Genomic DNA, 288,358 nt, shown 5'->3' with positions numbered 1-288,358 from the left:
CTTCCACTCCCCCTTTAACATTCTTCCTCTCCCTTGCCCCGGCTCTTGTTGCTGGCCTGCCTCTCCCCATCTCACTCTGTCAGCTCATTAAACTTGACTTATCTCATGGTGCAAAGCGGAAATTAAATCCTGGCCCCTGAATGTTCCTCCTTCGCCTCTACCCCCATTTCTTGTTCTTCACCCCGAACACAGCCCAGCAGCACCCACATTGCCATACGAGTGGAAATAAATTAGGCCCCCGCTTTTAACTCAAGAGGGGGGTAGAAGTTAATATATGCGATAGAAGAGTAATCAGGGCATTCTTAAGCGAGTAAGTCCATGCTGCACAGGGAATCATGGCAGATTAAGGAACTGCATTTGCAAGTATTAACTGGAAATTATTCCATAAACTCTACTAATTCAACTTCACTGGAGGAGAGCATCGGTCTCCTCAAACCAACCAAAACACTGCTGAACTATTGTAGCCGCACACATATAAGCAGGGGAACTGCATGTATGTGATTTGTGTGCACAAACAAAATGGAACCAATCTAAGCACAACTTGCCTCTATGTCCTCCCGCTCGTTCATATCTGACAAGCTTAAGCAGCAGTTAAGCATTTAGCCTGGTCTGCTTCTGGCTCTCTTTTCAGCAGTGACGCATACTGCAGAATGGCAATGATTCGTCAGCAGCCAATAGGATTAACAGTATGTTGCATTGTGGGTATTCTCACGCCTGGGAGGTACAGTTCACTCTGAAGCAAAGTATTTAGTTTTTATTCAACGTTAATCAATGTGTAATGGACGCATGAAGAAGAAATGTAACTTGAACAGACAACATGATGACTGGTAAGGAAAAATATGTTGCTCCAATAGTGACCAAGGGCTACAAAATAAAGTTGTAAAATGGCCACCCCCTGAGATGGATGTTACTTTTTTTTTTTGTGTGTGTGTTTTATAAGATAACAAGAGAAAGTTCTATTTATCTTGGTTTTTTTTGGTTTTTTTGTTTTTTTAAATAATGAAAAGACTTCCCTTCCTTTAAACAGAGAAAGTTAATTACAAAGTAGCCTTGGTCTAGAATATCAAAAAAGACTTAAAGTAAGCCAGGTACCAGCTGTCTGAACTCATTTACAACTAGCAGGTGGGCACTCGTTGGTAATGCTAACAGCTAGCTGCTAGCCACTTACCTTGGAGACTTCTGCTGTATCATACAATGAAGGCGTAATTAGTGTTTTTCTTAACGTCTCAAATTAGCGATTGAATATGAGTTTGGGATAGCTTGTTGATGTTGGTCGCAACTTTAATGTCAATCAAAACTACGATAAAGAACTCCTAAATGTCTAAAAAGGAAGTCAAGTTAGCGATCACGACTTGGGCCAACTTCAAAGTAAAAGTCTACTAAGGCTATTTGAATTGTCGTCAATGTATTATTTGGTAAACTATTTTGAAGTTAGCCTTAACGTAGGCGGTGTTGCGTTGAGTATGTAATTAATGTTTTTTATGTGGAATATGAATTCAGCAGCATAATCCACCCACTTTCATCCATCATCCATTTTGCAACTTGCTGTCAATTGAAAATAACATGAATTGCTCAGGGCTCCGAGAACAACCAATCATGGCTCACATTTTTTATTTTTTTTTTGTAATCTGAACCATGACACTTTTTTAAAAAAAAAAAAATACATGGAATGAAGTGTTGTACATTACTTTAATCCTTGTTTTAATCCGTATTATGTGGCCTGTTTTTACTGCCAGAAACATGAATAAGCAGTTAAAATAACAGTAGACCTACGTTCTGCCTACTTTTTAGAAAATATCCCAAAATTGTAGTACTGGCAAAGGCCTTAGATCATAGTGAAGGAAGGCGTTGGCTAATCAAAAGGTATTTTTTTGACTGATGTTGATAAAAGGAGACAGTTGATGTGGTAAAAGGCTCAGCTTCAGAAAACAGGTGAGCTGCTATTGGTTGTTACCTGATCCCTGAGCAATTTGACTATGATGTCATTTTAAGTCGACATCAAGTGGCAAAATGGCTGCACCCTGAGATGGATAAACAAGGGGTTGCTTTTGATGCTTAACTTATATTCCAAATTCAACATGTTTTCTATGAAGATGTGACCATAATTCTTTTATTGTAAACACAAAACACAATCCTGCACATGAATGTTATGAGTACTTCTGTATTCTATGGCTGTGCTCTCTCCTTTTGAAGCAAAAAATATGAAAATCAATTTGCATATGATATTATGTACAATAAATATGTAAGTTAAAGTGTACAAATTTTTAAAAATTATTTTAAAAAAAATATGCATACAGTATTACAAATATGACTTCCACCCTCACACAGCCTCTTTATAGTTGTATTATTGGAGTAATAAAAGATGAACTTGATGAACAACTCTAAAAAAGCATATGTATCATCAGGGCTGGAGTAGATTATGGAATGGCCTCAAAATCTGATATTAAAACTTGTGTGAACTTGAGGCAATTAAAAAGGCATACACAAATTATTTATGTAGAAATATGCGGAGGAATGAAATAGCTAATGAGCAAGAGGTGTTATTTTTTTAATATACTGTAATCGTAAGTCTATTGAGACTATTTCCTTCTTATTGTCTTCAGTTATTCTAATAGTGTACGATTACAAACGTGTATACCATTTACACAATTTGTCTTCAAACTATTGTGACCATAAACAAGTATTCTGTTTTTGCCAATTGTGTTCTTATATTGTATATTTGATGCCTGTTTTTCTTGAGCTACTTGTAAATAAATTATTGACTTTATATAATTATGACATAAATTGTGATTGGTTTTCTGTAAATTGCCTTAGTGGTTAGGCAAATATTGTAACTCTAAATTGAGGGAGTGTATTTTGATGTTTTGTTTGAGGTCTTGCGTACAAGAAATATGTATAACCAAAATAGTGGAAAATAAGGGGTAGGATTATAATAAGTGCTCTGAACTTCTACCTGCTCCTTTTGAGTACCACCGTTGTATAACTTTGGTTGTAATTGGTTTGTTTATTTTAATCTGATGTTGAAAAAAATAGATGTGAAGTATGCTTCTTTCATATTTGTAAATGTTAACGTACATTGTGAATATTTTGGAAAAGAAAAGAAAAAAAAAAAGTGAATCGAGTCAAATTCACAGTTACTGTCAGAAAAGTGCAATTCAATCTTTTCTTCAAATCGTTTAGCCCTACTCAGTACACACAAATTAGAGGCATATGCAAACCAATCATGGCTGCTTTAAATACAGCATTGCAGACTGTCTGTCCATAAAGACAAAGTGGTGCTCTCTAGGGGGAAAAGAAAAATATAGACAACATGCAGGAGTGACTTTAAGGGGAGTGTGTGGGCGAGTGGCAGCACAAAAATAGAAAGAAAATAATTAAAAATACGCGAGTGGATCAGAACAACAGAGGAGCAGGAGGCAAAAAGCGACGGATGAGTATGACTGTACCCACAAATTTTTCACATTTTGAAAAGACACATTGGAAGATGTGCTTTCAGAACATAAAGACTCCCACTCCTGGTTGTGGTAGTCCCTGTGTGACAACATCCCCCCAACTCAGCCCCCAACATACTGCAGCAGCAATTCTCATCTCCCTCGCAGAATTTTCCCTCCATCCAATCCCGCAACCCCCATTTTGAAAGTCGGGTGCCTTCAAAGCTCAGTAATCTTTCTGGGGAAACAGCAGTGAGCGAAGGGGGGGGTGTTGGGGTAGATACTCCGAGCCTGAATCAGAGCCCCTCTTTCCTGTCAAAATAAAAATGAAAAAAAACCTTTCCACTCTTCCTTTTTAGCACAGCTCCCATATATACTTTGGCGGGGGTTGGGGGGTGAGTCATTCTGCAGCAGAGGGGGCATTTGTAATTCCACCTACAATATTGTTATCATTATTTGCGTTATTTGTCACAAGTAATAGAGGATTATAATGAGCCTAATGCCCCCGTTTACAGCAACAATGGAAACATTCTTGCTGTACCGGCTTTAATAGGAAAGCAGAAAAATGCTCTCGGGGGAGTTGCTATAGTGTGGGTCTGCGCTGATGGAGCGCAACGTCTCATAGTGGACGTCACAAATTCCTTACATTACAAAATACTGAACTCACCTCTGCAGGTTGCAACCAAGTAGCAAACTCCAGTTTTCCTGTATTTCTTTAAGACGCAATAAACCAGCACCTGATTCAAACCAAATCGACCCAATTCCTCAAAATTGTTGGTTGCTCGTCTGTAGCTACACCAACTGAAATGTTAACATCCTAGGGGTGTGATTTTTTATTTATTTTTTTAATCTCTACAGAAGATTATGAACTGATAAATTAATTTCATGGAATGTCATCTGCTTCCCAGCCAACCAAAACAACGCAACTCAAATGTGAAGCAAACTACCTGCTCGATTCCACCTTTGTGGCCATATTCTGTCCATATTTTAAAGAATAATGAAAATGACTACATTTCCCGTCTGTTAATTCATGCTACTTCAAGGATTCTTAACTTCTTGGCACAGCTTTCTATTTTCTGCTGGCTTTTTCCAATACTGACAAGCTCTTTTGTAGAAGTCACTTGCCTTCGGTGCCGGTTGGCGTGGGTTCGCTTCCCCGCCTGGGAGACCATGTAAGTTTGTGTGAGTGTTCGTGTGAGTGAGTGAAAAAAATATAAATAAATAAATGAAATCAGATATCAAATCATATCCCTTCGAATCATCAATATGCAGATGTGGGCACTTCCTTCTCTTTCCATCATTGGCGGATACCCAAATTTCCGGCAAGTGCTTCCGCATTTATCAGCAAATGCAAAGCCTAAAATAAATCTGCTGGCTGAGCACCGACGGAAACAGATTTTTGTCCGTCCATCCGGGTCAATATAGACGGCCAGTCTCAGTCCGTGTATTTTTTTTAGGGGCTTCGAATTCGCCGAAAATGCAGAAGCACTCGCCGAAAAGTGGGCAGCCATCAATAACAGGACAGCAGAGAGACGAAAGTAGCCACTTCTGTCAATACGATTACATCGACTACTACAAATGACCTTTCAGTAACATAACACAGGAACTTTGTCCACATACCCGAAACCGTACAAAACACCTCACAAACACAGTGAACACGTTCAGCTGAAAATGCAACACAATAAAGCGAATTTAGCATTGTTTCAAAACTTTGGAGAGAACGGGAATGCTTCGAATCTTTATACAATAAACAAAATGTTACTACTGGTGCACTGTTCTGTTGCCACCTGACTCCTTTGCAATGATTTAGTTCATTTTTGAATAGTGAGGCCACAATTTTAAACCTCAGTACAAAAGCCTACTATTCCATCCAGCTGAGGCCCAGTTGAATGAAAGCATTATAAGCCCATGAAACAAGATCATAGCGATTATGAAATAGTTCAGTAGAAAGAAAAAAAAAAACGATCCTAAGTAGCCCCGCACAGACAACCACAGGAGAGGTATTATGGAGTAGAGGTGTAGCTTAAAAGATTACAACATAAAAAGCCCTTGAAATGAGTTTCCTTTCTAGTGAGTGTAGGACAAAAAGGTGGAACACAAACAGTCTGTAAGCACAAAAAAAAATAAAAATTCACACCCAAAGGGAATTTCTGCACATATTCCAAAGAAAAGAAAGAAAAGTGGACCGTGATGGTGTGGCCAGGAGAGATAAGTTTTTTTTTTAACAAGTCAAAAGGCAGTAAAGAGGATATGAAGTGGAGAGGGAATGTTAGGATTGATGAGCTGCGGGACAAAGAATGGCAGAAGAGGGAATTCAAAACATTGTGTCCTGAAGAAACACATTTTCTGCGACTATTTGCATGCACTTAATAGCTTTAAAATCATTTGCATCTCATGGTGGATTAGCTGTTTTTTCTTTATGATGTCGTCACATTCAACATTGAATATTTTATAAAAATAATGATCATTAACAACTGATATGAAAGAATAGACAAAAGGTCAGACCCAGCTGCGTCTGATCTCCATCTTTTGCCTACCGTGGGATCTCCATCTTGAGAATCTTTAAATCATGTATAAATTTATATACCACTGTGTGTTTTATGAGAGAGAGAAATGCTACTTGATGCATTCCTATAAAAAATGACTTTCAGGGTGAGCTAGTTTCCCACCCGTTCATTTCTCCGCTCCTGCCAGTGGCATCCACACACACTTAAACATTACAACCGCGAGAACACGCGCGCACACACACACACACACACAAACACAAACACACAAACTCAATAAAGTCAGCAGCAGAAACAACTGCCATTGACTTGTTACCTTGGCAATAACCGAAGAGTCAACAAAGGTGTACTCGGTCCGGTCTAAATCACATGCCATGAATGTACAATGCAAGGCAACATATACTGTACTGTAAAAGCCATTATTGTTATTAGGGTTTTGGAAATATTATTTAGTACAGGCACCAGCCACAACATAGGACACATTTAAATTAAACAAGGTCTCTAAATCATTCATTGATTATCAAATTGTTGATAAAATTGATAACCCGATTAGTTGTCGATTAATTGTTCCACCTCTGCAGCGAATATGAAATTAATCAACTCTGCTAAGTGGTTCTTCCTGATTCTGCATGACCTTCAAAATTCCTTCCCATAATACGCCAAATCCTGCTCCTCATCTTTTCCGCTGTGCCTTTCATCCTTGCCCGTTCTGTCCTCTCCTCTTCTACGCCTCCTCTGTATAAACCACTATGGATTAAGGTGTTGTAATGTGCCATGCCGGAGGCGTCATTTTGAACACACACTTGGACAAATCCCACCTCAGTGGAACCATGACGAGAAGCTTAAATTCTCTGCTTTGAGTCTTCACACACAAACACAGACGCATATACACACACATTGAGAAACAAGCGACAAAAACTGCCAAAAAGATGTAAAAATAAGGGATGAATGAGTTGAGGACAATGAAATGAAATGTGGAAACGTACGTACATAGGCTGTTAATGAAATGACGCTGATTATTAATAAAGCCACGTCAGTCACACTCTTCTGTTTAATTAAGCACATCAAAGAAAGCAATAGAGAAAAAATGAAAAGTTTTAATTAAATTTATTTTAAAAAATATCCCCATGTAGGAATAAATGTATGTTATTTAGAGCTGTCACTATCGAATATTTTTAGTTTTGATGGCCGTGTACTGATATCAAACTGATAATTTTGTAATTGATTATTCAATTAATTGAATAATTGGATGTAATTGTTATTTACATTAAAGTGTATCACAATAAAAAAAATTCGCATAGGCTACTGTTTATTAGCGGTGGAAGGGATCATCATTGATTCGTGGCCGGTTCGGATTGCACACAATCCGCGGATTGGTTGGTGGAAAAAAACCAAAGTGCACATTCCCAGTCGACACCATTCAGACATGTCAATGTAGCTGAACCATACTCAACACAACACCACCTATGCTAAGGCTAACTTAAAAATTACATTTAGAATACATTAACAGCAATGCAAACACCCTTAGTAGACTTTTACTTTGAAGTTGGCCCACGTTGTGGCGTGATCGCTAGCTTGACTTCTCTCTTAGACGTACAGGAGTTCTTTATCATAGTTTTGATTGACATTAAAGTTGTGACCAACATTAATACACTATCCCGAACTCATATTCTATTGCTAATTTAGGACGTTAAGTAAAATGCCAATTAATTACGCCTTCATTGTCTTATACGGCAGAAGTCTCCGACCTAAGTGACTAGCAGCTAGTTGTTAGCATTACCAACGAGTGCCCAGCTGGTAGTTGTAACTAAATTAGACGGCTGGTACCTGGCTTACCTTAATTCTTTTTTTCAATATTCTGAACCAAGGCTACTTTGTAATTCACTCTCTATGTTTAAAGGAAGGAAATGCGCACTTTGAGGTCTTTTCATTATATAACAAAAAAAAAAAAAAAAGAGAACTAGAACTTTGAATTAAATTTTATTTTATAAAACACTTTTGCCCATTAAAAAAGAAAAACATTCAAGTCAAAATGTCAAGCATAGCTGTTTAGATTTTAGGAACACAACTTTAAGCTATTAATAATACCTTGTTATTTTACATATGGATCATATATAAAATAAGAATGTTTCTGCCTCATATTGCGCTTAAAGTTGTATTCCTAAATCCTATATTAGACATTTTGAATTGATTTTTTTATTTAAATTTAATGGGGGAAAGCGTTTACAAAATAAATGATTAAATGAGGACAACTTTTTTTTGCTCACCCGAAAAACGATCTGATCTGTGACTCAAATCCGTGATCCAATCCGAACTGTGGCTTTTGTGATCCATTGCACCACTACTGTTCATCAATCAATTATTGTTCATTTAAGGGATTAAGGGATTTAAAAAAGCAACATAATATTTAAAGCAGTATCACACGAGAGGGATTGATGTACTCGCCTACCTTTTTGAAAGTGATTAATTTGCTGGTTAAGTCATTGTTTTCCAAAGTAAAAGCAGATGTTTGCAAATGCAGTGGTTTGATTATACAAAAGGTCAAAATTAATACAAAAATCGGGAAAATTACTGTTGAGAGGCTGAAAACAGGATTTGGACAACTTTAAAGTTAAACAATGGCTCTCAATGATTACTTGTAGGGCTGGGAATCTTTGACTGTCTCACGATTCGATTCCGATTTTTGGGTCTACGATTCAATTCAGAATCGTTTTTCGATTCTCGATTCAAACAATTTTCGATTCAAAATTATTTGATTGACAAATGATTTCTGCTTCAATTTACAGATATGCACAACATTGTCATGATGTACTCCAGTCTGCTTTGCAAGACATAATGACAAACAGAGACATTAAAGTGTCTTTTTTTTTTTTATTATTATTAATTTTGTATTGTAAGTGCCCTTTTCCACAAAAACAGCATGTGGGCTATAACTGCCTTTTCCCCTTCTTCTTCATTTCTAATTTAGATCAAATCGATTTTTGGATATTAATATCGATTCGTTTTGATTAATAAATGAGAATCTCGATTCTTTTATGTATTGATTTTTTTGGCACACCCCTAATTACCACATTGCTAAAATAGTTGATTAATTTGATAATTGATTCCTCGATTCATTTTTATACTTTGTGTCATTAAACATCATGCAAAGGTTACAATGCATTCATATCAAACTTTCAATAAGTGGTTTGACTGACGACGCTAAAATCAAAACAAGAATTGTTTGGAGGAAAATCTTCCCACAAACTACCGACAGCATATGTGCTGATCTTACAGGCTTGCATTTGGTGTGGGGATGTCAAACCGAGCCCCTCGCTGTGCGCTTTGCATACGCAAGCAGGTGGTCCTCGGCACATGTCAATTTATCCTGTCTAATTGAATTCAATACGAGGTTCTCATCTCCCAAAATACACACGCACACGTACCTATCCTGCATATATAAAGATAGGTTGCAGACACAAACCTGCAAATATGTATTTTTATACACACACACACACTATGCCCTGCAGACCTGTCATTCTAAGGTAATTACCTGGCCTCACTAACTGTCAGGGTTACAGCAGCTATAGACCCAGGGGGCTTCCGAGTTGTTACCTTATATTTGCACACGCACACACACACACGCAGCAATGCAGCTCGAGTCCAGGAAGGCACAATAAATATGAATGTCGGTCAGGTCCACTGACTCTCCCCATTTTTAATTTCTTTCCCTCCTCCCGAGGGGAAATCCTAATGCAGCTGCACACAGCTAATAAAGAAAGCAGCGAGGAGGAGGCAAACCAATTGAAGTGCTACTGACCTCCATGTTCTACCTCAGACCTTGATCACAACGCCACAGTGTGTTGTCATACAGCGACGCATTACTTCATACAAAAGCAGACATTATGGTTACAAGATGATGACAACATACCGCAACAGTGGGATTACATTGACGTCAACATGTCAGCTGCTGTAGGTTTAATTTCATTATCTTTGTTAGCTGTCAACAGTGGTTGCAAACCTTTTAAAGGACAAGGTTACGTTCTCAACTCACAGATGTGACGGGGCTGTTAAGCATGCCCTAAACCAGTCAGCACTTCCCATTATATACTGGATAAATGGGGACAAGCCAAGGGGAGAAGGCGCGGACTGTGACCTTGAGTGTGTGCGTGTGCATGGGTGACAATTACCGCTGTTGGATGACAATGGCCTACTTTCAAAGTGAGAATAAAGGGAAAAGTGATGTTGCTTTAATACAGTTTTAATCCAGGTTGCCAGTCTACCACGCAAAATATTTCAGGAACTATTTTTTCCCACTGGGAATGGTGGAAGTAAAAGTAATATGTTACAATTATAAACGTTTATAAAGTGATGTCATCATAAATCATTTATTGTATGAGCCAATGGCAATCCGTTATAGTAAGCTATTAATAAAATTGCTTCAATTGGTAACACACGATTGAATAAAGTTAATCCAAAGTGAATACATATTAAGTTTAATGAATTATGAATTCATTCAACGCTTGCCCGACCTCTTCAAAATAAAAGCATTGAAAATATTTCTGTCAGTGTCCTCTAAAATACAATACCGTAGTTCTATTGTTTTGGTCTTAAATTCCTGTATATTTTGTCCCGTTTTCCTCGTGTTTCACACGTTTGTTTCACGCATACACAATGAGAAATCAATTGGTTAGTTCCGTGAACGTTGTTTCCGGTACGTGCGGCTTTTGAATGGCAAAAAAAACTGTCCGTCACGCAGCCTATCTGACAACGTGCAGGCGCAAAATTGGCTTACTTGGCTTGTTCTGTGGTCAACAGTCATTGTTCAGTTCAAGTTCATCGCCGAATCCCAATGAGTGGCCTTTTCCCGGAGAACTTTTGAGGAAAGGAAGTGTATTGAACTAAGTTGGGTTGCCATTTATGTTGAGCACTAATATGTCTGACTGTTAGTGAACGCAACACAGGTCTCGCGGGAGGGAGGGTGGTTTGGCGTGCAGTTAACATTGTTGTTGTACTTTTTTCCTGCTAGCATCGAGAGCTGTTGTACCAAATACTGTAAATCCCAACGAATTAGCAAATTGTGATTTTGTCATTTCATACACCACAAAACTGGTTACATTACAGTGTGTGCCTATCAACCTGCGTCAGTCCTGAATATTTCCACTTTAATTTTATACCTACACAGCGGGATAATATAATATTTAATATTGAAATTAATACTAAAAATACCTCAAAAATGTTCTGCCCGCGCCCTAACGGCCACTCGCATATGTGACTCTTCAGCATGTCCACTCCAAAAAGTCACCGCTCGCCAATGGTATAAGCATTATTTTATGTAATAATTGTGACATTTGTATCACACATACAAAAAAAAGCCAATTAAGTATTTAACACTTGTGGAGTTATTTTGTCAATCACAGTTTAATTTATCAGAAAAATTTTTAAAACATTTGTAAGGCATGCAAAGGAGAACCAAGCAAGTATTGCGAACAGCAATCCGGGAAGGATGAACAACAAGGAATGAACAAACCTTTTTGCACAGTTAACTTTCAGATGTGGATGAAAGAGGAAACTAATTAAGGTTTCACTTTCACACTTGGTCACGAACGCACACGATCATTAAAAGCCCCTGTGCAGCTTTCACCGGCATATTAACATGTAAATTGCACATGAATTCTGTGCTGCACCCACTGGTCCAGAAGGTCTAGTCTGGAATATTCTGCTGATTCTGCCTATATTAAAGCTGAGGATGTGAATTTGTCAGCACAACTCAGAATCAAACCGCAACGGCGTTGAAATATGTCAACATTACACCAGACAGGTAAAAACAAATATTTGCTTCAAGGCAACTATTCTGCAGCATAAAGATTTTTTGGAAAAAACATACGTGGAGCTCCTAGTTCCACACGCGTGCCGTGACCAAGCAGTCCCAAAGTAATGGGAGAGCATTTATCAGAAGTGATCCTCGCTTCCAGCATGTGCTCGATGAGTCTGGTTTCCAGGCTAATATCTACGATATATGTCTATACATATACTATGTCTGTACATGTCTAGCAAACGGCCATTAAGATGTGCAACCTCATATTTTGATAGAGACTTTTTCTGACCACCAGATTATCAGGTTTTTATTTATTTATTTATTGTCAACCATTTTATAACATTTTAAAATACCCACATATTGTGTTCCATGATATATATATATATATATATATATATATATATATATATATATATATATATATATATATATATATATATATATATATATTAGAGCTGTCAAACGATTAAATTTTTTAAATCAGACTAATCACATCGTAGAATTTTGATTAATCATGATTAATCACTGACTTAAAAAAGCTTTTTTTTCCCCAACATTTTTGCCCGCTGCACATGCTCATCCTGCTTTTTTTAATCAATTATTTGCATAAATTTAAAATGGTAAAAAATTAACGACGGCATATGTAAACATTTATTAAAGGCTTTACTTTAACGCATGTAGTTATGTTTATTGCTCAAACTCCAACAGCTACCTTTAATGTAACCATACACTGTTGGCTAAAAAGGACCATCTGCGGTCAAAATTAATAGTGTGATTAATCTGTGCTAATACAATGATTAATGCGATAATTTTTGTGATTAATTAATTAGTTAACGCTTTAACTTTGACAGCACTAATATATATACACACACACACACACGCCCCCACGCACCCCCAAACATAGGTACAGGTACACCGAATCTACCAAATGACACAATAGATTATCTCCTTTTTTTTTCCTTTTTCAGTTCTTTTAATAATGAAGAGTGGAAAAAAAGGTAGGTTGCACAACATGCAGACAGTTCTCCCATGGACTCTCAAACTGTGTTGATCTCATATCTAAAATGGGGCAATGATGTTATCTACTCGTGGTTGTGAATCAGTAAAGTTGTTTCCATGTTTGTAATTTACAGTGGAGCAGAATCAGATGTTCCCTCAGCCATCCTCATTGAAATAACGTAATTGATAAGTATACTTGTCAAGGACAGTGAATGTGTGTGTTCTATACAAAATATGTATTTCATGAACAAAGGGAAAAAAAAAAAGACCATACAAAATGACCTTCAATTTCATGCCATTTTAAGGGAAAATGCTGTATTGGGATAATTATGTTTTTCTTTAAAATGATCTGTCATTGCTTATTTTATTATTTTCTAATTAAAGAACTCCTTGATATTGATGACTACTTCAGCGTTAAGTACTCGTCTGAAGAAAAAAAATGGTATTCAAAATCCCTAAAGATGAATTTAACAGTCAATAATAATAAAGCTTTTGTGATCCTGATAGTTTGAGCCTGGTAGAAATTATTTTCATTTCATCTGATTTCCTCAAGGAAAATTAGCAACTGATGGAGGAGATGTTCAACTTTTGAAGTCACGCTTGACATGAGTTCTTGCTTTGAAGGGAGAACGGCAGTACACTACTCCTGCTGGGAAAAAAAACAAAAAACAAAAAAAAAAAAAGAACCCTTTTGGAATGATAAGATACTTCCTGTATTAAGGTGCAAATAGGTTTTGGCCTCCACCTAGCGCTTTTTGTTATTGTATCATCTATGGGCCCTGCTGAAAATTGCATGAGGTCCATCTAAGAGTAAAGCACCCTTCTCTCAGCCACCTGCACACTGTAACCCCATCGCTGCCTCCCTCTGTAAATTCATCTTAAATCCAATTTATATTCACAAGAGAAATGCCAAAGGAAATGAGAAGGACTGAACAAACGAGTCACTGATGTTATTTTGAATATCTGGCTATATGCAGGTCAGCGGCCATCTTGTCCGCCTTTCATGCGCTTTACAAGTCGGACATTTGTTAGCGCTGACTCACTGTGACCCCAGTGACCTTCTCACACTCGTCTTCACACAGTATCATCAATGACACTTAATTGGTTAGCATTTCTTTCTAGATGAAGACCAGGCTGTATCCAGTGAGGCAAACAGGATTCTCGCTTAAAAAAAAAAAAAAAAAAAAAATGACATTTACGTGTTTCTTATCTTATAAAAACAAAATGTAAATTTCGCCCTGTGTGTTCAACAAAGTCTTGTCTTTTCCTTCTTTCTATATCGTTCTTCGGGGGAAAAACAATGTCTGGAAAATGAACAAAAATTTGACTATTCCTTTCATTCTGTTCCTCTCATCATCATCTAGAAGTGGTGTCAAAGCCCGGTCATCAAGGGCCTGAGTCTTGCATGTTTTCAACGCAGCTGATTCATATTTAAGCTCATCAGCAAGCTCTGCAGGAGCCTGACAATGATCCTGATCAGGTGTGTTGGAGTAGCGAAACCTCGAAAACATGCCAGACTCAGACTGTTGAGGACCGGATCTTGCCACATGTGATCTACATATACAGTTACACACATTTGATTTTTGTTTTAAATGGCCCGGTTTAGATGTGCATCAAGGCAGTGCAAGCAGAAGAAAAAAAAAAAAGCGCAATCGAGTCAGTGCAATTGCAGTTTAAGTAAATTCAGATCAGGACAAAAGAACATGGATACCCAAACCAAATCTTAAAATACATGTATATTTTTTTTTTTCTCCTTGCGGAGCCATTTTGCGAATCAATGACATCATTTGAGGAGCAACTTTCCAATTTTGTGGAGATGTTATTTATTTATTTATTTTCTATTTTTATTTTTTTGCATGTTAGTCCCAAGGACCTGCAGCAAGAATTTAAAGTAAAAACAATATAACAAGAGTTTTTACTTTTTAAAATCAAGTTTTTATTTCTTAAATTTACATATTTCTGGCTAGAAGCAAAGATAAATTGATAAAAATAAGTAATTTGCGAATTTCTTTTGCACGCTTCAAAATTTAAAACTCAGAAAAACAAACAATATTATTTTGTAAATATTTTACACTAGTTGTATACTATTCATCCATTCACTCACTTATTCATTAATTTTCCAAGCTGCTTCTTAATATATTTTTAAGTTTATAGGTCACTTCGCCTGGGTGACGTACGGAGAAGTGTAGCATATTTCATTTGGTTTCCAGTTGTGTTTAGCAAGTAAACTTTCTCTCCGGTGTCCAAATACTTAACTTTAATGCGGTTCCAAGTCAGATGTCTTCGAAAAGTGGACTCAATCAGAAAAGCACTGAATTTTTTGTTTAAACCTGAATAGGTTAGCTTGGCAATTAGCATGTCTTTTCCATCTTTCATTGTCTTCACTTTGTGAGAGCAATACTTGTCAGGTATAGCTAATTCACCACCATAAAGTTGATGAATACTGACTTAGGAGCAAGTCCGCAACATGTTTAGCCCCACTAGTAGCCAGCGAAGCCTTTTGCTAGCTAGACGAATGTGGCATAAGTAGCAACTAGCTTGCCTTGGTGGTCGACCGCCTACGTTCCGTACGCCAACATTTACATGTTTTTTTAGGAAAGCCTCTGCAGTTCAGAAAAACTTGAAAATATGGGCTATTTGATGTGTTTTCATGAGACGCAAAATCCAAATATTGACCCGCAAACAGCAATACAAAACTGCTTATTTTGAGCCTTGCCAAACACATCTGTGGTGAGTCAAATCGACATGATATATTTGATGATGGTTGGTCACTTTTGTCTTTTCACAACCAGACGCTGTTACCTCCATTGCTTTTCTATTTTAACATAACTTTTTGTGGTTTTGCACATGTGAGTTGTTGATGAAGTCTTTGAAATGCCAGTGAGCCAAAAGATAGCATCTTAAATAAAGCTAGTCATCAGTGAAAAATACTCTAGTTTGAAATCAATCACACTGTGCCTCTCGGAGTTCTTGATGAGCGTGTCTATGCCGTAGCTTGATTGATTGATTCCATTGGACGCCGCTGTGATATGCCATAAAAAAGGAATTTGGCCATTCTGAAAAGAGAGCGGTTCGTCTGTGCTCACATGTGACATCATTTTGGTCCTGTCAGGAACAAACATTCCGGATGGGTCAAGTGCCTTGCAGCACGTCAAGCAGGATGATAGCTGGATTGTGGGAATCAATGGCTTCTGACAGCTGAATAATAGTGACTGTTGAATAAACCATACAGTTATTACATTAGCAATCAGTTTAATGCAAACAGACGTCTCATTAGAAAGGATAGGCTGCTATTACACTGAAGTGGATGTTTTTGCCTCAGCAAAAACGTGAAGCACAATGCGATTATTGTTGTGAGCACAATATACTCAAACGAAGCTAAGGTTCATCAAATATTTTTACAGCATAGCGAGATGGACAGTGAGTGATGAGTGTCTGTCTCGTTCTGGTATTTCACGCCTCTTCCTCCCCTCCTATCAATATGTTCAAAAGGTTCTACGTTTTCTTGCGCTGCTTCCCAGAATGTTCTCTAACCGCTGGTCGCAGGTAAGATGGGTAGAAATTAGAACAGAGAGAAGGTCTTTTGCAATGATCAAAGAAAAGCTCATCTTTCTAAAAGGGACCTGCTGAGCTTGTGTTTAGGATCTTCTGCTGAAACCACACAGTCATTTCCCTCTTGAAGGCCTGTTTAGTGTAAAACCGAGCAGAAAGGTACCAGTAATGCACGTATGCTCCCAAGAATATAATGTATCCTTGTGATGTTTTTCACCGATTTTCTGTATAAGCCATTCAAAATCCATTTTACAGATAACATAAAATGACAGTACAACAAAAAACGACCTTTAGAGGACTGAATATCTTGTACGGTACGGTAGATGCAATTTCCAATATTTTGAACTTGGAGGAAAGAATGGAAGAATGTGTAGGAATACAAAATACAGTGAATTGATTTCACCAAGCTTCAAACAGAGGACATTTTATCAGTCGGCATTAGCTATTAGGTTTTTTTTTTCTTTTGACACTATAGAGGGGCTATTACAAGTGTGTTTGACCGTCCCTAAAGCTTGTAAAGGATAATCATTCTAAAGAAGAAGGTTCGTGTGTCATTGCACTAGTTTCCTTATAACATTGAAAGAAGAGTTTAGAGTGCCCTTTTTCATGGAAAGACTTCTCCCGCTTGGTTTTGGCAAGAAGCTCAAGGAATTGAGCGGTACACAGTAAATTTTGTAGAATACATTTTGTCATGTTTCATGTGTCATGTGTCATGTTTTGTAGGGGCGGCGTGGCTCAGTGGTATGGTGGTTGTCTCCCAAACCAGAGCCAATCACGTTGTCAAGCCCCCCAACACACACACATTGTCAAGCCAAGTCTGTCCTGCCAAGTCTGTCCACGTTCTGCCAAGTCAGTCCTGCCAAGTCTGTCCACGTCATGCCCAGTCATGAGTCCAGTCATGGCAACCAGTCCGCTCACGTTCCGTCCCAGTCATGTCCGTCACCACTTTTGTTGTCGAAGTTCCTCACGTCGACGTTCCTTTCTGTCTCCCTGCCTTGTTTCTCTGCCTTTGGGTCCATCCACCACATCCAAACTCCACATATCATGACACACTTTACTCTTATTAAAAAAAAAAAGAAAAAAAAAAAAAAAAAAAAAAAGAAGACTATTCGGTCCCAGTCTAAAAAGAGTAAACTTTTATACTCGGAAGAGGGTAAAATATTATTTAAAAACAAAAACAAAAAAACACTAAACAGTTACGGAACAATCACAGAACGTTCAGGTTGGAGACAGACAGCCACTGACCCATGCTACTCCTATTCTGTTTCAATATGTCACAGGTATCGGGTGGAATCCTTGTACCTCCATTTTGGTCTCCTTTTTAACATACCAGCAAAATGTTAACTCACAATAAGTCTGGCACAACACAAGTTGTAGAGAGGCTGAAGGTTGTGGGATTGTATGTTTTTGTTGTTTTCCTTTTAGTATTTTACTCTATTCCAAGTGTAAAGTTTACTCTATTTAGACTGGGACCGAATGTAATCTTTTTTTTTTTTTTTTATTGTAAAGTATACTCTACGAAATTTACTGCGTATGTTGTTAATTAGCCAGTAGCTGATCTGTCCTGGCTGCATTAAAAATGACATTTGTCTAATTGCCCTCAAAAATTGTCCTTTCCTCCAGTTTATTGTAATACTATGAATGCATTCATGAAATAAAACACTCAGGTTAGGGTCAGGATTAGGTTTAAAGTAAGGTTTAGATCTGGTGGGCTAATTGAAACATAAACGCAGTACTATAACAAAGAAATATTAAATCAATATATGGTTCACAAATGTGTGTTGCACAAGGAAACTGGAGTACGTTTTGTTTGTTTGTTTTAATCCAAGCTAAACTTTATGATACTCCACACTTGTGCTTCACAGTCGAGCTGGGAGGCGGTGATAAAATGGGTTGGGGGCATGGCAGGTTAGGGAGCTATTGAGGGACACAGCATATCCCTTTCAGGTGTGTTATTGCCTTTAAGGAAATGGCGCTCGCAAAGAATGAGTGAGTGGAACAATGAAGAGAGAGGCAGTATGGCACATTAAGTTAAGCGACTTGAATTTTGTTACAGGGGGTCAACCGTAGTACTCAAAGGGACTGATCCTTTCTACTGCCCGAATATGCCAGTGCTCGCCAAGAACTGTGCCCCCTGAGAGACACGGGGAACAGATGTGCAGTCATTATTAGCCTTCAATTTCCTTTAGTGGAAGATGCACAGGTTGAGAGCCCCTTTCATTCCCTATTATCACTTTGTTTATCCCTCCATTGAGGCATGAACACGTCGGGACGCTCGCCTGAATGTGAAGAGCTAATTAAGCGAGGGAGTTGTTAAGGTATGCACGAAGCCCGGGAAAAATAATCACAAACGTGTTCGGGGTTTGTCGTCGAGCTAAGAGACACAATTGTAAGATGCGCTCCACAGGAGCAGTGATGGGGAGTGACATGCACTATATTGGACAATGAAGCATAAATGGATGTAGTGGAATCTCTAATATCATCTGGAGCAGAAAACATGGCTATGGCAGCGTCAAAATGATTGGCTTGCAAAACAGAATAATAGGAGCATCCCATGCTTGAATGCGGAGATGGAAAATTCATTCAGAGAACACCCTCAAATCATCGCAACGTTCCAGAAACATATTGAAACGGCTGCTCTTGTATATTGCACTTATGTGTAACAGCTCAAGCCCAACTTCTGGAACAGAAACTTTTATATTGATATTCCACTGACTACAAAAAGAAAGAAAGTTGCTCAAATTGCTTTAAGTGGTCAGGTCAGACTCCACTTCATTTAAAATATGTGCACTGATTATAAAAGAGGATGAAGTGAAGAAATACTTTCAGAGTATTTCGTAAGGTAAGACTTGCGGCTGAAAGTGAAACAGGGCCCGAAGGAAACGTGCGTCCTTGTTCATATGCTTGTAAGTGTGTGCGCATGTGTGTGCGTGATGGTTTGAGCAGAAATGTGAGAGAAACTATGAACTGAAACAGTGTTCTTCCAGTCTCTGACTTTACCATCACCTTTCCCCCAGGCAAGGAAGGACAGAGGAAACACAGCACTGACAAAATATCAACCCAGATGGAATTCACAAATCACACAAAAAAATATTAATACTGTACCTCTGCAAAAATACAAACTCAATACACATTTTATTCATCCATTTTTGTACTACTTATCACATTCAAAGCCAAGATCCAAACTCTCAATCTTTGATATGAGGCAGACATGCAAGAACAATAAATATGGTGTCAAATTCATCTCCAGGCGTCAGGTGTGAACAGAATAAGTGGGAGAAGGTGGCAGGATGGATGGATTTGTCTATTTTATCTTTGAGTTTATTAGCTAATTTCAGCTGAAATCTATTATTTATAGTGCTGACAAGCAATTAAATTCTCTCTTTTTAACTAATTAATCACAAAATATTACATAATTAATCACAATTAATCACATTTTAACTTTTTTTTACAAAGATTGTAACATTTGCTTGAGTAAAACCTTTAAATTCATGTAAAATAGTCAAATACAATGTATATTTCAATTCAAATTCAGCATATGATTTCAGATAGGCGGCACGGTAGTCGAGTGGTTAGCACGTCCGCTTCCCAGTTCTGAGGTCTCCGGTTCGAGTCCTGGCTCCGGCCTTCCTGGGTGGAGTTTGAATGTTCTCCCCGTTCCTGCGTGGGTCTTCTCCGGGTACTCCGGTCTCCTCCCACATTCCAAAGACATGCATGGCATGTTAATTGGGCGCTCCGAATTGTCCCTAGGTGTGCGTGTGAGTGTGGATGGTTGTTCGTCTCTGTGTGCCCTGCAATTGGATGGTAACCAGTCCAGGGTGTCCCCCTCCTACTGCCCAGAGCCAGCTGAGATAGGCGCCAGCAGCCCCCGCGACCCTTGTGAGGAATAAGCGGTCAAGAAAATGGATGGATGGATTTCAGATAGTAGCGACACGGTGCCGGACTGGTTAGCACGTTCGCCTCCCAGTGCTGAGGACGCAAGGTCGAGTCCATGCTTCGGCCTTCCTGGATGGAGTCTGCCTATTCTCCCCGTGCCTGCGTGGGTCTTTTCCGGGTACTCCGGTCTCCTCCCACATTCCAAAGACATGCATGGCAGGTTAATTGGGTACTCAAAATCTTCGCTAGGTGTTCTTGTGAGTGTGGATGGTCATTCGTCTCTGTGTGCCCTGCGATTGGCTGGCAACCAGTTCAGGGTGTACACCACCTACGGCCCGAAGCCAGCTGGGATAGGCTCCAGCACCCCTGGGACACGTGAGGAGTAAGTGGTTAAGTAAATGGATGGATGGATGGATGGATATCAGATAGCATTCGGCAACATGCATGACAAGTGCCGATATATTTTGGGAGCTACTCCACTTTCCGCAGACAGCGAGACGGTGGTTACTTCCATCATATAGACACCCAATCTCTGTAATATGCAGTCTTCTCCCTTGTTGCAAAATGGCAAGTGCATAACAGTGGTGGAAAATTCCTATGGCAGATGTATTAAAAAGGGATACTTGACTTGAATATTTACTTTTTACTGGTGAAAATGGCTAAATGAGTCAAGTATTTCTTTAAGAGGGCACGATCTCATCCGTGTCCCAATTCCGACTCAGGTATACTGCAGCCTTGCATCTCACCATCTCTCTCTCTCTCTCTCTCTCCACGGTTCTTCTTCCCACACATATTGGGCAGACATAGCACAACCTTGTTGTAGCTTCAGCAATAAAGCCATTCAACAGCAAAAACATGCACATGAGCAGATGCTCAGTTACAAACTTCGAAAAGGAAATTAATCATGCTTGCAAATAATACATCAACTGATTTCTAAATACTCTGGAGAGCCTAATTGTGAATATTAGAAGGTTGACGTAACACCTCATCAAACAGAAAACAGTCTCTTATCCATATGACCTTTATCAGACTTAATCACAACAGACATATTCAATTCCAATCAGGACCGAGGAGAAATAGACACTGACGTATACGGCATCTGATCACAGGGTGTAAAATGAGCAACTAGCAGCAGCAAGGCATCTTCGAGAAAGAGACTATTTAAAGATGATAACTGCAAGATCGATGTACTGAGCAGCAGCGAGGTCACCAAAACACGCCAAAAGTAATACATCACAAAAATAGGCAGTGAATTCATTAGACGTTTTTGTTGACTCTAACTACAAACAATGGCTTCAAGTATTGTAAGTGACGCCCGTGCTAAAGATCTGGGATTATGTACAATGCGGAGTACGCCAATGGGCTTTTTGTTCTTTGCCGGCTATGTGTTAAGCCTGTGTGATGGCTAAAACAAGGGGAGCCTGTGTGAGCAAATATGCGCGCGCGTGCGGGGCTATTGTGTGGCATAAACAACAGTCTGGGGTAACCTGGATTAATGCATCATTTGGACAGGAGGGCACAGTTGGGAAGGAGGCCGGATCAGGAGAAAGAGGGGGAGAAACACTCAAATAAACAAATTATGTAGGGCAGACCCACAATGGGGAAAATAAGTCAAAAAAAAAAAAAAAAAAAAAAAGCATATGCTGGAGATAATAATTAGATTGACAGAGAATGAGTGAAGCTGTCAAAGAGAGAGAGAAAAAAAAAACACTTTGACCTTGGAGTGTCTAGATGTATGACAAACACCAAAAAAATAAATAATAAATAAGTAAAAGTGTTCCCAGTGAAAAGCAGAAGCATGTTTTCAACCAAAAACCACAAAGAAGATGTGCGTTGACCAATCACTGCCATTTTAATGTGGATAAAGGAGTGAGCACACCACCAAACACACACGCACACACACCCCTCAATCCTCACTCCCCCTTACAAATCTCGCCATTGCAGCATTTTTCAGGGTCAATGGAGCCATTATCATTTAAATCTTGCTGTGGCAGGCGGATGTAAAATGTCACATTAATACACAAACTTGTGAAACATGCATGCTGGACTCAATATTGTCTCACACACATAAACAACAGGATGCCTTTGTCGAAGTGGACGAGTGATGTTCCCAAGGCTTGTGCCCGGTGAAGGCCAGCTCCCAAACCGGTCTTCTCCATCACTGACATCACACACAGACTCTTAAGTGACAAGTCCAGCAATCCCCCACCAGCGTCTTCTTTAATGGCAATTCAAGTACACAATCGAACAAAAGACACACGTGGAGAGACAGACACACGTCAAATCTTCAAATCTTAAAGCTTCAATCAGCAGAGGCCGATGAGATCAAACTGACCTGCTGTCTATTCTGCTCTTGCTCTGCTCTCCCTCTTTTAAAACAAACGCGCACACACTTCTGCCATCAACACACATGCGTCACTAGTCACAAACCATCTGCCCTGCCAATCACCCATAGCAACACCACACCCTCACCATCCAATCTATTTTTTTGTGACTCCCTTTTATACTTTGACGGCTCTGTCGCTCCCATCAGATTTCCTTCTACAGGCATCATATCTCATCTCCGCTTCACACCAAGTTTGCTATCAGGCTGAAGGAGTTGAAGAAAAATGAACGTTGCACTTAATAAGAAAATGGGATTTAACCGAAGAAACAGGGACAAATCTGTTTCTAAACTGCACACGTTATCTAAGACTGTAACTGTATCAATTTAAAACATGGAGCAGAGAGGATGAAATCCAAAGGCTCCTCATTCAGTTAAATGAAAATATTATCATCATTCTGTACCATTCTGATTCATCAGTGGTCTTTCCAACCTAAAATTGGAGCCTTTTAGAATCATGCTAAACATGTAAAGTGAATAAATTGAACACTTTTGAAGTAGCTCTGGGCGATATGGCCTTAAGAGGCCATATTCTTGTGTCCAGTGCAAGACTGGCGCATGGTGCGGCGCAAATGTACAACAAAGTTTTCGCAATTTCATAAACCAATACAGCTTGGCAAGGTTAGACAGAAAGTGGTGGGCGCCATTTGAGCGTCAACACAGCCAACTCCAATCATGTCCTCTCGAAGCGGCTTCTCTCCATACGGCACAATTGTTTCACATGTAAAGTCGAAAGATGGTGGAAGCTTCGCAAAGTGTAATCTAACTTGTGCATGGTGGAATCTTTAATCCTTTAGGTGATGTCTGGACCTATGTGATGTCGATCTTTAGTCCTTTACTTAGCCACAACCAATCAGATCGATTCACTGTCTGTAGTAGCAGTCTGAGAATTGTATACGTTTGCCGGATTATTGCGTTCTGTCCTTCTGTACAACTCTCTTTGTTTCTCGTGTAGTCAAGTTTGTTCTACGCCTCTCTATGTGAATAAATAGTTTGAATCTTATTTGTGCGCTTTGGGATCCAACCTCCAGCACATAACAGTGCAATATTAACCAAAATACCATATGGGGCTGCATAAAACATATTGTCACATTCAAACATTCAAAACTATATGTAATGTATTAACTCCTACAGATGCAGGGATTTTCTTTATAAACAATGTGAAAATAAAAGGCCTTCCTCCTAGAGATAGAGAAAATGGCTCTTTAAACAAATATCCTTAATACAGTTTAATAACACTTTTTAAATGTTACAAATTAACATCAATAAATTAAAACATTTAGAAGTATTCCCTTTGGAATAAACTGAGCGACGCAAACTCCCCAGGATCTCTTTTTAGACGTGCTGGTTGATCTGGTCTGGCCCATATGGAAGAGCAAAAATTGCAAGTTAGGATTAGACATGAAATCTTTTGCGATACTGGTTCTGCATGTTTTGATTTTTTTCCTGGCAGACCTCATGTATCCCAAATTCAAACAAATCAGCTCGCAGGTCAAAAATAAATGCTCGGCTGAATGTCGGTGTGCCATAGCAAAACCCTCCTACTCATGTATGTAAGAGTGTCTATTGCATAAGAGCAAGCATGATTTTGGTCTTTTTTTTTTTTTTTTTTTAACTCTTTCCAACTTTGCAACACCACAAGGATCCATTCCAGCACGGCAAATTCCTCCTGCCGTGCTCTTTCCTTCTCACGTCTGCTGCAACTAACCTCAGAATGTCAATCAAATGTTAATTTTTATTGTGTCGCTGGACAGACACTCCACTTAGCCTGTACTGGTACGAAATTCTAAAGTAGGCTTTAAATGCTCTGTACGAGTCTGCCTTAGTGAAATTTGATCACATACTGGACATGTGTCTGGCACCTCCGACTGGTCTCACAAATCTGTACACTATTTTCATGTTGGTTGCTCACTGACAATATTACTTGTCTTAATGGGCTTTTGCAGTATTTGAACCAATGAAAGCCATGACCTGATGCGAGTGATGCTGATCTTTACTGTCAGTTTCCACACAGTGCACACGTTCCTGTGAGTGTTGTTTCAAGCTCAGTAGAGTATACAAGTACATGCAACCTGGCAAGTACACTACATTCATACTGTGCATTGGCATAGGCAGCACGCTGCGTGTGCATTTACACAGACGTGTCAATCCCCAGGTGTGCTCGTAGAAGTGCTTGAACGTGAGCGTGCATGAGTGGTGTCAGTTTGAGGAGCACACGGGGACCACTCAGGAAGACGAGCCTGGGGCGAACGATCGAGAGCCGGCCTCAAGCGGTGCTCAGCCCTGATGCAGAGCGGCGTTCAGGCTAAAAAAGCCCAGGTTAGTGCATGCGCACGCAGAAGCATTCTCCTTCTCGCTCTCTCGCACACACAAACAGGTCTGGCGTATGTCACGAAAAGGACGTGGATCAAAGATGAAGCTGTACCTGGCTCAGTCCAAGACATGTTTTCAACAGCTCCCTGAAGGATGGGACTGTTGAAGGGCTGTTAATAGTAGAATTCTGTTAACCTTTATATTTCTCCTTTTCACTACTTAATGAATTTGTTGAAATTTGGCATGATGAGTAAGTTTGCAAAGCAATTTTACTAAAGTTCTTCAGCTCATAGTTTTCTTACCTTGTTAATCATGATACTTGTTTGCTCCTAGTTGGAGGCACACCCCAACCCCGAATGGTATCACCTTTCAGAATGTAAAGCTACATTTGTTAAGATACTTTGCAGAGCGGCCTCTGTCAACAAGTTGTTGAATGGCAACTCTCTGCAAGAACTGATGAGGCCTACTCAGTTTGGTGAAACATCTTCAAGCAAGCATTGACAGAAAATCAGAGGGAAGATGATGTGAGAGAGAGAGAGAGAGAGAGAGAGAGAGAGAGAGAGAGAGAGAGAGAGAGAGAGAGAGAGAGAGAGAGAGAGAGAGAGAGAGAGAGAGAGAGAAAGAAAGAAAAAGATGATAGGGAAGAAAGGTGAAGCAGTGCTGCCTCCTTAGAAAGGCAAATTGTGCCATGGTTCCAATTGTCTCCTTGTTGACAGGCAGCCGGGGGGGAGAGAGGGGGGCGGGGGGCAGGTATCCTATTGGGGTCTTCTGTCATGTCAGGGTTTCGCCAATCTCAGGGGAAGTGCAATACAAATCTAAATAAAGAAGAAAAGCTTGGTTAGCTTGCACTAACAAATGCAAGCTACACTATTAATCACACGTTTATGCGTGAGTGTGCACGTGTGCAGAACTGAGTGCCTTTCTGTTTGAGCATGTCAGCCATCTTTCAAACATGCATCTTCTGCATGACTGCCTCAATTTCTATACTCAGTCGTGTGAGCCCCAGACACGCCCACACTGCTGGTACTACATCATAAGTATGCACGTTATGTATACATAAATAAAAAACGAAGTCAAAGCAGACACCCGCACAAGTCAAGAGCCATCACGGGTGTCAGAGCGAGGGGGGGGCTGCTGAGTGCTTGTTTCCCAGGAGAACTCTCACAGACAAGCTGTAGAATGTGCTAACCTGAGTGTAACCTTTGTTGCAACAATGTCTTAACAGGTTTCCTGCTGCTCAGCCTTTTGTTCTAGAACTTACTTGATATGACTACAGTATTATTAACACTCAATCACGCAGATTGGATTTGTTTAACTTGCATTCTGGGTTAGCTTATATTCAAGCACTATAAAAGGAAAATGAGTTATGTAAAGGCTGGCCTTTAAAAACAGTACTTTGAAATAATCATGAAAAAATGTCTTAGTATTTATCAGTTAATCAAGCAATGAATGAACACTAGAAAATCTGGGTGTGCAGTCTGTTACAAAAAGCCACGAGTGGGCGAAACGCTTAAAGACTGATATCATAAGACCAAACACCCCAAACCAATTTTGGTGTCTTCCTGCACCTCAGAATGGAAAGAAAAAACATTTCAGATTCTACAAAATGCTACTTTTTTCCCCAAAAAATACAGACTAAAGTAGGCGATGTGATAATCTCACTGATTTGAACGTAAACTCAATCATACCTGCCATAATAACATGATCAATTCAAAATCAACACTCAACAGTAACCTTTATATAAACAAACTTATTAAATGGGGTGGTGCCACAAGTTCCGACTTCCGGGTTTCCACACATCAGCGCTATTTCAGGCCACTGCTGGCCGCGTTCCAACACTTGCACTTGCACCCCCACCCCTGCATGCTCCCACCGAAGGGCATCTCAGCTCTCTGAGGTGCTTCAGACAACTGAAACAGACACACTAACTCGCACCTGTCGATGGGAGCGTGCAACAAAGGGGCACAAAATTCGAAGCGCAAGTATAAACCGGAACCGGAAACAAAGCTGAGGTGCAAAAACCCGGAAGTCGAAGTCCCACCTCCTCCGTGGCATATACCCCATTGAAATCAAACACTGATGGCACAACTTTGTGGATGAATAAAGTCTACTAGGGCTGTAATGATACACCTATTTGAGATTGGATTTGACTCTCAATTTCTGACCCACGGTTCGATACACTGTTAGATTTTTTTTTATAAATATGCCAATACAAAAAATACATTTATTTGTAGATTCATATAAATGTATACATATATTTGTGAAAAGAAAATGATAATTCTTATATGTATTTAGATATAGCTATTATATATTATAAAATATATGATTTATTAATGCAGGGTGAAACAAAAAAGGACCTTTTTAACAATCCAATTAAACCACGAGTGATGGAAGAAAAATATTTTATTCATAGTAATTGAAACCTTGGTTACTAAAACGACGGAGTGTTTCTTTGCTCAAGGTCCAAGTCTCACAATGCTGCCACTTTCTCATGTCTGCCAAAAATACGCACTTCAAAAATTTCCAGGTTTTTTTGTCACCCAGGAAAAAAGAAAATGAAAAATACCTTTGTCAGAATAAACTTTGCTTGAGTTTTCTTCCATTCCCTACTTACATTGATTTCGGAATGGTCTCATTGAAGGTGCATTAACCATGTTCGACCTGACTCGGAGGTTTTTCACCACTGACGGCAAATAGTCTGGATCTTGTTGACCAATCAATTTCCATCTCTGTTATCAACTGGATAGTCAAAATGCTGATGGCTGTACGTAACTCAGAGACCAATTATTTAAAAATGGCATGTTGCTCAAACACAAGGTGGTTCGCTTGATCACAGCAGTGACTCTGGTTAATGGAAGAAAACCTGTGACAACTGACAATAATTAGTTGCCTTTGTTGCCTAAAGTCTCAAACTAGTGGGGAAAAATAAGGCATTGTTACCATCACAACCTGTTAATAATGAATCATGTTAGGACGAGCAGTGTGCAGGCTGCTGCTGATTTGGCATAAAAAATTGAAATGACCAGTGAGGATGTGATAAATAAATTTGCAGTACCTAATACCATCAAAAGAACCAAACACTGAACGATGTTTTGCCCTGCAACAGCCCCCTACGGTAAGCAAACACTCTTAATTCCACCTTGACAAGGTTTACTCCATCGCACACAGGCATGCAAACACGCACACACTCCCAGTATAGGGCACTGGGGCGAAACAAGGTGACCGCACAAGGTGGTGGGAGGGTCGCTATGCCAACGGGGCTGACTGATGTCACTGGTATGTGTGTGTGCGCCTGCGTGCGTGGATGCTTATCTGGCAACTCATTAGTCCTCCCTGGCACCATACCGCTGCCCTCCCACTTCTTGACGGTCCGTCTGTCTTCCTTCTACACTTCTCATTTTAGCGGCCCAAACCACATATTCCATTTTTAAAACCCGGGTTGTCAACATTAGACTCCACCCCCATTCTGTCAATTCGACATCCCTGTGAGTAGGAGTAGTCAATATTTATATTATTTATAAACGACATGCATAGAGTATAACAACAGTTTGCACATGTGGCAAGAAAACACAGTCATTTAGCTTACATAACAACCCAAAGAGCAGCCATCTGCTTCACCCTGGGCTTGGGGTCAGTCGTGAGGCCTAATATACAACACTGTTGGTGTGTGTGTGCGCGTGTGTCTGCGCGTGTAAGGGCACCACGTGTGTACAATCACGTGTGTATTCCTAATCTTCTACTTGTTTTTGTTTTTTTTTTTTCTCCTGCAAGTTGGTAATCTCTCTGGTCAGAGCCAGAGTGAGATTTAATCCCAGCAGATAGCCTAAATCTTTTTCTATTACGTTATCTATCCATCTATTCTCTCTTTCCATCTGTAGTCACATTTCCTTGTTCTTGTTTTTTGGTGTTCTACGGAGCAACAAACATATACTTGACTGGTCTTAACTTGACACCGTTACACAGTTTCATCAAGATTTGAAGTACCGGTAGTTACCATGGGGAGCATACAGTATGTGACCAGGTAGTAAGAGAAGGTGTAGCAGTAGAGACAGACACACATGCAGTCTATAAATAACCGATGCTACCAACCACTCTTCCTTCATTGAGGTCCTGCATTTAGTATTGCAATATAGTGTCACAATACCTTAAGTACATTGCTGAGCATATACAAGTATGTGTGTGTTTGAAGTGATGACAGAATCGAATGGAAGGGGTACAGAGCCACGTCTGGATTAACACAAGATGCATGGCATTCTGTGAGAACTCACCCAGTGTTCAGTAGAGATAGACGGATGTTTTTTTCAGGGCCGATGCCGATTGCGATTATTAGTAGTCAAGGAGGCCGATATTTTGAGCCAATATTCATTTTCAGTAAGAAGGGGGGCGGGGGGATATTGTCATCAAAAAAATTTTAAATACAGATGCCAATCTTGACTTTGCTGTATTGTCTTTAAGCATGTTTATTGAACAATTTTTATGACTTTTCAAAAATGTATTTTTTTTTTATTTTTTTTTTATCGCAGACAAGAGACATCCTTTTAAATTTCTTACAAAATGTTTAGGGAGCTCCCATCGTTATCAGTACTATATGTCTTAAAAAGTCAAATGGAAACTTAAGCAAGTAAATACCCTAGTTTTAGTTGTTTTTTTTATAGTAAATATATTTTTTCCAAAATTTTAAAAATACCTGAAATCTTAAACTTTCACATTTCTTTGTTTCAGTGTTGAACAAAAACAAACGGTTGGGAAGGCTCCCAGGGTCAGCAACATCTCAAAGTAAAGTGGAAATTTAAATAAATAGTTCCCTGAGATTAAAATGGTTTTAGACTTACTTTTTATTGGCCATCAGTAAAAAAGGCCTATACTGATATTCATCAAAATGCCCAATATTGGCCAATTATCGGTCTCTCTGGTGTTCAGCCTTCTCCAATGTGTGCGTATGTGTGTCTAAAAGTGGCTTTGTGGCAGATCACCCGGCCAGAGCAGAACTTCATTGTCATCTTTGACAAACCAACAAGCTAGTAAACAGACTACAGAGAAAACAAGGCTTGAAATAAGCGGTTTTGCATCACAGTTTGCAAGTTTGCAAGAAACACAAATGCAAAACTGCAAATGGCCGTTTACATGGGAAAACGCAGAGCTGCCAAATGCAAAAACGTACGCAGGTAACATGTCATGATTATTATGAACTTTTGGGGGGTTGGCAGCTTTTGAATTCCTGCCACTCCATTTGTGTGGGCGGGACTGCGAAAGCAAGGAGTACAGCAGCCCCGGTCGGTCTCTCATGACCAAGGAGATGGCGGAGGAGGTTTGTTGTGAGTCTGTCTTCAAGCCGAAACACATTACCATGACATACAGTACAGTATGAGGTGTCGATGGCCAATTTGCTGTGCAATTCACCGTAGACACCGTGGCTACTTTTGAACCAATGTACAAGCTGCTAATCACATTTTGGGTACGTTAGCAAGCTTGCGACATCACATGGTCAGCGCAGGGCCATACCACACAATTTTCAGGCACATCACTTTGGCTTAATTACATTCAGAAAACCATTTCATTTCCTTACATTCTCTTTTATATAGTTTATCTTAATATTTTACAAAACAGTAAGGGCTAGTGTTATCTTTATTAAAACGTGAAGTGGGTTTGAAAGCATTTAATTGACTTGAGATGAGTCATAAGGGCACCATTATTCTTTTATTGTATATATGAAATGCGTATTATGCTTTGTATTGTTTATTGTAGGGTTATACATTGCATTAAAGATGCTTAGCTAGTGTAACTTTACACTTACTGTATAATGTGCAATGTGCAGTAAGCATTTTGAGAGGATTGATTCTGATAAGAGAAAAGGAAACACCTTTAAAGCCATATTAATTACTTTGTGGAAAGAAGAGTCAGCAGTCAAAGGGGAAAAAATGTCTTTTAATGCAACTCATGCAATAAAGATTCAACGTCACGTAGAAGGAGGAGCAAAGTATTAATAAGAAGTATTTTGCCTGAGAAGAGGGGGGGATGAAGAAACTGCACGAACAGTCGGGAAGAAAGGGATAATAGAAGGTACTCCATTTCATTAACTTCAAGCAATAATTGAGAATATATAGAGCAAATCCAGAGAGGGAGGCATGCTCAGTGGTGATCTTATTAGACAGAGACAGCAGCAATACAGACAGAAGACGAGACAATTAGAAGGGCGACACTGGAAGCTAGGTGAAGAAAGATTGGCAGGGAAAGGTGTGGTAGGAGAAAAGAGGGGAATCTGGCGAAAAGGTGAGAAGTTGAGCAGAAAATAAGTACCTTTGATAACAAATGACTAATAAAAATTCATTAAAAGGAGCGAGCCCCTGTCACCTCACCTCAGCACAGCATTTTAGATATGAATTGGATTCATCTCATACCAAGGCAGACTTTGGAAACTTGAGGAAGCCCCTTTAAAGCAAAGAGCTAGGTGATTTATAGATGATACGAATAATTTGCCATTTTAAATAAGGGAGATGTAAGCATTGAGGCATCTACTTGGGACACTCCACATCAAGCCAATCACAAATCCCTGCAAAAATAATGCCCATAGAATTATTTACAAATGTTGCTTTTTCTGTTCACTAGCTGTCGCCTCAATCCAGGTGGAGTGAGTCGGCTAGTTTTCCCTCCTAGCACTCTGTTCATCTCATCAGTGATAAGGTTACGCATGTCTTGGGGGGGTACCGTTTAAAGGAGAAGAACTTGATGAAGGTCAGAGCCCACCCACCAAGCCCAATCTTAATCACTGTCATTTGCTCAACAGGCACCTCCACACTGATCCGGTCACCTCTTATACACAAAGATTAATCACAACAGAAGTGAGTACTGGTAAGCACGTGTACATGTACACACTTGAAGAGAGGAAAACGGTTGCTATGGGCATACATGAGCTTCTCCCACAATCACTGAAGCAGGTTAAAAACACCAAAACAACTTACTAAGACATACACTCCCACACATATTAGTTAAAAATGCATGAGTCAATGCATGGATGGCAGTAGAACAGCTGAGTTGCCAGTTGTCCCATTACTTTTGGTCACTTAAAAAAATACGAGGCACACATACAAACTGTTGTAAGTACTACACAGTCCACCTGATTTGGATGCAAATGGCCTCAAATTAAATCTTAAAGTCTGCACACTTAGCAAATCTTTTTTGCTTCAAATCAAATCTATTGTGATGCGTGTTAAGAGCTGAAAAGGTGACAATTGTGTTAATGACCAAGTATTTCTCGACCTGACTTTGTAATTCCGTCTCAGTACTGAGATTAAAAGGAATGAATACAGACAGAATGACATCACCTACATTTGTGCTCAAGCAAACAAATCTACCCCAATGCTCCTTACACTACATACCAATACAAACTCAAATAAAAATGGCACTAAAAGCAACCTACCTACAAGCTATTCTATAATGAAACCATTTGTGTTCTTTTGTGTTATTTTACTGGGAAAGCGCCCAAAGGCAGTACAGTAATCACTTGACACAAAACTGCCTATATATGTTCAGGCAGAGGTTGTTCTGCATGAGCACTCCATCATTCTCACCCTCTGTTTGACAGATTAGAGTAGAGAACACCAAAAAGAGGACTGTGCAACGCATGGAGTCTGTCTGGACCGCGAGAGGCCTGGCGCGGATCCTGGGGGCTTCCTAATGAATCACTTCCAAGGATGGAAACATCACTCGGACCCCAGGAGAGACCCACTGTGAGCTCATCTTTCTTCTTGCCTTCATTCATGATGTGACTTCTACGTGACACAAATACATTTGTATAATTGACAGAAAAGAGCATTTCAGTAAAAAGTGCTTGAAAGTGTGCATGAAGGAGGACCTTTTCCTATAAAGGCATAGAAAATGATAGGGACATTAACTACCTCTCTTGGACAAATGGGAGCATTAACCACAGCAGATATTACAGTTGTGTTCTTTAGCCTCTCTTTCAGTGTGCTCACTTCCTGTACATTTTAGCACATGGTCCCAATAGACTTTTTTTGTGCGTCCCGGGGTGCTACATGTGCCTGACAATTTTCGTAGCTCTAGGTCAAATGTGCCGGGTTGGTTTTTATTTTTCTACGCTAGGGGACGCTATAGAGTTGCGTTGTTATGACAACGTCATAATATTACATTTTTCACCGGGCCCGAAGAGTGTGCAAAGTTTGTTGAGTTTTCGTGAATGTTTAGGTCCCCAAAATTGCGATTGTTTGCGGAGAATAAAGACGAAGAAGAATAACTAGAGCTGCGAGCAGCTATAAAGGGCCCTCGTTGCCCGGGCCACTTTGGGGTACTTGCACGTTGGGATACTGGCACGTTGGGGTACTGGCACATTGGAAGCGGAATTTCGCAGGTTTCATGTATCAATGCTCTAGAAAGGGAGGAGATAAGATGCTGTGTATCCTGTGTGTGTTGTGTTTAAATCAATTCCCAGTTTATAGTGACTTAAGGGCAAATAAAACATGTCTTTTTATGGATAAGTCAGCTTGATTTAGTCTTGTTTTTCGAGGGCGGTATACAGGCAGCCATGATCTGGGCTAATATATGTACACACATACAAGCGTGTCTTTCTAGAGATTAATGTGTGTCCAGGAGTTTGGCAAATTGTGGAATAACACATTTTTATCATGTCAATGTCTATCGGATGTTTGTTTTTCTTTGTGTCCATATCTTGCCATACTCACTTTGGCTGTCAGAAATGAAACGCTATATATATATATACACACACACACACACACACAAATGCAAAGCTACTCCAAGTCCAGGTTTGAATATTTCATCAAGTCTCATTAGGTAGAGAATGTAATAAGCTGCAGTGTGGTCACACTGGGGAAGTCACAGTAATAAATTCAGTTCCACTTAAAAATGCACCATTCTTGAATTGTATCGAATCCCATGCATCGAGACACGTATTTACTATTTAATCGTCTTTTATCAGAGAGATGCACATCCCTACTAAATACTCATTTAAACTCTTAATAGTTCCTTCATACGCCTTTACTATAGAGCAGTTCTGCGGGTATTTCTGTGTGACTCAGTACCAGTTTACCAAGAACAGAATCAGATTCATGAAACACATTTCTATTACAATACAGCTCACCTTCTAAAACAGCCCAAAGAATATATGAGTAGAATCTTTTTTTTTTCCCTTAATTCATTCCAGTAGAAAGCTTTAGAATTAGTAAGTGACCACCTACTTGTTATTTTTACCCCAATGGTTTGTAACATGAAATATGATGATGCATTCTATTCAATCCAGTATTCACAAGCAATTACAAGCACAGAGCCATTAAAAGACAACACAGTATGTTCCTCTTCCATAACTCTGCCTTCGCATCAAATTAACCCATTTGTATGCATGCTTGCACATGGTTATGTGAGAGATATTTTTTTATTTTTTTTAAATTCAAATAACCGTTTTGTTTTCTCCTCTTTACCACAGCGGGAAAGATGGAACAGTGAAATACGGGGGTGAACACTTTCCACGTTTAATAAAGCTTGGTTGACACTGGGTGCTTTCTAGAATTTTTGTATTCAAGTTCCCTTAATGTGGGGACATCAGTATGAGTTACCAGTCTTATGATTGGCAGGCATATACTGCAAGGGAGCATATGTAATGGTTGAATTTAATTCATTCTGCCGTTGTATGAGTCCACAAAACTGCGGCTTATCGGACCAGAATTTCTTCCGGTGAGATCTAATCACCTCTGCAAGAAATGAGACCTACCTGAGCAGAACAGTAATGTAAGGTCTGAAGGCTGCAGGGAAATATCCATTAGGCATGAAGCGAGGAAATGAGGGAGCAGGAGGAGCAAAGGTCAAGAAGAAAGGCGGTGGTAAGACATGAAGGGAAAGAGAGAAATGGATACAGAAATAAAGAGAGAGCTGGTTATAAGTACGTCTACTGAATGGTAGCTGAGATTTCAAAGATGGCTTTTGCATCAGGTTAACTTGAGAGTGATGTTGCTGATTTAGCATCATATTACTTCACTTATTGTGTTAAACCACTCAGTTTTGTTTTGTTTTTGGTGAGTGAATCGACAAAAGGGTCATTCCATGACAAATCACCCAGTGGGTTTACCCAAGCGGATTTGATTTTAATTAAACTTGGTGTACTTGTTGATCGTGACGGCACAGCACTAAATCTCAAACTTTAGGTCAGTCGGCACAGGGGTTTAGGACCTACGGCCTGTCGAATTTTTTGACATTTTCTGCAAAAGGGCATCATATTCATTGAAAATCGGTATTATGGATACTCTGACTCCTTAATACTGCTAAAAAATAAATATATAAAAAATCACATCTTTGAAAGTTTTCTATATTTAAGAGAACGTGAAAGATTATATTTCATGGAAAGTTTTTTTTTAAGGTCACTTGAACCACAAGGTCACTATCAAGGTCAACTACAACAAAAGGTGCAAATCCAAAGGTTACTAAAATATGTGTCAATCCTCTAAATGATTGGCCATGTAGTTCCTAAGGTAAGGGTTCAAAGGAAGGCAGCCAAAAATGTCTAAATTTGGCAGGCCATAGCTCTGAAATCCTGCTCCGATTGGCCTAAAATTTGAGCTTTAGTGTTGTGCAATCACAATCAACAAGTACACTGGTAGTAAGTCTTAATTAAGTTTTCAGATTTTTGGGGGGTGACTTGGCATAGAACAATCCCCCCCAAAAAAATCTGACAATTGGTGGCCATTACAGTATAGAAGTCATGGGTTAGAATGGCACTAGCTTTCCTTTGTGAAGTTTGGAAGTGTTAATATATTGTGAATGGCTGTTTGTCTATTTGTGCCCTGCGATTGGCTGGCGATCAATTTAGGGTGTGCCACACCTCTCGCTCAAAGGGAGCTGGGATTGGTTGGGGCTGTGGATAAGCAGTGGCTAGAATGGATGGACCCTCCAAAAATTAAAAGAATCTGACTCCATATCCATATGTTGCCCAATTTTCAAAGTGTTCCTGGTAAAATGGCTTTGTGTCACAAGATTTTCATTAAAAATAAAAATCAGAAGAATCAGGATCAAAAGAACAGTTCAGAACCCAAACAAATGGAGAGGTAACTTATATCAAAAAAAAAAAAAAGAGAGAGAGATTTGTGTTACAAATGAGTACTAGTCGTAAGCGATGTGGGGAAAGGAAAAAAAAAAAAAAGCCATTATGGTCATTAAAACCACAATCCACTCACATCAGTAATGCTCTGCCACACGTTGACCTGCAAGTTTTCAGGTTTGTTTAAACGAACACAGGCACAAACAAAGGGACCGATGGCCATTGCTGGCTTATATTTATGCTCCCATTACACAAACTGTAATATGCCAAAGTAACACTGAGGACAGTAACAAAGCAGGCCAAAAAGAAATGACTTGCTCAAGGACAGACAGTCATGATGTTGCTATGGCAACAGACTCTTCACATCAAAATAGACGCTGTTGCTAAAAAAAAAAAAAAGCCAAATACACATGCACTTACAAGTCCCTATCTACTCCATCATCAAGAGAGTCAATGTACTTGCTTGTAGTAATGGCCAGGAAATGTATTTAAGGTGAAACAGAGGACAAGGTTGCAACAGCAGAGGGACAACCTCCTGAAATGTCCAAAAGCCCACTGTTCTGCTTTTTTACAGTGTATGTTATGTTTTTGGAGTGTGTCTGTAAGTAAAGTGTAAGTGTAAAGTAGCATTTATTAAAGGATCCCCTCAATGGTTTTTGAGGCGGTCAGATTTTTGTTAAGTTCTTGTACTTGCTCTGTGCGCTGGGGCATACTGGAATATAAAAGGGCCTTCTCCAAATTATTACCACCAAGTCAGAAGCAAAAAAAAAAACATAGTCTGCAATAAATAACTGAGAATCAGGGGGAACTATGTGGCGTACGCCTGGTTGATTAATTAATTAAGAGGTGAGTGTCCTTAGCCCTCAGGCCCTACATCTGTGCAGCGCTTCTCTCTGTGGCTGCATTTTCGCTCCTACAACGTCACATGCCTGCTGGAGTCAAATAGATAGCTGGGATTCCTCGCTCCCACAATACAGCTGCACTTTGCATTTCTGTTTGTGTGAATGCAGAGGGTCCTCATTGTACAATACTAGTAGCTGTGTGTGTGTGCGTGCATGTGTGTCTGAGAGAGAGAGAGAGAGAGAGAGAGAGAGAGAGAATGAGAGAGAATGAGAGAGAATGAGAGAGAATGAGAGAGAGAGAGAGAGAGAGAGAGAGAGAGAGAGAGAGAGAGAGAGAGACACACACACACACACACACGTTGTGTCCTGGATTTGAATGATAATAGAGGCGCTGACCCTGAGAGGTGCTTTACTGCGCTTTTTTTTTTTTTGTCTCACTCAGAAACCTCCTCCTCTTTTGAGGCTACACTGAGTCTGCCTATCTCATGTGCTAAAACTCCTGTGATTTATGCCTCTCTGGCACTGTTATGGATCATCAGACTGATGTGGAGGAGGATGCAGTGTGCAGACAGACACAAGCACAAGCAAACGCAAACAAGTACATCACCAATATCCAACATCGTCATGAATAAGCAGCTTTATGCCTAGAGTAAAATAATAACAACAAAAAAACATCTGGGATGAGGATGCAGCAATGCCTCTTTTTTTTTTTCCATTGTTACTTTGTCACTCAATCAGTTCTACTGTTAACGGTAACCAAATAAAAACAATGTAAGGAAAAAAGATAAGACATTGATTACAGTGACGCAATGATAGTGCACCCAAAAGGTAAAAGCGGCACTTGCCTATATAAATTAGTTATTACACTTTGGTCAGGTCATTGAAGCATTGACCTCCTTGGTGAAAAGGTTACTCTCCAACTTTTTTATTCATTACAGATGTTTTGTTAACCTTGCACTTAGCTTTTTAAATTTATATATAAAATGCATCATTTTGATATAAAAACACAATAAAACAAATAAAAAATATACAGAAGAAAAACACCATTCAAAATATATGTTAGGACAACCAGCATTCAAGAAAGCTACACTGTTGTGTACGATTTACATCCAGATGCTACCGCCAAGTCGAATCTAAAGTCGTTCTCGTCACACAAGCGCTCTTGCAATCATAACCTCTTGGTGTGCATGCACATTGTACAGACTCCATTTATTGAACTCAGCTCAAGTGACAAGCATAACGCAACAGTCGCACGACTCTCCAGGCATGACCGATCAATCCACACTTAATCCAACAGTTACATTCCTGTAATAGCTGGAATAAGCGTGAATCCATTTGTTATGCCAGGAGAGTCACGCACAAAGATGATGTAGTATGAAGGCAACTGTAGTTGGGTTACTGTCGCGGGTGCTACATTAGTGTCGCAACAGAGCTAACTCAATTCCGACATCCAAATAATGATTGGATGATGACAGGTTGGTTATATCGTATGACACACGGTAGGCATTTTTATATTGCAAAAAATGATATGTATCGTAATGCTGCGCAGCACTACTTGCACTCAGAAGCAATTCCCTTTGAACATTGGAGAAGACATAAGGAAAGTAACATCAATGACTAATACATTAGGCAACAGGACCCATTTGACTAGAGTGCTATAGACCCCTAGTCCGTAGCAATGGAGTAAAAATGATCTGGGTTCCCAAAGTTCCAAACCCAAACAGAGATTTGGAACAAGGCAGCACATTACAAAGAAGAAGTTGAACCACCCTGATGCATATTTGAGACTTTGACTTGGGCACAAGATCGAACTACTGACTCACAGTCTGAAAGGCAACACAGAAAACAAATAAACCCTTGGTCATAGCTGGCCCAATGAAGCATTTTATAAATACAACCAGATTGTCCATAAAGAAACTAACAAAAGAGGGTATAATGTACTTATATGACATGGGCCAAAATAACCACCACTGAATTGGTACTGGTTATCGAACCAAGGGTGTGACAAAGACAATCACGTGCAGTCACCACAGGTTTGTGATGTTCGTCCATTATGATTTCACTAAAAGGCCATTTACTGTAGGTTCACCAAACATTCAAAGACAAATCTCAGGTAGGTGAATACGATGCTAAACTGTCCACTTGGAACGGAGTTTTTATGTTTTGCTGGCTCCCAGACCGGGGTGCATCCTGGCTTTTACCCAAAGTGAGTTGGTATAGACGGCAGTCCACCCATGATCCTTGCGAGGCAGTATACGGAATAAGATGGACGCACGGACAATTAATTGACGAAGTCGTCATGAATTTTCCCGCATAGTCGATCAAAGAAATTAAGTCAAATGACCATCTCTTCTAAGTATGGAATACAATCATCAATCCATCAATTTTCTGAACTACAATCAAAATAAAATAGAAGTACAAAAATCCATATTCTTTTAGCTTGTGCAGCATATGAACTCACCGTAAATTCTATACGGATCCTTCTGTGTTAAGCATAATAGTAATGCAATGAGTATCGATTCAAAATGAGAATAATCTTCCAATTACCATATTGCTTTGATTAATAGCCTATATAGAGGACTTATGATGGATCCTGGAGCACTAGTGTGGGATGGGCAAGTGTGTTGCAGTGAGAAAACTGCACCAAAGTCAAGGTCAGTCGCCTACCTATCTATTTGTTAATGGATGAAGTAGAGCAGGACAGCCAGCACTGTGTGGATGAGGATGGAGCGCCCCCCAATCACAGGACATCCTGCCAAGGCAAGCTGAGCCGACAGCCACAAAAGCCGAGGCTCCCCACATGTGCTAATCTCACAGATTTAAAATGGGAACACAGAACAGAGCGGAGAGCAAAGAGCAGGACAAGCCTGTCTGATCCATTGCCGTATGTCTGCGTACACGCAAAAGCACGCAGCCTGCATAAGCATATGTGAAACATACACCACATACTCCAGCAACAAAACTGAACAAATGGGGTGTGGGGGTGCTAAGTATGAATAAATTAAACTCGCACACACGGAAAAAGGCTGCATATTTCACAGGCAATCGTCAGATATTATGATGCTGATTTCAGATTGCAGCCGCTTGCAGAGTTTGAGAGCGAGAGAGGCAGAAGAGAAAGAAGAGTGAGTAGGTGGAAGAAGAGAGAGCAATCCCGTCCGTTCTTCATGAAGGCAGACTGGGAACCAGCAAGAAGCAGAGAAACCATGACAACCAGACAACCAATGTTGGCAGCCGACCCAGCGTTCACGCAGTTATAGCCAGACATGCAGCTAAGCAAGGGTTAAGTTGAACTGACACAAAAGACACGGTAGCTGACTTATAATGACTGTCCAAACAAGGCAGAGCATAGCGAGCGGCAATGGCAAGGATCAGTTACAGTATACAGTCGCTAAAACATGAAAATAGATATAGTAACAATTTGGAGTAGCAGTGGGGGAAGAAGTGGTGTACTGTACACACTCACCACTTCACTAGAAGACAATCATCAAAACAAGAAAGAACGGTAGCAGAGGACTGCACTAATCACTGATAGGGAGAAAATTTTCACTTTGCTTTAACTGCTGCTTTAATTTCTTGTGGTGTGTCCATTGTTAAAGATTCCCAATATAACCTGTATCATCCCAGAAGCCTTTCATTGGGGAATTTGTGGGAGTAGCTGTCCGCATTTTATATATATAATATATATTTTTTATTTATGTATTTATTTATTTTTTATTTTAAGTCTACTAAGGTTGACGTGAGTTGAATTTAGTGGATATAAATCCTCATTGCTCCTTATCTTCTGCACACATATGAACATATTACACAAACACAAAAAAAATAGCCTTTGCTAAACGATTAACAATCACAATCAGCATTAGCCCTGAATAAACTTGAATCACTTACTGTACTTTTCCTGAAAATCATTTCAAAGTCCAACATGTGAAAAATCCAATTTGATCAATTCAAAATATTAAATGGTAAATAGAGTGCACTTAAATAGCGCTTTATCTTCATCATATGTATACTAAGCCTGACATATTCGCTTGTCTCGTTCAAACATTGTCGAAGCCTACAATGGCCAATGATGCAGCATACTAATGGTACCGCACAGAAAGGTTTTTCAAATAACTTACTTTATATTCCAGGATCCCGCGAAGTCACCCTGATTTTTTTTTCTTTTTTGGCCCATCCCATTTCAAATCCATAAACATTACGAAGTGAGTTCGTTTCTAAGGTCCGCCAGCGTCCGTGTTTGCAAACTCCCTTGCATCTGTTGTTAAATGCATTGTGGCCAACTGGGTCAATTTGGCTCGGTTATTGCACATTTGGTGGCATAAAACCGTAGTAATATAACCTGCCAATTGCCAGATTGATAATTGTGATTCCCTCAAGAGACTTCTCCACAATATCAATATGGACTGCTCCACGGTCATTTGCTTGGGGAAGGTGGGACAGTCTGTGCAATACTTGGAGCTGATTGGACGACGTGGCATCTTGTTCACGTTTGATTTGACCAATCACGGCAACAGATGAAAATGTCTTCGGTCTCGTCTTTACATCTTTACCAGATAAAAATGCACGAAGTGCGGCTGTTCAACATTGAACAAGGAAATGTTGAGTCATTCTGACCCCGGGTTTACACCGGGTGCGGTTGCGGTGCGGTCCGGCGACGCAAGCAATTAGATTCCATTCATTCGAATGGTGCAGTTTACACCGCTTGCGGGTGCGTTGCGTGTCGACTGCGTCCCAGCTGCGGCGTGCCGCAGGCCTTCCGCAAGGATAGACCTATTTTCTATTTAGCGGTAGGCCTCCGGCAAATGGCAAGCTAGCACAAAACACATCGAGCGGGACAGGAAGACCGTTTCAAAATAAATTTCCGGTTACCTTTCAGAATAAAACACTCACCAGCTCCTATTTCGCAAGCTTATCAGCAAAACGTGACGTGGGCGTCGCCGGGCCATGTGCTCATTCACGGTTTAGACACCAGCAAACATGGACGAGGAGAGGTTTATATTGGAGGTGGAAAACCACAAAATAATATATGACACGGCACATCCTTTTTATAAGGACAACCAAAAAAAGGATGCTGCATGGAATCTCATAGCAGAAGAAGAAGAAGAAAAAGAAATATACAAAATAGTTACATTTAGTTTGCCTGGCTAAGCTAAGCTCCCCTAAAGCTCTGGTTCTAGAATCGCCCTTGGTTGTAGATAAAAAAGCTCTGTCATTGATTTGTTCACAAAGAAGAGGCACGTCTCTGTTACAATGGAATGTAAAAGTAAAAGGATAAGAAAATAATTAAAAAAAAAAAATGTAGATTGCAACAGTTTCATCCTAATTGGAGAATATGAGAATGGTTGTAGTGCAAGAGACTTACAGATTTAAACATAAAACCCACTCTTTCAAGCAATGCTTCACTCATTTACTGACCTACCATCTAAAGGTCAAGCCCTTTCCACCTCTGGAGGTCAGCAATAGAGACATGAGGAAAAAAAGCTAGGAGAACGGATGTACAGTAATGAAGAGACTAATCAATACTTTGCTTTACTTAATAATCTTCACTGCACGCACAACTATCAAGACCTCGTCATTTGTTTCTATTCAAGGTCCCTTATTTTCTTCTACTCATCCTCTTCTTCGCCTTCATCCTTCACTACACTCCCCACCGCGTTTCCGTCTCTTTCGTCATCATTACTCACTGAAAATCGTTGGCTACATACATTCTTCCCAATCGATGCAATTCTACCAAGGTCTTGTATGGGCTGATTTACCACATGGTTGAATTCCTGTAGGAATCTTGACTGGCCGAGGAAAACCAATGAGGAATGGAAGGAGAGGAAGGGTGCCCTATGATGGAAATTGTCATCATAAAGTAATCCAAGTCAAAGTCGGAACATATGGATCAGAGGAAGCGCACGTGAACATGTAGTTCCATCCCACCATTTAGGGTACATTTCAGGGCTGATGGAGCAGGGCTTTGGCTTTGACCTAAGAACAAACAGCTGGGCCCAGACAGGCTTGGCTTGCTGTGACCCTGCTCAGTTCCAGAGAGCTAATAAGATAGGAGTAACACAAGGTAGCCACTGGCTCAAGCCTTCTAAATCGCCCAACAAACCCACACAAACACTAATTTACCATTTGTTTCCCTCATTCACGAGATCTCAAGGTCAAGGTCTCAAGTATTATTTTTCTTTTTAAGACAATAATAAGGTTTTGTGTTTACCTTTACTAGTTTCGGCATCCAACTAGTAAAGTAAGGTAAACGCAAAACTTACTGTCCTTAAAAAGAAAATTCTATTTATTCTATTTGTTTATGTTTATATGTTATATGTTATGTTTATAGGTTCAATAAACAAACTTCAAACATGCAAAAATCAATTACTGCATTAACTAGAAGACAAAATGAATGTTTTAAACAAAAGGTCACAACAAATTCTGAGTCAGTCTGTGAACATTTGGGATTGGATCACCGCCCATGTTAGAGTCCATTTATGACTTTAATGGAGTGTATTTCAACATCTGCAACAAGTGACGGAGGTGTTTTCGTGCTTTGGCCAAGTGGTTTTGACCGTTTCCATTGACAGCATCGAATGGACATTTCCTCCTTACTTATCATCAGGGAGGAATATCATGTAGTGTGAAACACTATGGATTGATTCAACCAGACAGTAAATCTTTGAAATTGATCCCAATGAACCACCCCAACTCACCAGCAATCAATCAAAACCGAATTAACGGCTTTTCATTATCATGGAATGTACCACAATCCCTTAGCAGTCTATCCCATGTGTCAGAGTGTGTGCAAGGGTAAATAAAACTTTTTACTCATCTTGCATAGTCATGCACTGTTAAGTCCTTACATGAACTACAGTGGGAGCAGTGCGGATACAATGATAAAAGAAACTACTAGATTCCTGGAATAAATGCAGTGAACACAGAAAGAGAACGCCTTAGCAGACCAACAACACATCACATGGAGCATGGGTGCATATGTCAATATGAAGGCCCTTGAAGCTAATGGTTGTGCTCTCTAAATGTCCATTGACGAATCAAGGAGCCTACACAACCCCTAGCTCACAGCTTGTCAATACCTAAATCTTGCAAGAACAAGGATTTACACTGGATTAAGAGGCCGTTTTAGCCAAACAATGGGCAACATTTATTCCACTAATCAAGTATTGTCGGGATAAGAAAGCCAGAAAGAAAGAATTGAGTTCCATTTTCTGATGTATGAACAAAGCAGTGATTCAGCTACTCTGAGAACAAAACTAATCCAGAGCTATTAGCATTCTTAAAGTTTCATAAATTGCAAGAATCACAAGGAATGCGCTATTTTACTCACAATCTGTATGCTTTGCAAATGTGCAATTATTTTTAAGTTACCATGCCATTGACATCTTAAGCACAGAGCAAAAACTGTTGACTCTGTTCTTAAACTGGAATGACAGTTGAATGTCCATTCAGACAGAAGCATGTTTTTGACAAATTCCCGTATGAGGCAGGACCGCAATGATCACCTAGCAGACACACAGGTCTCACTAGGTCCCAACCCTCAAGCACAATAACTTTTATCGGTTCAAGATTGGCTTCCATGCCTCTGTGGCTCCAGCCCTAATGAGCAGTCACCCATGCAGCCACAACCTAATAGCGGATCCTGTTCTGGCCCGGACGGGCGCACACACTGGACAGAAAGCAATATAACCCAAGGAAATAGAGAGAAATTGACAGCAATGACTGCCGAAAACGGCTTGTGTACACTGAGCAAATGTCATCTCCATCTGTTGTTGCTAGACCATAACAAAACACAATTATGCATCAGTTTACGGAACATAGTATGTCGTCTGTGCAATGAGTCTGCATTTGCCAACACGCAAGGGCTATGTCGCTAAGCTAGAGCGGGCCTGCCCATTGGGCCACGTGATTGTGTGAGTGACTGGGGACTTTGGCTGCATTGGGGATTAAATCAGGAAGCCAAACCAGAACCACTTTGGTGGCGGTGTGTGTGGGCGTGCGTGTGTGTGTTTGTGTCAGGACTAATCACTTAATGAACAGGGAAGAGCACCATTGCTCAGCTCAACCAGAGAACATACTCCTCTCCTCTAATAATACCGCCCAACCACCACAGCTTTAGCCCAACGGAAGGTGCCGACTGTCACTCATGCGTGAGGCATGCGCAGTTGCAGGCTGACCCTTTTCTAAAAGACCTGGCTGTGAAAGCTGACATATTTCATCAACAGTCAAATGAGACATTATGCATGTCATTAATCTAAATAGATCTAGCGTGGATTAGCAGCATGGGCAATGGTTATGTAATTGTTTTTCTAACAGAATACACAAACCATGTGTGAGCCTTTGACTTCAGCACAAGTAAATGTCATTTCAAATCGCAGGATAAAAGTGGTCACATTAAAATGTGTTATTTAATCATTTTCTCAGTGAAACTGAATTTCACAAATGAAATGTCAGCATAGACAGTTACGATGCAATTTTGACACTTGAGCTTATCGATGCTTACATGAGTTTGACAAACAAGCCTTGCCAGAAATTGGGACAAAATCCGCTCATAAATGCATCATGAGGCATGGATGATCCGGGCGACACCAAATCATTACCAGTCTGTACCCAGCAGACCACTGCGCCAGCAGCATACCACCAGCAAAGCCTCCCCTGAGAGCAGACTGAACTGGGTCTTTCTGCGAGTGACAATTTGTACAGGAGGAGCAGAGAGGAGCGAGAGCAAAGGTACTTGTGGCAACGTATTCATAATTAATCTTTTGCGCAAAACACCATGCAACATTTATTTCTATTGAAGAATTTTGCAGATGAAGCAGGTATCATATAATTTGTTTATTTTCCACAAGCTAGCAGTTTTGGTTCCATCAAGCGTTACGATGTAGTTCTGTTTGTATAGCGTGTTATTCGTTTCTAAAGCCGACCAGAACTGCCTTACTTCACGGTCATAGTGGTCTCTGTGGTATGCTTCAGTACACTTGTAGATCGTAGAGCTAGACTGTCACTGCTGTCTGCCGATAGGACAACAGAGACTCTTCTTTCGTATTACAACATAATTATTTAAATTAAAGATGAAGACAGGCAGCATGGTGGAATAATATGGCTAGCAGAGCGGTTGTGGGTCTACATCTCGCCTTCCTTTGTGGACTGTGTACAGCATGTTCTTCTTGTGCTTGTGTGGGTTTTCTCTGGGTATCTGGCTTCCTCCCACACTCCAAAAACATACATGGGTCAATTGAAGAATCTAAAATACCCACTGGTATGTATATGAATCGTTCCGGTTAGTCTTGTGCCCTGTGATTGGCTGACGGCCAGTCTGGGGTCACCCACAACCTAATGAGGACAAGAAGTACAGACGATAGATTGATGGAAAAAGTAGACAATATGAATTATAAAAAGGGCTGTCAAAGTTAAAGCGTTAATAGATTAATTAATCACAGAGAAATGTCGCATTGATCACGTATTCACGCATATTAATCGTACTATTTTTTTTTGACCGCACTTGAGCCTTGAACGTAACTACGGATGGTTACATTGAAGGCTGCGCAGGTCAGTGATGAGGTCAATGCACGGCATTTCCTACGCCTGTTGTTCCAAGATGAGCGGGGTGACGCCAGTTGGTGTGCTCGCTGGTAAATTTCGCTTTAAAAAACACCCCGACGGGACTTTAGATAAAACAAAAGTAATTTGCGTTTAATTAATTAATTGTTGAATTGTACCCAAATTGATATGATGCTGTTACGTTTTGAGCAATACACGCATGCATGCAATTGCGTACATGCATTTAATCAACGTTTGAAAATGGCATTCAGACAATAAAATGTGTTAATGTCAAAATATTACGGTATTTTGTATTTATTTTATATTACACGAATATATATAATTTAGCGGTTAGCACGTCCGCTTCCCAGTCCTGAGGACTCCGGTTCGAGTCCAGGCTCGGATCTTCCTGGGTGGAGTTTGCATGTTCTCCCCGGGTCTTCTCCGGGTACTCCGGTCTCCTCCCACATTCCAAAGACATGCATGGCAAGTTAATTGGCGCTCCGAATTGTCCCTAGGTGTGATTGTGAGTGTGGATGGTTGTTCGTCTCTGTGTGCCCTGCGATTGGCTGGCAACCAGTCCAGGGTGTCCCCCGCCTACTGCCCAGAGCCAGCTGAGATAGGCGCCAGCAGCCCCCGCGACCCTTGTGAGGAATAAGCGGTCGATAAAATGGATGGATGGATATAATTTAGCTGATTAATCATGATTAATCAAAATTAAAAAGTGTGATTAATCAGATTAAAAAAATTTAATCGTTTGACAGCACTAATTATAACATAAGTATAAATGAAAGAAAATTGCTTGTTTACAGGTAGCATCAGCAAACAACTACAATCGAACCCCATGGGTTCAGTGAGTCAGTCTCAGGTGTTTGGTGGAGGTCAAGACACACAGCAAATTCAAATGATTCATGATGAAGATAACATCTCGCTTAGCAATCACTCGTTGCAGGTGATCACAGTAGGTCACTTTGCCTATGTGTGCTGCATTTGGTAGTCGACTTAAGGCTGTTGTGATGGTACGTCGTGGTTCTTTAATACTGTAATCTCTTCATACTATGTCGAGCAAAAAAAAGAAAGTGGTTGGACGATTATGTGCAATACGAATTCACATATACAACTAAATGTATGGTGTTCCACAAGGTTCAATTCTGGGGCCTCTGCTCATTTCATTGCATCTGCTGCCCGTGGGTTTCATCTAGGGGTGGGACAAAAAACCGATTCGACCGAACCATCGGTCGTCAAGGGGAGCTAAACGGCCGTATCGGTAGCAGACTTGTCAACCGATACAAAATCCGCCGGGAATCCTTAGATACATTGCTTGTAAAGCTGTGGACCGGATATCGCGTTGCTGTGAATCGGTTGCGAGTGAGGCTTTATGGTTTTCATAACAATAGCAAGAGTTCTGCACCGTGCTCTACTTGTTTTGTTTACATTTCAGTAGCAGCACTATTCAAGCTGCTTCCGTGTTTACAGAGAGCTAGCAAAGTAGCGCTCAGAGACGCTTCATTCCCCGGATGTTGTAAACATAATGCAAAGACGTTACGCACCTTGGGGAGGAGCCTACCGTCAACGCCGGGTTCGCGACACGGCGCGCGCGCGCGCGCACAACGAGTGACAACATGCAACAGTGGAGACAGTTAGCAAAAGCCGGTGCCGTACATCTCGGTATTTCCCATGGCTATCGAGTCCTCTCGGTGCACTTGTATGTCCCGGGCCGGCGTTGGTACTGCGCGCGAGCCAAAAAGAATAACTCCCGTGACGATCCAATGCATGGATTCAAACGACACAGGTATGTCCCACAGCCAACACACCAGCTAAGCTAAAAGCACACTGCAAGTATCTCATTTCTCAGTTTGTGGCTCCCTGTCAATGTACACAACTAGCATGAGCAGCAGGGAACTGAGACGTGCCCGCAATTACGTCATCAAACTCAAAATGAACGACAGCCCAAAAAACAAAAACAAAGAGTAGTGATTCCGTGGTCATCATCGTGTCTCAGATTAAAAAAACAAAAAAGATATCATACATTAACCAAAAATGAATGTGATGGCAAAGAAAAACAAAAATTGTTGATAAAAACGTTAGGGCACTTTTGGAAATATTTTTGGATATATTAAGTTGTTAAAATGTGTTTGATAGATTTATTGTTCCATAAGGTGGCTTCATATTTCTTTTGGCTGGACGGTAGGTTTATTTCATGTCTTAAATTTATGTTTCTGAAATACTTCACAATGTGGACATATTCTGTTTAATTGTGTTGGTGTCTTTTTAAAGGTTAAATATTTATATTTCAAATTGAATTATCAGCCTTTTGTTTTCCCGATCCTGATTTTGAATTAAAAAAAAACAATTCTAACTGTCAATAACAACTAATAAATATTTTAAACATTTTTCAGTCATATCGCCCAGCGATTTGTTCCGGGCAATTTAAATAATTGATTCAATATAAAAAAATATAGAAGACATTGTTATTGTTCTTTTTTAACACATTTGTAGATACTGTAAAAAATTGTGTTTTCAGATTAATGTTTACAAGCAACAAATGTCACTATAAGTTTTGAATATTGAAATTAATCGTATCGAATCGAAAATTGTATCGTTCCCAAACTTAATTGAACCAAATCGAACCGTTCTGTTCTGAAAGATAATCGTTTTTCAATCGAACCGCAACTTGTGTATCGAGATACATATCGAATCGGCCTCATGTCAGAGATTCCCACCCCTAGTTTCATCTTAAAAAGAGATACTTGACTCATTGAAACATTTTCAGCAGTGAAAAGTTAACTTAATATTTTGTCCAGAATTAATTTGATAACTTCATTCTTTTTCATGTACAATTAACACCTTTAAATACTATTTTTTCCACTTACTGCCAACTGATGACATCACCTGTGCTGAGGAAGTAGGTAAAAAAATAAATAAATAAATAAATAAACAGCGGTGGCTGTTTTAAAGTGCTACAGGTATCGAGCAAAACTAAAGGAATACTTCCTTAAGATGCATGGAGATGGGGAATAAAATCACACACTTTCTGAATTGAAGGTGAAGAGAGCCAGATTCGATGAAAAGGCTACTCTCCATGTTCATTTTGTTGACCAGTAAACACTATACATATGCCTTGAATTTAAAAAAAAAAATAAAAATCATTTTGTCAATGAAGAATGGTTCAGGGAATACGCATGGGAAACTGCAGTGGGGTTCAGTACCTCAAAAAATGTCAAGAACCCCTGCGTTAGGATTAGAAATAATGCATTTAACAAAACTTTGTTTGGTAGTGTAGCACACTGTATTGTACTGGCTATTATTTTGCGATAAGAGAGTTGAAAAATGTTTGAAACAGTGATGCAATTGAAGGCCATGATAATCAGCATATTGATAAATACTTTGCAAAAGAAAGCACGCTTATTATTTTTTGGATCTTGGACTTTTTGATACAGCTCAATAATGTATGAGCACCTTGGAAATGTTGAGTTTCCATAGGAGTTTGCTTTCGAAATTTGACAAGGTATTTCAAACAGCAAAGTTTGGAGAAAGGTGAAACATATGGCACCATAACAGGACTGAGAGGAAATCCCCATCAGCAAACATTCGGGAAATGAAGAGACCAGGGGCGCATTTGAAGAAAACACTGGCCGAGAAAATGCAATTTGCACGCATACGCGGCTGCACAGCACGACCAGCTGGGCCAGGTAGCACAAGTGACGCCTATTTGCTGCGTTTTAGACAACAGATGGGAAATCTCTCAGCAGAAGCATGGTCTTTTTAGAGGGTCACAAGCACTGCATCAGAGCTTGGCGGCAGCTTGCCTCTTCTTTTTCATGCATGGCTCCACTGGTTGCACATATCTCACCTCACAGGATCCACACTTCGACCAAACACCCCCTCAAATGATGGACTAAACTCCTGCTTCTATCATGAATTACCTTGAGCAACAACAAAACTGCAGTATCACTGGAGTCAATAGTGAGATATGTGCCTGGTGATTCCGGGAGACCGCTAATGTGCCCATGGCAATATGTGGACAGATTCATGTAGCTCTTATTTCCCAGCACCTGTCAGGGTGGTACCCAAGGCACCATGTTGGAGGAAACCCACGTCATGCAGCCACAGCCTACAGGAGAACCGCCTGACTTGACTGCTTTCCTTGCCTTGCCTGTAGCTGTAGGGACTAAGAATAGATCAATGCATCGGGCAAATAGGGATTAACGGCGCTGTACTCCAACCTGAACACGCACACGTACGCGCGAGCACACACACACACGCACAAAACAGGAATTAGGACCCCAAAAGTTTATTCTCACAGTACGCCCGGAATGCGCGCACACGCGCGCGTACAAACCCCCGAGTCCAAGCCCATGTAAAACAGCATCACCTAAATCAATCCACAACACCCCTCCCCACTCCACAGCACCACTGCGTGAACAATGATTATGTCAGCGGATCAAGTGGGAAACAGCAGAGCACAAGGAGCCGCGAGAGGGGGTTCGAACTAAACACTTTAATGACGTGCACATACTCTGCGCGAGCTCTCAGGGCAATTAAAAGCCGGTGCACTGAGCAAGCCGCTAACCTGCCTACTAACCTGTCTGTCCTTTGCCCAGCGTCTTCTCCAAACGGTACGGTCCCACGTAATTGGCATGCGGGGCTCCGCTGTTGTCTTTGCCGGACGATGACATGACGAATGCGGCTGGAGAGCAGTTACTTTCTATAACGAAGAGCAGGCGACGAAAAGCACTCCTCCTCCTCCTCGGAGGTCCGAGCCGCTTTGAGGTCTTGCTTTTAAAACTCCACGAACGTCACCTCCTCTTCTGCCTCCTTTCCCCACAACCTCGCTCGGTGTTTGAGGAGGCGAGGTTGTCCCTTTCTCTCTCCCCAGCTCTCCAATCACCGAAGACGAGCGCCAAGTGCCTTCAAAGCATTGTCGGAGAGAGCTGCGCTGCTTCGGCGCGGCTGTGGGAGGTGCTGCGGAGGCGTGAGCGATGATTGGCAGTGGCCTTAGCCAATCACAGAGGAGACGTCATTTCGCTGCAGCGGTTTCGTGTCGCTGAACCGGTTTTAAAAAAATAATGGGGTTCTCAAAGTTTTTGAGTCCAAGCAGGGTCATTTAAAAATATTTTATTAAATAACTTGCAGATCATTTGAAAACAAGAAAACTTATGAGTATAAAATAATAGCAATCATCACACACATAAATGTGATCCTTAGATTTGCACACATTTCCATCCATCCATTCATCTGTTGTCTCCAATAAATATGGGTTGCAGCTTGTGACCTGAACTCTCTCCCAGCTGACTTTGGATGAGAGAAGGCGGTACATACTGCATGCAACCATTCACACATTTGCAATTCACCAACCCCCAGAAATCCACCCAAGTAACATTAGCTTGATTTAAACAAACAAAACAAAACAAAAAACAGTATAAAACACTGCAGTTGAGGAAAAACAGCCAATCAGACAGGTGTGACCACTGATCTGAATATACGATATATGGATAGCCGATAGCCCATACACGCCCGTTGAAGTCGCTATCTTGATCCTCCCATCTCACGAGCAAACTACTGTAACTATATGGTATATGTACAGATTAGACATATACAGGTCGTAGGCAGTTAATATAGGGCCAGGGTGGCGGTGAGGGATGTGTGGCATGTGTGGTGTGTGTATACATAAATTATGTATTATGTATACATCAGCATCTTTTTTTCTTTTTTTCCCAAATGATGCATAACCACGGTGAAAAATGCAACCTCGTGTGTGCACTGTGCGTGTGTCTTAATTCCCTTCCTACTATAATCATACAGGAATGTTCTGTACTTAACTTTCAGATAATTACAGTTTTCAATTATGTTGCAAAAACTCCTAGTTGTAGTTAACACACCATGTGAAACATTCTTTGAGAGATTTGAAAGTATTTTGGCTTTTGAGTCTGGTTTGTGCTTGATAATCTAGCCTTGGAAGAAAAGAAAATAAGTGATCCAACTATTGAACATTGCAGCTGTCAAAAAGCGTTTATAAATATTTATACTGTCTGCGAAGAGTTTCTTGTCTCTGTCATTGTCCGTTCCCTGCGCTCTGCTTTTTTAGATCACCTCTGCAAACACACACACACACACACACACACTCACTCAACACAAACTTGCAAGTGATTGTGTGAGTGCAGCAGGGGGGAAGCGTGTGTTGGACTTCCAATTCATTTCACACCCCACTGGTCTGAGACCTGTGACTGTGGCTCTGGCCTCTGTCTGTTCCTCGCACCTCGAGAGAGCACAGATGTCAGGGGACGCATGCAAGAGACACACATACACGAGCGCTCTTTCATACACAAATGTGCAATTTGACCTCCAAATCTTCTTCAACAGAGGACAAAGATAAAGTACTGTCTGAAATAGCAAGTAGGAAGAATCGCATCATTAACACAAAGTCGTATCCCTCAAAACTAAGGACGCTCGGAAGAGAATAAACAGCTTTCATCGTTCCAGAAATATAACTCATTGCATTTCACAAATGGAGTTGTTAGTGAAAGCAATAGTGGGAGTTGTATTTCATTATACTCTAATAGACTTGCCATATGGTGGACCCTTTAGTAAGTTGATTCAATTGTGATTCTTTAAACCCAGACAGAAGCCATTTTCTTTTCTTTTATGTACCGACAACAATTTTCTCCTTAGTTAGCAAGTGCAGTAGTAAACTATGTACTATGTCATAGGGCACTGTTTTAGTAGACAGGCACCCGTGGGCTCGGTGTAAAAACGAGCGCATCGTCGGGGCCATCTAGTTTAGTGTGGACGCACTATGCCTTACTGGGTGTTCCAGATTACGCAGCTGAAGCATCCCTGGCACATCACGCAAATTGATGACAAAAAGTAAACTGGATTGTAGACTCGTAAAATGCATGTCTAAATTGTGGTGTAATGTGTTTTTTGGTGCATTTGCTCAAGGCACAAGAAAGCAGATTCTGCGCTCAGTGGACATGTGTGGTTAATGTCATTGTATTTCATTCATAAATATGTATATAAAAAAAACTGTACAGTGATTTTAACTTGCTTTGTGCCAAAATAAAATTTTTGTGTGTGTATTCTCTTCATTTTCCCAAGAATTCAGAAACTGTTCAAGGTTTTTGCCAGCACACTAGAGTTGTATCATCAAACATATTTAACATTGCATACATCAATAATTTGAATAATTTAGGGCCTGTTACAGATCCTTGCAGTTCCCCACAAGTCACCTTTAATAAGTTGGATTTTATATTATTAAACTGCATATCCTCCTGACTACAGCAATTCAATCAATCAATCATCAATCAATCAATCAATCAATCAATCAATCAATCAATCAATCAATCAATCAATCAATCAATCAAAACTTATTTATATAACACCTTTCATACATTAAAAATGCAACTCAAAGTGCTGAACATCCATAATACAATAAAAAGTTAAAAAAAAGAAAAAAAGGACCCCCCCCCCCCCCCCCCCCCCCCCACACACACACACACACACACACACACATCCCCATGGTCGTACCAAAAGACACACCCAAAACACAACAGACACACGAAAACCACAACATGTGGACACTATAGAGGACATTCAGAGCGTTCCAATGATACCAAATGTGTAGGGGTGGAGCTTTGCTACATTGGATTGCAGCATAAAAGAAAATGGCTTCCCTCAGTGCAAGCACTTTTTAGGGGAGAGGAAAGGTAAGTGTATAACACTTTTTATTAAACAAATTTAGGCTTTAAATGTTGTTAGCATGTTTTCTATAAGGCTCGTAACAATACATTAAAGTATTGTTTTAATTATTTTAACTGTATTAACTGTATTAAGTTTTAAAAAATGTCTTCTTTGGTGGACACATCATATCTTAAAAATAAAAACTTTTTTGTTTTTCAAAAATTTCTTTTGCAGTATTCCAGTTATTTCACAAAGATTGGGGAATATCAAAATAAACATGATTGTACAATATTTTTTTTCCTGGTAGTCAGGAGGATATCCAAGTGACTTTGCATCCATTTATATGCCAACCCTCTTACACCATATCACTCTTTTTTTTTTTTCAGTAGTACGCTTTGATCACATGTCATATGTTTTTTTTTTTTTCTCAGATCTATAAATATTCCAACTGTGAATTTTGTCTAGTGTTATTACTGCCATTGAGTTGGTCCTTTTTGTTCTAAAGCCATATTGATTGCCACTTAAAAGATTCTATTTCTTGATGAATAGGTATATCAAGTCTATGAGTGAATAATTAGACCCGTTTTATGTACAGGGATAACTTTAGCTGTATTCCTTTTTGAGGGAAAAGCACCAGTTTGAAAAGATAAGTTACAAATGTACATGAATGCAGAGAGTTTTAAGTGAGACAGGAAATTCAATTGCAATGCTTGACAAGATCACTTCCTTCTTCGTCTCCTTTCATTAACACGGTTCACAAGCGCATCATGCCCCAGTTGAGCGCCTTTGAGGTCCATGATGAGTATGTGTGTCATTTCCCCTGCTGCCCTTCATCACACCATGAGCCAGTCTGTTAGGGGAGGTGCGACCCAAAGTGCCATACAGGTGAGCGCTCGATACCAGGTGGAGCGGGCATGTGATTTCAGTGCCAGGTGCAGGCAGGTGGGCACCTTCTCAATAATGCATCACGCCTGGCAATGCTGCTGGCAGGAGTAAGACTTTGAAGTGCTCCAAGAACATCTGTAGCCTGCGTTTTTAATCACCTCGTCTGTACCTCCCCACTTCCCTGCCATCACTCCTTCCCCACTGACAGCCCTCTATCCCACCCCTCTGCAAAGAAATCAATGAAAAAGCGCTGCTTGCGTGTGTTTTGGAGTTCAATGCGTGTATGAGATGTATTATTTATATTTTCAAGCAGATTCAATAAGCAGGACAAACAATTTATAATTCCTTGTGGGTGTTTGAGAAAAATTCACATGATGAAGCCTATTTACCAATAACAATTGTCCATAATTGCAGGTCGGGCTGTATTGCTAATTGTATTTTTCTCTATAACCAAACAGTGCCATAATGAGCACTAATTCATGGAATGTTATTATAGTACAAATTATTTTCCTGTTTGTCCCTGAATGTTTAATGAGCTGTAACAAGATGAAATCATGGAAGACTTGAGATGAGTTGTGATCTAGAAACCTTCCAAATATTTCATCCTGTTACAAACGCAGGTTTCAGTCGTTGTCCATGCAGTGGTACTTATTAGTTGAGGTATCAACAACTGCTCTCGCAACCTGATATACTGCTAAAGCCACAAATTACACTGAGCATGCTGATTTTTGGCTCGATTTACATTACATGGTTGAGGCGTTTTCTCTCTCATGTGGCCCAGCTTGTATATTTGTCATGACATTGTAAGCAGAAGAGTATGTGGATAAAAATCGGGTCTGCAAGTGCAACTGCAGAGATAGTTAAATTTTTCATTTGTGGTGCAAAATGAATAAATAAATGGAATACTGTACATATAAAGAGGTTCCATGTTCACGACTGTGATAGAGAATTGTCGTTAATATGCATGTCAAAGATATCAAAACATTGCTTTTCTTTTTTCATTTTTTTTTTTCAACTTGGATGGACAGGAAGAAGTAAACGTCACAACATTACACTGTGTACTGTACTATAGTCCTATGTATGTAATAATCTCAGCTCCTGACCAAGTAAACGCCTCACGGAAAGAAATCCAGTGCTGAAATGACTCCCACGGAGTTACTTGTAACACTTAGAGTTAACACTCCAGAGTTAAATGAACACTTTTAAAATATTGAACACAGGAAGAGAGTACTTTAACCCAACTAGATGCGAACACCTCTTTTGACTCTTTTGAAGAGAATATTCAAGCACATTACTGTTGACCACAGTCTCTTCTGTGAGTAAAAAACAAACAAACAAAAAAAACGCCGAATGTCAGTTTTCCCCAGTGATAAGCAAAGAGTAAAGGAGGAGGGGGGAAAATATGGCGCCGACTGGTCTCAAATTGAGAAATGCACGTGCGAATGTGATATTAATCAAACTGGGTGATCAACTCTTTGAAATAACACCTACCACCATTTTAGTCCAAAAAATGCTAAAATTTATTTTTGGGAGTAAAAATGAACTCCCACAAATTTAACTCTGGAATTTTAACACTCCCATTCGTGCTTTTACCTTACACACTGCAAAACAACAACCCCCAGCACCACACAACCACACACTCACACCCCAACTTCTTGTATTCCAATCCAATCCATCCAGGAAGAACAGATGTGCATGAACTCTCAGCCCTTCAGGGTTGTACAAAATGGGCCAGTTAGCTAAAAGATGCAAGCTGTTGGTGGTTAGTGGTTTGGCCAGCATGGCGTGCTTGATTAATTTGCGTGTCATCCACATACAGTGGAGGCTATCAGTGTTCACCTGCAAACATTTACAAAACTGGAGAGGAGAGGGGTGAATAAAAAATGAATGAAGAGGCAGTTTGACCTCTGCCTGTAAAATATTAGGGGTCATACAGTATTTCACCGAAGAAAAGGAAAGGAAAAAGGTGGTAAAAAATGGATGAGTGGAAAAATCCTCTTGATTTGATTTCAGGTGACACGGGTCCTAAAGACATCTATTGTCGCCTATTGCAGCAGACACAAAAGGATTGTGTGTTTGCAAAGGGCATAACACGCTGGGGAACAATACATGACATGATGCTCTCACAATCCCATTCATCTTTTCAAAAGTTACATGGAAGACAGTAAGTCTGGTCTAGTCTTACATTGCACATAGGCATGAAGCTTCAATGAAGAAGACTACACTATGTACACTTGATCCACCAGCATCTGCACGCAAATAAGTTTGACTCCCTCACCAACAAGTCTCCCCAGTGTGGAAATATACCGTATGATATTTTGATGACAAACACACACGAATAGCAGGTAAAGACAATTTAGCACAACACTGCCGCCTGCTGGTCTGCGTCATGCATCAACCTCCCCCCACAATTTTTTGATACTAAAATCTGGAGACATGGCCATTGCGTGATTTTACCCAATTGTTGCGAAGCAAAGCATTCTGTCGACTAACGCTGGCTCTTGCAGCACCAACTGGCATGATGAAATCTCCTCGTGCTCTCATCTGACCCACTTTGCATCTGTTTTACACAACCCTCAAGTTGCGCACCCGTGCCGTCGCTTCACAGCCAAATATGTAAAATAGACGTCTCTATCCTCTCGTGAGTCATAAGACAGAAAATTGGATCCATTCGCCGCAGAGCAAAGCTTTGCTTCAACAACCCCCGTAAAATATCCGTTTTTAATTTAAATACATGTAGAAAGATTCTGCATAATGCAACTACCAACACTGTACATTCTACTGGATGTAAAAGATCACTTATATAATATCTTACATGAATATAACGTGAAACAATGCGTAGTTGGCAATCATGGGGATGGGCTGATGATGTGATTGGACAATTAGGATGGCAAAGCTAATTGCACGCTTCACTAATCACTGAAAGATAAAACACTTGTGTGGTACATCGGATTAAGACAACTACATTTACTGTAGCTGTAATTAATGTCGCTGGTCGCTAATTATGCATGCACAACCCCTGCTTTCTCTTTAATGCCATTATCAGCTGGCCTGTTGTGAGGAGAAACATCCACCCATCTATTTATTTATTTTTTTTATTATGATTATTCTGTATAGGGTTGCGGGGGGTAGCTGAAATCTTTCCCAGCTGACTTTGGGCAAAAGGTGAACTAGATTACGAACTCTGGACTGATTGCTAGTTAACTGTTAACCACTGCAAGGAGACAGAAAACCATACCTGTTCACATTCAGAATATCACTGAATAGGGGAAGTCAACCTAAGCTGCCTGCTTGGAAGGACAGGCAAGTGAAGCAGCACTACAGTGACGAGAAGAAGCACCCATTGTCATTCATATATCATGTTATCATATACTATATATGTAAATTCTTGATGAACGGCGTTTTAGCACAACAGTTTGTGTGCAAGTGCAACTGGCAACAGGGATGACCTTTAATTCATACTCAGTCACACATCGAGTAGCTACCAACGCAAGCCTTCCTCTCGACTGGAGCCACTTGGAAAAAATGCTGCCGGGAATCTCACTTGATGTATTCTAGTTTGGGGGCAAGTTGTGTGTGATGGACTCACTTTATAAATAAATATATATGTGACATGCACTAAAAGTCACAACATTAGATCCAACATACTGTAATCAAATAATCTTTTACATGAGCTGCACAAAATATAATTTTCAAGATCTTCTCTTTTGAATGATACTGTCACAATACTGTCCAATAACAAAGTCTGCCTTTTCTCAATCAGTCTTTTCTTATAAAGCTATTCAAGTGTGGAACGGACTCCCCGACCACATGAAAAATAACACCAATTTTAACAGCTTTTCACGCGCAGTCAAAGGCTGTCTCCTTGAATATCAGTCCTGTTCACATTTCTAGTACTTGGATACACGTCCATCAGACGATACACTAGTGGGTACCGTCTGACGGACACAGCCACAAGTATAACTGTTGTTGCTTCAATAGCGAACATACTATGACCACCACCTCTACGATTTATGTATTTTATGCTTGTTATAGATTTGTAAATTGCTATTTTGTATAATTCTGCCTCTTTTTATAAGATCTGTAATTTAATAATGCTGTATTACGTATCTGATACTTCATATGTTGGTTGAATGTAATTTGGTACTTCGCATGTTGTTTGTATGTAATTTTTGGCTGTTATGTAATTTTATTTTATGAGGACGACTGATGGAAACTAGCATTTTGCTAAATCTGGTGCAGCCATCTTTTTAATGTTACGGCACACTGTCCTTTTAATAAACTAAACCTAAACATAAATCTGTATTTATTTAACAGAATGTTTATCCATTCATTCATTTGTTCTTTATTTTTTGTTGTAGTTTGCATTGGAGTCACTCAAAGCTAGTCCAAGTTCCACAGGACTCTTCAGAAAAAAAAATATATTTTTGGAGCTACTATTCCTTCCAATAATTTTAATGATTGGATTGAATAGTGAGTTTTATAAATAAAAAATAAACAGAAACACAAGTGGACTGCGGTGGCTTTACATGAGCGACAGTGATAAGGCATAATATCATCTAGGCCTAACAAAAACTATACGGCAGCAGTAGTACAAAACATTTAACTTGTTCATGTTAGTCTGCTCTTCATCAATACTATTCCAAAAAGTAAATACTGTAAATAAATAATTAAATGTATAAATAAAAATGCAAATACAGGTACTACTCCTAACCCCATTGACTGTTAATTGCTCATGAAGGCCCCCTAGTGGTTGCGCCCCTAAGCAGGTGCTTAGTTCGATGCCGTGGAATGCCTCTGGAGTAATATGTATCGGTTCACTTGACTTCAGTACAGTAAGTGCGGGTTCAGTTCCCACTCACTGATGGAATGAATATTAGTGTGAATGGTTGCTAATGGTTATCTATTTATATATGTGCCCAGATTGACTAACAATATAGGGAATAGTCACCTAGGACAGTCTGCAGCTCCATGCAGCACTGAACAGGATAAGCAGCAATATAGTACAAATACATAAACAAATAAATAAATTTATGGATGGTTTGTATCATAGAACTACATTGCTACATACTAAGGGCTGAATGAAAAGCTAAATACAACCACAATAATAAACAAAGCATTACTATCTTTTGAAATGCAGTACATTGTTGGATCTCATTAGATTTGTGTCCAGTGAGTGTATATCATGTATGTTGTAGACAGTCCATAAAACCTTCCTATCACATGAATTACAAACTGTGTCAGGAATTTGATGAATTGTGATGTCTTACATGACCTTTACACAGTACAGTATGTTGTTTTTTTTATCCTCAGTGGAGAATCTTTTGCTTTTATGGAAAATGTAACACTGAATCATTAAAGAAAATGGTCATGTGAAATTGTGTTTTCTTATCTCAAATAGCAGGCTTGGATTACAACAAATCCATATAATATTAGAGAAGAGGTCTGCTACACTGTGAAAAAAAAGGTCACATGATCAATGCGTCATGATTGCCTTCTCGTGCAGGGCTTGTTCTCATCATCTCTGTGAGAATTGAGAACATTCAGATGGCCTCCATTGGTTGCAGTGGTTTTAATAGCCTGCAGGTCAGGTTCAACTTCAAGTGGGCCAGCACCTTGCAACGATAAATAAAACCCAATTAATCATCACACAAGCACAGGTGACCTTAATCACATGACTGATAGCTTCTGTATGTCTGCCGTGTTCTTTCGAGGCAGATAAAAGTCCAAAGTCAGCTGGGGGAGACTCCAGCTCAACCTTAATGAGGACATGCGCTGCAGCAAATGGATGAAACCCGAGTTCCATCATCATGAGACGTCACGTGAGGAGTTGGCAAATCTTGTGAGACTTCAGTTTAGTGATCATCTGATTACCCCAAGCACTACATTTTCATTTTCTTTAACTTTGCAGGCACTTATGTCATGTGACATGGCCACAGAAGCGTGCCAATGATAGTAAGAGGGAAAGTGTGATGATAGAGATGGAAAGACAAATTCAATTTTACTGCAACATATACACGAAAGAGCAATTCAATTTGGTTACATTTGATTAGCAAAAAATAATCATGCATTGTTATATCTAATCACAGTCTTATTTATCTCTTATTATTTGTATGTAGTCAAAATTAGGGGTGTAACAATATCCAAACATCACGATACAATATTATCACAATATGAAAGTCATATTACGATAATTATCACGATATTGTGGGGAGGTTAGCGATATAAAAAAGGTTACAATATTGTAAATTTTTTTTAGCTCATACTAAAAAAAAAACCACCCAAAATATTTTTCTTTTGTACATAACAGCAATGCATATAAGCAACCTACAATCTCTAATAACCCTTCATATTGAGGCAATTAATTGCTAATGCACGCACACAATGAGTTCCTCCACATATTTATTCGGTTCACAAGCATATTATGTTCCCCTTAATCTGATCAATAGCACGGTTTTTAAACACAGAAGGGCCAAAACGTGCCTTGTGAAAATTAAACTGCACTAAAAACTAGCCACCAGAGGGTGCTAGAACTGCACAAATGGAAATCAACCTGACTTTTTTTTTTTTTTTTTAACCAGATGTGCTGCTTTCAACATCGTGACATGACCATGATGATATTGTGGCAGTTTTAATATCGCAATATCACAATATTGCCGTTATCGTTACATCCCTAGTCAAAATGTTACTTTTGTGAGTTAGTCATGAACAACATTAAGGTCAATGTTGACTGCATTATAATCTACAAGTATTGGGTACACCTGGTCATCAGCCAATCAGTACACACTGATGGAATTTCGAATTTTCAATTAACAAATGTACTGTTTTTCTAATGTGGTAGGAAGCCAGAATACTCAGAGAAAACATGTGAGCACAGAGAGAACACACACTACAACAAACCCCAAACCATACCGATCACTATTCCACCGTGGTGCCTGAAATGTTTCCATTTGAGTGAAAACCTGTACCCCCGTGAACACTCATGCTCTTGCTGCTTCAGGTAATGTTCCATATTCTGCAATTAGCCCAGTGACATTTGATTTACGAAGATGAAAAAGTTCCATCTGAAAATTGTGCCTATGGTGCCAAACAGCACTGCATTGTAGCCGTATACAAGCAATCACTGTAAAGTCATCCAGCGATCATTTTCAGTAGTGATTTTGTCATTGTCTCGGAGGGGGTGCAGGGATGGAGGAGGAGGCGGTAGGTGAGGTGCCAGCAGAAGAGATGGATGGAGAACGGGAAGGAGGCGACAGACGTGGGCCAAGCAGGGGCGGCTCAGGCTGTCGGGAGCAAGTGACAGCGGCAGATGCATTACCTGCCGGCGTTAACATTACGTCTCCATCCCTGCTGGGAACGACCCCCACCCCCTTCACACTCAGACACCATCTCAGTTGATTGAAGCCACCAGTTGGCCCCTCACCAGGCACAGGCCATAACGACTGTCCAGCGTTTTCACCATCAGCCTCCTACCTTAACCCACACATACAGTATGGACAAACTGATACACACAAGCGGTGGTGGGAACTAGCAAACTCACTTCTATGTGCCCCCAACGGCATTCTGATTAATATTACAATTGTGGAATTTGAATTAAGCAGTAAAATGCACCTGTTTTTATCCACCTCAGGGCCAGCCATTATTATTTTTTTGGCCATTCACTCACGCGAAGACACACACAAACAAAAGTGGTCTCGCAGGCGGGGAAGCGAACCCACGCCAGCCGGCTCCGAAGGTAAGTGACGATTCCACTCCTCCACCGAGAGCCCGGGATCAACCGTTTTGTCACTTGCCGTCAACTGAAAATGACATCACAATGTATGCTCAGTCGCGAACCTCACATGACCAAATCAAGAAAACTGTGATTGTTCGTGACCTGAACTTTTAGGCACTGATGTCATTTTCAGTTGACAGTAAGTAGCAAAATTGCTGCTCACCGAAATGAATAAAAATGGGTGGATTTTACTGCTAAATTCATATTCCACGAAGTCAATGTTAATGAGGATGCTGTATTTAGACTAGTGGGAGCACATCGAACATCGAAAGGAATACTTGACTTACTGAGCCATTTTCAGCAGTAAAAAGTTAATATTTTGTCAATAATGAATGTGTTAATTATTTCATCAGCACAGGTGATGTCATCATTAGTCAACAGCAAGTAGAAGTAAATACTTTTTAAAGTTATTAATTGTACCTGAAAAATATTGATGTAATCAAATGTATTCTGGACAAAATATTAACTTTCCACAGCTGAAAATTGTTCAATGAGTCAAGTGTCCCTTTAAGTAGATTTTTCAGTGATCTGTACTTTATTTATTATGTATTTACAGTATTTATTTACATGACAACTTTACTCCCTGTATCTCAAAACTATCTATACTTTTATATTTCAACTTTGTAAAAAAAAAAAAAAAAAAAAAAAAAAAAAAAAAAAGGCTCATTACGTTTCTCAACCACGGATGACAACTCAAAGTTTAAAAAAAAAAAAAAAAAAAAAGAGTCAGATAGAGAGAGTTGGTTAAGATTTTTGATTGATTGCGATCTTGGGGATTTCTAAGAAGGAAAAATAGGGATTGCAGCAATATGAGAGAAGGAACACAGACCAGGGAGCATTAACGAACACGATGCAAAAGATTCAGAGAAGCAAGATAATCCCCATCTCGCCGCATTTAAGACGTGGTGGTGCTAGATCCAAGATAGATTTTTGGAAAATGCTTTGCATCTTGTGCCATCTTAAAAGATATCAACTTCTACCTAATCTGAAAAACACATATGTAGTACTAGGTATGCTGTAGTTTTCATTTATTATTATTAGCTAACATAGCATCTTTTTTGTTAGTAAGCTTACAATGTTAGCAAAGCTATGAAAACATGCTGTTTACATAGCAGAAAAGGGAAGTCAACACCGGCTGCTGTAGTGCAACAAAAATTTGCAATATAGCCTGATTTTGATTATGTACTATGGTATGTAAGGTGATAAATTTAGGGAAACTATTTTGTATATATCCATATAGCCATCCATGTTCTTGACCGCTTATTCCTCACAAGGGTCGCGGGGGGTGCTGGAGCCTATCTCAGGTGGCTATGGGCAGTAGGCGGGGGACACCCTGGACTGTTTGCCAGCCAATCACAGGGCACACAGAGACGAACAACCATCCACACTCAAAAGCACACCTAGGGACAATTTGGAGCGCTCAATTAACCTGCCATGCATGTCTTTGGAATGTGGGAGGAGACCGGAGTACCCGGAGAAGACCCACGCAGGCACAGGGAGAACATGCAAACTCCACCCAGGAAGGCCGGAGCCTGGACTCGAACCGGAGACCTCAGAACTGTGAGGCAGATGTGCTAACCACATTTTGTATATATTTGTATACTATATGTGTTTTTTTTTTTGTTTTTTTTGTTTTTTTTAAATCATACCAGGTACAGTTAAATTCTCTCTCTCTCTCTCTCTCTATCTATATATATATATATATATATATATAGATATATATATATATATATATATATAATGGGTGTCAGGCGATTAAAATTTTTAATCGCAATTAATTGCATAACTTCAATAGTTAACCCGCGATTAATTGCAAATTTTATCTGTTCTAAATGTACAATACCATGTACATTATTTTTTCTGTTTTCATACTCTTGTTAACATAAAAGTGGGATTAAATGTTAAAATAATAGAACTATGGCTGCATCTTTTAGTAAATGATACAGTAATTTCATAATTCATATAACTGGGGTAAAATTAAAAAGATGTACTGTAAAAAACAAGTGTGGTATTGATTTGTGTTGAGGTTATTTTTCTGCCACTAGATTGCATAATTGCATTTGTAAGATGGTGACAGCTCTGTGCATTTTTCTTTTCATATTAAGAGCTATCTAATCTTTAACATGAAGAAAATTTTTGCACATTTTTATGCTAGAGTATACAGAAGGCTTTTATGCAGCCTCTCAACTGCAAAGAACGGTTGCAGAAATGGTAGTTATTACACAAACGGCCAGCAGGTGGCAGCAGAGCAAAGGAAATCAACCAGGGCCATGTAGAAAAAAAGCTCAATTACTTACAATTTTAAATAGATTTGTGAAAACTGATGAAACTTAGCTCTCTTCTAATGCTAATTGCTGCAAAACGGAAGCAGATAAAAACATACTTTTTTTCCTGATGAAAGACGAGACTTTAATCTTTCTTTTGATAGGTTCCATGCTTTTATAGCAATAGAACACAATATTCTGTGGGCCTTGCAAAATCAGTCAAAATCCAGTAAAACAGCCGGGAGCGAACGGGATTGCTTCCGTGAAAATGGCTGGGAGTGAATGAGGTAATTGGCTAAAGCTTTAGCCACTGTGTGCACAGTTACAATGTCACATCGGCTAAATGTGTTTGTGTTTACTGTATTGTATTACCATGTGTTCAATCATTTGTTCAAGAATTTCATCCCGCTATCCTAACCACTTGTTATAGATTACAGTTTGCTCTTCTAACTTGCAGTGGTAGGCTTTATGTCAAATTAGATAACAACCATTCCTTTACCACAGCACAGTGCACTACTAACTGACAATAAAACTGAATTGCTTCTTCCGGTAAGTACATTTGAGACTTTTTTCTTTTTTTTTTTGCATTGAAACAATACTTAGACTTAGACTATAGCTTAGTATTTCTCACACAAGTCTCTGTACTTCTACTCGAGTACTGTTGTCCCCATATTAAATTGCCTTTCCCGTTTTCCTCCCCATCTCTGAAAATGTCATGCTGGCAAAGGGTTGTGTGTGCTCCTCAGGAGAGCAATAAAAGCTGATTGGAGTTAAAACAGTTGGTCAGGCCTGCCCGCCTTGGCATCTGTTGGACTAAACAGTGAGCCAACCTGTCATCTGTGAGAATGAAAGTGAGAATGAGAGAAGAGGGGAAAGGCCGCATGAGGGGAGCAACAGCCAAGGGCTGGACAGCCGCAGTGAGGAGGATGAGAGAGCCTCTCAAATGGAATCAGAAAGAAATCACATTTCCAAGAAGAAAAACAAGTGAGGAAACACACAAAACAGCGCTGATGGATGAAGGGATGGACACACCTGACCTTTACATGAATCACTCCCCTCTCCATCCTCATGTGTCACTGCCTCCCAGCAATAGGGGGAAAGGGGCAATTCCCTAACCCCCATCCTCCTCCCCTTTCAGTTTTCCACACTACCTTATCCTCCCTTCTGGTCACCCACTGCTGAACCCACCCACCAACTCCACTTGCTATCCTCCCAGAGGGAATCATTTTCACTCTAACAACTTCAATTAACCTTACACCTTCATGCACACCAAACACACATTGCTCTGCACACACACGCACACAGGCAACCATTGTGGCTATACCACTCGGCTCTCATATCAATCACAGGTGTTAAGGTCCCCGGACTGATACTTTTTCCTGCACTACATGTAAAAGCATCATGAAACAAAACCACAGGTATTTTCAATTAGTGTTCATATGTGTGTCTAAAACAGGATGGGGTGGAGGCTGTGGGTCAAATGTGGGGCTTGTTGGAGAGCAAAACCACACAGATGTTCCAGAAATCTGACTTGGCTGTTGAGCGTGAATGCCTGCCGGCTGGACGCTCATATCAATGCTTCCGCTCGTTTTCACCATCATGTACTGTAGCTGCTCGGTAACAATGCCAGGCAGCTGTTAAGTCTGACACTAACAAGTGCCAACATGGTCACTGAAGTGTGTAAACAACATGGAACCGTGAGAGAAAGGCAGAGCTTTTTTGCAACAATTTGGGAATATTTAGCAGTAAATGTAAGTGCTAAATTTAGTTAGAATGGACAAACTGTATATTTGTTTTGGACTTGTTATACATCCATTTTCTGTAGCCTGTAGCACTTTTAGTATGAATACATAAAGTTAAAAATTAGGGGTGTCAGACGATTTTAACCGCATGACTTCATTAGTTAACTCACGATTAATCACAAATTGTATCTGTTCTAAATGTACAATAAAATGTGATATTTTTTTCGACGTTTTCATGTCGTTAAAGGGGCACGAAGCAGGATTCACAATTTTTGCACATTTGCGACCCCTCTGGCGAAACATGGAATGGACCCCAGCGACGTGCGCGACTTTTCGGGCATGAGCAAACCTCCAAGTTAATTTAACAAACGTCAACACGGAGCACACTGCCTTTTTCATAGGCTTAATAATGTCTACAGAGGTAAGAAACGTATTAATCTTCAAGTTACTTTGTATGTGAAAGTCATTTTGAGTGACAAAAGCTTACGTAATTACTACCTTCCAAACGTAATAGTGCATTCCGTGAATCCGATGACATTGAGGATAGCAATACGTTGCTAATATGCCCAAGTGCGGAGACATTAGTTAGTGACCCTGTGGTAGTTTTATTCTGCACTGCTAATCACAAATAGACGCTATTGTATTTTTGTTATGAAGTCTTACCTTTTTAGCAAAAAGTCAACAAGCTGTGAGTCCCGTTTCATCCCCAGGATAGCTCTTAGCTCTCTCCACCTGACGAACGCTGCTCCTATATTTATCCGCGTCCTCCCGTGACGCTGGTCTGAATTTTTTTTTACTTCTCTTTGTCTTCCGTGAAGTCTCCATAAGGGATTGAGACGTATCGCGTGCAGGTCTCTTTAAATCCAGTTTGAATTAGCTGTCCTGTCCGTGAAGTTGCGTGAACAATTGCTAGACCTAACAGGGACAATAGCGTGAACGCGCATGACGTCATGCTCAGAGCAAAAGCTAAAGTTTCCGGCCCGAACGCTCCAACATTTTTTCCTTTTACAGAAAAATAGTGGCAACAGTCATTGTGCCACAGTAGTGCCTCCTGTCCATAATAAAACACGTGCGGGTGAAAAATATGGTTATTTTAACACTCAAATTTGAGTCTAATTTTGCGTCGTGCACCTTTAACTAACCTTGCTCTCGCAAAATGAATTCTCGCGGTATTTGTAAGTTCACAAACTCCGGAGAATACATCTTGTACCGCTCCCGCAGATAACCGCCGTTCGGTTCGGACCAATCACAGAGCAACATTGTGTTTGGGGGCGGGATATGCAACTGTGACGAAACCAGGAAGCCAGCGCCGACACAGGGGCTAACAAACAAACCTAACATGGACAAATGGACGCTACAATTATAATTCTGTTCTCGCAGAATTACTCACCGTTTCCTTGTTGAGTGTTGAACAGCGAGTGGCGCTTCATACATTTCTAGCTGGTAAGATGTTCGTGCTTTTCTCCTCTTCAACAAGAATGAACGAAATTTTCACCCATGGCAGTGATTGGTTATAAAACAAACGTGTAGAATGTCGCATCGTCCAATCAGCTCGAATTATTGTACAGAATGTCCTGCCTTTTCCTGACGAAATTACTGTGGAGCGGTACCAGATGGATATGCAATATCCATCGGCTATTGCCAGGTTAGTTGTTAACATAAAAGTAGGAAAAAAAGAAATATGGCTGCATCTTCTTTTAGTCATTGATACAGTAATTTCGTAATAATTCATAAAATTGAGTTAAAATTAAAAAAGATGTACTGTACTGTAAAAAACAAGTGATATTGATTAGTATTGAAGTCATTTTTTGCCACTAGATAGCATAAGGGCATTTGTAAGACAGTGATTGCTCAGTGCATTTTTCTAATCATATTAAAAGTTATCTCAACTTTAACATGGAGTAACTTGTGAAATTCTGCACATTTTTAAAATTTATAAAATACAACTTGACCCCAGTCTCCACAAATATATGCATTATTATTAAATTTATTACTACCTGCTTTTGACGTGTACGTGTCTGCTGCGTTGCAACTGGAATTCCCCCAGTACAGACTTTCCAAGTAAAGGGCGGTCATTAATTATGCATTAAAAAAATAAATAAAAATAGTGCCGTTAAAGGAACTTTAATTTAACTCAAAACTAACGCACTAATGTTGATACCCTTATTAAAAAAAATAGATATATTAATATCCATACAACAGACACTGTCATGGCCGAATTATGTGATTTCCATAACAAAATACAGACAAACCGCAACAGGTGGAAGCGCTTCATCCACTTATATTGTACATATCACTGACATGGGGCCAAAATCTCCTTTTCCCCAATTTAGTAAATTTCATATTTTTTTCATAAATCTATATTATTGGTCAGTCCACATGTGTGGGTGCAATCTAAATGTTGAAAATTACTTGCTGTCTTTGATGAGGCAATTTTAATGATTAAACAAACAGGCTGTTTTTAATTTTCTTTCACACCATGGTACATTGTACACTGCGGGTGTCATGACAATATCACAGGAGACGGAATATATTTCATCATTCAGTTGCTCTGCTGTACTTCACTGCTGCTCATATTTTTCAATAATAACTTCAACTTCACAGATGTGGCTACAATCTGTCCAATCGGGGCTTTAATTAGCACCTAATTATGACCTGCAGGGAGTTTGAGCTTTATCTGAGTGGTGATAATCATAGGGATTGGGAGTTTGGGACTGCAGGCAAAACAAGGTACAAAGAATTTGCCCTACTTGCCTAACACATGCAAATATATGTACAGTCACACTCCCTTTCATCCTACATTAAAACACATCCAATTTGTGTAAAAGTGTCGCTTTTGTTGCTGTACACAGCAGAGCTCTCCCTGGGCTTATCAGTGTGTAATTGCTGTTGATTGCTATATTATTGCCCCGCTTAATCGGGCTGTGGGTGGCTAATAAAAGCAGCTCCAGCAGGGATGTTATCAATCGCAAGCAGAGTGTTGGGGCCCAGAAAGCAAGTCAGGGGGAGTGAGGAAGGTGGAGGAGATGGTAAAGAAGGTGAGATAAGGAGGAGTGCAAGAGGAGTGAGACAATTTCATCAAGAAACCGCAAACAGTTTGCATCGTGAGTAGGGCGTCATATGATTGATGGCTCTGTGTTCATTGGGCCCATTTTTAAACAGAGGAGGCAGGTGTGTGGAGGTGATTAGATTGCTGTGCTCTACACAGCAAGCTGCGAGGGGTGTATGCTATCACCCCAAAGCAGACACACTGTGGTCCCAATGCTCTGTGCAATAGCGAAGTGTTGACCCTGTGGAGCGAATGGACGAGCTAACATGACAAACTAGTGTTTGTTTTCCCGCAAGGCTAGTAGGGATACAATTATCCTACATTCCAGATGGAGTCGGGAAAAAATTATGACAAACAGCAAGAAGAGAGTCCAGGAAATTTGCTAAGAAGCAATGGCGGATCGTCAATAAAGGGGACTAGGGTGCCGCCCTCCTGCCCTGGTGGACAAAAATCAAATCAAGAAAATTAAACATTGTGACAAAAATACTGCTTTTCTATAAGATAAATAGCATTATAAAGTCATTAATGGGTAAAACTGGTTCGTATATCTCTCTATATGGCTTCTCAAATGATGATATCACTTCTCGTTTTGGTGCACAGAACAACACTGATAGCCGCATAACAATGTGACATGCACAGTCGAATGTTGTGCAATACACACGTATTGGGTGCTGAATTCTGACGCCCACAAACGTTAGCATTTAAATCGGGGGTGTCAAACATACCGAATCAGGCCCGCAAAGGGGTTTAATCTGGCCCGCAAGATGATTTTGTAAAGTAAAAAAATAAATACAAAATTGTAATGTCGGACTAATTAATCAGCCAGCCACAATCAAAACATATAAATTTGTAATTCCACAGTCCTTAGATGAGCAATGCAACTTGTACTGGGAATCGTCCTGGATGTCATTTTACATACAACTTAAAGTTATGTTTGTTTGTTTTTTTAATTATTAGGATTAATATTGTGGGTTTTTTTAAATCATCGACCGACAAACGTGTTAAATACAAAAATAAATAAATAAATCAATTACCGTACTAGTAAGGATTAGCGTCCTTTTCACGTCATTAACTACGCCACGTAATGCATTCTAGGAACAATATAAGAACACGTCTGGAACATATACCGGCAAAGTGTTTCCGCATTCCATTCGCATTTGTGTTATTTTTCGGAACAATATAATTACAGCTGAGCTCAGTAATTTAGGGCTGGCCCACGAAAATCTGCGTATAAATGACGGCAATCGTTTTTAAGTCATATACTGTTATTTTACCGATGCGGCCCACTTGGTAATATATTTTCTTCCATGCGGCCCCTGAGCTAACATGAGTTTGACACCCCTGATTTAAATGGAGTTCCGAGTAACCGTTAAAACCAGCACCATTTGTGGTGCTGCCAATCCGAGTGGCTGTAGCCTACGATGGGAACTTGCCCCATCCAATATGGCCGTAAAAGTCTAGTCTACATGGCGGCCATATCAGTTTTTGCTTCATACTCAACCCAATGAAGTCCCTTCAACGTAGTATTTCGAGAACAAAACGTGGGGCCTGAGCCACAGTTATAAGAACAGGTTTATAAGAGACCAAAAACGAAGTTATTTTATTTGATAATTTCCGGAATTTTATTTATTTGTTTGTCAATAATATATTTATATTACAGTTGACACCTGCTATTCGCAGGGAATGGGGTATATGCCACGGAAGAGGCGAGACGTGATTTTGCACATCAGTTTATTCCCTGTCCGGGTTGCGAACGCTCAACCCAGGGGTACAAAGTCGGAAGCTACAAGTAATTTTGACGCAGCCCACACGTCGCAAGCCGAACCGGAAACAAACTGTTGTGCAAAAAACAATCCCGCCTCTTCTGTGGCATATACCCCATAGGGACCAGGCCAGACCACATATAGCAAAAATTTTCATAAAACAGACACCAATTGTTTTTTTTATTTTTTATTTTTTTTAATTGTGATTATTGGCCCAGCGCACTTGAGAATAGATTCTTTTTCCCATATGGACCCTGAGCGAAAATGAGTTTGACACTCCTGATCTAATACGACTTTGAAAAGAAATGAATAATCATAGCGTTGAGAAAGTGTTAGATAGATTATTCTTTCTTTTATTCGTTTAATTCTTTTATGGTCTCCAATGAATTACCTGTGTAGTACTGTGCATTTTGAGATCTGTAGTCTCTGTTAGCTTTATGACAGCACCACCTGCCGGCGAATTTATTGTACTGAGCTCACATCTCTCTCTCTCTCTCTCTCTCTCTCTCTCTCTCTCTTTCTCTCTCTCTCTCTCTCTCTCTCTCTCTCTCTCTCTCTCTCTCTCTCTCTCTCTCTCTCTCTCTCTCTCTCTCTGTCTCTCTCTCTCTCTCTCTCTCTCTCTCTCTCTCTCTCTCTCTCTCTCTCTCTCTCATCAATAAAGTTAAGTAAGTGTTGTCCTCCACGCCACCCAACAACCCATTCATTTTCTATAGCGCTTTTCACTAGGGTGGCAGTTGTGTCTATCGCAGGCTACCTGAGTGGATAGATGTCCTTCATAAGATCAAAGGAGATCAAAGAAATGCATACATGCTTTCCACATTGACACAAGTCTGACGTCATAATTCTATTTATGTTTCACATTACGAAAGTTCACTATCCTATGATTGACAGCTATGAAGTAGACCTAATGAAATTATGGAACTTGTCCAAGCGCTTTATAAGTAACCAGGTGTACACCTGGTTACTTATAAAGAACAAATTAAATGACTGAATTGGGGTGTGTTGTAACTAACAATACGTCAGTTACCAGTTGTAAAAAGAAACGTTGGGTGATGAAACAACTGGTTGTACAAGAGCATGTTATGCCAGAAATCTCATTTGTTGTCGTTACTAAAAGCTGACAGTTGGGGGCGCGAAAGCCACGCTGATCAAGCAAGTGATGAAAATAAACCATTAAAAAAGTAAGACACGTACACGTTCTCCGACCAATACAATAATAAAATGTGTGTAATGTAATTGACTTTTACTTGATGAATTTATCAAATTATATTTATTTACATTACTCCTGTACAACTGTAGCTGTCACTCATGGGGGTAGTTTGATTTATTTGTTTTTGGTAATAGACCAGATGGTTCATGTACAACAATTCCACAGTACAATTAAAACATATGCATTTTTCCCCTTTTTTTTTCAACTTAAATGTTGTGTTACCTTATATTGATCTCAAAATTAGTTTAAGATTTCTTTATCTTAGGTATTGTAATCAGAAATATGATAGTGGAGTTCAAATTGTGTTTTAAAAAGTGAGTTAAATAGTAAACAATGCGGTTCATTGCCCCTCAGAAACATAATTTTATCGAACCATAAAGAGACTTCAAGGTGATGGACTTCAGCCACACAATAAGAGACATTTTCGCTATCAAGATGGATGGATGGATGGACGGACGTACAGATAATTACTAATATTAACATAATTTATGCCAGTCATTATTAAATACAGGACCATTGCGGTCTTACGTGCAAAACATGAAGGGAAATGAATGGATTTCTTAACGTATACCGAAAACCTTCACCAATGACTCATTGAGGACGTTTCATAAGATGACGAAAGAAAGTTGCTTAATGGCGTACAGAAATTGACATTGCTGTACACAAATTAAGGTATAATTAAATTGTTTAGTATATGATTATTTTCCACGTCCTTCATTCATTATTCCACTCCTGGTCAGTGCGAAGGAACACTATTTACTATTTGGGTGTGATAAATAGTACAGGCTGTGTCGTACGGCTTTCTTCCGCATCCTGTCTTGGACGTGACACCCAGCACACAGTCTTCTCGGTGGCCACGCCTCCCTGTGTGATTTCCCTCATTAGTATGCCCAAACGTAATAAGACGAGGGGAGGAGCGAGCAAGGAGGAGGACGTGTTTAAATACCAACCGAAGCCTCCCCCTTTTCGGCACCTCTTCTGCGGGAGAACTGCGACAGCAACCAACGCAACGACAAGCATTCCAGCCTTCGCACCGAAGCTTAAACGGTAAAATGAATTAACAACTCTACTGTATAAACGAGCTCGTGTTTTTAGCGGGGGTGAAGTGAAGATAATTTCCGGGTATATCACGTTTATTAGACCGGGAAGGGGCGTGATAAGCTTGCTTGCATGTCGGTTTGTGTCTGAAATGACAATCAGCATTACATCATAGGAAAACAGTGTATGTAATTTAGGTGTTTATTTTTTCTTTAAAAAAGATAAAACCCTTTATTTTTGGCGCGCGTGCGCGCGTGTGTGTGGGGGTGGGGTCAATATTGCAACACGATGCGTTAACATGAGTTGGATGCAGTCTCCTTGATGCAGCCAATCAGGTGTTAAGTTTTACGTGTAACCATCCATATGCAACAGTTACTGTACAAATTAAACACTGCAATGTGTAACACTTGTTGCAGACAAATGTGAATTACGACTACTTTCGACCTTTACATTTGTCCTGCCAACCCACAAGATTCTGTTAACACACGCTTAAACGAGTGTAAAATGGAGGCGCCCCTCCTCCTCTCCTCTGGCAGTGGTCTCCATCCTGACATTCCTGTTTGACCGACTATAGTCTACACCTAACGAAGAATATAGAGACCCGTATAATCAATTCTGACGCTAAAAAGACGATGCGCTGAATTTAAATGCTTATTATTGTTATATAGTATCAAACCGAGATATTGGTTGCTTTAGCAATACACACTATGAAACCGCTCTTAAGGCGGATGCAGGGCATTTCTACACCAAGAAAACATCAATAATATTGTTAAATATACTATGATTTTCTTAAAAAAAAAAAGTAAAAATAAATAAATAAATAAATAATAATAATAACTATTGTCACCTCTTGCATGTGTACCAATGGTCAACATATTTTATAATTCTTTATAAACACATCCATTAAACCTGTACCTACTGTACCTTTCTCAGTTTGAAAAGCCCATGTATCATTTCAGTGGGTAAAAAAAGCAGTTCTTCCAGTCACACTTAATGAGTTCAGAGTGAAAACTGTGTCCGTCCTGCTAGTGACATTCCACAGCTGTGCGTCTATTTGTGCTTCTTAACTGTCTTTGACCGAGTGTTGACCAGTGATAGGAAACATGCCAAAAACACATCAGGGGTATGCGATAACATGCAGCCTTGGTTTGTGTAATGGTTTCCTTCTTGTTTCACTCGTTTGGTGAAATTACTATTAGTTGCAATCCACATTCAGATGTACCTCAAAGGGAGGAAAGGAATGCTTAATTCAATTGCACAACATAAATCAACTAAAAACTAAAACTATAAAAGCATGTCTCATCATTGCTGAAATGTGGACCAAAGGTCTTTTGTTGAAACCCAGCTCACCTCTCAGCGACAGAAAGGTTTGGCATCCCCGCCACCTACCGCAGTACATCCTGCTATTGTGTGTGAACTCTTGCACATTAGAATGTAACCTCCACATCAAACGGACATACAAAGGCTTGTGAGTAGTGAACTCTCCAGGAACCATAAATAGTAGTGTGTGTGTGACGTCAGCTGGGGGATGGGCTGTCCGGCACGTACACATGATCCTCCACCCTCACTCCTGAGAATTTACAGCGGTCTCGCTAGGGACGTTAGGAGGCGGGGAGCAATTGTCCAGACTGTGGTTGCTATGACGATCTGGTGAAGTGAGACTGTGGGAATGAATGAGCATGCTCAGCAAACAAATCAATGGAAGTATCCATGGGAGCTAGTGACAGATGTGTAAAGAGGGATATTCATAACGCTATGTTTACTATTGTGGTTTATAGTTTGTAAGTGGTCATACAGAGCACTGTTACTTATATTTTGCCTTTTGTGTGTCCTGTTGAAGTCATCCATTTTGAATAGTGCTTGTCCTTGTTCATGCAGCTGAGAGAATGGGGTGGACTGTCTGTTGGAAATTTCATTTTTGGGCCGGTGCTGCTCACATTGTTGTTCTAAACCATTGTTATCTTACTACTGCAATAATAAACAATGTATTCAATGAAAACACATAAAAAGAATTTCAACCCCCTTACTTGTATTTTAGCACCACCTCTATTTGCACATCCATCGTGTCCATTTGGCTGCCATGTTGCTGACCCGTTGTCACTTTTCTTCCCACAGATGGCCACCAAAGACAAACTGATCACCCAAGTGCTGAAGGAGGAGCCTGGGAGCAGCAGGAACAAGGTGACGGTGGTGGGCGTCGGCATGGTGGGCATGGCCACCGCCATGAGTGTCCTACTGAAGGTAAGAGACAAAAAAAAAACCCGGAATGGAACATGTGCAGTGAGCATCTGATTGTGAAGATAATGCAGTTGTTGTTGTGGTTTGCAGTGGTTGACTTTTAATGCATTAAGTCAGATGAGCGTAACATTGCCAACACCTCCATGCAATGTAACTTTACATTAGGGCAAACTAAACGGCAGCAATAAATAAATGCTGTATGATAATAATGGTACTAGTTTATATTCTATATATTTCCTGAATTCTACCTTTGCTTTGTTTCAGGATACATTTTCCTTGTAGGTGTCTATAAAATTACCAATTGTCTGGCATCAAGCCAGCTATGTGAAATACGTATGACTACACAGTATTGATTGGCTTCCCACTCTCTGTTAGCTGAATCTGTGCCAGGGATGGAATAATGGAGGCACTATAAAAAAGAAAAAAGAAAAAAAAGAGGGCCCTTGCTTGAAAAAAAAAACAAAAGCTGGGTAGCATAAAATACGAGATGCAGCTCTTTGGCTTTCCCAGACCTCTTTCGGAATTTTAAGTGGGCCTCTCAGTAATTTAGATAATGGATAAATACACTCTACAGCAGTGAAGCCTTTTTTTGAGCCAGGGTTATATTTTTCATTTGAAAAAGTGTTACAAAATGTATACATTCAATTTACTCACAAATCTGGGCTTGTTTAGTTGAATGCAAAGCTATTATCTTGTTGTATGAATGGCAACAGATGAATACACAGGTTAGTTGAACCTCCTGACAGCTAGTGGAGAGTACATGGTAAATTCTGTAGAGTAAATTTGACTCTATTTAGAGTAGGACCAAATACTCAGTTTTAGAGTAGTCTAATATTTGCACTTGGAAGAGAGTAAAATAAAGAATTAGAAAAAAAAAAAGTAAAAGTCACCCAAGGGTTGCGGAACGAACTCACCACTTTCAGCTTGGGAGACTCCCACACCACACGACCACCTGAGCTATGCCCCTCCTACTGTTTGCTTAGCTCCAAGAGGAGACCAAAAACAATATTTTTGTTCTTGGAGTTACGAAGATTCCAGCTGACACAAGTGCTATGCTAATGCCTAGGAGGAACTGTGTGGATCAGGAGTAGATAGGCTGTCTTCCAAGCTGAAGGTCGTTAGTTCGTTCCTCAACCCTTGAGTGACTTTTCTATTATGTTGAATTCTTTATTTTACTCGCTTCCAAGTGTAAATATTCCTCTAAAACAGAATCTATTTGGTCCGACTCTAAATAGAGTCGAATTTACTCTACAGAATTTACTGTGTAGTTAATTCTTCTGGCTATCATTATACATTACTGGCATAGATACTGAAGAAGACCAAACATGTGTTAATCAATAAGTAATATTGAACAACAAAAAAATTCAATTCCTTGAATTACTAGTTCCTGATCGTAAAACGCAAATACCGATACCTTGAAATAAGGCCAGGTATCGACCCAACACGACCAATTAAATAAAATTAGATCCTGACACTCGTGTGCGGCAGCACAGTGGGTACAAATCACTTTTTTACAGTGTGACTTGAACATGTGCGTACTCTGCTTCCTGATCAGGATCTGTGTGACGAGCTGGCGCTGGTGGACGTGATGGAGGACAAACTGAAAGGCGAAGCATTGGACCTGCAACACGGCTCCTTCTTCCTGAAGACGCACAAGATTGTGGGAGACAAAGGTGAGAAGAGTACAACCAAGCAAACTGACAACAACAACTTCAAGTATGTGGCTAATTAGGCACACGTGTGTTTGAATTGTCCAGACTACAGCGTGACAGCCGGCTCCAGGGTGGTCGTGGTGACTGCCGGCGCACGCCAGCAAGAAGGAGAGAGTCGCTTGAATCTGGTGCAGCGCAACGTCAATATCTTCAAGTTCATCATCCCCAACATTGTAAAGTACAGCCCCAATTGCATCCTGATGGTTGTCTCGAACCCAGGTAAGGAAAGCCAACACTCATTCCAGTGCTTACACTGCTCATTACTTCTCTTCTCTTAAAGGGATACTTACTAATTTAGCCCATTATAGCAATAAAAAGTTAATATTTAGTCTATAATTAATTTCATACTTTCATTACTTTTCACGTACAATTAGTACCTTTTAAAAACACATTTTGCAATTTGCTGTCGACTGAAAATGACATCACGAGGGCTCAGGTAACCAATCACAGCTCACCTGTTTTCTAGGTTTGGTCATGTGACATTCACAAGTTAAGCCGTGATTGGTTACGAGCCCTGATGTCATTTTCAGCTGACAGCAAGTTGCAAAATGTGTTTTTAAAGGACTCCAGGTGGAGCAGTGGAACCGTCACTTGCCGTCAGTGCTGGTTGCCGTGGGTTCACTTCTCCGCCTGGGAGACCATGTGTGGCTTACATGATGTCAGCTTGTGTGAGTGAGTGATTAAAAAAAATGTGTTTTTAAAGGTACTAATTGTACATGAACAATAATGAAAATATCAAATTTATTATAGGCAAAATATTGTTTTACTGCCAAAAATGGCTAAATAAGTCAAGTATCCCTTTAAAAAGCTTGAACCACGAAATATATTAGAGAAAATTCTGATTCTTTGTAAATAGAGTATTTATTGGTCCTTTTGAATACACAAAATTATATATATATTTTTTTTTGAAAATCAACTTCCACATATACTCTAAAAAGAGAATTGTTGAACCAATTTAAAATAAATTGAATTGTTGACCAATTTAGAAACAATCGCTTACAAGTGGTAACACGATTGAATTAAGTTAGTCCAAAGTGACTATATTAAGTTTAAGTGATTATGAGTTCATTAAACTTTATATATTCACCTGTAATATATTAATCCAAAGTGACTCCAATTCAAAGTATTAAGGTTTATTCACTTCAGTTAATATTCACTTTGGTCTAGCTTAATTCAATCGTGTATTACCACTTGAAGTGAATTTTTTTTAAGGTGGTCAACAATTCAATTTGTAATATTAAGTTGGTTCAGCAATTCATATTAGTATTTCCAAAAATCAGAAAGAACATGTCCCACTATTAATAAGCAGAGGTGTCTCGCCTTTTTCAATTGGAGCGATCTTGTAAGGTTGCTGGAAAAGCCATCAGATGGGTGATACTGCCCTCTAATGGATTATCCGTGCAATGCGTGTGTCAGATCATATACGACAGGGTTTTAATGGGAAAAATATATTGTACTCATGAAATAGAGGGCTCAAAATGTCTTGTCTTTATGGCATTGTAGGGTTAATGCATTTACACCATATTAAAAAAAAACCAAACAAACAGTGCTACCAAGTTCATTTCACTTCATTTGTAGTAGATTTGTAATTGTAGCGTCAACATTTGAGAAAGTTAACTCATCGTCCCCTCTCAGTGGACATCTTGACTTACGTTGCTTGGAAGCTGAGCGGTTTCCCGCGTCACCGCGTCATCGGCTCCGGCACCAACCTGGACACGGCCCGCTTCCGCCACCTCATGGGAGAAAAACTGTCCCTCCACCCTTCCAGCTGCCACGGCTGGATCATCGGCGAGCACGGGGACTCCAGTGGTATGTGGCGCTTTGCTATAAATAAAACAGGAGCTGGGAGACGAGCGCATCTTAAATTTAGCGTCGCATTCGTGGCTAGTAATTGAATTTGGATTAATCTGAGCATTTGGCTTCTCTTAGTGCCCGTGTGGAGTGGCGTGAATGTGGCCGGCGTCAGCCTTCAGGGCCTCAACCCTAAGATGGGGGCTGAAGGAGATAGCGAAGACTGGAAGGCGGTGCACAAAATGGTGGTCGACGGGTGAGTACGTTTGGTGAAACTCTGCAAAGCAGCCCATCATGTGCTTGCATTCCCTCTGTTCCCCCGTGCAATTGCAGTGAAGTTGCAAAGTCCACAATTCAATTCAGGAAAGCTGACCATTCCGAGTGAGCAATTTGAACATGGCGCTAAGCCAACAGGCAGGTGGTTGGCCAGCAGAGCACAAGTGTCACCATTTATTTTTAAAACTGACAGATTGGCCAGGTCATTCATAGATAAGGTTAAAAAAAAAAGTTAATGTTTGTAAAATACTTAGTAAATGATTGATGGGATGGATAAAAGAACAGAGCGGGCTCTATTTGCCCCACCCTTTACTTATACTCTTACGACTGAATATCCACACAGCTGCACTTTTACACTTTACAGAGCAATTTAAAAACAACAGCAGATGAAACAACGGGCTGCACAGAACAATCATACATAAGACAGTTGAGCATACCAAAATGCAAAAACAACAAACCTTGGGTGACCATATTTTAATTTACAAGAAAAAGTTTATTTTTTATTTATTTATTTATTTATTAATTTTTTAACGGGGTGAGTGGGAATTGAACCCACACCCACCTGGAAGAGTAGATCAATTGCTGCAGAATTTTAAAAAACAACACTGGACACCCGGACAACACGTAGAAAAAAAGTGGACATGTCCAGGCAAAAGATGAGGTTTGGTCACCCTAAATAAAACAGTAACTGAAAATTAAATGGTGAGGAAAAAACAACATTTTATTGGCTGACCAAACTGCAGGAGCCGAGATGATTAGCTTTTCTTAAAAATATAATTTCACCAATGGGTGTTAGAAGAAGCGTTTAAAGTGGAAGTCAACAAACATTTCTTGACAATAATGTTATAAGTGACCTCACTAGTCTAAACATGACATTCTGATTAATATTACATTTGTGGACTATGAGTTAAGCAGCAAAATCCAGCCATTTTTTATCCATATCAGGGGGCGACCATTTTGCCACTTGCCGTCGAATGAAGATGACATCACAATTGCTCAGGGCTCAGGCGACGACCAATCACAGCTCACCTGTTTTATTAGGCTGCGCTGTGATTGGTTGTACCCGAACAACATTCATGTCGTCTTCAGTCGACAGCAAGTGGCAAAATGAGATGCCCCTGAGATGGATAAAATGGCTGGATTTTGCTGCTTAACTCATATTCCACAAACATAATATTAACCAGAATACCATACTTAGACTAGTGGGCCTGCACTAGTCTGCATATTGGTTTTTTTTCACTCACTCACTCACTCACTCACTCACTCACTCACTCACTCACTCACTCACAGATGCTTACATGTGTGAATGAGTGAGTGAAGAAAAAAAAAATCCGTGCGTGCTTTCAAATTGCAGCGGGAGTGACGTCACGCAGCCGACACGTTCGCCCGGCCCCGTTTGCGACACGCCACCCACCCGCTCTGCGATTGGCTGGAGGGTTGTAAATACTGTCTTTCCACAGAAACGTCCCGCTGTTTACAAAACAAACACAAAATGGCAAAATACAGGCTGGGGGTGTGGGGGTTTAGGACGAAATCACCCCCACATGTTTAGAAAAGGCCAGATATGTAAATTGAGAAGTAGTTTGATTGTTTAAATCCTGTATTTAAAATGTGCATTTTCCTGAGTGAAACCAGCAAACTGCACCTTTAATATTGATAGGCATACATGAAAAGTAGTGCTTTTCATAATGAACACTGGCTCACCATACATTTCATAGTAGGGACTGGCACCAGAAAAAAAGCTTCCGTTTAGACTTTAGTATCTCTAGGAGCAGCTGCCAACGTTCAGATTGCAGCAACAGGTTGATTGGGACATATTTATAACGCAATACCAAGAGCAAACATGACTTTTCCACCTCGCAAAGTGTTCTTATAGCAGGACAATAGACTTCCTTATTGAGATTAGAGACGATTTCAAAATGTTGGAATTTCAAAATATACATATTTGCTTCACATTCTGACAATGTGTGTGTGTGTGTGTTTGCAGAGCCTATGAGGTAATCCGGCTGAAGGGATATACTTCATGGGCCATCGGCATGTCTGTGGCTGACCTGGTGGCGAGCATCACCAAGAACATGCACAAAGTCCACCCCGTGTCCACACTCATCAAGGTAAGGTCACTTCATTAGGTATGCCATCTTTTTTTTTTTTTTTTTTAAATGCTTTCTGTTCGGCAGGGTATGTACGGTGTGAAAGACGAGGTTTTCCTGAGCGTCCCCTGCGTCCTGGGCAACACCGGCCTGTCGGACATCGTCAACATGAGCCTGAAGCACGAGGAGCAGCAGCAGCTGGTGAAGAGCGCCGAGACGCTGTGGGCCGTCCAGAAGGAGCTCACTCTGTGAACGGCGTAGCGCTGAATGGTACCACGCGTCCGCCCCAAACGAAACGTCACACAACACTGTGCATTAGTCCAAGCGACTCCCTTGTATTTTCTGTGTCCCGCTGTGGCAAACGGCCTCCATTAAGATCGATGAAGTGGAAGTTACTTTCAGATATTAACAATTGGTGTCATTTTATTGTTGCTGCCTGCTCCCATCAACGTATTTAGCCTTGAAAGTCAGCCTGTGTTGAGATCTGGAAATTTGTGTCTAAAATACTACGCAAATGTACTGTTACTATGCACTGTCGTGGCTTCTTCCATGCACTCCTCGTATGCTTTGTGTATATTCTGTCTACAGTGTGATGGATCGTCTGTCTTTCGTCCACTTAGCCTTTTTTTTTTTTGTCTGATGGAGACATTCCATTCTCAGTGGGGGCGGGCTTCCTGCCCAGCTGATGTTGTAATAGTAATCTAAGGCCTTCTCCACACATGACCACAAGTGCACTGACAAGTGAGATAAGCCAAGAGTCAATGGAAATTCACTACGCTCCTTGTATGGTTGGGGATGCTGTTGAATGGAAATCATCAATATAGACAACAAACTTGAATGTTGTTTGCACTCCCTAATGCCCTCTAAGAGAATTATATTTATTTTTCTCCATATAAACTCTAAAGGACATTAAAAAAAGTGTAATGGTGTTATTTTCTCCATAACCGTTACTGCAGATGATACATATTTATTTTACCAGTCTTATTTATCATCAACCGAATCACTGTATCTGGACATATTTTTATGTACAGTAGCATCAAATAAAGCCAGGATACAGAAACAAAACCCTCACTTGTCTGCGTGTTCATTTCAATTATATTTAAAACGGGAATTTTGCATACCAGGGTACTTTATAAACAAGCCTCGTTGAGATATACAACTTGCATTTGCAGTACACAGTAAATCCTATTCAAGTCCTCACAGGTCGCAGGGTTCATAGCATCTTAATGTACTTCTTGATAATGGAGAAGAAAAGGTGCTCTCATCTTGACAACGCTTGGGAAGTACAAGCAAATGAACAGTTCGTCCATGTTTCATTACTGTATCAGTATTTTTCATGAGCCTCCACATTCTTGATGTTTAGTTTGTTTTTTTGTAATCATTCTTCATTTTTATAAATGTTAATTTTAGGGGTTTCCCATATGCAAAAACCCTGTTACAGGCATAACCCTGACCTTTAACGTTGGCTCGGTATACTGTATAGCACGCACTCACGAGCAGAATTCTTGGATCATTCATATAAACAAATATACCATATGCCTCACAATTATGAATGAGTATGAATCTCGGCTCAGGCCTCCCTGTGCTTGCGTGGGTATTGTGTGGTTGCGCCCCACAGACCCACTTTCCAAAAATGTGCATGTTAGGGTTAATTAAAGACTAAATTGGTGAGAATAAGAGTGTGAAAACTCGTCAGGCGCTTTCAAACAGCAATAATCAAACAAGGGTTGTGTCAGGTATGACAAAACTGATGCTACGAGATATCACCGCTGCTGTGGGAAATTATGCAGAATTACATAAAACTTTGTGAGTAAAATCTTTGCCATCAAATCAGATGTCTTTAATTTGAACAGATTCACAAATCTACAGATACAAAAGATGATCTATGGTTTAATTGGAAACAAAAAATAACAGCAGATACTCTATGATACATTTCAAAGTGCATTTAGTAGAAGGCTAAGATAAATGAGAGGTGTTGTCATAACTTAACATTTGATTAGCATAACAGGCTCTTTATATCCCAGAACACTCAAAAACATCCACAAAAAAGGTTTACGTAAAGAAATAATTGGAACAACAATCGACAGCGGAAAAAAAAAAAAAATGTGGATATTCTTTTGTAAAAATTTCCTGGAGACAGACACTGTACAGGGTAGAAGAGCTACTGTACATGATTGGTTAATGCAGCCAAACAGTCAAATTGGAGGGCTAACCTGAGCAGCTGACACGTACAATGAAAGTGGAAAGAGGAAAAATACAAGTGAAAAACAATACAGGTTCATGGATTAAAGCATATCCATCATAGAAAAAAAAAGCCTTCTGATGTGGCTCAGGCTGCATGCAGCACTAAATCAAGGGTCTTCTTAAGGTTAAACACTTGGGGTATTTATATCAGAGCTTAACCTTTTCATGACGAGGGGTGTCTCTTATCCATGAGCCCCTGACATCTTGTGCTTACTCAACAAACAAGGCGGCCAGGCTAGTAGATAGCCACAATACACATAATCTTGTCATATGTGTGTGTTGGGAAAATCTCTCACGCATTTGGTTTGATTCGGGTCACAAGGACAAATCTAAGGAGTGTGGTCCATTAAAGATGGGAGACAACACAGAGGGAGAAGACAGAGAACAACACGACATGTCTGTTTTTGTTTCCTGCTAGTGTTGCTCAGTAGAGGTCGCTGAGGCCGGCGGTCTTGCGTGCTTTCTGCATGAGGGCGCGGAGCTGGAACTGCTTTCTTGAGAGAAGGCGGACGTGCTGCAACAAAAGAAGACATTCAATACCCACACAATACCGGGGCATGTGTCAGTATCTCAAAAGTTGTGCTGAAACGGCCACCTTAAGAAAAACCTCCAGGTCGATGACCCCCCTTCGGAGGGCCTCTCCCAGGTAGAAGATGGTGTCCTCGATGGCGTTTTCCTCCGCGTACAGGTTCAGGATCTGTTTGTAGAGGGGGGCCGTCGGCACAATGATGTCGTCGATGTCGTTGTTCTCCGACTGGTTCTCCATCTTCTCCAGGGCCTCCGTCAGCTCCTCGTCCTTGCGCTTCAGCAACTCGATGTTCCTATCGACGTCGGCCTGGTCCAGCAATATTTGGTTGACAAGTCAAAATCATGGGCCAGGATAGGATATAACAGTACAAATGAACCAGGTTCGTTGTAGTGTAACCATTCCAGAACCCACATGAGGTCAATTGTCAGTAATTTACATTTCAACATACACTCCATTAAAAATCTGAGATATTGCGAGGATGAACTTTGCTATACTCGGCTGGCGAACACGATATGAATAACAATTTAAAATAAATAATAATTACCACTTCCTGGTCTAATCTGGAGATCATGTCCTCCAGTTTCTGATGTCCCTTCTTGAGGTCTTCTTCTGTTCGCTTGAGGGCATCCAACTCGGCCTGAGCCCTGTCCATTTCCTCCTTCATCCTCCAGCGAAGCTTGTCGCTAACAGCTGAGATGAGCGACGCACGGATCGTGTCTTCGCCAATGGTGCCATCTCTGTTGGAGCCTAAAGAAGGTGCCATTTGAATCCAAATATGTTCTTTAGCCTCCCTTTCTGAATGTGGAGTTACGTTTTCAAGAAACATTGGGCTTGAAAGTCAACTTCACTAGGCCTCATTTCAAATGATTGCGCAACAGTATTTCGTGTTTTCATCTGGCAAAATTTGCTCTCTCAATGTTAATTTCGGAATGAGTTTGAGTTACAAAAGGATATTATGAGATGTGAAGATTCAGCCTTGCATCATCTTGCTTATTTTCTATAATTTACTCTTTTTTTTTTTTCCCCTTGGCAGTCTGGATGCCCTATGGCACCTTGTCGCCTCTCACAAGTAACTCTTGCCACTGCGACAAATATGTTATGTACGGGTGTCAAAATTAGTGAGTTAATTTAAAGTTCCTTTATTTCCAGTATTTTAGTGCACAATTAATGACCTCCTTTACTTGGAAAGCCTGTACTGAGGAATTCCAGTCGCAATGCAGCAGACACACCCACATCAAAATTTAGCAGTAATACGTTTACTAATAATGCATAGATTTGTGCAGACTGGGGTCAAGTTGCATTTTGCAATTTAAAAATATGCAGAATTTTACAAGTTACTTCATGTTAAAGATAAGATAGCTCTTATCAAAAGAAAAAATGCACTGAGCTGTCAGCAATGTCTTACAAATGCAATTACGCCGTCTAGTGGGAGAAAAATGACCAACACAAATCAATTACACTCATTTGTTACAGTACATCTTTTAAATTGAACTCAATTTCATGAATTATGAAATTACTGTATCAATGACTAAATGAAACAGCCATATTTCTATTTAATTTTTCCCCCACTTTCATGTTAAAAGTATGAGAACTTAAGGAAAAAAATTTATTGTACATTTAGAACAGATATTAAATTTGTGATTAATCATTTGCTCCCAAAAACTTATAAATACTTTCTATAAATGTTTTAAGTGTCCCAAAGATGTATTTATACGTTTGTTTTGTTTTTTATGCTAGAGCATACAGAAGGCTTTGATGCAGCCGCTGAACTACAGAGAACGGTTGAAGCAATGGTAGTAATTACAAAAACGGTCAGCAGGTGGCAGCCGAGTACAAGAGATAAACCAGGGTCATGTTGAAAACAAGATGATGTCCCCATAGTTCTAAACAGATTTGTGAATAATGGTGAAACTTAGCTATATTCTAATGCTAAATGGTTGCAAAACAGAAACATATAGAAATATACTTTGTTTTCCTGATGAAAGGAGAGACTCCAATCTTTTTTCTTTTTTTTTTCTCTGTAGGTTCCACGTTTTTATAGGCAATAGAACACAATCTTCTGTGGGCCTAGCAAAATCAGTCAAAATCCAGTAAAACAGCCGGCAGCAAAGGGGTTTGCTTCAGTGAAAATGGCTGGGAGTGAATGAGATCATCATGAGTTAACTATTGAAGTCATGCGATTACTGTAATTACGATTAAAAATTTTCATCGCCCGACACCCCTAATGTTATGTACTGAGTCCACACTACAGTGTGTACAGGTCAGTCTTGAATCAGCACTATAAATGTCAGAGCTGATTTTTTCCTTCTTCTCCCATGTCACTACTAAATATAGGAGACCACCAAAAGTCATCCAGATGGCAGACAGTCCAGTGGCATTTCACTACTGCGTCTAAACAGCTGATCACAGGTCAGTCAGTCTTTGTATGGAGTTACTGTTACATCCCCAAATATAGCACATATAACCGCCAGGCCCATACTGTACGTCCTGTTGGCCTTTAATGCTCCCACCTCTAGTTACATCAGATGACCTTTCACTGTCGGTTCAGCATGCCACCAAAGTCAGGCTCAGGGTGAGAGGGTTTCAGTAAGAAGGTCACATGGCTACATTGCAGTTCATGCTACAGATGCAGACGCTTCTGTTTATCTCTTTGACTTCATTATAAATCATTAATATGATGTACTGTAATATATTTGCTACACACAGGCACGTTTAAAAAAAAAAAATGTGAAACCTAACCTCAGCGATTCACTGAAGAACTTACCTAGTCACGTTTTTTTTCTCTTTTTATCACGCTCTACAGGGTTGACATGTAATGTAGTTTCTCACGAAAACTCTTACCCAATGTGGCTTGACTGTATAAAAATTTACAAGCCACACTCAAGTATAGTTAGACATGGCATCATGTCATTGTTTTGCCGCTGTCTTGCGACATTCATCGTGCATGGGTCACTCAGCAGTGACATTGTAGGCCAAATAAGAAAAAAACTCACAACTTTGTGTAGCCATCATTTGATGGTTAACAGCACAATGCAGCTGAAGGAGGGCCAAGATATTATTTCAAGTGGCAATTGCGCTGAATCACCACATCTGAAATGAGGGAACCGAGAGTGGTGGAGGTGCGACTCATACTGTTCCTTGGAAGTGTCAGCTCATCTACATATTAGCCCCACCCAAGAAACATGGAAAACAGAGTTGAAAAACAATTTAAAGGTATCACAGTAATTCAGTTCCAAATTTCATCTTCCATCCATCCATCCATCCATCCATCCATCCATTTATTACCGCTTATCCGAGGTCGGGTCGCGGGGGCAGCAGCTTTAGGAGGGAAACCCAGACCTTAGGCCAACTATGCTACTGTATTTTGCTGTTTGTCATTATCGTGGTAGCCTACTTGTAGAGTGAAATCTTTTCTCAATGGTACTTTCTGTAAAAATTTGAGACTCACTGCTCATGTTAAATGATTGTTATAATGGTAACAATGTAATAATAATAAATAGCAGACACACTTTGTGATATTACACCCCCTCAGGCATTTGTCCCCCCATTTGCTACATACATTATTATCCATCCATCAATTCATCCATTTTCTTGACCGCTTATTCCTCACAAGGGTCGCGGGGGGTGCTGGCGCCTATCTCAGCTGGCTCTGGGCAGTAGGCGGGGGACACCCTGGACTGGTTGCCAGCCATTTGCAGGGCAACATACAATATTATTATATATTGAAAACGCCATTATATCGTGGTCACTGCAATATTACATAAATGTTGTGCCATGGCAATCTTCCTGCTTGGTCTTTTTTCGACACCAGACGGGGTTAATTTGAAGTTGTCTTATGCTGCTTGTGGCAATTATGTTATTTTTAGTTCAGAAACCAACTAAATATGTGCATGTCGTTCCATTCCGGTGTTGCAGCAAATGTGCTACTTTCCTAACCCTTACTAGCATGCTGCCACTGGCATGTATAAACAATGTGTGATTGGTTAGACGAGCATTTTTTTAACCTTATTTAACAAAAACTGTTGTGTTTACACTGTAACTAATGGCCACGTGGAGAATTTTGGGATTATTTACATATGGATGTATGTGATTCGTAGCCCTGGCTTTTGACGCGGGTTATCCTGTGGACGTTAAGCCAGCTAAAGTGGCCCACCACCAACGTGGCAAAGGTAAAAATATTCATATTGCCACACTCCGTTTCCACTCACTATTGGCGATGTGGTGAATGGAGATTGCACACTCCAGCTCTAAGATACCACACTATAACGCCAAGAACCTGGATAATAGGAAAGCAGGAATTGGTGTCAAAGAAGTATAATGGCAGGTGACACATCTAGGCTGACTAAAATATTTTTGTTTTGGGGAGAAGACAAGTGTTATGGAGAGTCTTCGCTGCATGTGCATGTACATACACAGCAGCACTCCCTTTAAAAAATATTCATAAAAATTATATTAAAATCTAATCCTCTGTAAATCATTTAAGCGCAATGCAAGATACAGTTGAAATACTGTTAAAGCGCTTTGTTAAAATAGTTTATGGTATGCTTACAATGTAAAGACAATTAAAATAGGTAGATCGATACATTTTTACTGAGGTACGTCAAATATATAATTTTTTTAATTACTATTTGCATCTGTCTCATCAACTACATGTGGTGGTTTTACATCAGTCATTTAAATGACATTTGCTAAATCTATAGCTATGCCAAAAAAAAGTCCACTTCAAAGATTGTATAAGGTAAATAAATGGATGATAGCGGAGCTTTGGGACTGGATTGCATTGTGATCACTCTGAAGAGACTGCGTCCTTGGTTTAGGCGCCTCGTACTAAACTAAAACATTAAGTCAGATTTACATAGATATTAAACAAAACACAGGCCAAATATATAAAACAATCAAATGAAAAACAAATTATGGTTAGTAAATGAGCGTGCCTTCTTGTACCATATTACAACATTCTGCGCAATTTAGTTGATTGTGGTAAAAGTAATAGAGTACCCACTGTGCATTCAAGTACAGTAACACTACTGTCACAATGAGAAACTATTTGTACGTTGGTGCATTTGACATAGCTATTGAATTAGAATCTTTATTGTCATTTCACAGTGTACCGTGCGTGTCATGACGGAAGATGTTAGCTGTAATACGTACCAACTGTGGACACTGGAGTCTGGTTTGGGTAGTGAGTGGGACCAGAAGTGGCTGGGTAAGAGTTGCCCCCTGGGTACTGGTAACCTGGGTATCCTCTGCAAATAAAATACAAATATTATTTAGGAATCAATCATACATTTTATAGCATTGAATGGAACATACAAGACTGAAGATGTGAAGTAATAAAACAGCTCCTCCTGAACACAGCACACTTGCCACACAATACTAGTGTATGCACGATTGAGAAACTGCTTACCCTGCATTAGGACTTGGGCCATAAGGTGAAACCGCAGCCATGCCAGGTACATAAGAAGCTGATGTAATAGGAAAAGTACACACAATCACATCATCTGGGTGCCTGTTTTTTAGTACTTCTTCATAGTGCACTGCTACAAGGAATGAGCACCATCTGGTGGTACACTGGGCAATTTAATTTAATCACAGTGGGGAAAAATATACAGTAACCACCACTTACGATTAGGAGGTCCAGCAGCTTGGAAAGCTTGGTAAGGCGCTTGTGTGGTAGGGCGAGAAAAAACTGGAGGCTCCTCCCCGAACACCACGATCATCACCTGAATGAGACCATACAGGTCTGACTGTGGCTGGAAAACAAAAGACGAAAAGGTCCACTGAAGAGTCCACTCGGAAAATCATTTCACACTCAGCAGAATTTAACAACAACAACTACAACAAATATCCCAGAAGTAATATCAGGTACATAAACATGTTAACTGTATGTTGAAAGAACCCAATGTAAGATTTGTTTGTATCACACACTTTTAAGACTTAAATGATTATGAATGATTATAGAAAATTCAAATTAAGACTTTTTGAGGATCCTTGGAGACCCTGACAGGATGAATTTAACATTAATAATGTCCAATGTCCATTTTTTTAATTAGTTGGACTGTTTCATATGATGCAAACATCTGTATTGTGTGCTTATTTGAACTATGATAAAAAAAAGATGTTTTATTCCACACTGTTGACAATGTGTCTACTAAACCAATTATTCTCCGTCTATATCAATTTTGTGTGTCCATCAAACTACAGCCACATGTTATACTGCCTGATTTATTTGAAGCGATAAAAAAATAAATAAAAAAAAGTACAGTAATTGTGTCATAAGACGAATACAGGTAAGTCAAAGGTACAGGAAAAAAAACATTGATATTTATGTGTACCTGTATTATAAGATGGATGCAAAGTCTTGACGCAAGAGATTTGTGGAAATATGTGATGTTATTTGGGAGATGGTTTAAATGTGTGGCGCAAAACTAGTATACAAGAATTGATGGATAGATTAGGATTTGGCTGTTTATAAAGGATTTGTAAAATTTTCTTTTAATTTACATTTTTTTAATTTTCAAATTAAATAACAATACAAACTTTGTTGCAGGATGAAGAAAAGGTTGCAAACTTTTATGACTTATTCTTGTACAGATAGTGTAACGGGTATAAATGGTGTTTTAAACAATTGTTACATTCCATTCAGTCGAACTTCAAATATGGCATAATATATATATATATATTTTTTTTTTTTTTTGTTGCGTTGAAGAGTTTTTTTTGTTTTTAAATCATTATTATTATTATTATTATTATTATTATTATTAAGTGTAAGCTAGTTGTTCAATAAGGCCAGAATTCCAGCCCTATTGGCCAATCAATATGTGCATTGTAAGCTCTATTGCTAACAGACTTACATGCTTCCACTCATGTAGATATGGTAGGTAGATTTTTCCATTGGCATCAATATGTTTACCAGTTTTGATCATCATGTTGCTGGTTGGTTTAACAAAGCAAATTGGTGGATTGAAGGGATACGTGTCCAGCAACCAAAGACACACTGGGATGTTGTAGACGTTGCCTGTGAGGAAACACACACACATTACCAAGTGCAGACATATAGTAACTATATACCCAACTCCCTCAAATTACATACATAAACCGTTTTTTTTTCCTTGTTAACATGCAGTGCACAGCATGAAGCTGACAGCGACTGGGGGCTTATGATGCTCTTCAAATTAATTAAAAGAATTTAACACTGATGTGCAAAACATAAATAAGAACACTGTAAATACCTCTATAGCTTACAGGGACTGTTCCAGCTAAACTCATCAGGTCTCTTGTAGAGCCATCGTTGAACACTGAAAAGCAAGTTGAGCCAGTGAGGAAAGACAAACTAATCTCACATTCATACTGTATATTGAGTTATCCAATAATGAAATAGAATAGAACCAATAAGGTCGTATAATATGGACTTTAGACTATCAGTCGGGTGTGTGTGACTTGAACTTAAAGGTTTGTATGAATATAACAACTGAAAATAATATTGGCTTACCATAGCCATCCATTACGGGCTTCAAGTCTTTGTAATGAGAGATGACATTGGTGATTTCACGAACAGTCAGGTCCCTGTATTTGTATTGCTGGAAGACGACAAAACAGGAGAGGAGTGATGACAATCAATGTTTTGTATTCCCTTATTTTGATACGACGTGGATATTTTGCCGTGTCAGTCTACTTTTCGGTTGGAACTTTTTCTTTATTCACGCGACAACTACAAACTCTGTGCCACTGAATTTGTACCAACTCATGGTATAGTGGTTAGAGCAGTTGCCCCAAAAGTGCGGTGTCAGGGGATCAAATCCTGCTTGGTAAATTTTTTTGTTTTGACTACAATTTCTTGCAGTCAGTCGGGATTTGTAAATGAGCCATATTGTTTCATGTGGTGATTGAAGAATTTAACAGTTATTGGAATTTCCACACTCAAAGTCAAGTCAGAAGTAGAAGATCAGATGCATTTGAAAAGACGAAACATGTGTCCTACTGTCAGATAACCCTGATCTGAGGGATATGGTAAGGGACAGGCTGGTAATGCTGATAATAGCCTAATTTTCGGTGGCCAAAAAAAAAAAAAAAGAAACGATAACTTAATGAAAAGACACTCGCGGCAAAATAGTAATAGAAGGGGAATTGTCGGTTATGACAAAATATCCACAGCCATTTTGATAACAAAAGAAATGCCTCAAGCTTAAGAAGAAAGGTTTGACACGTTAGTTACTTATTTGTATTGTAATGGGACATCTGAACTTCCTGCATTGCTCAGTCTATGCATAACAAAAGCTAAGCATGTTTGCCTTGTATGTAAAATAAAGAGGCAGGGAATTTAGAGTGGGCATAGCAGTACATTCGCCAACTACTATTTAAATGATTATTTATGTAATAATATTTGAGGGGATATAACTGCACGCTAGTTCTTTACAACTGTTTTTGACGAAACATGTCGAACAGAGGTTTATAATGTTAGCACATCGGAAAATACATGCTCCGCTTCCACTTATGTCAGCATTTATACATGTTTATTAACACTGATCATAGTAGGGAGTACAGAACAGAGCTTGTAACACGACGTCTCACCAGCACGCCATTTAACACACAAGGAAATGGTATAACTGCTGTACTGTCATGTTACGTTTCGCTTGTTAGCTATCATGCTAACAACAAGTTATGATATTGAGCAAGAGTCGGGTTTACCTTCAACATTTTCTTCAAGGCGCCTTCGTTGACAACCGCCATTGTTTCCTGCTTAGGGTGTATTTCAGGAAAATTGAGTAAATGTGCGAATAACTGGCAGAACGCTAACCCAACCCGAAGCTCGCTAGCAAGATTTCCGCAAGTGCTAGGCTAATTTTAGCACAATTCTGGGCCGGACTAAACACAAACAGTCGGGTTATTACTAATAACCCGTCCAATAGAATAGAGTTAATGTTTGTCTTGTTATCTCAGATCGAAGCAGTACAAGGACGACTAATGTTAAAACTGACTGCTGGGAACAAACATCTGTTTCCACACTCAAATATTAGGCTAACAACAAGACGAATTTCCGGTACTATGCTTGACATTTTCCGGGGAATCGATTACGTCATTATTTAGTTAAAACTTTATTTACATCATAAAGTGACAAGGGCTCCAGGTGGAAGAGGGTTTTTTTTTTTTTTTTGGACTTTATTTCCATTACTATAGACATACACTTGTAGAAAATGAAACGCCTGAACATGGCAACAATATAAACAACAAAAATTGTAAGAATAAACCCCAAAAAACAATGGAGATTCTTGCACATCATATCACATAAACTAAAAAAAAAAAAAAGGAGCATACACCAAAAAAAAACTCAAAACAATAAATACTGCTTCATATTGTCACTTAATGTCCTTGCATATTTGTTACTGTCCCACTTCTTCAGGCATACAAAAAACAACTTCAAACCAGCCATAAATACTTGAAAGGAGGGTTTACAGTTTTTCCACTTTGCACAATGAATATATTTGCCCAATAACAAAATAATATTAATTAAATCAGAAACACAAAAGTTCAAACCATCCATAAAGTAAATAACATGACTTAATTCAATTTGTGGAACATCATTAATTATTACTGACAACCAAGTTCTTATATCAGACCAAAATCTTTGTGAAATAGGACAAAGAAAAAACAAATGATCCAAGGTTTCTTCATCATTTTGGCAGAAGGAACAGCTATCGACCTCAAACTTAAATCTTCTCTTTAGAAATTCTGCCACAGGGTATATCTTGTTTATGATTTTGAAATGTGTTTGTTTCACTTTAGGCAACACAGGCCATCTAATGTATTTTGTAAAAGCTTTCTTTATATTAACTCCAGGTGGAGGAGTGGAACCATCACTTGCCTTCGGTGCTGGTTGGCGTGGGTTCACCTCTCCACCTGGGAGACCATGTTTGGCTTGTGTGAGTGATATATATTTAAAAAATAAAGTAATATAGCACTGTATTTTTGTTTGTTTTTAACTTTACTGCTCCTTTACTATTATTATTATTATTATTGTTGTTATGATGGTACATGTACCGTACATTGTTAAACATTTTGTCGAAAAGGTGATAGATAAGCCTTGAAATCTTCTCAAAGAACAATACAAAATACAAACTTAAAGATATAGCATTAGCTGTCAGATATAAACAGGAATAATATATTCTCAGTTTAACTATTGTTAGAGTGATATTGTAGTGGAGCATATTACACAAGAATTTTGAATGCTGTCACCCCCCCTTGATGAATGTGTTATTTTTCATGATCGCACAAATCTCCTGTTTTGATTTGAAACCATCCCACATAAACATACAGTAGTTCAGAGAAAGAATAAAACCAGCGAAAAATGAATTTATTTATATTATCCTGGAAAAGGAGAAAGGGCATGAATGATAAAGCAATGTCGACATCCACTGTTGCTAAATGTTAAAATCAAACGACAGTTCATAACAACACTTTAGATTGGTCAATAATTTGTTAAAATAATAACAATAATAATAATAATAATAATAATAATAATAATACCCACACGTGTCCGGGAAATATTTTTGGAAAAAATATTAAATTGACCAAATTATGATATAATCTATGTATGTACTATTTATATTTTATAGATATATGAGGCAATACATCTCAAATATTACATTTACATAGCAAATAAATTATAAAATGATAAAATCTTACTTGATTGTCAAAATAAATCAAATACCAATACAACATAAATCAAATACCAATACAATAGTGTCCATCTGAAACAAGATATGTTTCACAAGCAAAAAAAATCAATATTGAAATCCATTAACAGCTGGTTTCATTTCCTTGAAGGACAGGTTGGCCATCTTCTGCTGATAAAGACAAATATAAACTGCCGTCTGCCCGGGAAAACACCCGTGATTCCTTGCGGAACTGCAGTGAACCTAAAACAAGTATTGAGGACAGGTAAGTCCAAAGTTTAGTATACACAATATTATCTCACACTTGATCAGACATGACCCAGTTATTACTGAGCGGGTATCCAGGACACAGAAGGATGTTTCGTTGCTTTTCTTAACTTCATTTGTTTTTTCTTATTCACCACAAGCTTATAATAAGACAAGATTACTGTACATGAAAATAGGTCTATTCCTTCTTCAGATTACTTTTCTTTTAACGTGCTATCTGTATGTATACAAACAAAAGCAGTCAAGAGCTTGCTTTCCTTCTAAGACATGATACCGCATGATGTCATTTCACTTACAGGATGCTTGTGCAGGCTGAGGACGAGGCTGCATACAGATGGGAGGGTGGTCCCCAAAAGTGGCAACCATCACCTGCAGGAGGCTCACGAGGTCACACTCTCCCTGAGAGAGCCATGGAAGGGTCAGTGTACCAGATGCGTCACTGTAAACCCCTCACATGTGCTGCTCACCTGCTTCCACTCCTGCAAGTAGGGCAGCCGGATATCCCCATTGCTAGAGACGTAGTTTCCTTGAAGGATCATCATCTCCCGTGTGGGTTTGACGTAGCAGATGGGGGCAGACTGAGGGTAGCTCTCCTCAAGCCACACACATATGGGGATGTTGTACGTCATATCTAACAGACAGTAAGCGTATTGATCAACACTCGTGAAATGCTTTGGACATTACAATTATTGCCCCTGAAGTAAAATGTGAAATCATTACCCTTAAAAAGGATGGGGATAGTTCCTGTTAGGCTCATCAAGACCTTAGCAGTTCCGTCATTGTAAACTGTACAAAGCAACATGACTGTTAAAAAAAAATAATACAAATATCAAATGAAAAAGTACTTATTTTTCTCGGTTCTTACTGTATTTATCCACCATTGGAACAAGGTCCTTGAAATGGATGAATGCAACGTGTATTTCATGGGCCACATGGTTACGAAGATATGTCTACACAACAGAAATAAGCACATAAAAAAAATAATACAAGTGACACTATGTAAAACTGGGGATAATTCAATGATTATCTAATATATTATCTTTTTATTTAATTATAGATATGTATAAATAAATATTACATTCTCTTACCTTCGGCAGCATTTTCTGGATGGCGTTTTTGCAGGATGTCATTGTTGTATCTAAAACCAAAAATTCGTCTTGCCTCGTCTTAAGATCAACCCTCACTAACCTTTGATTTTATTTCCTTTCCGTGTGTTTATGGACAAACACACAGCTTTATGACCCTCTAAAAGCCAATAAGAGAGCAGCATCTTCATGATAGTACAAACATGTGACTTACGAACCATAAATAGGCCACATGGCTCAAACAAACATCTTGGTCCTGTGACCCATTAAATCGACACATATGTTACATTAGGTCATTTTTCAAGAAACAAACAGTATGCGATATTATCTGCTATCATACATCAATTTTAAATCATGACTAAAACTAACTCATGTTTTTATAAACTTACTCTAACAACCTGCTAATTCAGCAACATCAACAAGATGATGGCATGTAGATGGCTATGTGAAACTGAAACACTTTGGTTTGGCCCTGTGTAGATGGATTCTCAATCCACAATACTGCAAAAACAGTCACAATAAATGATCATTTTGATTTGAGTCGATGTTCCAGCTCTCACCTGTAGGTAGCAGCAAATTGCAGATGCAATTGGACATGTGAAAGGAGTGCACAATACAGTGACCAGACTACAGCATGTTTATCTTAACATCTTTATTCCTGCCCTGCAATACATTTGACACATTTTTTTCTAAGAGTACATACATCTTAAATAGCTAAACAGCCAACATTTTTACAAATTCCAATCACACTTTCATTCAATAGTGTTCAAGGGAAAGCAAAGCCCTTGAGACAACTGTAAGTTTGAGTCCAAACCTCCACAGGGCTGTACAGTCTTTTTGTGACATGTATACTCGGTGTTTACTGGCTAAGTATCCATGCGGCAACAATACGAGACATTCTAAAACGCTGAGAATGTATGCATAGATTTGTGGAGTTGTGGCATTATTATGGATTTGATACTGTATATAAAGTTTGACAGAGAGACAAGCATTTAGGACGTCACAAACTTTCCATCAAAATGTTTCAGTCTAACAGTTGGAACCAAATGAGTTTTAAACAGAGTTTTTGTTGCGTACGTTCAAAAGAGACATTCACAGTTCATACTTTCATTCGTGCAAAGAATGAATTCTTAGAATTAGCATTTACACTGTAGCTGTAGTTGTTCGTGCTATTTATGCCTTGTGATGTGTAATGGGTAAACAGTGACCTCACCTCCATGGTAAATCAGAAACAGTTTTGTTTACATGGGATGCGAGTGGGATTCATGAAGACATATAGTCATTGAATATAACTAATTGAGCAAGAGTGAGCCAATTTGGCATTTTATTGGCTATATACGACAGAAAAATCCATTCTTTTAGACACTTCAGTATGACGCAATTTGACCTTCAATTTCTGTACAGCACGTCTACCCAACATGTTTTTTTTTCTGTAGTTGCACACAAAGTAAACAACAGATAGAATTTTTCATTTGCATATATAAGAAGCTACAAAATACAAACAGGTAAGAGCAGTCTTTTGAATAAGGTAGCAAATGAACGCAGTAGTAGAGAACAGAAGCGAGTCAGCACTGAGAGAAACACAGCGACAACCCCCGATCCAGCATCCATTTCACAAATTAATCGCTCACATACATGTACAGTACACATGTGGTTCTTGAGGATAGTGTGCGAAGTTTAAGCATTCTGAGGCGTTAAGTGACATTGTGTGTTACACTCTGCAAAGGATGACTTCTTTAAAAACTCTGTAATGAGTTTTAGAAGCACATGGAACAATAGTCAGGTTTCCATCCAAATATTTCTAAATTTTTAAGCGGAATTTGCGAAAGTAGGCAAAACGGACATGCCTGTTTTCATCCGTTCTTCATTTGCGAAACGTGAGAGGAGACTGCGCCACGAGATGACGTCATATAAGTGTGTCTCTCTGCCACAAGACACAAACTGGAAACTCCATTTGGAGTGACCTCTTCCTGAGGTGACTTTATATTGAGGAGGGGGAAAAAAACACACGCATTGGACAGATTACTGATCTAAAATTGAATTTATGTTTAATTAATAATTCTTTAATTTTCTAAAGTTCTAAAAAGAATTGTGTTTCTTCGCCTTCCCAAACATATATTACTTTATCATCCTGCCACTTTTTTGTGACTACAAACGTATGTGTGACGTAGTATCTGGCCAAAACGTGCGACGTATATGCCAACACGCTGTAGTCGTTTATTCGCATGTGTTTCATAGACAAAATGTGCATTTTCCTTTTTTCGATACGCTTCAAAATCCATCCCCTCCAAGCGTAAAACTTTTGTACAAATTTTGGGCCTTTTTTTTCCAATTTCTAGCGTTTCCATTCAGTGTTGCTTTTTCGCAATTGTTGAATATTCAAATGAAAATAGGTGGGTGGAAACCCCACTACTGAGAGTAAGTTGTTTTCTAAATAAACTGTATCTCGAGCTAAAATCTGTTGTGTAACTGTGCAAGCATGGCATGTTGCTCCTCTCTTAGTCAAATGCTTTGTCAAATGCTTCCAGCTGTAGCAACTGTGCAAAAGCACTGTACCCTCACTTACTAACAGTGCAATGTAAAATGGACAGATATGAATTCTACTGCACCAGCACCAATATACTGTACAGTAACCATTGCTGTTATTAAACTACTATTATTGTCATCATCATCATCATCATTATTACACAAAGACAACTCTTAGCAAAGAAAAGAATGTAAGGCAGCTGCATTCAGAACCAACACATCAGTTATAATATGTATATATATATATATATATATATATATATATATATATTAGGGGTCATCTCTCCAATAAAAGATGATTCGATACATATCTTGATACATGGTGAGCGATTTGATTCAAGAGTTGTTTATTTTAAAGTGGAACAATTCGATCTGGTTTGATTCCATGGGATTTTGATTCGATTTGGTACGGCTGAGAGTATGATGCAATGAGTTTGTTGTTGTCGTTTGACAATATGAATGAACTTGTCACTTAATGAGGCCTTTCCTTCAAAGATAAATCTAAGACAAGATAATTGAAAGACAACTCGATATGTACCTCGATATATCTGAAGGTGGAATGATTCAATACACTCATTTTTTTTAAAAATGAAAATAGATTATCTGACAAAGTTTTTTGTTGCACCCCGCATATATATATATATATATATATATATATATATATATATATATATATATATATATATATATATATATATATATATATACACACACCCACACACACTGTAGTCATGTCACGAAAATTGCTAAGCTCTATTTATCAATTGAGATCAGTGATTTCACCCACAAAAAGTTCCAGTTCAAAACCAAAATGCACATCTTTTACAGCGAGGCTAACTGTTAAACAACAATACCTTCTACAAATACCCAGGTCAGCCTCCACCTTTAAAGGGAGGTAGTTAAGATTTTTTTTTTTTTTTTTTTTTAACTGGGTTACGCGAGTGGTTATAAAGCAAACAAATGAAACCCAGGCCCTGCAGAGCAAAACCAGGGTGCAAGAGGAATGAATGTTTCAGAGTGAGGTGAAAGGGGGTTGGGGATGCGAGGTGCCCCCTGTATGACCAGTGTCGAGACTGAAAGCAATAAGTTAGTTACCCAGCATTGGGATTGATTATTGTGATTAGTGGTTTTGCTCACCTGTTGACATGGAGGAAAAAAAACAAACAAACCAAAACAAAACAAAAAACAGTAAAGGGCTGGCCAAGCTTGTTCAGGTATAGCCACACGGGCAACAGTCAGTCCAAATCTTTCTTTCCATAAAAAAGGGCTCCCGTTCAGCTTCTTCTCATAAGACCACAATTGCAATCGTTTATTTCACTTTCATCATTCAGTTTTTTCTTCCTATTTTCCACAAGTCCATGCTGTGACTTCTTGTGCTGTTGCATTTCTTTCCAGCTGCAAAGGGGAGCTTGGGGAAAAAGGTGGCAGGATACACAAGTATTAATACTCAAAATGGAAATACTAGTTACTAGTTTTATGACAGTTCTGTTCCTATGCTAGCGATGAAACACATTTTTATACTTAAGATGGAAAGAAAGAGACATTGTATTTTAACCTACACAAAAGCATCAGTGAAATCATAATTACAGCAAATTATTAAGTATTTGTCTGAAAATACTTCCAGGCCATGAAGAAAAAAAAAAAAAAAAAAAAAAAATCAAAGGAAAAAATATAACGTTGCAACTGAGCATTCCTTCTTGTAAACACACTTTCTTACACCACTGCGCAAAAAAAACTTCAAACATTGTACATCAGGACCGTTGATAACTGATGGCCGTCTGTACTTCACAAAAATATCGTTAATGATTAATTCACATTTATATTAATATTATATTTATATTGTATTGTTTAAAATGAGTTATTTATTTTGCATAATGTGGGTTTTATAAAATCCAACTGAATATTCAACATTTGACATTTTCTGGACTTGTCCAAGCCATTCCTTATGGTAAGGCTGAACCTGAGATGCAAAATTATGTGTGTAGAACAGTAGATCAATGACAATTGATCAAGTTCAGTGGATAAAACTGAAAATATTTAATATTAAAAATGCAAAAACATGTTGATTTCATCATAGTTATGAAATTTGTACTAGAGTGTCAGTAAATTTCAGGTGGCCCCTTGGCCACTGTTAACGTGGAACCCTGGTCAAATTTTGCAAAGTTCACCTATGGGGTATATGCCACGGAAGAGGCGGGACGTGATTTTGCAGAACAGTTTGGTTCCAGTCCGGGTTGCGAATGCGCAACTGAGGGGCACAAAGTCGGAAGCACAAGTATTTTTGACGCAGCCCACACGTCGCAAACCGAACCAGCACCAAGCTGATGTGCAAAAACAGTCCCGCCTCTTTCGTGGCATATACCCCATTGTCTGACCCCTGTAGCAAAACGCACAAACTGAGCAGAGTCCTTTACTCTATGACATGTAAGGCAATCATGGAGTCACTCGTGCTGAACATGATCAAAGATGACTTATATGTTGCAAAAGCAGTGATTTATCAATGTGTCGGAAACATCTGACCGGAATGCTCTCAGGTCACGCATGTTTTCTAAGGTTGCCTGGCCTCACCTGTGCAAATCTACATGAGAAAAGACTTTGAGATTTGCATTAGCCCCTCTGACTGACTTTGATGGGCCAGTTTGACACAATCAATAAATTCATGAAACACCGCAACATGAACCACCAAATCATTAAATAGTGAAATAATTACCCTTTTGATATTTTAATGTATTAAAGACATTGTTTTATTGTTTATTTAATTTGGGCACTTTAGTCCTCCATGCTGGAGTAGGGGCGACATTACTCTTTGACAATAGATTTGGACCAGTCGAGCCTTACAATTTGATGGCTCATTTTATTATGTGTTAAACTGCTGAACATTTTAAATGTTAAAAGGGTTGGTGACTCATTGAGCCATTTTCAGCAGCAAAAACTTAATATTTTATCCAGAATGAATTTGGTAACTTCATTATTTTTCATGTACAATTAATACCTTGAAAATTGAAGATGACATCACCTGTGCTGAGGAAGTGGGTAACGATTAACCCCTGGGCGTTATCTTATTTTGAAATGACTTGGTCAGAACCATCAAAAAGCCCAAAACGGGTCACAATAATGCCTAACGGTTAATCATAGCTCAGTTTGCTGACAAAACCCAGAAAACAGGTGAGCCATGATTGGTCGTTACCTACTCCCTCAGCACCTGTGATGTTATCTTCAGTTGACAGTGACAAAATATGAACTTTTTACTGCTGAAAATGGCGCAATGAGTCAAGTAACCCTTTGATTTAGTTTAGCTACCGATTGCATGTAGATAAAAACTAAATTAACAAAAACTATTTTATAATCTCACCTTCATCACGATACCACACAGCGACAACTCATACAGTCTTGACCACTCTCATCTGGTGGGTTCAGCTTCCTCAGCTTGTGTTGCCTAATTTCCCTGACCAGTGTGTAGAAGGCATCCTCTACTCCCTGTGCAAAATACAGACAGAAATGAAATGACACTTACTTTGTCTTGATTTAGGTCGCTGGCATCTTACAATTAATTTACAAGATTGTTCCATGGGCTAAAATCTAGAACCGTGATCAATTGTAAGAGAGTTGCACAACAAACACCTCCCCTCAGAGGAAGCAAAGCCTTCAGGAGAGCACACTGTGGAGAATTGTGTCAGTGTTACCATGGCAATCATCTGCACTAGCCTTCATCCAGATCGCAGAGGAGTGGGCTACACAGTTAGCGCTACTTTTGAGTCCGTTCAAATGTATTTCTGCTCTCCAGTAAAGGTAACCTGGATATGACTCATTGTACCTTGTACAACACAATAACATATTTAACAGCTTTCAATGCATTGTTGATTTCTAGGCTTGAAAAACTGTTGGTGTGGGCCAACTGTACAATAACAATGAACAACGTATCATGTCAACTATTTGAACTTCACATTATGTACCTGTCGTGTCTTTGCAGAGGTTTCGATGTAAGGGATGCCGTAGGAACGGGCGAGTTCCTGGGCTTGCCTTGTGTCCACTGTGCGTGCCGGCAGGTCACATTTGTTGCCCACAAGCACCATGGGAACATCATCTGAGTCCTTCACACGTTTAATCTGTTCTCTGTGGATTGCACACAAAATATAATGGAGACATACTTAAACATTAGCAGTCCTAAATTGTCTTCCAACTTGCCGCAGCAGTACAACGTTAAATTAAAGGAGGGAAATCAACCCCCCCACAATTCTTGAAGTCCCACTAGTCAAAATAGGGAATTATTTTAAAATTGCATTAGTGGAATATGAGTTAAACAGAAAAATCCAGCAGTTTTTATCAATATTAGTAGGCGGCCATTTTGTACAGAAGAGGATTAGGGCCAGTGAAGAGAGAAAAAAAAAGTTGGGCAGGATTCTCACTTTAAAGTCAGAATCCTGAGAATAAAATGAGAATCCTGCCAAACTTTTTTTTTTCTCTCTCTCTCCTCTCTTCCGTAATTTTGCCACTTGCTGTCCAGTGAAAATGTCATAGTTCATCCGGTCTCATGTAACAGTCAATCACAGCTCAGCTTCAGAAAACAGGTGCGCTGTGATTGGTCGTTGCCTGAACTGTGATGTCCTCTTCAATCGACAGCAAGTGAAAAAATGGTCGCCCCCTGAGATTGATAAAAATGACTGGATTTTGCTGCATAACTCATATTCCACAAATGTAATATTAATCAGAATGTCATGTTTGGACTAGAGGTCACATATAACATATTATTGTCAAGAAATGTTTAAGGTAGACTTCCCCTTACTACTAAATTGTAGTACAATATCTCTTGTTAGAGAGCTCCCTGACTTATACTGTAAACAGCAGCTGATTCACAACTGGAAACCGAAGCACCCAGGGAACACTAGGACCCTGAGGAGGATCGAGTCCCTGCTGGTGCAGGGGACTACTGAACTGCTGAAGGAAGGATGGTGCTGGGGAGGAAGGGAAGCGAGAGAGGGAGGGATGGAGATGGACAACAGGCAGGCGGCAAAGAGCATTACCTCATTGCTACAGCAGCCAGCAAATCGAGAGGGAGAGGAGGGGGTCCGATCAATCTATTAGCTCCTTCCTCCTCAGTTACAGTGCAGCAGGACACATCCACATTAGTCATAGCTAGGCCATTTGTCATCAACACCACTAATGGTGTTTACCTGCCTCAGCTTATGGCCTTGTTATAATTCAAATGCACCAAGTGTTTCATACAATAAACTATTTCATATACGATCTTCAAATAGTAACATCTGCAATTCTAACCAGAATGTTGCAACAGGCAGGGAATTATTGACATTTGTCAAAAATATTAGCCATTTACTGTTAAAGTTTGTTATTGTACTTTGACTGGTTGAATGAAGGGAGAGTTATAGAATACATATTGTCTTGTTAACTTGGCATGTCACAAATCCAAAGATGGTACAGGGGAACTCCTCCCTTTCTCCTTCTGTGTCCTTGGGAGTCTCATCTCCAGCTCCCCTAATTGAGTCAGGATCGATGTCATTGGCATCCTCCAGTTGGGGCTAAGCTTTCTTTAGCTGTGTTGTTCAATGCTACAGCCTGACCACCACCCAACCACTGCAGAGAGCTGGCACACACTTAGTGGAAACACGTGCCTCTTCCTTTGGACTCTCTCTCACAGCGCCCATAGAAGTGTGCACTGCACACACAAATTGCCATACTCCAAGTCATAATTTGCCCACTCATTGTCATTTTCCACACCTGTATTGATGAATGTCCTCAAAGGATTTGGTGTTGTTGATTGCGAACACGCAGAGGAACCCCTCCCCCGTTCTCATGTACTGGTCCCTCATTGCGCTGTATTCCTCCTGACCTGCAGTATCTAGGATGTCCAGCAGGCAGGTTTCTCCGTCAATCACAACCTGTTTCCTGTATGAGTCCTGCAAAGCAAACGGAATAGACACAATTTCATTTCAAATACAGACAGCAAGGCATTCTTTGGCCCCCTTAAATCAACAGACCTGATCTTTGAAGTTGGACAAAAGTTTTCCAACACTACTCACATGAGATCACATAAACATGATATGCAACACCTATAACACAGGTGTAAATCTGTTTTACGTTTCCTTCCTCGTTTTTTGCAACAGGTATTCCAAAATATGGGCCAGCCTCTTAGATGTTTACATAAGAAGAATGAGATATTAGGTTATCACTTATCCTAAGCCTCTTCCGCAGTGGCCACCTGAAATGACATTTTCCTAGATTTTTCACGGCTTGTTATCCAGAGTATAAGGTACTGATGCAGGATGGGGCTTTGAAATCGACCCAGGAATTTATTGCCCGGCATTTAAAATCAGATACATAAAAGTCAGAATGCCGCCGGCCGGGACCAAAGTTTCAAGTTTCAAGTGGAAGTCAACCATAAACATTTCTTTACAATAATATGTTACATGTGACCTCACTAGTCTAACCATGACATTCTTATTAAAGGAACACTTTACTTATTGATCCATTTTTAGCAGCAAAAAGTTGCTACTTTTTCAATAATTAATTTGGTGACGTGATTATTTTTTTATGTACATTTAATAACTTTTAAACCGATGTTAAAATGAATCGAACGCCGGCATGTTTGTTACACGTGACTAAATAACCCGGATGTTTACGTCACTAGTGTGTAAACGCTACACTATGGAAGCACTATGCAACGCAGCCGTGCATCTAGCGTCAAACCCGGAAGGATTAAACCTTATCGCTTCGATCCAACACGACAAAATAACCCTACCGAAGGAAAGTCTGCCTTGGATGTGAAAGGTGTGGCGCCAGATGGTCTTTTCGGGCACAAAATAAACTTTAACGAACGAGTGAATCAGGCGGGGGGTGAGTGGTGGTGCGGGAGCTGCACAGGAATGGACAATCCGCTAATGAATGTGTGCTGTCTGGAAATGAAAGAACTCGAGGATCGGTTCCTTGCGGACAATCTCAACTGCCAATATCCAACAGGTAAAGTGACACACAGCACGAGCAATGCAAAACGTGTGGAACTGACGAACTATTTCAGGAAAAAGAAAAAATAGTAAAATTAAATGTATCATCGTTACAGCGCCCAACCTCCCCTAGCTGTTTTTTTTCTTTTCTTTTTTTGCGTAGCGTCCCGATGATGTAAACGAAAGGTTGCCAGAAGGTTGTGTATTAACCGTGTTTATTTATAGACAGAATGAAGTAAGGAAATGCGAGACGCCGTTACCTAGGCTGGTTACCACAGGAAGAACAGCGGGACAGAACACAAATGTAGTACGTCGCACATGACACATGATAATGACACTAATCCACATTCTATAAATTTTTTGGTAAAATAAGATTATGAACATGGTCAATTTGTGAAGTATAAACAACTTACGAGCTAATAAAACATAACGTCCTGGTCCCCGTACTTGACAATGTTCACACTCAAATGAATTATGAAATAAAACAGTCCGTGCAGTATAATAACGAATGCCCCCCCCACCCCCTAAACATGCCTACCTTTCGCTTTAAATTTGCTTCGCTTCTCCGAGATCTTTCAGTGGCCGTAGGGAGACCTCGATTTGTGCCGGCTGTTGTGAGAGTGAAGGCTCCGTGTTGCTAGCAGTTGCGGCTCCTCCATCGGCTTGATTATTTCCCACGTCTGGTTCTTTAAAGATACTCGGTACTGCGTTGGGCTTTAGTATTAGGCGTGTGGCGTACCCCATCTCAAATTGTAACATATTTTCTTAGTCCTCATGCCTGAAATGTTCGCTGCGCGCACGCCTGCTTGTCCTTCGGGAGGTTGACAGCACTTAGCAAACAAACCATTGTCTACTCAAGTGTTTTTTTTTTTTGTTTTTTTTTGTTTTTTTAAGGGGGGTCTCGCGGGTTTTCCTTGCCGACGCCTTGCAAAATTTTGCAATACACAAAGGCATAAGTGACAGTTTGTGTCCTCCTCGTTGTTATGTCTGCGTGAACTACTGTTCGCCAAGCGAGTATACACACTTGTTACGTCACCACTCGGGGGCGTTCCAACACGGAAGTACTTCTATGTTGAAGAAAAGTTAAATAAATCAATATAAGGGTGTATTCTTCAGCTCTTATGCATTTTTCGTAGCTAAACTAACTATTTACTGCCGATCAAGCCATACATGTAAAATTAAAGGAGCCTTCCTTTAATATTACATTTTTGGAATATGAGTTATGAAGCAAATTACATCCATTTTTATCCATCTCAAGCGGCTGCCATTTTGTTTGTCACTTGCTGTCGACTGAAGAAGATGATGTCAATGATGCTCAGGCTGAGGCTGCAACCAATCAGAGCTCACCTGCTTTCTTAAGCTGCGCTGTGATTGGTTGTGCTGAACAGTACGGTGTGTGTGTGTGAGTTCCCGACTTTATGAAAGTACCCTAAATGCACCAAGTTATTTGCGCAGCAGGCGTGTGATGTTGGAATCTGCACTCGCTGACTGTTTTTTTAACCTGTTTGATGACACTGCGTTTGGAGCTAACGTTAAACACTACAAAAAGAATTACACACATATTGTATATTTAAAGTAAAGAAATTTAATTTTAAAAACATCACTAGTATTAATGCTAATAAAGCCCATGCAAAACAAATCCCACTGGCATGCTGACGAGAAATTAGCATCACTTTGGGAGTTACCGATATATTCCTGAACGAATATTCACACAAATAGGCCGTAGAAACAGATACACAGAGGTAATATTACAATACTCAAAGGAACATATTATTCCCAATCTGTGAAACTGTTAATAGAGCTCCATTGCAACTTTCTTCTCATTTTAAGTGTACACTCCATACATGCGCGGCTGACGGCACCACACTAGCTCTCAAGGCCAACGTGCGCACACAGCAGTTTGTTCTTTTCTTTATATTGCTGTTATTTTAATATATTCTTATTTTACTTTGTTACTAATTTATTTTCTCATTGTCCTTTGAAGTTACACTTATTGTTGAGCTTTTGAAAATTCAAGGAATTTTTTATCGTACGGTAATCTAACATACATATTTTCCACAAGATGTGGCACCTAATCCGAGGTCCCAGTTTACCCAGTAAATCCAAAGATTTGTAAAAATAAAGATTGAACAATAAAATATGATAAAATAAATACACTACTGACTGAGTTAAGGGAGATGCCTATTCATGGTTTCAATGAGTGCAAAGACGCAATTCAGCAAATGTGTGGCTGCAGCAGGCTTGAATTTCACATGATAATTATGAGGTCATTGTTAGGGATGTAACGATCAGGGCAATATCGTGATATCGTGATATTGAAATTGCCACAATATAATCATTGTCATGTTCACAATATTTAACTCATTCACACCTTGCCATTTTCACAGAAGCAATCCTGTTCGCTCCCGGCTGTTTGACTGAATTTTGACTGATTTTGCAAGGCCCACAGAATATTGTGTTCTATTGCTATAAAAGCATGGAACATATCAAAAGAAAGATTCAAGTCTCTTCCTTCATCAGGAAAAAAGTATGTTTCTATCTGTTTCCGTTTTGCAGCAATTAGCATTAGAAAAGAGCTAAGTTTCATCAGTTTTCACAAATTTATTTAAAATTCTAAGTAATGAGCTTTTTTCCTACATGGCCCTGGTTGATCTCCTTTGCTCTGCTGCCACCTGCTGGCCGTTTGTGTAATAACTACCATTTCTGCAACCGTTCTTTGCAGTTGAGAGGCTGCATCAAAGCCTACTGTATGCTCCAGCATAAAAAAAAAAAAAAACCCAAAAACAAACAAACGTATAAATACGTTTTTGGGACACTTAAAACATTAAAAAAACAAAAAAACAAAATGTATTAACACATTACTGGGAGCAAATGAGTTAAAAGGAACACATCTGTTAAAAAAAAGTCAGGTTGATTTCCATTTGTGCAGTTCTAGCACCCTCTAGTGGCTAGTTTATTAGTGCAATTTCATTTTTATTAGGGATGTTTTGGCCTTCTATGTTTAAAATCTATGCTAATTGTCAGATGAAGGGGAACTAATTTGCTTGTGAAGCGATCAATGTGTGCTTGCATTAGCAAAAGTGCCTCAATATTGTTTTTAGAGATTGTAGGTGGTTTATATGCATTGCTGTTATGTACAAAAGCACAATATTGTGCTTTTTTTCTTAGTATGAGCTTTTTTTTTTTTTTTTTTTTTTTAACAATATTGTGATCTTTTTTAAATATCGCCCCCCCCCCCCCCCCCCCCCACACAATATCGTGATAATTATCATATCGTGAGCTTCATATCGTGATGTTTGGATATCGTTACATCCCTAGTCATTGTATACTTGGCAAAAATAATACAGTGTTTAATAATAAAGTGTTTAGTGTGCAGGGATGAATAGGCATGAAGCTATGATGGTAGTTTTGTGTAGCTGAGTTTTGGTACAGTAGACCACCCCCACACCCATACATGAGTTTACATGAGTTTACATTCACATGTTTTCCCATTGGGCTTAACAACTACTGACGAATTCCCTTTCAACTTTCAGGTCATACTAACACCACAATCGACGAACCAAGTCAGTATTAAGCCCTCCAGTGTGCAGCCACAAAAACGTGGGATGGGAGTGCCTTCCCTTTGTTTATTAGAGCATAGGAGCCAGGAATGCAAATACACAAAAAGGACATTGTCTGCCCAGAGGCAGGCGTGGTGAGAAAAAGAGAAAGAAAATGGAGGGGGGGTTGGACAAAATCTTGCAAGAAAGCATGTATTACTTTTAAAACATGTCCGATAACGCTGTATGAGATGTGTTTTCACCTAAATATCGGCCAGTCAATAATTTCAGGAATAATCCACTCTGCTACAAGATTAAACAGTTTTTCTGTGCACCATTCATAAGGAAAGTAATGTTATAAAACAGTAGGAATGTGCACCACTTTTCTCTCTCACTAACTTCTTACTCATAATTCTAGTGATACTGACGTGAGAATATGTAGAATGTGTATGAAAGAAAGAGAGTGCTGTACCTCTATGGTGGGGTCATATTCATCCACAAAGTGGTTCTGGATGAGTTGGATGGTGAGTGCACTCTTGCCCACGCCTCCAGCACCCACCACCACCAACTTGTACTCTGTCATCTTTGCCGCTGTGCCTCACACACACATACGCAGACACTGCAGCTGGAGAGAAGAAAAGCAAGCAGAGTCAGGCTGACATTTAGTACACTGACAAACTCAACACACTTTTCCTAAACTTCGAATCATATCTGTGCTGTTTTTGTCATTTAGCTATATAACATGTAGCTATATAACATGTAGATAGACATGTAGATAAAGAAGTTTGGTGAATGCGAATCGGAAACCGGTGGGGTTCAGTATCGCCAACAAGTTGAGAACCACTGATTTAACATGTATATGATTTTGAGCTCATTTTATTCAAATTTAAAAATACACAGGGCTGTTTAACTATTAATACATTTACGAAGATACAAAATTGGAAGTTGATGTGCAGTATCAATAAATACATTGTGTGAGATTGTGACTTTAGTGGTTACACTGTATTTCTATGGTGGAGACCAATATTTGACAGTACAACAGACATACAAAATACACTCTGCCATTTGGCTGGCTTTTTCCTAATTTACCAATGTGGACAAGCAAGACATGTCTAAACATTTCTTGCTGTTATGAAATCAATGGGAAGACAAAGCAGTCATAAGGGTGTAGCTGATATACAGTGACTCAGTCTACTGTAAATTTACCACAAATGTACCAAGTTTGTGACCTGAAAATGATCTGAAAACAGACAAGTGGCAGTCATGATGGTAGATGATGTGTCAGCGTAATGAAGAAGAGAAATTTCCATGATGGCGGTTTAGCGAGATTACATCAAATGCAAGTTAGGGCTCGTAATCCATGGCCAACCGCATGCTCATTCTGCCAGAGGCCCCTAGCAACTATATGGTTACAGTACAATTTGACATACTCTGTATGAATGGATGACAATGAGTGACAAGGCAATACTGTCATGGGAATAATGTCTCAGTAGACTTTAAAAGAGGAAAATCCCAGTGATTCCCCAAGTACAGTATGACTAGCCGGTATATCTATTACATGGGGGCAGCTATGGTCAAGAGGCTAAGATTGTGGCTGTGACCAAAGGGGCTCAGTTTGGACTGTGTGTATTACTTGTCTTCACTACGAATAAACAATTACATTACTTTATGTGTGCATTAAACTGTACACAAAAATACATTCAAAATCTTAATGATACTATGTTATGCAGATGAAATGATCATCGCCTTGATTTCCAAGAATTTACAGTAGGAGAGCCCATAGATAAACATACACATGGAGTGTGTGCAGTATAGATTCCTTTGAGTGGTTTGTCTTTAATAAACTCTGTGTCAAAGGCTCTAAGATTAGCCATGCTTTGCTCACTGATGTTAATGATTGACTGAAAGGTGGACTCCATAACTAAGAACATAGCCATTAAGCTGCAGCAATGGATCCTACATTCATTAAACTGCTGCTGAGCCTTGCAGGAACAGGTGGCTCTGAACACCGTAACCAATGTCCACGGAGGCGTCCGAATGGAAAGACCACGTAAAACAACATACCAGTAAATACTTTTTCAATTGTTATTAAAACACCATCATTTACTGGTGTATTGTCAAAGCAAGCTAACCTGTCATTTTGAAAGTCTAAAGCCATGTGTACATGAGATGAGAGCAAACATGGACCAGAGGGGTGAGAAAGAAAAATGCCAGCAACCAAGGCATTATAGACCACGTGGCAAATGTGCTGGAGGCACCGTTATGGCATAGGAATATCTGCTTGCCAATGGAACTGGGTCATCGATGTTTATTGATGACTGTCTACTGATAGAAGCAGAAGTTGTCTCATAGTGATGGTGTACATAAATGTAGATCCTGCGTACAAGATATGTAAAATGCAGATAGGCTAAGAGATTAAAAGGTAGCATCTGAAGCATTTCCCTCAAAAATAAACACTGGATGGATACAAATCAAATTTGTCTTTTGTCTTCAATTTCTAAATGAACGAAATGAACTGAAGTCCTTTTTCCACATTCCAAATGTTTTTTTTTAACGATGTGATATAATTGCCAAATATTGGCTTAATAAAGGGTAAACACACTGGGTAAGTCCTTTAAGAAACATAGCCTAACTCGTTGCAACAGCCTGTTGAGAACTTCCAAGCCCTGAAGGGGAAAATTATATATAATGCATTACAAGCAATAGAGAACGAGTTTAAGAATATTATGAAGTGGTTCAACATCAACAGACTATCTATAAATATTAGTAAAACCAGATTTACAATTTTCAGTTGTAAAATGTCTAGGGGTGTGAATTGCCTAGTACCTGACGATTCGATTCGTATCACGATTCACAGGTCACGATTCGATTCGATACCGATTAATCCCGATACGAATGGTCACGATTCGATACCGATTAATCCCGATACGAATTTATAAGTCGATTGTTGCGATTTTTTTTCATTCATATTTAGAAAATACTAATCAGTAAGCTTGTAGAGTGTAAGATTTATATGAAAATGTATTATTTATTTGTCTTATAGAGGTTGTAATCTGTTTCATGTTTGAACAGCATTAAAATAAAAATATTAAGGCTTAATGTGCCGTTCATATAACATTCTTCCATGCTCAAGGTGTGAATCCTAAAAAAAAAAAAAATAAATCGATTCTGCCGATTATTGAATCGATTCGAGAATCGCGCGATGTAGTATCGCGATATATCGCCGAATCGATTTTTTTTTACCACCCCTAAAAATGTCCATGTTGAAGCAACACTGACTGTGCAAAGTATAGAAATAGAGAGGACTAATGAAATAAAGTTTCTAGGGATTATTATTGATGAACATTTAACATGGAAAGCGTATATAGAACATGTCAAAGGTAAGGTATCCCAAAAGAATCATTGAACAAGAATGCTTTGTGATTGCTATATAATTCATTGATTATTCCATACCTGACCTATTGCATTCAAGTGTGAGGGTGTGCTGACAAAACCTAGCCGAACACATCTTTCTTTTACAGAAACGTGCTATTCGTGTCGTTTTCGGGTGTGGATACAGTGATCACACTAATCCAATATTTATGTAACTAAAAACTTTAAAATTCAATGAATTGATGGAGTTTAACCGCCTTAAAATAATGTATAAAGCCCATCATGATATTTTACCAAATAACATGCAAATAAAATTTATTAAAAAAAAAAAAAAAAGGGGGAAAGTGAGTACAAATTAAATTAAGAGGAATATTTCTTCCAAAGCTAAATACAGAACAAAACAAAAAGAACAATGTATTTTCAACTCAAGGTGTCAGTTTGTGGAACAATCTGGATTATAAAAACTAAATTATCTCAGTCCATTTGTATTTTTAATTAATTAATTTATTTTTTGTTAAATTTTAACTTCATTTATTTTTTGAAGAATTAAATAAAAATTTTGAATTGAATTAAAATTTAATAGAGTGGCTTGGGCTGAAGAGCGACATGGCCTGCTTGCTGTTGGACAGTTTAACAGAATGTTAACCTGCAAATTTAGTAGGGATGCACGATATCGGTGGCCGATAATTATCAGCAACTATCGACCAATTTGACGTCAAACAGATAAAACAGATAATAGAGAAATCTGCCAATAATTATCGGCAATTTTGATTTTATACAAATAAACCAGACAATAAAGAAATCCAGCATAGACATGCCACGTTGGTCCATCTGTTGTGGTTGTGGCTCATATCAATAAAATTCAGTTTCATGGTGCTTTACATACATTGAAACATTGTGCAAAGTTTATACAATGTTTCAATGTATATGTTAGACTTGTAGTATGATTCGAAAGCATATTTGTATTCAAGTTAATTTTGTAAACAATTATTGGCTTACTTATCGATATCTGCACTTCTAAATTATTGGTTTATCGATATCGGTTGAAACTAGCATTATCGTTCATCCCTAAAATTTAACGTCGCGACCTGCTACAGCAAGCCACTGGTGTTGGGTTGACTTGCTGCGAGAGTCTGTTGGCATGAAAGTACCAGCTTGGAATGTTGTGTTTACAAACTGCAACAGAAATGTTTTGGACTGTCACTTTAAGTGGACATTTAATGTAGTTTATTTTAACAGGATCAGAAGACTACGTCATAATGAATGTGCCAATAAATAAGAACATGCTTCATTTGTACAATAGTAAAACAGTACTTTAGCTTTATTTGCAGTTAAAATGAGCTACAAAAATAGAAAACATAAAACAAATTCTCAGAATTCATTGGATTAGGTAACTACCGCACTTAAGTGAGGAGATTTTGCATGAACAGCAATAGCACCGCAAACAGAATTGACACCAATGGTGATGCATACCCATCACACAGTGCACACCTGCCGAATGGTGACAGTTGAAATTGAAAATTCAACAGAGCCATGGCTGCTGCTGGAAGATTGGAGGCAGGAAACCAGACAGCCTTGATATCTCCTCTCAAACTAGGCCATGTCAGCGGATGATAAATAATCCACACAAGGAGATGAATAGAAAACTTCATGTTTAGAGATGCTGTTGCTTTCGTCCAGACACTTGTCAGTATGGGCTTGCGCACTGAGCTGCTGCCTGCTCTGATGTGTCAATGGGATCATGATCAGCACATCATTTATGAAATATATTTCACCACAAGTGTGTTTTTGTTTGTTTGTTTTCGAGCAGTTCCCAAAATCTATGCATGGCTATGGCTATGGCTTGAGCATAGGATCACTAACAGTATGTCCGTGTTGAGAGATATTTATAACTTGCTAGATCCAGCCTGGGAAATTAACAGTTGGTTTTGAAACACTATACCCCCCTGCCTAAGCCAAGAGGATAATCTTACATGACAGTTTAAGGTGGGCCCTTGTGAAGGGAACTGATGGGCAATGGCTGAATATGAAGGAAAGTTTTATTGCAGTATTATTGCAAAACAAAAGGGACGCTATAACAGAAAAAAATAATTCCGCTTTTAAACTAACTTAGCTTTTCCTAAGCTCTCCATAAAAACATGACAGCATTTCAGCCTTATTTACAGATGTCAACCGTGTAAAAAGAATAGCATAAGAACCATCATCTTTCCTAGTATGATTTCTGCTCTCAATTGAAGTGCTTAATTGGTTAAAGAATCCATACTGGCAGAGTCACAAGTCTACTGCCGAGATAATCGATATTTAATGGAGCGTTGATGGTAAGGAGACCCTCTCTGGGGAGGTATCAATCCAATACAAGGCTCCACGACAGCTTGCCACACCCTCCTTCTGCACTACTATGACATCATCCTCCCAAACAAGTGTTGACTGGCAGATGAGCCAGTCAAATTCTCCCGTTCTGAAGCCATCAAACATGTTTGAACATTCCAGAAAGACTATCCATTTTGAGGTAATCCACATTTTTAGACATGTAAAAAATGACTAAATGCTTAATTATCCATTCATCAGCCAAGCACAAAGCAAATCCTCCATTTTGCACTTGCATTTTGAAAGAAGTTGCCCTCTCAACATTTCTCTCCTGCGGATTTTGTGTGCAGGTGACCTTTCCCTATGGGGTCATTCTTTGGGCAGCTGGAGCAGAGCAGAGTGAGACCATGGAGGCAGTAGCAGAGATTAAAAGGCCAACTGACCTCCACAAAGGACAATTGGTTATAGGAGGCAAGCACCTTATCAGACACAGAATGCTGCCAAACTCACTGGTTGGTCTTTCTTGCAAGCAGGGGTGTGGTTCACGGTTGATAGAGAAACACAGAAGATCCCTCTAGTGATACAGATAAATTAAACCATTAAAATCTGTTTAAGCTCATTTAAATTGCAGGTATGAAGAAATAGGGGGCTGGAGGTAAGGAAGCAAAACTATCTCCCTAAATTGTACTTATCAATACACAAAACAAATCTCAATTCACAGCGAAATGTAAAAAAATAAAAATAAATCTCACATCCAGGGAGTTAGGAAGGACATCTTAATCATCTTTACAGTATACAGTGTGTGAAGAGTCACTCTCATACTTGGCATAGGCTACTAGTCAGGCCCAGCTGTTCACAGAAAGGGATGACAGACACTCATCCCATCTAGCACTAGCTGGACTTGATCCAGCTCATTCACTGCAGCCTCAATTCATGGATGACTCATTGAAGACCTCATGAATGAAATTTGAGGCGCCCTCCATTAGGGAGTGGTGTTTGAATAAGTCACATTAATTGGCAATTGGAAATATTAACACTTCATAACCCAGTTATTTTCTTCTTTTAAAAAAATAAAATAATGTTTTTGAAAGTAATATATTTATGATGAAAAATGTTAATGTTACAAGTAAACACACCCGAAAGCAGAGGATTATGGGCCAGGAAAGGGCGGGGCATTAAATCAAATTATTTCAATTAATTGTCATTTTGAAAATCAAATCGTTGAAAATGTGCTAAATCGTGAAATCGAATTTTGTCTTCTGGATTATTACAAGATGTTATTCTTATGTCCTGTTACATCCAGATGTTAGTGTGAGTTGTAATTTTCCACAAGTGGCAGAATGTTGGTTGGGTGGTTTACAAAGAATTTAAAAAAAAAAAAAAAAAAAAAAAAAAAAAAAAAAAAAAAAAAAAGAATCGGTGTATTGCTGATTATTTTTTAAAACAAAATGAGAATGAGGAAGAAAATGATGGTAGTAAAGGAGGGCCAGCGGAAGGTGACAAATCAAGCGATACAGATGGTCAGGGGAACATCAGCCGAGGAGCAGGCGAAAAAAAAAAAAAAAGGATTGACTTTTACTGAGCTAAACAAAATAATGTTCACATGAGTTAAACGATGAGTTAAACAAGTTATATGAAATTATTGACTTGTTTTGATAGCCACTGCTGTTGCAGGCAAACCTCGTGTTCCAATGACATATTTTGCAAATATATCGAGTTGCGTATGGTTAAGTTCATGCTGCAGCTCCACAAAAAATGGTGCGACCAATCCTGTGCTGTGCGAGCAACTAAAAATGTTACTCGCACCAGTACTACCAGTGGAAAAGTTAGTGTAGAGCCCTTAACTATGAACGTTAAGTTTACGTTAAAACTGATTGCGAATCATGGTCTGATTGCCAGTAGTACTTCTCAGTTTTGGCTTAAATAGACAATAGAATTGATCGGATTGGCTGTGGCTAGACATGTGTGTAACAGGACTGACATGGAATTATCTGATTGGCTGTTGACCAGAAAAAAAGATTAAAGATTCTTGACATCACATAGCTCATGACATCACATATCTTAAAACCAGTTGAAATTGGATGCCGATTACATCAGTTCAAAACAGACACTTGACCTCACGGTCATGACCCAAACATGACCCCTGCAAGACCCAAACCTAACCCTGGCATGACTCAGTCATGACATAGGGCCAATGAAGAGAGAAAAAAAAAGTTTGGCAGGATTTTCACTTCATTAGAATAAATCACTTTAAAGTCAGAATTCTCACTTCAAAATGAAAATTCTCACTTTAATCTCAGAATTATGACTTTAAAGTGAGAATTCTGAGAATAAAGTGAGAATCCTGCCAAACTTCTTTTTCTCTCTTCACTGGCCCTAATCCTCTTTCGTACAAATTAAGGACAAATATATAACTTTTCATTAATAAGACGTTACAACTAATATTAAGTGAAAAAAATACTCATAACAAGCTAAAATAATGTTGTTGTTGTTTTTTGTTTTTTTTTTGTTTTTTTAAAGTAAAATAAACTGTTGATTATGTAATTTTTTTGGTATTGTTTAGGACACTGGTTCTCAGACCCGGTTCTCGAGTACCCCTATCCAGCCTTTTTTCCCCATCTCTCCCCAGCCAACACAGCTGAGGATCGTTATCAGGCTTCATGTAGAGCTTGCTGATTAGCTAATTGTTTGAAACACCTGTGTTGCTTGTGGGAGAAATGGAAAACAGGCTGGATAGGGGTATGGTTGACAACCACTGATTTAAGAAAACCCTTTGCTTTACGTTCCTGGAATTAAACAGCTGCATAAACCAGAGAGAAATTCCTTCACAAAATTAGAAATTTGCTCCTCAAATTTGCTCCTCCACGATTAGGGGAAACCGGGGCCTGTTGTATCATTTTTTATACTTTTATACATTTCTTGGAATCAATACATAATATCTAAATAAAATGTATACCAGAGGAATGACCAAAGTCTTGGGTATATTTTTTCTATTCATGTCATTTTCGTATTTTGTGTCAGTGCAGAGTTATAAGCCATCAAATAGAGGGCGTGAACATGTGACATGTTGCCCCACCAATGGGTAAGTTGTCACACTATATGGGGTAATGTCACATTGGATTTTGCAACTAATAAAACAAGGACACAATTAAACTTGTTCTTTTATTAGTTTTTTTATTTGTTTGTTTGCTTTTCCAGCCAGAGAAATGGTTTATCATTGATCTTGAAAATTTACCATAGTCATTGAACAAACTAAAATATTATGAAATACAATAAAGTCCTTAGGAACTGCTGGCATATAGGTCATAGCTCTCAACCTCAAATGCCTGATTTGCTTCCCTTATACTGGAAATTTGAGATTAAATTGAATTAAAAACAAAAACAAAAAAACAATGGATGAATGAATGGTTCATCATGAGACTTAAACCAGTGATGACATGTGGGCATACTGTAGTTCCAACAACTGGAAAATCAATTTTTAAACAATTAAACACAACCTGGCAAACAAATTTCCTCACTCTTCAGACTCATCATCGGAAGAACAATTCTGCCATACATAAAAAGAGTTGCCAGAGGTGCATTTTTCATGGGCCCATTCTTTGCATATGTGACAACAAACCCCAAGAAGGCCGAGACAACTTACCCCAAACTACCATGTTGGCTAAAACTTGCTGTAGTTCAAAGATAACTTAAAACAGAGCAGTGACTGAGGCATGACAAGATGCCTGAATCTCTCCTCTAACCAGTCCACATGATTTGCTGCTACAATTTGTCTATGTACAGCGCCTGCTTAAAAAAATATGTAGTTGAAAATTTTTACTTTGGGTTGTGCAAAACAGATAACTGGCACTCATGTCAGCTCACAATGTGATATTCTCTTCTCAGACGGTACACAACCCCTAACCATTTATACGAAGGAAACTAGTATTCCACTTTTTCGTTGCAACCTCTGGTGGAGAAGAAAATTGCAATGTGACAACTTAACCGTGATACAACTAGCCCCGGTCTCTCCTACCCTACCAAAAAATAAAATAAAATTCAGAACCTTGTCCACCCAACGAATTGTAATCACTGGATGCCGGTCGGTTGGTCTGTCTGTCAAACACCCACACCCCTCGCCCGTAACAAGTAACTCATAGTAATCACTGGATTTTGGTCGTTCGGTCTTGCGCATATTGCTGATACAGAATGTTTATTTCCTATGTTACTAGAGGGGGGATTTTTTTTTTACTCAAGTAGTCAAACCTTATGCATGCTAATGACTCGCATGGCATGACAATGTTCTAAATCAAGTTGTCTCTACCATACACCACCTCTGATATGCCAGTTTGCAGTAGTGTTAACAGTGATTGTTGGCAGACAGCCAATAGTGTGAAGTGCTGTTTTGAGCTTCTTAAAATACACTATAAGAACAGCACAATTTTTTATGATCATTTTATGATTTAAAAATCTTGATTTGTACCCTACTTCAGACCACAAACAGTTGAGAATGACTCAACTGTATAAGGCCACTAAGATTAGTCGACTCACCACGAATACATCGTCAACCAAATCCGTTGACGACTAATCTAATAGTTGACATGTTGATAACATCATCATTTTAATTTTTACAGTCTTATTTTCCTCTCAAAAGTGCCTTGCTGTTCCTGCTGGCCATCTGCCTGTCTGTGACACACATGCGGGTCATCTGTGATGTAAACAGAAGCACCGTGGCAGTGTCAAGGCTAACCGGTGTCAGCAACAGAGTCCAAAAGTTACAGCACATTTTACTTTATGCAATGCAAAACTCGCGGAAATAGGGAAGCACTCGCCAACTTCAGTGATAAATGGCAGATGTTAATGATATAACTTCGACATCCAGTTTTGTGTATGATCTTGCCTCTCGAGCTAAAGTGAATTTGACAACAGAGCTAAAAGCTTTTAGCTAATTCGGTTGCTAGTTTAACTATATGTCTTTAGCCTAGCTAGCCCATTAGAGCAAACGACAGAGGAATGCTTGTTTATCTTGAAGACATTTAGCTGGTGGTGAGGCCATCCACATTGTGTAATCCATTGAAGACGTTGCTCCACTTTGTGGATGTCTCATGTCCGATTTACTCATCTACTGGCACATCGATTCACTATTTTGCTTGTTGGAGGTCCACGGTTTGTTGGAACGTTGTTTGGTATGGTTTTATTGAGGCCGAAAAAGTTTTGTGGGTCGATTTTACATTGGAGCGGAGACGAGCTTGACCGACCTTGCCCGTTTGGGGATGTAGTTTGGTCACTTTAAGACACAATCAATTCCACATAGGCAGCGGAACTCTTAACAAACAATTAATCAATTGATTGTTGTGCCCATAGATAGATAGATAGATAGATAGATAGATAGATCTGCAAACGGTACCCATCAGCATGTTGTAACATGAATACCGAAGTGACAGTGTCAATCAAAACTAGGCATTATTATGTACAGTATATCAGGGTGGACTTTTATGATGCAGCTCTTACTGCATAATGTTTAATTGTGCAGGTGCGCCTACAAGTTCCTCGGGCCCTTTCGCTTGACAATTACAATACCCGTCAGCCCCTCCTTATGCAACATTTTAGGGAGTCAGCATCATAACAGTTCTTCGACTCAAGCCTGGTAAAGGAATCCAACTTCCGCAGTGATACATTTGCAGTTTTCCTGACAGGGTGTCTCCCTTTCTGCGCGGTCACCGTTAGCGGCAACAGCAGTCGAATTTATTTGTATTTATTTCACAATGCATTTAATACAAGTGCATTTGAATGACTTCGCATTCTGTTTTAGGGGCAAGGGAAACATCCAGGAACCTCCTCCCAAGTTGAACGCTCTACTCAAGGGTCGTCGTCCAGAATGACAATTGCGCGAATTGCACATGCATTATTTATTAGGAACACACACGTAGCTCGAACTAAATCCACGCGTGTAAATGGAAAAGATGGCTGGTTGTCAATTAAAACCTCACCATTGCTAGCTAACATGTAACTGGGCAGCAAGACACAACAACACGCGGTACAAAGGCGGACACATTATTAACATCTGGAACGTGTTTACCGCATACTTACAACAAGCGGGGCTATAGCGATGCTTCGTCTGCCACACGAGAGGGGTAAAAATAAAAATAAAAAGATGTTCAACTCAAGTTCCCTCTTGAATTGAATACAGTATATCCAAACAGTCTTCGCACCGTTTCCGGTCGTCTTCAAATAACCGAATTGTTATTATCTGCCACGAACTGTACACTTTTCCTCCGCTAAATAGCACCGAGTGACTCGGAGGCACTCATTATTGGTTGGACAGAAATGTGCCCTCGTCGAACAATGTGGCTCTAGTGTGTGAGCACTGGCAGGCGAGAGGATGGGGAGTGGGGACAGAGGAGTGCGTAAAGCCCACGCCCAGCGCAGACCCAAGCAGAACCGCCCCGATGTGCACGAGCCGTGCTCGCCGGTTGCGCGCACTTCACGGGAGCGCGCACAACTCACAGGAAGCAAGTACACCCACTTTTTAGATTGTTTGCAGCAAATGGGCAAATACAATTTTGAGGGGAAAGAAAATAGATGTCTGCATTCAAAATAAAGCTCCACGTACACGCGATTAGTCTTTGTGAACGATATATACATTTTTAATTTAATAAAAACGCTACTTTGAATACTATTAATTAGACCTACGCAAATATTTTAAAGATCGGTTTAGCCACACACTTTCGTCTATTACTTCCGTATTTCGGAGTTAGCAAACTACATTTCCCATGAAGCCAGTACATCCTTGCGGTATCCAGGAAGATGAGAATTGGTTGTCAAGCAAACATTCGACCCCACCGACTGATCGAGTTGCGTTGGTTGAGAGGGGGAAATGGCAGAATTTTTTTTGCACAAGACCAATGTAGAAGTAAAACGAGGCAATTTTTTTCCCAACACCATATGTTCGACGTAGGGATTGTTAGTAGAGAAGAATGGATCGCGCGTGTAGAAAACGGGAAGTTCGGCCTGGTTCTTGCCGGGTGCAGGTGACTGTGATGGATGAATCAGGCCCCTTCAACCCAGCTCCTGTCATGAAAGGCGGTGAGGAGGCTGAAGCAACATTGGACCTCTGTCCGTCCCAGCAGAGGCTGGTAAGGTCACAAAACTAAACGACACAAGTAGCCTATAGATACACACTCTGGTAATTTCAGTGCATTTTCTAGAAATGGTTGGTCCAAACATATCTGTGAAATGGATTCTTAACATTTAAATGAACGAATTGAATTAAATTAATTCAGTGGTTACTGGTTAGCATATCATCACGGTGGAGGGGTTCTCGGTTGGAATCTTTCAGCTCCTTTGTGGAGTTTGCATGTTCTCATAGTCCTCAGCCTTGTGGGTTCTGGTTGGGTATTTAGCTTCCTCCCACAAAACATGAATGTTTGGTCCCTGCAGCCACCTACAGGTATCTCTGCACTGCCCATTCTTCATTGGAAAAGGCCTCTAGTTCTACATTATTGGGCTTGTGTTCTGCAACTATATTCATCACATCCCATCAGAGATTTTCTATTCTATTTAAGTCGAGTGATGGCAGTGGCCACCAGAATCGTCCAGAATTTCGTCTGCAAACAAGCCATGGTAGATTTGGAGGTATGCTTGGAATTGTTGTCAGTGTCCAAAATCTCCTGATAAATATTGTAATTCATGGTAACTTGTCTTGCACACGCTGGAGATTCCCTGTTATCTAAAGGAGCAAAACAACCACAGTGGATGACTGTCCTTTTGCTTTGGTTCACAATAAGTCAGGTTTACTTTCCTTACAGGCTTTGTTTTTCCTTCCCAAGATATGTTGTTGATATAGACCAGGGGTGGCAAACTGCAGTCCTCGAGGGCCGGAGTCCTGCAGCTTTTATAGATTTCCCTACTCGAAGTGCAGCTGATTCCAATTAACAGGCTCGTTATCAGGCTTCTGCAGAGCTTGCTGATGAGCTGATCATGAATCAGCTGTGTTGAAGAAGTGAAATATCCAAAACCTGAAAGACTGCGGCCCTCGAGGACCGGATCTCGCCACCCCTGATATAGACCCAAAGAGCCCAAATTTTGTCTGCATGGTTGCCCCTTGAGAACAACACTCCAAAACCTTTGTGTTTTGTCCACATGGGTTTTGAGTTGACTCTTCTTGGAGTCAGTGTGGGGGTTGTACCTACGAATTCTATCATGGAAGGCTTGAGCTCACGATGCACACCTTATTGTATACTGTCTAGGACGAAATCTGAGTACCTCACTCTGACAAATCACAGTTCCTCAGCTGTTATTTGGGGATTTGTCCCCACCTTTTGGTATCGAACAGCAGTCACTGACAGTATCATTTACACTTTACCTTTAGCTTTAAACATGCCAAATATGCCTCCAGTTGCCTTGCTTGAAATGTTTAATGTCATTGCTATCTCTTTATATTCATATCCTTACTAGTAAGCAAATTACGACCTCTCTTGACTTCTTTGAACATTCCCTGGAGGTCACCATTTTGCAAAGACACCATTAACTGTCTGGATGGAGGACGAATAATACATACTTTTTAAATTTACTTAATTTTTGACAGTTATGGTTCTGTTGACAACTACAGGTGTTTTCAACACCTAATTAAAAACTATTTATTTAAAATTCGGTTGTAAAGAGTGATAATTTTTAAGGGGTTGGATAATTTTGTCAGTGTGGAAATCACAAAAATAACATTTATTGGTATATTACACAAAATATTGCTGTAATTTAAGTTGAAGGCAGATGAAGTGGGACTGAAAAAGTAAAGTGGACTACAGGTTCTGTTCAAGGATACGGCCAAAATAGCAAGCAATCAGAAAATCATAGGCTTGCTGAAAAGCCTTGTGTGAAAAGAAGTCTGAAAATCCGAGGCACTCTGTCCTGATGAATTTAAGTTGTGTTTGTGTATTTTACAAGTTCTTATTTGATCTCATTAAAAACATGCTAAAAATAAATGTCAAACATGCTGTGTGTGTGTGTGTGTGTGTGTGTGTATATATAATATATCTATCTATCTATATACAGTATATATAGCCGCCTTATAAATATCCATCCATCCATTTTCTTGACCACTTATTCCTCACAAGGGTCACGGGAGGTGCCTATCTCAGCTGGCTTTGGGCAGTAGATAGGGTACACCCTGGACTGGCTGCCAGCCAATCGCAGGGCACACAGAGACAAAAAACCATCCACACGCACAAGCACCTAGGGACAATTCGGAGCACCCAATTAACCTGCCACACATATCTTTGGAATGTGGGAGGAGACCGGAGTACCTGGAGAAGACTCGCGCAGGAACGGGGAGAACATGCAAACTCCACCCATGATGGCCGGAGCCTGGACTTGAACCCGAGTCCTCAGTACTGGGAGGCAGACGTGCTAGCCAGTCACCACCGTGCCGCCCCAGCAAAGAACAAAAAAAAAAAAAAAAAAAAAAAAAAAAAACGTAAAGAATTGATGCCGATTGAAATGCATGGGGGGGAGAATTAAACACAAAACATATTCAAAAACCACTAATAAAACACTGACTATAGTATGTAATGTCTTATTTGTCTGAGCTGATCTATGATGTCATTGCATAAAATGCGAAGTATCGACAGATTGGTGTAAAGTCTAGTTTAAATTAAATTGCATGACATTAAAATTAAGAAAGCCAATTAAAATTTGGGAGGAAAAATTAAACACAAAGTTACTGCAACTAGGGATTGAACTCCTGTATTAACTGTATATGCTGGCTGTAAAATAGATAGAAATCCTGTTTAATATCCACAGTACATCTTGGGCCACTGTGCTGAGTTAAGACTGTCCTTCACAGGAATTACTGTGTGGCATAAAAGATCTTTCTCAGGTGACCTCCCTGGAAATCTGTGTGGACGCTCAAGGAAACAGCCTCGGTAACTTTGGTGAGCGACACAGCACATCGAGAGACATCTGTAATCTTTAACTATACTGTATGGTTTTATTAAAAAAAAAAGTACAACTAGCAGCATCTATCTACAGTTAGTTCCAAAAGTGTTTGGACAGTGACACAAGTTTTGTTATTTAATTTACTTAGTTACTTTTGGGCCTAACTGTATGTTGGGTTGTTTTATTAGGAATAGTCTGTCTCGTCTGATAAATGTTTATATGTAAAGTTAATTATTCAGTTAATTATTATTGATTAATTTAAATAATTGGTTAATTATTCATTAATATTGTTAATTATAATTAATTAATTAATTATTACTTTTTATTAATACAATTATTATTAGTTAATTATCATGAGTTAATTATTCACTTAAAAGTCATACTGTTTTCATATATGTGGTTTAGTGTTAATTTCGTCAACGAAAACTAAACAAAAATCATTTCGTCAACACACATTTTTCACCATACTAAAACTAGACTAGACGAAAACCCTCATTAACTCATTAGCTCCCAAAAACGTATAATTGCGTCATATTTTAATTGTTTTAAGTGTCCCAAAGACGTATTTATACTTAAATGGTTGAGTGTCAGCAGAGTATAAGAGACCAACCAGGCCATGTTAAAACAAGCTGATTTCCCCACAGTTCTAAGCAGATTTGTGAATAATGATGAAACGTAGCTATGTTCTATTGCTAATTGCTGCACAGCGGAAACAGATAGGAATATACTTTTTTTTTTCTTGATGAAAGAAGAGACTCTCATCTCTCTTTTGGTAGGTTCCATATTTTTATAGCAATAGAACATAATATTCCGCGGGCCTTGCAAAAGGAGTCAAAATCCAGGAAAATACTTCAGTGAAAATGGCTGGGCGTGAATGAGTTAATAAACAATAACTGGGACTAAATCGGTATGCATTTTCCTAATTTACTAATTTACTTCACTTAATAAAAACTGGACTAAAATTTATGGACATTTTAGTTCCGGAACAAAAACAAGACGAAAACCAATATTTTGTAAAATCTTGTCTTTTTTGAGAGCTTTTATTAACATAGTTTAACACAGCTTTACATTTCAGAATACGTCTTACATACATACCAGATACAAAAATCGTTGTACAATTTAAAGATATTAAAACACAAAAGAATAAAAAATAAATAAAAAATAAGAATTTGACATTAAAACAGGTCAACCATCTTTGGATATTACACAAATGAAGCATCATAGAAGAAAAACGTCTAACAGATTTGACAATTTACTGCTTTTCTTATTGTTGATTAATTTTACAGCTTTGAAAATGGATTTCAATTCCAGAAGGAAGCACACAAATCTGGGGTTGGATTTGGAAATTTTTTTGTTTGTGAATAAAAAACTTAGCATAAAGAATAACAAAATTAAGTAAATATTCAAAGTTTTTGTCTTCTGAATTACTATAGTAGCAAATTACATCTTTTAGATGAAGATTGTAAGGGGTTGGAGAAGATTTAAAGAAAATCTTGTCTCTGCTAATCTGTCACAGTGACACTGCCAAGTGACGACAGTGACACACCCTCTTTCAAATCTGCAGCTAGCGAGTGCAACATGCACAAACACATGGGACAGACAGGAGGTGGATTCATGGTGAACGGTTAGACCAAAAAAAATATAATACAACATTAATCTAATGGCTATAATGTTCCAACAATAATGTTAATCCGACCACTAGCTAATGATAATTTACTACCTTTATAGGATGGCGCTATAGTAGCCACTTGCTCCCAGCATGCTTTGCGGCACTGGGGGAATGAAAGAGCTTTAAAATGCATGTTCTGGGTGAATTGTTTTGTTAGTTATTGGTTCAGTTGTGTTGGTTTGTTATCATGTTTTTTTAGGTTATTGTTTTGTGGGGATTTGATTTTTCTATGACATAAGTGTATGTAACATGGAAAATAATCACTTGCCTGCATTTTTGACTTGCCTGCATCAGTTGAGGAGTGAGCCTTCGGGCTTACAAAATAAAACTGTTCACGCTACCTCACTGTCTCGTCAGCGTCACAATATACTGTACTGTAATTGTTTTTCAAGTTGTTTTTCATCAAAAAGATGAGAGAAAATTGTATATGAAATAGTTTTAGATCCAAAATGTTCAACATAATCCACTAACCAAAAATAATAATAATAATAATAATACAATGGTTAAATGATTGTCCTGACTAAAATTAGACTAAAATGTTGACAGCTTTTGTTGACTAAATCTAGACCAATAAAATTATGTTTTCCTGGACTAAAAGACTAAAGCTAGATTTATAGTTGACTAAAAATGGACTAAATAAAATGGGATGAGGTTGAATAACTGATAAAAACTAACAAGCGTGATTGAAATTGGACTAAAACTGAGACAAATTTTAAAAATAGCGGCTTAAATTAACACTAATGTGAAGGACAATATTGACATTCCAGAAAAAGAACTAATTCAGTGAGAAGCAAGAAGTGGCGCATCTGACTACAGATAGACCAATATGTTTTTTTTGTTTTTTTGTTTTAGGGCCGACAGCAATATTTGGAGCAGTTATTTGTTTGTGGTAAAAAGGAACAATATGTATTTAAAGGCGATGGAAAATACAAACTTCAATATGTTAAAGTTTTTTTTTTTTGTTTTTTTTTTACGATGGACATTTTTTGTTTTCAAAGAGCTCGCAGGCTCGGCAGCATGTCTTACAAAGTTCAATGAAATCTTCAACAAATAAATAATAATAAGTTTTCTACAGTAAAGTACAGTAAAGTTTTCCTAAATTTCAGTTTAACTGAAATATTGTTTTACTTAGAATTGGTTTACGTTGAAACAAAAACAATAAGTGCACAGGCTCAGCAGCATCTCATAGAATGTTAAGTGAATACAGTATTATTAAGAGCATTGTGAGTAAAAAAATAAATAAAGTAATAAGTAACTGGCAGTCTTGGTTCGACTCTTTAAAAGAGTCATTTTATTTGTCATTTAAATACTGATGTCATTCTGTAGGTTCTTACTTGCCCAGGCTGGTGCTGCTGAAAATGAACAACAGTGTGCTCACATCTGTACGGTGAGTAAAAGTGACAAACATGACATTAGCCTTCATGTTTGCAACCTGGTTTGGAATCCGCATGCATATCTGTTGATGTCAGCTTTCACAATATAACATGTGCTTAGTCCATCCATCCATATTCCATATACACTTGTACTCAATACATAGACTGTACTTAAATTAAGTAATACATGTGCAATCCTGACACAAAAAAGGTGTTATAAAGCATATGAAAAATGGGAAATGTATTACAAATTTAAAAGGCATTTGCAGTGAAACCTCCAAACTGGGAAAGAATTCCACCTACAAAGCAATTGTTAGTGTCCTCAGTTCCAACTTCCCAAATGCTTGGAGCGTTGTTTAAAAAAAAATTGGTGATGTAGTATAATGGTAAACATACCCCTGTCCGTGTTTTTATTTTTTTTATTTTTATTTTTTAGACAATGTTATTGGCCTCAAATTCAGAATGAGTGAATATATATAAAAATACAGAGTTTATCTGTTTCAACATCAAATATCTTGTATTTTGTAGTGTATTTTCAATTGATTGTAAATTGAAACTGGTTTACAAACCATTGTATTCTGTTTTAATTTTTAATTTTACACAATGTCCCAATTTAATTGAAATTGGCGTTTGTACATTTTTTGCAAACTCCAAAAGAGTTCTTTGTAAGTAAACTCCGCCTTGAACGTAAGATGGGACATCCTCTACTCCCCATTGCACACGGTGTATGTTGAAAATAAAGAAATGAGAAATGTTTGTTTGTTTGTTTTAAGAAATTATGCCCTCCAGGAGGGCTATTTAGACAAAGGGTGTTTTAACTCAGTAGGTATAGCATGGCATTTCACAGATGTTCATGAGTAATATGTTGAATGAAAAGCATATGCGGGAGAAAGTTAGGTCTAAAAACATAGAACCTTGTGGAACTTGTGGCTAACAACTGCTAATATTTACTTTTTTTTTTTTTTTTAATATAAAGGCTCAGATCTCAGTAGGGTATGGACACACTAAGATGTAGCTTTATTATGTTGTGTTTTGGGAATCACCTGCAATTTTAATAGTTTTATTTGACCGTTTTTTTTGTTGTTTTTTTGTTTTTTTAAATAGGGACCTGGGAACCACCTTATCTCATCTGCAGGTTCTATGGATGTCTTGTTGCTGCCTAAAAGACTTGGATGGCATTTCGACACTTTCCTCTCTCAGGGTACACTTCCTAAATTGCAGTTTCTTGCCAGATACTTGTTCAGTTCAAAATGTGACTATTAAATTTGAAATGTACAAGCAATTGTTTTGGTTGTTTGTTGTTTAAATACATTTTCTCTTTTTCAGGAACTGTACTTGGCATTTAACCAAGTGTCAGACTTGAGTCAGGTTGGCATGCTGGAAAAGCTACAAGTATTAGATCTGGAAGGAAATGATGTGAATGACCTTGTCCAGGTGCAATATCTCGGGTTGTGTAGCAAATTGCAGACCCTCACCTTGGAGGGAAACCCCGTGTGTCTGCAGCCAAACCCAACTACCACACAAGTAGGTCAATATGTTGTTACACTGTAGCTCAAGAATTCTCAAAATGTGGTATGCATACCACCTCTCACAAAATAATCACTGAAAATTAATACGAACAAAATACCAAAAAAGCCGACTGGGTGTTGTTGTTAATAGAGGCGTATGGGAAAGTTTTAACTTGCATTTGTTATATGTAGTGATGAACTGTGTTAAAGGGGCTGTCTGCCGGATTCACTCAGGAAAATGCACTTTTTAAATACAGGATGTACACACTTTAACTTTCTCTCAGTCTACACATCTGTGTTTTTGTTCATCTTTTGTGGTGATTTCGTCCTAAACCACCTCCCCAGCCTGTATTTTGCCATTTTGTGTTTGTTTTGTAAACAGCGGGACATTTCAGTGGAAAGTATTTACAACCCTCCAGCCAATCGCAGAGCGGGGGGGTGGCGTGTGGCAAACGGAGCTGGGCGAATGTGTCATCTGCGTGACGTCACTCCCGCGGCAATTTGAAAGCACGCACGGATTTTTTTTTCTTCACTCACTCATTCACACACGTAAGCTGCTGTGAGTGAGTCTAAATCTATATTCCATTGAAGGCTGAAGAAAAAAATTGGAAATCATTGTATTTGTTTTTTGTTTACGTGGTTCACAACATTCATTTGAATTGAGGTTATCCTATGTTGGCTCGTGGAGCTCTTCACTGAGTATGGGCACATTTCGCATACAGCAGTACCATGGTTTCTGCCTTCTGCAGATTTATAACTGTGGAAAGTTGGGGCCACTGTACGAGAGTTTTATTTATGCTCACCAGCAGAGAATTAATCGGAAAAGTAGGGCAATGAAGGGAAAGGCTGAGCTGAATATATATTAGGCTTGCGCTTTGTAGCAGCTGAGGGTTTGACTTGGCAACGTGAGTTTGCCAAACGCTCTTCCAAACACAAACAACTGTTTATTTCCTCTCTCCTAAGCCGCACACTCTCTCCTCGCTTTGATTTTCCCCTACTAGTTAGTAATTATTCTCTTTCTCGGCAGGGCATTTCTTTAGTTTGGGGGCAGATGAGAAATGTTCAGTTCATACTTGATGAGTTTTATCATCATTCAAACAGTCTCTGTCGTAACTGTGCCATCTCTAAACCTTCAAATTGTAGTCACATAAATTTATTTTTCCTACTTTGATTTGCTCACACCATCAGATCAACTACAATTATTGGGACGCCGTGAGGGAGTTGGTTCCACAGCTGCGTTACCTTGACAACGCACGAGTGGAGGATGGCAGGTTGAGCTCGAGCAGCACCATGTGGGAAGACTGGGCTATTGTCCGAAACTGCCTAAGAGAACCATCGCCGGCATCAACTGAAGACCGTATGCATTTGTTTTTGTTGCGGACTTACCTGTTGTTTCAAGGTGATTTTAATGACACACTTGTCATTTTCTAGAAGCGGAAGCAAATGGTTCATGCAGCTGGCACAGCTCAGCCAGGCAGCCTGCCTCTAGCTTCCGGCCACTCTCATCAGCGAGCACAACTGCATCCAGACCTATATCAGCAAGTTCATCTGGGTTTCTTTCCTCTCCAGTGTCCACACCTGGTTCTGTGGATTCTGACTCGACTGACGTCGAAGAAGACAGCAGCGTCCTGACGCATGGTTACGTTTTCTGATGGGTCACATAAATGTTTACTACTATAGTCATTTTTTTTTGTAATAGGCTTTAGTAATAGTAATAGGTTTAGTATTGCTTCAAGATGACAAACCTTAAAAAAAAAATCCAAAAAAATACGACAAATATTGAAATAATTGTGTTCTGTTTATACACTTTATGCAGGTGCTGGCAAGATTCTGTTCTGTGGAAATCCTGTCAAGGCTATACGAGCAAGACGTGAAAAATTGAAGGTAGGTGACATGTTATCATTGAAATCAAAGTTTATTTCACTTACCGGTTGTTGTGAAAGTACATTTTGCTATGGGCTCTACCTGAACTACACTTACCGTATTTTGGTTGAACGCTATTTATAAAGGGAGAGATTTTTAGAAATATCTTGTATTAACTTTCATGAAGTTATTGAATTTGTACTTACGTATAGTCTCTGCTGTCACACTCTACTATGATCTTTTATTTTTCATTTTTAGTTCTGCTTCCCAGCTATCTTAAAATAATGACTAACTGTATATGCATTTGTTTGTCCTCACAGACAGCACCCTGCATGTCAACCTTTACACCACTTGACCTGCCCATCTATGTACCAGAGCACATGCATGACCCTCATGACACTGATGGGAAAGAGAGCGGTGATGTGCTAGCTGAACTGAGAGCTTGGAGGGAGAAACACAGCAGGTATATGACTCATTCTTCATTAGATGGAAACAATTACTCATTTTAATACCTGACTGATGAAGATAGATCGCAGTCACTATCTGTAGCACATTTTCTAATTCTTCATCTTCTAACACTAGTAGTGGTCTAACAGCCCAGAGTAATCCACTATGCGAGTGACATTGTGAGTTTATCCAATGTTGAGTTACTTGTTTTGTAATTACAGCAAGTCATTTTGCAATTGTTAAATTTTCCCTACTTGTCTCTAATAGTAGTAGTGCGTTCATATTTTTACTATTGAAATGTTCATTAATATACACTGTCCCCTACTGAACAAATACATAATTGAATCAGATCAAATAATTTGATCAAATTTAGTGTGGTTCAAACTCATACTTGGACTACTAGCGCTAACAATTCCGGTGGTTTCTGTGCTCCCTGAGACGTGCTTTGCATTTAGATGGCCCACCTATTCGACATTCTCATGCAATGGCTACGTTGGTGGGGCAATGTTCCCATCAAACGTAATGCATGGACATAGAAAATAAGCCGCAACTTGTTTAATTCTCAACTGATTGTCATGAGGTTTACTTGTTTTGCAAATGTAACAGCATGAGCTATTATGACTGAACATTTGAAAATGGAGACAAAAAATAATCTTACCTATGATAGATCTCTCATTCCCAGCTAACATGTCCAGCTGGGCCCCATATGGTGCAGATGCGGGCTTCCTGGGTAACAAATGGGCATGGGTTCCATCTGGTTTTGCTCCTGGGTTCTGCCAGGGGGCACACCTGTGTTAGCCCACATGGGCTTACATGGGTTTCTGACTGGGTTCCAAATGGGCAATTTCATGTGGGGCCCATATGTGTACCACCTGTGTTTGCTAATATGGGCTTGAATGGGGATCTGAATGGGCCTTAACTGGTTTCCAGGTGGGCAAACTAAGTGTGACCCATGTAGGCCACACTTGTGTTTACCCATTTAGGATTCCATCTGGATTTGCTCCTGTGTTGTGTGCCAGAGTATGCAACTGTGGCATTTTTGTTGTTTTGGTTTTCATGACATCCACAAGCATAAAATGTGTTAAAGTCCCATTCCTAATGACTATATTAAATTCTAAAAAGGTACAATCTCAATCAATGAATTAATTCAGGCGTCTGTGTGGAGTTTCCATATTTTCTTGCTGCTTGAGTAGGTTTTCTCTGTGAACTCGTGCTTCCTCCAACATTCTGAAAACATGCATTTGAGATTAATTGAGGACACTGAATTCTCTATGGGTACAAGTGAGAATTTAAGGGATTGCAATTAATTGTCCAGTGTACCCTTCCTCTCACCCATATTCAATTGGGATTGGCCCCAGGTACCCACATCTCTAATGAAGACAAGCTCCTTATAGAAAATGGTTGGCCCGTCTGTCTCACAGTTTAGAAGTTCTGGGTATGAACCCCAGCCTTGGTGTGAATTTGCATGTTGTCCCCATGACAGTTTTCTCTGGGTAGACATCATGGTAGCTAACTGGCAGGATCTTACCATTTTTGACAGTTGTATGCTTCCAAATGTACAATTTAAGGAAGTCTCTTTTATATTCTGAACTGACTGACCCCCAGTGCACAGAGCAATTTGAAATTAATCAGTTACAGTACATGACTCACACATGTCTTCCAGACATCTTGAAGAAATACAAAGAGATAGACTACCACAGGTGCTGGTTGTTCTACATCACGACGACGATGAAGAGGCCGATGATGATGAAGAAAGGGAAAGATTTGATGGTAGGAGCAGTGACAGTTGTGATGAAGAACATTGTGAGGATATCCTAGACACACGTTCATCTAATTCATCTTTCAAGTCTATGTATACAGGTAAAAAACACTCAGAATGAATATTCTGGTTTTAACTTAAAAAATAATTATTATTATTAACATAAAAATGTTATTTCAGAAGGAGATGCTCAACTTTATGAGATGCCAAGTTGTAAAAGGTGAATTACTGAGTGCCTAATTTTGCTTGTTTTCTTACATATTTTCAGACGAACTTAAATCCATGTCACCAGATCTGGATTCCCTTGTCTGTGACAACACACATTTGCCTTGCCCTCCTGTAAGTTCCAAATCAGCCTCTGGTAGGAAGAAGCCCATAGGAATCCGCGCACATAGGATTCGAATCAACCCGGCCAATTCAGAACACAAGCATCATTCCTTCAGCGTTGGGCACAAAGTTGTGAAAGCTACAAGCACTGCACAGACAGACCTGCCATTCAAGCAGCCGTTGATAAGGATAAATAAGCTTTGTCCGCCATCGCCTTTAAGCAATACCCAACCATATAAATTCAGTAGCCTGGGAGGACGACGCAACGATTCTAGGTAAAGTCTCTCTCTCTCTCTCTCTCTCTCTCTCTCTCTCTCTCTCTCTCTCTCTCTCTCTCTCTCTCTCTCTCTCTCTCTCTCTCTCTCTCTCTCTCTCTCTCTCTCTCTCTCTCTCTGTGTATAACTACAAAGACATACTGTATATAGTATACACACAATACAGTCCTGTGAAAATGACTACCTGCAAACTAACATGAATGGCAATAGAAAAAAAAACATTGCAAAGATTTTTACTCATTAAATCGTGCTTGAATGTCATTGGATTTTCTCTTTCAGCTTGGAGATGGATGTGTACAGCCTGGCAACAAAAGTGAATTGTCAAAGATCTTGGACAGAGCAGCAACTTCAAGTGCCTTCAGAGTGAGCACTATTTAAAACTGACACCAGAATTAGCACAATTGGAAGGTCTGGACTGGAGACATATTTATGTGCTTGACTGAAACCTCTTCCTTACAGATGACAAAAGTTTTTTTCAACACCTGAGGCCTGCTAGATACTGTTAAAAAAAGAAAAGAAAAAAAAAGAGACAAATCACCTGACTAATAACTGCCATTGTGTTTTACCCTTAATTATTACATGTACTGTTACATCTCCTAACATGACCTCCTAATAGGAATGAATAACTGCATAACTGGAAAAATGCTGTATAGCAATGGTAAAACAGTCATGTTTGACATTTTGCTCAGAGGATAATTGCTAAACATATTACTTGAAATATTACTATTTTTATGCTACCCATATTACACAAACTATGAACGAACAAATTGTGATTGCATTTAAACCAAGGTTCAAGGTTTAAAGGGAAAAAAATGAGGTTTCTGCTGTGCATATTGTTATGGTGTGATAGCCTTATGTGCCACTTGAGGGCACTATTGCAAAACTCAACTCAACTCAACTCAACTCAAGTTTATTTATATAGCGCTTTCAAACAGCCTGAACTGTCACAAAGCGCTTTACATTACAAAAGGATACATTAGAGCAGACTTGAAGAGGTGGGTGAGTAGGTGGTCAGAAGTTATTAAAGCTGCATATAGCTAGAATACCTTGTAGGGTACATGGCAATACAAATGTATTTCAAACTTATTCATGGTCAATGAAAAATGAGTGATTTTGTTGGTCTCTCTGCATGGTTCTGCCAAGTCTGTAGCGTCCCAGGGAGGGCATCGTAAGAGACGGTCAAATGTCAGTGCTGTGAATTAAAAGTATTTTCTAGGGCCCCTTGTCAGTCGTGTCAAGTACGTATATCTTCCGACAGAAAGATCATTGATACTGTAAAAAAAAACAAAAATCCTCAGTTTAGATGTCAGTGGTTTGCAAATTCCCGAGTTAAAAGCAAAATGTGCTTTGCCTATAGCAAAGGCAACAAAACTGGGTGGCAGATCTACAGGGTGGAGGATTATATGCACAACTCATAATCTTAATTCTTGTAATCCAAATGCATATTACATATGGGAAGGGAGTGGACGATTACGAGAATGGAAAAATGCTAAATTTTAACGATAGGGAATGTTCTAAAGATAGGTAATGTTTTATTGAGTGGAGGGCAACAATGAATGACCAATGAGCTACAGGAGGCGGGATCACAAGTAACATCATTTATAACCATTTGTGTCAAATTGTTGTTGCAACCACTCCACAAGTAGGTAAATAAGTTAAAAAAAAAAAAAAAAGTTAAAAATGGTAATTGGTTTAAAACCCACAAAAAAACATTAAAACTTGCAAAAATAAAACAATAAAAACATAAAACAGTTAAAAATGACAAGAAAGGACAGGGTTGTGACCAGTCTTTTGAAAACCTAAGGAGGAGGACCTCCTCTTCAGGGGCCCATTTAAATCAAGGCAAGGCAAGTCACAATTGGTGGGGTACGGTTTCAACACATGGGCCACAGTTCCTTGGGTGCTCCACCTCCACTGTGGGCACGGCCTGCAACAAAAAACAACAGCGGCAGTACTTAGTACAACAACCCAGTCCTCCTCGCCCTGCCACTGCGGTTGCGTCATGACACCTTCCCAGCTGGCTAAATGCCAGCAAAACGTCAAGGTCGTCCACCCTCTCAGAACATCTGCCATCATCTGCCCGCTTGTGTTCTGTTGCTTGGTCTGCTCTCCTGTCCATGTCCATCCCCTTCATCTGTCCTCTCCCCACGTACCCTCTTGTGTCCATCCACCTGTGTTGGGTGGGTCCATTGTCCAACCCCTTTCGGGCTTAAACAACGTAGTCCTTGATCCCATTTGGGTAGTTTGGATGCTGTTGGAAGGGCCAGAGCTCCACAGGTACAGTCAATTATAGTGATCAGTTGGGAATTAATTAGGTTGGATTTCGTAAGTCAATAAGAAAACAAAACCAATGCACTGCAACCATATAACACACTACAACCAAAAGCAAACAGCAAAACACGGCACAAACACAAAAGTAACATTATGGAAAAATAAGAAAACATACAAGCAAGAAAAAGTCAAACATTACAAATAACCTTGCATCAATTAAATTATACTTCCACCTTATGACACGTAGAATTTAGAAAAAATAAAACCACTTTTGACGTTTCTCAAGACACTCCAGGTTTTGATTTTTATTTCACTTCACTTATTCTCTAATCATATACAGTTCATGCAGCTGCAGAACAGATTATCCGTGTCAAAAATAATTATCAGCAAACAAATCACAAATGAGTAAAATGTAAACACTAAAAAGTTTAGCTAACAGTGTTGCGTTAGTAGTATACGTCATCTCTGCAAAGTGATTACGGCTTAATGGATCTTTTACCCCCTCGCTACTTCAAGCATCTTTGTTAACCTGTCATTTGAAGATACAGTACGGTAGATGAATTTCGGACAGAGTATAGCACTCTGGGTTAAAGGGATTTTCTCTTGTACTCCTCTTCCCACCTTGAGACAGATTTAAAAACCTTTATGCTCCTTGATTGTACAAACAAGAGCAATCCCATTTGAAGTGCAGCTGGCAGGGCTTTGATAGTCCAGTGGCGTCCAAAACCTTCACGAAAAACTAGTCCAAGGTTTTTGTTGAGAACCACCGTGAACCTTTGCACAGAATATTGGCGGCTTTGCTGCTGGCAGTGGTGGGTGCAACAATTTATCTGGGTAACCCCGAATTGTACAGTTTAATAAGTCGAGCATCCTTGTGAATTGTTGGGTGGACACTTTGCAGACCATATTAGAGTGGGGTTATCTGAAGGCACGTGGAAATGGGTTGTGGGTCAAGTGGCCGAGTGCGGACTTTCTGATTAGGACAAAAATCCACCCGGGTGAAGTGAGAGCATGTGTTGCAAGTATTCTTTTGGACGGACGTGTGGACAAATGGATGATCTGTGCTGTGCTTGACTTCAGTAATCTGAAGGCCCATGGTGATGGGTTCGGGAATATTTTGATGGGTAACTTTAGTGGGCTTGTCAAATGGTCCGCGGAAAACAGGTGGGTGAGAGCTACACCGTAATTGGGATGTGTCAGGGACCAATGGGATGGGTTGTACAACAGATTTTTCAATGTATGTGTCATGCCTGTGGATTGGGTGCATGGTCTGCCTAGTTGGACATTCCAGTTGGGTTATATGAAGGCCGTTTGAGATTTCTTGATGATTGTGTTTACAATCCTTGCGTATTAGTGGGCGAGAACGGCGTTGATTGTGCCTGGATTCTAGGTTGGATTTCTTCTGGTGGGTACTGGACTGCACTTGTGTTAAAGAGACCAAGGGAATGGATTGTGGAATATCTTCACCAATTTGTCTTGCATCAGTGAGGATTGGTGGATGGATATTCTTTTCATATGAACTACACTGGCGGTTGGTTTTCTGAGGCTGTGTCCTTGGGTGGCAAGTACTCTGCTGTTGCATGTGTTGATTCTGTTTGGATTTGTCAAAGTCCAAGGTGATGGTTTGAAAAGGAACTTGCTGAGAGCTTTTAACATTCTTGTAGATTGGCGGGGGAGCATTCTGCTGCTTGGCTTTAACATCCAGTTTGGTTATTTGAGGGCCAATGGCCATTGGTAGAGTGATGGAAGTTTGCTTAGTGCGCTTGGGACCCCAATGTATTGATGGGCGGGTACTTTGTTGATGTACCCTATACTCCCGTACACTACTCTTCTGTTTAGTTGTCCTTTGTGGATGAACACTCTTTACTGGGAAATTATACCGCAGTTTGTTTATATGTGGAGCATCAGAGACAGATTTCAGGGCACCTTGTCTTGCAGTTTTGTTGTTAGGCTCACTCTTATGTCGAAAGACACTCTGCTGGCAGGGGCGGCAACTTAGTTGGGTTTCTTGAAGGCCAAAGGTGATGGACTGCAGAAAACTTCGCAACGTGTTTGTGGTATTCCCTGAGAGATGTAAGCAGAACGTCTTGTGACTGGGTCTGACCAGGGTGTTTTTTGCATCAATCTTGGAGACAAAAACATAATGTAGGAATTAATGTTTCATGTACTTACAGTAGGCTATACTGTAAAAATACAAAAAATACATATCGTCGCTGCAGTGTGAAAAACACGTCCATTTTAAATTATTTTCTTTAAACATTTTTGGGATGAAATTGAATGCAGACAAGCAAAAAATGAAAAAAAAAAATGGACATAAGCGTTTTTCACATAGCAGCAACGGTATATTTTTTTTCTTGTTTCTTGGACGTTTGACCTGATGAACTGGTAACATTTAAATACATGTTTGAGAGCATATGGAGCTGCCTCACAAGTTTAGCTACATACTTAATAGCAGTGGCATAACATCATGCTGAGAGGCCCCTGGTGCAAAGCATCCTCCCAAAGGTCAATGCTAATTTCTAATGAGATTTTAGATTGACTTTAGCATTAGGCGAGGCAAAGCGAGGCATCTTTACCTGTATTTAAGTATTACATTTCATTCACAAGGTGCTTCACATAGTTAAAAATACAACATTCAAAAGCATTTAAAAACAACCAAAAAAATGCAAGACATTTAAACGAAGAGGGGGAAACAGAAGAACTGTTAAGACATTTAAAAGCACAGTAAAGGAATAAAAAGTAGTTTGCTAAAAGAACATACAACACAATGATAAGATTTTGGAAGAGCTAATTGCAGATATTCTTTAAAATACCTTCATCTTAGGTATGGGCGGAAATAATAGTTTTAACATGAAAGCGTTTACACCAAGTGCTAAAGTCAATTCTGTTGGCATCTTACTCACTATGTGTGCAGGATAACAGCTAAATGCTGATTCGCCATATTTACTTTGAACACTGGCCTCCACTAATTGACCAAAGTCTGTTGACTCCAGAACCCTACTGGGTTTATATTAAACTTTACACCGGTCTGATTGGCTTGTTTGGTACTGAATGATATTTAGCATATAATGCAAAGTCGGTGATCGGCTGTAATGTCTTAATTTGCCTGACCAGTCAATTGGCAGTTCACTGTAGAGTAAATAAAAAAAGTTTGAATGCTCCTTCGTCTGGTTGAATTGATGAAAGGTCATTTATTTATTTATTTTTCTCAAACTCGCTGATCATGTGAAGCCTAATTTACATATCTAATTAGCATTTTCTTAATGTACTCAGGACCTAAGCCATTCAGTGATTTACAGACCAGTAGCAGAACTTTAAATTCTGTTCTACAGCTGACTGGGAGCCAGTGTAAACACTTTAAGACTGGTATAATATGTTGTTGCACAGTAATCGTTTTTCTTCTATTATAACGTTTCTATGATCGTGAGAAAGTAACATCGAAATCACAATTAAATTTCTATTAATTGCCCAGCCCTATGATAAACTGTAAATAAATACAGAAGTGAATATGAACAGCAGCAGGGACAGTCTGTATAGCATGTATAAAGCAAACTATTCATACGTAAATAAATTTCCTATATGCGGTATGAGAAGTTGAGAATAAAATCAACACCTGGATTTCTGTATGTAAATAAAAATATAAAGAGAATGCTCAATACTATGCATACATATTGCATGTGTGAATGCGAATAAAACGCATCAAGAATTGGTAGTGGCATTGTATGTGATGATTTCTCATGAATGAACAGTGCTGTTCTTAGCAGTTGGGAATGATTCCTGCAACTATGACTCTCAGTAGCTAAGTGACAACTATATACAGTATGTATAAATAGTTGAGAACAGTATTGGTTGTAAAGTCCAATAAAACAATTTGCCAAGCTAACCTTATCTGGTAACATGATTGGCAGTGCCTTCGTTCAGGGGGAAAGGTCATTGGGACTCATGAAGTTCTTATAAGGTTTCAACACAAGATAGTCTCCCAATGCTATGTTTGATGGCATCATAGCCATGATATCATTATATTGAAACAAGACAAGCTCACATTCGGTGACATCATCAAAGCCATGTGATGTGCAGTAATCCTAAATTAAAAAACCAAGAAAGAAAACAAACTACAAATTTGCTGTACTGTGTTGTGTAAGATTATTAGCAATGTCTCGTATTTCAGGGGTGGATATTTTTCGATAATCCTCAACCACGATCCAATTTAATGAGCCAAAAACGTGCCATTGACTATCCATCCTTGAGGGACCATTCTCCAGTATGGATTAAGGCTTGCAAACATGTTAGGAACACGGATGTTTGAAGTACAGTAATGTGAACTGGTGTTGGCTCATGGCTATTCAGCCATGACACTTGCTCTTGCTTAACATGGTACATTTTTTCAAGCAATTTTTTTCCATTGCTAAGTATACTTAAGTCATTTTACACAGTGGCTTTATTGTTTGCCTATTTGGCAGTGGCTCTGACAGTGCAACAAGCCTTAAGACGTTGAGAAATTATGATAGAATGAAAGAAGAGCAAGACAATAGCTTACATCGTCACCTGCAGAGTCACACATTTGCAGATTCCCCACCCCTAATACTGTATTTATTTTAACTTCATTTTTTGTAACCCTTTTAAGACTTTTATCCCTTGTTTGAAAGTCTAGTTAAGTCCCTCTAAGTAGCTGCATGTGGTCTTCGATATCCGAAAGAAAACGTATAGTAACATGTCAATGGGCATTGCCTATCGTCTTGATAGTAAATTTAAGGCTCAATGAAATGCTGTAGAGGGAAATTTGGACAAGCTACACACTTTTGTCATACCATGATAACAGATGGAATGTGTTTTTGCCTGAGGAAACATCTTTGTTTAGACTTCTGATGAGTAATTTTTATTCAGGAACTCTACCTTGGAATACCTGGAAATACCAACAGAATGAGTTGAGACAGGTTTGGGATGTGCTGTTTGTAAAGTATTGATGTAAATGTAAGATCACAATTTCCCTTTTGGAGGAACGTTCCATTCTCAGCCAGATGAGCTTATTTTCTGTTGACACCTTCACAACTAAGTAATGTATTTGACAACTCAGATAATTTAGAATTGAAATCTTTCCTAGTTCCTGAATTTTGCATCATTGCAAGTGGCTGCCCTATTTGAATAGTAATATGCATTATCTTTTTGCAGTGATGCAATCAAGACCGATTCCGTAGTTAAAAATATAATAAATAAAATGGAAAACGTAATATAATATGGTCTATATATAAAGAACATAATGTCCTGTTCTTTAATTAAAAGAATGGGTTAAAAAAAATCACATTATTAATCGAGTAATTGGAAAAAAAAATCTTCAAATTAATCAATAATTAAAACATCTTTCTGTTCAGGAATGCTCCAATGCAAGTAAATAAAAATATAATTTGACTCTAATTACGAAATTGCAATACATTTTATTTATTTGCGTTAAATACAGTGTCAATAACAATTTTAATTTGGTATATAAAAATATTTGAAATAACAAGGTTCAACAAACTCGTGTTTTTTGTTTTGTTTTGGGTTTTTTTTTAAGAAAAAAAAAGAAGTGGTTGCTTCTTGCAGGAAGTCATTCCGTTCCTGGTGAACGCGTCTGATGTTTTAGCCTTGGGGTGCTTTATTTAGCACTATTTTAGTTTGAAATATTAACCGGAAATTTAAAATTCACTTCCGGAATGCCGTGACAACAATGGACCGTCCGGAGACAGGAGTTGGCTGTTAATCGCGTTTCAAAGGTCCACCGCTGCTCGACGTCTCTGTGTAAGTACTTTTCACTTGTCTGCCAACTGGTGTGTCGCATGTCACTAATATGAATTACAGTACAGTACTGTTCTGTATAAGTAACTATGGCCCTCCGGCGCTTGGTGATGCAACAAGTGTTGCACCTGCAGATTCAACTCGGTACAAAACTTGAAAAGGACTAATTTGGAAAAACTGCAGTTGCAAGTCTCGCTTGTAGTTGGGCCTGTTTCTTCTGAAGTGAGAGCAATCACGTTCAACCTGCAGACTGCATCTTTCTTTGACTTTCCGTGTGTTTATTTGCCATAGGCTATTCACTGGCTGTGGCTCATCTGCTATCCCGTCATGTTCATTCTGCATAGTGGATTCATTTCAGCTTTCAGTTGCAAATGGAGCTCAAGTGGACTGTTGCAGTTTCACTGAGGCAATGTACTTACAGGCAGTGTCCATATGTGACATTTACTTTATTCCCTGTGAATATGCTAAAGTAATCTGCTAATGTTTCTGACATAGTAAAGTATAACGGAAAAAAATACTAGCGCATTTCATGCCATATTATATGGAAATGTGTGTTAGTGCAATAATTAAAGTTCCTTGAGACCTTGAAAACTCAATTGATTACTTGAAAGAACAACTAGGAAATACTTATTTTAACAAGTAAAATAGGAATATAAGTATACTAAAATAAAAGCTATGAAAATAAATATCAGTTTTTCCTGCGGTGTGTGTGTGTGTGAGATGCCCTCTTGGGATTTCACACGTGCCTTTTTTCTTTATTTTTATTTATTTATTTTTTTATATTACCTGTCTATGTGATTGTGTGTGATTATTCATACTGGACATGAAGGAACGTCACTCCTGGAATTAAGTTGATGCTAATTTTCTGTTAACAGCAAGTCAATGGGATTGGATGCCGTTGTTTTGGATGAAACTGAATGCCGACATCCCAAAAATGTCAAAAATATATTTTCAGCATGATTTGATAGCCAAACAGCAGGGTTAAAAACAACAACAACAACAACACATTCTCTACCGATTATTTCTTTGTACCCTTTCATTATCACAACTTAGTAATCAAAAAGAATTGGCTGAAATTTTAAATTTAACACAAGTGTTTACAAGAACAGTGATCATATCTTCAAGTTTTTACCACTTAAACCATCATCAAAACTTGAATTATTTTACTGTACTTCACATTTTTGGTTCACAAAAGTAGTGTTTTACCTTAATATCCATATTTAATCTGCTTTCAAGAATATAGTACACACGCACACACAAGTTCTGCACTCACTGTTGTTGGAACATTCTAACGTTTGGCTGCAAATTAAGCTTGTATTCTAAAGCTGCACTCAACAATAATCTTTTCTGCGCCACGCTTGTCTCCCCCTCACTTCTCACTTCTGCCATTTGGGAGTGGCATTGGAGCAGTCATGTGACTTTTTGTCTGAAAACAATTGCTTATGTTTGCCATTGGATGATTTCTTTGAAAGAGCGTCGGTTGCCCAGGCAACGGGGAATGGCGGCACCACTTCACTTTGCTCTTCAGCCTGCCCCTCCCCTCTGCACTGCTGTAAGCATGTCTGTGTCTGTCTCTTACATAGGCAGTGGTGGATCAGGTAGCGCAAACTGTCAGGAGCAGGCTTGTCTCACTCTTCCTCCCGTTTCCTCTTCTCCTTTTTCGCCAGGCAGGCAGACACTCGCAGACACTGGCTCCAAGAGGTGAGTGACAAAAATGACCATATTGTCTCCATAATTGTATAACATTGTAACATGGAAGAAAGTTCAGGGTTTCTTTAGTCTGTATTCCCCCCCCCCATTTTTGAATTGTGCTTTATATTGCGATTGTATTAAGGATTGGATTAATAGGGAAAATGGATGAGGATGTGTTATGTAACTGATGGTGTCATTGAAAAATGTAAAACAATTATGCAAATTATGACAACAATTTTTATCCCCAGCGGGTGAAAATGGTAAATTTGGAAACTTACCTAGTTTGTTTTTGGGACAAATTCATTTGTTATGCTAAGGCTCCTGAACTTCATTTGACTTCCATGAATAAGCAGTAAGAAATGTGTGTGGTAATGTTTGTTCTGTGGTCTGTGTTCTTCTTTACATTCCCCAAAAGTGGCCATCAGATTAGTATCATCCTGTGTTGGTGAATGAAAACATGTGCAGTGTGGATTTGTTTTGCATTTTAACCATCCTGAAGTGCTCCCCTCTCTGCTCCCTTTCTTGGACTCCACCAACCAGGTGCTTCCATCTGTATTTGGTTTCTATGGAAATGCTAGATGCACACTCCCTGCCCCTCCCTTTACGTGCACTCTATCAGATGACCTGAAGGACCTTCTGCTGTTCACATACCCAGCATCTGTTTGGGAACACTTCACCCTTTCATCAACAGGCACATGTTGAAAGGAGATTCACACAAATTCTAGTGTGAATAATGTACTGTCATGTCTCTTTGGGCTATATCTGCTTGCTAGTATAGTATTAATGAGTAGTCAATCGATTTTATAGACTACAGTGGACTCGCGGTTTGGCACCCGTGAATTTGTATACTCGTGGATTTGTTTTTCAATCTTATATAAAATTTTTGAGGGCAAAAAAAAAAAAAGTATTAATATGAATTAAAAAATGACTAATTTTAGGCACAAAATGCAGCCATTTAGGGCCAGTCTGGAACCCTGACTTAGGTGTTATTAATTTATAAAACCGATTGACATGGTAAATATGGGAAAAGTTTATTTTCAATCTAAACAATGTTTAATGTTTTGCCAAATACTGCAGTAATTATAACATTCACTTCATTATGATGTGAATAAAAAGGAGCACACTGATGTGTGTTATTCAACCAAATCCTGTTTTCGTTTGGTTTGTTGTAACCAGGACGAAACTGCCCATTTGACCAGCTGGCATAATGTCACCAGTGCTGGCCGGACAGTTCTTCTAACATATCAGCTTTTGTATGATATGCAGGCATGGCATGTGACAGAGAGAGGCACAAACCTTCAGACACATATGGCCATTGTCTAAGAGTTGATTAGTAATCAGCATATCTGCTCAAAGACAAATCATTTATTCAGTCCCACGTGCGCCCACTCTCACACACACTCCAACTCTGAAGAAGATGGTGAATGGGACTCTTTAAAATTCAACAGGTCTTAAAGCTTGTAGTTGGGTGAATCAGTTTTGCATACGTTCTCTGCTTTAAAATACCGCAATTGTTGTTGTGATTGTATGATTAGAGAGATCCAACTCTTTGCACGTGGGCATACTGCAGAAGAAGTATTGTTTTTCTTTTCCTATTTGCGTCTGTGTGCGTAATTCATGAGTCAAGCGACGAAGGACTTTCTAACTACACAGCTACAGTTTGGCTTTGATCTGGAAAACCACAGAGGGAAAAGGCTGACAAGACTGGTCCACTGAAAGCTTTTAAATGCTGTTGTTCTTGCAGGTGTTTGGATAGTTCTTTTCCCCTGACACTCAGTGGCAACCATATTATAAATATTGAGAGTAAATGGACAGATGACTGTCCTGTAAAAGGACCATATTTGCAAGACCATTTTGGCTTTAAATTGAAGCAATACCTCAAAGTCAAAACAAACACACTAAAGTGTGCGGGTAGAAGTAAATGGAGACAAATGGTGAGTGAGAATGTCCGGTGGCTTCCACCTTGCTCTGTGTGGGGCTTATGAAGCTTTTGTTCACCTCTGACCCCTGACCTGTTCCCACCTGACAGCTCCCAGGCCACGAACCTACATTTCCTGTCTATTTAGCCCCCCACTCCCCACCCTTTGGCTTTTTTTTTTTTATTTAGATCATTGTGAAATCAGCACTACTAACCGCAACACTGGCCACCATTTTGTTTTATGATAGCTATCTAAGAAAGTGCTTGTGCTTTTATTGTGTGTTTGATAAAAGTTTAGCATCTCTAAGCTAAACTTTATACAGAATAAAAAATATAATTCAATAACGGGGACAAAATGCCATTAGATTCTGCAACAAAACCTTCTTTAGGATCTGAGTCTGTGCATTATTTCATTGTATTCAACCTGCAGCCATCTGCTCCCGTGGCTCATGTTATTTCTCTTTTGTTTATAATACATACTAGCCTTAGATTTTCTTCCTGTATTTGGTCACTGTTTTCCTTCTGACAACTGGTCATGAACTGAATTAGATTGCAAACTCGCCAAGAGTGATTGAAAAAGATGAAGAGGACCACTGTAAAGCAATGAAGAATATGGGTGTGTTTTGTTTTTTGTTTAAATTGGTCCATATCTAGGTCAAACATAACTTGAAGGCTTTTTTTTTCCATACAGCTTCTCAAAAATGCGACAACTTTATGTGGAAGATATACCTGTTTTAATACCGGTAAAGCCAGCCTGAACTGGTTCAGAAGAGAAAAACAGGAAAAAAAAAAAAAAAAAAGGGCTAAAATGCCAAAGTCTTTAGCCTGTCTTTTAGGATTTATTACAGAAGAATTCCAACACGGTTGCTTTTCCCGCTCTATTATGTAATACGAAGCTTGAAAATGCACACTAAATGCTAAAACGAGCACGGACGTGTGTGACGTGCTCAGATTGGGCATGTGTGAGTAGTACATACAGTACTGGTTGAGCACATTACTGTAGTAAAGTTTTTGTGCTTCTTTAGCGTTGTGCATTTACATTGCTAATATATCCATCTTGTAGTCTGATTTCCATAACTTTGCCAAGTCTTCATTCGCATAGCATTGTAAATGCCAACAAAGGCTATTCAAAAGATGTTTTTCCTGCTTTCTTTTTTTCCCCCCACTGTAAGACATGCAGAGGCGCGTACAGTTTCTTGACAAAGCAAAGGCAGAGGGGCATGCACGGTTTCTTTACAAAGTACTATCACTCTTGTCGTTTTTGCTTCCATGTCAATAGGGAAGATTTTCACAATGTTGTTGTCTGCAAGAAAATCATTCCAAGTCTTGTTCTTTTTTTTTTCTCTCTCTCTCTCTCTCTCTCCATTTGTTTCATTTTCGTGTCCTCCAATTCACCTGCATCGTCTCCTGGGAGGTCTTCATTGTGGAATGCACTTAATTTAAATTTCAACACTGTAATTATTCTCTTTGGTGGAAGTCATAATGAGACACAAGGAATAACTAAAGAAGCAAAGCAATAGTCATGGCCCATCTAGAATTAGACAGCCATGCTATAGTGAGGCATTTTCCCCACATGAAGCGGCAAACATGCTACCTCACCTTCCTACCTTAAAAGTGACAAAAACAATGGTTTAAAGTCTTTCAAGAGTTTTTGCCGTTGTTTTGTAGGATGTTGCTACCACGTTCACTCTACAGGCTTGGCCAACATAGGAAATTGACTGAAAAGGAGAGATGGGTTTGTCAACAAGGAAAATGGTAAGAGCTGAAGTGTATTTGGACCTTGATGCTATTCATTCATGGTATATAAAGGCCAACAAAAAGACACTGTCAGCATGCATTCCCCTCTGCCTGCTGCTACTCTCCTCAACCACTCTCTCACCTTCTTTTCCTCCTTTCTTAGTGGACTTATGGTTTGGTCACCACTCTTTGTGAAGATTGTTGTAATAATAATAATTGTTTGTGGTGATAAATGAAAAAACTGGAATGGAATCTTACAAACTTTTTAGGGGTTGGTTGTTGGTTTTCTTTTGCTTCTGTGTTGAATGAAGAGGGGCGGGCAAGTGGGAGCAAGGGAAGGGGTGTTGCAAGAATGTCTGAGTCACACAGAAAATGAGGAATGATACTTGGGGTTTGACAGAGGAGTGTGGTCTGAAGGAGGCACAGCAGTAGGAGGTGCCCTGAAGAATGCCTGGAAGGTATCGGTAAACTCGGTAAACTGGGAGGCTTTGGGCTGCTAATCCTTCACGTTACTATACCCTCAGCAGCCCTGTTGTGTTTCTATCTTCAGCTCTATAAACCACTGATGCTGAATTTTGGGGAGTTTCACAAAATGCCTTTGAATGATTTCTGTGTACCGTAGTTTTGATGATTGACACACATCATCCATTTATCCTCTTATAGCCTGTCAAGATTCACATGTGCTTACCTCTCTGCTCCTTCAAAAAATGTAACCCCTCAGTCGCACCTTAACCTTTTCTTACTTTGGCCTTTGGTACAGTAATTCCTCAGGAGACTTTTACTCTGGACTGTTCGTTAAGTGATTTGTCTGACAGTACAACTTAGATGTGCCAAAAGCATTGATTCTTAGACAACACTCCAGCGGCTTTCAGAAGTGAAAGAATTCCCCAAGGGCCTAGCTTGACTAAAAGGTGTGTGCGATTTAGCCTACTGGAGTTTATCATATACAAACATGTTTTGCATCACGTAACAGATTTAAAGCAGGGTTATATGGTTCTTGTGTGTCTGTCAGGAATATTGTACATCAGATGTCATTTAAAACATAAAAAAGGTATGTAGCAGATTTTGACTGGCTTTAATCTGCATCAGATTTTCATTACTTTTGGAAGAATGTAAATTTATAGATCGGGTATATAAAAAAAACTCTGCCCATCTGGGTTGAAACTAGCATTTTTTTGTTTGCTTTGCCAAAAATAAAAAAATCCAGCAAACTCTGGTCCTCAGTTTCAACAAGCATGCACAGCTTACATGTATCATATTTTCCGTACTATATGGTGCCCCTAAAAGCCTTTCATTTTCTTAAAAACCGACAGTGCGCCTTATCAGGTGTGCCTTTATATGTGGATCAATATTGGTTAAGTATGGCTACCGTAGTCAAGGGGCGTCACCGAAGTAACAGCAGTTAGAATGGTAGTCCCACACCTGAACAAGGCTGGTAGATATTGTAAATATGGATATTAACGTTTGAACAATGCTGAGTTATTGATATATTGTTAATACAGAACTACATTGTGACTGCACTGCGAGTAACTTGTTTTGGGAGTGAAGAAAGTCAGAACGCTGGTTTGTATTCCATTACCCGTAATAAATATTGACTGACTCATCTGTTTTGTTGAGCTTCCCTTTAGTAAGGCTCCATCTAGTGTATGCTTAACGCAACCCCAGCCTCTACAGTAGCTTCTATGCGCCTTATAATGCTGTTCTCCTTATATTGTATATGGAAAAGTTTTTTAAATAGGCCATTCCTTGAAGGTGCGCCTTATAATCCGATGCGTCTTATAGTGCGAAAAATACGGTCATTTAGAAAAGTAGTTATAATTGCTCTCGTTTCTGATGTGGAGTTTGCTGGTCGTTCCATGCCATCTTTACAAATGTTTGCACTGTTTTATCTATGTCACATAGGTGTATAACACAAAATGTGTGCACTGTATATATTGTATTTTTGTCTTGATGGCAGCCGGCCGACGGGTGGCTGTGTACCATTGGCTTAAAATGGGAAGTTGATTTTTCATCGATATATGAAAGCTTCTGTGCATTTTTGGCTTTACTTTTGCGACGTTGCCACATCGCCAAAACTCGCCACTCGTGAAATGTTACGGCATAATCCCACATGCTGCAAGTGCCCAGGCTTGCTAAATTCAGTTGACCCCGCCCTTCATCCCAGCCCACACCTGTTGTAATGGAAAAGCAATAGAAACCATGTGGTGTGGTGCCGGGCCAAGTGGAGTGGTGCGGAGTGGGACTGTTAATGGAAAAGCGGCATAAGTGCACTCAATTTACCATTATGATCAAATAAGATTTTTCATTTGTTAGCAATATGATGTGTTTTGTAGCTAAAGTACAATTAGTAACACATTCAAGTTGATTTGGAACTCATTGACAAGTAACTAAAGGCAATTTTGAGTTATAATAACCTTGTCATGTACACGATAACATAATACATAAAAAAATTAAAATTTGGCCTAAATGATATGTAAAATGGTTGGCACGGTGTATGGTTGCTTAGCACGCCCGCTTCCCAGTGCAGAAGTTGTGAGATCGAATCCGGTCTCCGGCATTCCTGGGGGGAGTTTGCATGTTCTCCCTGTGCCTGTGTGGGTTTCCTCCCACATTAAAAAACAAACAAACAAACAAAAAACATGCTTGGCAGGTTTATTGAACACTCCGAATTGACCCTAGCTGTTATTGTGAGTGTGAATGATTGTTTGTCTGTGTGTGCCCTGCGATTGGCTGGCAACCAGTTCAGGGTGTACACCGCCTGCTATCCGAAGACAGCTCGGACAGGCTCGCCTAGTGATGATAAGCAGTTCAGATTATGGACGGAAGGATAATACGTACAGTGTATCCACTATATTGTATACTTGCTCATTGTAAACTAACCCAACTAGTGCATCAATATTTTAGGTAATTCTCTGGAGCAGACATGATTAATTTAGGTTTTCGTGATGAAGAAAAAGTCTATTTATTCCACAGAAAGTCTTGTTGGCACAGTATCAGGTCCAGTATCAGTCACCAGTTTTAAGTTTCAGGTTTGGGCGGTGGTCAAGTCCTACTGTTGTGATTTGAAGAAATACACACACATAGACACGGTTGTGTTTTTAATGTACTTTACAAACAAAGTTGAGTTGAGTAGAATTAACATTATTATTGTTTTTTTTTTTAATGTCTGGTCTTACTGGCTTTTGCTTAAATGAAGTCTTCTCTCCAGATTTGTGTTTGGGTTGTGTACACCAACTTTGCTGTTGCACCTGGTTACCTGTACTATGATGTCATTCTGGAGAAAAAGGAAGCACAAAACACCTGACGGAATCATTTGCGTAATCAGCTGCTCAGTTCATACAAGGTCAGGGTTGATATTTGAATGCCTCAGGTTACAGATTGTGCAAACAGTTTTAGCTGCCCACCTCTTCTATTGACTCATTTTTTTATATGTACATTTTGTTGGATACTTAACAAAGAGACAATATGAGGAAGCGGATACAGAGAGAACTTGATGCTAAAAACACTCTTACCTGAAAGAGGAGGAGGTACCTGATCTGTCAGCACAGCAGGAAAGGGTGGAGAGAAAGAGTGACAGAGGAGGAGTGACTGATTTGGTGTGCTTCTCTGTGGGTGAGAGAGGAGGGGTGTAGACAGGCAGAGAGAGAGAAAGAGAGAGAGGAAAGAAAACTCTTTCAGGCTCTCAGATCTCGCCTGTGGTGGAGACACCCAGGAGTAGTGCATTCCTGAGGCAGGCAGCCAGACGGAGCGAGAAAAGAAGCCGCATCCTTGATATTGCTCGGCCACCACGTCCGACTGCCTCGGACCTCTTATTCTTGACTGTCATCGCCCTACACGTCATTCACGTACATATGCTCACACACTCAGGCACGCAAATGCTGGCTCATACACCGGACGGATTCTGCTACTGTTGCCAGATTTAAAGGATTTTGCTCCGCAAGGCAGAAAAGAAGTGTGGTCGGAGGAGACAAAAGGCAGTGAAAATAGATTCTTCCCGGTGAGTGGAAAGGCTTTTTTCGTTTGTTTGAACGTGTCCTTGCTTGTTTGAATGTCATTGCCGAGAAGTTTCTCTGAAGTCAGCTGTTTGCTGTGTAGAACTATAGCCTTTTCAAAGGGAATATTGCAGAGAACAATGAGCACAGTATATGCTATCGATATATATTTTCAAGCCGATAAAAACAATGGACCCCTGACATAATTTTTTAATTAGACTTGTAGATAATGAAGATGTGTCTCAAGTTTAGCTTTCCAGCTGCGTTTACGACAAAGTCGTTGTATGAACGGCTCAAACCTGTTTGGCGAAACTATTCTTTGTGCTCTCTTGATTTTTTATTTTTTTCCCTAGTTCCCCATGTGTTTTTGTTTTTGTTTTTGTTTGTTTGTTTTTTATTTGCTCCATAATTCATAGTAGTGTGTCGATGTTCTGTATTTTTCCTCCCCTCCAGTTTTAACATTCACAGTTAGAACTATTAGACAAGCACACACTACTTGTCGTCACACACTGGCTGCTGCTTTTATCACCGGAGGATTAAAGATTAGTTCATTGGAGGCTCGGGCAGAGTCCAGTGCTGCATGCCCCAAACTCATTTAACTATTAGCGTGCTACACATGTCAAATAATAACATCATGCAATGTAAGTGTTGACTTATTATCATGCACACCAAGCTTCTCGTTAATCATCCTCAACATGGTATAGACCAGAAAGAAAACGTCTGATATAATAACATTCTTTCAGTTCAATTTTGTGTATCACTTTGAAACCTTCTTCACCTACATTTACTTAGAGCGGTGGTACTTAACCTTATTGGAAGTACTGTACTGAACATCACCAGTTTCCTATGCGCATCCACTCAAACCTTCTTTACTGATAAATTAGATACATTTTTCCCCAAATTGAATACAAAGGTATAAGGTTTACAGGTGAACAAAATAAACAGGGATAGTAGCCTTATCATCAAACTGGCTCTGTTTGCCTTGAATTCAGAAAATGGGTTCTTGTATTCCCCATTTCCATGCAGCTTAAGGAAGGCTTCCTTCAGTTTTGCCAAATAGATAGTTATGCTGGAATGGAACTGCTTATCTTGGCATTGCAAATCATGCAATTAGGAACAACCACCACTATTTTCTTAAGTTGAAACCCAGGGGCAGCAGATACAATGAAAACGGAGGCCCCACAATTGAACCCTGCGATGCACCATATGTTCCGTTATACATGTTAATTCATTTTTGCACATATTCATATTTGTACAATTTTTTTGTTTGAACACGAGCAGGCTGTAGCATCACAAATCATTTGAGTCGTGTGTGAACCTCCGAGACTGACTCATTAAGCACCTGCTGTTCGAGCGAACCCAGGTTAAGAACCAGGTGATGATAGATACTTGTTTTTTTGTTTGTTTTTTGTTGCCATAACGAGGTTCCTAGTTTTAGTTTTTTAATTCATGTATTTTACCTTGAGATGTCTTCAATAGGTGTTGCCACTTATCCCATAACACTCAAGAGTGCCTTTAAATTAAAGCTTGATGTAATATCATGGTTTCCTATTTCCCAGAATCAGTACAAGGAAGTATACTTTTTGCACTGTTTAGCATATTATTTCTTCCAAAGAGAAATTACTGCAAAACACTTTTTTTTTTTTTTCCCCCCACAACATTTAAAATACTGGTAGTCTTTAGTATTGGGCTATGTGATTTTTACATTTTGCGTAAAACGCTATAACAAAGTTCGCATCCCAAATTTTAATATTGGCACTTAAAAAGTCCTAAGTCTTGTAGAAAAGTGGAAGTTGTTGCAAAGGGGAGAACCAACATATGCTCATCCATTTTTAGTTCCTGAAAACGTAGAAATGCTTTTGTCTCTGTAATGGACAAGTATTTGTTGTAATCACACAGAAGGGCAATGGTATGTTTTACTGTAGTGTGATCCCAATTTTATATACACTTTAGATTTGCTGAACAGCTCCCTCAGTGCTTCGACTTTTCTTTTTGTCCTTGAATGAGCCTGTTTAAGATGGTGAGAGCTGAGCATCCTCTGAGAGTCATGTTCTCTACTCTCTTATTTTACTGTTCCTTCACTGCTTTAATACGTAGATGGATTTCCATCAACTTGTGCAGGGTAGTCTGTCGCTTCTGTCAAAGCGCCTGTCTGTCATCTGCTCACGTGGAAAGGAAAGCGAGCCTGGCCATGCATGGCACGATATCTTTGGGGATTCTTGATGGAAATTTGCAAAGTAATTTTTCATGCTGTGAAGTGACTTCATTTCTTGGGTCCTTATCAGGCATGTTTACCGGCTCCCGCAGATGCACTCAGGGCCGGAGGTAATTGGATGACGCTAGGACATGAAATAATACGTCTGCATAGTTTCAGGCTATGATTATTTTGGGAATGTGGTTCAAACTACTTTCTTTGCTTCTGTACATGTCTTTTTTTCTTAAGTGTGGCTCCGTCTAACGCTCACACTCCGTGTTCCACGTGTCCTTCCCCTGCCTGTGCAATGGGACGGAAGGCAGTGCTGTGCTCATGTCGGATCCATTAGGGATGAAAGTACACTGCAGTGATAAAAGATTGATCCGGTCCTCCTTGCATCACATTCTCATCTCACACCCAGCTCCCTCATCCTTCCTCACACCCGTTTCCAATCCAAAGTCAACCCAGTTTACGATTCATTAAATCTTTTCTACTCATCTAAATAAACCACCCTCACCGAGTTTACTTTTCCTAGGGTTTGAGGAACGGGGAACATACGGTTTTTTGTGTAGCATGCCGCCGGGATAAAAAAAATGATAGAAGCAGGTGGATATAGTTGACAGCATTCTGTCGTGTGAATTTGGGGGTCCTAAGGGAGGGTTCTCATCTCTCAGGTGTCTCTGTGGAGCTATGATGGGTAAAACACCCTTGGCTTGGAGAACTAGTCAAAAAAAGAATGGCATACAGCCCAGAAAGCCCCACTTCACCTGTTGTGTCTCAAGAGGCAAAGACAAACACAACAAAACCTATGCTTTGTCAGCTGGGAGTCTAATTACTGGGAGGAAGGAGGGGATTTAGACAAGGAATTTCACTGTGTTTCTGCTGTTAGATCTTAAGACGTTGTAAGTGCATTTGCAAACACATTATTGTTGGAAAAACCCATTCCTTAGCGTCATATATGTAGTGAACGCACAACACTAGGAGTTTTCAACTAGGGTTTTTTGCTGCCGATTGAAATACTTCAGCCAGGACTGAGATCGTCCAATACTGTTCATATGGACTTTTCCATGGAAATCGTCCGATCGATCGGAGCACTGCTGCACCACTATGCAACATGCTTCTAACAAAATGTGTCTCACTCTACCTGCTTGACACTAGGGTTGGGCGTCATTTAAATTTGAACAACTCCGATTATAGTTCCTTGTTTTGATCCTGGTTCCAAACGATTCTTGATTCTGATTCCTTTATGGTCAAAATACATGGTTGAAATCAGAGGTGTCCAAACTACGACATCCATTTCTCGTGACCCACAACATAGACTGAATTGAAAATTTGACACAGCCTGTATCATTTGCCGATATTACTTGCTAGTTTCTATTCTAGGTTCAAGGCAGGAGAAGAGAGGAAGTAGTTTGTTCTCATCTCTCATTTCTACGATCTCAGTTAGGCTGCTCCTCAGGATTATTTTTTATTTGATTAATCTGTTGATTAGTTTGATTACTGGATGAATCAGATTTTTAAAAACTTTTTTAAATTTCTCTTTTTTTTTTTTTTTCAAAAACACAATATTAAGACAAATTTACAGTGAAGAAAATTCATTAATGTAACATGAATTATGTTTAACTTCCTGGTTTGCACCGCAATGTCAGAAAAGTGACAAAATTGTTGATTGTTTTCCAAAGTAAAAGCAGATGTTTGCAAATGTTTTATTAGATCTGATCATATTTAATCTTTAGGTTGAAATTCTGAAGGTTCGGACAATTTCAATTTGAACAATGCCTGTAAACGGTTAATTGATTATCAAAATATCTATTGATTAATTTGATTATCAATTAGTTGTCGATTAATCGTTGTACCTGTAGTTTTCAGTAGGGATGCTCCAATCTGCCTTTTTCAATGGGGGGGAATAGACAGATATAAATCTCGTGAATTGTTTATTAAATAACAGAGCAAATGAGGAACAGTTGTAAATTAACCAACTGCTCCCTAGCTTCCATCCATCCATCCATCCATCCATCCATCCATTTTCTTTGACCGCTTATTCCTCACAAGGGTCGCGGGGGGTGCTGGAGCCCATCTCAGCTGGCGGGGTACACCCTGAGCTAGTTGCCAGCTAATCGCAGGGCACATGGAAACGAACAACCATCCACACTCACAAGCACACCTAGGGACAATTGGGAGCGCCCAATTAACCTGCCATGCATGTCTTTGGAATGTGGGAGGAGACCGGAGTGCCCGGAGAGGACCCACGCAGGCATGGGGAGAGCATGTAGGTTCCACCCAGGAAGGCCGGAGCCTGGAATTGAACCCGAGTCCTCAGAACTGAGAGGCCGATGTGCTAACCACTCAGCCGCCGTGCCGTCCCCTCTCCTAGCTTGGTAACACAAAATATAAAACTAATCAGGAACAAAACCTCTAATAGATTTGTCAGTGCAATTAGGGTCTTCTTTGCTGGTGTTCAGTGAGTTTGTCATGTTGGCGGATAAGGCATTTAAATATAGAACAGAATTTTTTTTCCATGTGAATGATTCCGAGGATTCCGGTGAATTTTAGTCCGGGTTCCAGTCGATTGTTGAGACTCGATGCCCAACTCTACCTGACACACAGCCATCAACGCACTGAAACAAAAGGAAAGTTCTGTAGAAAAACACTTGACAAATGGACTTGATGAGCAAAGTTAATAGGATAAGCCAGGGTTGTTTGAGTTCCCTTCTCTACACCCCTTTCCATTGAACCAACATATGCTGCTTCATGGTTGTAATGTGTCCATGATTCTCAGGATGAACTTTCAGAGCTTTGTCCACCTAAGGTCATGTTCCCAAGTCATTCCAGCCGACCGTAAAGTTCAGCTTTTGAGAATGCTGCCATGGCCTGTCACAGGCAACTTGTGGCTGTCTTAATGGGTTCATGGTTCTTTGTCTGTCATGTCACGAAACCCATGGCCACATATCTACCCTTGTAATTCCTCAACAGGAGAGACAACTTATGGTTGAAGGGGTTATGGGTGTCTGAGTCTATTTGCTTCCCTGTCCAATGTGATTGTAGTGTAGTAAACTTCTATAACCCCCGTCCCCTTCCCTTGGGATTACCACGTAGCTTAAGAGTGAGCAGCAGCAGGTTGCTCCCTTGCTCAACCAGCCATGCTGTTTTGACTTTGTGCACACAGAATTCTCTTGGCAGTAAATAACAGGGTGCCTCAGCCAAGAGCCCCGTAGAGTGGGGGTGGGGTGGGTGGCTGCGGTGGGCTGCCTTGGGACTTGGAAGTACTAAATCAACCAAGTGGACAAAGGGCCAAGCAGGTGCACTTGACAGATTTGTCCCCCATTTCACAAAATTTTGTGGTCACTTTTAACATAGACGTAGAGGAGCAGTCTAACTTGTTTCTACAAGTAATTGAAACATTTTGAGTTCCATTTTTTGTGTGCGTATGTATTTTCCATGTGATGGAAAACTAGACTCAGGTTCTGTTGTGTTTTTAATGGATAATTTTCTATCTTGACCTCTAAAATATTGTTAATAACATATAAATCGCCATTGGCTTGTTCTCCGCTTTCTCTTGACATGCTCGCTTGCACACACAAACATGCATGCAGACGCAAAACTTCCAACTCACACAGCATTGGCAGGCTCAAAACTCTGCCTTCTTAGAGTAATGAAAGGGCACTGATTCCACTTGTGTATGACATGTCCTCACCGAGCTATACAAACTATAAATTTGGGCCCAACCTAGCCGCTTGTGATCCGCACCCTGCACACGACACCCATTGGTTTCTTTGAATTTAAATGGATGAAACATTTCAGAGAGCGGGATGATGTCCCACATTATATGTGATTTCCAACATATTTTTCACTAAATGTTTTAAAGCTCACTCAATATTTAGCCGTCACACTAAAATATATTAAACAGTTTTTGTGCTTGCAACTGTAATCTAACTAGCATATCCAACCAGATTGGTGAAAGGAAGATGGCCTTCTGACCATTTATGGCCAAAGGCAAACACAAAAACCTAAACAAAATGAAAACGAAAAATAATTGATTTTAGAAAAAAAAGTCTCTTTGAAAAGCTAAGTTGATTAAAAGTACAAAAATAGCAATTTTGAGACCTATCGTTGTGTAGACCTAAAAACGGCATCACTTTATAGTGCAAAATAATACAAACAAATGCTTATATTCTAAATATTTAATGTACTAATATGATTTTGACCATATAAGCGTCTTGTCATTAAACTTGCCAGCAAGCTGAATTCTCGCGGTATTTGTGAGTTCACAAACTCCGGAGAATACATCTGATACCTTTCGCACTAATACGATTGCAGCTGACCTTTTTTAGGTTGGACCAATCAGGCGATGTTTAGGGCGGCACGAAACCAAGAAGCGCCGATGGCGGTGGGGGGGAGAACAGTCAAACCAAACAGACGAATGGACGCTGCAATTAATTCTGTTCTCGCAGATTTACTCACCGGTTCCTTGTTGAATTTGAATGGGCGAGAGACGCTTTGTGCATTTTTATTTGGTAAAGATGTTTGTGCTTTCCCCTTCCTCGTAAAACGAGAAGGTAGGACGACATTTTCATCTGTTCCCTTGATTGGTCAAAATAAACGTGCAAAGATGCTGTATCGTCCAGTCAGCTCGAAGTATTGTAAGCAAGTCCCTCCTTTCCTGAACGGATCTGCCGAGTGAAGTCCCTTAAGTGAATAACAATTATCAATCTGGCTTGTGAGGTTACCTTGTCATGGCTGACGTAAGTGATAACCAGTTTATTTTCCGCTTTTCGAGTGTTGAGCTTACTGTGGAGCTCGCTGTTTTATTATTTTATCTCTATAAACTTATTATAATGTATTTTTCTGTTCATAGCTGGTTGCTCGTCTGTGAAAAGTGTGCTGTACACCGAGGCACTTATTCTGCTCTCTCGTTACTCCACATTTCGCTTTGGCTTCTCCATATTCTCTTGTTCACTCTTCTTGCTTGGTGTGTTGCATGCATGCTTCGGTACTCCTCGTACACCGTTTGTGATCACATTGTTGTAAGTCTATTTTATTCGCCGCCACAGAGGCAAGGATTATTTACTTAGAGGAGAGGATCCACGCTGCGGATCTCGCTAGTAACTGCAGCACGTAGCTGGTGTGCATAGAAACGTACCAGGCAAGTTAGCTTAACGCCTACTAGTGTTCCCTCCCCAGTTTTTGAGCAGCTGGGACAGTTTTTTTTTTTTTTTCAAATCACAATTTCGATCAGAAAGTGACAAACCAGCCCTGCCTTTAATACACATGGCCTGAAGATCTGTTTGTTACTTCATAACTGTGTTTACCTGATATGTCGCTCCAAGGGCCAAGTGTGTTGGAACGCCCAAGGTAAATATTACATGGACGAGATATTCTACACAACAGACCTTCCTTAGCCATGGAGTAACATTTTAGACTTGAGCACCTGTCTTTTTGTTTTTGTTGTTGTTTTTTTTTGTGAAGTTTGTTTCAGGTGTTGAAATAAGTTCAATCTAGTCAAATCCAGCAGTGACTGGAGTTTCTCTTGCCATGAAGGTTTTTTTAAAAATCCCTCGGGTGGAGTGGCAAGAAGGCAGTCGAATTTTTGCTTTCATCTTGAAAACCATTGAATCAGCAGATAGGTCACATTTCTTTTGATTAAATCACTTATTTGGCAGTGAAGCAGAATGTTAGCACACATAATATGCATTTGCTGTCTTAGGGTGATACCTGCCCCAATACTGAACCTGAGATTGATCGGAATGCAGAGTGCTCTTTAAAACATGTTTATTTGACATGAAGAATTTAGCCAATTTTGTTACTTTAGGCAAGGCAAGGTACATTTATTTGTACATTTGTGTATTCATAGGTGGTCAGTGTGAAGGCTATCTAACATTCTCAGGGAGATGATTTCAGGTTGTTACTGCATAGTAGCAAAAGGTTGCTTCACCATTTTTAATTTGTCCTGGGATGGCTAGAGGACCAGTCCCGGAGATCTTGATAGATCATATGGCACAGGCATGTTAAAGATGTAAGTGGTTGTTCATCCAGAAATAGATGTATAAACCAGCAAAGAGATTTTAAAGTCAATTCCCTGACTAACAGGTAGCCAGTGTAAAGATTTTAGAACGAGTGCTACGTGGTGGTATTTCCTGTTTTGTCAAGACTCTTGCAGCTGCGTTCTGAATAAGCTGAAGCTGATGGACGGCTTGTTTTGAAAGTCCTCTGAACAGACCGTTACATTAATGTGTAACAAGTTATGTGGAATTCTCCCCATAATCAAAATTAGCTGATAATAAAAACATACCATCACACCACAAAACTATATATATATATATATATATATATATATATATATATATATATATATATATATATATATATATATATATATATATATATATATATATATATATATATATATATATATTAGGGGTGTGAATTGCCTAGTACCTGACGATTCGATTCGTATCACGATTCACAGGTCACGATTCGATTCGATACCGATTAATCCCGATACGAATTTATAAGTCGATTGTTGCGATTTTTTTTCATTCATATTTAGAAAATACTAATCAGTAAGCTTGTAGAGTGTAAGATTTATATGAAAATGTATTATTTATTTATCTGAAATTTCAGTCTTATAGAGGTTGTAATCTGTTTCATGTTTGAACAGCATTAAAATAAAAATATTAAGGCTTAATGTGCCGTTCATATAACATTCTTCCATGCTCAAGGTGTGAATCCTTAAAAAAAAAAAAAAAAAAAAAAAAAAAAAAAAAAAAAATCGATTCTGCCGATTATTGAATCGATTCGAGAATCGCGCGATGTAGTATCGCGATATATCGCCGAATCGATTTTTTTTAACACCCCTAATATATATATATATATATATATATATATATATATATATATATATATATATATATATATATATATATATATATATGTATGTATGTATGTATGTATGTATGTATGTATGTATGTATGTGTAAAGAAATCTATTCCATTAATTTAATTAAGGCACTGTCAGGTCTACTCTCCATTTGATGCTAAGTGTCTGAAATGTTCTTTTAAAAAGCATGTAGGGATCATCTGTCTTGTTACCCAATTGAAAACCAAGCATGTTTCATATTCTAACGAACCGGACACTGATTAAGGTCTAACAACCATGGAAAACAACCGGACAAAGAGAAATTCTGTATTTCATGGTCAAACTTGACATTTCCTGAGCCTGGGCTTCCCTTACAATCTTTAAAAGATATTGCGTAACCCATAAACTGAGATGTCTAACAAATTTAAATTTACTGTGAAATTCACTACCCCTCCCCCCCAAACACACACACACACACACACCCACACAAACCCCCACACACAAAAGGCATTGGTTATGAAATTATTCCTTTTTTAACATGCGAAAACATTTTTTTTGAACAATATTCAAAATTTGTTTTAAAAGATTTTTTTATAAGAGTGAAGACAGAAGTTAAATGAAAAAAACAGTGGTGAATAATTTATATGAGAAGACGTGGAGGAATGTTTAAATTACTAATGAGTTTAAGCTTCCAACCTGTGACACTGGACGCTGTTGGCAGACGTGAATCCCCTGTGGCAGATGCAAGCACGCATACAGGAAATGAGTGGTACACACACTTGTTCACTTGCAAAAAAAAAATAATGAAAAAAAAAAATCTGAATTTTACAGTTACCAATGACCTCACACAAGTCATTTTTCCTCAATGGAGCATTGATGACAACTGTGTGTAATTTCAAGTTTGGTACACTTACTATATGTATGTCAGTTTGTGTGTATTGAGCTTGATTGGGAAAGGACCAGTGTCTTCGTTCCCTGGCAAGCATTGCTGACTCAAATCGGTGGTGTATAATTACACATGGGTGCCCATCAGCAGTCTGAGAACTTTCTCATCGGCTCATCCGACAACATGAACTCCTGCGCTTGGAGGGCTAAGCCTGCGGCTGGCCAACCCATCTCATCCTGAGCCCAGCCCTCTGTGGAGGCCTGTGCAATCTGCCGTTATCATTCTCACCATTTGCTGCTAGCTCTGCATGTGTGTGTGTGTGTGAGTACCAATGAGTCAGCACAAACAAAGTCCCTGTCTCGGATATTCTCTGCTCTGCTTGGTTTCCCAGCTCATGCAAATACCCAACTGACGAGCCAGGTATGAGTAAGTCTTTTGGTCAGATGAATTATGCAGCGTTATTGAAGTGACAACTGTATAAACTATTTGTTCTGGGGAGTCCCCTTATGATCCTCTAATAGAACAGAAAGTCAACAATGAAATCCTCCATTGCACTGTGTCTTTAGCTTCCTGCTCAGGCCAGTTTTACCATCTTTGTAAAAATCGCTGGTGATGATTTATGGTGACTGACACTGCTCAGAGGTGTTTTCCACAGTTTGACTTCGCTGAGACTGTCAGTGACAGGTGATAGACAGACTCTCAATGACCGTGTCTAGCTCTACTTTAGATAATCGATGTCAACCACAAACTCACCTCAATCATCAATTACACGCGCTGTGATTTCCTGTATCTGGTTGATACACCTCACAATTTGTGGCAGTGAATTAGCTTAGCGCTATCCCGCCAGGGGGATGCAATGGATTCATAGTAACGTGTTTGTAACTAGGGATGGGCATATTAATCTATTGATTACTTTGGTTGATTATGTGGAATTGCTAAGCGATGAATTGTATTATCATCTAATTGACGCATAATTGAGTATGTTGTGGTTGGAGTAGCAGAGGTGTTGTTAATTGTATCATTCTCAACTGGTTCGTAGTCTAAAGAACAACAATATGCCATCAGGATATGTTGAGGAAAGTAGCTCCAATATCGCAGACTTTTGCTATGTTGCAAGAACTCAGGGAATTATTATGCTTATTATAACACTGGCCTGGAAACGTGAGTTTGTTTTTTTATGGATATCAGTGCCATTCAAATGACAATTGTTATATAGTTATGGTAAATGGTACTTCAATTATATAGTGTTTTTCCATCAAAGCGCTTTACATTTGATTACACATTCACCTACTTATGACACAGCATCAGGAGCAACTGGGATTCAGTATCATGCTCAAGGATATTTTGAAAATGTTCATAATGGCGTGGGATCGAACCTACAACCTCAGTGTTGCGAGCTGACCACTTAACCACAGCATCCAAGTTAATCCCTGTTAGCTAATTTCATTGAGCTGACCTTATTGAAATCTATTTTGTTGAACAACTGGTAAATATACAGCCACGCTGTGCTGTGCTCAACAGAGAGACCAACTTTACTGCTTTTTCTGGTCTCTACCCACATGCTATGCTATACTTTTACTTTTTTGGAGACTGTTTTTACATTTTGGAAGCAGAGAAGCATCAATTTTGAGGTTTAGTTACTAACTTTGGCCACACTATTTCTTGGACAACGGCAAGGATCTGGGACTGCTTGACTTTCCGACCTCCTCCGCTCCTGAACCTCCAACCAAATAAGCGTAAGTATGGACTCGTGTGCCACTTGCACCCCACCCTTCTTCTCAAGTGGCTTTCACTGTGTGAAGGATGTGTCCGTCAAATAGAGCAGAAGTATTTGGTTACCGCAGATGAGGTGGACACACTGGATAGGGTAGGTTGTAGCCGACTTACAAGTCCGGTTAGCATTAGCACTAAGTGGTTTTCTAATCGTGGCGAGCCTCTTCAGACAGATCCCAACAGGATTGCCCACTTGCTGCACCTATAGTCACGACTCACTGCAAAATATAGTACAAGTTGTTGGTGATGCCATCTAGGTGACGGCTAAATATTATTTGGCTTAGCTATTTCCTACCTCGCCCACTTAATGACACTTACCGTTTGTTCCAACTGAAACCTTTATCACAACATGCTAAGCTTTAGGAGAATCTGCAGAGAGCTAAAAGAAGTCTGTAGATTCTGAAGCTTTCTTTTTAAATTCCATGTGGAAATTAGAGCTGCACCCCCAGTATAAATGTTAAATCCTTAACTTAATACTTATTTTTATACTCGTACATTTTGTATGCCTATTTTACTGTTGTTTCTACCTCTTCTTTCCCCCTCCCCTCCTGCTTGGTGAGGGGGGCTGGGTGGCGATGACTGAATCTGTTGCTTTTGCGGTTTGAGTTTTGCATTGCCACTGACCAACCAGGACAAGATCTGAACGTCTACAGGTAGTGGTCCTACCTGGAGACGTTGCTATAGAGAATTCTGCCGCGACTGACTGGGCCAGGCCCTGAGAAAGAACCACGTCCCCAAAGGCGTCTACCGGCAGCGTTTTAACTCACTAAATGGACTCTCATGCTATTTTAGCTAACATTGTAGCGCACCATGCTATGTGTTAAATGTTTCCTGTGTGTCATTGCAGCCTGAGCATCTTGGAAGTGGGAGCCCTCTCTATGGTCCCTTGTCAAGGTGTCTTGAATGGGTTTTGCAAGTTTTTCCCCCCACTTTGCCCAGTTGAGGATTTGGTTCAGGGGATGTCTCTCATCATTGTCAGCTGTGGGCTTTTGAAGCCCTTTGAGACGCTTTTGTGATTAAAAGCCATACAAATAAGCTTAACTTGCTTCATACATTGTGGTCATCTACGATCATGCTTTTTAAAATTAGAATACGACTTTGCTAGTTTGCTACATCACAGTACTTTAAAATGGTATTTTCCATTAATGTATATGTCCTTGATTTTACTGCAAAAAGTATTAGAATGAAGCACTAATCCACTCTGATTGAGATTTCACACTCGGTCAAGCCAATCATTATAGTGTGCAGGTTAAAGACTGCAGTGCTGGATACTGAGCCTCGATGCAGCTATGACGACTAAAGCTTATTAGTGCTGTTTTTGATTCCCTTATTTTAAGTCAATTTCTGTATTGTTAGAGAAGCTCAGGCAAACTGGGGACATTTTCAAAGCATTTGTAGGTCATAAGCACATTTTTAAAAGAAATATTTTCCCAATGAATACGCTGTGAGAAAAATGCATTATTTATCATGTCTCAAAAGTGAGCTGATAATTGGTATTTTAGGAAAGCCAAACCTCGATTCTAAGAAGGATTAGATCATCTTAAAATATACAACTTTTAGTGTGTGTGTGTGTACGATTGTTTGTATGCAAATTGCATAGCCTCATAAAACACAAACAAAAACCCTTGTGACCCAGTACTCTTTTCAAAACCACTTTTATAGTTGTACCCCCTGTGTTTTGGTGGCACATCCCTGCTCAACTATACTATCCAGCTCTTATTTCCCCACCATTTGTCACTGTCATACACTTTAGAAGTCATTTATTGAGAAAATGTGTAATGCGGACCTTCAGCTCCCTGATTTGGTTTTCTGAATCAATGCACTTCTGATCCAATCCTGTTATTGATTTGTGTTTGTGGAACAATTGTGCTATTGAACTTATCAAACCATCACAAATCTGGAATACAGCTGCATTATGACAGAATTATTGACTGTACCTGCCAGTGTTTTCATAAAATGTTTTCTGATTATCTCCTGTTCATCGATGAACACTGAGGGATAGATTCACTAAGAATGTGCTGCGTCAGCTAAGAGTGCTAAATAATGCTCCACAACTGCACCCGCAGTCTGCGCCCAGGTGCCCACCTATTCACTAAGGATATTGCTCTAATCAGATACCGGCGCAAACACACCCACAAATTCTGACAGCTGGGAGCAAATTTGCGCCTGATTCACCATACGTTGTAATGGATTTGCGCCAAGATCACAGTAGTATAGTAACAGTTACGAGGAAGATGACATTATCAGAAAATGAGGTTGGACCGAGGAGGTACAGAACCGTTTTCTTCGTTTAGCGCCATTAAGCTGTAGAGAGCAGAGGAAGACGACAATGTCATTCATTCATAAAGTATAAATTATTGGTGTGATCTACGGGGTTCCTCCTGCTTTAATACTGCCCTAAATGCTGAGAGAAAAACAGAGCTGGCTAATGAAAATGCATTTGGTTAAATTGTGAATGTGAAAATGCTGAAAAAGGCTTGGTCTTTAAGGTGTATAGAGGGAATTTTTCCCTTTGGGCTCTGAATAAATAATAATAATAAATAAAAATAAAAACTTCATTCATCCAGGTTGTCTCTTCCCATGGATACAGAGGCAAAAGATGTGCTTTAAAATTATACTCTGTAGCAGGCATTAATAACTAAGTAGCCTATTTGTTGATATGTATAAGAAAGAACATGTATGACTCATTCCCCCAATGAAATGTCTTAACCAAAATGGTCTTGTGGATGATAATTACTGCTGCTCTTGACGACGGGCATGTTGTGGACTTAAACTGTTTGTTTTTGGTCTCACGGGTATTGAACACAGCAACTGTGTTCTCCCAGCAGGCTGAAACTTTGGATGACAAAGAAGGAGGGGCAGAATAAAGAATGCAAATCGGGCGTCAGGGAACACAAAAGCAAGCACTTTATTAGTTTTATCAGTCATAACATGTGGACGCAGCAGAATGGCCGCAATAATTGGCACTGCACACGAACGACCCAGTGATACCAGAGGCCACAAAAGAGGCAACTGCCTGCTTAGAGTGAAACCACAACAACAATAGGGTGTCTGCAGTTCTGATGAGAGGGCTGCTCTGTGCCAGTGTCAAAAGGTCTTTGAGTGTTGTCTGTGCCAACCTCGAGCAGAGCGACACAGAGGTTCTCCCACCACTGTTCATTGTCATCAAGCAACAATGTCGAACCTACTACGTACTCTTTAACAAGCCTGGGCTAACATTGGTCTTCCGTGCTCTGCCCTTACTCGTAGGGATTTTGACCAAATGCAAGTGCAGGGTGTATGCGTGTGCTGATACAGCTGCTTTGTGTTGTATGAATGAGTACCCATCTGTGGTTAGGCTCAGATGCCGAGTGTGATGCACACACGGCATTGTTTCTTGGCCTCCTGTTGCTGCAGCGATAGCACTGCGTGCTGGAGCACCCTCATTAATGGCTTTTCTGCTTGCATGTGATTGCAAGCATAACCAAACCTGTGACCATTGCACCTCCATAGCTCTCGTCTCTAATACGTTTTAGCATGGTTGACTGTTTTTTTCATGACTACAAAAAACCAAGTTGTTTTATAAACTTTTGATAAAATACAGTACAAACACTCACCTGCCGAATTATTATTCACACTTGCACTGGGTCCACTTCAAGTAATGTATCAAACAAGATGATGTTCAATGTAATCTGACAATGTAGGAGAGGTATTAATTTAATATTTATAGTTGACTGCTGATTTTCACCGATCCAAACCACTGGTGATTCGGGCCAATCACAAAGCCAAATTGTGTTTGGAGAAGGGATATGTAGCTGTGACAAAAACAAGAAGCACAAGAAGCCGTGGGAAGCAAATAAACCTAACGCTGCAATTAATTCCGTTCTCAGCTAACTCCTGTTACCTTGTAGAAAAGCAAGATGAGCGTTGTGCACTTTTAGCTGATAAAGATGTTCATGTTTTTTGTTTTTCTTTACCCCTGACGAAAACGAAGAGGAGATTTTCATCTGTTGTCATGATTGATCAAAACAAAAGTTTGCTAGACATGCACAAGTTGCCGCATTGGCCAGTCAGCTTAAAGTATTGTACTGAATGTCCCGCCTTTCTTGAGCAGATCACATTGGAGGGATCCCAGATTGATATTGTGGAGAACTTCTTGAGTGATTCATATGATCAGTCTGGCTCTTGCCAGGTTAGTGAAAAGTGGCTTTCCCGCATTTCACAGCAAAGAAATTACATGAAATTAGACTAAATACTTGTATTGTCCCCCCCAACTTAAAGACAGGAGTGATTACTGTTTTAGAGCCCAGAAAAAAAAATCTTAGTTGCTTTTTGCAGTGTGATTTGAAAAACAGATCTGTGCATAGTATTTGAGGGAAATTGACCTTTTGTGTACATAGAACAAGTCTTAGATCTTTGAGTTTATCTTGTGGAAAATGGGAGCTAAAAAAATGTTAATTTCTACAGTGTACACTACAGCATATGTTCAAATTAATCAAGTGCCTTTGTGTGTGGATTCATTCGCCATTATAGAACTGAATTGGCTGAAGTTTCATTAAAAGAAGACAAAAAATGTGATTTATATAACCTCATAGCATTGTTCTGCACTCAGAGTGGCACGCAGATGGGCTGAAACATGCCCTGTGTATATGCAGGGATGTGAGTGGTGGCTTGGCCCCGTGTGACTTCAGTGGAATTCACCAAGGAGCCGGCAGACTGTTTTTGAAGAGAGACAGAAAAAAAGAGGCGCAGACGGGGTGATAAAAGACGCAAGGCAGTTTTGCTAGATGGCTGATGAGAGGGGAGAGAATGGCAGACACATGGCTCCAATCATAGCTGTTTTCTTAGCCGCTCTTCCTTTATCTATTTTTCACATGTATCTCCCCAACTGCCTGGTTCATTTGCTCATTGTCTGTGTTCCATTCTCACTTTTTCTTTCCTTGCCTTTCATCATACATTCAGCAGTGTCCTCAACTAGTTTTTATTGCAAAGATGGTTTAGATTGTTTAAGGTTGCTGATTAGCCTAGTGAGAACATTTTCTTCATTCCTTTCTCTGAGTAAACATGCGACGTGTGAGGAGGACTAGTTTCAAGTGAAACCGAGTGTTGGATTGTTTTGGTGGGTTGGGCCAGTATGTATAGTGGCGGAGGAGATTATTTTATTTTATTTTATTTTATTTTATTTTATTGTACACTATTTCACAGAGCACGGTACAGTAATGTCATGTGGATAAAATTATGAATTCCTGATGTTGATGAGGTTTTGTTGGAAGGGTGCGTGCATGTTTTACTCAAGATATCACACAGTGAGCTTTGCAGTCATTTTTTTTGTGACGCTTTTGCGGTATTATTTCCATATTCAGAATCATGGCCTGGTTTGGGACTATGGTAGTTTTTGTAAATTGTAACAAGCGAAACAAGCAGCAATGGCAACTGAAAACACTGCTATTTTCATACCAGTCCACTACTATGTGCTTTTGCTCCTGGTCTTATAATACAAGCATTTTTTTTATGCTATGTTATGGGTTGAATTATATTGTGTCACTGTTTGTCACAGAAAAGGTACCAGTAAAAATTTGCAGCCTGCAGAGGAGAATCACTATCAAGTACATTTTGAATGGCAACTGCCCTGGTTCCGCCATTCATGAATGAATGTGACATATTCTTGTATATGTACTTCCTCCATTTTTGAAAAGCTGAAGCTTTTCACTTCTCTGTTGTGTAAATGTGTGGCAAAAATGAATTGTGTTGCCTGTTGCAAATGGCCATTTTGCGTGAAAGGTCCCGGACTGGTCAATCTCGGGGTAACTGTCAAAGAGGAGATATGTTGGAGTTGATCCTACACTAGCTACTGTAAAAGAAAATCAGCAATGTGAACCTGCACACTACCAATGGCAGCAGACATTAGACTCCGGAACAGCATCAGGTTCTCAGTGTTGTTGCCAGCGAGAATGAGAACTTGAAACTCACAGGTCTGTTTGATTCTTGTTAGTGCAGTTTATCATATTTCACAAACAATGACTGATTGGATCTAAATAACAGGAGCGTGGCATACTTGTGTTCCCTTTTAACTTGTTCTGGTACATAGAAAACTGGTATAACTATAGGTCATAAAAAGGTTAAAATCTAAAACTTAATTTACCAGGGCAGGGTAGAGTTCATCCTCTGTTTGGACCTCACTTTTGACAAGTCATCTGTGGCTGTGGAAGTGCTTTGAACCAAGTTCAGGTGAGGCACTTTCCCGTGACGTGGCCTGCAAAGTGTCATTCCACTGTTGATAGCTCCAAGATTTGAAATGTTGCTTCCTGTTTATCAGATTAAAAAAAAAAAAAAAAAAAAAAATCCTCTCTGCCAAAGTAGATGATTGTCTGACTACTCACTCTGTGACTCAACCAGTCAGGTTTAATTATGTATTGCAACACTGCCTTCTGAAGAGAAATATTGACATCACAGCAGTGCCGGTTAGTTTTGTTAAACACTCCCATTTCATAGCCGTTTTTTTGTTTGTTTGTTTTGTTTTGTTTGGCCAGATTCTTTAGCCGACTTCATACTACGATTTATACCACACATGATCAGTAATATTTGCCAAAAGAGCCGGCAGATCCAGTCTTGTAGCAGTGATGTCAGACCTTGTGTGTGATGTCATGTTGGGCTCAAGCATATGATGTTGTTGCCATATCAGTGTGTTTGCCATCTAAACAAGTGGGGACGTAATGGCAGTACAGGGTGGTGAGGTCACGGGAGTGGGCTGGGCAGGGTAAGTGTTTTGTTAAAGAAAGGAATTCTTCCGGCCGGTTGATGAAGTCAGTGCATTCCTTGGAGACAGCTCCTTATTGGCAGCCAACAGAGCACGGCCAGGCACTGAAAGAAGTCCAAGATAAGGTGCGTGTGTGTGTTTGGGTTTGGGGATGGGGGGCCTAGAGTTTAAACACCTCCCACTGAGAATTAGAAAGTCAGACGGAAAGCGAACACCATCTGTCTGAGTGTGGTTTTACCCACCTAAACTACATGGTTTCTTTTATTGTGCCAACTTTTGTAGATAATCCTTCATTGCCCGAGGCTTGTCACTTTTTATGAGCGTTGCAGTATTTTATTACCTTGTTTTGAAGCTTGGCTGTAAACGTACAAACTGACAGAGGCAGGAGTCAACATAATGATATTAATTTCGAGTCTCAAACCTGCTGCCTGGAGATGGTGTGTTGATTACCCGTTCAAGTCACTTCTGGTCCTACTGAGTGGGATCAAATTAAGAGGACGCACACAAAAACGCGCAAGCGCCTTTTTCTGGATGTTTCGTTCACCTGCACAAATACCGTACACCAGATGCATACAAGCATGAGTTGCTCCACTTTTCCTGTCCGTTCCCTTTGGCAGTAAGCTATCATAACGGCTTTGAAGGAGGGTAGCAGAGCGTTTAATTGGGTTACAGATTGGCATATGTGCTCCTAGGTCCAAAAGATCGTGCCTTAGCTCTTAACAAACCACTCGGATTGCTGCTGGTTTGCTTTGTTTTTGGTGTGGTCATGGGTCTGTCTGTATAGTTTCCTCTTGACGTCAGTATCAATTAGTAATCGTATGAAGTAGAATGTGAATTGTATATGTCAACAACATGTGTGTAAAATAGACACAAAATGGCAACAACTGTCAACGCCTGTGTGACTTTTGTGATCCATCCCATACAGATTTGGGGCCATGCAATGCTGAGCTGAAGCAACCCGAACTGTAGAGATCCATTTGGAAGATCATCTTATCAATCATCCTGCTCCAGTCAGTCACAAATGGAGCTTAAAGTGTGGGTGGACGGAGTGGTGCGGGTGGTATGCGGACTATCAGAAGAGACATCCTGTCAGGATGTGGTCATCGCTCTGGCCCAGGCAATAGGTGAGTATCCACAGCTCTTGACATAATAGTGTCACTGATTTGACTCGTTTAAAATCAGTTTCACCAAGCTCTACCTTTAAATGAATAACCAAGCAGTACTGAACCACTTTTTGGCCCCTTCCGTTCCAGCTACAACAGCTGTGGTATGCTTTAGGATGGTACTTAAACACTGTTGATGGTCAACACATACTTGTTATCTACATATGATAAGGATAATGGAATAAGAGGAACACAACATACACAAAGTCCAACAACGCAGTTGCTATCCTTTATTTTCAGAGTTAATAATAATAATAATAATAATAATATGATTCAAAGCATACCAATAAAGTGTAAATATTTTTTATTACATTTTAAATACATTTTAAATTAAATTTTTAAATTCCAGTTTAAAAACTATGCTATTTTCCCCTACCTATGATTTTCATAGTATTTCTAAAATCATGTTTTCGAGAATGTTGTTCTTGCGCTGTTAGGCTTTATTGTTTATTTCGTTACTTTGTTTTTAATCTCTTTAACGCTGTAACTGCTTTCAATTGCAGGATGTGAAGCATATTGAGTTACATTATGTATGATATGCCCTATGAATCAGTGATTCTACTTTTTTTTTTTTTTTTTTTCCCCCACGACCCCAAGAAAATCGAAAGATTTTTGTTTGTTTTTAAGCTCATTGTGTCATACCCTACACCCCGCGATTTGGATTTTGTTTTTATGTCTTGGTTTTCTTTTTTCTTTTTAATAATAATAATAATAATAATAATAATATTCACCCTCTATGGTCAAACTGCCTCCATCATAAAACCTTTATTGTTTGAAAAAATAAATAAAGTAAAAATAATTGACCACTGTAAAATATAAAAACATCTTTGGAAATGACATGATTCAACAAAATTTCCATGATTGCTTGTTATCTCATGTTGGTCTACCACTCTAATTTGCCAAATTCATAATCATCCATCCACCCGCCATCCCACCCTCCCTCCATCCGTTATCTGAACCGCTTATCCTCATGATGAAACAATAATCACATACACAATCGATCAATTAATTCTACTTGATTGCAATCATTTCCAATCAGAAGTGAAGTTTGTAGATGGCATGCCATCCTACTTTTAGACCCTTTGAATGCTTATTATTATTATTATTATTATTATTATAATTATTATTATTATTTTACTCTTGACTCCTTTCTAATTTCTGTGATATCCCTCTAATAATGAAGTGATGATCCCACTTTCACTGCCCACAATGGAAACTGTACTGTAGTGAAACCAACAGAACTACTGTGCAGTGCTTTATGGAAACATGGCTGGATTTAAAACAAAAAAATAATGCGGGCAAAAGAAAGAGCATAATGTTTAATCCTAAAGTTGCAGCTTTGCACAAAGTCAAGAGCTCGACTGGATTGTCATGAAGTCCTTTTGGATTTGAGCCTGCCCATATATCCTCTGTCTTTATTCAAGCCATACGCTGCAGAAGCATTAAACAACATAAGACCAGATTTAGCACTCTCTTCCTTCCATGAATGAGCTGCTTGCTGAGCCATAAGGGAGAGTTTGTCCTAATTTCAAGGTCCTTGTGGAAACTTCCGTTTATTTGAGCATCTTTACATGTTGGGAAAGTCGTGCATTTTTTTTGTATTCTCAGAGGCTATTATTTAGAGGTATCATAATGTTTTTGATGTACGGTAATGTGTTCACTTAATATTCCGCACACAGTGAAGTGAGTCGAAGTCCACTGACTTTGAACAAACAGAAGTGCTTAATGTGAATTTGCTGCAAACATTTCTTGTTTCTTATGAGTGAAAATAATGTTTTCTTTGTTTCCAGGTCAAACAGGCCGCTATGTTCTAATCCAACGTCTGCGGGATACAGAGCGACAGTTGCTGGCCACAGAAAGGCCTCTTGAGTCTCTGGCCAAGTTAGGCCAACACGGCAATGAGGTTCAGTTCTTCCTGCGTCGCACTGGCCCGAGCAGCAGTGACGGACCTGGCTCAAAACAAGATAAACTTAGCCCTTTACCCCTGCCCAAGTATACCGAGCCAGACCTGTTAAAACGCAGCCAACCCAAGAAGGCTCTCACATTCAACCTGGGCCCATCAACTTCTCCCAGAGCCAAGCAGTTTCAGAGGTCTCCTCGGGACTCCCCGGACCAGAGAGCCTCGCCTTCCTCTTCTCCCATTCCTGCATCCCCGCATGCTCCATCTCCCTCGCCACCAATAGGTCCTTCCAAGGAGGAGGTCTTTAGGGCGGTTCTTCAGCAACAAGAGAGACTAAGGACCATTGAAGCACAACTGGAAAGCCTAGAAAGGGAGTCAGATACTTGGGAGCGCCGCTACCCATCTCCGTCTCCTTCCCCCGTCTCGGATGCTCACTACCAAGAGGAGTTGGACACACTGGAGCAAACGATGCGGATGAACCAGGCCGAGCTCGCACACGAGCAGTACTGGCAGGAGGAGTTTCAAGCTGAGACGGAGCGGGAGCGCGGAATGAGGAGGAAGCTCGGGGACCTCCATGCGAAACTGGATGACTGCGGAAGGCGGCTCCACGAGTTCTCGGTGCGCTCGGCTCAGCTTGAGCAAGAGATTCAACGAGAAAGTCAAATGGAAGCCAAAAACAGAGGGCCAGAGGAGTCCCTTGATGCCGTGAAAGCAGAGCTGCAGAGCCAGGAGAAGCATGGAATCGAGTTAGAAGAGCACCTCTCTGAGACTGATAAGGTTCTGGGGAAGACAGAGTCTCTGCTGCAGGTAAGGAGAGAGGCTATAGTTCTGGAAAAGGGGCTGTAAAAGCCATTGCACTGGTCTGCACCAAAAAATAAACAAGAACAAGAATAACATAAATATCTTCTAGATATTTTTTTCGCACTGAAGACAGTGGCACCATTCCTTATCCCCATTATACTTCAGTTTTTCTGTTACATGCTATATGCTTTTTTGGGCTACTAGGTAGCGCACTGGCCCAACTGTGCAGCTTAAAAGGACACTACGCCCTACTAACTTTTAAGCTAGGTTCTAATTTAAGTAACTGAAAAAAGATTTCAGCTCACTTTCCTGAAAGGATATTTGTAGTTTTAATTGGAGGTTGTGGTGGGGTGAAAACTTTTCTTCGCAGCCAGTGGCTTTGAAACATGTGAATGTTTGTCATGAGGCAGGGCAAACCTGACCAAACAGACAATGCGAAGAACCAATCATGATGCTAAAAAAGCGACTTTTGGACATTCGTACATATTTTGACCTAGTATAGTTGCCGTAGTTGGCGAGTAGCTATGGCCTAACTTCTATGCATGATTAGATCATGTAATCACGTTTTTACCAATGAAATGGCCATTTAGCGCTTATCCCAGTCGTAATACAACCGTATGCCATAAACTACATAAACACGAAATAATGTGAAAATGTCGCGGAGTAATCAATGTATTCAAGTTAGGCGGCCTTAACGAAATTTTGGACCAATTTTTTTTTTTTTTTTTTTTTTTTTTTTTTTTTTTTTTTTTTTTTTTTTTTTTTTTTTGAAGAGCTCAGAATTGTTCATTCGGTAGTCTTACCGATTCAACGTCTTGTCATCATTGCTCTTTTCCTTTTTTTTTTTTTTTTTTTTTTTTTTTTGTGTGTGTGTGTATGTGTGCGTGCGTTTGCGTGCGTGCGTTTGCGTGCGTGCGTGCGTTTGCGTGTGTGCGTTTGCGTGCGTTTGCGTGCGTGCGTGTGCGTGCGTGCAAATACGTATAAATTTATACTCATTCATTCACCTAAAACCTTATAAATATCCCATTACCCTTCGCCTTAACCAGGTACTTCAGAATCTTGCCAGAGTCGTGAGATTTAAATGGTCAGGAGACCAGAGAAAAGGTCAGAAAAAAAAAGAAATAAAGAGAAAAGAAAGGTAAATCAAAGTGACATCCAGCACCGACCAAACACTTCCTGCCTTCCCCATGATTACAAAATCAAAGTCTTACGCCAACCCCGGAAGCCTCTAAATTCCAGCAAATTTAGCGAGATCTCAAGAGCCCAGAGGAAAAACTAAAGAGAGGAAGGAGGGAAGGATCGATAAGGCAGAGTGAGATCAATAGAAGCCAGTACATCCAATCCATCAAAGTGAAGTCCAGCACCAACAAGACCCCTCCTGCGTGGTTACAAAACCGGAGTCTTATGCCAACCCCAGAAACCTCATACTTCTAATAAATTAAGATCTCAAGTGACCAGAGGAAAAACTAAAGAGAGGAAGGAGGGAAGGATAGATAAAGAAAAGTGAGAACCACAGACACCAGCACCAACTGATTCAAGGGGCTGTGGGAGGGAGAGGGTACTTCTGTTGAGTTTCAGTAGATGCTGGTGCGACGGATCTGGCATGCATAAGGACCACCACCAAAGAGAGAAGCCGTCAACCGCGGTCCAGCAAAGCGAGCACCCCCCCCCGGAATCCCCAGGCCGCGGCAGCACCAAGGCCACCCCCAAGCCACCCGAGCGGACACCGGTCAGCGAGCCGACCCAGACACCCGGAACACCCCCGCCCCAGCCCCGGCCCACACCCCCGAGCCCAAGGCCGCAGAACGAGGCCCAGCGGGCCCCCACAGCGCCCCACCGGTCCCCAGCCCCCACCCCCCCACGACCCCCCCGCACCCCACCCAAACCCGCCATCCACCACGACCCAGGCCCCACCACCCCCGACCCCCAAACCCCCGAACACACCCCGACCCCCAGCACCCAACCCCCCACCCACCCATACCTCCACCCCCCCCCCAAACAAGCCGCCCCCCCCCCCGACGGCCGCCACCCCCCCCCCGCGAACCCGGCCCCCCGCGAGAACCCCCCACCCCCCCCCCCGGAAACCGGCACCGGGCAGCAGCGCAGAGAGGGAAGATGTGCCCACCCCACCTCCAGCCGCGCGAGATTTGCACCGCGGCGGGAGGGGGGAAGCAGAGGAGGAAGCACCAGGGGAGAAGGCGGGACACCAGAACACCGAGCCCGGTGGGGAGAGGCCCCGGTCGTCACGCCAGAGTACAAGTGACACCTAACCCTGTTACTGAGTCCGCCAGCTCGCCGACTGGCGAGCTCTACCCTTACACCGTGAATGTGGCCCCACCCAGTGTATATACAAGTGTGTGCGTGTGGTGCATTAAAATTGGGAGCAGGTGAGTCGGAGCAGAGGGAAAAAATTTCCCCTACTCCGACACACCCGTATCCCCCCCCAAAAAATGAATATGTATATGTGTGGTGCATTAAAAAAGGGAATGGAGGGACAAAGTGGTGGGGCAGGGACACAAATGGGGGGGACCACAGCGCTGCCAGGCACTGCAGTCCATCCCCTCTGATGGCTCCCCGCCCCAACTCACCCCTCCCCTTGGACGTGAGGTGCATTAAAATTGGAGGGGAGTTGAAGGGTGAAGACGGTGTTTCCACCCTTCCCCACCCCACCAAGAAATGTGTTGTGTGCCCTATGTGTATATTTACAAAGTGTATAGTGCAAGCTAGTGAAGTGAGTAAGAGGAGCGACCAGCGGGGCCTCACCCAACCCGGCGGGTGTAGGTGGCACGCCCGCCCCCCAGCACCCCCACCCCCCGCCGCCCCCCACCTCATCCACCCGGCACCACAATGGGCGGGCAGCCAGCGCAGCAGGGCTACCGGACAGCCCACCAGCCACCGGGGCCCGCCCGGGGCACCAGGAGTTATACCGGAGCGGGGCAGGCCCCAAACCCTCGCCCGGCCCCCGGAGCCCGACGCCCGGGCCGGGGAGGGAGCCCCAGGCCCAGGGAGAGGGAGGGGGAGGGGCCGCAGGGCAGACAGGGAAGGGGGGGGGGGGGGCGGGGGAAGCGGGGAGAAGACGACAAGAAGGCGAAAGGGCGGCTGCAGGGCAGGAGGCGGGGGGGGAGAGGAGGAGGGAGGGCGACAAGGGAAAAGGGACCGGGAGGCAGAGGAGGATGGGCGGGAGGAGGCGAGGAGGGAGAGGCGACGGGGGGGAGGAAGGGGGAGGGGAGAGGGAACCACGGGGCACACCGGAGGCCCACCCACCCCGAACCGCGCCGCCGGGCACGGAGCAGCGGACCGCGCCGGGACGGCACCGCCCCGGGCACCAGGGGAAGCACCCCAACACCGCACCCCACAGGGGGCCCAGGGAGCGGCCAAGACGCAACCGCCACCGAGCAGACAACGGGGGGGGGGGGGGGGGGGGGGGGCAGAACCACCCCCGCCCGACCACAGGGGACGGCGTCAAGAAAATTGACTAATTAGCATGCAGTAACACCAAGTGTTGATGCTTAGTGCCCACTAGAAATAGATCTTAAGGAGTTATTGAGTATAGTGTCGTATAGTGTGGTATGCTCGAGCCCACTTTTGGACCAATTTGTCGTCAAACAGATAAACCAGATAGTACAGAAATCCGCCGATAATAACAAACATGCCACGTTGGTCCATTTGTTGTGGTTGTGGCTCAAGTTGTGCCCAACTCCTCAAACCCCTCCCTTCTCCTATGGTAGTGTCACATATTTGTGATGTCATAATGTGCGCGACCTCATGTTCACAGAAGCCTCAAGGCGACATGACAGTCCCTTGATGCGTCCCTTGTTACCCTTGCAGTTTTTTGTTGCATTTTTAAAACATGACTGTTTGTTTTGCCAAACTCAAAATGAGTTACTGGTTGTCTCTGAAGCAGCTATATCCATAAAATTCAGCTTCATGATCCTTTACACAATGTTTCAATTTATTTGTACATGTAAGGGGCTCGACACACGGTAGGCGACAAGCGACAGCGAATTACGTATCGTGTCGCCTCCCATGTCAAACTGCACACACGGGAGGAGATGAGGTACTTGTCGCCGCACACGGGGAGCGACAAGCAGTTGCGACAGCGTCAGCCACTGACGTCACCCTCTAGCGCGGCTTGTTGACAACAGATTTGATTGGCTATTAAATTGGAGGGAATCATTGTAAACGGACTTTCCACTACATAGTTCAAGGATGAAGATTCACAATATATTACTGGAATTAACTGAACTTTTGTTGCTAAGTGTCCTGTCCACGTCACGGAAATCATTGCGTGAAGTATCATATTAAAACTGAATGGTCGGTCACTGCTAAAATTAGATCCTCCCATTTTGCCGTGTATCGCACTGTCTAGCATGCCCTGCGTTCATTGGCTCGTCAATGAAATCTTCGTTGATTGGTTGAAGCCTCGGCGACGCGACAAAAGTTGAACATATTTCAACTTTCTAGTATCGCGTCACAGACCTACGCGTGCACGTCTACGTGTATGCGCACGATTTTTCACATGCACGGATATCGCGTGTCGCCGAGGGGAGGGAGGAAGGCGATTTTCCCCTTGTCGCTTGCTTCCATAGGAAAGCGACGTCGCCTCCCATGTGTCGAGCCCCTTACACTTATAGTAGGACTCAAAAGTATATTTGTATTCAAGTTAATTTTTTCAAACAGGATGGGTGGTTGAATTATCGGCTTATCGGTTATCGACATCGGCACTTTCTAAATGATTGGTTTATCGGTATCGTTTGAAAAGAGCATAATCGTGCATCTCTCATGTGTAGTATTACTATTATTATTGTATTCTTTTTTAAATATCAAATTACCACACCCCAAAAAAGGGAGCGTATTGAGGAAAACTGAGATATTTGGATTTTACATCTGAAACTGCCTTTTTTTTTTTTTTTTTTTTTTTTTAATGCAGACCAGTATTATAAGTCAAGCTCTTTTTTTCTTTTTTTTTTTTTTTTTTTTTTTGGTGTAGAACAGACCCTTTTCTCGCTAGTTTGTGTAATGTATCCCTCTCCTCCATGTGCACTGCAGCAGATAGTACCAAGTACAAAGTGTTACTCAGTGAAATTAATTAAATCTTTCTGAATTCATCTTAATGTATTGAACTAACAACATTCAACCAAATGTTATGAACGCAGTATCAAACCTCTGAAAATGTTACAGGAATATCAAGAGGCTTAGCAACTCTCATTTTGTATACATGTTCTTAACACATACACATAGTGATTATATTACAGGTTATGATGTCTAACTATTATTGTACTGTATAGAAATGAGATTAAAGAGACTTGTTTTGTAGCACAAGAGCTTCACTTTATTGGACCAACTGGGGCTTATCTGAATGCAGTTATTTATTTAGTGACGAAGGTTGTCTTGGGTGCGGCTATGTCAATAACAGCCTAACCCAGTTAAAATTTTTCCTCATCGTCCACGTGAAACCAAAGACTCTGGTATCCGTGTCGATGAGCTCACGCATTATAGGTCACGTCATTTGGAATGTTCCGCTTGGAGGAACGCTAGTACAGGGACACGTTTTAGTCAGGTGATTTGATGGTGACCATTGCGTCCTGTTCCAGTGGGCCCTCCAAGTTATAGCTAAGTGGTTGCAAAACTGATTAAAGAATAATTATGAGCTCATTTGCCTTTCAGCAAGTCATTCCCTTGGAGGAGTCTGATTGATGTTCTGAGACTTCCTCTTTGTCATAGTCATTAGTGTCACCATATACAGTGACCAACGTATTTGGCTTCTGGTATTTCTATGTGCAGGTTTAGATTATAATTTAGAATATAAATATGCGTTTAATGCCCTAATATATACACAAACAATATTTGAAGTGTAACAATCATAGTACAGATTTATCACTAGAGAAATATGCATATTATTAACACAAAAATAAATAAATGTAAAGAACTGTCAGCCATCTGATGGGGCCACGGCCTGTAGACTATTTACTGCTTAGGGTGTGATGAGCTCAGCTTTACTGCCATTAGGTTAATGGAGACAGACCTGCAGGTGTGAACTGCAGCAGGCTGCCACACAGTCCAATTAGACCCCACCACCCGTCACACATACACGCTTACACATGTACACGTGACAAGGTTGAAGGATCATCATGGCTGGCAACTGTTTATCCCCATTCATACACTAATTCAATCTCTGAACTTTGCGTTTTCAATAACTGGATAATTTTCCTGCGTCTCCCCCATGGGTTTAGTTAGGGAAAGCAATGTATGACAGTGTCTCCTTGGCCTCAGAGCAGTTAATAGCAAGCAACTGAAGTAACGGTGCATCTTATATGTTGACATGATGGAAGCTAATTAGAGATTGTAGTTGCGGAAATGATTCAGTGCAAATGAATGTGCTACTGGTGAGCGGTGGCTGATGATTAGAGAATTGCAGACTGCGGGCTGAGTAGTTTCGACTTGCTCACTCTGATGCCCCCTTATGGCAGGAAATACAACTTGCACCCGTAATAAGATGAGTCCTGTTCTGGCACATTAAATTACATATTATTTAACAGTTCGTGTTAAATAATTGAAATCTTCTGCACTCACTCTCAAGACATTTTTCATTTGCCACTTGTGTTTGGCACTATGTGCCAACTTCTCTTATGTTACCCTCTTTTTCTTTTTTTTTCTTTTGTTGTTGTTTTGTTTTGTTTTATTTTAATCTCAGGCCAAGCAGGACGAGCTGGAAGAGTTGAACAAGGAGCTGCGGCAGTGTAACCTGCAGCAATTTATTCAACAAGCCGGCGCTCTGCCTGCACACAGCCACTCGCGCACAGACCTCCAAGAGCAACTGGAGCAGTTAGAACTGGCACATCTTCTCCAGGACGGATACAGGAATGGCAGTAAGATCCACGAGTCAGGAATATTAAGCATTGTTTACTGAAGATTTAGTCTTTACGCATGTTTTTTTCTTTCTTAGCGGAATCACCGCCTCGCCCTACTGCCAAGCAGTTCCTGGGACATCCACGCAATTTACAGAACCCCCTCGTGTCCAGCCTCAACCCTGAGGGTGTGTATGTGTGAGACCCTGCCGCCTTCCACGCACATCCCGCTCTGCCCCTCTCCTGCCCTGCCCGCACCCCCCTGGTCCCCGGGACTACTGCCCCACCCTTACTTTCCTCCACCCGGCTTGTTTTGGGTTTGAGGCTGCTGTTTTTGGTGTTGGGTTGTGGAAGCATTTGTAAGGTGGAGGTTCTCAACTGCCTTCCTTGTGCTCGGCCTTTCATAGCTGCGCTGAACAACCCCGTTTGAGTCACCGTTGATTTTGTTTGACAAAATTTCACATTCCTTCTTCCAATGACTTTTCATTTATTTTGCCATTTATTGTCCTAACCTGTTCTCTTCCCTTCTTTCTTCCTTCTGGGCTAACTACAGTACATTCTGGCTTTTTTTAATGGTGTGTATCAGCACTTAACACAAACACTTACAGCCCAAAACGATTTCTACCCTGGCCAACTTTTTAATAACGTACTTGGTGAATGGTCTATTTGCAGACTGGAAATGGCCAAGGTTATTTTAGTTAATGAAAACAATGAAAAAACTAAAACGAAAATTCAATAACAATTTCATGAACAAAATAAAATAAAAACAAAAATACTTTTTCAAAAACGAAACTAACTACAACAAGCTATGACAGCGAAAATGTGGGAGTTAATTTAATACATGAGCTTTTGGGGATGATTTGAAGTATATCTATTTCAATATTAACTGGAATAAGGACGTTTGAAAGTGTGTCACACAGACGTGACGTCATCTCGCAGAAGCCAATAGAAAAGCACCTTCAGATTGCTCCTAGGCAACAAATTTGCCTGCTTGACTTTTGGCTCCAGTGGCTCGGCTCGCCTACTTTTTCATTTTACTCAGCCAAAATGCAAGGCTAAGTAAGAAATTTTTTGTTGTTGTTGTTGTTTTTTGTTTTTTTGTTTTTCATTTTATCATGGTGTTTATTAAATATTGCACACAAGCACTGTGTTACACTTACAAAACAAAAAAAATTAACTAAAATTAAGCTTCTTTTTTTTTTTAAATAACTAAACTAATAAAAATGAACAGAACCACTCTAAAAACTAATTAAAACTAACTACATTTCAAAGACAAAACTCAAAACGAAATAAAAATGACCTAAAATGAAAATTCCAACACTATAATGACCCTGGAAATAACAAAAGAACCATAACACCCTTCTGATAGGGCATATTAATGATAGGAAAACCAAAGTACAATTCACCATTCCATTCATTCCCACCTTTTTTATTATTATTATTATTTTATTTAGAGTCTTCAATTAATAACATGTTTCTGGGATTTGTAAGGAAGCCAGATTACATGAAGTAAACCCATGCAAGCACAGACAGAACATGCAAACTCCAGACAGGAAGGCAAGAGCCGAGATTCAAACCCAGAACTGACTAACTGTGAGATAGACGCGCCAATCACTAGTTCAGCGCATTGCTGAAAATGTGCTACTTATTAGTGATGTTCTAAACAACCAGTACTTTTTTTTTTTTTTTTTTTTTTTTTTTTTTTTTTTTTTTAAACCAGTGACATTTTAAAGAAAGACCTCTACATCTCAAATTGCATTAATGGCAATTTTTCTATTTTGTTTTTTACATTTATTCATAAAAGTATAGAACACAAGAAAGAAATACAGAAAGAAAAGAAACATACTTCAGTGGCCAGAAATAGTCTCAATGAAACTATGTGGTTGTACAACTTCTTTCAACTGATGCTGGTATCAGCCACCATTGCGAGTACCCAATACCTTGAAATAAAGGCGGCCTGATACCTGTTATCAGTACACGCCCATCCCTAATATTTATTTCCACAACAATTAATGACTAAAATGGCTAACACCATTATTAATACTCTTCCTTACTACAGGCATAGAGGCAAATATTTTGTCATTCATAGCTATAATTAAACTTTTTGCCACTGTATCTAGTTTCAATTTAGAACAGGGGTGTCAAACTCATGTTTGCTCAGGGGCCACATGGAGGAAAATATGTTACCAAGTGGGCCACATCAGTAAAATAACGGTATATAACTTAAAAATGATTGCTGTCAATTATATGCAGATGTTCGCTGTTTTTGTGCCAGTCCTAAATTACGGCGCTCAACTGTAATCATATTGTCCCAAAAAATAATACAAATGCAAATGGAACGTGGCAACACTGAATTCTGGACGTGTTAAATCTACCTGTTGTGCATATATATTGTTCCCAGAATGCATCGCATGGCACAGTTAATGACATTATAAAGACGCTAATGCTGTCATATCTGTTTGTGTTACCAGTAATTTAATTTGTGTCGTATTTAACACGTTTGTCGGTCTATGATTAAGAAAAATAAAATAATAATAATAATAATAATAATAATAATAATAATTAAACAAACCGCAACTTTAACTTGTGTGTAAAATAATGACATCCAGGCTCATCTGAGGACTGCTTGTGAAGTTACAACTTTTATATATTTTGATCATGGTTGGCTGATTAATTAGTCCGCCATTACATTTTTTTTTTTTTTTTTTTTTTACTTTACAAAATTATCTTGCGGGCCGGATTAAACCCCTTTGCGGGCCTGATCCGGCCCGCGGGCCTTATGTTTGACACCACTGATTTAGAAGGTACTGTTTTCAAATAAATAAATAAAAATACATGAAAATATGTGGCCAGGGTATAAATAATTTGGGCCTTTACTTTTTGCGCATCTCCTTTCAGAACTATCTTCCTACCATATCAACGAGTCTCATTATCTCCTGACAGCTGCCTTTTCCACTGTATCGCCACATTGATGGCACGTAATGTGCGATTCTTTTGTTTTTTTATGATATGGAAAGTCGTGACTCACTTTTTGTATGGTGTTTTCGTGTAAAGGGCGTGTATGTCAACTCTCCAACCATCCAAAGAGCAAGAGCCTTTCACAGAGGGCTCTGCATGTTTTGCACCGTCTCATTCTTATCATGTGTAAAACCTTGACCTGTTTGCACACCAATAGAAATTTATTTCTACACTACTTGTTAACTGGAGCTTCCGCATTTATCAGCTTCTGAACTCCACACTAAGGAGGGAATTGGTCTGAAAGTATGCAAAGAGGCCAAGGTATAATAAAATACTTTTTTTTTTTTTTTTTTGCTTGATATGAATATGCCTGGTTGTTTGCCGTCGTCGCACATAACTTGCACTGTCCTTCAGTGTACTGCAGCTTTAGGCAGTGTTTATATAAAGCAAACGAGTTGAAATCCCTCCAGACAGCGTTGATCATATGCTAAGCACTTACGTTGTGGTGACGGGTCAAAAATGAAGTCTTTCTTTTGGGACTGCTTTCCTGATTTTGTGGGATCTTCTCTTCCGGTTGAATCCATTTTTGACTTTCTTTTACTCCTACTTTGTTCCATAGTGGAAGAATCGATCTATCCCATCTTGTGCTCTTACTGGCATGTGTGAATATCCTGGTGGCATAGTTTTTTCTCCTGAAGGTTTGTTTTTTTTTAAAACCAAGGGATCATTATCCCTACTTGTTTTTGTGTGTCTTGCAGTCCTCGCATCCCGAGAGTCGTCATGGCGATAAAACATGGACCACAGGGCCAAGGGAAACTTGTTCACTTTTTATGTCACCATCACCTCCTATTTAATCTTTCTTTGTAATTCTCATTATTAGTACCATGATATACATACTGTAAATACATAAGACAGATATATTTACAGAGTTTTGCTACTGTAAGCGATTAAAATTATATGTGTAAAATGTACAATTTAGGAACCTTTTACTTAGAGCAATTATTACAATGTAATTAAATGTAATAAAAAATGTCTTAATATTTTCGAGAATCTTTTTTGCTTTTGTTTCATTATCCACATTGAGTCATTTTCATTGTACTGCACAAACTCATGTATCCGCAACCTCCAGCTGTAAACTGAACACGGCATTCCAAAAACGAAGATGAAATATGAATATATTATAAGTTTTGAATTATTCACACTCCTTATGGCACAATGGGTCCGGTGATGTGTTGTGATTATTTCTTGGCTTTTATTCTGGAAGCATTCACAGGTGATTGAAAAGTGCACTCGTCCATGCAGCAGCCGCAAACGTCAACTGTCTGGTCTCACGTCTGCCGCTGTTCCAGGTGATGCGACGTACTAGATTGACAAGATGTGAGGATGAAGACACTCCTCAGACTAATGTGTGTTTGTGTGAACGAGTGTGTTGGAGGGCCAACTGCAAAACCCGTTTGTAAGCAATTCCAGTCTTGGCCTTCCTGGGCAGTTTTATTTTTTTTATTTTTTTTGTACATTGTACTCGGGGTTGCATGGATTTTTATCTGGGCACTCCTGGCTTCCTCCTACATTCCAAAAACATGCATGTTAGGTTCAGTGAAGACTTAATTGTTCCGAGGTGTAAATGTATCTTTAATGATATCACTGAAAAATAAGTTTCTTATAAGCCTGGTTAACACATAAGGAAGTAAATTTATTTCAATTCAGAACTAAATAATGAATAGTCATTTTTTCCCTAAATACTTAACTGTAGCGTTACGCTCTCAAGTAGGGTCTACTGTTGCATAATAGGGCTGGTGGGGTGGGGGTTTAGGATGAAATCACCACCAAAGATTAACATAAACCCAGATGTGTAGACTGAGAGAAAGTTAGTGTGTACATCCTGTATTTAAAAAGTGCATTAAAATTAAGAATCCATTGAGTGTGCTTATTTCGCCACATGAAAAATTAAATTCTTTCATTAGATAATAAAAGTACTTCTTTAGTTTCATGTTAAATATCGCAATAATATCTATCGCTATATTCAGCAACTATATCGCATATCACATGGTTTTCCAATATCATACAGCTCTATTGCATAATTATGTAGCTGTGCACTCAAGTTCAGCAGAAACCACAGCTCTATTATCGCCACCCTCTGAGCTGGTTCACAGCCTATGTCCTCATTAAAGTGGATCTGACTGCTAGCTGACCTCAGTGATGTTGTGAGCACTGAGCACACTACAAGAAGCCTCGAGATACCCAAGCATGATCCAAGACTTGCTTAAAAAAAAAAAAAAATGTGCATTTTGCAGCACACTACTTTTTTGCCTCTTGCCTTTAAAATATGACAATTGAATTTCATTCGATTGTGTGCCTTAATGATTAACACAAAACTCCACTCACTTCATGATGCTTTACCTTTGGTGTATTGTACCCTTTGGATTGAGAACAAGACCGCGACTATCACTCTTGATCGAGGGAACATTATTCACTGTCAACTTTTTACCTACTTTTTACCTACCTAATGTTTTTTCATACATTATGTAAATGGGGAATTTAAGATTCACAAGATGGTCAGTTCAGATATAATGATTACTTATGTAGAATTGGATTATAGAGAGAAGATTTAGAGCTGTCTGGCAGGGGTTATATAATCTCCCAAATCCATGTGTTGACGCCACTGTCTGGACAGACCCGGTGCACCTCTGACTCCCACTAGCGGACGAGAAGAGTCCTACATGCCATCAAATTTCCATTCAAATGTTCAACCGCAGCTATCATATTTGAAACTGAGCAGCGAGTCACTTGTCTCGATGCAATATGTCCCCCTTGAAACAAAAATGACCACATTGCTTCAAGGCTTACGACGTTTTATTTATTTTTCAAATGTAAGGTAAACTCACCCACTTAACACTAATTAGAACATAAAATGCCCGACCTCCCTTGTCCCTTTCAATTAATTCTGATGACGTAGCCAGCAATGAGAACACTTGCAAAAAAAAAAAAAAAAAAAGGAGCAAATCACGCTTGCTTATTAAAAATGTGTCACTTTACAAACCACACATCGTTTCACATAAAGGACTTCGTGTAATAAGATGACCTACTCTAATTTGCAGGCAAATTGCTCCAATCATATTATAGGCATCAAGTACGTTCATTATCATTACATTTGAGAGGGCAGGTCACAGAGGTCGGCCAAACAGGCCATAAAGTACAGTAGGAGGTGGACAAAGGGAGGGGCTGGAACCCAGTTTAACGCAGGCCAGCCAGCATTGATACAATACTGGGACATGGTGAAGGCGTGCTTGTTTGAAAGAAGTCTTGTCTGCTCCACGAGAGGCATTCCCAAAACCAGGTTAGCCGCTGTCACACGCACAGTGGAACTGACATTGGGCGCAATGTGCGTTAGTCAGTGGCTTACCTGCTTTCAGAGATGTTCAATCAATGCCCTGGCAGCAAACACACAAACAATATTAGCAATTACACACGTAGATTGTACAGTCAAACCAGACATAAAGAACCAAGGTTAGTCGACAGTGACATGTGTCATAACATGTATAAGAAATGCAATGAAAAGAACAATTAACTCGTTTAAATGACCCAATGCAAACGGTGTACCGTACACTGTAATATTCATAATTCAAAAATGATCATAATATGAAACAGGATATAGGCAAAGATCGGTGGCATGTAGGCTATTTCATTAATTTCAAGCTGAATAAATAACATCTATCCATCAATCTTTTCTACCGCTTGGTGAATAAATAATGCTCTACTTACCAGTCAAAAGTTTTTTTCTTGTTGTATTCCTAAATACAAAAACGCCAATTAAGGAAGGACGTTATGTGAGCATAAATATCACCTATTTACAGACACGCTAGTTATGTTTTCCAATTTAAAAAAAAATAAAAAATCACAGTGCATGTTAAAACTTGGGCGCATTTACAGATGATTGTAAATCCAACACAGCCGAAGTTGAGTTCACTTGCACTGGCTCGACCCAGCCCACTCCCGTGCATCGACAACCTGACCTGGTTATGCAAATTGTTAAATGCACAGGCACGACGTCCAGCCAATGAGCTCACCGTTAAGCACAACACGCCCCGCCCATTAGACGTTATCGACGAATGAAATCCTTAGAAAAATGGCCTTGCACAACTAGCAGTTACTTTGACGTTTACACTCTAGTTGGGGTGCGGTGCGTTCAGTTTCGCACGTCTTACATTAGGGATAAACCATTCCACTTTTAATCAATTTTCTATCATGTTATTGTTTACGCTGAATGTTAACCATAATGAGTGTATTTGTATTTAAGAAAACACGGTGAGTATTTTTAACTGCTATTATTCGCGTAATACGTGAAGTTTGAACCTCTTTTAACAAATGGTACCCCCGTGCGTACAGTGCAAATTGGTTGAACTCGACTCGCTTGTGTACAGTGTTGCCATGAGCAGAGGGAGGTTGTGCACGTAGCAAGGATGCTGCATGACAATCTGATCTCACGATGACGACCAGGAAGAAGAACACTTTATTATTTACGACGTGACATTCGGGAACATTCTGAGTCCATCAAAAATACTCATTAATTAATCATGTGAAACAGTATCACATGATCTTAATGCTGCAACTATATTATATGGTATTTTAATTACATTTTACTTCTGCCTGCACGCAGTAAAAATGCAAAAGAAATATATTGAAACAATAGAGCTCGAGCTTGTATAAAAAACAAAAACAAAAAAAACACTGAGTTCCCCTTTCCCAATTTTTCACCAAAAACATTGTGTCTGTCAACTGTGTGTTGCCAGACACACATCCGGTTTGAGACCTTTATTTGAACCTTTTTATTCTAAATAGTATTTGGCTATGAACCCTGGCTGGATTATTTCCATCCAGGATACACATAACCCCATGCCATAGACTAGTACCAAATTAGGATTACACTGCATTATGTAACAGATTATAGTAGTTCGTTTTATCGAACATAAGGGGGCGCCACATATACAAGGGAAAAAAATGGGAAATTTATTTATTTATTTTTTTAATGAATACAATCCGAAGTTGTACATAAATTCAAATTTACAGATCAAAATATCAGAAATTCATACTAAAATAATAATAGTAATTATTAATAATAAAAGTTATGCCTTTTTCAACCCAACCTGCTTTTCCTAACACTTGTAATATCACAATTATTCCAGATAATATTAATTGGAAACTGAAACTGGAAACTTTGCACAAAGCACCATGACGTCGGCACTTCACCCTCAGGATCGTGCAGAGGTTGGAATCAAATGGTGCAGTGCCAGTGACACAAGGCTTCCACCCTGAATTTCTCCCAGTGGGCCTGGTACCTATCCTGGCAAGAGCCAGATTCATGAATCGCTCAAAGGAGTTCTCCACAATATCAATCTGGGACCACTCCAATGTGATCTGCTCGGGAAAGGTGGGTCATACACTACAATACTTCAAGCTGCTTGGCCAATGCGGCAACTTGTGCACGCCAACCAAACTTTTGGATGAAAACATCATCATGTTGTCATAAACTGTGAGAAATGTAGCGTCCCTGCATTCGTCCATGTTAGGTTTGTTTGTTTCCCACAGCCTTGGTCCTTCTTGTTTTCGTCACAGCTGCATATCCCGCCCCTAAACACAATGGTCCGAACCACCAGTAGTTCAGATTGGTGAAAATCAGCGTGCTCGGTACAAAATTGATTCTCGGGTGTTTGTGAACCCAAAAATTCCATGAAAATTAATCTTGTAGACAAGGATATGTAACCTGTAGAACTGTACAAACGTAATGTATGTGTGTTTTCTTGATTTGATTTGATAGCTATGACCTTTATATATATATCCATCCATCCATCCATTTTCTTGACCGCTTATTCCTCACAAGGGTCGCGGAGGGTGCCAACCAATCGCAGGGCACACAGAGACGAACAACCATCCACACTCACACCTAGGGACAATTCGGAGCACCCAAATAACCTGCCATGTATGTCTTTGGAATGTGGGAGGAGACCGGAGTACCCGGAGAAGACCCACGCGGGCCCGGGGAGAACATGCAAACTCCACCCAGGAAGGCTGGAGGCTGGACTCGAACCGGAGTCCTCAGAACTGGGAGGCGGACGTGCTAACCACTAGACCACCATGCCGCTATATATATATATATATATATATATATATATATATATATATATATATATATATATATATATATATATATATATATATATATATATATATATATATATATATATATATATATATATATATATATATATATATATATATAAGATGTGGTTTGTTAGAGGCCTATTACTTTGAAATTGGCAATTGTTCAGAACAATAATATTTTTTTTGCATTATGTAATATTTATTTCAGTTAAGCTAAGAACATCCATCCATTTTCTGAACCGCTTATTCCTTACAAGGGCGACAGGGGTGATGCAGCCTATCCCAACTGTCTTCGGGCAGTAGGCAGAGTAAACCCTGAACTAGTTGCCAGCCAATTGCAGGGTACACAGAGATGAACAACCATCCACACTCACAACCATGCCGAGGGACAATTTAGAGTGTTCAATCAAACTGCCAAGCATCTTGTTGGAATGTGGGGGGGAAACCGGAGTACCAGGAGAAAACCTACGCAGGCACGGGGAGAACATGCAAACTCCAGCCAGGAAGGCCGAAGCCTGGACTCGATCTGACGACCCCTGCACTGGGAGGCGTACCCCGCGTCTCCCCGACATCTCAAACAGAAAAGAAAAATACCCAGAAAGTGTCATCATTGAATTGTGGACATGAAATGAACAATTAAACAGGTCATAAACATGCTCTGGAAAGAGGACGAATGACATACGCTCCACACCAGTAGGGGGTGGTAATGCACTTAAACAATAGTTACCAGCCACCATTAAACACTAAATAAACAAGAAGCCTCGATCCGCAATTTCCTTCGATGCAGCCGGCGGTGTCACTCAACACCTTTCCCTTAGACATTTCAATTACTCTCAGCAGTCAGCGTAACTTTCACTTCGCTACTAACTATGGTAAGTTTGATTTAGCATTTACTACCTGATTGTGACTTGGAGTTGGTGCTTGGAACGATGCAGAAGACCGAAGGAGTCAAAGCGCTGAATGCTAAATTTAGCTTATGCTAGTCGAAGGTAGCTAACAACATGGGTTCATGTTAGTGAAAATGCTGCTTGCTTCTTATTGTTGGGGTTTTAAACGAGAACGTATATGTATGTTTGGGGTTCTAATCATGTAGGTGCACACACATCTATAATAAAAATATCTCGTCACCATCTCTGTTAATAATTCATGCAATACACGATGTGATTGAACGTCGTTGTATGCTGAGTTGATTCTTTGTTTATATATGTAGCTCCCGTCTTTAGAATATGCACCTTCCAGCATGCATCGTTCAAATAATGTCGTTTCTAACCCTCACCCGTTTGGACCCAATGATGTCATCAAGTGTTTGTTTGTTTGTTTGTTTGTTTGTTTGTTTGTTTGTTTGTTTGTTTATTTATTTATTTTTTAATTAATTAACAAATTATTATTTTACTAAGTTGTGTTAGTAATTATGACATGTTCTGTATTTGGATCCTTCATGCTCACTTTTATATTGTTTGATACAGGCAACTGTATCAACATAAACTACACTGTTTGATCAAGTCAATTTGCCCTGTCTGCCATTGGTGAGTAATCAATCTGGCTCTCGGTTGATCCAGTTAACTGTCAGTTTAAAAATAATGATTTATAATTTAAATAATGGCTCTCAATATCAAATCTCCAGCTGTTTTGTAGACAAACTTTGGAGTGAAGATTCTGTTAATGATCAGTCATGGACGATGATGACAGCCCAGATGAGCTGACAAGGCGCAGCATCCACAAAAAAAGAACTGCTCCATGGGTGGTTTCAGGTAGTGTGTATAAATAAAGATGACTTGACCTGATCTGTGTTAATCTCAAAAGCATGACATGCATGAATAACTTGTACACAAAATTAATTCATTCTTATTATTTATACTTAAACTTATGTCATTTTAGACGCTGATGATGACACAGATGGGTCTGAAGAGGGAGAATCAGAGAACAGTGATGAAGAAGATGATGATGGTGATGATTTGGAAGGGGAGGAGGGAGATGACAATGAAGAGGAGGATGGTAATAGTAACGTCAATGTCGTTATACGTATGCATTTGAACAATCACGTTGGTAACTCTACATCATCTGTCTGGTGTAAAACGTGTCATTTCATTATCACAATTAAAATAAGCCCCTAAAAACAAATACTACACAATGTACCATAAATTACTATTAGGGGCAGTTTTAATATTCGTGTAGAATTGAACCAACCTATAATAATTGTGCGTGCGTGTATATGTAATAATACTTTTCGAGCTGCAGTGTCTTCTGGTTTTGTTCCTCTCAGTTTATAAGGATCAACTCAACTCAACTTTATTTGTATAGCGCTTTAAAACAGCCTGAGCTGTCACAAAGCGCTTTACAGAAAAAAAACCCATAATATAATATAAAGCATTAACAGTAACACCAATACAAGACAATCACAACAAATCAACATTCTTCCATTCCTACATACGCTTTGATGTTTGAAGCACTTTTTAGATGAAAGAGGACAGAATCAGTCTCCTTTCAGCAGTTGATCAGAGACACGATCTCAACATGCATGACATTACGTTAGCTACAAGCTAAGTTTGCTTATAAGCTAGCTCATAAACAAGCAGCTGCTGCGTTCGTGATGAGCACCATACACACAAAAAGAATGGTCCGATTTTCCAGTCCCATCCAAACTGCCTCTCCTCCAAGCGCCAAACCTCCATCCAGTACACGCCCCGCACACATCACCGCGCTTAGCGGCGACGTTCATGTCCTCAGTTCCACCGCCATCCATCTTAGCTCACCAGCATAGACTGTCCAGTAGCGCCGACTTCTCCGAGCAGAAAGGGGCTGTGACAAATGCTGCCTGTTTCCTGGCACAAAAACACAAGCGACCCGCAGTTCCCCGATGGGCAGTCAGATTGCACCGACATTCCCCCATCAGAAACTGTGCTAGTGCAAGCATGCTGATGAATGGGCACAGCCACCGGGCGCCGACACTGTCCCTCGAGGAATATCACGGCCAAACTGCAGACAGTCCAGTCAAAATCGGGTCCACAAAAAAGACGAGATGCCACATGACAAGAAAAGAGACAAAGACGGCTGCTGTAGCTCAAAGCGCCATCAACAAACAGCCAAGACCAGAGTGTTGCCAGACACACCGGAACACACCATCTTGTCGAGGCCATTAAAAAAAAAAAAAAAAAGGAAAAAGAATTGCACTGACGCTTTAAATTGAAATCATCACATTTCATAGTAAAATGGGTAAGTTTGCCCATAAATTAACTTAATGAGAAATGGGAAAACTGATATAACGGACAGTAGTTACATGTTGATGTATCTCTTGACTATATTAGTTTTTTTATATTTGTATTAATGATCAAGAACATATACTGTGTATTATCCACATAAGATGAGGATGAAGAAGAGGACACTAAAGCTGAGGATGGAATTGTAGCCAAGGCCTCTGCAACCATTTCAGCAATGAGCTCAGATGAGGATGCAGATAAATGTCCCATCTGCCTCAACACCTTCAGCAACCAACCCGTGGCAACGCCAGAGAACTGTGAGCATTACTTTTGCCTCGACTGCATCCTTGCTTGGTCCAAGGTAAGACGACAAGTTTTAATTTCTCAACTGTGACAGTTAAATATGTTGCTTGTATCATAGTTAACTTGTACCAAATGTTTGCATTATACTTAAACAAAAACATGGACACCAGCATATACTGTATGATAGAGAAAGTTAATTAGATTTTAACCTCTCAATGGGCAACGGAAAATTAAAACCATTGTGAATTGTGGCGCACGTGAGGCTTCTGCAAATCTGAGGCTTATAATCGCACAACTTCATTCAGCTTTATCTATAAAGTGTAACAAAGTACTTTCCACAACACATGACATAAAACGTTAAAAACCAACATGGGAACCACGTTGGCATGTAAGCCTACTCAGTCCAGTCTACTGCATATATGTGACAACAGAGTCACAACTTGGAAACTCATGGAGCAATATCTCTTGATCGCGCTACAGTGCTGTTTACTAGCGCTGTGGTCAATCCTGGAACTAACATGCATTGACAGCACCTGTACAAAAGGGAATTTTGAGTGGACAGATCACTACTTTCTGTCGGTTATACGCGGAGTCTGTTGGTTGTTGGTCTGTGAAATTGAGTTTCCGTTGTATTTCTAGTCTACATGTCTCAGGGCTTTATTAATTCTGTCACTATAGAACGAGGCCAAGTGACTATCACTTTGCAAAAAACTATTAGGTTTTGTCTGGTGTCCTATGAGTACAGTTAGTTTTACTTTACTATTTGTATTTTTGTTTTACTTTAAATTTTATTACAATGTAGTTTTATTTGATAGTTAACATCTCTAAATACTTGCATGACAATTATTTCATGCACAATTAATGATAATGAATATTTTTTTCTTTTTGTGCATTATTTCCATTGTTTGTTTCTTTTGTTTTTTAATTTGAGAACGATGAGCCAGTGTCACAGAACAACAGCTTGTATTTAAATTAGTGCTGTCAAATGATTAACATTTTTAATCTGATTAATCACACTTTTTAATTTTGATAAATCATGATTAATTAGCTAATTTACTTGTGTAATATAAAATAAATACAAAATACCGTAATATTTTGACAACGCATTTTATGAGATGAATGTTATTTGCAAACATTGATTAAATGCATGGACGCAATTGCATGCATGCGTGTATTGCTCAAAACGTAACAGCATCATATCAACTGGTTAAAATTCAGCAATTATTAATTAATTAAATGCAAATTACTTTTGTATTATCTAAAGTGCCGTTGGGGAGTTTTTTAAAGCGAAATTTACCACCGAGCACACCAACTGGAGTCACCCCGCTCATCTTGCGATTAATTAATCTATTAATGCTTTAACTTTGACAGCCCTAATTTAAATTTAGATAAGATAAGAAGCTTTATTGTCATTATAAAATGCAACAAATTTTGTTTGGTTGCATCTCTGAATAGCAGCGTCGAGTCACATTAAAAGACATAATTAATCCGAAAAATAGCAGTAATAAAAATAGTAGGAATAAAATAAATAAATAAATGAGGTGTTGAGTTTTAGCTTATAAAACATATATTCAGTTCGTTTTCTGTTGACTGGCACATCCTTAACATAGACAAATCCACCTCCCACTGCATTCCACTGGAATTGATGTCAAAGTGCACACTGGCTCACTTTGCATTTCTGGGATGATCAAGTGATGTTCGCATTCGAAAGCATACAACAGTCACAGTTAAAATGGCTGCTCTCTTTGATGAATGAAAACAAGTGGATTAATCTGCTTCAATTATTATTACACCAATGCACTACTAATCAGAATGGCATCACTATGTTTAGACAGAGAACATATTAACGAAAATGACTTTTTATTTTTATTTATTTTATTTTTTATTTTTTTCCTTTTACACTTAAAAGTTGTATTCAAAAACTTTGCGAGTAGAATGGAGAATAGCATCAAATTCTGGTCTGATGTTTTTACCTCTCTTTTTAGAATGCAAATTCATGTCCTGTGGACCGTATTACATTCTACAACATATACTTAAGGACATCTCATGGCGGAAAAGTGCAGAAAATGGTAAGTGGGGGGGGGTGGGGGTGGGGGTGGGGGTTTGGGTGTGTGTGTGTGTGTGTGTGGGGGGGGGGTGTTCACTGCTTTTTCCATCATATGCAAGAGATCCAATCAAAAATCCCAAATGAAAAAGTATAGTAAAATGTGTGACAGACACAATCAATGAAATTACTTCACTTAAATCACTATAAATAATACATCAAGTTTGTGATCTGGTGTGCCTAGTTGACACTAATATCATAAATCTCTCAGGGGTCTGTGTTTTTAAAAAAACAAAGTGTACACCAGAAATGGCTTGGTTGTCTGTATGTACTGTATCTAGAATAAGTTTGTTGTACTTATACTTCATACAGATTACAGTACAAAAACCGGTGAGGGAAGACGGGGATGTGACTGTTGATATGGACTTGGAACAAACCAACTGTGAGGTGTGTCAGGGCAGTGATCGAGAGGACTGTCTTCTCCTCTGTGATGGCTGTGACGCTGGGTGAGACATTCATCCTTTCAAGACACTTGTAGCACTATGTGGCAGTAGCGATCCGATCGATGGGCTAGCGATCGTGATCGGACGATTTTACAGCGCCTTGCAAAAGTATTAATCCCCCTTGAGTTTTTCAAGATTTTGGCACGGTACGGCCACAAACATAATATCCATCCATCCATCCATTTTCTTGACCGCTTATTCCTCACAAGGGTCGCGGGGGGTCCCGGCGCCTATCTCAGCTGGCTCTGGGCAGCAGGCAGGGGACACCCCGGACTGGTTGCCAGCCAATCCCAGGGCACACAGAGACAAACAACCATCCACACTCACAAGCACACCTAGGGACAATTCGGAGCGGCCAATTAACCTGCCCTGCATGTCTTTGGAATGTGGGAGGAGACCGGAGTACCCGGAGAAGACCCACGCGGGCACGGGGAGAACATGCAAACTCCACCCAGGAAGGCCGGAGCCTGGACTCGAACCGGAGTCCTCAGAACTGGGAGGCGGACGTGCTAACCACTCGCCCACAAACATAATATTTCATTGAAATTTTATGTGAAAGTTAAACACAAAGTAGCACTGCTCCGGAGACACCGCTGGTGAGTGGAAGAAGGTAATGTCAGATGAGACTAAATTATTTTTTATTTTTTTGGCCTACATGACAAACGCTATGTTTGGAGTAAGAACAACACTGCTCATAAGTCTCAACACATAATCCCCACTGTCAAACATGGTGGTAGAAGCATTATGCTCTGGTGTTTTTCTTCTGCAGGAACAGGGAAGATGGATGGCACAGAATACAGATCAATCTCGGAAGATAACCTGTTTTCACAAAAGCTCGCGATCTAACTTAGCTGAGCTGAAGCTGGTTTGCTAGGGTGAATGGGCAAAAATTCAGTTCCTCGACATGCAAAACTGATAGACCTGAATCTGTATTTGCAGCAAAATGGGGTTGACAAAGTATAAATTCATGTGGGAATGAATTCTTTTGCACACCCAACTTTTCAGTTTTTTGTTTTTTTTTTAAGCAGTAAAACAAGTCTGAAATAAGATATCCACATGGTTTGACTTCACGATTGTATGCTACTTTGTGTTTAACTTTCACATACAATTTCAATGAAATCTATTTGTTTGTGGTCGTACCATACCAAAATGTTGAAAAACTCAAGGTGGATGAATGCTTTTGCAAGGTGCTGTATGTGCTCAGCATATGTCGATCAATGCCTTTCATTGCCAATAAGAAAGAAACAATCAACCGCAGCTTGTACTTTGCAGCATGAGGTTATGACTTTTACTTCGCAGGTATTATTTTTCACCAATTCCGTAAATGCCAAGGGAACACAAAAATACTGCAAGTTAACACAAAATACAAATTTTAGGTTGACTGAATGACTGTTATGCTTTCCTACTTCTAAAACAAATATGGTAGCATACTAACAGAGCACTTGAGTTATTGGTCAACTTCCCTTTTTTGACAGTTACCACATGGAATGTCTCACACCACCTCTGGACACTGTTCCTGTTGAAGAATGGTTCTGTCCTGAATGTGTTGCTAACAACAACCACTCAGGTAAGTTAGGCATAATTTGTTTTTTAAGGGAGTAAACCTACTTGAAATTTGTTTTTGCTCAATATGTATTCATGTATAAAGAGAGAGACAGATATCATGATATGCTTTTTTTTTTTTTTTTTTCAATACCGATATCGGTTATCAGTAGTCACGGAGGCCGGATAGCCAATATTCATTTGCTGTAAAAGTTAAAATGTTGGCATCAAATTTTTGAATAATGCAAACCCTAACACTTCTTTTCATTGGATTATCACACTGCACTTTTCATTTTATATGCGTAAGACTGCATAACAGACAGAGACACTCCCGGCTGCATTCGAGGCAAAATTCCGGAGTTTTAAATGAATCGCTTATATCGGCCGTCAGATAAAAAAAAAAAAAGGCTGATGCCGATATGTCAAATATCCGCCCCGATTATCGGCCCGGCCGATTATCGGTCTATCTCTATAATTAAGTTTATTCAGTTGTCTAATTATGTTGTCTTAATAACAACGTTGTGGCATAAGTTTATCTAAATGCATCGAGGATTATGAATTACAGAGCACTTGTTTACACTATTCTTTGAGCAGGTCGTCCTGTCTCAGGAAAATTAGCCGCTCACCCCGGCCGTATACTACGGCTTTTGACAACAAGGGTCAGAGCTAGGGGGCAAGGAAGAGAGTCTGGAAAAAGCAGCCCCTTTAAAGATATTATACTCACAGAGGCAGTGATTTATAGACTACACTTTATACGTACATCTATTAGATTCATTGGACACATCGTTTAACCGAAATACTGTACTTTGTGACGTGACAGTTTGGCGACAGTAGAACGGCTTTTTCACACATACATTTTTAGAAAATGGCAGATAACAAAACTCGGTTGGTAACTTGCATGTCATACTTGATGGGAACTCAAGAGATCCCACTATTTGTATAGAAGCAATTAAAAAGTAAAAATTTGCATTGTATGTTATAAGTGTGGAGGCTTAAAAGTATTGACTCAATTGCATTTCTTTTTGAAGGATCAGCAGGAGAACAGAATCAAACCCAAAGGCTCCCATCTACTGCCCAGGCGACAACCAGTCATTCCCCGTCCCGAGCTGCAGGTCCAACACGAGCCATCGCCCGCACTCAGCACAGTGAGCGGGTTCGTGCCAATGTGAATCGACATCGAATCACACAGGCACGCACATCGCAGGTTTGGCATGATGGCGTGATGCTTCTTTCTTGTTATTTATTTATTTGTGTGTGTTGATGGATGTGGTTCAGTGTGTTTAGTACAATTTTTGGTGCAAAGGAAATGTACTCACCTTCAGGTGATATTGACAACAGGAGAGTGATGCATGTGATGTAATAAATATGCATGTGTTTGGTCCTATCTACCAGAATGGACTGATAAAATAAACCTTGACCATGATTCATATACTGCTGTTTCTTTATAGCGTGCTCCAACATACCAGATCCAGTCTAATTGGCTGGATGAGACCATCAATGCAGTGGTTGCTGGGCTGAACACAGCTATATATGTAAGGGACCTCACACCTCGTGCTCCAACCAAACGCAGGCGCAAGACTGGTAAGGAGGTTTACATAAATCTAACAGTGGGAACAATTGTACCAGAAAAAAGTAACACATTTTATTAAACAGGAACACGCCGAAAGGCTACAAAAAAGAAGGCACGATCGGGTAAAAAAGTTGGTTCAACAAAACCTAAAAAGAAACGTAAAAGGAGGAAGACTAAATCCAAAAAGACATCAGTGAGTGTCATCAGCAATTGCGAACTTTCCACAAAATGTCATATTTAGTGCAATGTGAAATGACTAATTCTTTTCTATATTAATGCTTCATAATAGGTGGGGAAAAAGGTAGCGACCCCTCGGAGCCGCATTGCCAATAGTCTTGGCATGGCAAAGGACAGGAACAACTGTTCACTTCCTACAGTGTGTCGTCCCTCAGAGCACACGCTAAGCAGCATGCGAGCTGACATAGGTGCTGCATCCCTCTCAATCTATGGGGATCCATTTGACCTGGATCCATTTGTAGATCGGTATGATCACTGGTCCGTTATTATGTGATAACCTGCCCTTTATGATTAAGTAGTGTGTTACCTGTGGAACTGTTGTTTTGGCAGTGAAGAGGATGAGCAAGAAGTAACTGTGTCATCGTTGCTGGAGGCAAAGAGACGAGGGATCTCTCATTCTGCTTTTCGCTCTCACCAGCCTGTTGCTCGACCTGTCAGTGCGGGCATCTCAAGGTAAAAATCCACCACAATGTATAGTGTTTTTTTTTTTTTTTCTTTCTTGACTTAGGCCTGGTTCACACGGCAAGATTTGAAAATTGTCGGCCGATTTCCAATCTTTGACAGACACCACACGTGAAGAGAAAAAATCACGGGAGTTCCAGTTTTGAACCTACCGTGTGTGTGCATCCACACCGCACAAGCACACACCACACACGAGCCGATTATCTGTGAAGATTATCGCTTGCGTCTCGGCGCGTCCTTAGGATTGTCGGGAGGGGAAATTCGGGGCTAAAATCGGGCCAATTCTCCTGTCGTGTGAACCAGGCTTTACCAGTGATGTATGTGTATATTTGATTCCATCAATTGCAAAACTATAGAATCTTAAAAAATAAAATAAAAAGATCCTGTAAGAGAAAAGGGAGACAACCCAATATATTTGTGTGATACCAGGTGGGGTGTGGATGTTCCCCAAACTGGAGGCGTTGTGGAACCAGCGCCAGTGCCTGACTTGCTGGGTAACATTCTTTCAGGGCAAAGCCTGCTCTTGATGGACAGCTCTGATGTCGTCATTCGTCGTGATGGTTCTCTTAAAACATCTCAATCAGGTAGGGGTGTAAATCTCTCCAATCAAGACGGTTCGATACACATCTCGATACATGGGGTGCGATCCGATACAAGGACGGTTCCATTTTAAAATGAAACGATTCGGTTCGAATCAGTAGGATTACGATTCGATGTTCGATTCAGTAGGATTACTATTCGATTCGGTTCGATTCTGTGTAGCGGTGCACCAATTAATTACTCAACGATTAGTTAATTGTCAAATTAATTTCCAATTATTTTGTTACTCCATTAATGGTTTGAATATCTTGTTTAATTTAAAGTGATCAAAATGAGTTGTAACTTGTACATTTGAGAAAATCTGCTTTTATTTTGTAAATACAGCGATCTGTAATTTTCTAACATGTTGCAGACCAAATTAGTAACTATCAGTCTTTTAAATTGCTGTTTTATACATCAGCCGTTTTATACATCTGCCGAAATACTCCACTCGTAAGTTGTAACTACTAATTCATATATTTTTCAAAGTGCCACCTTACTATGTGTAAACTAATTAACGCTCAAAACGGAAAGAACGTATCATGGCGGACAGATTATTTAAAAAAAAAAAAAAAAAAAAAAGCATACGAACATGGAGAAGAGCACGGAACTTTTACAAGGTCATTTTCGTTTTAAAGTTTTGCTAGACGGCACAGTCGACAGAAACAAAGCTATTTGTAACCACTGCAGAGCTGAATTTTCTTATCACCGGAGTACATCCAGCCTGAACTATAATCTAAATGCAAAACATACGGTCGACACTACTAAACCATTCAACGAAACAAACAGTGGAGCGACGCTTCGTCAGACTACGTTAGATGCAACTCGTGGAAGAACTATCGATAAACAAAAGCAACAGAAGCTTACAAATGCGATCGCCAAATGGATAGCAACGGACTGCAGGCCTCTAAGTGTTGTGGAAGATGTTGGATTGAGAAATGCTTTTAGAGTCGCAACAAATGATGGTGGGTATGAGCTTCCATCAAGATGTACCGTCACAAGAAGAATACACGAGTTGTACGAAAATGAGAGTACTGCAAAAGAGACAGATTTACGACGAGCACCTTTTGTTGCTCTCACCGGGGACGACTGGATGTCATTGGGTAACCATAATTACCTCGGGGTTACAGTGCATTATAATGATGAACGGTGGGCGCTGCGTTCACATGCAGCTTCCTTCTCATCCTAAAATGTTAATAACCTTGTATGTCTTAGCAACTTAGCTTAGCTTTGTGCAGAGGACTAAAACGTACAATTGCAGGATGTCACAAATGCTGCTCCTGGTTGAAAGCATAATGTTTCTGCTGTTACCTCAGAGATTGTCATAGCCTAATGTTATGATTGTGGGTGATTTTTATTTTTTTTATTTATTTAATTTTTTAAAATTATTATTATTTATTTATTTATTTATTTATTTATTTATTTAGTTCAAACGGTATAATGAAACCCTCGCAGTGGCTATAAGATTTAGGTTATTTATTATTGTTTTATTTGAGATTAACCGTGAGTATTTACTTTAACTGCAGGTGTATGAAAAAGGTTTTAAGTGTTAGCCCCACAAATGTTATGGCACTTAAATTTTTTTGGCAAAACAGTTCAAATAAATGGTGCAATAAAATACTTTGGAATTATTATTTTTTTTAATTATTTTAAATTTTTGTATATTGCATGATTTTGTGATTAATCGTGATTAATCGCAAGGACCTCATGCAGTTAATTGCAATTAAAAGTTTTAATCGTGGCCCAGCGCATATATATATATATATATCCAGGGTGTACCCCGCCTGCTGTCCAAAGCCAGCTGAGATAGGCTCCAGCACCCCCGCGGCCTTTGTGAGGAATAAGCGGTCAAGAAAATGGATGGATATATAATCGTAGGTCTAGTAATCATCATTAATCACATTAAATAGGTCGTGCCGCGCCTTACAGGAAGCTGCCATGTTTTGCCACCATCTTTCTGCTACCAATACCGAAGTAGAAGAACTCTGCGAACGTAGTTAGCATCTGGTGGAGTTAGCCAGTGGGTTGACTGCCACTTACCTTCCACAGATGAGTCCCTTGGTTCAGGCTTCCATCACTTGTCATTCTCTGCTTTGCTTTTGCCAGCTTCTCCCGTTAGCCGCTCATGTTAGCTGTTCTTGCTAGTCATTCTTGTTAGCCACTACAGCGAATTCTTACGAACCACTCTTGCTCGCTGCTGCACCGCACGCCAAATAACAATTGGTAGTAATTGAGGGATGCTTGCCAAGTGTGGTCTCTCTGAGGCAACATAGTGTGCTATCTTCAAAATCGTTGCATTCTATTAGTTCACCACTAGATAGCACTGAATAGTCCACGCGGTCGCTTTAAAATTGCATAAAATGAATGGCAGTTTTCTAATCTTATAATTTCTTGTTCCTGGTCGTAAAACAGCCAAAAAAGGGTCGTGCGCACTGTTCCCTTGAAATAAGGCCTGGTATCTGCACAGTATCGATACCTGCTATCTGTACTCGCCTATCTCTACTTTTAACGCACAAACACACATTCTTTCTATTGTCTAACAAGGGGGAAATTTCCCCTTTTTTTAATTTTTTTTAATTTTATTTTTATTTTTTTTAACATGCTACATGCCTACCATGCTATATATGCACAACAGCAAACCCTGTAGATGTGGCCTCAATTGTAATGGTATATTGATGGAAGCAGCGACTCTGGTAACATTCAGTTCATACACTTTAAAAGGAAGAGTTAGCAACCACTGTGCAACCCCTAATATGAACACCTGCCAATATCCGTATGTTGTGCCTTACATTGTTCTTTAATTTTCAGCAGCGACTTTGTCTACACTGAAGCCAGAATTAAGAAAGCGCAGTAGCTCAGAGGAATCCAGTGGTGTTGCCCAGCCAGTGGTTTCAGCCAGCCTAGGAGAATGTTTTTCGTCCAATCGAGATGACAGACATCTACCAGGACCCTCCCACAGCAACTTGAACAGACCTTTCTCCCAGCGTTCCTCACGGGTACCTTCAGATGCCAGCCACATTCAGCCTCCTTGCTATCCTGATTTGTCCTCTAGAGGTCAGTTATCTTTCCAGCCACCTCTCAAAAACCGACCCGCACCATCATTTGGCATCCAGAGAGCCAGTGGTGCCTCCATGTGTAACACCCCCTTCCCATCTAAGGACTCGAACCCAAGCTCTTCAAGAAATACAGCACTAAAATCACAATGTCAACCCGTCAAAGCACCTACAAAGCCCACGTGGGTCGACGTGGACATCCTCCCAAGGATACCAAAAATAAAACGAGATGCTACAAATAATGATCATGGTAGCACTCATAAAAACAATAGTAATTCTTCCACCAGTATTAAAAATTCTGGTATGCCTGAGACAGCCTTGATCAGCTTTGCTGGGGACAACAACGGGCAGCAAAATGTTGCCCAACAAAGCAACACTGACCGGCAGCCTCAAAATCAAGGAGCTGGTTCCTCTCAAGCCTTCTCCAACTCATTCTCACTTTCCTCTTCCACGGTTTCTCCTTCCGCGCCACTGTGCAATTCCTCAGTGTCTTCCTCATCTTCACCATCCATAAGCTTCCGCATTAACGCCAGCGGGAACTCGCATTCACGACGACTCATCCTTCCATCGTCATTTGCTAGCGAAAGCAGCACACAGGATGAAAGGGGAGAGAAGCTGGATGAGGCAAAGAAGAGACAAGAAGAGCACAGAGATAAACAAAAGCAGTTGGCGTCACGCGCAGCTGCCAATAAGAAAAAAGATGTGAATGTCTATGACCCCTTTAATCCAACTTGGTCAGACTCAAGCAGTTCCGACAGTGAAGATGAGCACTTGAAGAGCAGATTTCATCAATTTAATTTTGTTCCCAGTTCAGCGTTCACTCATGATTTAGGAGCACAAGGTAAGCAGAAGATGCTACAAGTGACAATTGAAACACGTCCGAGTGAAGTTGCACGAGAACCGGGGAGTGCTCATTTACAGACATCATCACAGGTGGGCAGCTGTGCTCCAAGAGTTGTCAAAATTAAAAGCGAATCAATATTGCTGCAAAAAAAACCTGAGGACCTAACAGCGCTGAGTGGCATCAAGGTAAAGAGGGAGCCAGCACTTGCTGATTCAGGAAAAGACAACATGCTTGGAGACAATGTGACAAGTTGTTCCAAATCGGAGACGACAGTCAGGTTTTTACCTATCCAACATACCCTGGACTTTTTAAAGAGAGGGGAGGAAAGTGACCAGAGTGCCAGGAGTTCCAAAAATGTCTCCCAGGACAAAAAGATTGAGTCTTCGGGATATGGACCATCTTTTATCAAGGTCACATTAAAGGAAGAAATAAAATCCGACCCCACGCCTCCAAGAGATTTGAGCCATGAAAACAAAACTTCCACCACAATGGCTCCATCTACACAACAACACTCTACTTCAAACATCTCAGAATCCAACAGAGGCAAGACTAAGGACCATCTTGTCTCGAACCAGGGAGCCCAGAAGAAGAAAACAAACAGAGGGAGGCGATCAAGATCACGACGGAGGAGGGCACGTTCATCGTCAGAAAGTTCTGATTCCAGTTCTCCCAAGAACACTTGTAGAAAGAGGCGACGGAGATCAAGGTAAAGTGACATCAGCATTTTGTTTTTTCTATTTAAAAAATCACAAAGTTTGTTAATTGTTCCTCTATGATTTTTAATGTGAAGGTCTAGCTCCAGATCAAGCAGCAGGGAGCAGTCAAGGAGAAAACGATGTGATGAAAGCAGCCAGGAAAGAACTGATAGTAGCAAAAGTGGCCGTGATAGAAGAAGGGTGTCAAAGGGTCATCGTTCTCGGTCCAGATCACGGTCCAGAGGTAGATCCAAGGACCACAGACGTAGACGCTCCTATTCTAAATCTCCATCCAAGTCGCCATACAGGTCCAGATCCAAGGAAAGAAGGAAAGAGCGCATGTACTTGCGTTATGAAGATGTGAAGCCTTGGCAAAAAGACAAAAGGAGACCTCGGTCTAGATCAAGCTCAAGAGAGAGGAGGAGAGTGGATGGCTCATCTAAAAGTTTTCAAAAAACTTCAGTGTCCTGTTTTTCGACAAAATATGACAAGGACACTAAAAAAGAAACCGAAGTCTCACAAAGTTCTGTAAAAGAGGGGGAAAAATGTGAACTTAGAAATGATATGTCCTATTCTACCTCTGTTGCAGAAATTCAAAAGGAAGATGACATTGACACGAAAGCTATAGGAATTAAGAAAGATATAAAAATCATTGAAAAGGAAAAGAAAGATGAGCGACAATCTATAGATATGTTTCAACATTCTCCCACCCCCTCACACACTGAGAAAGAAGATACACCGTCGACCATCCAAGGGCAAAAAATAGAGCCCATTGAGATGGAAATATTTGAAACGATGAAGACAGAAGAAATTTGTGAAAGCACTCAAATTGAAGCTGAGTCAGTATCTTCACAATTGCCAGTCACCTCACCTCTCACCTCTGATGGTCACCAGCAGTCACCTAACCACTTTCAGCCCCTTGTCAAGGCCCCAGTGGACCAGACAAACACGATTGAGCTGAAAGTCCCAACGGAGCTGGCCCTAGACTCTGATGAGGACTACTTCATGGATATGGTGCTTGACAGCCCCGATCCTGTGAACCAAGAGCAGACTGAGGACATTGGTGCCAATATCAAACAGGAAGACATTGGTGTCAATGTCAAAAAAGAAGACATCAGACAGGAAGTCAAGACTGATGCAGAACAGCTGTTGACTGCATCCAAAATGAAGATTCAAGGGAAGAGAGTGACATGGAATATACAAGAGCCTGAAGGAACGCAACCAGACAAGTGTGTCAGCAGTAAGGGATGATTTCTCGTTTTCCACATTTTGCTGTCCAGTAATTGCTCCTGCATCTGTTTGATTTCTTGCCGTACTTTCTTTCAGAGATGGCTTTGTATAAAACAATGCTGAAGCAGGAGGCAGCTCACAGACCTCCATTCATTACCACCAGCCAGGTAAGACTTACTACAGTTGAGTATTTGGGTATGACACTACTACTTTCCTCTTTTATTATTGTTGTTGTTATTATTATTATTATTATTATTATTATTATTGCCCCTGCACACTATCACACCTGATTCAAAATGCACTTTCCTTGTATATCGGTGTCTTGGATTATGTCTGAGATTTTGGAGCTCCAAGTCGTCACTTGGTTGATTTAGGTTTATGTTGTTGTTTTTTTGTTGTTGTTCTCCCCCCCCCCCCCTTCCCCATACATTGCCGCTTGACGAAAGTTAAAAAAAAATAAAGTGAGTAATGAAGGAACGGTAATGCCCTCGCCTGGGGAAAAGTTGCAGATGTACTCTGTCGTTTATTGACAGGACAAAGAATCAAACATAAATAATTGAAGTGATATACAGTACTGTACTAGTAAATAGACTATGAATTAAACTCACAAGTCAAATTAGTTCCAAATATTTCTGAGTTCCTGAAAATGAAACTATGAAATGGCTTTGCTTTTTCAAAATAGTACATTTCTGTCTACATCAGCACTTGAGTCACTTCTTTCTTTGTTTTATATTTTAGTAACTGAAGTTCTGTACCAAGAGATAACATATGCGATAATTGAGTCACCAGTGGGTGGCAGTGTTTGTGCAGCAAGCCTTGGTGGCGCAACTGTTTGTGGCACATGACATCATTGAAAGCGAAACCTGAAAGTGGCGTCATTTCAGGTTAAATGAAACTAAAATTCACATAATGAAATCCAGGATATGATATTTCTCACTGAATAATATCAATATTGACATAATTAATTTAAACTGCTATGTTAATTCAATAACTTTAAATAGTAAAAGTTAAATAAAAAAAAAAAAAAGGTCATAATAAAGAATCAAGCTAATAGTATTACTGTTCTGCAATTTGTTATAATCGTCTTTCTACTTCAAATATTTCCACTCACATTAGACACGACTCAAGATAGCCAACAAAACTTCACCAAAACTGTATTGCTCTCTTGTGACTGGCTCTAAGTTGGGCCATTTTGCACAAACTTCCCGAACAGGACACAGGCAGACCTGCTTCAGTCAGTGATTCATCCAAGCAAGACGACAGCACTGTTCCGAGCGGAAGTGGCTGCCAGGCGTATTTGAAGAAGCTTCACATGCAGGAGAGAGCCATTGAAGAGGTGAAACTTGCCATCAAACCTTTCTACCAGAAGAGAGACATCACCAAGCAGGAATATAAAGACATTCTACGCAAAGCTGTGCAGAAGGTGGGTTCTCGGATAGTTGGATGAAATCATGATCGGTTGTTTTCATCTTAGACCGACGACTTTCAGTTGAATCATCATATGTTTCACTAGGTGTGTCACAGCAAGAGTGGGGAAATTAACCCGTTGAAGGTGGGCAATCTGATCAAAGCTTATGTGAACAAGTACAAACATGCTCGGAAATATCAGAAATCTGACACCAAGCCCATGAAGACGTCTGACGGCCGCTGATTGAAGTCCCATCAACACGCATTCGCTGGTTTTACAAGAGAGAGTTTTTCCAGTAAGATTTGATTTCTTCATCACAGTGGACGAGTTTGCATTTTGGTCTTTTGTTGGGATGCAACAAAAACTTTTCATGCACAGCTGAAGTTGTACCTTTAAGAGATTTTTCTCTATAAGTACTCCCATTCTCAGCAAGTGTAACTTTTTGTTCGGTGGATATTCATCAGTAGCCAAAGCTCCATTTTTTTGGGTTCACAGGCAGTTTTTGCGTTGTAAATGTTTAAGAAAAGTCACTGTTATTAAATCTTTGGACAACATGTCAGCAGGAAGTTTAATTTTAACTTGTAAATAATTTTGATTTAATTATGACCACCTACCTGTTTTTTTTTTCCGTAAATGCTGCCTGTTGCTAACGTCTCAATTTAATAAATGGATGAAGATTTTGTTACTTGAACAAAGATACAGTAAATGTAAATATGGTACTCTGTCTTCTTTTTTTTGTCAATAATTTGTAAGTAGCAGCATCTAATATACAACACTGCTAAACTTATGTGTACAACTTCCTCCCGATGGACACAACTCCTAACGGAGACAGAGGGACAGGAGAGAAAAACATTGTCTGCGTTCCCATTTTTTAAGCCACATAAGCTTTAGTTAATGGAACATAGTAAAGCTGCATTTTTATTTATTTATTTATTTTTATTTTTATTTTTTTTTATCTTTAAATCACATTTTAGCCTGTATCGCACCGAGATTTGCAGGCTTGCGAGTGTTCTTTTTTTTTTTTTTTTTCCCACAGGCTTCGTTCAGTGTTCCAAAACGTTGCAAAGACACTCGCCACACACTCTCAAACCCTTTCTATACTCACAAACCGTTTTTCTTGCCAGAGAAATTTTGAACATGTTAAAAAATTGATGGCAACAAGAAAAATGCCTTTAGAGTATAAAGAGGGTGTTTGAGAGTCTCTTGACAAGACTCACTATGTGCGCAAACCCTCACAAGCCTGCGCTGCTCAATGAGATACAAGCTGGACGTACGAGACAGAGGTATCACTCATTTTAATTTAGGGACCACTTTCATCAAAATTTCAAGTAGGCCGGACCAGTATGTTTGTGGTTTTTATTTTTTGGTACATTCCCATTCATTATTACCCTATTGCAAAAAAATTAGTGCATTTTTATCAAATCCGGAGTTACCACATTTCATGAATGTGGTAATCAGTGTACGCTCCAGTGGACAAAATTAGTAACGCGTTAAGTTTTGTGGAAAAACTGCAGTTTGTGCTCTGACCTCCCGGCCACATTGACAGGCCGGTTCTGGCCTGCATCCCGTATGTTAGAGAGCACTGCTTCAATAAGTAAATTGTACAATAGAAGGTTAATTTTATCTATGGGAAACATTTTTAATTTACGTGCTATGCAGGCTCAGCATTGTATTGGCAGTAGCTTCTTTTATTGGTGATTCACTGCACACTTAGTTTGGAAAAATTTAGGTTAAAAACTGTTAGCTCATAATTAGCTTTACAGTCAATAAGCAACTAAAAGTGGTTTAAAATGACCTACACTTAGAGGCTGAATACAATATACTAGGGGTGTGAATTGCCTAGTACCTGACGATTCGATTCGTATCACGATTCACAGGTCACGATTCGATTCGATACCGATTAATCCCGATACGAATTTATAAGTCGATTGTTGCGATTTTTTTTCATTCAAATTTAGAAAATACTAATCAGTAAGCTTGTAGAGTGTAAGATTTATATGAAAATGTATTATTTATTTATCTGAAATTTCAGTCTTATAGAGGTTGTAATCTGTTTCATGTTTGAACAGCATTAAAATAAAATATTAAGGCTTAATGTTCCGTTCATATAACATTCTTCCATGCTCAAGGTGTGAATCCTAAAAAAAAAAAAAAAAAAAAAAAAAAAAATCGATTCTGCCGATTATTGAATCGATTCGAGAATCGCGCGATGTAGTATCGCGATATATCGCCGAATCGATTTTTTTTAACACCTCTACAATATACTGTAGTTTAAAAGCAAAATTGACAGATATGAATGGCTAAAAAGTACACCATATTTCTCAAAAGTGAAGAGCTGCAAAAATAACCAGTTTTACTAAGAATTTATTGGCAAATGGGACAAAAAATCTCCACTGGACTGTTCGCTGAATTCAGTTGTCGGCGGGCTCAAGTGAGAAGCAATGAAATCCTGGAAGCTGTTGTGTGAAAACTGGAGACTGATGTTGGCGCTGTTTAGAGAAGAAGCTCCCTCACTCTGGGCCTTCTCGTGAAAAGTTTGGAAGATCAGCGGGACCACCTGTGTTGACACGGAGAAGGACACACTTTAGAGCACTTGTGTGTATAAAAGAGCATTTGACCTCCCATAATGTTTTTTGTTTGAATATGGCCTCACCTGAACAACAATCAGTTTCTGCTCGAGCGGTTTTCCATCCGGGAACATCTCTCCAAAACACATTGTGATGGTATAGTTAGGAGAGCTTCCCTTGTTCTCTTGAAACTGTTTTAGTTCTGGAACAAATGTAAATAAAACCAGTAACATTTCACTGTGTGCTAACCGCAATATGAATTAGTTTTAGACAATTACACCTACCGTGAACAAACTTTTGAACATTGAAGAGCTCCACACTCGTGTTTTTGGGGAGTTTTTTCGGGTGTGCTGGAGCCATGCTGGGTTGATCAGTGCTGGCAAACACACGGCAAGTGTCCTGCCTGATGCCATAAATGCCAGACTCATAAACCTCAAGGAGAAGACCTCTCTGGATACTGTTCAGGATGCGATTGGTGTACTCAATCTGGTGGAAAAACGGTAGTTAGAAAAAAAAACAAACGAACGGTGAGCCGTCTTTGTGTTTGGCCTAAAGGTATTTGGACGCAGTGTTGACGGTGATTAGTTTGCCTTCTGGTGCTTCCACCACCAAAACAGATTTTAAATAAAACATTGATTGAAGTGTAGACTCTCAGCCTTAAATTCAAGAGGTTTCACAAGAATACGGCTTTAACATTTTAGGAATGAGACATCAATTTTCCACGGTTGAAGTGTTTTCACAAAGAGACATATTTTGAACAGAATTCCAAATAGTCCTTGAATAAGAAAGCACCTGTAAAGTAACTGCTCTATACAATTTATTTATTTATTTATTTATTTATTTACTACTGATTGTAGGCCTACTTTCCCTGCGATTGGCCGGGGTGTCCCCCGCCTATTGCCCAGAGCCAGCTGAGATAGGCGCCAGCAACCCCCGTGACCCTTGTGAGGAATAAGCGGTCAAGAAAATGGATGGATGGATGTAGGCCTACTTCAAATTGATTTACTACGTATCCAAACTGCTGCTTATTACCAACTCGATCCCTAATATAAATGCCGTTTATCCCATTTGTTGGATGAAAAAAAATGGACGGTACCTGACCCGATGTGCTCATAGTTGTTTGAATACTTCTGAGCCACTGAAAATGAAGGCATTCTACATTTTAAAAGGGTTGCTAGCCAGTGGCCACAGCACAAACTCACTTATATTTTTAGATTTAACATGATACTTTTTTTGAACTATAGTTTAATACTGTGTGTCCATAACCTCTCTTCTTTCTCTGTTCCAAGGTCAAATCCGACAATCCAGTATTGAGTCTACAGTTCAATCAGATTGTTTTATTTCAAGTTTGACTGGGCCACTAAGTATGAATTGATTCTACGCCAGCTGCAAGAATGTCCACTTTCTGAACAACTACACTGCTAGTGACTCGTCCAATACTGTGAACTATAAAATTGAATAAAATCAGTTCTGTTGCCATAGGCCGTTTCAGACGAAGTGTGTTGAATGTTGCAAGGCACCTGTTTGTGGTCCAACAGGCCTTGAGTGGTGGGGAAGCAGAGAGGATAGGAGTTTTTCTCACAGGCCTCTTGGAGGTTGTGGAGTTGGAGACGAGCTGTGTTCACTGTAGTCTTTAACATTTGTCTTTTTCTGTAGTGGATGGAGACCTCCAAGTCAATACTCCAATACGGAGGCAGATATGGATTTACTGGGAAGAGAAAAGTCAGTCATGACTGAAAGAACAAGATCATGTCAAAGATTACGAGGGCTTCCTAGCGCTCCCTTAAGAGTTCCATTAGTACTGTCCATCAATGTACTGTAGTCTTTCCCTCACAGGGCTAACTCAAATGTTACTTTTTAATAACTGTTTTTTTCTGAAATGTCTTTTAATTGTGAGGTTTCAGTGTTTATTTACCTTCACAGAAGGAAGAAAATACCCACCTGGTAAAAGATGTGTAATAGTTTCAAAACTGTTTCCCTGGACAGTTGGATGCTGGAAATAATCTGTTGGGAACCCATTAGAGAGAGAGAGGGAATTAAATTTTAGCAAATAATGTAAGAGGGTCAAGTTTTATTTTAAGTAAGTAAATGGTTGTACCTGATGGTTGGCTGCCATGGTCTAAGGCCATAGAATTCTGAGCAAATTGTTGCTGTTTGGAGAGGAAAAAAATAGCATTGAGGTATTACAGCACTACAGAGCACACAGTAGCACAGACATTATTTTGATCATGATACGTGTCAGTTATACTGAAGGTAGAAATGCACCTCTGTGGGAGCCCTGTAGAGGTCTACAATCATGTCAGACTCCTCCAGTGGATTTTGTATACTTTCCTCTGGGCCTATAAATGAATGAAAAAGAACAAATTAAATTGTAAATTTGCTTTAGCAATTGAAGATCTGGATAAAGTCGAACCCGTCTTACTTTTAGTGTTGATAATCTCATAGATTTTATGAGGGTCTGCAGTCTTGGAGTTATCTTCAATCAGTTTGAAGTGTAGTGGGTGGTTGTTCAGGTTACAGCGAAAGTTTGTTTTCCATCTGGCCTTATTATTTGGGAATGTGCTGATTTTACCACTGACAACTGCCCAGTCCTGTGAACCATCCAGTCACATCTTGTTAGGTGGAATACAGTGGCAGCAGTTTGAACTGAATTGTCATTCAGTTTTACAGTGAGCAGCTCTGCAAATCAATGTAAATATACTATATAGATTAGGGATGAACTAGAAAGTCACTTACAGCTAGTAAATAATTAATTGAATTTGTATTCTGGCGACCAAGTTCCCACAAAGAACATGTATGACAGACAGTATTGGGAAATGTGAGGAAAGCGTACTCATTTGCGCTCTGGTCACTAACTACGGTGTAAACAAAGTGCAGCTCAGTTTTTGTTATGCTTTTGGTCGTGTGTCAAACTCCTTTGAAATGGTGTTTAATTCACTGCCTTTGACAAGTATACTTGTCAATTGTATTTTTTAGAGCGGTGCTAAATGGGGGCGAATCTGAGCATGCTCCACTGTAAATATCAAACTTGGAAACAACTTTACTGATGCCCAACCACCGGTAGATGACATCATTGCCCCATTTTATAGGAAATAAACACAGTTTCAGAGTCCATGGGAGAAATGGCTGTATTTTGGCAAACCTACATTTTTCTGCTGTCAATTATAAAAGAACGGGACGGGACAAAAACTAGGGAGTCTATTCTGTTATTTGGTAGATTCGGTTTATATATAATTATTGAATGTAATATCACGTGAGTATTGGAAATGTAAAAATTTTCTATAATGACTGGCAGTGAATGAGTTAGATGTAACATGCATATGTATTTTCTGACGATATTTTGAAATGGGGGTGTGGGGGGAGCTTTAATTTTCATATCTTAAAAGTGGGTTGCGACTACATTATGAAGATGTACGCCCTAGTGTGACATATTCACACTTTAGCTAATATGTTTTTGAGGTTGTAGCCATTTACAAAAAAAAAAAAAAAAAAAAAGAAGTTTTTTTTTAAATTTTTTTATATATATATATTTTGGCAAAAGTTCCTTGGCCAAAATTATGCAGTGTCTTTTTCAAAACACATCTGTCAAATCCAGTGTTCTGAATTTATAATTGGTTAGAATGTTCTAGATTGTGGTAGAAATTACCTCTATATATATATATATATATATATATATATATATATATATATATATATATATATATATATATATTAGGGGTGTCACGATTCGCCAACTCCACGATTCGATTTAAATTTCGATTTTGGGGTCACGATTCGATTTTTTTTTCGATTTTTTTTTTTTTTTTTTTTTCTCCGCTCCCCCACTTTATAACACAGAGGCATATGCTTCTGTAGGCTAAGGCTAGTCTATGATCATTGGTTCTATTCATTGTACAGTAAATCTTATTTCAAAAGATCGGCTACATATAGGTGATGCAATTTCCATATTATTTTTGTGTAAATTTATGTAATATATGATAATTGACATTAGGCAGGAATGATCAAATTCAAAGAATTTATTTACAATATAAAGTTAACCGTCTTGTTCTTACTGAAGTGTAAAATAAAAAATAAAAAAACAAAAACAAAAAGTCACAGTGGGTGCCTGCCATCTATTGACTGTTTTTGGTTACAACAGTGTGCTGTGCGTTCCTCTTAAAATAATGTGCAATGTGCAACAACAACAAAAAATATATTGTATCCAAAGTCATGGAACAAATACAGCCTGAACAAACTATATCCCAACATTTACAGTTGCTGGGCATACTGTAGCGTGGTTCAAGTACACTAATTAAATGTTTGAATCCAGCGTTTTCCAAGGCTGCAGGTCTGCTGCTATAAATAGACCTATGGATCTGGCGTTTCGCGCGAGCTGAAGTGTGTGGAAGTTTCACTGTAAATGAGGATGAAATAGTTGGTTGGACCGTTGTTTTCCCACTTCTAGTTGAATTTGATAAATCTAAATCTTTGTGATGCCTGCGTAAATGTCCCGTCATGTTTGTCGTGTTTCCCGTTGTTACGGCTGGCGGCTCGGGCCATTCAGTTTGAATGCGCCAGCGCGACACTCTGATTGGAGGACTGTGCCAGCGCGACACTCCGATTGGACGACTGTGCCAGCGCGACACTCCGATTGGACGACTGTGCCAGCGCGACACTCCGATTGGACGACTGTGCCAGCGCGACGCTATTGTGTATCCGTGTATTATACCCCTATTAGTTATTGTTTCTCCTCCGTTCTGTCAGTTCTGTCAAATGCGGTTATTATTTGTTCACCTTCCACTTTCACTCCCTTGTCAAACCCCTGCCTGAAATTTCAATTAAAACTACTCAGATGTTAAAGTCGACCCGTGTTTATCTACTCTATATTTTCTGTTATTGTGTTACTTCCCTTCCCCTTGACGAGCCGGGCGTAACACCGTGGCCGAGTACAGTACGCGCACATAGCATATCTTGCAACTGTGGTCTTTTTATCGACAACGTGAACGTTGTCGACATAACTCACCGGGAACGCAAAATGTTTCCAAACTGGTGACGAGAGAAGCGGGAGCGGCTTGAAGCACCATTGCTGTGTCTGTCCGCGCTTGCCATCATGACTGCAGGAGAAGTCAGCTAACAAGTGCCGTTAGCTAGTAGCTGAATGGCTGCGTCTCATTTGCTTTCCTGGGAGGTGGCGGTGGCGGCGGGCGCGGGGGGGGGGCATCGAATCGTGTGTCCTCTCTTCTATTTCGATGCTCGAAATCGTGACGTAATTTCGATCGATTTCGATAAAAAATCGAAATCGTGACACCCTTAATATATATATATATATATATATTTTAGATTGTGTCAGTAAATTACCATAACAGGGGTTTTTTTTTTGGACAGGGTTTGGAATACATTGCATGTAAAAAGACAAGCAAAAATACCAAATATTGTACACAATGTCTGTTGAGTCTTTTTGTCGCATTCTAATAGCATTTCCAACTAAAAAATTCAACAAATTGTGCCCTGCGATTGGTTGGCAACCAGTCCAGGGTGTCCCCCGCCTACTGCCCAGAGCCAGCTGAGATAGGCGCCAGCAGCCCCCGCGACCCTTGTGAGTAATAAGCGGTCAAGAAAATGGATGGATGGATGGAAATTCAACAAATTGACTTTAAAATGGTTAAACTCCAAATTTAGACTTAAAGCTGCTCTTTTTAACAATTTGCCCTTAAATATCTTGTCATTTTTTATTTGACCATTTATGACTGAAACTTTTTCTAATCAGTAAATTAACGCATTAGCTGTTGACACTGGCAACTTCTGCAAGCCTCTGGCCAATAGTTTTCAGACTGGATTTGGGTTTGAATTTCCCGCCCTCTCTCTGCGGATGTGACGTCATGCGCGCAGTATGTACGTGAAGGATGTTTGCAGTTTCATTTTTCATCACAGGTGGCAGTATCGTTTCAAAATTTAAGTTTGTGTTCAGTAGCTTTAACTGTATTGATGGACAAATGAAGCTTCATGAAGCACTTGATGTTTATTTACTCCTCTAGATGGCACTCTTTTTTTTCTAGATGCAGTGGAAAGGTAATCAATTTCCATTGCACGAGCCTTTATCTTTAAACCGAGAACACCAGTGAAATTTCATTTAAATATTGAATTGTAGAATGTGGCAAACAAGTGTATCAGCCTGGTAACATGATGCAACAACTTGACCTACATGAAATATTTTGGTGTCGACATCAGCGCAGTCCCTTTTGGAGTTGTGTTTCCAGGGAATTCGGATCTTGTTTGGAGCGACGTAGCACAGACCTTCATGCCGACCCGCCTGCACTTGCTCTATCAGCCAGCTGGCAAACGGTGGCTTGTGAGGGCTGAGATGAAACATGTTGCGTTAGTCATCACTCAGGAAGAATTGGGAGACTATCAGTTTAGTAATAGCTGAATAATCTGACACTGTAGGCTTTAAAGGGAAGTAAGATACCACACAATCACCCAATTGTCCACCTTCAAGCAAAATAGATTAATACAGAGAAAATCTTACCATTGCATTTCTTGGCACTTGTTCCTTCCTTGAGCAGGAGTTTATCTGATTCTTTCCGACACTGAATGAGATTTTATACACACGCCCACACACAGTATCGCGTGCCTCCCATTAAGTGGGAGGGCACCGCTTCCTGTGGTATTCCCTGCTTGAGAAGGTGTAGTGGGGGCAGCTTCCGGTGCATAAACTCAGCAAACCGGTGTTTTTTCAGGTTGTCTAAATCGACGTCTACTTTCGGTATTGGGTGAAAATGAAATTTGTCTTGGAATTATGACGTCATCGCTTGTCTTGCATCATCCTTCCGTCGTATTTCATCAGTGATTTCAACCAACTCAAGCCCTGAGACCAAACAATATATTCCAAATATTTTCTCAATCCCCTGATGATTAGGTGCTAGTTCTAAGTTTATTGCACAATTTACAATTTTGTCTTCATTTTGACACAAAGAGTTGTGAATCTGCCTTGCACCATTTTAATTTTTAAAACACGGCAGGTCAAGTATCACAATAGGATGGATAAACAAAAACAAGATGATTCCTGATCTATGATAATGCAGTGCTAATGAAAGTTGATTATAAATAATAGATCTGCGCATATATTTCTGTGGCTGAAACTAAAGTGTTATTGAAACCATCATGTGGCATGAAATCTCATCCACCTGCCCTGACTTTTATTTGACATTTTGCTCACCAAAATACTACATGAGAAATTACTCATGGAATTCGAGTTAAAGACATCATTTCTAAATGAGCTGTCATAATCCAGACCAAGGGACTTTTGGCGTCAGGACGCTGCAGGTGTGCGATTGTATTCTGTGTGAGTATTAAAAACTGATGGTGGGGCACACCAGCTTCATGATGTATTTCATCTTGAAAAACCGCCCACCCAACGGAGCTTCTATTTATAGCGCCACACTGTTTACACACCTCTGAATGGACCACAAAACTGGAGGATCAAGTTAGTTTTCACCTTTTCTTGGCGGCTTGTCCATTTTCTATACACAATCACGCAACAGTCCAATGTTTTTTGGCCATTGTATTTTCCAAAGCTTTTCCCCATGTTCTTTTGAAACATACACAGTTGAAATGTCAGTAATACAGAAGTGAGACATATTCAGTGTGGACACTTCCTCATTCCAGCTATGTGGACTCCTTTTGAGGTCTCAGGCCTCACGGCAGGCAGGAGCAGAAAGAGGATCATGTTGCACCTTACAATGACACAAAGATGATATTAAAAAATAAAAAATCAGCTTGTTGTGAGATCTGATAGGGATTTGTTTCTAAAATGTTCTTAATAAAATAGGATATGGACTTGTATTTTCTAATGTTTTTTTTTTTTTTTTAAAGTTATTTGTGGACTCCTTTGTTCATGATCTTATGCTGAATTATTTTTTTCGTTTTATGGCTCCCTGTGCTTTCCCCCTCAGTATCTTCTTGTATCGTTATATTGAGGTTCATAAAATTGGAGTCATACATGTCCGATGAGGAATAAGTGCAATGAAACACTTGACATTTGTCACAACCGGTTCGACGTGGAAAATGCTGATATTTGTCAATATATCCTCAGTGAGAAGTAATTTAGTAAAAGTTAACAAAATGTTAAGCTACCAAAAAAAATCTTGTCATCAAATTATGTCCAACATCAAGTTAATCAGCAGTCGTCAGACGTGTTTGATGACATTCCAGACTGCTGCTGGAAAGTAAGAAATTTTCCCACTTGGAACTTCCAAAGGTCCAAGCTCAACGTTACATAGCTTTGAGCTTGGACCTTGAATGATCAAAGTGAAAATTTCCGACTACCCCCTGGTACTGTAACAGCCTGCTGGTATTTTGTATTGTTGTTAAATTCATTTGAGTTTCAATTCTCATGGCGGTCCTCTTCATACGTCCACACTTGTCCCTGGTTTCTGCTCTTTATGGTAGGTTAGCCTGTTGAAAAAGATGCAACATGCACAAGTGCTCAGCAACAATCAGACCCGGTGGGGAGTCCGATATTTTGGGCCGCGAATCGGCAAAATCGCGCCGGTAGTAACCCACACATCATCAGCCCGTCAATAAAGAATATCCACATCATCACGTGTTGACTATCCCATTGTCAATCAACTGTAACTCCAACCCTCCTTCCAGGCCACACTGACTGCCTGCCTTTGTGTTACTAAGGTTGTCACCAAGTTACATAATTTAATATCAAAAGTAGCAATACTTTAATCCATGAATAGAAACAATAAACAGCATAACTATTAAACCTTGTCTGGACAAAACTAACACATAAAAGAGGCGAAACACAATCACAAGTGTTACTAATAGTAACAGCAACAAAGTATGATGGGATCAGTAGTGCACCAGAAGTGGTGAGAACATATGTCAAAATAAGAGCACTAACAGGAAGTACAATGTTAGCTGCCTTAATCTTGCTGGTTTAACTTCATTTGCTAAGTGTGTCTTGTCTTATCCCATTTAATGTGCATTTGCTTATTGGTTTCTTTTTGCCTTTTTTTGGTCCATTTACTCTTGACATACTTGTTCAAATAATAATAATGTAATCGCATTCAATTGTAAATTATATTTTTGATCCAATGTAATAGTAGTATCGTTGGAGGGAATGCTCATCTGTTTTACATTGATAGACAAACTGTCAAATTGTGTATGTTCATTAAAATGTGAACTAAAGAAACTCCAGGGCTGAAAATGAGTCCCAGCCCTGGCAATGATCCTCTGCTATAATTTGAAAACTTCAGTATTTACTTCCATCCATCCAAAGTAGTATTATTAATTATTATTACTATAAACAATAAAGATGATTTTCTCATTTTAATCTTAATAGCTTATTGAAACTTTGATATTGCTGCCATTATTGTTGCCTTATCCAAACCTGATGGTTACATTTTATTCTGCACCTTTGAAACCGTGAATATGATGCAACCATTGAATAGGGGATTTTTTTTTCTTTCAATGAAATGTGTTACTGTATTGTTGTCCCTCCTTCAACTTTCCTTCCTGTTCACACTCTCACACTCCCTCCCCCTTTAAGAGCATGTGACGCGCGGCTGTTATTTGCAACTTTGAAACTTAGCAATGCCGTTCTTAACTTGTTCGTTATAACAACCTTAAATACCTTCGTAAAGACTTTGATATTTGTGTTGTATTTGGAAGTGAGAGGCAGTTGTTCTGGTTTTGCAAGACCCCTATTCAAATGGAAAGTCCCCCACACTACTGTTTTACATGGTTTTCATCAAATTTTCCCATAATATAAAGAGGAGGTGTGAGGGTTGTCCCTGCTGTCGACACTGGCCACCATAAAAGCATGAAACATTTGGCATTTTGTCATGGCACATGTACAGTATAGGCACCATCCAAAATAAATATAGAGCACCTAATCATAAATACAGACTAAAGGAGGATTTTTTTGCTACTGTATTTTCACCAAGTGTCATCATGGAGAAACTGCAGTTTGTGTGAAATTTCATTAAGCACAAGACACATACGGCAAAACAAAAAACAACCCATATTGAGATTTGCAGGTGTATGCAATTTATGAAAATATGGGAAAAGTGTTCAGAGTTCATTTAAAAAAAAATGTAATCATTCAAGTTATACTGCATAGCAAAGTAACTTCCATAGAAATTGCACTTAAGCAAAACAATAAAATTAAATGGGAAACAAATGGTAAATTGGGAGCACATGCTATATTTTCATGTAATAAAAAAGGCCACCAAACAAAAATATCACCAAAGAAATGTGCATACGGTTGGTACACAGTTTCGTTGTACCTTCTGCCATCTAGTGGAATAACTTGTCATTGTTCTGAACTTCTGCCTCTCATCATACGTCGCTGGCAGTGACAAAGGAAAAGATAGATGATAAACACTAAACTTATTTTCGAAAATGCCTGCGGCACACATCTATAATCAAGAGACTTCACCTGATAAAAGAACATATAAATGGATGAACTAGTGCGAAACAAGCAACTCCCTGTGCTTGTCTTTGGTTACTCTGGCATCCTCCCACATTGCAAAAACATGCACGTTTGATGGAAGAGTCGAAAAATAAAAAAAGAATAATCAAAGAAAATTAACGGATTGGTGTCACGTTGTAAATTTTGGTTGACCTGAAGAGGCGCATTGGTTGAAATTACTTATTCATGCCACAAGGTGGCGTAATTACCTAATTTCACCCCCACATGGATTGCATGAGCTTCTTCTAAAACAAGATCGACAGTGCAAAGATACTTTCTGAACCCGAGCAAACCCAAGTGTTTTTTTTCCCTCCCCTTCACTTTTTTTTTTTTTTAAAGGCATTGGTGCACTTTTAAACCTGTTAAAGGTAAATTCTCTTGTTATCAAACTGTCCACTCTGCGATGGTGCTGAAATGCCTCCGTGCACCTGCAGTTCGATTTGGGATTAGGAACTCGCTCTGCAGCAAGAGCGACATAGCCCGCATGTCATAAACACAAAATGTTTACTTTGGAGTGAATCGCGTCCTCGCGCCAGTTGTCTAATTGCCAATTACTGTGCACACAGACACGCTTAGCATCTATTTGGCTGCGTAAAGCTGTAGCCTGGATACACCACCGAGCGTCTTGGTATTTGTGATCGTAAAGAGCCGGAGGAGGAGGACGGTTGGGGGGCGAGGACTTATAATTTGAAGACTTGCCAGGGGTACATTGTCAAATTCAAAAGGCATTTCAAAGAGTCCAACCATTCACTTTTTTTTTTTCCATTCTCCCCTTTTTTCCCCCCAGTCTTTTCTGTTAACCCCCCCCCCCCCCCCCCCCCCCCTCCCTCCTCGCCCCTCGAGCTCCCTGCTTTCTTCTCGCACGGTTGCAGGCCGTTTGAATGGACCAATGGGCCTTCAAGTTGGAGACATTGGAATGCAAATGAGGCCAGCGCGTGCTCGGGACCCAGTGAAAGCTCAGATTGTTTATTGAGCTCCCGGAGCCACGCGCCTGGCCCGAGGGAGCCGGCCCGCGGAAGAATCACACAGCGGGGGCGGGGCCTCGCCGCGGAGCGTGCGAGGGGGGGGGTGGGGTGTGCGTCGGGGGCGCGTGTTGAAAAAGAGGAGTGCTGCCAAAGTTTGGGTCACATCGGCTCGTGCAGAACAGCAGTCAAGAGAGACTTGGACCACAGTCGGCCACCACTCGGTCCTCCCCCCCACGCGAAGGACACGAGAGCCAAGCGTCACCGCATCCATCACCGGAGCTGTCACAGACATGGCAACCATCACCACCACGCAGAGCGCCTTCACCTTCGCGCTCACTGACAGACGCGCCGGCTTGAACGTGCACGCCCCGGCGCAGGATTGCTCGCTCCCGGGCGCGCATGAGCAGAACCGAAGCAAGGTGCTGAAGAGACAGCGCTCCAACTCGCCCGAGCTGCTGCGCTGCAAGCGGCGCTTGAGCTTCAACGGCCTGGGCTACTCCATCCCGCAGCAGCAGCCCGTGGCCGTGGCCCGGCGGAACGAACGCGAGCGGAACCGGGTCAAGCAGGTCAACATGGGCTTCCAGACGCTGCGCCAGCACGTGCCCAACGGGGCCGCCAACAAGAAGATGAGCAAGGTGGAGACCCTGCGCTCAGCGGTGGAGTACATCCGGGCTTTGCAGCAACTTTTAGACGAGCACGACGCGGTGTCGGCGGCGTTCCAATGCGGGCTGCCCTCGCCGACGCTGTCCAACACATACTCGGCCGACCCGGAGTCGCCCCACTCCACGTACTCGTCCGACGAGCCTCTGAGCTCCGAGGAGCAGGAGTTGTTGGACTTCACCACCTGGTTCGACCGCTACTGACGCCCGAGCGGGCGCATGGTCGCGACTGGACAAGCGGCGGGTTCGAACGGGGTTGTGGCGCGCCCGCCCTCACCCGACTCAAGCAATAATGGCAGGAACTGAGGGAATGAAGAAGTTGTTGGACTGTGTCACGTTGACGCGTTGAAGTAAATACTGTTGAATAAGTGCAATTATTAGGTGACGCTCACACACCGTCCTCATACGACTGAAAATGGACACATGTACACTTATTTCTTGTCATTCGTTGTAAACTCAAAGACCTATTTTTGTACACTGGAAATTGTTTTATCAGCAATATCAAGGCTACTACATGAGACGAATTGTAGTTTTTGCCCCCTTTACAAAATAAGGGGTGAAAAGGAGATCTCTTTTGATGTATGCACTTGTTCTCCACTTCCTGTAGCCTCCAAATGTACATATTTGTTTTTAACAGATATATTTGTGTAAAACGAGTTTTTATAAATAAAATAATCTATTTATATTACATGCTTGCGTTCATGTGTGCGTTGGTTTGCTCCCATCTTTACGAGCGTATGTTCACGCGTGGGAGGCGGTAATTGAGCAAACTATGGAGCACTTCTATTCAAGTCCAACCTCCTCAGTGACCTTTCCCCTACTTGATTGGACACATGGGGCTAAAATTGCGCAGCTGGGTGAGCCCTCAATAAGCACGAGAGACGCGCACCTTTGTCTGCATTCAGGGAGGGGAGATTAATATTACTTTTCTTGCATTGCATTGTTTCATGCGTGCACTATATTGCGCCTGCAGGGAGAGTGCTTTGGGGAGGGAGGAGGAGGGGGAGGGGCAATTCACTCGTCTCAAAGCCCATTTGAAATACGGCCCCGGGAAAGTCAGCAAGACAATGCGACAGGTCAAAATTCGTATTGGCCTGCCTAAGATCAATCTAAATAAAAACCTGGCCTTGTAGGCTGGTTGTATCCCCGACTGTGTTTTTCAAGCAGGGCTCAATCACGAGCACATCTCTCTCAAAATAGGGAGCACAACACCCCACTGTGGGCGCCATTGTGCTTCCTTTGCGCCTCATTATTTAAATTTGGGGCCTTTATTGTAAATGATTAAACTCAATTATTACTATTATGAACAAAAACAGCTACACAGATCATGATTGAAAATGCATTTTTCTCCCAGATGCAACATGTGGGACCCTACAATTATTCATTGTATGATTATAATCACATCTTATATAGTTGCTCACTTCCTTTTCGTAAAATTAATGCAGCTAAGAGTAATAATATGATTATTGTGCTTTTAGTTTGTAGTAATACAATAATAAAAGACAAAAAACTCGTCATGTTTCATAAAAAAAAAAATCATCATCGTGATATTGTATACATATAATACAGTAAAACCTTTGACAGTGAACACAATCCGTTTTAAGGTCAAAACGAATTTCCCAACAAGCAAAATTAAACTATCCCTGTACAGGGACATAGGCAGACATTTTTCAGTGGGTTGCGGTGGCCAGGGTGGCACAACATCTCATTAAGGGGTGGCTGTAATCAGCACATGCACATGTACATTCACATGCTCATAATCCCATCCGTAATTGAGAAGTAGTAGTTTATCATACCATCCACCGTCAGGGTTTCATGAAATAAAGTACACATAATTAGGGATAGGCATCCCAAGTGGAACCGGGACTAATGTTCCGGTTCTCCCCGAATGTCAGATTTTAAAACGTTGGTGCTAGATTTCAATGCTAATTCGCAACAAGTGTCATAAAATAATATTGTGCAAAGGAGGTTGCAATCCAAATATGATAAAACACCTCCGGAAAAACGTAACAGAGTTGATGGACAAATAATAATAAATATTTACTTAATAGATGACGCCATTTTATTTGTTGTCAAAATCCCATTTTTTGAAAGATTCAGAATAACCTGTGTGTAGACGGAGAAGTAGAAAGAGTAACTTGCTACGTGGTAATGTGATCGACATCTGTCTAAATTGCAACCAATGGACAAATGGACGTCATTTCCGCTTCTTGTTTTCTACACATTTTCATATTACTCACCTCACTAACTCTTTGACTGCCACGTTATAAAAGCAAAACAAAAAAATCCACAGTGCCAGCTTGAAACTGCCAATGTGGAGTTAACAGTTTTGATTGCCGTAATACGTTTAAACATATTTACAAATGCGTTCAAATGTACTTGTAGGGTTGTAGGCTACAAAAACAACATTTTTAGCATTTGTCTCACATTATACCAATACTGTATGTTCAAAAATTAAATAAAAAATATTGCTTATTCGTAACTGTTATGATTTATTATTATGTCTTCAGTTCACGATTTAGATTCTGCATTTTTCCCCATAATGCATGCTCAAAACTACTCTGTGGAATTATTGGGAAAATATACCGTTTTTACAAAGTACATTTGCATGTACTTCTGAGTATGTTCAAATGTATTTAAAATTCAAGTGAAAAATATTTACTGAATGCCGGCAGTTCCACATTTCAGTAGAAAATAAGTAACTCAGATCACAAACTGTAAATTTGTTCTTTATATATGCAGCGAGTACAAATGAATTGGTGAGCATCAATGGCTCTATGTCATGACTGGGTCATGCCAGGGTTAAGTTTGGGTCATGCAAGGGTTATGTTTGGGTCATGACCGTGAGGTCAAGTGTCTGTTTTGAACTGATGTAATCGGCATCTAGTTTCAACTGGTTTTAAGATATGTGATGTCAGAAGCTATGTGATGTCAAGAATCTTTAATCTCTTTTTCTGGTCAACAGCCAATCAGATAATTCCATGTCAGTCCTATTCTCCACATGTCTAGCCACAGCCAATCCGATCAATTCACCGTAAGCCAAACAGAGAAGTGTGTGTTTGTCGGATTATTACCTCTGTTCCTCTGTGCATCTCCACAGCCGAAGGGGGCTTGGCGTCCCGTGATTCTCGATGCATTCTCATTGTTTCTTGTCTAGTCAAGTTTGTTCTACGTCTCTCGATGTTATGCAAATAAAGAGTTCAAATCTTTTTTGTGTCTGCGCTTTTCCAACCTCAGATCACAACAATCTAGGAGTACTTTATCTATGTGAAAATGACAGGAAAGTTACAGATATCAAAATATTTCCCCGAGGTGTGGGGTGGCCAACACAAAGCTCTGATTCGGATCCCTGTACTGCGTGGTTAAACATTTAAGCAGTTTTAACCGACAAGTTAAATAAATTGTACATACAGTATACAAAAAGGTCATGCTTTATAACATCTCAAACCTCATGCAAGTGTAGAATTAAGTTCACCATTATGTTTTTACTACAAGTGGCACAACCGTGGCACAGTGACAAGTGTGAGGAGGGAGATTCCTGCATGTGCCTGGAGGGTGTATTTGCAAAGAAAAATAAATACAGATAACATCATGGTGTACTTTTTCTTCTTCTATTTATGATGTTGATTTACTTTCTCTCTTGATAAGTGTGCCTTTTTCCGATATGACGGTTCTGTTTCGGGTTCTATGGTATTCATCACCAATTCCTCTCACCTTCTCGCTCGTACAATTTTGTACCATTTTCATGATTCTGATTACATTTCTTCCCTGATGTTGCTCCATGTCATGACATGGTTCTTGTGTCTGATTGAAAGGCCTGGGTTCTATTCAACTCAAGTTTAAGTTACGGGTCCTTGAACGCTCTGTTAAAAGGCTACACACACCCGCACGCACGCGCACGGCCTGCAGGTGTTTGCCACGTGCCTGCACTTGGGAGGGGGTGACAAAAGCTGTGCTGCATCTATTGGCCAGGATCAAACAAGTGATAAATGACTTGAAGGACATAATGTGTCGTATAACCCTCCTACGTCACCAGGACTCGCAAAGACAAATCAAATTGGGGCGTGCAACACCCCGCTGCCCCATTATGACACGCTTGATGGTGTCTCTGATGTCTTGGAGTGTCACCCAGAGGCCAACTCGCTCCATGAAAGAAAGCGTTTGTCCACTGACGGATTGATTGATACGCAATTTTCCCCTCTGCTATACAAGATGAATTTATTCATGCTACTTTGTCCTGTAGGGTCATTTTCATGTTGCAAATATAAGGGCCATGTTCATGTTAATCCATCACTAAATAATCCATCACGTGCAGCCCATTTGTGCATGCAGGACAATGGGACGAGTTGCGTGTGTGTATCCCATAAGCCAACACGGCACTAAGAAGTCTGAACATATTTACATGATAGGAATCGAAGTGGTTCTGTTTGCGTAACTGTTGTGTGAAACACCTTGGAGGAGTTCAGTGTGATTCATTCATCCATACAAGAGTGAGATTAGTGACTTAGATGAATTGACAACATGTCTTTTTCTTTGTACTCAGTTGTATTCAGACAGTCTGGAACAAAGGCCATCATTATATTACATTATATAGAACTCGCATGCATACATACAAAGCTATAGTAAGAAGTTAGACTTAAACCGGAGCTCAAATCAAGTCAAAGGAATCGTCTGGAGGGATCTGAGACTAGATTGTCTCAAGAATGAAATGGAAGAACTTTGAAGCCACCACGATTCTTTTTGGAGCTGACTGCTGACAACTGTGTTGTGTTGGGTCATGGAGTTACTGAATTGCGATGGTCTTGTATTATGTTGTCTCTTTTTATGACAAGGTATTTATCAGTCTTATTTGCTCTCGTCATTTTATGTTGTAGTTGCTATACAGTTACTCTGTTCCTTATGATGATAATTATTTTGTTTTGTTATATGTTTTGGCTTTTCAGCCTTCAATCAGCAGGACAGCTGAAGAGTTGATAGGAAATGGGAAAGAGAAGGAATGACCTGCAGGAGAGGACCGCATGGACAGGTATCGAACCAGGGTCACCTGCTCCAAAGCTTCTACACATTGTGCAGGTGCTATACAGAGTGACATAACCATCGCCCATCATGATCATGTTTGATGGTTATTAGTGCTGTCAAAGTTAAAGAGTATTAAGCAGATTAATGACTATTAATTTTTTATCGCAGATGATCTTTTAGCTGACAGTGGATGGTTGCATTAAAGGTAGCACAGGTTGCGTTTGAGCAATAAAGCATTTAATAAATGTTTGTGTGTGGCATTCAGAAGTTCATGTCAAAAATATTTAGGTCATTTTTTTTCCATTTTAAATTATGCAACTAAATTACTGATTATAAAAGAGGAGGATGAGAGCGAGCAGGGGATCAAAAAATGCTTAAGCTGTCCTCATAACATGAAATGTTGAAATAATTAACATATAACTCGGCAAATTTGGCGGGCAAAAAATGTTGATAAAAAAAAGAAGAAGTCTTTTTTAATTAAGCGATTAATCTTGAGTAATCACAATTCTAAAATGTGATTAATCTGATTAAAAAATGTAATCGTTTGACAGCTCTAATCTTAGTTTGTCTAGTCATGCAAATGTCCCTTATGATGAGAATGTTGTCAGTCACTCTTATTTTGTTATCTAGACGTTTATTCTGTTATATAAAATTGTACTTGACCTAGCAAGAGTTACTGGATGACACTTTTGTCATTATGTCAAGCTCTCTTAGCCAAAGCTTCTCTTTTAAGTTCTGCAACCAGCCCGCTGAAGGTTCTTAGACAATATTTCTCTGTCGTGTTTTCTTTGAGGCCATCTGAATCCAGCCCTGCTTTCTGTTGTATTTTTAGATTCTCTGTTTGACAACTCCGCACCTCACATGACAACATATCTACCAATAAAGTCTTTATGAAAGAGTGGCCAGACGGCAGCCATGCTTTATTAATGAAAAAGACCATGAGCAATACTGTACAGTGTAGCAAGGTGGAAGCATCATGCTGTGGGGATTGTCTTTTGGTGGTGGGAAGGGACAGAAGAAGGGAGGAAGGTGAAGAGACCTCCAGGATGGAAGCCTGCTCCATCGCGCTCTTGACCTCAGACGGGGGTGAGGGTTCATCTGTCAGCAGGACAATGAGAGCCAAGATCACAAAGGAGCGGCTTCAGGACAACTCTGTGAATGTCCTTGAGTGGCTCGCCAAGACTTGAATCCAAGTGAACATCTCTGGAGAAGTCTTAAGATGGCCGACGCTCTGATGGAGCTTTAGGCATCATATTGCAAGTGACTTGAAGTTGTTATTTTCATCTCTTTTTTGTTACATGTGCTCCTTTTTTGGCGGTCAAAACAGTAAAATCGTCTGAGTCGTTTAAAATGATTTATAGCATGTTTCTTTTTAAAAAGGAAAACGTTTCAAAAGAACCCGATGGTGCTGACCCAGGTCATGGGTAGAACAAAACGGCGTCATTTAGAGTAAGTGCGTGGGAGTAAGTGTGTGTTCACTCGTGTTGTGACGTTCACGACTGTTTCATTCAAAAAGAACAAATATTTTCAGTGAACGTGACTGAACGGGTCACTTCCTGAAGTGATACATTCTTTTCTCAGTTCATTTGAGATCAGCCACGCTCATGCCGTCAGTCTTCGCGAACGACCAATCGGAAGCTAGCGTCAGACGCGGGCGTGATTTTACTACACATACAGCCTCGCTATTGGTGTTCCGGAACGAGTCACTGAGGAAGCTTCCCGTTCGCAAAGACATGAACGGTCAGTGAGTGAACGAGTCAGAAAAAAACGTGATCTATGTACACAAAACCTGATCTACGTGCACAAAACATGATCTACGTACAGAAAATGTGATCTATGTACACAAAACCTGATCTATGTGCACAAAACATGATCTACGTACACAAAACGTGTGATCTACGTACAGAAAATTTGATCTATGTACACGAAGAAGCATATTTTCAATTACAAAAAATAAATAAATAAATAATCTTTCAAGTGCAAAAAAATGTTTTGCGTACGTAAAAAGCAATCCTACAACTATGGATAAAAATCACGTAACTTTTGGCAGTGATATTCTGCCGAGCTGTCCTACGTGCCGAAAACCCAAGATCCACACATGCAAAGCCAGTAAACTTTACAGCACGGGCTGCTGTTGAATCAGCGCCGTATTGAGAAAGAGTTTGGCCAACTCGTTTAAGAACTACTACGCTGGGATTGGTCAAATGATCACGTTTTTTGTGTTTACGGGGTTTTGGCATGATTCTAACGCCATAGAATGCGTTGCCATTTCCGGTTCACGGACGTATCAGTAAGTGAACGAGTCAGTGAGTGAACGTGTTGCCATTAACGATTTGGTGAACGAATGTTTTCAATGGTTCTTTTAGATGATCCAATTCTCGTGATTCAGTTCACCTAAAAGAACTGTAATGCCCATCAGGTTCACGTGTGACGGAGGCAGGAAGATTTATTAACTTTAATTAAAATTGGCATGTTTTTGTGACAAGTTTTGCCAGCAGACAATGTCCATGCAATGTCCATGCCAGGCCAGTAGTTGGCAATGTCACTTTATAAAGAAACACCAACGCTTCTTCATATCCAAACTTTTTTTGTTTACATGTTTGAGAGTTTAGCATCTGACCAGTTGAGGGTTTTGCTGGATTTAATGAAGCATCATTCTGATGTTTTCTGTTGACAGCAACAAAGTCACTTGTGCTTACTGAAGAAGAAACAAAAGTCAGTCTGACTCGTGTGGACGTGAATCCGCGACACCTCTGCATGTGTGAGGAACTAAGCTCAGGCTGGAGTGGGTGGGGTGGAGGGTGTGTGTAGAGATGGAGTTGGAGGTGCGGCTGTGTAGTAGTGTGTTGTGTGGAGGTGGCGGGGGCTGCGATTTGCATGGGCTATTGTGCCGCACAAGTTTGGGTGTTTTTTTTTTTTTTTTTTTCTGTCCCGGGCCCTTTTGGCCATTTACTTCCACTCTGGCTGGCTGTGGTGGGCTGTGAATAGTCTCTGCTTGGAGGAGACACAAAGGCGCTTTTGTGCTCCGGCTGCACCATATTCATCATGTAATGCCTGTAAGACAAATCTGATTGGACGTCTGTGTCACTTTGATGTGGGTCCAGAATGCGAGTGGCCCTGAGATTGCTAACTTCACTCTCTATTGCCTATTCGGCGCCATTGATATGGGGGTGGAGTGGAGAAGAGGTGGCTTGGGAGAGAAGGAAAGCACAGGCAGGGGGTACGACTCATTATTTGCAGGAGAAAATTCATAATAAATTTGCCCATTCTACAAAACCGGGTCGAGATGATTGACACTACTTTACACCAGGCTCCACAAAAGCGCTGATTTGAGCAGAATACTAAATGAATGGGGCGAGCGTGGACCTAATTCAAACAATTTTAATCCTCCCTGTCCTCCCTTATTTCTTCGTTCGCCATTTACCTCACACTTACGCTCTTTCTTAGCTCCAACTTTCTTGCCTCTTTTGTCTCATTTTACAGGTTAATTCTACTTTAACGGATATGCTAATTATGATGGGTTAAACTGCAGGCTGGTGGAGTCCTGTGATACAGAGCTTATAGCGGACTAATGACTGTAATGATGGTTTAGCACAAGCTTGCAGCATGGAGTGAGACAAGTGTTTTGCTTTTCGGGTAGTATGGAGAAGTTAGAGCAAAGCCAAAAATGATGTCCGATTGTCTAATGACAGTCGATGGAGCAGGAAACTTGGATTTGCAGAGGGGTAAAAAAAAAAAAAACATTTCAATATATTGAAAAGAAAATTACAAACACAGAGTATTATTATTATTATTATTGCTATTATTATTATTATTATTATTATTATTATGTATAGCACTTGTTGATTTTTTTTGTCCCGACTTTAGGCGAGATGTGCGGTACACCCTGGAGTGGTCGCAACAACCAGTGACACTCACATTAACACCTGTGGAGAATTTAGATTCTATAATGACTCTAAAATGCATGACTTCTGAAATCAAAGTTCCTGGAGAAAACTCACACAAACAGGGAAAACATGCAAACTCAGAGTCAAGCTTCGAACCAAAAACAGTTAAACTGTAAGCCAGACATGCTAACCATGATTCCACATTGTATTGTTATTATTATTATTATTGAATAATTACATGTCCATATTTACATTTGTTTATGGAATACTTTAGGCTTGCTAATCCTGTATACACAAGAGACACAACATGGACGACGTTTACAGTTATTTCCATCTGTCAGCCGCAGGTAAGCTAGCTAGGTTAGCTCGATCGTTTATCTCACCAATTGACAATTCTGAGCTTACGCCACAAGTGAAAATGACCGTCAACTCAGTGAAAGGAAGCCATCCTCTCATTGAAAAGCATTGGATTTTGGATTGTTGCAATTGATTTGTAAGGATTATTTTTGATTTCACAATGCTAAAGGAAGCACTTGCATTTTGCGTTGCGCAAATATCAGAATATATCAATAGCAGGCCAAATATTAACTGACATTCATGTAATTTCTGTATTTAGCTGAGAAGCCAATAAAGCGATAGGTTAGACACCATTGAGAGTGTCATTTTGAACGCTTAACAAAGCAATTATTATTGAAGCATAGACTTCTATACAAAAACTCCATTTTGACTACATTTCTGTTTGTGAACATGTCCGCCATATTTAATGTGGCAGGGCCTCTGAAAATGGATGTGCATCAACGTCGCTCAACTTGGAAAGAAATTACAACCTACAAAGTGCACAAAGTAATGTGTATTATTACACTTATTACACAAACTAATAGATTTGGGAAATAGAGTGGCACCAAAAACATGAAGTTTTTAGACATGTTTCTTATGCATACACATTCAGAATATAAAATAATTCAATTTGATCCAATTCATGACAAATGGAATAAAAAAAAAAATAAGTGTGACATTTGTAATTTTTATTTGCTTCAATCCATCCACTCACTTTCTTGTAATCCTCATTTGGGTTGTGGGTGAGCTGAGGCCTATCTCAGGTAAGTCATGTTATTAGTTTGTTTCATGAAGCACACAAATCTGAGGCAAATACTGATTCTATTTGTTAACTCATTCACTCCCAGCACATTTTTTGTTGTTTTACTGGATTTTGACTGATTTTGCAAGGCCCACAGAATATTGTGTCCTTTTTTTTTTTTTTCTCTCTTTTTTTTTTTTTTTTTTTTCTTTTTTAAAGAGCTCAGAATTGTTCATTCGGTAGTCTTACCGATTCATTCAACGTCTTGTCATCATTGCTCTTTTTTTTTTTTTTTTTTTGTGTGTGTGTATGTGTGCGTGCGTTTGCGTGCGTGCGTTTGCGTGCGTGCGTGCGTTTGCGTGTGTGCGTTTGCGTGCGTTTGCGTGCGTGCGCGTGCGTGCGTGTGCGTGCGTGCAAATACGTATAAATTTATACTCATTCATTCACCTAAAACCTTATAAATATCCCATTACCCTTCGCCTTAACCAGGTACTTCAGAATCTTGCCAGAGTCGTGAGGTTTAAATGGTCAGGAGACCAGAGAAAAGGTCAGAAAAAAAAAGAAATAAAGAGAAAAGAAAGGTAAATCAAAGTGAAATCCAGCACCGACCAAACACTTCCTGCCTTCCCCATGATTACAAAATCAAAGTCTTACGCCAACCCCGGAAGCCTCTAAATTCCAGCAAATTTAGCGAGATCTCAAGAGACCAGAGGAAAAACTAAAGAGAGGAAGGAGGGAAGGATCGATAAGGCAGAGTGAGATCCATAGAAGCCAGTACATCCAATCCATCAAAGTGAAGTCCAGCACCAACAAGACCCCTCCTGCGTGGTTACAAAACCAGTCTTATGCCAACCCCAGAAACCTCATACTTCTAATAAATTAAGATCTCAAGTGACCAGAGGAAAAACTAAAGAGAGGAAGGAGGGAAGGATAGATAAAGCAAAGTGAGAACCACAGACACCAGCACCAACTGATTCAAGGGGCTGTGGGAGGGAGAGGGTACTTCTGTTGAGTTTCAGTAGATGCTGGTGCGACGGATCTGGCATGCATAAGGACCACCACCAAAGAAAGAAGCCGTCAACCGCGGTCCAGCAAAGCGAGCATTCCCCCCCCCCCCCGGAATCCCCAGGCCGCGGCAGCACCAAGGCCACCCCCAAGCCACCCGAGCGGACACCGGTCGGCGAGCCGACCCAGACACCCGGAACACCCCCGCCCCAGCCCCGGCCCACACCCCCGAGCCCAAGGCCGCAGAACGAGGCCCAGCGGGCCCCCACAGCGCCCCACCGGTCCCCAGCCCCCATCCCCCCACGACCCCCCCCGCACCCCACCCAAACCCGCCATCCAGTACGACCCAGGCCCCACCACCCCCGACCCCCAAACCCCCGAACACACCCCGACCCCCAGCACCCAACCCCCCACCCACCCATACCCCCCCCCCCCCAAACAAGCCGCCCCCCCCCCCCCCCGACGGCCGCCACCCCCCCCCCCCACAATATTGTGTCCTATTGCTATCAAAACATTGAACCTACCAAAAGAAAGATTAGAGTCTCTTCTTTCATCAGGAAAAAAACTACATTTCTATCTGTTTCCATTATGCAGAAATTAGCATTAGAATATAGCAAAGTTTCATCATTATTCACAAATCTGTTTAAAACAATGGGAAAAAGAGCTTTTTACAACATGGCCCAGGTTGATCTCTTATACTCTGCTGCCGCCTGATGGCCGTTTTTGTAATAACTACCATTGCTTTAAATCATTCTCTTCAGTTCAGAGATTGCATCAAAGCTTTCTATATACTCTCGCAAAACTTAGACCTGGTTCCAGCAGGCGGTAAGTTTAGTCGATTTTCAGCCACCAAATTGCCATGTCTGTCAAATGAACCCTAGAAACGCCCAGCACGATGCAGAGCCGTCTCGACAAATTCCCAAATACACTAAAACCATTTATTTATTTATTTTTTACAAATATATGTGCCAGTTTTTACACTCGAGCGCACTTGCGCTGTCTACAAATATTGTGGCCAAGATGTTCTGTTATCATTAAAAAAAAAAAAGAAAAAGTTAACTCCCCAAACGGTCTGAATTCATATCATGTGTAGACTTGTCCTTTTTGAGATCCGTTTAAAAAGCTTTTCTCTTTTCTTTTGCCATCATCGGGTGTTTTCTTTCACTCAGAAAAACGTTGTAACGCCTTAAAGATGGGCTGCTGTGCAAATTTGTTGCCTGTCTACAGGCCTCACTTTTACACACACGCACACGCACCCCTCCGCACACGCACACCCCTCCAAACACACGCAAACACGTACTGTACTCACACAGTTGTACCCGTGAGTACTTCACAGGTTTGTGCATGCCCCTGCAAAACCTGATCAGTGACAAAGCACAACACACTCGCTGTCCTCAATATGGTTCATGTTTCTTTTGTTTACCAAAGACAGAGGTATTTCTTTCTTTTGTGTATTGTTATTTTATATAAGCTTAGTGTTGTATTTGGACGTATAACCTTTGAGTTTGAGGGTAGTTTAAGGGTGCATGTGCGTTAGTTGACAAAATGATGTACTACTTTGAAAGAAGTTAGGGTTGTAGAATATTAATTGAGTAAAACTCATCTGACATTAAATGCATTTGCATCAAAATTTATTTTCTTATATTAAATGTACTTGAACTTATTTTAAAAGTGAGTAGTTATAATTTTGATTATTTGTTTTTATTTAATCTGTATGTGTTTAATTTACATCGGTTGTGTTAATTAAATGTATGTGAAGTGACTCGTGATAAACGTAGGCTGACCATTACATTATACAAAACAAGCTCATAAGTTAATTTAGGCGTTCCGGCAGACTGAGGGTGTTTTCGATCACACGCCCCGACGCACCTGGATACCTGGACTAGCCTTTAGACCTGGTGAAGCCAGGTCTAAGTTGTGGTGCAGGTCACAGTGTACACTCCATGTGCTAATTTGTAGCTAACTATGCGTTATTTGGTTCTCCTCGGATTGTATTTTGGTGTAATGAGTAACACATCGTAACTGATGGTGTAGTATATTCACCTGATTTAAGTGCAGGTAACTTGAGTTCAGTTCCCAATCAGTGTGAATGTGAGCGCTTTCTAAATGTGCCCTGTGACTGATTGGTGACCCCTTCCCAAAGTCAGCTGGGAAAAGTTCCTGCTCCCTGTCACCCAGAGCAGAGAAGATGGATGGATTAACAAAAGATTGAGGAAATGTGTCTGAGTTAAGTATACATTTTACTCAGGAAATGTAAAAGTGAAAGTTGTCAGAAGTAAGCAAGTACAAGTCGTACTGGAAAATTCGACCAGTGACGTTTCTAGAAAATGAAATGAGTGGTAAAACTTGATTGAGCATGCACACACAGATGCAGGCGCGCACGCATTTACATGCACCCACCACAAGTCCCCTCTATTATCAGCAGAGATGCCCTGGCTTCTAAAATCCTGCCCCCTCCCTAAAACAAGGTAAAGGGGGGGATTAGTGAGGACCATTTAGGGCCTCCTTTCAGTCCCCCCGCTTCATTTCATTAGCTTGTGACCTCTCCAGTTAATTATTTTGATCTGGCCACAGGCCTGGCCTGCGTTTAATGATGCTGACTTACTCACCGCCCCCATCACAGCGCACAATACTTAACACACCCATTGAGGCCAAGGAAGAGGAGGAGTAAAAAGGGATGAGGAGAGAAAAGAGAAAGATTGAGAGTGGCATTTACCAGTCACCAGCAGCGGCTGTATGGAAAGAAGCAGAGTGACGGCAGGGAGACTTTTTGTCACTTTATGCTTTTGTCCCCCATTGATGGAGTGGCCCTCATTTTTTTCAAGGACGAAATTGTTGCAAAGTTTAATGAGTCTGCTGAAAAGGATTAAAGAATAAGAGAACGGGAATCTGATGCACATGAGAGACGGAGAAAAAGCAGATAACTTGGGAATTATTTGCTGCATGGGGTCATTCAGAAGAATCCATGAAATAACAAAACATCATCCTTACTTTTACATGTGCTCCATTTATTGTCAGTGTTCATTCACTGCTGGTGTGCGAAAAGGAACAACTTGATTCCTCATCACCAGAGAGCGTCATACGCTAATGAAAGCAAATGTTGTCAATTCTAAGCAGCTTGATCTATTCAACACCTTTTCAGTGCATTTTAACTAAAAAGGGGGATGTTCGATACCAGTTTTATTCAGACCGATACCAGCACCAATGCTCTACTCTACTCTTGAGTAGTGACTGATACCGATGCCATATATGATACCATTAGTACGTAAAATTCCCCCCAAAACAATGACAGAGAATTTTAAAAGAAAGAAATTCTGTATATCCCAATCCTGTTTGCGTTTTTCCTTAAAATTGTATTAAAAGATTGCTAATGATCGATTCTTTTAATTTCTCGTTCCTGATCATAAAGCCGCCACAAGCGGGCACCGTCACGAGTATCGATATGACAGTTTACACCAGAACTGATCGGCTGGATTGGGATCGGCCGATATTTTGCATTTTACACAAAATTTGTGTTTGGCTGTCATGTTTTAATATGCCCGATCGACTCCGTGAAATAAGACATAGTCAATGTTAATCATCGTTTTTATTTTTTCCCCATGCATTTCAGTTGGTGTCAGTTATACGTGGGTTTTCGCTATTCATGGACCACGCCAGTCCCTTCTAGAGTAAAAGTTTTTAAATTAGACTTTTAAAAAATAAATAAATTAGACTAATTCGGAGAGCTATAAAAGCTAATAGATACATTTCTCAATCTTCTGATCAAATCGATGATCACTGATTGTTTTTTTGCAAGTCAGTGATCGGCCAAAAAAAATCTTGATCATGTCACGCTGAACTGATACCTTAACTCATTCACTGAAGCAACCCCCTTCACTCCTGGCTGTTTTACTGGATTTTGACTGATTTTGCAAGGCCCACAGAATATTGTGTTCTATTGCTATAAAAAGATGGAAAGTACCAAAAGAAAGATTAGAGTCTCTTCTTTCATCAGGGAAAAAGGTACATTTGGATCTGTTTCTGCAATTACCGGTAGTATTAGAATATAGCTAAGTTTCATAAATATTCACATTGCTGGTGAAAACAATGGCAAAAAGAGCTTGTTGCAACATGGCCTTGGCTGATTTCTTATACTCTGCTGCTACTTGCTGGCCTTTTTTTTTTTTTTTGCAATAACTTAACTTAAATAGCTTTAAGCTACCGCTTCATGTCATAAGCTGCATAAAATCCTTCTGTATGCACTTGCATTAAAAAAAAAAAAGAAGAAAAAGTGTAAATACGTTTTTGGGAGAGATGGACAAGGTATTAAAAACCGTGTTTACACATTTTTGTGTTTGAATGAGTTAAAAGGTATCGGTCTGGCATGAGCACCGATGCCATCCCTGGTATCGGTACTTGCCCACCCTTAGAAAGAAAGCTCGAAAGATGCTGATTTTGTTGAACATTTCTTTTTTCCCAATGTTTTCGAGTCCTCTTTTTGCTTGTCAGTGCTGCAGGTCAGTTTACTGTGTCTAGATGTGCATGCAAAAAGCGTCCCCGTCTTTGTTACGGCCCTGGGCCCACAACCAAGCCCCCCCTCTAAAACTTGACACAAACACACACACGCATGTCTCTCAAACAACTCTCTCCACCGAGTCCGCGTTGCCCTCAAATTGCACATGACAAAAAAGGAGGATAGAAGCGCAGCGACAAGCATCACTTTAAAAAGCAGGTGTCCACAACTTTTCAGTGCTTGTCCATTTCAAATGGAGACCCTTTGACCTCTGCGCTTTTCGAGCTGGTGGCTGAGGTAGCCAGTCAGAGGCCTAATCAGTCTGCTCGAACAATACTGGGAGGTTGAGGGCTGTCAGTCCCTCTTTCAGACCGGGCCTTCAATGAAGCCATGGCAGGGGAACCTCTGATTGATTAGTGCCTTTTTATTGAAGTGCATTGCAGTGTGTGCGTGCGTGTGTGCGTATAGGGCCCCCAACCAGGAAGCTTTATTTAAATCCAGCCAGAGTGAGCACTATAATTATGACTTTTCTTTCTGCTGGCTGACAGCGAGGGTTCTTACGGCTCACTCCGCCCTCTCAGCCTTCCGAGAGGCTCAAGAGAGATTATTGCTGGCCCCGAGAGTTCAAACCAATTGGGCTCATCAGCGTGGATTTCCAGACCCGAGAGAGGGGCCATCCGTGTCCGGCGCAAGACTCCAAAGGGAAAGAAAAGTGGACAAGTCACTGTGTAATCCCGTTTCAGACGCATTCGGCGACACCGGGGGGAGGCCCAGCCAATCGATTTCAAATATATCTAAGCGGACAAAAGTGTGTGAAAGTGATTTAGTGATGAGCTCAGAAGCTTTAAACTTGTTCTGTTTTACATATTTGATGATCTTGTGTGGTCTCGTTGGTAAAACTCTCACTTGTTTTTTATGACCATGTTGGCCTCTATCAGTGTGTGTCTACATTCATTCTACCTAAAGGTGTTTTGCCTTCTATTGTTCAGTGACACCTCCCGTTTGCTCACAGTGTGTTTTCACCTGCTCTCGAGGTGGTATCTCTCATAATTTGTGTACTTTCCCCTCACTTTCTTTGTAGATTCTTGTAGGGTCTGTGTTATTACATCAACTCCAGATAGCAAGCAAACTCATCCTGGTGTGGTCTGAAAAGTAGTTTAAATGGCCTAAATCAATGAATAAACCTTCTGGAAAAAAATGTACTCAAATAAAGCAGTAAAGAAAGAGTAAAGCAGTAATATATGCTTGTCCATAGGAGAGAAAGTGATTTTTATTAAATAAGACAATGGTGATGGTTGATTAAGGGTTTTACTTCTCAATAAGGAACAGTAGGGGATTTTTTTTTTTAAAAAATTTAAGTGCCCGGATGCCCCTTTTACTGTAGATAGATTTATTAAGAGTTATTAAGGGAGAAAAAACAATATGATATAGTGTTAAGATGATCACTTTTCATGATGAAAACTAGTTGGTTGATTATTATGCGGTGGAAATACTGTATAAATGATTTTATTGTCTTCTAATTGTTCGTTTATCCAAATGCCTCCAATTCAAGAGAATTTCCCATAGGATATCCATCCATCCACTTTCTTAACCGCTTATTCCTCAAAAGGGTCGCGGGGGATGCTGGAGCCTATCCCAGCTGGCTATGGGCAGTAGGTGGGGTACACCCTCAACTGGTTGCCAGCCAATCGCAGGGCACACAGGGACGAATATCCACTCACACTCACAAACACACATAGGGACAATTCGGGACGCCCAATTAAACTGCCATGCATGTCTTTGGAATGTGGGAAAAGACCGGAGTGCCCGGAGAAGACCCATGTGGGTACGGGGAGAACATGCAAACTCCACCCAGGAAGGCCGGAGCCTGGACTCGAACCTGAGTCCTCAGTACTGGGAGGCGGACGTGCTAACCACCGTGCCGCCCCCATAGGATATCTGAGTCCAAAATATTAGACAGCTGCAACCCTAGAGGGGACTGCAACAGCATAATGGTTCATACATAGATGATAAGAGATAAGAGATGGATAATGGAAGAGACGAGCAGACACCTGGGGCATACTGGCCATCGGGAATTTCATGAGTTTCCCAAATGGCTGAGTCCATTTTTTGATTGGTCGCCGCAGTCAATAAATATTAATTGGTGTGTGTAGTCGGCCACCGTGCGCACTCCCTTCCCACGGCAACGAACGGCGAATAGCAATTTCTTAATGTTGATCGAAAAAAAATTTTTTTTTACGTTAACCTTGACAACATGCACAGATTGTACAGACACTATGTGGCAAGCCTTCCCCGAACGGTGAGACGGTGCTTTCATCTTGACTCACCTTGTTCTTATGTGAATGGCAGCAAAGCAATAAAAGTCAATATTTAGTCTCTCTTCAGGTTCCCCTTATGTTTTTGCTGTTAGCACTCAAACCGTTGGCCAAAGCATCATTATGTGGGAGCTCCCGTCACCCGACTCCTGGGATTAACCGTAGCAAAGGAGTGTAATCCCGACACTTTGAAGTGTGTCAGTATTGCACATCACACGGTGCACCGAAGAGAACTATTATTGTTGACGATCTAAAGGAACCGCTGAGCTGCTTTCAGCTTTTTTTTTTTTTTTTTTTTTTAACATCACTTCATTCTCTTTTCTGCTGCTTAGTCACTGCAAGGAATGTCAGATCCCTTCTTTCCATGCAAGAAGAGAAAGAAAACCCGATGAATCACACCATGCATTCATTTTCAAGAAATTGACCGCATCATCATAATAAAGCTCTTCAATGTTGTGCACGGGTGTTAGGTTTCACGTCATTTGAATGGCGTGTGGCTACAAGTTGGCTCTGGTCACCATTAATGACAGTGTGTTAGATAACAGCCTTCTCTTCAAGACCCACCCAGGTTCATGGCCCCCACACGTATGCGCCATCCAGTGGTAAATACACACAAAATCACATTCACACACACACCATCACCTGCTTCAGCATTAACTATGGCCACCACATCAGTGACCAAATGTTCACATTTCCTCTCTATCTGTCCACCTTACGCTCACACCTGTGTTTAGCATGTCTCCCAGTGAGAGCAGCAGAATTCCAGCATGAGACCATTTATCAGGGGATGGTGGTGGTGTGGGGGCGAGCGTTTAGATATTGGTGATAAAGATTTTAAGTCAACATCCAGGCAGGTGTTAAGCGTTTTTTCTTTCTTTTTCCCTAAACTCACAGGTCTTTCAATGCAATAAAGGGTGAACACCACCCTTACTCTTTGCTCCTCCTCTGCATAATTGCTTTATCTCTCTATCTCTCTCTCTCTCTCTCTCTCTCTCTCTCTCTCTCTCTCTCTCTCTCTCTCTCTCTCTCTCTCTCTCTCTCTCTCTCTCTCTCTCTCTCTCTCTCTCTCTCTCTCTCTCTCTGTACCAGACTTCAGACCATCACTTTATTCCAACAATCAGTGCCTTTTGAAAATATGTTAACTATTCTACATTTTCTACATGGTATGTCATCCGATGTCTTGCAACACCAATGAATAAATCGCATTGAAAACACTTTTTTTTTTTAAATGAGAAAAACTGACAAACATTTAACCATCCTATAATTTAGGCTATTCAATAGCAGTGATTAATGATAATAATGTATAATGTATCTTTTTTCCTTTGAATACTATAGTAACACACTGTACATCAGGCTTCCCCAATCCTGTTCCTCGATAGCCGGACTCCTGTAGGTTTTTAGATGTTTCCGTCCTCCAACACACCAGATTCATATCATGAACTCATCAGGAAGTTCTGCAGAAGCCTGATAATGATGCTGATCTTTAGAATCAGGAGTGTTGGAAAACAGAAACATTTAGTACTGCAGGATTCTGGCCCTCGAGGACCAGACCAGAATTGGGGAAGCCTGCCACTGACAGACAGAGCAATTAAGTGCTCTTCTACTAGATGGTGGAAAGTACAGTTTACGAGTGCTCAACGTGGCCATCACTGGCAGCACGGACAACATTAAGCCGATATGAGAATTCCTCAGTAGTGACATTCTCTACTGGAGTAAAAAGTACAATTACTTGTCTAAAAACCAATTTTGGTAAAAGTACAAGTACTCACTCAATTACTCAAGTAAAAGTAAAAAAAAAAAAAAAAAAGAAAGTACAGGCTCTGAAATGTACTTGAAGAGTAAAAGTAAAAAGTACCTTCACTGGATGTGTCCTATTCTAGCCAATTGCACGTCATGTCATAGCTTGGCACAGAGCCAATCACAAGCAGAGATGTAAGGGACCGGGTGTAAATGCTTCATATGATTGGCGGAGCCAGATATCATTGACAGCTGCTAGTTCTTCCAGGTCTATTGTTTTCATCATTTTCATGCATTTAAAACTAAAAGTAACGACCTTGTTTTGAAAATATATCGAGTAAAATGTATAGGCACTCATGTTAAAATGTAACAGATAAAAGTGAAAAGTAGTCTAAAAATAAATACTCAGCAAAGTACAAAATACTGAAAAAACGAATGAAGTACAGTTCCCATCTCTGCTCAGGAGATCACGGTCCACCGTGTTTTATTGTTGACGTTAATTCCATCTTTCATCGATATTTGCTGGAAGTGGTGGAACATAAACTTTGCCTTTAACACACGCTCACAAGAAAAAGTCACACACCAGTGAGGTGTGAAATCTGATGAGGTCTGTAGCACCTCTACCAATTGAACGGCGGCAGAAGGATTACGAAACCACAGCGGCGAAATTGACATCCAAACAAACTTGGATAACTCCTCTATCAAATGATCACTGATTCAATCCATTACATTATCAATGAGATGAAAGATGAAAAACCAGCTGCAATTAACTCATTCACTTCCCATTTTCACAGAAGCAATCCCGTTCGCTACCGGCTGTTTTACTGAATTTTGACTGATTTTGCAAGGCCCACAGAATATTGTGTTCTATTGCTATAAAAGCATGGAACCTATCAAAAGAAAGATTAAAGTCTCTTCTTTCATCAGGAAAAAAAGTATTTTTCTATCTGTTTCCGTTTTGCAGCAATTAGTATTAGAAGAGAGCTAAGTTTCATCAGTTTTCACAAATCTATTCAAAATTGTAAGTAATTTAGCTTTTTTTCTACATGGCCCTGGTTGATCTCCTTTGCTCTGCTGCCACCTGCTGGCCGTTTGTGTAATAACTACCATTTCTGCAACCGTTCTTTGCAGTTGAGAGGCTGCATCAAAGCCTTCTGTATGCTCTAGCATAAAAAAAAAAAACACAAAAAAACGTATAAATACGTCTTTGGGACACTTAAAACATAAAAAAAACGTATTTACATGTTATTGGGAGCAAATGAGTTAACATGGTGGACTGCGACATACTGAGGTGATTTGTGAAAAATTCTATCATTGACCAATTTTGAACATGGGTCCGTCCGAGAGTGACAATATCATATCGCCATAATGAATGGCAAAACACTCCCTGATTTAATGTTATGATATCCAAACCAATTCATTATATTAATAGACAGATGAACTCCATAGATAAGTACCTCTAAGAAAAAAAGTGTACAAAATACAACCAAGAGGAACTTGACTATGTAAGATTAAGAACATTTGAAGACAAGAGTAATGAAATGTTGCTCTAACACACTACAGATCACTTACAGATCACATGCGCATAAACAAACGGCTGCAAACGCAAGTTAAGATAATATAACACTTGGTTGGTTGATGGTCTGCAACTAGCTGTGCATGGAAATAGCTGCTGTGACAACCTTGCAGACACAAGAATGTTTGATTTGTTTGCACATCTACTGCAGGGGTCCTGCATTCACTTAGTTCGAAAACCAGCAGACCTACAGCAGCAGTAGCTTTTCAGACCCCCACCCAGCTTTGACATGAGCCACCTACTGGAAGCAGCCACTCTGTCAGCCTTTGACAGGGACGAGGCCACAGGCCATGGAAATTAACTGAGTTAGCCATTCACTTACTAGTCCGGACACAGAAAGGCCGGTGGCAAGAATCTGCTGCAGTTGTCTCCTGATCAATCAAAGTCGATTTTGGGTTCGGGATCACACAACCGGCTGGGATTGTCCTCGTAATGATTCATTCCAGTGATGGTTTCATCACAATAGACAACAGAGGACGGCCAGTTGGTTTTCCTGCAGGGATTCTTTACTGTATTGGACAAATGCAGATGGATGCACAGCGCGGCCTGGAAACTATTGTTGCATGGTAGGGAGGTTGTCCTGCATCTGCTGCCCACTGGGACCACTTACTGCACTAATGGGCCAAAAATCCTTTATACTCACTGCACGCTATTCCTAAGTAAACCAACTGAGGATTCTGCCCAGTAAATTACTGACTAAAATTATTCAATATCTTAGTTTCTTTAGTTACAGTACATCCTGACGTCATTGACCTAATTTCTCTAACTCAACAGTCATAGGACACACATATAGACACGTTCTTGGTTGGTTCACAAAGAGAGATGCTTCTTTAATATGTCCCTTCATGATATTCCTGTAAAGGAGTGCAAACAGAAATATGATAAGGGTGACAAGTCAGCGACTGGTGGTCTGGTGTGCTGCCACAGTTTGCTCAACGCTAAACCAACAAGATAACGCAGGCACTGTGTAGTCTAGACTCGCTCCAGCCGCAGATCGGGTTTGATTTGGGCTCAGTGAAGCTTGTAGCCTAAGCCTTTGTATCAGTGACTCTGATTTTCAGTTAGATAATGGGGTTAAAGTGTGGCTGTGTATGTGTGTGCTAAGCTAAAGATTGTGTTTACTAGCTTGCTAATTAGCAAGCGTGCTGCCTTACGAACTTTGCTCTGTACTATTTGTGAGCACAGGTGAGGTGCAGGATGACAAACAGAACATATCATTTTGGTAGAGAGATTAAAGTGAACTTATAGGCCGCAAAAATACAAGTTGTGTTATTTAGAGTGTGGTGTAGGGTGACCCAACGTCCTCTTTTGGGAGGACATTCGGGAGGACAGACCATTTTCTTACGGGCGTCCGGGGTTTTTCTAAATTTGTGAAAATGTCTGGTTGGCATTGCATGACTAATAGGTCGCTTGCACATGTCGTCACTTCCGCCTCGGATTTCTCGTAGTCGCCATGCTGGGTGGCCTCCATTTACGTAGCGATTCGGTCTAACACGTATCTATCACGTTTGTTTTCTGCGTTTAAAATGGTACATTGTTGCTGCATCGTTGGCTGTTCGAACAAAGCCAAGGGGGAAAATGTTCGGTCTTTTTTCCGAATTCCGAAAATAATTAGGAACCAGGGCCTGGAGACAGAGGAGTGCGGACTCCGGAGGGAAGTCGTTACTTTGGGCTCGTGTGTGCAGCGATCACTTTGTGAGCGGTAAGCTTGTTTACCTTTATTTAATTTAATGCATAAGGATTAATAACGTTTTGACCGCCCATATATGGGCAAGTTGCTTATGTTTTGGATTCATGAGCAAGCAAGTTCGGTAGTACAAGCTGGCTAGCGGACGTTAGCCGAAAGCTAACATCGAACATTTTCACCCAAGTAGTGCCAGTGCAAAGTGTTTACTGCTGAAATTGGATTGATTAGTCTTGGGCTCTTAATGCCGATAACATGTTTTTTGGTGGCAAAATGTAAACTTGGAAAAAAGAGACAGAAGGGGGTGATGCAAGTAAACAGACCCCGGTAGCCTACACATCATGCTAAAGAACTTATTCGGTAGCCTACACATCATGCTAAAGAACTTATTCACGGCCACCCTACTGCGGTAAAATAACCAGTCTTTCCATATTTTATTTGTTTATATATTTGTTTATTTTAACAGGTCGCCCTGCGCCCGTTTTTCTGTCCAATCATCCCGACTGTGCTCCAACATTAAAGTTGGGTCCCAAGTTACAACATCTATGTCTCAGCCCAGTCGGTGCCAAGATATGAACGTGCACAGGAGAGACAAGCAAAGAAAAGACGACTCGGAAGTGGCAGAGAGTTTGTTGCAGTTATGCAGCCAGATGGCTCCAGTAACCTGTACCCTCAAGTACTGCTGACATCATTGACTCTGGTATGCCACTCAGAATTCATTACATGATATATTGTATGCATGAGTGAATGTATGTGTTTATGTTTGTGTGTGTACACGCACCTTATATTTTAGAGACATTTGGAAGTGTTTATAGAAACAAGTATTTGCCTGTAGCAATGTTCATACATTAAAAAATGCAACAAAATGTGTACATTTCTTTTACACTGACAAAAAAACTATACTACTTTACTATATTAAACCTATTACTGGTATGTATTTTTTTGTGATCTTTTTTTTTTATTATTTATTATTTCTTTAGGGATCTCATGCCACACCGACTTGATTGCCAATGACATGGAAACGAAGGCGAGCATTGAAGGAGGACAACATGCGACTGTTTGTTTGGCGCTAATAAAGGCAGCGAATATACAAATTCTATTGTTGGGTTTGTTTACAAAGCTATACATAATACAAATGACAGGATTTGACTCAATATGGCAATATGGTCCCTCTTAAAGTAATGGCATAAATCTCTATTATTTCTAAAAGCACAAAAAAATGAAGTGAATAATGATTAGATGTAGTAATTTCAGGGATAAAATTGAACTGTTAATTAATGCAGTTTATTTTAGCACAGGTGCCTACCATCCTGAGATATTTACATTAAAATTCCTTACTGCTTATCCTCACGAGGGTTGATAATTTGTGTCAAAATATTAGGCCATTATTTTAAGAGTATGACGGTATGATGTAATGTTGATGGGGTATGCAATGACTTTCATTATGCTATGTACAGAGGAAAAAGTTGCTCTCTTTTAAATTTGTTTAATGTAAGACAAGTACCAGTACTGTGTTTCAGTTTTCCCAATAATCCTTGTTTCACACTTGTCACAAAACCACTGTCCACTGTGCCAATCTAGACTGCCAAAAGGCAGTCTAGATTGGCACACTTCAAGTGATATCATTTGATTTTACAATCTGCTGCAGCACAAAAAACTACTTTATTCCGCATCTTTGAAGTACATGAGCAAGTGGTAGGTGACAGCGGCTGAGCAGGAACACTGGAAGTCCACTGCTGATCTAGTAACTGCTCTCCCGAGCAGTTCAGGTAAGGAGGGGATTTTGGGGGAAAAAAACTGGCTTTTCCAACTGGCCAAAACGAGCGATCTGGGTGGACTCGCTCAATCACACTTTGTCCACACCACAAAGTCGCAGAAGTCCCGTCCAGTTAAACTCATCTGTGCCTGAATCTGAAAATATTACAAACATTGTAATGAAAATATGAAACATAGAATTAAATAAGAAACTACAAAAAGTAAAGCCATACATACCTGGTAATACTATTGGTGTTGTCGTGACAAGTGATGGGAATTGTTGCCATCTGGCACCAGACAGAAATTGGGTGTTGTGACAGCCTCCTTAACCGTGAGATCATAAGAAAAGCTGTCAGTATGCTCAGTAGTTACCATGAACACGTTTTATTGTACTGGAAACTGAAACTAAAAATACGTCCTCTGAGAGTGGTTAACCTTAACCATTTAGCATAAGTTGATTAAGTAACATGTAACTAGTGAAAGGGTAGCATTAAATTTAATTAAGCCACGGGGAGGCTGTGCAGTTACTTTTTATTCTTATACGCTCTGCCATATTTGCCTGTTATAAAATTATTAGAAAAACCACATCAGGTAAAGCCAGCTGTGCATGTAAACACAATGATAACAGGAAGCCTGAGAACAAATCAACATTTTTGTGTGCAGAATTACCAACACCATGTGGTTTACTTACGTGCAACAGCAACCGTTTCTTCTGATGTGATGTTAAAAGTTTACACTCTGTATCCACCCGCTTACAAAATAATTGTAAGCCTCCAGGGATTTGTTGGCGTGTTATGGAGCATGTTGTCAACACGAGGTAGTGAAAGATGTCCAGAGATGTCACATTTGGCCAGCAAGCTTTCTCCGTCAAAAAAAATTCACCCTTGGTCAGGACGTAATTAGGATCAATCCCGCCACACAGAGACACCTTCTGCCTGTATCGTTGTTTTTGATCTTCCGGTAAATCGTGAAAATACTGCGAAAATTACATCAGGTTGATGAGCTCTACCGTGTAACTCACGAGTGTACCTTGTGAACCGGCGGACACCCAAGATGGCGCCCGAAGAAAAAACTCCCATGATGCATTACGATGTGCAAGCGACCTATTGGAGGTGAAGTACACTGTGTAACTGCGACAGGTACCACAATTTCAAGGCCGGGGCAAGTGTCCTCTTTTTTTTTTTTGGACATGGGAATATGTTCAACCTTGTGTGGTGAGTACAAAATAAGAGTGTACATGGACCTCTGGGGATTCTCCTGTACATCAGTGCAACAAACCTCTTATTAAATGTATGACCCGGATGAAGGGCATAGCGTCACCGTTAGGAGTTAGCAGGAGAATTTACGTTGGCAGCCAGAGGGAGATCTGCTGAAGCAGCGGCCCTTCACAAATGTGACACTCAGGCGCTCTCATGGAAGACAAGTAGGTGACAGTGTGTGCATATGCTTTGCATCAATATTTATTGCGTTTTGATTGTTTTAACAAGACGCACTTGATCAAACTTTGCACTTTGCTTGTTTGCCGTGCAGTTAAAATATACAATGGAAAGAGGAATGATGAGCCTGCAGTCTTCTTGAGGCACAAGTGTACACACACAAACAAGACATCCGTGTGTTGATATGCTGGCAGATTTACATTCCCAAGGACCAAAACCATTTTTCTTCTGGAACATGCGTCACGGCTCTTTGTTTATTCCTTTCTTCATCCGATTAGCCTCCCCTGTGTTTGTTCAACATTTCATACTCATGATCTCAATTCTTGTTTGGTTGCTCCACACATCTGTAAATTAAAGCCTCTGCTGAGCACACCTCATACGCTGTAGAATTCATTAAGCCTTCTTGTCCCTCTCATGTGTTTGCACGACAAAGAGTGACAACGTCCCGAAATGGAAGTGTGTGTGCGTGCGCGCGCGCGTGTGAGTTTGTGTACGAGTGATGGTGAAAGGCACCATCTGTTCCATGTGACAGTAATGAAGTGAGGGGCATTGTGGAATAAAGGCTTCGACCCATTCATCACAGCTGTAGGCGGGCCTAAGCATATTCCCCCCGTCTTATAAGAATACCTACACGCACGCACGCACATGCACACGCACACACAACTCAACTCAACTAATGCCAGTTCAAAACTCGGATGGAAATAAAAAATCGTTTTGTTGTGAAAGTTGATGTGTTAGAGGAGTTACTCATAAAACTTCAAAACATTATATATCACTGACAGCTTTGTAAAAGTGATATACGGAAATTAAAAAAAAGTTAGAAGGAACCCAAATTAGGGATGTTCGATACCACTTTCTTCAGACCGATACCAGTAAGAGTTGTCAACTTTCGAGTAGTCACCGATACAAGATACAAAATTTGTAAAAAAAAACTTGTAAAGAGACTTTAAGGAAAGACATTATAGAATCCAATATATATATATATATATATGTATATATATATATATATATATATATATATATATATATATATATATATATATATATATTTTTTTTTTTGTTTTGCTTAAACTGCATGAAAGTAATGGCAATTTTATATTCTTCTAATTTGTAGTTCTTGATGGTAAAATGGCGGTCGTGAGTGCTGATACCTTGAAATAATTCTTGGTATCTGCCCCATACCTGTTATCAGTACTTGCCCATTCCTACCCAAAATACAAAAGAAACTAGAATGGATTTTTGACTCTTTTTTATTTCAGGTTTTGAGGATTGACTGTCTGGTTCATGTTTATGGTTCATGGTTCATGATATGATGCTGTTACGTTTTGAGCAATACACGCATGCATCCAGTTGCGTACATGCATTTAATCAATGTTAATCAATGTTTTCAAATGACATTCAGATAATAAAATGCGTTAATGTCAACATATTACGGTATTTTGTATTTATTTTATATTACGCAAGTAATTTAGCTGATTAATCGTGATTAATCAAAATAAAAAAGTGTGATTAATCAGATTAAAAATTTGAAATAAATATATATAAATATATATATATATATATATATATATATATATATATATATATATAGAGAGAGAGAGAGAGAGAGAGAGAGAGAGAGAGAGAGAGAGAGAGAGAGAGAGAGAGAGAGAGAGAGAGAGAGAAAGGACAAACATTGGGGCATTTTGTTGTGGTTTGCCTAGGAGACATTTAACTGTAGAAGAGTGCAGAAATAAACATCATGCGAACAAAGTTAGGCCTGTGTCGTTTCCTGTCACGATCTATCAGGTGTTCACACGTGGTGGAGACGTGTGCAGACCTGGCCCTCACCCCCCTGCAGGTTACCTGTCAATCCCAACATGCCACAGCTCACAGGAGCTGACTTCAGTAAACATCAAACCACACGGATAGACAGTTGGACAGATAGTAGGTATTGCTACTATGGACTAAATAACAAACACTGTCATTTTATCTACCTGTATTATTGGTAATTTTCTACATTCATTTTTTAGAGTAATAACATAATTTCATATGTAATAATATAATTTGACACAACATTGGTATCTGGCACTACTAGTGACATAAAATTCTATTCTATTACATATATCTCTTCTCTTGTAGTACTTGTCACATGGATGTCAACTCGTGCACAATTTGGCCTCACTAGTAACATGCAGTTGTTTTCACTAGTCATTCAACTAGTGCAAAGAAAAGTAAAAAAAATAGTAGTGCTGTCTAAGTTACAGCGTTAAAAAAAATGATCGAATTAATCATGTATTAACGCAAGTTAATCACACTATTAATTTTGATTGCAGATGATCCTTTAGCTTGATAGCGGATGGTTACGTTAAAGGTATCACAGGTTGTGTTTGAGCAATAAACATAACAACATACATTAATGTAAAGCATTTAATACATTTTTGCGTATGACATTCAGAATACTTGTTCATGTCAAACTATCGGGGTCATTTCTTTTTTTTTTGTTTCATTTTAAATTATGCATGTAATTTCTGGTTCGAAAAAGAGGAGGATGAGAGTGCAGTTGATCAAAACATGTTGAAGACGCCCTCATAACATTAAATGTCGAAAGAATTAATACATAACAGATGATCTTCAAAATTGGCGGGCAAAAAATGTTGATAAAAAACCTTTTTTAATTAAGTGATAAATCAAAATTCTAAGATGTGATTTGACGTATGATATGTGTGTGTGTAAGTGGAAAAAAAATTACAGATTTTCGTGGTTGTACAAGCGCACCTTATAAGTGTAATTGTGGGTGTGTTCATAATTACCCAATCACATTTGAACTCATGAGAGTTAGCACACACCTGCCACTATTTAAAGTACCCCTGGTTTACCCCCAATAAGTTTTAGTTGTTCAAGTATGCTTTTCCTGACATATCATTACAGTACAGTTTGTTCAAAGGTATCAGTCAGGAGAAGGTTGCAAATATTTTAATTATTAACATATATTTTAAGGCATTAAATATAGTGTAACCTGAAACACATTGAAGACAACCATCATCGACATATTACCAAGACTGGCTATGCCACCAAAATTGATGAAACATAGGAAGAAAAGTGGCCTATTTTCCGCACTATAAGGTGCACCTAAAAGCCTTCAATTTTTTCAAAAGCTGACCATGCGCCTTATAATCCAGTGCGCCTTATATATGGATCAATATTGAGCCGCAACAGGTCTCGCTGTCAAGACGCTATCGGAGACCCTGCACGATCGGTGACGCGCATGCGCAAAAGATCCCGCCATCTTGGATCGCTAGCTAATACTAATACTTTACCTCAGAGAAAATAATAAAACAGCTGTTTATTCATTTTGGGAGTGAATGGAGTTGTCAGAAAGCTGGTTTGTAATCTATTATTAAAGTTTGACTGACCTATCTGACTGTTTTATTGACATTCCCTTTGGCGCAGCACCATCTAATGGATGTATAACGTAACCATAGCCTCTACTATAATGCCATATATATGGAAAAAGTTTTAAAATATGTCATTCTTTGAAGGTGCGCCTTATAATGCGTAAAATACGGTAGTCAGTCAGTGCGAGCACAAAACCATGAAGCTTCTGCTCAAAAGTAAAACAAACAAACAAACAAACAAACAAACAAGCAAGCAAGCAAGTGAATGAAAGTGTGAAATTAAATGAGTGAAATGAATCAAGTAGATTGTTGGGAAAGGCTTGCTGGCCCTGATAGCTGCCTCATTGATATACTCCAAGTACGGAAGTACCGACTACCAAACTATGATAAATATTGTGTCGTTTGTTGACTTTCTGATCACTTGCTGGTGCGCCTGACCAGGGCGCACCAGCAGTGGCAGCGACAGCCAGCAGTCATTTCTTGTGCTTGACAGAGCTGTCAGAATACATCGGCCTGGCCGCCGCCTGTCAGGAGTTCAGGGCGTGCATTCTTCCATCCAAGAATTGGAGGACACGACCTGGGAGGTGTCTTTGTCCATAAGGCCGAACACGTCCACACAAAAGGCAGAAGCACAGACTTGCAAAGATACAGAAAGTGACATTGCCAGCCAGTGGAGTGGGACACGGTCTGATGGCCCCTGCGAGCCATCCGTCCTGTTAGTCACGCTCGTGTGCCGCTCGCCCTCCAGGACAGGAGTTCCTTCATCGAGTGGAACCCATCACTTGGCAACTTAAGCAAATGTAAGCACAATGAAGTCTTAAATGTCACCACAAACCATGATTGAATTATTTGCTTTCAGTCTTCTGCTGACACTCAGATTATTAGATATTCAAATCCATTCTTGCTCCGAGCTATGTTCATTTTCAGCAGTGACGGGAGACGTGAACGGGCCTGCCTGACATCAGGTTATGACGAGCATCCCTTCCAACTGACAAATGAATTGTTTGTGTGCAAACATATCAAACTTCATGCACAATATACAACTTGCTTAGTCTTGTTTGTGGGTTTATTTGTGGTTCAACAAACCTGAAAGCAAAAACAAACTATAAATTACCCTATCGCCAAAATGCATAAATCATGCCCCACGTGTATCATTGTTTTCATCTAAATATAGCGAGTACGTTGATTAAAATCATTCATCACCCCAATTACAATGATTTAAAGCCAACAATATATTTTAAAATATGAATGGCTAACACAAAGAAATTAATCATAGTAGCCTATACATCTGCCTAATAGCGGTTAGGCCACCCAGAATAAATACTACTGAAGAATGAATTACAAATACAAAGTCACTGTTAAAATCTCTGACCGTCATCACGACACTGAAGTTGAAGTTGTGTAGTGTAAATACAAATACTGGCAGGGTCTCCAGTATGTTGTGTGTGTGTGTGTGTGTGTCACATAGAATGATGGAGCGGCGGTTGGCCTCCACTTTGATGTCTGCAGCCAACGCTTTGTCTGTTTGTTTTTTTTGAAGTCAGATAAGGCGAACCCAAAACATTGCAAATGCTCAACATGGAACTCATCCTGACTGGATGCCATGGAATGGCTGAGAACTGGTGTAACACCAATAGTGATGTAATACTGAGAGTGAAGCATTTCTCTACTGGCCGAAACGCTGGCAGACTCACCTTATTATTATTGTTTAGTTGTTTCCAATCCTTTATGCTTTTCATTTCAAAAACTCTTCGTGTTGTTGTTGTTGTGTGCGGTAGAGCTCTTATCCAATCAGATTTCATCCCCTCACTTGATCCCTTTTCTCACCCAGTTATCATCAACAGGGTTATGGGTGAGCTGGATCAGATCGCAGCTGACGTTATGGGAAAGTAACACAACAACCTGGACTGGTTGCTAGCCTATTGCAGAAATTTCTGCCTTCACACCTTTAATATCAACAGTGAAGTTACTTACAAATTCAGGGTATGTTTACACAACAATGACAGAGTATAAACAGGACTTTTTTTTTTTTTTTTTTTTTTAAAGTTTTGTATACAGATAAAAACGATTTTAAAACAATCCCACACTGCCTTCATTCCATTCATTTATGATTTCCTTTGTAAAAATGAACTACTTTCTTAAAACATTATTATTATTTTTCCAATCAGATGTGCAATCTACTACGACTGCTACTTTATTATTATTATTATTATTATTATTATTATTATTATTATTATTATTATTATTATTATTATTATTATTATTATTATTATGTATTTATGTATTTATTTATTTTTACCTCATTTAACTTAGTGTGCAGCCAAACTTGGAAGAGTCACTGGTAGGAAGATGCATCAGTTTATGTTGTGTTATTCCATAGGGACAGGACTATATATCCAACTTCCCACTTCCTTGAATGCATCATATATACGAGGAAACTGACGCAAGGAGGAACACCTGAGCTGTGCCCGAATGCGCACACAACTCATATAGTGAACTACTAGGAGGTCACGGCATTTTGTAGGGGTGTACGAATGTCCAATAGAAAAAATGTAGTGCACTCAAAATTACCCACAATGCACTTTGTAGTGAACATCGTTGGTCACTCAATCGGTTGATATAGACCACAATGCATTGCGAATCTGAAAAAAATAATATTAGCGCAAGTGACAACACAAGCGCGAGATTCAAAGTGATACAATAACTATACTGTATGCTACAGAAATAATTCATGTTAGTTGAAAATATGTACAACAAAGGAAATGTAATACAGTTTGAACTCATTTTTACCACAATAAATAGCTATTGATTTATTTGCCGGTGCATCACGACAAGTACAGTGGTTGCGCGATATACGATAAGGAGCAAGTAGTGAGCTGGCTATCCCAATCGACAAACCGAATGAATGCAATATACGGTATATGACTACGTTTATAAGCAAGCAATATACGGGTTAAGGTCAGAATTCGGATTTCTGGAACAATCGGAATGACACGTTAACAACAATTAACGAGCAAGACATACAAAAGCACAGATCATGAAATCAATACAAAATCTTAATGTAAATGGGTAAAATTAAACGGAGGAAGTATTTGAAAACACACTTTGTTATATTCAAGAAAATAAATGAAGCCAAGAGATATAGTGATTCCCACTTCAAGGTCGTAGATTAACAGCCTTTTAATTGACCCCCACATCGATGTCTGCATAGAACAACAAGGAGGCAGTCGAGATGCTGAGGGCCGCATCTAAATCATGCTACTTTCAAAGTGAGGCACAAATGTATGCCCAGACCCTCACTTGAATGCAAAGCCCCACCCTTTTTGTTTCGATCAGCCCTGTTGTGCATCCACCTACAGCCAGACGAACAGGACTATGGAAGCCAATTATACAAAAAGCGGTCGGTCTCCCAACATATCATCCAGGCGGTGGAATCACAGAAATATTTATCCTGTTTAAAAGTTTAGGAAGGAGAGAAAGGACCTTGCCCACTAAATCCTTTAGTGAGGCAAGGGGAATGAAAACCTCCAGTGTAAAAGGACCCATTAGTCTCAGGACATGGACATTAGCATGACAGTAGTCTTATCCTTGGGCTGAAGGAGTGGGACGCTGTCTCTATGCTTTCAGCTAGTGAGGGGTGGAGGGGTGGGTGGGAGTCATGGCGGCACCTACACAGTACACACATGCACGCGCGCACGAGCTCACACACACAAGCGCTCTGATGGGCAGGAAAATGCAAAGTGGGGCCCTATAAGGAGCATGAGGCACACCAGTGCCCCTGTAAATAAGGAGGAGGAGGAGTGAGAGCAGTTCAGAGAGAGCAAAGGATTGAACTCTCTAACCACACACCCAGAGCAGGCGAACCATTAAAAGATGTAAAGCACAATTTGTAAAACTGTGCATAACAAACGTGTTTTGTTCTGTCCTTTTGTGTGTAACATATAGTTAGTTTTGCTCTGATCTATCATTTCTCAACAGGTGAATTGGTTCTTTATATCTAGCTGATTTGAGCAACAAAAAAAGTTTCGTGCACATCGGCGCTGCAAGTGTTCACCCATAATAGAAGCACAAAACAAAAATGATCATTTATTGTCAGTCAGGGAAGGAGCCATCTGGGGTCATGGAAGGGCAATTATTCACAACACGTGTGCACGTAATGTAAAGATAGACAGCATAAAAGCACCTCAAACAGGGAGAGAGCAACAAGTAGAGAGAATGGACCTCATTGTATGTCCGTTAGGCAGCGTAGCAGATGTGGGAGGGGTAACAAAAACCAAGCAACGAAACTGAAAGTGCGGACTGGCAATGAGCTGTGCATTAGCCAAACAATCAGCAGGCAGAGAATGTGTGAAGGGGAGAGGGCAGGTTACAGGGGGCAACCATTTGGATTGAGTCTCTGAAATATGATAAATGGCCTGTTTGGCGTGAGCATTCACTTTTGAGTCATGACAAGACGGTGGGGGATTAGTCACTACGAGTCAATATTGGTGTTGTTGCATCAGGAAAGCCCGGTCGGGTTAAAGAGAGCAAGGAATAACGCCTTCCCAGCTGATGTCAATGTTTGAACAGCGATTCTAATCATTTGCACAGACATGAGGTCTGCCTTGGTTTTACTAATGGAGCAGACTCTGGTCTGAGCTGATAGAAAGACATGCATATTGGAAGGAGAAAAGTCTACTTACTATGGAAAGTCAGTAGACTTGGGGACAATAGAACCATAAATATGACTGAAAATAGCAACTCATCCATCAATTAGTTCTCATGGTTATTTTACGCAATATAATTTCAATTTGATAGTTTCGGCCATGTACAAAATGCAATATTTTCCATACCATAGCCTCTTCCTGCTCATACCACAATTCCATCACTAACATGAACCGCTCTTTCCACAATGTTGACCTCAGCAAACCATTCACACACATGATGCCATACAAGCTGAGTACCATCTGCCCCACATAGTGAAATCCAACATTCATTGGTCAGGAAAACACCTCTCCAAAGTAAACGTCTTCAGGTCAGACCCAGCCAGCATGCAGATCAGATTCTTTGAGGTGGTTTCTGTGCAGCAATTTTGTGATTGTACAAAATAGTCTGTATAGATGACTCATGTCAGAGGATCTTGGAGGTGGCTGGTGTGGTCAAACCTGGTCCGTGGTTGTGGGGCAGGTTGAATGTACTGCCAAATTCCGTAGCATTCGATACGATGCACCAGTATTCTGTTGGCTCGTTTGCAGCACCAGGTAGACATTCGTGGTCGGGCTCATGTGCTCATATTTGGCTGACAGAACCCTTTGTGTTAGTTTTGGTTGCTCTGAGTCCTGCGCTGCCCCTTAGTCATATGGTGTTCCGCAGGGTCCTATTTTGAGCCCCCTGTTGTTTTCTTTGTATTTGTTGCTCCTGGGTTCCAGCTTAAAGGTGGGTTCAAGGATATTATTGTGGCCGCGTCTCCCAGGTGGATCATCTTAACGATTGTTTCTCGATCCTGTCAATCAATATGCATCACGACGTCGTGCGTGCTCGTTCCTAGCTGCGCATGTGCAACTCCGAGTGTTTGTAGCATGTAGCTAGCTTCGTGTAGTGAGCTTTGGATTCGGCTATTCATCGTTGTAGCTCCACCGAGTTGACGGCGTACTTTGAAAATAGCTGAGAGCCGCAAGAGGACATCCGTATGAAGCGAGGCCGGCTGCAGAGACTGATAAAGATGATGATGATGATGAAGATGAGCTCGGACGTTAGCGACATTTGAGAGGCGTTTCACCCAGATGAGCAGGAGAGCTGGTAGGATGGTCTTCCGCATGCGCAGTTTTTTAAATGTGACAAACAGATGTTTGGCTTCCACTTTTTGAGAACAACATTGAATCCACCTTTAAGAAAACATTGTATTTACTATTTATATGTCCCGTTCAGCAAAAGGACACTTTTTCAATGAGGCGACTTATGTTCTGCCTGGAGGGCACTACTACATTTCTTGAACTTCTTGAAAAGAACTTTCTTGAAAAGAAAACTGGATTTGTGGTGTTTGGTCCCAGACTTGGATGCCTTATCTAAAGCCAACAGTCTCAAATTTGGGTTTTAAATTGGACCGGCAAATCGGTGCTGTTGTCAAGTGCAGCTTTTTTTTTTTTAATCTTAGGTAACTGGCTAAGGTTAAGCCTCTCCTTTTTCACCAGCACTTTGAAGCTGTCATCAATGCCTTGGTTACTTCTCAGTTGGATTACTGTAATGCACTTTATTTTGGAGTCAGCCAGTCTTCCATCAATCGTCTCCAGTTGACCCAAAATGCTACTGCTCACCTCCTAAATGGTGCTTGAAGGAGGGAGCACGTAACTCCAGTTCTGGCCTCTCTTCATTGGATGCCTGTACACTTGAGAATTCATTTGAAGATTCATTTATTTGCTTTCAAATCTGTGAATGGTATTGCCCCGCTTTACTGTCTGAGCACCTCCATCCCCATGCACCTGCCTGGTGGCGAGGTCAACCGATCAGAAACTAGTGGAGCTACCAAGGACTAAGTGTGGATTGATCCTTTTCAGTTGCCAGTCCCTCACTTTGGAATAACCTTCCGTTAAATGTTAGGCAAGCTCGCTCTGTCCACTTGAATTCTTCTATAGCTTTTGCCTCCGCATGAGACACGGCGTTGTTTTAGTGTTTTATAGTGTCTACTATAATTTGTGTGATTAATTTTCTGATATTTTATTTATTTGTGATATTTATTAATTTTATTTTGTGTTATTGTTGTTTGGTTTGACGCCTTTATTGCAGGACTGATTTTTACTCCATGTATGGCACTTTGTATGCAGCAATTGTTTTAAAGTGCTCTATAGATAAAGTTGAGTTTGATATCTAGAGATAAAATATAGTGAGTAAAAAACAAAAACATGAATTGAGTGTTTTAGTATCAGTCTCCTTTATCCTGTTGTAAATCTTTGACATGTACATACACTCCCTCAGTTATTTGTAGATACATGTATTGACGAGTGAGCTTCATTTTCACTGCATAAACTATGGAATAGCATGCCCATTAAAGTGCACTCCCAATGCAGCAGTCTGACTTCCGTTATTTCCAGCAGGAATATTGAGTTGTCATGCCACAACGGCTGACCTGTGGCCAAACAGTTGTTTGCTTTGCACACTAGGTAGACCATTACGATTGAGCGTGGTTTTCCCCTATGTGTAGACTTTGATACGTGGCCAACTTCAGTTGGCTCTTAACGGTTAACAACACAGCCTTTTCTCAGAAACAAACACGGTACTTCTTAGCGGTAGGCAAATGAGATGACTGGAAGCACAAGGCACACCTTTTCTGTTGAACAGTTGTTCTGTGACGAGAATGAGACACTTTGATCAGTGCAGAGCATTTTTGCCAGAAACAGACTGCAGAGGTGTGTAGCGTGCAACTCAAGACACACATCCACATTAATGTTGTGCAGCTTATGGATCAATCGTCCCCAGAGAGTCTGTCATACTCAAACGGATTACTCGTACACGCCCTCTGTGCAGCGGCACGCTATTAAAATCACATATGTGGCCATGATGTCAACTTGTCGTCCATTAGAGGGTCAATTTGCTCTCTCTCCGATGCTATTTCATGTCTCTCGCTCTGTGTTTGGGACAGAGGTGATGTGAAAGTAGACAGATGGGCCTGACAGCCGCACAACAGGCTGCTGGCCGCCACGTCTGTCGCTGGGCTCTTTCCCATCACCCATCCACCTCAAATCACAATGTCCCCCTTTGAGTTTTCATTATTAACTTCCTGAATATTTTTCATTTGCTCTTGATTCCTTTTGTAAACTGATGCACAAGAAGACAAAGAAGCGCAATCTTTAATGTTTATTAGGTTCATATTTTGCTGCGTAGAAGTAATGTGTCCTCATTGCTGTAAGTCAGCAGAGAAGTGAGCAGGGGGTGGCTGTGGTGTGAATTACGTTTTTTCTAATACGGCTGTCAGGTACTGTGAATTAATCTGTATTAAAGTCGACCAACTTTTGGTGCAATAATTTCACACACGATGAACTATGGCCTGCTCTCAACAATCATACGACAGTCTGACGAACTTGAGATTGTATTACATGATTGACTACTAGTGATAAAAAGTTACGCGCTGCAGACAAAAGCAACAAAAAGGGGTGCTCCGTATGCATCCAAGCATGGGAATATTTTCATCCCACATCTGTGCATGCTCTCATGCTGCAGAAAGAACCGGGCCAGATGGCGAGTGTCGGTGAGGGGTGGGAGAACGACATGGGCTGAGTGTCCATTCAGACAAGCTGTGCGATTTGGACGTGCTCAGCTCCTCAAACCTGTGGCAGCAACCGCTGTACTTTGCCCTGCTTTCAGTTGTAAACAACTGGGCAATTAATTGAAATTTAATTGTGATTCCGCTACAAGTACTAGTTTGACATCTCACAATGTTTAAAAACATAATCAAAGTAAAATGATGAATGTACCAAACAGTTCTATGTTTGAAAGTTCACCACGTATGTTTGAAATGCACCACGTTGCTTGCATAGCAAGGGTGAAGTTTTTGTGAGTCCAACCGTCCCTGAGCATTTTTTAAGGTGTTTAATGACACCCCAGTTGGAGCGTAGCGTAAAACTGAACACCCAACTAAAATAGTTAGACAAATTGATTAAAAATTTTAATCTGATTAATCACACTTTTTAATTTTGATTAATCACGTTTAATCATCCAAGTTACTTGCGTATTCGCGTACCGGTAATATAAAATAAATACAAAATACCGTAATATTTTGACATTAACGCATTTTATTATCGAAATGTCATTTGCAAATATTGATTACATGTATGTACGCAATTGCATGCATGCGTGTATTGCTCAATACGTAATAGCATCATATCAATTGGGTGCAATTCAGCAATTATTAATTAATTAAAGGCAATTACTTTTTAATTTTCTAATTAATTACTAAATTACTTTTGTTTTATCTAAAGTCCCGTCGGGGTGTTTTTTAAAGGGAAATTTACCTCTGAGCACACCAACTGGAGTCACCCCGCTCATTTTGGAACAGCAGGCGTAGGAAATGCCGTGCATTGACCTCATCACTGACCTGCGCAGCCTTCAATGTAACCATCCGCGGTTACGTTCAAGGCTCAAGTACGATAAAAAAAAAAAAACTAGTGCGATTAATCTGTGTTAATACGTGATCAATGCGACATTTTTCTGTGATTAATTGATCTATTAACGCTTTAACTTTGACAGCCCTAATTTAAATACAAGACGTGCTTCGTGTTATAAATATCGCCAGTGCTAATGGTAAAGTCAATATAAAATTCCATTGATATGCTAATTGCATCGACTTTCGGGAGTGATATTTCTTGAAATAACGAAGAACACCACTCAAACACAGTAGGATCTCATTCACACAGCCAACAATACAATATCCCTAATATGTGGAAAAACAAGTAATATTAATAGCGCTTAATCACAACTTTCTTCTTCTACTCCTCTTATCTCATTGTGTGTAGTCCATGCTAAGAGGCCAAAGAAACAGCCAGTATTTATGTTTCCATGCATCCATCCATTTTCTTAACTGCCTATTCCTCACAAGGGTCGCGTGGGTGCTGGAGCCTATCCCAGCTGGCTTTGGGCAGGAGGCGGGGTACACCCTGAACTCGTTACCATCCAATTACAGGTCACACAGAGACGAGCAACCACTCGTACTCATATGCACAAGCACACCTGCCCAATTAGCCTGCCATGCATGTCTTTGGAATGTGGGAGGAGACCGGACTTTCTGGTTATTAATGTATCTCCCTTTCAGCCAGCACTGAAAATAGGTGGGCGCTGACCCATTTCATAAGAATTGTCCCGACCTCTTATAGAGGAAACAGCAAATGTTGGGTTGGAAGTTCAAAAACAGCTCGGATCAGTGGAGTCCTGTGACTTTTGGTGTGAAATTCAACTAAGGTCAGCAGAACAGATAAGACCGGAGTACCCGGGGAAGATCCACGCAGGCACGGGGAGAACATGCAAACTCCACCCAGGAAGGCCGAATCCTGGAGTCGATCTTGCGTCCTCAGCACTGGGAGGCAGATGTGCTAACCACTCACACACGTGCCGCCCAGGTATTTATGTTTATTGTTTATTATTATTTTTATTATTGTTTTAGTCCTATTTTATTTTATCACTAGTTTAATTGCTTTTAGTTCTTTCAGGTTGTAACATGGCAATAGCCAGATTAATCATTGTGATTCAGTCAAGGGAGTTCTTCACAATATCAATCAAGAACTGCTCCACTGTGATTTGGAAGGCGGGACATTCTGTACAATACTTTGAGCTGATTGGACGCATATGTTAACGTGCATACGTTTTCACCAATCACGGTACTGGATTTGAATGTTGTTGTCATTGTCATAGAAGAAAAAGCACAAATGTCTTTATCAGCTAAAAATGCACAAAGCACCTCTCGCTTTTCTTCAAAAAGGAAATTGTGAGTAATTATGCAAGAACAGAATTAATTGCAGTGTCTGTTCGTCCATGTTAGGTTTGTTTGTTTCTCCTGGGCTCGACGCTTCCGACAACATGATGATGCAGACCGATCTTTGTGTAGCACATATACTTGTACAATATTGCATGCTGACTTTCCCACCTATGGACAATTTAGAATCTGAAAATATACTAACATGCATGTTTTGGAAATATGGGAGGAGAAAACCATGCAAGCTCGGTGAAAATTGTTCTGTGCTCTCCAAACTTCATAACTGCGAAGCAGACAACACTCATTAGCAATGATATGCACCATTGTGTATTATTTTCTTTCTTAAGAAGCACTTTCTGATTATTAATGTATCTCCCTTTCAGCCAGCACTGAAAATAGTTGGGCGCTGACCCATTTCATGAGAGTTGTCCCAACCTCTTACAGTGGAAAAAGCAAATGTTGGGTTGGAAGTTCAAAAACAGCTCGGATCAGTGGAGTCCTGTGACTTTTGGTGCGAAATTCAACTAAGGTCAGCAGAACAGATAAGACAGAATGGATCTGGTTGACCGTGGGCTTCACCACAGATGTGACTGTATCACTTTTGCTCCCCTTTCCTACCCAACTTCAAAGGTATCACCGCATCACAGATTTGTTTGCTGAGCTAACTGGTTTAACACTTCTTTCTAGAGTAGGGAAAGAAATGACAGGACGGTTGTCGAGGGATATTGATGGTTAAGTTCGGGCTGGCTCGTTGACCCTCATCCACCCTCTCTATCTGTGTCTCTGTCCCTTTAGGTGCCCCTGCGTGACCCCCTGGCCGCCACCTTTGACTCTCAGGCGCCTGATGTCCACCCCCAGTGTCCACTCAAAGAAGTGAGGGGTCAAAGGTGCAGCAGTGAAGGTGAAAATGCATCTCTGGCCTCTCTTGTTTGTTCAAGGTGGCCTTTATGCACACCGAGCCACCAAGTTCAGCTCTAAGACTGCCCTTCTTCTCCCTAGAGTGATGCACAGGATGCACTGGATGTCTCTTTCATTGCAGTGCATCACTGGCACAGGACTTGATCCCTTCTTTTTCTTGGTTCATTCATTCATTTCAGCGGCCTCTTTTTTTCCCTTCAGTCTTTGCCAGCCTCAGTCCTGCCATTTTCTCATAACCTCTCTTTTAAAACATCATCATCCACGTTCTCTTGAACATCATCTTTTCCTCTTTATCTTATCTCTCTTTCATCTTTAAATCTTCTGTCGCTCCAACTCATCTCTGATCCTTATTCCCCCTTCCGTCTCTCTCTCTCTCTCTCTCTCAGTGTGGCCTAGACACCCCGTAGTCTGGAAACGGGCCCTTCCCTGCCCTGCCCTTGAGGCCCGCTGCACGGCCCTGTGGGTAATGAGCATTGTGTATTCCCACTGATCCCTGACGGAGCCATATTGTGCCTCGGTGGGATGTCAGGAGCACAAAGCCAACCAGCCTGCCACATTGTCTCACACTCCAAATGAAGAAGTTCCTCCTCTGGCTCCCAACACAGCCTTGAAATGTCAAAAGGGGAAGGAGGAGGCGAAGAGTGTTGGTGTGTTTTGTTTGGGGTGGGTGGGGGTTTTGTTGAAGATGAGGGATGTGTGTTACTCATTAATGCACCAACACTCCACTCATTTGGATCCAAATCCCAGAGGCAAGTCCTGGAGACACACACCAGCGGGTACTTACGTACACAGAGACGAACTCACAGACAAACACACATGTTGGGCTCCAAGTTTGGCTGGGAAACCAATTGTGGATTTATGAATCGTTTTTCAATGTCAATATTCAGGTTCACATCAACTATCTGTACACACGTCAGATATGTGGCATGACTTTCGGGTTAGTTTTTAACTTAAAAAGAATTTTAAACAAGTGATTTTTGGCATTCATCTATATCTGTGATTATGAACTGGTGGGTTGGTACCCAGAAGTGGGTTACAGACAGATATAAAAAAAAATTGAGATGTTCCTGGTATATATATGACTGTTTTTCATTGACTGTCTATGTGTGACCTGTGATTGGCTGGCAACCAGTTCAGGGTGTACCCCGCTAATTGCCCCAAGACAGCTGGGATAGACTCCAGCACCCCACGAATCTTATGAGGAATAAACGATTTGGATAATGGATGGATGCTTTAGAATCAAGGGTTTTCATATAAATACTGCATTCATTGTAATTTGGCCTTCTCCGTTATTGTAGGCTAATGAACGACTTTGACACGTTCTAACTAATTTGAAAATTTGTGGGAGCAGAACTTGGAACGTCGACATATGTTACTTGTCTTTTATTTGTAAAATAATATTTAAATCCATACACATATTCTTCGTGAACCATCTTATGCATGGGACTATCCTAAAAACAGGAGTTAAGTACCAATAAGTTACACATCACAACCTCAACATTTATGACATGGTTAGTCACTAATACACAAAACATAATAATGGTAGACTGCAAAATGGTGAAAGCATGCATAAGCTGACTAAGTGTATCCAAAACATGCTTCTGGATAAGGCTAAGCAATTCGCAATTCCAACTGGTGATGGTGTTTTGAAATGTTGGGCAAGTTCATGACTGTGCTGCTCTGTGCGGCCCGAGTGAGCGTGACAATCACAGGTCAGATGAAGAAGGTGTGCAGCTAGATAAACAGAGATAAGCATAACCTTCCCAGGAAGGTAGATTGCTTCGCTGCTATCACAAAGCAAGAGTGATTGGGAAGAGACGTGCCGTGCCGACCATGTCCATGTCTGCCTAACATTGATTGATAATGACTAACTACTCCGTTAGCACCAGGTGAGCCTCTGATTTTCAGTTGAAATCTATGTAAATGTGCTCATTTCTCCTACTCAATTACATGTGAATGAATGAATATTGTTAAGAAAAATATCTCAAGTGAAAAGATGCTGTCCTTGAAAATATAGCAAACCCCATCTTTAGCTGGATGTGGTATAATAGTAAGGGGTGAGCCAATTAGTCAACTTGTTAAAAAGTAGTTGAGCAATTACTAAGCAGGTGTTTTTTTGTATCTCATCTTCCAATCTACCAATTTACAGAGTTTTTTTTGACTCACTCATCCGTTTTCTGCCAATGCTGGACTATGACGTTCAATGGAGGAGCAAACATATCTGGCCAACAAGGTAACAATACAAAAACTTCATAGTCACACTTTTATTCATAGTTGAATGGTCCTGTGATTTTATATTCATGTGCGACCTGTGCGTCTATGTTAAAAATAGAGCACCCAAATCACTCTTTTATCATGTTAACTTTCTTTTGCCAGTTTCAAAAAACCTTTGGTACAATACTGCCGGTGACCAGAAGGTGGCGGAGATGCCCCAAAACTAAGTTTCCAACCAAAAATAAGTAAAAGAAGAAGAAGTAGTAGTAGAAGAAGAAGAGACCCCTTTATTGTTTGCAGACAAAGATGATGTCATCAGGTTGCGCGCACATTGTTGGAGCAGAAAGAATGGCATACACAAGCCAACTAACTGAACAATATTGTGAAAAATAAGTTAATGTAATCCACAAGATTGTGGGTTTTGTCCTAATATAGTATTTTCAGACTAAACATCATGAACAATAACACTAACGAATTAAGAGCATATGGAACTAGACAAAGTGCAATTTCTGCAGAAATGCTGGGAATGCTGAATGCTAATAAAAGCTGAATGCTTGTGAAATCTTATAAAGTTAACTCATTCACTCCCGGCCATTTTCACTGAAGCAACCCCCTTTGCTTACAGCTGTTATACTGGATTTTGACCCACAGAATATTGTGTTTTAGTCTTTTCTTTCATCAGGAAAAAAATATATTTGTGTCTGTTTCTGTTTTATAGCAATTAGCATTAGAATGCAGATTTCAGGTTTCATTGATATTCACATTTCAGGTGAAAACACTATCAAAAAGAGCTTGTTGCAACATAGCCCCAGCTGATCCCACTCTGCCGCCACCTGCTGGCCATTTTTTGTAGCAACTACCATTGTTTTAAACCATCTCTTCATGTCAGAAGCTGCACCAAAGCCTTCTGTTTGCTCTTGCATTAAAAAAATGACATTAAAAAACGAATAAATACGTTTTTGGGAGTGAATGAGTTAATTGAAAGATAAATTATGTGAAAATTACTAACTTAATTGGAGTTGTATGATAAATGGAAAAAAATAAATGTTGAACTGCAAACAGTTTAAAGTGGGATTCAAACCCTCACCCCGTGTACTGTTTAAAACTCTACACTATCCTCTGAGCCACAGCAGACTTGTGGTTGTCATTGAAATGTTGTGTGAAATGGTATAGAAGGAGGTTTTGCTGAATGTCATTGAATATAATCGAGATTTCACATCCACAGAGTACGGGAAGTTAAAACCTGAATCCACTCTGACAATTATTGGCAAAAGGCTTGCAATAGTTTCCATTGTGAACAGCTAAGGTGGTTACTAATTAAAAACTGTTTCAGTCAAAAATGGTCAAATAAAAAGGCTATTGTAAAGATATTTGGGGCCAAATTGTTTCAGAGAGCAGCTTTAAATAATTTGACAATGATTATTATGTGGTGGCACGGTGGTTGACTGGTTAGCACGTCCGCCTCCCAGTTTTGAGGATTCAGGTTCAAGTCCAGGCTCCGGCCTTCCTGGGTGGAGTTTGCATGTTCTCCCCGTGCCTGCGTGGGTCTTCTCCGGGTTCTCCGGTCTCCTCCCACATTCCAAAGACATGCATGGCGGGTTGATTGGGCTTTCCGAAATGTCCCTAGGTGTGCTTGTGTGCGTGGATGGTTGTTCGTCTCTGTGTGCCCTGTGATTGGCTGGCAACCAGTTCAGGGTGTACGCTGCCTGCTGCCCAAAGCCAGCTGAGATAGATTGTGATGAGCAACGGGTGGCTTGGGGGTGGCCTTGGTGCTGCCGCGGCCTGGGGATTCCGGGGGGGGGGGGGGGTGCTCGCTTTGCTGGACCGCGGTTGACGGCTTCTTTCTTTGGTGGTGGTCCTTATGCATGCCAGATCCGTCGCACCAGCATCTACTGAAACTCAACAGAAGTACCCTCTCCCTCCCACAGCCCCTTGAATCAGTTGGTGCTGGTGTCTGTGGTTCTCACTTTGCTTTATCTATCCTTCCCTCCTTCCTCTCTTTAGTTTTTCCTCTGGTCACTTGAGATCTTAATTTATTAGAAGTATGAGGTTTCTGGGGTTGGCATAAGACTCTGGTTTTGTAACCACGCAGGAGGGGTCTTGTTGGTGCTGGACTTCACTTTGATGGATTGGATGTACTGGCTTCTATGGATCTCACTCTGCCTTATCGATCCTTCCCTCCTTCCTCTCTTTAGTTTTTCCTCTGGGCTCTTGAGATCTCGCTAAATTTGCTGGAATTTAGAGGCTTCCGGGGTTGGCGTAAGACTTTGATTTTGTAATCATGGGGAAGGCAGGAAGTGTTTGGTCGGTGCTGGATTTCACTTTGATTTACCTTTCTTTTCTCTTTATTTCTTTTTTTTTCTGACCTTTTCTCTGGTCTCCTGACCATTTAAATCTCACGACTCTGGCAAGATTCTGAAGTACCTGGTTAAGGCGAAGGGTAATGGGATATTTATAAGGTTTTAGGTGAATGAATGAGTATAAATTTATACGTATTTGCACGCACGCACACGCACGCACGCGCACGCACGCAAACGCACGCAAACGCACACATACACACACAAAAAAAAAAAAAAAAAAAAAAAAAAAGAGCAATGATGACAAGACGTTGAATCGGTAAGACTACCGAATGAACAATTCTGAGCTCTTTAAAAAAAAAAAAAAAAAAAAGATTGTGATGAGCAAGCGGTTCATAAAATGGATGGATGGACGGACGGACGATTACTATGTGAAATTGAAGTTTTGGGAATTGAACCCTGACCTTCCACATTCCAGTCATTTTTTTTAACCAATGGATTATTGTGGTTATTGAAGTGTATTCACAAAAATCTTGCCAAATTAAATGGTATGAAAGGCCAGCTTGGTTCTTAAGAGACATTTGACATTTGTGTCTTGATGAGGACAACCCAAATGTACTGAGCGGATCACTTTAATCCCTGCTGCCTGTTCAACGTTAAGGACATTTGCATTCCATCGATTACTGAAGTGGGGTATTAAGCTGTGAATGGAGCTGTATTTATTTTTTCTTGACTAATGAGAACAGCAGCAGCAAAGCTGCCACTTAATCAAATCATCCCTTCTTGTTGATGGTACTTTTCACAAGAATGTTGATCTCTCTCAAGCATACTTGCGCACACTGCCATTATATTTGAATTCCTAAATTAGTCAGTAACAAGTTTGCATAACACTTGCACCTACCAGAGTGAAAACATGTTTCTGTAGTGTATGTTTGTTTACCAAACACAGTAATGTCTACATGTTTATTTTCTGTTGTGCTGGTTTTTCTCATTTAACCTAAAGCAAACATAATGAAGTGTTGTTCTGTAAGAGTGAATTTGCCAGCTGGAGTGGTGGTGTCAACAGGTTCTCTGCTGGTACAGGCTGAGGTTGAGCAAACTGACAAACCACCCACCCACCCACCCACCGGTGACAATGAGCACAGTTGGATTGGCTGTGGCTATAATACGAACAGGGCCCAGTCAATCAGACATCCTGGAGAGAGTGTGTCTGCCTGTCTGCGCTCAAGAGCGATAATCCTTTTTCCACTACCCACACCGGAGAACTCTCTTCAAAAAGTTTGCATTACTTTTACTTTTAGTTTGCATTACTATGTAGCTCACATTTTAACATTTTCCCAACATTTTTTATTTTTTTATTTTATTTTATTTTATTTTTTACAAACAAACCTTACGGTCTTATGTGGCACTTTAGCTGATTTCTGATTGATAGAACCTGATATTATGTTATATGTTATCTCTCAAAAGAATGTTTTGACTCACTTTCATTGTCACCACATTTCAGCACTAAATAGCACATTAAACTTGCCAGTCCTGACATCTCAGGCATCCACATGATGAACAGCCTTGAGTGAACTCGTTTGTGCAGACCATAAGTAGACATCACACCTCGCAAGAAGGCGCGTTCAGTCACAACTGTATTTTTTGATTTGCAGTTGTTTCTATTTGGGCCTAGAAGTGTTTATCATACAAATATATACAAATATTTCAGGTTAAAGGTGGATTCACTTTTGTTCTCGAAAAGTGGAAATCAAACATCTGTTTGTCTGTCACGTTTAAAAAAACTGCGCGTGCGGAAGACCATCCTACCAGCTCTCCTGCTCGTCTGGGGGAACACCTCTCAAATGTCGCTGACGTCCGCGCTCATCTTCATCATCATCTTCATCAGTCTCTGCAGCCGGCCTCGCGTCATACGGATGTCCTCTTGCGGCTCTCAGCTATTTTCAAAGTACACCATCACCTCGGTGGAGCTCCGCAACGATGAATGGCCGAATCCGACGCTCACTACACGAAGCTAGCTACATGCTAGAAACACTTGAAGTGCGCATGCGCAGCTAGGAACGAGCACGCACGATGTCGTTACGCAGGATGATTGACAGAATTGAGAAACAAACAATCGTTAAGATGATCCACCCGGAAGACGCAGCCACAAAAATATCCTTGAACCCATCTTTAAGTAGTGGCTGTAGGAATTGAACTAGGCGCTTTCAAATCAAACTAGTCACACCACACCATTGACGTTAAATAATATGGAATACTACAAACCATATTTGCCTCGTAAACATGTACTATGCACTCGATATAGTAGACTAATGTCCCCTATCATAACACAAACAATAGCTACAAGACTGGGCTGGCAGAAGGGTTTGACTGACACCTCACGGGTGGATTGAGTTCACACAAGCTAAAGTATTGCAAAGACAACTCTGTTCTTCTATCAAATGATCAGAGGAGGACATGGTGCAACAATTATGACTGTGAGGAATGTGCCAGGGGCAACTATCTGACTCTTCTGATAACATCTGGAATACACAAATCCCATCAATGGTCTTTAACTCCTCTGACACGCATTTTTACATGTGGAAATCTGAGACAACCTTGAGTTATTCAATAATAGAGAAAAAAAATTTCTCCCAAAAAAGCCTTTTCTGACTGTTAAGAAATTTGTCATCCAGTTATTCATAGTCCCACAAAAAAATAAATAAAAAGGAGTGCGCGCTGCGTCAGGCAGTAGAGATGGAAAGAGTTCAAGTATGAGTTGCTTGTAGATCCAGACATCACGTGACTATTTCGCTGAACACGCCCCACATGGCAGGAAAGTAGCGGCGCAGCGTTAATGAACTACAACGGCAAGGAGGGCTAAAACTAGCATTTATCCGTCAACATTCCGCCCAAGAGCATTGACAGTTTTAGGACGCGTGACGTCAACGTCCGCAACTCTGTTGGATGTGTTCGGAGCTTGCATTGTCTTGACTCGGAAGACATTCCAGGTGCTGCGTCTTTGGCTGCTGCTGCAACGGCGTAGAAGAAGTAGCAGCAAAAGAAGAAGGTCTTCTGGCTTTCAGGCAGAGCGAGCATGAGGGAAATAAATTACGGTTGAATTTTGTTTCCCTGACTGGTGTTAAGACATAACAAAATATCAAATAAATGCTTGTTTTCTGTTTTTCAATTTCCAGTTTTTAAACAAATAGCGGGAGATGAGTCTTTCCCATTACACAATCAACGACCTCCAGCTTCTGAAGGAGCTTCATTGAAACCGGACGGACGATCCATGCATCCCTGCTGCTCCCACAAGGATCGTGCTGTTAAATGTGCTGTCGTTGACAAACAAAACGCTTATTTCTAGGGAGTTTTTCCTTTCCAACAACTTGGATTTCCTCTGCCTGACGCACAACTGGACTGTCGTCGGTGAGTCCACCACTATGATTGAATTGCCACAGCCTGGCTGTGCTTACTTGGACACGGCGAGGACGTCGGGCCGAGGTGGAGGAACAACTATTTCTAAAAACAAATTTAATTGTAAACGATGTCTATTTGCCACATCAATCAACCTCTGATTATATTTAATATCCCCCACTTTGATATGCAGCTTAACAAGAACAGTTCTATTCCAAAGCAATCTAGAACATAGTAGTAACTAGTAAACAGTTGTGTCGTATGCTGAGATGAGTAAGTGTGTCCTTGAACTTTGCGAGGAGAGTGGATGGACAGGTGTGAAGCCCCCATGCCCCCAATCCATAGTGACAATTCTCGTCAGCCAATGAGTAGTGAGAACAATCATGTTTTGCCAATGAGATGGTGCAGAGGAGCACGCAGCAGTGTTTCCCCCTCGCTGAGTGAGCGTGTGTTATCTTCTCTGGACTAACAGAGGCCCTCATTCATACTCCGTTCTTTATAACTCGCCAAAGAAAGACTAATTTGGGTGGAGGTTTTCTTTTTTGGGTGAAGGGGGGACAGAATGCGGGGAGCTGTATTGTTTGCCTAATCCGTAGTGACTGGGAAGTTGTATGCTGTGCAAATAACGCATATTTGAGTAGCTCTGTCCAAAGTAAAGCCCCTTCTGGCCCAAACGTTGAGATAAGCGCTTGGTCTGGTTTACGGTCTTTTATTTTTGGCTCTCTCCCATGCCATCATTCTCCCCAAAAATGGTGTAAATCCCACTGAATTTGCTAACATTGGGGATGATTTTGCTCAATTGTTGAATTCTTATCTTGAAGAAACTGCATAGAATCACAGACTTTGAGAGTGAGGGTTTTTCGACTCAGTTAGATGGAGAGATATGATTATGAAAGGACACAAGCAATGGCAGGACTGAATCTGAATTTTTAAAGACATTCATCAAGAGCAAGGGTTACCAACATAGTGTCTGTCAGCACCAGGTAGCTCTTAAAGACATGATAATGATGATGGGGGTGTTTTCTGGTGAGAGGAGTAAGAGTTGAGATCCAGTTAATTTGCGTGAATTGCATTCCTCTTTTAAAAATAATAAAGTATTTAACTTCATTTCTTAAACTGCTTGTCAGTTGGAGCCTATCCCAGCCAGCTTGGGTCAATTGCAGGGCAGGGATAGGCAACTTAAAAGTTGGATGAGGCCACAATTGTTCATCAATGCTACACGAGGGCCACAGAGGACCACACACTTCTTAACCAGGTGTACAACAGAAATGCCATTTCAAATATGGACAACGTATGTGCAACTTACATGCTCTTAATACATAAAATTTTTGATTAGACTTAGACTTAGCCTTGACTTTATTGATCCCTTTGGGATGGCTACCTCTGGGAAATTTACATTTCCAGCAGCATAAGATTCTACATTTTCCATTGCTTGTATAAAAGATCCACTATCCCAACCCAACAACCACATATATATATATATATATATATATATATATATATATATATATATATATATATATATTTCCAGTGCAAGGGTTTTTTTTTTTTTGCATAAAAAAAAATGACCATTCAATTATGACACAGAACAGTTTAACAAGAAGCCAACATAAAATGCAAGAACTAATTTTGTACATTTTTTTTCCCTACTAAAATCAACTCCCTTAATATTTGAATGTTATTGATGCATGTTTGTCCTGCATATCATTCCAAATTTGCAAAAATTATTCGGCCTACTCAGTGCAATGTCTGCCATCTACTGACGATTAATGATATTACAACTTAAAACTATAGTTGATGCATATTCGCAGCACTGCAGATTTGCATTTTTTTCTTTTTTTCTAATATATATATATATATATATATATATATATATATATATATATATATATATATATATATATATATATATATATATATATATATAATTTCCTCATATTTAGTTCTTTTCACATTTTTTTCTGGGATTCCCCTACCCCATCATTTTCCGTCACTTTTTGTGGAAAACGGATGTTGAATATTCGTCACAGTTGTTTTTTTTCTTTGAAGATTGTATTAATTAATTAATAAATAATTAGAAATAGAAAGATAGAAAATAATTAGAAATTAATCAGCGTCCCACTCACAGTTTGTTCATGGGCCACATGCTGCATTCAACATACCGTGTGAATGTTTTGGGAATGTGAGAGGAAGAAAGTAAGTGGAGAAAATCCACCCGAGCCCAGTGCCATCTACTGTGTAACCAACACATTATGTGTTTATATTAAAAGTTGAAAACAATACTCACCTACTTAACAACTATGATGATGCATGATGAAATTGTTGATATTGTACTGAATGGCTAAGACTGAGATGCAGTTTTGTCACAAAAGGCATTCATTTGTTATAACAAGGATTGGTTGTGTGGTCATAATCATATTTTCTACTTTGCAATCACTGTGTACCTGTCAGGTACAAAACATGTACAGTTCATCTTTTGGATATTCACTGACACCTTTGACTGAGGCCTCATTATTAATCAATAGTAAAATGAAAACAGGTGGGATTGGACTTGTGTGTTTGGCTTCATTAATTTCTTCAGTATTTTGTCTTTCTCCCAGGCTTACCTTAATTTGCTTTTTATATTTCAGAAAACTCATTTAACAGCATCACAACATAGCAAAAACTCGGGTATGTGAGATTATGCATTTTAGTCTGCGTCTGAACAGTCTACAGAAGCAGACTGCTGCTGTGTGACGTGATGAATTTATTGCATTGGATGTGCGCATCACAAGTTAGTTTCAAGGCCTTTGCAAGTTTCCCCGCCATCTGCATAGAGCGCCGTCAAACCGTTGCGCACAATGCACAGATCAACACCAACAAGGCAAACTTGTCCTACAAAGTGCTTCTTTATTTCAGCAACCCTTTTAAACACACAAGACCTAAACTATTGGGGGGTGTTTGGATTGGAGGTTTGAGTAGCTCAAAAGCAAAACTCCTTTTTTCTTTTTGCTGTATTGAGAAATTCCCTTATCTTTCCTCACCAGTGACACAGCACAGAAAAGAGCAGGGCGCTCCATTGTAGAGCCCGAGTTGCAGTTGTGTTTGATAATGTTTTTTGCGGGTCACTTGACACCCCCTCACACACCAGCATTGTTTGCCTTGCCTATTCTTCCCCTGAGCAGATTCACAGCATTTGAGGATTTGGGGGCGGGGGTTGCTTGATGGCGTGGTGCTATTGAGAAGTGGATGCGGGGAGGATAAGGAAGTTTGTCATCAGTTTGAAACAAGAAAGGCCTCAGCCAGTCAGGGTGAAGCAAAATGCCACCGAACCATATGGAGCCTTCAGACAATCAAATTACTCCTTTCTCCTCCGCTCCATTCTCTGTTTCTTTCTTTCATTTTGTCTAAATAAATTATTGCATACCTTTTGCCACCGCAAGGAAGGAAAGGCAAATGTGCAAGATGACCTCTGCTAATAAGTTAATGAAATAATGACATCAGCCTTTGTCCATCACGACCCAAAGAAATGTGCTTTCTGAATGCTTTGCTTCAAAGCTTTGGACATTCACAGAGGTCAAATAAGCCTATGGATATATATATATATATATATATATATATATATATATATATATATATATATATATATATATATATATATATATATATATATATATATATATATATATATATATATATATATATGTATAATTTAACACCCCTAAAAAAAAATAAAAATTGTGTTAGTGTTCACACTTTAAGCAAAGAATAATGTTATATTAATGGAACATTAAGCCTTAATATTTTATTTCTTTTTTTCACCCCCTTTTTTTTTTTTTCCTCGTGAGCTCAGAATTGTTCATTCGGTAGTCTTACCGATACACAGTTACTGATTAGAATTTTCTAAATTTGAGTTAAAAAAAAAAAAAATCTCAATATTGGACATATCGAGTCATATGGGGATTAATTGGTTTTGAATCGATTCATGACCTATGAATCATGATACAGTTCGAATCGCCAGGTAGTAGGCAATTCACACCCTAATATATATATATATATATATATATATATATATATATATATATATATATATATATATATATATATGAAGAAATGATCTATCTTGAGGGACGTTTGGGACGAGTCCATCTCAAGGAATGAATATGACTTTCTTCCTATATATATATATATATATATATATATATATATATATATATATATATATGTCAGTACAAATATAGCATCCAACATAAACATTGTATCCGCACATTATATTTCTAAGGAAGGTTGTGAAATGTTAGGGAAAAAAAACTAAAAGTGATGCCTCACTTACATTGTCAATCAAAACTGAACAATAATATCTTTGTAAAGGCAGAATTTTTTTGTGTGGAATTGCATTCGATTACACAGGTGTACCTAATGGAGTTACTAAAAAAAAGTACCTCTTGCCACCATCTTTAGGGGATGTTTTTATTCACCATGGTAACAAGCGCATCAGAGTCATTTGAATGGCAAGGTGAGTGGAGAATAGCCAGGGGGTTGGAGCATGCAAGTGTTTTGGCAGAGAACTGATGCCAGAGTCAATGCCTGGGTGGCCAATTAGCAAAAAGCACAGAAAAGACCTTGTGCCATCCACCAATGAGGGAGAGCAGTGAAGGATTTTTTTTTTTTTTTTGTCTGAGTCGCTCCCTCCCTTTCCACCCTTTCTCTGTTCCTCTCTTACTCTGTCAACTTGGTGTCCACAGCAAAACTCTGTCAGAATGCCTAATGAGGATTACTAACCTAGAAGCAGTAAGATTTCTCGAGTTGTGCCTGCGTGTGCATTTATGTGTGTGCGTGTGTGTGTCCCTTGTTTATGGAACAAAACTGTCCTCATGTGTCCCTGGACAGACATCGGGCTGTCTCGCAAGCCACAGAGGATTACAAACCCTCTTTTTGCTTCTTCACACTGGCTCACAGTGCTCTGCCGCCTCTGGTTAATGAAGCAGGAAGAAAGTCATATTCATTCCTTGAGATGGACTCGTCCCAAAACGTCCCTCAAGATAGATCATTTCTTCAACTCACTGTAATGTAGGGATAAAAAAAAAGTTCATCCATTCATTTTCTATAATGCGTATCTGGTTTAGAGTCACAAGGTAAAAAAGATGTTGAGGTAATGCAGGAAAAAAAAAACGCACCCGGTGCACACCGGGCAAAAAAAAGCATCTACCAACCCAACGTTGGGTGTCGGGTAGAGGCTGGGCATTGGTATGTGCTGTCTGAATGATATATAAGCACTGTTGTAACGTTGGCGCATCTGGTGTTTTCGGCAGATTGAACATGTTGAATCGGTGTCGGACTGTCATTACATTTGCTCACTTTGATTGGCTGTTAGCTAGTGAATCAGCGCATGGGGCAAGAACAGGAAGTGACGAGTGCAGATAAATACTAGTAAGTGATGAAAAGCCTTTGTAATACCGAAGCCAAGGAGACGCAGGAGGCGTGTCACAAGACTTTACTGAACATCACTCAAAAACACAAAACAGGAAAACAACTTTATGTACATCTTATTCTTCCTACCAGTCACGTAAACTTGCGCCTTCTGTTCCAAGTAAAGAATGGCGTGCCAGACAACCACATACCTCCTTTCAGGTTTGGCTTTGATTGACAGCTAAGGCTAGCCAATGACAATTGGGAATGGGTGGGGTGGGGGGTAGACGCGCGCATTAGTCAAATCTACTTCCGGGTTAGATAGTAGTGTGTGTTCAGGGCTTCAGGTGGAGGAGTGGAACCGTCACTTGCCTTCGGTGCCGGTTGGCGTGGGATCGCTTTCCCACCTGGGAGACCGTGTGTGTTTGTGTGTGTGTTTGTGTGATTGCGTGAGTGAGTTGAAAAAAAAAAAAAAAGTAGAGCGCGTTCGCCCGCCCCCGCTGGCCCAATGACTGAGCAGTGAGCACGTCATGCCGCTGTAATGGGAGCCACCAAACGCCAAACCTCGATTCAGGGTGACACAGTTGACATCGCTGGGAATCCCAAGTCCACTGGTCCACTATAAAACATTTACAAGAGAGTGGCAAACTTGTGTTTTAGTCAAGCCACACAGAACGGACGAATTGTACCAATACACAATATGCGGGTGAGAGACCCAAGCAGTCACATATCCGCAACAACAACTTTGGAGCCTAAAATTATTTATCACTAAAGCACAGTTGCAGTACAATATGAGTGGAATTCTATTTTTTTTTGCCAAGTTTGTTGATGTTGATGACTGTCACTAAGTTTGAATAAAACAAAACAAAACAGCACTTCCTTTCGATTGTAATTTTGCTTAGTTTTTCACTGAACCCATATGTCGTTTCTGTATATTATCGACATATCTCAACTCAACCTTATTTATAAAGCACTTTAACATCCATTGCTGCATACAAAGTGCTGTGCATGGAATAAAAATCAGTCTTGCAGTAGAGACAAGTGAAAGAAAATAACACCAAATATGATTAATTATAGTAAATATCACAAGTAGGTAAGTATACAAGCAAATGAAATTAATATTAAAAAAGAATATATATAACAAGATGTAGGGAAGTGAATAAGTAAATATCCATCCATCCATTTTCTTGACCGCTTATTTCCCACAAGGGTCGCGGGGGGTGCTGGAGCCTTTCTCAACTGGCTCTGGGCAGTAGGCGGGGGACACGCTGGACTGGTTGCCAGTCAATCGCAGGGCACACAGAGACGAACAACCATCCACACTCAAAAGCACACCTAGGGACAATTTTGGAGCGCCCAATTAACCTGCCATGCATGTCTTTGGAATGTGGGAGGAGACCGGAGTACCCGGAGAAGACCCACACAGGAAACGGGGAGAACATTCAAACTCCACCCAGGAAGGCCGGAGCCTGAACTTGAACCCGAGTCCTCAGAACTGGGAGGCGGACATGCTAACCACTCTACCACCGTGCCGCCATAAGTAAATATAATAAGTATAAATAAAATAACATAAAATACAGAAGACACTGATGATGTGAAGTCTCATGCTGAGTCAAAGACCAAAGAATAGAAATGTCTGGCAAAAATTAAAAGAAATTTTGTCAAATCCAAATCCAAAAAACAAATGAAGGCAACTCGCCAATCCCAGATAGAAGTGGCTGGGTCATTCATTTGGATATAGTTGTTTACAGATGTGACGAGTGGTTTTCTTGCAAATGAACTTTTGAGTTGAATAAATGCAAAAGTACACTACACAATTTTTTGTTTGCCTTTTAGAGTTCAGAATGAACTGCCAGTGACAGAAAATATTTCTGAGCACTTTTGCAGTTGTCACAGTGCCACTGTTCAACACGAAGAACATTAGATTTAGTTTGATGAAGTGTAAAAATGCCTTTTTAAAAGTGTTAATTGTACATGAAAAATAATGTCAATATGAAATTCATGATGGACAAAATATTAACTTTTTACTGGTGGAAATTGCTAAATTCATGAAGCATCCCTTTAAAATTGCATGACATGATTTTTTATTTTTTTTTATTTTTAGTTAATGTTCTGTTATCTTTTTAATTTCTATCCATAGACTGTCAGATGTCAATGTATGCCTTTTGCACGTGACTGTAAAATGGCATAAAGAGAGTGCACTGGTATCAGCAGCTTCCATGAGTTTGCCTGAAAATGAGACTGGTATCAGCACCGATACTTGTATCGGTCCAATTTTAATGGTAAATGGTAGTCTTTTTTTATTTTTTATTTTATTTTTATTTTTTTTAATATCCACTCTTGAGACCAGTTTTCAAATGATTTTATTTGAATTCCCCAAATACCGCTGTGTTGTTTACAAAACTGAGAGAAGCATGGATGTACTTTGTTTCTGTACTGTTTGGCTGCAATTGCATTTTTTTTTAAAAAAAAATTATTTTTGCACGTGTTGTGTAGGCTTTATGAGTTTGTGCGTGTGTGTGCTTAGAAACAAGCCGCTCCTTTTAATGACTCGAGACTTCTGAAATTGAGAATAACTAATGAGTGTGAGCGTGCATTTGAGAGCAGGCGTGCTTTTTGGTGGCTGTCTGCGTGGCCGAGAGTGGGGTGCTGCTGCTGCTGCTTTTGGCTCTTTGTGGCTCTCTGTGAAGCGGGGTCGACCTTGTGGGGCTCTCCTCTGGGGCCCGCACAAAGCCAGTGCAGGATTATCCGCCCGGGGACAAAGTGTGCGATTACCATGAGAAAGCAGGCAGCCCCAGCCTGGTAGCTGAGGACTGCCAGGCCTGCTGGAGAGGTGGGCCGCCACTCATTAGCCGCAGGGAGACGCTGAATGCGGGCGCACACTCAGCGCCGCGCGCACAAAAGGAAACACAATGACACACACGCACAGTGATATGCATGCTCATACTGATGCACAAAACACATGCCTCTAGTGTCTGAAAAGTTCTTTCCTGTTTTTGGATGATGAATGTGACCACAAAGGAGCCCGTTTGAATTGAACTGTGTCAATTTGTATAAAAGGAACATACAAAGTTGTAAAGCTCAACTAATAAGAGCATGGACGTGAGGAAAATTAACTGAATCAATGTGTAAAAAAGCAACGCTTGAATGTGTTGTACAGTTACAACTGTGCTAGACTTTAATAATGGTATAGTCAGTGCATGTGCTTCACTATGCATAGGCAGAGTTTGGTAAGCCGTCCTGCTGCGAGACTCTCAAAGAGAGCCACAGGTCTTTTGAAGCATTTGCATGTTAAGCCGCTGATCAGTGGATTTGCCACCTCTTCACTGAAGAGTTTCTAGCATTAAAAGGATGAGCTGATGCGCTTGTATCTCCTCATCTGTCCTGCTGTCTCCCGCAAGCAGGATGAGAGGAAGATGTCTTTTGTTGGAAGGAGGCAATCCTCCCAAGTGGAGCACAGGAGCAGAAGGAGGGAGGCTGGCAGACATGATTAGTGATGAAAGATGCCAGCGGGGAGGCTTCGAGACGCATACAGAGGGAAAGATGATGAGTGTATTGTTTTAAACGGGGCGGCAGCCTTCGGTCACCGCGGAGGTCAAGAGTTCGCTCTCCTGCTACTTTGACCCTTTCCTCTTACTACCTCTTTTTTTTTGTGAATTCACGCTTTCATTCTTTGTCTTTCACAACTGTGCTACTTTACAACCTGTTTTGTTCTCGCTCTGTTGGGAGGGGCAGAAGCAGCAGTGGGCAGGGCAGACTGCACTGGTGGTACTACTACAACTCATGCTTATCTACTGATCCTGATCTACTTTTAAGCTTTCACAACACTCCTTTTTCTGTCTTTTCTCTTTCTATCCATCTCTTTTTCTGGACCTTCTGTTCATTTCCTGGATGTCAGACAGTTCACAGCTGTTAAGGGGGACCACAAGTTATGGGTTGCTTTGTCTTGTCCTGCATCAAAACATACCAACGCAGGAAACTCCGGCAACCACCTTTCTTTTCAGCATTGCAGCTTGGAGGAAATGTAACAGGCCTCGCCGGGCCTCAATTCCCCATGAGTGCCAGTGACTGAAAGGGAAGAGCTGTGTTTGAAACTGTAATCTTATTTCAAGTTAAGTTGGTCGCCACTCTGGGCTCAAAATACATCTACCACCACAGCCGTGATGGTTTAAAATGACGTCTGTGACATAAAAAGTATTGTCAGTACACCTGAAGTATAAATGAAGTGAGCAGACTCTCATTTGAAGCAGTGGGCCTAAAAAAAAAAATGTGAGAACATGTTCTATGTGCTCACACCTGTCTAAAAACAGACAGTATGATTAATGTTAACCCCGGGTTTTCACCGGATGCGGTTGCGGTGCGGTTGCGGTGCGGTGCGTCTTGACTGCGTGCTCCGGACGGGTCAATTTTTTGGTCAATCCACACCGGCTCCGCACAGCTGCGGTCCGGCAGCTTCGTCGCCGCCCACTTCCCAACTAGTCTTGCGGGACCGCGCGCGCGCGATCATGTGGCATTTCACAACGACAAACATACAGAAAGTCTGTGCTCAACAGAGAAGCAGAAAGAGAGGTGGACTTCTTTTGATTTAACCTTTTCTTCTTCTTCTGCTATGAGATTCCATGCAGCATCCTTTTTTTGGTTGTCCTTATAAAAAGGATGTGCCGTGTCATATATTATTTTGTGGTTTTCCACCTCCAATATAAACCTCTCCTCGTCCATGTTCGCTGGTGTCTAAACCGTGAATGAGCACATGGCCCGGCGACGCCCACGTCACGTTTTGCTGAAAAGCTTGCGAAATAGGAGCTGGCGAGTGTTTTATTCTGAAAGGTAACCGGAAATTTATTTTGAAACTGCGTCGGTCTTCCTGTCCTGCTCGATGTGTTTTGTGCTAGCTTGCCATTTGCCGGAGGCCTGCCGCTGCGGCGTCCGCCAAAAATAGAAAATAGGTCTATCCTTGCGGAAGGCCTGCGGCACGCCGCAGCTGAGACGCAGTCGACACGCAACGCACCCGCAAGCGGTGTCAACTGCACCATTCGAATGAATGGAATCTAATTTTGCTTGCGTCGCCGGACCGCACCGCAACCGCACCGCAACCGCACCGCAACCGCATCCGGTGAAAACCCGGGGTTAAGTTTGTTTCAGCAGCAAAATCCTTGTTTTGATCAATCTCAGGCGGCTATTTTGCCATTTGCTATTGACTGAAATTGACATCAGAGTGCCTCGGGGCTCAGATAACGGCTGCCAAGGCTCACCTGTTTTCTGGATTTGGTCGTGACGTTCACAAAATAAACCCTTAGGAACTGTGATGTCATTTTCAGTCAAGAGCAAGCTGCAGAATGGCCACCTCGAGATGGATAAAAATGGGCGAGTACCGATACCAGGTATCGGTATTGGGCCGATACAAGCCTTTTTTCAAGTACTCGAGTACTCGTGACGCAGACGAGTACAAGCGACCGATGGCAGAGGGGGAAGACGTTAAGTGAGTCCTCCTTGCCTGTAACTGGCTCCAGCTTGCAGCAGTTTTTCACCAAAACTTCACCGGTTTGGAAATACTTCAAAATTGCGAATCTTAAACTAAAAGAGCATTTTTATGTTTTATTTTGAGCATTAAGACTATTGAAGAGTGACTGTGCTGTTTTTTTTGTCAAAATTAAAGGAAATATATTTGTTTAAAAATATCTTTTAGTGATTTTTTTTATTTGTCAAAATGTACTACTGGTATCGGCAGTTGGTATCGGTATCGGTCTGAAAAAAAGTGGTATCGAACATCCCTAATAAAAACAGGTGGATTTTCTGCTTAAACGACTTTCAGCCTTACGTGACAAAACGACAGGTGCACTTTGTGCCATTTTTAACTGTTCTAATGGAGTTTAAGGCAAAAACAAAAACAAAAAAACACCATTGCAAAGTTCAAGTAGATGGAAGTGTACGCTAAAGGAAAGATCAAAGTGGCTAAAAATGGAAATTTCTTTAACACATTTCTTTTGTCAATATCCTGAAACCGAGGGAACAGACGGAAGCGTCACGAAGCTTGCTAGCGGACGTACGTGTAACAAAACTAATGTAGTGATGCTCATTTAAGAATCTGCTTCTCGCCCCAATTGACCCCCAAAGTAAAGAAAGATCCTACCGGTCTCTTCCTTTGCATCCCAGTGTTCCTCCTCGGTCCGACTCTCAGTAAAGTGCACACATTCAGACCATTTTTGCACTTAAATAAGCTTAACTTAGTGTCACGGCAGAGGGCAGTTAGTAAAGGTTAAAATGGTCCAAATGAGAGCTACTTCCATTGGAGCCAATTCAGTTTCAATTGAAAGTCGGTAGTCTGCCTACCCATAATGCACCGCACCGCTGAGATGCACACTTACACCGCTTACACCTGTACAGTTAATCGGCCTACATTCTTATACTTCATATGACCACACATAGTGATGTTTGAGATTACTTTTTTTTCTCAGACTACCTCCAGTATGAGTACCGTATTTTTCGGATTATAAATCGCAGTTTGGTGGGGTGCGACTTATACTCTGGTGCGACTTATGTGTGAAATTAACACATTATTATATCATTTCACATGTTATTTTCACACTAAACCGCAAGAGGGCGCTCTAGGCCTGTGTTGATAAGTTCAACATTGCCAGTAGAAGAGGACATGTACCTGCCGAGTTGGGGGAGTTGTTTAAAAGTGACACAGAGGATGAAGATTTCATTGGATTTAGTGATTTGGAGTGAAACTGATAGTTTGGTGAACTTGTTAGCATGTTCTTTATGCTAGAGTTATATGAATAACTTGTAGTGATGGGAACTTAATTCACCCACGGAACGTTGGGACGAAGGGAGAGTTCCGGGTGGGAAGGTTTTATTATGTGGAAAAGGGGAGTTAGCCTGTTAGCTTCTAGCTGAGTGGGGAGTTGCTGTTAAGACCTCAGAAGCTGATGTCAATAAAATGCCAGCCTTTGGCTCCGTGCTTCAACACTCCGCCTCCGACTCCCGTCACCGACTCACTCTAAATATGTTACGTCGTTACTGACATTACCAGGCATGTCAGTCATGTAACGTTAGTATACCGTACACTTATTCAGCCTGTTGTTCTGTCTTTTATTTTAATTTTAAATTGCCTTTCAAGATGACATGTATGTTTTTGGTGTTGGATTTTACCAAATAAATTTCCCCCAAAAATGCGACTTATACTCCAGTGCGACTTATATATGTTTTTCCTTCTTAATTATGCATTTTTTTGGCTGGTTCGATGTATAATCCGAAAAATACGGTATTCATCTCTTGAGTAGTCACCAATACCAAGCATTGCTACCACTAGGATTTTTGACACATGAACACATAAATAAATAAATAAACAATGACACATAATGTTAAAGAAAGACCCATACTGCCAATTTTCTATTATTCCAATTTCTAGTACATGATCGTAAAATAGCCACAAGATGGCAGACGATGCTGGTATGCCGCCATCACGAGTACAGATACCTTAAAATAAGTTCTGGTTTCGACCCAATACCGATTCCTAATCTGGGTACTCGCCCATCCCTAGTAATACAGTAAATGCCACTGACTAGATTGTTTTTCTAGTCTACAGTTTCCACAAGAAGCAAATTCTGAAAACAAAATATACGGTATACGTCTCACACGAGTTAGCTGGGATACGTTCTGCCTCACCCGTGGTTCTGATGACGAGGAAAAAATGGATGAATAAAACACATTTTATGTGGGCAACATTATGACTTTCTGAGCAAGTGGAATAAATTTAGTCTCGTTTATTATGGCAGTGATGCCAGCGTATGATTCACAGATGCTGGAGTAAGTGAAAAGAAAAATAAACCCAGCAGCATGAGTCTATAAATATTTGACTATTTCCTCCTCACCAGAGGGAAATGTCTGATTAATTGAATTAAAGAGGACATAAATCCCATTTTTAGGAGACCTAAAAAAATAAGTCAGGGTCGATCCTCTACATTCCTCAGAACATCTTATTCAGCACTAAAATGCAGCTTGTTATCAGTGACACATTACACACATCCTTTGCAGTCTCCTCCTTTGACCTGCACACTCGGAGGCCTAGTTTCTCGCTTTTTTATTTTTTTGCATTCAACTTTCAACACAGTCTTGTTTGCAACTTTGGCAGCGGACATTTGCGTGTTCATTTGTTTGGATCACGTTTTGTTCTCCACATCTGTGCTGAGAAGCACATTTTTGAGATTGAAGAATGAAAAATGAATGTGTGTGAGTATCACAGATGGCTCGGGGTCCCTGTGCTGACATGACTCTCATTTATAACAATCAAGCAATCGGGATGGGACGCTGCAAGCTTGTCTTCCTCCCTCTCCATGGGCTGGTGCGCTCTACCTAGCAACACGCAGCACTGAATGGCATGACGGGTCTGTGGTGCGACTTTATAATCAGCAGAATCAATGGGCGGCTGATGCTGGAGGATCTGGCTGCTCTCCACAAGGGGGGGACTGTTTGTGTTTGCGCAACTGTCAACACAACCTCAACAGCATTATGTCATCGTATAGAAATCTTCAGTTGCATTTAGTTTGATCGCACAACGTACATACGTGTTTGCGGAATTGTGCTTCAAATTCATCCATCATTCCATTCAACAGTTCAAGGGACATTTGAATTCCTCAGGCGAGGGAACCCAGCAAGCTGTTGCATGCACGCCCCTGCCTCTATACCCATACATTGCTCACAGAAGAAGAAAAAAAAAGGATCAACTCCTTCTGCTGAGTTCCCTGGGCCCTTTGAGCATAGGTCCCCACCCCAGGGCCTTTGGGCATGGCTCTGTGCCCTCACACTGAATTCTGGGGGTATGCACACCCCGCTGAATGCATTCGAATGGCTCCGAATGCTCTTTAATGAGCTTGAAGATGCAACACTCTACATGGTGTTGTTTGTTCACCTGGGAAAATCACAATCTGTGCCACCAAGGACTGGACACAGCTTGACATGTTTAAACACACGCCAGGGACTCAAACTGGATGGCTTTTTGCAGTCGCTGCACACTATTGTTGTTTGGGTGAATGGAGCTGGAACGCGGCCAGTCACGGTTCGACACAGGCGGTGGTGTTGTGGTTTATGCTCGTTGGCATTGTGGAGTTTTCCTAACTCTTGTGGTCTTATTATTATGTTGCATGTGCTTGGAATATTTAGATATCATTTGTTTAAGTAATAATGTTAATAATATCGTCACTGTGGTGCAATGCACACAAACCATGTATGTTGTACGTTCTCTATTGAAGGCTCAACTCTAAAAATGTTTTTTAGACAAGAAAATAGTTTACATTTGAATTTTTCCATTTTCGTTTGTTGAAATCAGTTCTGCTACCATGACTGCCACCGTAAATGTAGACAATCCAACAGATATATTTTTCCACAGACCACTATACTGTACTACTGTTGTTAAATTCTGGTGCACAACTTTTTCTTAATGCTCCAGGTACCCTGCCTGGCCTAGAAACAAGTACCCACTGGGATTTAACTCAGCAAATAAACAAGACCCTTCCATCGGATAAGGACTCCATGCAAGTTGCTCAAGTCTAACTTTGAGAACAATCATTCAGAAGACATATCGCACAGCCAAGTGAAAGATGATATTCAAATTTCAGTCCAAAAATCGCGTAAAAGAAACTACTATGGCTTTATGGAAATGACCAATATCTCCATAAGCTTTACTCAAAACTGGAAGACTTGAATGTTTAAGTTTATGGAATGTTGGGTACAATACGTAACAACTGGTGCAATCGAATTGTAACCGTTTTTAATCTGGAGCGATAAGTGTGATCTGTTGAGTCTAAATTAACACTCTTCCAGAGTGATGGCAACATCAAGGTATGTAAGTGATGGAAAAAGGATCACTCATCATGCTTAGTGTCAAGAGTTGGGATCTACAAACCGCCATTCCAGTGAAGGTGGGACATTGTGTAAAACGTAAAAGAAGAATACAATGATTTGCAAAACCTATTCAATAACAATAACATTTATGATTTTAAACCTTAAATATCTTGTCTTTGTAGTGTGCACAGGTGTCAATGTCCCATCCTCGAGGGCCGGAGTCCTGCATGTTTTCAAGGTTTCCCGACTCCAGCCCACCTGATTCAAGATTAGGGTCAATATCAGGCTCCTGCAGAGCTTGCTGATGACCATTTGAGACAGCTGTGTTGGAGAAAGGAAACATCTTAGTACAGTACATGGACTCCAGCCCTCGAGGACCGGACTTTGACGATTGTGTTGTAATGTATTCAAATGAAAATATTCATCCATCTACTTTCCGAACTGTTTATCCTCACAAGGGTCACGGGCATGCTGGAGCCTATCCCAGCTATCAATGGGCAGGGTACACCCTTAGCTGGTTGTCAGCCAATCACAGGGCGCACTTAGATGAACATCCATTCGCACCCACAATCACACCGACGGACAATTTGGAGCGTTCAATCTGCCTACCATGCGTGTTGCTTGGAATGTAGGAGGAAACCAGAGTAAACACGCAGGCACAGGGAGAACATGCAAATTCTACACAGGGAAGACCGGAGACGGGCAGCCGTGCTAATCAGTGCGCCACCATGCCTGCAAATGAATATAAATTTTTATTTACATTTTACACAACAGCAATTGGAATTGGGGTCAGTCTTGAAATGCAAAATTACAGCCATTGGTGACAAATATAACTTTGGAAAGGAATAAACAAAGTCTGTGACATTAATATGACCTAAGTTAAGTGTGGTAGACAGAAAAAAAGGATTATTTGAAAATCAGTTTTCCAAAGCATCCATCCATCCATTTTCTTGACCGCTTATTTCTCACAAGGGTCACGGGGGGTGCTGGCGCCTATCTCAGCTGGCTCTGGGCAGTAGGCGGGGGACACCCTGGACTGGTTGCCAGCCAATCGCAGGGCACACAGAGACGAACAATTCAGAGCACCCAGTTAACCTGCCATGCATGTCTTTGGAATGTGGGAGGAGACCGGAGTACCCGGAGAAGACCCACGCGGGCACGGGGAGAACATGCAAACTCCACCCAGGAAGGGTCCGAGCCTGGACTCGAACTGGGAGGAGTTTCCCAAAGCATTGAAGTTATTTTATTTTGCCATAACGCATTTTAAGAATAAGAATAACATCCATGACGTTGTTTCCAAACAGAGTGTGTCAACCTGACCGAGTGGGGGCTTTCCTCTCTTCCTTGTGTCACAAGGGCAGGTTGGCGAACGTCAGAGTACGCTTTTATGTCCCCCCCAAATGGATCCCGTTTTGCTCACTTTCTTCATGTCAATCAGCAGTTCCTCTTTCTTCCCTTTTGGAACACTCAGGCAAAGAATCCAGTGGTCCAGTGGCACTTATAAATGAATGCATACAAGTCACAGGTGTCGGTGATGTCAAACTATGTAAATCTCCTGCAGATGTGCCTTCACTCCCCCTTCCTCACCTGAGTTTTACAGTTCCACTTCAGTGGGAAGTCAGCCGAGCACAGTGTGCCTCTGCTTGAGTTTGGGGGGGTTCTTGCCGCACCCCCATCAGGGAGCGCCCGTGGCCGCGAGGGCGGCCCTGTTTGACAGCTCAACAAACAGGGTCTGCTGGTGACCAGGGGGCCATAGAGGGGAACAAACTATTCTACTTTAGCTACCGTCACACCCTGGTTCCATCCCCCAGGCGTCCGGGCTGTTGTTCCTCGCAAGCGGAGGGTGTGTTCGCAGGCAAGAGCAAGCGAAGAGAGGCCGGGCTTGGGACAAAAGACGCTCCTCGGGCCAGCACTGTTCTGCATGGTAGCGGCTGTATTCTTCTCCACCTCTTTTTTCACCTTTTCTTTCCTTTGACTTGGTCGCTTTTGTAGGGACGCGACGGAGGCCAGGGGGCAAATATGATGGATGGAACTGGGGGGCTTGGACAAGCTTTTGAGGGGGTGGTCGTGGAGAAGACGGGGGCCCAGTGT

General features: G+C 40.2%; 10 protein-coding genes and 1 long non-coding RNA gene across 28 annotated transcripts in view; 6 read left to right on the top strand and 5 right to left on the bottom strand.

Annotated features, from left to right (window-relative positions):
* Nucleotides 1–51,254, bottom strand: part of brsk2a (BR serine/threonine kinase 2a) — a 188,995-nt gene extending 137,741 nt beyond the window's left edge. For all 6 annotated transcript variants that reach the window (XM_077515990.1, XM_077515993.1, XM_077515994.1 and 3 more), the window contains exon 1: nt 50,879–51,254. In XM_077515990.1, coding sequence (XP_077372116.1) covers nt 50,879–50,972 — 94 coding nt within the window. In that variant the 5' untranslated portion in view covers nt 50,973–51,254. The remainder of the gene's footprint in view (nt 1–50,878) is intronic.
* A 22,311-nt stretch (nt 51,255–73,565) lies between these two features.
* ldha (lactate dehydrogenase A4) lies at nt 73,566–82,870 on the top strand. The gene is made up of 8 exons (XM_077515987.1): nt 73,566–73,707; nt 75,814–75,939; nt 77,492–77,609; nt 77,694–77,867; nt 79,284–79,457; nt 79,578–79,695; nt 81,703–81,826; nt 81,893–82,870. Exons 2-8 carry the CDS (start codon nt 75,814–75,816, stop codon nt 82,055–82,057), a joined length of 999 nt encoding a protein of 332 aa, XP_077372113.1. The 5' UTR covers nt 73,566–73,707; the 3' UTR covers nt 82,058–82,870.
* A 753-nt stretch (nt 82,871–83,623) lies between these two features.
* Nucleotides 83,624–93,633, bottom strand: tsg101a (tumor susceptibility 101a). The gene is made up of 10 exons (XM_077515985.1): nt 93,267–93,633; nt 92,071–92,158; nt 91,811–91,876; nt 91,433–91,596; nt 90,205–90,331; nt 89,986–90,043; nt 89,730–89,824; nt 85,123–85,325; nt 84,645–84,884; nt 83,624–84,563 (listed from the first exon to the last, which is right to left on the bottom strand). The coding sequence occupies exons 1-10, from the start codon at nt 93,306–93,308 to the stop codon at nt 84,474–84,476; spliced, it is 1,173 nt and encodes a 390-aa protein (XP_077372111.1). The 5' UTR covers nt 93,309–93,633; the 3' UTR covers nt 83,624–84,473.
* Nucleotides 93,634–93,994: 361 nt separating this feature from the next.
* On the bottom strand, nt 93,995–97,068 carry LOC144015725 (tumor susceptibility gene 101 protein). The gene is made up of 6 exons (XM_077515988.1): nt 96,607–97,068; nt 96,384–96,468; nt 96,239–96,304; nt 95,986–96,149; nt 95,815–95,917; nt 93,995–95,494 (listed from the first exon to the last, which is right to left on the bottom strand). The coding sequence occupies exons 1-6, from the start codon at nt 96,646–96,648 to the stop codon at nt 95,376–95,378; spliced, it is 579 nt and encodes a 192-aa protein (XP_077372114.1). The 5' UTR covers nt 96,649–97,068; the 3' UTR covers nt 93,995–95,375.
* A 2,744-nt stretch (nt 97,069–99,812) lies between these two features.
* Nucleotides 99,813–121,765, bottom strand: LOC144015726 (GTPase HRas). The gene is made up of 6 exons (XM_077515989.1): nt 121,373–121,765; nt 110,097–110,249; nt 104,863–105,041; nt 103,083–103,242; nt 102,482–102,606; nt 99,813–100,537 (listed from the first exon to the last, which is right to left on the bottom strand). Exons 2-5 carry the CDS (start codon nt 110,205–110,207, stop codon nt 102,487–102,489), a joined length of 570 nt encoding a protein of 189 aa, XP_077372115.1. The 5' UTR covers nt 110,208–110,249; nt 121,373–121,765; the 3' UTR covers nt 99,813–100,537; nt 102,482–102,486.
* On the top strand, nt 121,548–135,656 carry lrrc56 (leucine rich repeat containing 56). 3 transcript variants are annotated; one of them, XM_077515983.1, is made up of 12 exons: nt 121,548–122,418; nt 125,124–125,211; nt 128,211–128,271; nt 129,362–129,458; nt 129,584–129,781; nt 130,954–131,122; nt 131,197–131,403; nt 131,582–131,649; nt 131,949–132,091; nt 133,739–133,845; nt 134,103–134,436; nt 134,716–135,656. In XM_077515983.1, exons 1-12 carry the CDS (start codon nt 122,260–122,262, stop codon nt 134,801–134,803), a joined length of 1,719 nt encoding a protein of 572 aa, XP_077372109.1. In that variant the 5' UTR covers nt 121,548–122,259; the 3' UTR covers nt 134,804–135,656. The 3 variants fall into 3 exon arrangements, with proteins under 3 accessions (XP_077372109.1, XP_077372108.1, XP_077372110.1); XM_077515982.1 differs by having other exon boundaries at nt 121,552–122,418; nt 133,739–133,935; XM_077515984.1 differs by lacking the exon at nt 125,124–125,211 and having other exon boundaries at nt 122,293–122,418; nt 133,739–133,935.
* Nucleotides 135,657–142,321: 6,665 nt separating this feature from the next.
* Nucleotides 142,322–184,973, top strand: rassf7a (Ras association domain family member 7a). 7 transcript variants are annotated; one of them, XM_077515978.1, is made up of 8 exons: nt 142,322–142,482; nt 144,063–144,180; nt 147,758–147,844; nt 171,189–171,387; nt 173,217–174,133; nt 180,822–180,996; nt 181,074–181,163; nt 184,692–184,973. In XM_077515978.1, exons 4-8 carry the CDS (start codon nt 171,285–171,287, stop codon nt 184,721–184,723), a joined length of 1,317 nt encoding a protein of 438 aa, XP_077372104.1. In that variant the 5' UTR covers nt 142,322–142,482; nt 144,063–144,180; nt 147,758–147,844; nt 171,189–171,284; the 3' UTR covers nt 184,724–184,973. The 7 variants fall into 7 exon arrangements, with proteins under 7 accessions (XP_077372104.1, XP_077372103.1, XP_077372106.1 ...); XM_077515977.1 differs by lacking the exon at nt 147,758–147,844 and having other exon boundaries at nt 144,151–144,180; XM_077515980.1 differs by lacking the exon at nt 147,758–147,844 and having other exon boundaries at nt 144,147–144,180.
* A 5,370-nt stretch (nt 184,974–190,343) lies between these two features.
* Nucleotides 190,344–227,518, top strand: phrf1 (PHD and ring finger domains 1). 4 transcript variants are annotated; one of them, XR_013282801.1, is made up of 20 exons: nt 190,345–190,964; nt 191,559–191,618; nt 191,717–191,843; nt 191,971–192,087; nt 193,454–193,650; nt 195,578–195,661; nt 196,009–196,142; nt 197,615–197,706; nt 198,710–198,885; nt 199,130–199,262; nt 199,335–199,444; nt 199,541–199,734; nt 199,819–199,941; nt 200,380–200,534; nt 203,338–205,132; nt 205,217–206,361; nt 206,448–206,518; nt 207,565–207,774; nt 207,865–208,054; nt 227,353–227,518. XR_013282801.1 is itself a non-coding variant. In XM_077515970.1 (19 exons), exons 3-19 carry the CDS (start codon nt 191,765–191,767, stop codon nt 208,000–208,002), a joined length of 4,950 nt encoding a protein of 1,649 aa, XP_077372096.1. In that variant the 5' UTR covers nt 190,344–190,964; nt 191,559–191,618; nt 191,717–191,764; the 3' UTR covers nt 208,003–208,478. The 4 variants fall into 4 exon arrangements, 2 of the variants coding, with proteins under 2 accessions (XP_077372096.1, XP_077372095.1); XR_013282800.1 differs by lacking the exon at nt 227,353–227,518 and adding an exon at nt 211,616–211,801; XM_077515970.1 differs by lacking the exon at nt 227,353–227,518 and having other exon boundaries at nt 190,344–190,964; nt 203,341–205,132; nt 207,865–208,478.
* Nucleotides 210,106–217,205, bottom strand: irf7 (interferon regulatory factor 7). 2 transcript variants are annotated; one of them, XM_077515972.1, is made up of 10 exons: nt 216,832–217,205; nt 216,508–216,661; nt 212,749–212,917; nt 212,592–212,665; nt 212,425–212,476; nt 212,268–212,330; nt 211,847–212,034; nt 210,611–210,812; nt 210,413–210,528; nt 210,106–210,316 (listed from the first exon to the last, which is right to left on the bottom strand). In XM_077515972.1, the coding sequence occupies exons 1-10, from the start codon at nt 216,837–216,839 to the stop codon at nt 210,116–210,118; spliced, it is 1,227 nt and encodes a 408-aa protein (XP_077372098.1). In that variant the 5' UTR covers nt 216,840–217,205; the 3' UTR covers nt 210,106–210,115. The 2 variants fall into 2 exon arrangements, with proteins under 2 accessions (XP_077372098.1, XP_077372097.1); XM_077515971.1 differs by lacking the exon at nt 216,832–217,205 and having other exon boundaries at nt 216,508–216,675.
* Nucleotides 221,723–223,095, top strand: ascl1b (achaete-scute family bHLH transcription factor 1b). The gene has a single exon (XM_077518017.1). It carries the CDS (start codon nt 222,041–222,043, stop codon nt 222,611–222,613), a length of 573 nt encoding a protein of 190 aa, XP_077374143.1. The 5' UTR covers nt 221,723–222,040; the 3' UTR covers nt 222,614–223,095.
* A 17,423-nt stretch (nt 227,519–244,941) lies between the features above and the next one.
* LOC144015717 (uncharacterized) lies at nt 244,942–248,053 on the top strand. The gene is made up of 3 exons (XR_013282799.1): nt 244,942–245,220; nt 245,669–245,902; nt 246,183–248,053. It is a non-coding gene; the product is annotated as an uncharacterized LOC144015717 (long non-coding RNA).
* Nucleotides 248,054–288,358: the final 40,305 nt, after the last annotated feature.

Source organism: Festucalex cinctus, chromosome 3, assembly GCF_051991245.1.
Source record: "Festucalex cinctus isolate MCC-2025b chromosome 3, RoL_Fcin_1.0, whole genome shotgun sequence".
Taxonomy (NCBI): domain Eukaryota; kingdom Metazoa; phylum Chordata; class Actinopteri; order Syngnathiformes; family Syngnathidae; genus Festucalex; species Festucalex cinctus.
The sequence above is the reverse complement of the archived record's forward strand: the minus strand, read 5'-3'. Positions and strand labels throughout refer to the sequence as shown.

Excerpts from the sequence above, each read along its gene's own strand:
- lrrc56 (XM_077515982.1), top strand. The coding sequence starts at position 122,260 with ATGGATCGCGCGTGTAGAAAACGGGAAGTTCGGCCTGGTTCTTGCCGG. Across the intron at positions 128,272-129,361 it reads AGTGTGCTCACATCTGTACG|GGACCTGGGAACCACCTTAT; the intron begins GTGAGTAAAAGT and ends TTTTTTAAATAG. Across the intron at positions 129,459-129,583 it reads CGACACTTTCCTCTCTCAGG|GAACTGTACTTGGCATTTAA; the intron begins GTACACTTCCTA and ends TCTCTTTTTCAG.
- ldha (XM_077515987.1), top strand. The coding sequence starts at position 75,814 with ATGGCCACCAAAGACAAACTGATCACCCAAGTGCTGAAGGAGGAGCCT. Across the intron at positions 77,610-77,693 it reads CAAGATTGTGGGAGACAAAG|ACTACAGCGTGACAGCCGGC; the intron begins GTGAGAAGAGTA and ends TGAATTGTCCAG. Across the intron at positions 81,827-81,892 it reads CCGTGTCCACACTCATCAAG|GGTATGTACGGTGTGAAAGA; the intron begins GTAAGGTCACTT and ends TCTGTTCGGCAG.
- tsg101a (XM_077515985.1), bottom strand. The coding sequence starts at position 93,308 with ATGGCGGTTGTCAACGAAGGCGCCTTGAAGAAAATGTTGAAG. Across the intron at positions 91,597-91,810 it reads AGTCCCTGTAAGCTATAGAG|GCAACGTCTACAACATCCCA; the intron begins GTATTTACAGTG and ends GTTTCCTCACAG. Across the intron at positions 90,332-91,432 it reads ATCTACATGAGTGGAAGCAT|CCACAGTCAGACCTGTATGG; the intron begins GTAAGTCTGTTA and ends TTTGTTTTCCAG.
- LOC144015726 (XM_077515989.1), bottom strand. The coding sequence starts at position 110,207 with ATGACAGAGTACAAGTTGGTGGTGGTGGGTGCTGGAGGCGTGGGCAAG. Across the intron at positions 105,042-110,096 it reads AATATGACCCCACCATAGAG|GACTCATACAGGAAACAGGT; the intron begins GTACAGCACTCT and ends TTTGCTTTGCAG. Across the intron at positions 103,243-104,862 it reads GAGGACATTCATCAATACAG|AGAACAGATTAAACGTGTGA; the intron begins GTGTGGAAAATG and ends TGCAATCCACAG.
- LOC144015725 (XM_077515988.1), bottom strand. The coding sequence starts at position 96,648 with ATGACATCCTGCAAAAACGCCATCCAGAAAATGCTGCCGAAG. Across the intron at positions 96,150-96,238 it reads TATCCCCATCCTTTTTAAGG|ATATGACGTACAACATCCCC; the intron begins GTAATGATTTCA and ends ACTGTCTGTTAG. Across the intron at positions 95,495-95,814 it reads TCAGCCTGCACAAGCATCCT|GTTCACTGCAGTTCCGCAAG; the intron begins GTAAGTGAAATG and ends TACTTGTTTTAG.
- irf7 (XM_077515971.1), bottom strand. The coding sequence starts at position 216,675 with ATGTTTCATCTCAGCCCTCACAAGCCACCGTTTGCCAGCTGGCTGATA. Across the intron at positions 212,477-212,591 it reads TCTACAGGGCTCCCACAGAG|CAACAATTTGCTCAGAATTC; the intron begins GTGCATTTCTAC and ends CTCTCCAAACAG. Across the intron at positions 212,035-212,267 it reads TATTACACATCTTTTACCAG|TAAATCCATATCTGCCTCCG; the intron begins GTGGGTATTTTC and ends TTCTCTTCCCAG.
- phrf1 (XM_077515969.1), top strand. The coding sequence starts at position 191,765 with ATGGACGATGATGACAGCCCAGATGAGCTGACAAGGCGCAGCATCCAC. Across the intron at positions 195,662-196,008 it reads GCGGAAAAGTGCAGAAAATG|ATTACAGTACAAAAACCGGT; the intron begins GTAAGTGGGGGG and ends TACTTCATACAG. Across the intron at positions 200,535-203,337 it reads TCTTAAAACATCTCAATCAG|CAGCGACTTTGTCTACACTG; the intron begins GTAGGGGTGTAA and ends TTTAATTTTCAG.
- ascl1b (XM_077518017.1), top strand. The coding sequence starts at position 222,041 with ATGGCAACCATCACCACCACGCAGAGCGCCTTCACCTTCGCGCTCACT.
- rassf7a (XM_077515981.1), top strand. The coding sequence starts at position 171,285 with ATGGAGCTTAAAGTGTGGGTGGACGGAGTGGTGCGGGTGGTATGCGGA. Across the intron at positions 174,134-180,821 it reads AGACAGAGTCTCTGCTGCAG|GCCAAGCAGGACGAGCTGGA; the intron begins GTAAGGAGAGAG and ends TTTTAATCTCAG. Across the intron at positions 180,997-181,073 it reads GGACGGATACAGGAATGGCA|CGGAATCACCGCCTCGCCCT; the intron begins GTAAGATCCACG and ends TTTCTTTCTTAG.